The 283,713-nt window shown below is 42.6% G+C and overlaps 8 protein-coding genes across 22 annotated transcripts in view; 7 read left to right on the top strand and 1 right to left on the bottom strand.

Annotated features, from left to right (window-relative positions):
• Positions 1-4,535, top strand: part of CCNG2 (cyclin G2) — a 5,929-nt gene extending 1,394 nt beyond the window's left edge. The window contains exons 3-7 of one of the 2 annotated variants that reach the window (XM_031607499.2): positions 605-855; positions 1,018-1,096; positions 1,177-1,275; positions 2,155-2,360; positions 2,442-4,535. In XM_031607499.2, coding sequence (XP_031463359.2) covers positions 605-855; positions 1,018-1,096; positions 1,177-1,275; positions 2,155-2,360; positions 2,442-2,580 — 774 coding nt within the window. In that variant the 3' untranslated portion in view covers positions 2,581-4,535. The remainder of the gene's footprint in view (positions 1-604; positions 856-1,017; positions 1,097-1,176; positions 1,276-2,154; positions 2,361-2,441) is intronic. The other variant, XM_031607501.2, reaches the window with a different exon arrangement.
• Positions 4,536-29,735: 25,200 nt separating this feature from the next.
• LOC116238077 (interleukin-8-like) lies at positions 29,736-31,279 on the top strand. The gene is made up of 4 exons (XM_031607572.2): positions 29,736-29,925; positions 30,277-30,406; positions 30,804-30,887; positions 31,180-31,279. Exons 1-4 carry the CDS (start codon positions 29,832-29,834, stop codon positions 31,190-31,192), a joined length of 321 nt encoding a protein of 106 aa, XP_031463432.2. The 5' UTR covers positions 29,736-29,831; the 3' UTR covers positions 31,193-31,279.
• An 858-nt stretch (positions 31,280-32,137) lies between these two features.
• On the top strand, positions 32,138-33,272 carry LOC116238075 (C-X-C motif chemokine 13-like). 2 transcript variants are annotated; one of them, XM_031607569.2, is made up of 4 exons: positions 32,138-32,315; positions 32,538-32,667; positions 32,824-32,907; positions 33,015-33,272. In XM_031607569.2, the coding sequence occupies exons 1-4, from the start codon at positions 32,252-32,254 to the stop codon at positions 33,037-33,039; spliced, it is 303 nt and encodes a 100-aa protein (XP_031463429.1). In that variant the 5' UTR covers positions 32,138-32,251; the 3' UTR covers positions 33,040-33,272. The 2 variants fall into 2 exon arrangements, with proteins under 2 accessions (XP_031463429.1, XP_031463430.1); XM_031607570.2 differs by having other exon boundaries at positions 32,238-32,315; positions 32,505-32,667.
• A 193-nt stretch (positions 33,273-33,465) lies between these two features.
• LOC116238076 (C-X-C motif chemokine 13-like) lies at positions 33,466-34,837 on the top strand. The gene is made up of 3 exons (XM_031607571.2): positions 33,466-33,616; positions 34,038-34,173; positions 34,451-34,837. Exons 1-3 carry the CDS (start codon positions 33,553-33,555, stop codon positions 34,608-34,610), a joined length of 360 nt encoding a protein of 119 aa, XP_031463431.2. The 5' UTR covers positions 33,466-33,552; the 3' UTR covers positions 34,611-34,837.
• A 1,072-nt stretch (positions 34,838-35,909) lies between these two features.
• CNOT6L (CCR4-NOT transcription complex subunit 6 like) lies at positions 35,910-70,283 on the bottom strand. 4 transcript variants are annotated; one of them, XM_090138779.1, is made up of 13 exons: positions 66,534-67,615; positions 66,270-66,462; positions 51,521-51,642; positions 50,915-51,101; positions 50,317-50,402; positions 49,789-49,878; positions 48,821-48,889; positions 47,021-47,178; positions 46,167-46,321; positions 44,622-44,773; positions 43,154-43,378; positions 42,250-42,452; positions 35,910-41,896 (listed from the first exon to the last, which is right to left on the bottom strand). In XM_090138779.1, the coding sequence occupies exons 3-13, from the start codon at positions 51,630-51,632 to the stop codon at positions 41,684-41,686; spliced, it is 1,650 nt and encodes a 549-aa protein (XP_089994905.1). In that variant the 5' UTR covers positions 51,633-51,642; positions 66,270-66,462; positions 66,534-67,615; the 3' UTR covers positions 35,910-41,683. The 4 variants fall into 4 exon arrangements, with proteins under 4 accessions (XP_089994905.1, XP_089994906.1, XP_031463427.1 ...); XM_090138780.1 differs by lacking the exons at positions 66,270-66,462; positions 66,534-67,615 and adding an exon at positions 70,266-70,283; XM_031607567.2 differs by lacking the exons at positions 66,270-66,462; positions 66,534-67,615 and adding an exon at positions 69,868-69,966.
• On the top strand, positions 69,083-87,911 carry MRPL1 (mitochondrial ribosomal protein L1). Of its 2 annotated transcripts, none has more exons than XM_090138781.1 (9): positions 69,083-69,566; positions 72,138-72,243; positions 72,861-73,104; positions 74,826-74,909; positions 76,426-76,497; positions 76,723-76,834; positions 78,167-78,267; positions 85,975-86,056; positions 87,493-87,911. In XM_090138781.1, exons 1-9 carry the CDS (start codon positions 69,098-69,100, stop codon positions 87,648-87,650), a joined length of 1,428 nt encoding a protein of 475 aa, XP_089994907.1. In that variant the 5' UTR covers positions 69,083-69,097; the 3' UTR covers positions 87,651-87,911. The 2 variants fall into 2 exon arrangements, with proteins under 2 accessions (XP_089994907.1, XP_031463309.2); XM_031607449.2 differs by lacking the exon at positions 69,083-69,566 and adding an exon at positions 70,132-72,025.
• An 11,832-nt stretch (positions 87,912-99,743) lies between these two features.
• On the top strand, positions 99,744-263,910 carry FRAS1 (Fraser extracellular matrix complex subunit 1). Its single transcript, XM_031607476.2, has 73 exons — positions 99,744-99,928; positions 103,224-103,255; positions 153,724-153,831; positions 156,219-156,311; positions 158,668-158,827; positions 159,412-159,545; positions 163,341-163,424; positions 164,009-164,110; positions 164,229-164,420; positions 168,456-168,545; positions 170,353-170,500; positions 172,657-172,800; positions 173,101-173,235; positions 181,686-181,829; positions 183,979-184,119; positions 184,536-184,676; positions 185,533-185,706; positions 188,195-188,335; positions 190,370-190,513; positions 197,147-197,299; positions 200,071-200,217; positions 203,024-203,170; positions 204,662-204,802; positions 205,014-205,154; positions 205,721-205,861; positions 206,457-206,727; positions 207,933-208,014; positions 210,631-210,957; positions 214,993-215,143; positions 218,994-219,172; positions 221,161-221,277; positions 224,601-224,715; positions 225,199-225,336; positions 226,097-226,129; positions 226,863-226,994; positions 228,257-228,382; positions 229,198-229,445; positions 230,896-231,044; positions 231,445-231,607; positions 232,375-232,510; positions 233,541-233,731; positions 234,115-234,268; positions 234,718-234,981; positions 235,762-235,950; positions 236,268-236,387; positions 236,838-237,017; positions 239,020-239,144; positions 239,831-239,971; positions 240,451-240,678; positions 240,966-241,079; positions 242,290-242,440; positions 243,492-243,651; positions 244,138-244,300; positions 245,717-245,963; positions 246,519-246,863; positions 247,123-247,283; positions 247,667-247,814; positions 248,757-248,962; positions 249,444-249,600; positions 250,333-250,533; positions 251,904-252,091; positions 252,277-252,552; positions 253,493-253,725; positions 253,898-254,058; positions 254,850-255,064; positions 256,851-257,001; positions 257,678-257,785; positions 258,845-259,004; positions 259,287-259,403; positions 259,781-259,947; positions 260,292-260,497; positions 261,713-261,859; positions 262,526-263,910. The coding sequence occupies exons 1-73, from the start codon at positions 99,862-99,864 to the stop codon at positions 263,108-263,110; spliced, it is 11,970 nt and encodes a 3,989-aa protein (XP_031463336.2). The 5' UTR covers positions 99,744-99,861; the 3' UTR covers positions 263,111-263,910.
• A 2,393-nt stretch (positions 263,911-266,303) lies between these two features.
• On the top strand, positions 266,304-281,439 carry LOC149918093 (uncharacterized). 9 transcript variants are annotated; one of them, XM_090138773.1, is made up of 14 exons: positions 266,304-267,068; positions 267,910-267,975; positions 269,450-269,517; positions 270,387-270,477; positions 270,670-270,761; positions 270,931-271,108; positions 275,587-276,587; positions 276,693-276,733; positions 276,960-277,098; positions 277,221-277,271; positions 277,387-277,511; positions 277,739-277,860; positions 278,051-278,142; positions 280,782-281,439. In XM_090138773.1, the coding sequence occupies exons 9-14, from the start codon at positions 277,064-277,066 to the stop codon at positions 280,972-280,974; spliced, it is 618 nt and encodes a 205-aa protein (XP_089994899.1). In that variant the 5' UTR covers positions 266,304-267,068; positions 267,910-267,975; positions 269,450-269,517; positions 270,387-270,477; positions 270,670-270,761; positions 270,931-271,108; positions 275,587-276,587; positions 276,693-276,733; positions 276,960-277,063; the 3' UTR covers positions 280,975-281,439. The 9 variants fall into 9 exon arrangements, 5 of the variants coding, with proteins under 5 accessions (XP_089994899.1, XP_089994900.1, XP_089994902.1 ...); XM_090138777.1 differs by adding an exon at positions 279,615-280,209 and having other exon boundaries at positions 266,924-267,068; positions 276,693-277,098; XR_016465857.1 differs by lacking the exon at positions 280,782-281,439 and having other exon boundaries at positions 275,587-275,876; positions 276,027-276,587; positions 276,693-277,098; positions 278,051-278,275.
• Positions 281,440-283,713: the final 2,274 nt, after the last annotated feature.

Genomic DNA, 283,713 nt, shown 5'->3' with positions numbered 1-283,713 from the left:
GATCATTTTCTGGTTGTTCTTTTGTTTGCGCTGCTTTGTGGCAGACAATTCCAACAGGAATCAGTTGCCAATTACCAAGCTGGCAGAATTAATGCCTGGAGTTCTCTGGTCTGACAGTCTTCTAGGTTGTGAGAAACATTATCCTCTTATATGGCAGAGAATAGCAGGGGTAGGAGTGAGCTGTGGGGGGCTAGGGCTGCATGGAACAAGCTCAGACCGGATTTGTGTAGGCTTTAGAAGAGGGTAGGTGAGCACTGCCGGTTGGAGAAGTGAGGTACTACAGTTCTCACTGTAATTTCTTTGTAGTGTAGTGAGGAAGAACAACTTTGGTAGAGGGTGCTCGGCTGTTGTACCTATCCTCAGTTCACCTGTAACAGATTGATAGTGCTTTATTGGCTGTGCCAGCTGTGTTTTGTTGAAACTTAAGTGGTGAAACACTTGTAATGACAGCAGTCAGTTCAAACACCCTGTTAAGTTTAGATGAGGAACTAAATCTCTGTTGAAATGCAGACACTTCAACAAGGCTGTGTGAGCTGTTTATTTCCTTGTTTGATAAGCATAGCACAGTAGGTGGGAGGTACTCAGTGTTTCCTCTTATTTTTAGGTGAAACCGAAGCATTTATCTTGCATTGGAGTTTGTTGTATTCAACTGGCTGCCCGAGTGGTTGAAGAAGAATGCAATATTCCATCTGCTCATGAGATTATCCGAATCAGCCAATGTAAATGCACTGTGTCCGACCTGAAACGGATGGAAAAGATAATTTCAGAAAAGTTGCACTTTGAATTTAAAGCTACTACTGCCTTAACCTTCTTGCACTTGTACCATACTATTGTACTCTGTCATACCTCAGAAAGGTGAGTTGAATTGCGTGTTATATTCAGTTTGCAAAGGCCTTTTTCCTCTTCAGCTACATCTTAAAATGATATTGGCTGAAGAGGAGGCTTCTCATTGTTTGTGATTTCCTGACATGTTAATGCTTACTGATATGAATGCTCCTTCTCTTGGGTGTTTTATAGGAAAGAAGTACTGAATCTTGACAAATTGGAAGCACAGCTAAAAGCTTGCAACTGTCGTCTTGTCTTTTCTAAAGCAAAAGTAAGTAAAAGTAGCTTTTCTTTGACTTCCATTTAGGCTTCAATTAAAGTATGCTGAGCAGCATTTTTTTGTTATTCTAGCCTTCTGTATTGGCCTTGTGCCTTCTCACTCTTGAAGTTCAATCTTTGAAATCTGTTGAGCTGTTTGAGATACTTCTGCGTGTTCAAAAGCACTCAAAGGTAAATGTTTTGAGGTTAATTTTGCAGTTGTTGGGACTGGTATGGCTAATATTTGGTGTTACACTTAAGGCACCTCTGTCAGTGTACAGTCTTCAACAGGTAGTGTTTGGCATCAGCTAAAACAAGCAATGAAACAAGCCTTCAAGCAAATCTGAAATGCTTCTAGTACTGTTTCATTGGTAGAATGCCAAATACAAGTAACTGCTGCTTCATAGTGAACAAGGTCAAGTACTCATTGGCCACTACCTGACATGTAAAAGGATTACAGTTTAAAAACTAGGTTAAATGTGTTCTGTATTAGATTAGCAATTCTTCTCATTTTACACACGTTCTAACAGGCAGCTGATTTAACGTGTTCTAGAGAGGCTTCCATTCCATTTGTATGACCAAAATGTCTGCTGGGCTGGTTCTTTTTGCCCTAGTAACAGAATTTGCTGCTTCTAGCTGCATGTTGTAACTGGCCACAGTCTAAAACAGTTGCAATCAAATTGAACTAGCCCAGTGCCTTGGGGGATGGAAGTAGTTCCTTAAAGCATTTTACAAAGATGGCATTATTACGTGGCAGTAAAACATCTCCAAATAGGACCCTCTTACATGGTCTCCTGTTAGTTTTGCTGTATGATGATGATATTAAGTCTCAATGTTTTTAGTCTCCATTAAACAGCAGTTATTTTTCATTTGGGGATGATTTAAATGTTGACAACCACTGACAGGCCAACTGTTAATCAATTTAGAGGCATTTCTAGGAGGTATATAGGAGTTCACCTTCAAAAGCAGCGAAGCTTTGAAATTTGGGAATCTTTTTCATGAAGCCATTTTCTTAAGGTAAAATGGAGTGGCTATATTTTGATATAAATAGGTTGTTTCTTCACTTTTCAGATAAGTGATTGTGACCTGCTTTACTGGAGGGAGCTGGTCTCAAAATGCCTGGCAGATTATTCTTCTCCTGAATGTTGCAAGCCTGATCATAAAAAGCTAGTTTGGATTGTTTCAAGGCGCACAGCCCAGAATCTACAGAACAGTTACTACAGTGTTCCTGAGTTGCCAACAATACCAGAGGGTGGCTGTTTCAATGAAAGCGAAAGGTTTGTTATGCTTTCCAGGTATTTAAATTGGGGGTGTTCCCATTATCTGGAAATGCTAATCTTTCCTACTGTTCCTTTTAGTGAAGACTCCTGTGAAGATATGAGCAGTGGAGAAGAAAGCCTTAGCAGTTCTCCTCCTAGTGATCTGGAAGGCAGCTTCTTCTTTGAACTCAAGCCTAAAACTAAGTGGCAAACACTTAATTCGCAGTCTTTGCATTAAGTCTTGATTGTAGTAGGTTAAGATTTCTAATGCACCCTAATCTTTTGGCAATAATAAATGGGATTGTGGTATTCTGTAAACTGTATTAAGGCAAGAGTTGCTGTGATACTACAATGCTTTGAATGCCTGCCTTGTGGTTTGTGTTCTAAATCAGGTCTCATTTCAGCAAAAAAAAAAGTTGATGTCTAGTTTTGTCTTTGAAGATAAATGCAGTCCTGTACCTGGTGTTCCTTGATGCTTAGAAGCTAACATAAGCAGCAGTGAAAGCTGATGGCTTACTGGGCTGCTTGAACAGGTGAACAGGGTTGGGGGAAGTAGGGTTTTTACTTCCCTTGACACTCATTATTGTCTGTAACACTGTCCAGTTCTTGGTCCAAGATACTGGTCACCTGTTTCAATCTGCCATGGGGCTGCCAGGATGCTCAAGGGATTTGAGGCACAGGGTCTGTGAGGAGAGGTTGAGGGAAGTGTGGGCTTAATGCAGCTTGGCAAAGAGGGTATGTGGTAGGATTGAGCATCTGCCTTCTAGTATGTAAGAGAGGGTTGCTGAGAAGATCAGTTTTTGACTGACATGCATGGAGCAAGAATGAGCAATGACATGTATAAATTGTAATAGGAGGCTTTCCATTAAAGCAATGGAGAACTTGTTCCATGGACACAATCAAGCATGAGATGGACTAAGAAGAGCTGTATAGTCTTTGTCTTGGGAGGTTTTCAGGGTTTGATGTGACGAAACCTGGAGCAGCAAGATCAAAATTCAGTGTTGGTGCTCCTTTGGGCAGGAGATTAGCACGCAGCCCTCCTGTGAGGGTCCCTCCACTCTTCAGTGTTTTGTGATTAAATCAAATTGGCTGAGTGGAATTATAGCATATATAGTACCATGCTGAACTGATGATTCACAGTCAAACGGGCTTTTTGAATACTGAACTGCTTTAACACTTCATGTGCTGTGCTCCTTTTCAGCAGGTTCTTGTGTATTTCCACTGTTTCTTATTTAAGGCTTAGTTTTTCATAAACTTTAGGAACCCCTGTTCTGAACTGAGTGTGTGTGGTAGGAGTGGAAGGTTCTAATCAATACAAGCTTTTAGTGAAAATGATAGTGTGTGTGACAGGGCTTACTTTTCATATTTTTTTAATACAATTAGCTTATGCTGAAACCCACAGTGTGTTTAGATTTAGCGTTAACATGTCAGCCCATACTATTAGCTTAGATTTATTGACACGGTTAATCTTGATATGTCTATGTTCCTTTCAATATTTAACCCTTGTAGTTTATTTCAGTATATTCACGTTATTGATTGAGTCATAATCAGACTTGTTTGCATGCTTATGTAAAGCAGTTAGTGCAGGAAAAGTTGATATTATGCAGTAATATCCGGTAAATGTGATGTTGATGAAGTAGTTAATGTAATGGGTTTTTTTGAACTTATCAAAGCACACAAACTGAAGTGTGATTGCATTTCTCTGTACTGAGAATATGGCTATGTAGTAAGCGGATGAATTAACTCAGAATAATGGTGTGAAGTGTGGTGGTGCCAAAGTAGAAATGAAGGAGCAAGCTAATGGCTGTTTTGTAGATGTAAGAATTGTTTTAGGATATGAGCGGTGCCGTAAGTTTGTAACTGTTACATGATTTCAGTTTTATAAAAATACAAAAAGTTTACAAAAAAATGTAAATAAAAATGTAAATTTAAAAAATGTACAGAAAAAAAATTTAAAACAAAAAATGAGCAGAAAATACTGTATTTTTTTACCTTGTACGTAACTTTTTGTAGGTATGTTGCATGTAGATATTAATTTATTGTGTACTCTGTATGATACAAATACTGTACACTCAAACTTCTTACTTCTGTACCTGGGAGCTCCATTCTGAAATAGAGTACCTTGACTATGTGTGATAAACCTACTGGGTCTTGTTTCACTTAAGAACAAAAATAAATTGTTGTATTTGTTAATTGCCATGAGTTACAGTTGGTTGTACTGGAAGTATATTTCACTTCCTTTCTTCTTTGCTGTTTAACTTACGTGGCATCCCAAGCTGCTGCTTGGATCCTCCAAAAATTTTGATAAGCTCTTTGCAAAGAAAAAGGAGTCTTTTGTGTGCAGCTTCCTGCTGGATGTGAACCTCTTCTCAGCTTTGTTGCTATCTGTTTTGAAGGCTGCTGTGAGGTGTTCTCTGCTTATCCACCCAGCTGCAGCTCAGCTCTGCTGTGGTGCTAGGGTAAGTCTTGCAAATGGTCCATTTCCACATGTGGCAAATGGGATCTCCCATTAGAGGTAAAGTTAGGGCTCATTATAGGATAAGCATTCTGGGTTCTGCTGGACTTACGCTTGCAGCTATTTCCTGTCTTCTGGATGAAGGTTGGCGTCTTGGTGCTTCTGCATTTCTACAGTCAAAAGTACCTATAATCTTTCACTTAAAACAAAACACCTTAAACAATTTCCCTCTCGTTCTGCCCATCTTAGTAGTTTGAGTCTTTTGCAAAATAATGGATAAGAGGCCCTAAGTAGCTCTTACTGGAAGAACTGAATGGGTGACCCAAGATCTAGATGTGCCAAGATAGCTCAAAGCATCACTACAGGGTGTGCCTTGGAGCTTGATCCAGATCTTCCCTTTTCTTTGTCCTTTTCTTTCTTGTGTAAGAGATGGAGAAAACAAAGGTGTTCCTTCTGCTGGGGCAGCTTGTTCTCCAGCTCTAAATGCTGGGGGGGGGGGGGGAACATGACCCTGGAGTGTTCATTTTTGGGACTCTGTAGGTAGGGTCTGGAGAAGAATAGGATGCTTATTGACAGTGTGTGTGGGAAGCGCAGGGCTCGTGCTATTGTTAATGTAATCCACTGAGAGCAATAATGGCATTTCTCAGATTCTTCATGGCCTTCACAGTTGCTTAAAATACAGGAGCACACTGAGGCTTCTCACTTCCCACATATGCTAGAAGAGGAATGGACACCTGATATCTGAAAGAGCTCTGAAATTTACTTCTGTGTTCTGTAGCTCACATGCACGACTAAAAGCCAATTATATAATGGATCTTGGCAATGTTCATTTTAACACTTAAGGCTTCCTTGCTGTCAGCTGTAACATCTTTGACTGTGAAAGCTGCTGCAGCAAAGATTTTCAGCACCTACTTCAAACCTACTTCAAAGATGCCCACTCAGGTCACTTCAGTACAGCAAATGCCTTGCTTGGGAGCTGGCAGATCATGCACACAGCACGTAGGTGAGCTGTTGCGAGTGCGGGAGGCCACAGGCCTTGGGTTAAAAACAGCTAATGAGATTGGTCTGTTCAATAAAGCCTGGGGTGTGCCATACAACTGCTTTCAAGTTGGTCCCCAGCATGAGGAGAGATTTGCTTGAGAACATTGCTAGGCTTACTTCTGTGGTTTGATAATTTGGGCATTGCTTTGATTTTGTTGGGTCAGATAGAGGTGTATCCCTCAAAGGAGGCTTGCCTGGCTTTGTTCAAAGAATGGGTGGTTGGTCTATTTTTAACAGCAGAGCAATGAATGTATGCTTTTTAAATGCTGTTTTAGGCTTTCTTGTATTAGGTGAAGCTTTGAATGCTTGCTATCTCAAGGGTTTAAATGCAGTCTTGTTTTCCTAACTGCGCTATCAGGGCAGGTTTGGGTGGGAGCTGAAGGCTGAAAGGAAATATTTCTGTGTGAAAAGCATCGCTGTGGGACTGCTTCTGGCTGTGCAGTTTCTGTATGAGCTCCAGGACATTCCTCTGTTCACAAAGCCTTGAGCCTTTGTGAAATAGTTATTGCCTAACCTACATCAAGTGTAGAGCTGGCAGTTCTCATCATTGTGAACCAGCCCTGGTTTCTGATGGGATCTCATGTTATTTCACTGCTCACCTTTCAAACCTGCTCTCCTGTGGCTTGAAGTGGGCCACAGGGAATTAGCAGTGGAACAGTTTCTATTCTAGTGAATTGTCACACAGTAATTAATAATGGGCTTTTAAACAGGAAACTTGAATTCTTTACCACACAATTGAATAGCAAGCTACCTGGAAGAGTAAAAATTTGCAGCATCAATCAGTATGTTCAGGCCCTGAACAGGGGCAGGACTGTTAGATGAATGGCTGTTAGATTTCTGTGATACATGTTTGCCTTTGAAGTTCAATGAAATGTGAAATATGCTAGGGGCAAGAGCAGAAGCCAGCCTCTGCAGTTCTCCATTCAATGCACATTACGCAGGGCCTTTGAAAAAAAAAACATGTGTCCATTTTCAAGCAATGTCTGACTTGCAACTGCTGTATTCAGTTCCCCTGAAGTTTGATGCGCCTGAGACTGACAAGTCACAGAGATTTGAAGAGTTTAAGATACTGAAGGGATTTTAAGTGCCAATACTGCAAGGGCCAGCAATTTGTGGCCCACAGAGCAAGCTCTGTTTTGCAATGCATGAGAGTAGGGGCATGTTTAGCAATTTCACCATCGCTGGGTGACAGCAGAAGCTGAGCCAAGTCTGTGCCAGTTGGTGTTGTTCAGCTGAACTTAATGCTTTCTCCTAGATGGCAAAAGGCATGATTTGACTTATAGGCTCAACTGTCAAGTTTCCAGCTCTTGCTCTGATCTCCCAATTTATAAAAGCTATTCTGGATAAGCATCAAAATACAACTAAATGCCTAACATGTACTGACAAAGCTGCTGTTACTAACTAGCTTAACAAAATGGCAGAATTGTTGTTGCTTGAGTAGAACACCGAGTGGCAAAAACCAAGAACAGTTAGTGCTGGAGGTAAGAACATAAGATGTTGGCTGGGACAGATGGATAGAAGTGGAATTTATCAGCGTGTGATGATAATATTAGAATAGAAGTTGCTAGACAGTCTTAACTACATTCTTCATCTACTCTGTATCATATGAGTAAATAATAAGTGTTTGTCTTGCAGTACACATTGCAGCTGTGTTGTATCACATAGCCTCATTTTATGGCTTAAACCTTTAGCAATCTAGTGTAGTGCATATACTAAAGGAAGAAAGTTGCCATAACAACTGAATGAAATCAATTACAGTAATAAGCAATTAAAATCTCATCCTTAATATTGCATAAACATAACATTTTACTCATGAATTATTAGCGATCATGCCTCCAGACCTGTATGTTCTGTTCCCGATTTGCAATCTCAACAATTATTGAATTAATGAAGCATTTCATTAAAATGCTTCAAAGGGTGCTGGTGGGTTTTTTTTTGGCTGCAGTGTGTACGTCTTCATTGGAGATGTAAACACTATTAAAATATCCAAATGATGGGATTTCCAGAGCGCTTGGTGCTGGCTTCAGTCCCACCCAGTGAAGTGAATGGGAAAAGATGGTGAGAAACCTTATCCTGGACTTAGAAAGGCAAATTCAGCTCCTTGCTCTGTCTCACGCTTCCTCCTTGACCTTCTGTGCCTTACTAAATCTCTCACTTCCTTTGTTCCTCCTCAGTAGAACGAAGATAGGAATAGCTCCCTACTGTATATCTGTTGTCAAGGATAAATAAGCTGAAAACAGAACTGCAAAACTATTGTGGAAAAGCACTATGTGTAACGATCCAAGAGAAAGCAGAGCTTATTAATGTAGTGCAAATGGAATTAGGCCACCAGTTTCTTCCAAGTGGGGCACTTAGGTATAATCCCGTCTTTGCTTTGCCTAGCAGGACTGGTGTGAAGGTGATTGGTAGCCTCATCATCCTTTAGTGTTTTGTTAGGACAGATACCCCATGGTAGCAGGAAAGGTCCTGTGCTGTAGTTTCAAGGGTACTGCTTTTTCAACAGCCTTGCATGTGTGCCTAGAGCTTCACCCACTGTGCGTTCACCCACACGTGCACCCAGCTAATGAGGGGCTGTTCAAGTTATGCAACAGCTGACATGCAACATCTCTGTTTACTTTACAAGGGCCTGTATGCTTGGACTCTGAGAATTTCATGTGGCTGGGGGTACAATTTTTCAAAGGTTAACCCAAGTCTCCAAAGAACTTTGGAAAACATTATTGTGGTCTGCATTTGTCTTCTCATGTTCAGTGTTTGAGCCAGGGATGTGTGGACTGTTCTTCACCCAGAGCTCCAACATTAACTCTTAAGGGGCAAAAGGACTTGAGGTGAACTCTGTTCTTGGAATAACAGGATATTATTCCAAGATTACAAAAGCAATGGCCAGTAGCCTCACTTCGTTTGTGGTGCAGATGATAAGAAGCCAGGTGCAGGTGACGTGCAACCCCTTGCCCAAGATATTTGTACGTTATCAGATGAACAGGACAGAAATCTTGGTTTGTGAAAAAGAGCAAAGGAGCACACTCCTCTCCTTGGAATGCCATTTTCCCAATTTAGCTGTGTCTTCGTGTGAGAAGCACTGTCTAGAGCATCCAGAGGTCATTTGCCTTCTGTCCTTTGCTTTTCTGAGCTTGGATTGTTTTAATAGATATAACCCTGCTATCTTTTGCCTGTCTGGCCAGCTGGGGCAAACCACACGCTCTCAGTGCTGTCATTGCAAAATAAGGCAGCTACTTACCTGAGTTATGCAATCAAACATGACTCAGTAGCAGGAATTTGTAACTGTTCTGTCAGGATGTGTACTTCTGTGGCCTCCACAACCTCCCATTACCACTGGATAGATGATGTAGTATTCCTTAGAGTCCAAATTAGGGACTCACTCCCGCACTCCAAGCTCACTAAATCCTCATGATTTCTCAGGGAATTGTTTTCTTTAACATCAAGCAAATGATGATGAAGAATCACACAAATTGCTCTGACTTGTACACCTGTATACTCCATGGCTGTTAATGCTTATTAAATTCTGAGTTTCTTTTTCAAAGGAAAAAAAAAAAGGTGCACTTTCTCCAGCTAAGCAGAGAGGTCTGTACAATCACAAATGCAATGAACATTTTTTCGTAGTTAGCTGAGTGCTAGACAGCTACTTGCTCTGTATGTTTATCATTTGGATGGAAGATGCCTTTGCCCAAGGCACATCAAACAGGGGTTGTGCTCTGAGAGCAATGTGTGGTGTGAACATCAGGCATGAAGGGGGGTTGCCATCTGGAAATGTGGGTCTGGGCCCTGAGATTATCTTTTCTGGATGAGTAAACAGTGCATGCCTGATGGATTTGCTCAAAAGTATGGCCAGAAATAAATACAGTTTTATTTCTCTGTCTGTTTTTGAACAAGGTAGCTATAGTATCGATACTGGGACTGTCTAAAGCCATTCTTTATTTATTTTACTTTCCCAGTACTTTATGTTAAGGACAATTTAGGAGTGGAGTAGCTAGCAAAGATTCTTATTCCATTCTTATGAGCAAGATGTGGTCTGTCCTTAAAGTGTATACTGCTGCTTGAATACCCGAGCTGGGTTAATGAACTTTCACATTAGTTCAGCATTATTTGTCTCAAGAGCTGGTAAGGCAAGTCCCACCCAATAGGGGTTCAGCTTATTGGAGCCCCACTTGCAAAATGAGAATATTTCCCCATTATCTTTTTTGTTGTCATTGTTGGCTGTAGTGTATCCAATTACCACTTGCACTTAGCAATAGTAAAGATCTCACCTGGTACCTTCAGATACTGCTAACACACAAAAGCTCACTATAATTAATGTTTATTTTGTTGGCTATAATACTCTGAGGTTTCTTATCCTCTCATCTACTAGCTGGTTTAATAAACAATTTCTGTGGTAGTGCTTAGCACTCTTCTCAGGTCTCTGGCATGAATACAGATCAATTCCTTGTGGGGAAATAATGTGGCTTTAGTTTCCACTGGTGTCTGATCTCTGTGACAGTAGCTCTGCTCCTCTGCTTTCTCCTAGCAGAACCACTTAACTCCTGAATGCTGACAGTTAAGCATGATCCTTCAGCTTTTCTTTTCTGGATTGATTTAGCACCAAAGGTTTTTGCCAACAGCTCCTGGAAACGTGTCCTTGTGCACCTTCCACTGCTGGCCTCCTCCTTTCATCCGCCAAAAACATCAGGAGCTAGGGCCAGTGCTTTTTTCTTGTCCTCAGCTTCCTTTGTTCTGCAGGGTAGTTCAGCATTCCCAGGACATGAAGACCTCAGAGAGATTAAACCTGACGCTTGGCTGCCTGAACAGGGTTTGAACCTGCTGCTATGGTTGTCTTCTGCCCTCAGATAGCAGCAAACAGCTTTTTTGGATTTAGCTCAGGATTGTTCATAGTACACTTTCAACTTGCCAGGCCAGAGTTACAAGGTGTTACACAGGTCCTTAGGTGTGTAGTTAAAGAAAAAGCAGGCAATTGACCTGTCAGGTGGTGAGAGAAGGAGGCCTGTTCCTGATTTGATCAGCTAAGCTGCTGGCAGCTGCTCATGCAGCAAGAAGGTATGCACAAACATTTTGGGAATTAGGTGCCATTAAGCAGGAAGTGGGGCCAGTCATTTCCATCCAGAGCATTGCTGTTTAATGTTCAGTTTTAGAGTAGAGTTCCTAGGGATATCACCTGTCTCTTCCTGAATGAACCTCTTTGCTTCCTTCTCATCAGTCTCTCCAAACAGAGATGATGTCTTCCTAAGACAGAGACTTGCAGATGGCTCATCTACATCCCACTAGCTCCTTTAGGGGACATTCATTTTCTTTATGGCATAGGTAGCAGAGGAGGCTGCTGGATGTATGTCATCTGACCGCTCTACCCAGCTATTAAAAGCAATCACCACTTAGTTGCTAGCCCTAAGGGTACAGCAGGCTGTGGCTGCAGCTCAGGGCGCCATGCTGGGAGCGCCAGGAGAGGCAGGGCCACTGGTGTGAGTGTGTCAAGGACGTGAGTGTGAGGCCTTTCTGTGCACACTTCAGCAGCATGGATAGAGATCTTGGCATGTGGTATTTCAAAGGGCCCCTGGGGTGAGAAGGAAGCCAGCAAATACATGCTGCAGCCCTGGAGAGGCCTGAGCTTTGCAGGTGTACCCTGAGGGGAACTGAGGATGTCCTTTGTGCCATTTCTTGCCACCATCTCAGAGTAGCAGGTTGCTGTCCAGGTAGGAACAGTAGCTCCTGACACTACATGACATTGAATTATCTTATAAAATCTCTCAATTCTTTCCTTTTTTTTTTTTTTTTTTTTTTGTCTTTTTGACATTGGAAGGAGAGTGCTGAACTTTTTTTGTGTACAACTTTCAGCCCTCAAAGCTAAATCCACACTAATTCTGGTCATAAATCATTTTCTCCTTTACTGAGGTTCCAGTTTTTATGTTGTTGCTTCCTTTAGATCTTTCCAATCAGTTCTTCAGACTCCGTGAAGTGTGGCACATTTAGGTCTCTGCTGGCTATGGCTTGATGTTGCTGCTCTGTGTTGAGACTACATCTTTTGGCATTATTTCTTCATCTGTTAACAGGGTTTTATTTTTCCTTTAGCAGGCAACAATGCTCTGTATCTGGTAGTTGCATGTAATGGCCTGCGTGTCTTACATTATACAAAAGGCAAATAGAATGCTTTGTGAAATGTATTGCCTCTTGGAGGCATTCAGTTGTCAGCACAGGAGATCAAAGCCCTTTTTCAAGTAGCTAACAGCAGCACACATTTTTCTCTACTTCTTGTCCGTGCTTCAAACATGACCTCAAGAGGCTATTTGTTGAGAAGCGTGTTTATACCATGGAAATTTACCCAGCCAAGTAAAGCCACTTGCCTGTCTGGTTGGAAAACCCCTCGCATCGGCACACAGAACTTCGCCTGGTAGTTTGCAAGGCAAGCAGTTCTGTATGAGAGCAGCTGTACATCCCTGGGCTCTCAGTATCACATGTGTCGGGCTCAGTCTGGTAGCATCATAGTGCCTACAAAATGGTGCGAGGATGTAACTAATGTTTGTGTTACTATACCATTCAAGGATAACCAAGATTCACTGCTTCTGGAGAAGCTGAGCCGAAAAGGGGTGGTTAGTAAGTAGTGAGAAGGAATTGCTCTTGCAACAGTTTGTGTAACAAATTTACAATAATTTAAGCCTAGAGCATGGCCAGCGTTGCCCCCATCAGTTCCTCTTGGATCCTGCGAGCATTAAAGGGTGGCACATCACTGGCCTCTTCCAGTGCTGGCACAGACAGGGCTGAAATCGCTCCTTCAAATCAACACGTGCATGTTATAACTCCCTGAAAAGTAGTGTTTTAGTAGGACTCAAAGTACATAGGAGAGGAGACTTTACAGAGCTTATTTGGATGTGAAACAGGAGCAGCATCTTTCCACCACTGTGAAGAGCACAGCAGCTGAACAGCTCCAGCTATCCGTGCTTCTCAAAGGAGTTGGAGAGATTCATAAGCTCCACAGTTCAGGTCATTTACATTTGAGAGGTGGCCAGGAGGGAAAACTTAGATACGAAATAGCTAACAAACACCTGACTTTTGCAAATGCTGACATAAGACCTTATCTTAGCTATAGGTTTTGAAAACGAGCAAGCAAAACTGTCCTACCTTACTGTGGGCTGATTTAAAACAAAGGCAGAATACTCCTGAAGTTCAGGAAGTCTCAAATTCAAATCTGCACTTTGAGTCAGAGCTGGTCTTCCCATTTTCTTTTCAGAAGAGGAAATATCCTGCAATAGGTGGAGCCAGAAGTGATGTTCTCAGAAAACAGATTCCTACACAGCAGGGGAAAAAAAAAAAAAAAAAAAAAAAAAAAGGCAATAAAACATTTGTTATTTATGTGTTAGTTAGATAATGACAATATATCTGCACTTGTCACGGGTGAGCCATCAGGTTTATCTGTTTCCACATTTTGGCCTGTTTTTATTCGTCAGAAACCAAAGCTCAGAGGTAGGACTTGTAATTTTTTGTTGATCAACACAAGGGGTGGTTGCTGAGCAATGAACTCTTGCCAACAGATGCTTTTGCTGCAACAGATGTAGCCCTATGGGGTATTGCTGTTCCCTTAGCCATAAAGGAAGCCAGTGAGACACACGGTGTCTCACGCTGCCCATGGTGTCTGCTTCTAGCCCTGTGAAGGATCCGCTGTCTTTTTCCAGTTATTTTTCCGTCTCCCTGCCTTTCTCCAGTGCTCCTACAAAGAGATGGAAAGGCAAGGCCTCTGGGAGTACACCAAAGCCTGTGGTTGCACGGGAAAGAAGGAAGGCTGAACATCTGTCACAAGCATACAAAATAGCCTGTTGGGGGGGGGAGGGGGAAGGAAGGGGCAAGGAGAAACCATTAAGATACTCCATTGTTTAAATTTAGAAGAGGGAGGTGTGGCTTTCTAATTCATAAATAACAGCGAGTAATTTGGGAAAGACTGGGTGGAAGTGCATGGAGTCAAGACAAAGGCTGGGGAAATGGCAGGTTTTTTTTCTGTTCTACTATCTGCAGTTGATAGGAAATAGCAGGGAAGTGCTTTCCTGTAGAGAAGCCCATTAGAGAAGAAATTGTAGGAAGATAATAGATGTTGAGGGAAATGATTTCTTAGCCAACGCACACCAAATCTCTAGGGAGCAGAGGGCTTGATGGAAATCAGAGCTTTCTTGTGCTCAGCTTCATTAGCATCGGCAGAAGTGAAACTTCCTCTAATGAAAATAACCTGCAAACAGGGAGAGCCGGGGGGGAAGAGCCTGCCTGCCAGCCAGATAAATCATCTAGGACAGAGGTGTTTAAATTACAGCCTGCAGGGCACCCACAGCTCAACAAGCCTTTGCTTGTAGTCCATGAGAGGATTGTTTTAAAGGAAGGCATTGCATTTGTGGGGTATTGAACTGCAGATGAATTTTACCCGATTCAAGTCCTCTGATAAACTCAGTGTCTCCAGACACAGTTATGCCTACATTAGGGCTTTCCTAGCAGGGACTTCTGAAAGCTTTCTGTAAGAACGAGTGTTATCTGTACAAAGAAAAATGAAGTCTCCTGAGGCTAGGAAGGAAAATAATTTCATGAAAGTCATATGTTTTATATTGTGGTTTCATTAACTTTTTCAGGGAATTGGCTTCAACTACTAATAAGAAAGTACAAAAGGCATTTTTTCTTACTTAATGTCTATTCCTTACTATTTTATTGTAAGGATGTTCTGCATAGCCTGCCACGAAGCAGCATAAAGAGTGAACCCTTGCAGTCTGCATCCTCTCAATCATGATCAGTAAAAAGCAAGCTCAGGGCTGTCTATGTGCTGAAATGCTAACAAGTAGCAAAATTGTCTGCAGAGTCCATTTACCCTCTAGGCTTTGTAAAATGGGTCACTGCAATTGTGCAAGCAGAATAAAAGGAGAGGAGAACCCATTAATCCTGGGGTTTTTTTGGTCCTTGAGCGCAAACTTAATGTTAGACTACTTTCTTGAGGGATTGATGCATCCTTAAAGCTTTGCTACAGAGAGAAGAGTGAGCAGCAGGTATTGTCTGCCTCTGAATTAAACAGTGCTTTACTGAGACATCTGAGGATTTCTGGAAACGTGTTCCCACTTCACTAACACTTTGTGGAAGCAATTTTCTATACGATGAAGGAAACTCATCATGCTCTTCTGGAGTTCCCTTAGCGTTCTGCCCTTGTTTTTCAGAGGGAAAGCCCAAAGTTACCCTGCTTGTGACTGGGAAGGTATGGCATAGGTCTGTTGTCCCAGCATTTGGGTTTACCTGATGGAATCTGCAGTAAAGAGAAAACACGTATCCTCCTCACAAGCCATGCACTTCTGCAAACTGACACATTGCTCAGAGCTTATGAAGTTAAAGCCTGGAAATTACTGCAGAAAAGGGATGATAAAAGATTGAAGGGAAGTAGTCAGGAGATAAATGTCATAAATTTGCTTCTGTCTTCTGATGAACTCAGCTCAACCTTCCTATTCGGTGCCAATCGCTAGAAAGCTGAGAAATGCACCAAAGTGAGCAGATGCCTCAATCACCTTCCTTGCCTCCTAGATGGAAGGACTCAACAAGCAACTGGCAGCTGCCAGAGCCCAGGTGGAGCCAGTCCCTACTGATTGCAAGAAGGCCCACGACCATTTTGTAAGCAGAGAAGCTTACAAAACATGGACAGGTTTCTTCTTTTGTTTGTCTTTTCACAGCTACTGATGGGATGTAGACTTCAATAGGTAAGTGTAATTTTTCCCATTGTTTTACAAGTTGTTTTTGGTAGTGTTGCTATTTGATTTGAATAGGCATTTATTTATTGATAGCAGTACATCTTAGTTTTGTCTTCTTCCTGATGCAAGTGGAAGCATCTCTTTGCTCGGTGGGGGGGGACCTTTCTTCAGCTACCTGTTGTGAAGGTAAGGTGCTGAGTGTGACCCTCCAAAGAATGCAAACGAATTGGTGTTGATAAAATTTGACTGACAAGCACTTGAATTGGAATTTGCCAGTTGCATAGAAGCTTTGTAACAGTGCTCAATTTAGCAGTTTTCTAAATTGTGGAAAAGACGCTTCTGGGAAAAGGAGGATATGTTTTCTCTAATTACATTGAGGCAAGGGAAAGATGCATCAATGAGGGCAATTTGTATCTGTTCTGAATCCATAGCAATAGTGTTATGGATTGCTTCTGGCTTGTTCTTCCTGGACAGTGGCGTGCTATAATGTGTTTTATTTGTCAAACAGGGCTTGGCTCAAAAATGAAAGTAGAGGAGTAAGAAGGGAATGGATGGAGGAAGGAGTAAAGCTAGTACACCTCAGGAAATGAGTGGCCAGGAACTGGATAGTCTCTTGTAGATAGCATAGCCTTTAGGCTTCTCTATATCTGACTCCAAAAGATTGCTGGATTTATGGCTTCGAGGCCCCTAGGAATTGCACGAACATCTTCACATTCATTTTATAAGCTTTTAAGAACAGGACTACTTCAAGGGCTTGAAACAGCATCCTATTAAAATAATACTTCCTTCACACTTCAGGTAGAGGGCTATTGGCTGAAAGCACCGACTGACAAATATGTTGCAACCTCGTTTTTGCTGTGGAGGAATGACTTGGAAACTGTGACTTTTCCAACCAAATCTCAGGAGGTGGGGACAGGAAGGGAGGGGGAAAGCAGCGTTCTTCCTTCTGAATCATCTCAAAGCACAGGAAGGTCACTCAGTGTTACCTTCAGAGGCCTATAACTATTTAAACAGAGCAGTAAGCTGGGAAAAAGACTTACTGCTTTGGACAGTCTTTGGGGGGGATAGGCCAGAGCCCAGGATGTTTGGGTTCTGGAGGAGGAAAGAAGTTCTGTATCTTCAAAATCCATGTTCTATTATTCTTGTTCCAGATTCCTACTTTTCCTTTACGAAGCATTTGATGGTGTCTTTGAACCTGTCTGTCTTGGTGAAAAGCAGTATGTGCAAAGCAGAGGTTTTTGTTGAAGATGATGAATGTTTTTACTTCATGTTAAGTACTTGTAACTTGAAGTAGCTTCACAAACATGCTAATGCAGGTAATGAATACACATCACTGTTCTCATTGAGAGCTTGGCAGGTTCTAAGATCTATCTAGAGTGAGAAGGAGAAGGGGAATCATGTTTAATCTTACTTTGTTTTGCGAGAAACTGCAGCTTCTTCCATGCATTTCAAAGCGGAAATGAACCGTGAGAATCCCATTGCCTTTAGAGTACAGCAAGGTAGGTAGCCTTTTGGAAAAAGCTACCATATCTCAGTAGCGAAAATAATGATGAGGAGCTGGGATTTTGTAAATAATAAATAAATTCACTCAGGCTCGTATAACAACGGTAGGAAGTCTGTTGTGCTCTGTGCAATGCTGCAAGGTGGAAATCTCCACGGCGTTTCTGCACTGTAAGATGGGGAAGAGGCTTTTGACACCATAGTTGTAGGTGTGGAAGTACGAGCTAGCACACAGTTTGCTTAAACCAGTGCTAGCTGGAGACCCATTACTATGTAGGTCTTCATGATTGTGTTGCTGCTTTGGGGAGTGAAGTTACAACACAGAAGAGGAGTTTTTCCTTAGGTGTGGTAGTGAAGCAGGCTCCTGCTCACAGGTTAGGCTGAGGTGAGGCAGGTTGGTGACTAACCCAGGAAAAGGTGGGCAGGAAGGCATGAGTTTGTTGCTGTGAGTGCCCCTCCAGCTCAAGCAAATCGGAAAATACCTCCACACCTCAGAAAGTGAGGAAATACACATGGAAATCTCAGATGAGTAGGACCGATAGCTGTGGCCTTGTCTGTGACGGGATGGAAATGATGACAGCCTCAGTTTCTGTTTGTCTGAGAGCTCAGGAGTGTGACACAGGGGTGTGACCAGACTTTGCCTTTGCCTCAGTTTGTCCCTGCTCATATCTTCTAGGGTAGAGGTACATACAGGGGTGCATTTTTTTTCCACAGCATACAGTACTTCTGTAGTGTTGCTGATGTGGTTTATGATGGTGATTTGAGCTGATACCACACCAGGAGAAAGAGCAGTGAGCCACTTGCTTACACCTGGCTTTTAGTTGTACGTGTGCACTTGAATGCACTCCTGGTGCTGATAAAGGAAGGAGTCCTTTAAAAGGTATTGAGCACTATGACCTTTACACTCTTCCCAAGTCTTATTCAAGCCAGGTACAGAAAATACCTGGGGTGAGGCGAGGCCCAGCATAGATCTACAATGAATCATGCTGTTGTGATGTTGCCTACTGCATGGTGTGACCTTCTTGTCCCAATCACTGAGCTCAGGGCAGGTAAACATTGTCTGCCTTAGAATGACAAGGCGAAACAGCTGGGAGAGTCAATTTCAGTTGTGTACAAAGGCTTGACAAGTATTGAATCAGAGAAGGCTTCCTGTGCAATAGACTGAAGCATTGCTTAACTATGAGCTTGGTTTTGTTATTTTTTTTTCCAAGGTATTAAAAATTCTAGCTTTTGAAGACATTCTGTATGAAAATGCATTTCCTCCACCTGTGCTCCCTGCCTGCTGTTTGCACTATGCAGGGACAGATCTTGGTAACTGTTGGGGAACGGAGGACTTTGGGTTAACTTAGAAGTTTCTTATAAGGCCCACAGTCATAGCCATTGGGGTAATGGTACCGTGCCTTTGCATCCTTTATCTTTCATCTCTGGAAGTCTTGCACTGCAGGCTTATGCCTGTGGTACTGTTTAGTAAATCAGTATCTAACGTACTGGGGGATGCATGTCTGTTGGAGATCCCAAATGTATGCTCTCCTGGCGTTTAGACATAAATGCAATGAAAGCTCTGCTCTGGCTCTCCAGCTGTTCCCTGTGGGAAGCCTCAAGCACTGCAGAATTTCTCATATTCTGCACACTGGCTGCCAATGGCACTAATGGGTTCTGGTGTTTTCCAGGTGTGCAGCTGGATGGTCACACATTTCATCTCATGACTATTTAAGGGGCGGACTTTATAGCTAGGAATACAGTCTGTGTGTGAATATATATATATATATAGAGAGAGAGAGAGAGAAAGAACAGGTGTTAGATGTGGACTAGCTTTTTCATGCTTTTAACAGTATTCTAGGTATATTGGTAAGAAATCTCTCTGGACTGGGGTAAAACAGCAGTTTTGCTCCCCTATCTGACTGTCTTTTTAGTGCTGAAGTTTCTGCTGCATTCAGTATCACAGTATAGTTCAGCAGAAGTCCTTACAGTATATATTACTTAGTCTTGCTGATTAGTTAGGGTACACAACTAAACTGATATTGTTTCAGGCCATGTATACCATAAATGTTTATTCTGGTGAACTTAGAAACAACTCTGGTATTTTAGGCTGCTTCCAAACTTATTTGTGCTGCAGCAGTCACACCTGCAATGGTTTCCAGGCATACCTGTGAAGTAGGGTGCTTTGAAGGGAAACCCGGATTTCAGAACTCAAAGTTCTGAAGACATAGATGCCTGCAGCCCATCTATGTCTGTTACTAGGGCTATGTGTTTTCCTTGACTGTTTTATTATCCTGTGACCTTCAGCCAGCCCCACGGCAGCATAGAAGAGAGGGAGCTTTTCTGTCTACAGCTCCTTTTCATCTGTTGGGACAATTGCAGCTGTTTTCTTCAACCTTCCCTCAGAGGTAGGTCCTTGTATGTTGCTGCAGGTTCTGTGGGGGTCTGACAGGCATTTCTAGATTTCCAGCATGCCTCTGTGCCTCTCCCCACAAAAAAAAAAAAAAAAAAAAAAAATTCCCTTTGCAGCAGAACATCAAGACAAGCCAGTTCCACGGGTTGTCTGTGCTCCTGCCTGGGAATTGAGCAAAGAGCTCTGAGCTGAGTGTAAGAAGTAAATGAGGGCTTCTCTCCCTCACCTCTCCCCTTTCTTTCTTCTTTTCCTCTCCCTTTCTGTAGCACTTCAGATAATATTAAAACATCATCCATACAGTCCATCTGCTACAACCATGACCTTCTGCCTCTGGTATGCTCACTTCTGTCCCTCCCAGGCCATATGAAGTTGTACTTCCCACTCTGTTTTCTTTTTGTAACTCTGCTGTTATATTGCTGCCTGCAGCGTGAGTGCCTGTCGCTCTCTAGTGGTGCTGAGGCTTGCAGGGAGCCCTGCTTGGCTGCAGCTCTTTTCAGAGCTGCTGAGTTTGGACACATCATTGGAAAGGGTGAAGTAGAAACATCAATGTGTGCTGTCTTTACATCCCTGCCCAAGACTGGTGCAATGGAATAAACCAGTAACTAGGACTTTGAAACATGTATTTACTGGAAACACTGATCTGCTCATTAATCCAGTGGTGTCACTGCTGAGTGAGAACCTTGCTGGTGCCTTTTTTTTTATAGAGCTTAGTTCTGCCCTTGCAAATCTAAGTCCTGTGTCTACGTGATGTGGGTATTGAAGCTGCACATCTTCCTCTGTCCCATGATCAGAGGGAGGAGGAAAGTCCCTTGTTCCGTTATGCGAATGTGTTGTGTGGACATATTATTTCATGTGGGAGAAATGCCTTTCTAAGCACCTCCTGCATGTACCACTTCCACCTCCCATGCAGCCAAAACTGCTGTGACAAATGGCCACAGCAGGCTGCCTTCAGTGCTATTAATATCTGGTCAAATGTCCTCAGCAAACAGAGGAAAGGAAAGGAAAGGAAAGGAAATCTCCTGTCTAGAAAAGGAAAACCACTTTCTATCCTTAATGTTCTACTGCCTTGGCTCTCTACTTCTAGTTTCTGCAGCATGGCCATAGCTCTGTTGTGCTGTAGTCTGTGTTGACAGAGGGGAAGGCTACTTACCTTGGGTAAGCACAAGAAGGGATTGCCCTGAAAACAGCAGCCTGTTCTGTTTTGCCATGTAGAAGAGAAGTCACAACTTCAGATGTAAAAATGGAATATATCCTGCAACTCACTAGAGATGTCTGTAAAGATAATGGGGAATCCAATAGAGAAAGGAGTTAGACTTTTAATTCGAACCAATCTGTTAGTGAATACTAATCCTCTCATAAGCACAGAACTAAAATACAAATCCTAAATACAACTTGAAAATCAATTTGAGCACCAATCTCAATTGTTTGAGGTCAGAAATGCATGTTATGAGTGACTCATTTTGTTGGAAACTGTACTTCAGTATGGGATCATAATCAAATAAATTTGGGGAGGCTTAGCTTGGATCATGTCACTGTACATCTCATCTGTGAAACTTTAAAACTTGTCCTTTGAATTACCACAGTCCCTGGCCAATTTTAGCTTTTTATGTTGTTGTTTGAATAGGAAAAACAGACCCCAAAAAAGAAAGATGTGTTCAAGTAGTTGATGTGTCAAAGAACCGTTTTTTTTCTAGGATATTATTTCTATTTTTTCTTCTCTGCTGTCTGTTCATCTCCATCCTTGCTTAGCACACAAAGAAAGGGAAGAGGCTGCTTTTGCGTCTGGATTTGTACAGACAATGTTGGGAGTTTGTTATGAATTATAGCATGTAGCATGTTAGCAGCAGAAAAAGGTAAAAGATATATTGAAACAGATTAAAATAAGTTTTCCTCGGGTCTCAGTTGTGTCAGACTTTCAGAAACATCAGTGTTCACCCAGGAAACTGGTGAGATTTAATATTCAATTACTGTTAATTTGCCATGGTAATTATGGTTAATATTTCTGCTTCAAGAATTGTGCTTCCCAGCTGGCAGTCTCTGCGTACAGCACGCCGTGAGCAGCCCCGTTATGCCTGAAGGCACCAGGAGGTGTCAGGGTATGCACTTGCTTTCTGCCTGCATCTCACTTCCCTCTGGCCCTGCTGCTCCATCCCTGCGCCCATCTCAGTTTCTGAAGAAATTGGTTTTATTTTATATTTGGACAAGAAGTGATTAAAAGGTTTAAGTAGCTGAACAGCAGTATCATCTGCTTAATAAAAGTTTTTGGAACCCTGGAAAATTTCTTGAGTAGGTCCCAGTGTATTTCGAAGAGTTATTTCAGACTACCTCGTGTTCAGCAATTTTCTTTGTCTCTGGACCTTTACAAGTGCATCGTTGAGCATTTTTTAGTGGTTACATTTTTCAGATCGGAGAAATGTGATGGATCTCACTGCCCTCTTAGGTCTTCTTCAATCAGACAGCAGGTCGATAGTGCAGTGAAGGATTTAGGAAAGCCAAGTGTCTCACCTCCAGTACTTGATGCTTTCTATCACAGCCTCTGAATAAACTTATAGTTTTGTACCAACTCTACTGACATCTTCGTTTTGGAGTATCACATATGTTTATGTGCACACCCGTACTGCCCCCAAGTAAGCGTCTCTATTTGCTATGGAATATGTTTTGCAAAAGTTCAAGCCAAATCCACATAACAAGATACCGGATTCTTTTTTATTTGCAAATGTTTCTAAGGTGGGAGTGAACCCAAAAAAGCCCAGAAGGTGCTTATATATTGCTCCTTCCTGAGCAGCCTGTAAAGCTGCTTTGCTGCACTGACCAAGTTAGCGGTCCATTACCTCAAGCTGCGTAATTTTCCCCCATGTAGCAAGAGCATGCTTTGCTTTGGTGCCAAGGATTTCACAACTGGTTGATTTGCCTCCTCAGGGAAGCTGATTCACTCCTTTATATGCACTAGCCTTCTCATATTCTATAACAGCAATGTATCTTCCTTTCTGGTCTATAAACACATGGGGATTAATACACATGTGGGATTAATGCCATGGAGAGCATGAACTCTGTTCTTTTCCAGTGAAACTAAACCAGACAAAGAAGTGCACTGAGTATGGGCCAGCCTGTTCTGAATATTCATTCAGCCTGTGGGACCAGGCTAGACTGGGTTAGGAACAGAATCTGGCAGCATTAAGCACCTGTCAGTGTGGGGCTTATAGGTTGTTGGAGATCCAGTAAGGAATCCACTTGTGGCTGTGTTTTTCAGTTACTGTCTCCAAAACCAGTAAAGGTTGACTGAAATACCTCTCTTCTGGAGGCTGAGGTCAAACAGGGAGTTTTCCTCCTTAGATCAGCCTCCTCGCTGCATACACGTGACAAAAATCAATCTGGTTGGTTAAAACCTGATTTTTGTATTTTTTTCCACTTGTGTTTAGCTAGTGGGGCAGAAGGCTATAGGCTCTGGATGGACAGCCTTTCTTGTGCACCAAAGCTTCCAGCTGGGAGATGCTACCTCTCACAAGCACAAAACAAAGCCTCAGAAAGGCAGGGTATGGAGGAAGATGCATGCAAACAGCTTCAGGAACATTATGGATCCAACCGAAGGCTGTGCCCTGTGACACACAAAATCCTTTGGGTTTTATTGATTCTCAGGGCATGTTTTGTAAGCAACAGCTGAGATAAAAGCTGAGGAAAGATCAAAGCAGATTTCATTATTTCAGTGGGTTTTTGTATCTTATTTTTCACTTTTCAGCATCTTCTGCCAGAGTGCCGCCCTCTCCTCTGCATCCCATCTCTGCCCTGCCTGCTGCCAGGCCATGGGTGAGAATGTTCCAGTCTTCCAGCTTCAGGCTTGTAGGCTCCACCAAACTACACCCCCAAACCTGGAGCAACACTGGTTTATTTTAGCTGCAAGATAACCCTTGCAGTTTCGTTTCTCTCAGCTGGTGAGATAAGGTTTCCAAGCAGAAGTTGCCTCAAGTTTCTCCCTTTCAGCTGAGGGCAGTTACAAGTAGCCATGCTGTCTCCTGATGTTGATCCAGGGGTGCTGAGCCCTATGGCAGTGAGAGTGTGGAGAGGGGATTTTTCTGAGGCGGGGGGGCTGCTCATCTCCCCAAAAGGCATTTGTGTGGCAGAAAGGTTGTTCCTTCTCAGTGAAGACTTGGATTTCCCCTCTTTGCCATCTGCACTTGTACTTGCTACTGGAGAACAGTCGCTCTGTGTGCTTTGTGAACTTGTCAAGTGGAGTGAGAAATGTAACATTGCTTGGTTGGGCTGTAAATGTCAGGCTTCTGCAAGCACAAAGTTGGTAAATAATGCTTTGAAGAGACAGAAAACAGCAGAAAAAAATGTCAACCATGCTGTGGCAATCAGTCCCAGATAGTTTGGAAAGAGATGACATTTGTAGTGAAATGAGTCATTCATGGCAACGTGAAGCGGAGATGTGCCATTAGGCATTGGGGAGAATTTTTGTTGTGGTTGAAGAAGTCTCCACTGAGCTAGAAAGTGGCACTGCCTTTCTTGAGATGTGCTTTTAATACTCCTCAAATATCCTGAGTTAACAATCAGAAAATAGGTTAAAACCACGTTCAGTTACACAAGAAATAAGGCATGTGTTGTTCTGCAAGCCAAATGATATGGAGGTGGCTTAATTACTGACTCAACTCGAATGGAAACTACTAATATTTTGGGAAAGAAAAATTCACTTCAATCCTCTAGTTGCAATTATTGAGATGTCAGGCTCTGAGGAGAGGGGAGTCCTTGCCACAGCATTCCTTAGCTATTTGCCTAAATAAGTGACAGGAGTGGGATGCAATTCAATGATTTAATTTATCTCAGAGAATGAAGATGCACCTTCAGGAGGCTGCTCTCTCAGGTAGGGAAGGGGATGTCCTGCAGCACTCTGAGTATCGGTAACTTTGTTGTATTTCTGACCTTGGCAGCATTTTCAGTGCCTCCAACTTGGCTGGATCCGTGGCACCATGGGACAAATGAGAAATGTCATTGTAGATTCATAGAATCATTAAGGATAAGATCTCTATAATCATCTAGTTCAATCATCCACCTACCATCAGTACTGCCTACTAAACCATGTCCCTCAGTGCCACCTCTAAATGTTTCCTGAGCACCTCCAAGGACAGTGACTCCACCAGCCCATTCCAATGCATGATCGCTCTTCTGGAGAAGAAATTTTTCCTAATATCCAACCTGAACCTTGCTTGGCACAACTTGAAGCCATTCCCTCTTGTCCTATTGTGTCTTGCCACTCTGGTTTTACCTTCTCTGGTGCGCTCAGTGTGAGCACTCCCATGTAATTGAGCATCATTGCTGGTGCTGTAGCATCTTTGCTGCCTGCCCTGGAATAAAAGGAAGGCCAGACCATCTCTGTTACATGAGCCTCCCATGCAAATTGCCAACGCTTTGCTTCAGCACCTGCAATGTCTGGCCTGGTTCCTCTGCATGCAAATGTGCAGGGAGTGAGCACTAAGTCCTCAGCCCTGCCATTACTGCCAAGGCTTCCTGACTTCATTCCTGCCACACCCATTTTGTGCTATGCCATGCTTTTCCAGGATGCCTTGGTGGTACAACACTGCTTCTCTGCTTAATATGAGATGAATAGGGGGTTAACTCATATCTGAAACAATGCAGATGAGAGCTCTTGGTGCTTAAGTGTAGGGGTGCTGGGTTTTCCTAGCGACAAGTGTGAACTAGCACCATAGTCTGGGGATTTTCTCCCACGCTTTCTTGGTATTATTTGCATCTGTTGGGTAGATGGACAGTCCCAGAGACTGCCTCTGCCCTCAGGCTAGGTGTTATTCTCTAATGCCCTACACAAATAATGCTGTGTTTTCCCTTTAGTAAAAAGTACCCAAAAGCATGGTCCTTGCTTCACAGGTCCTGTGACTGAGGATAGATTGGAGCCGCAAATATCAATGCTGCAGCTGGCTCTGTCGACAAGTAGGGCCTCACAACTTTGATTATAAAGGAGAAATTGTGGGAAGGCAGGACACGGTGTTTGTCTACCTTCGGTGCCCAGCAGCTGTTCCAATTCCTTAAGGTTCTCCTTAATTTCTCTCACCCTGGTTCCCAGTTTTGTTCTTCTTCTAAACTATTCTCCCTCCTCCTCAAACTTTCTCTTTTAAACCTCTCTCTTATCTGTCTGTGCCCCTTTTCTTTGGTCCTCAAACGAGGAAATATTAAATCCCTTTTAAAGTACTTATTTTCACTAGTTTTTTTCATGTAAGGTAGGACTTTAGGATCAGATGGGGCCAGTTGAGAGCTTCAGATGAGATTGCTGTTCAGGGGAAAGGAACAAGCACCATTGTGACAGCGTTGTTTTGGATGGGTTTGAGTTCATGATTTTCCAACCCTAGGCTCTGACCCACATTAGAGTGAAAACATATTTTCAGCTGGAATAGGCACCAGCCGAAGAAAGTGTATATAGGAAGGGCAAGGTGTGCAATAGCTCCTAGTGGAGTCAGTGGGTGGGCTTTTGTTTGCTTTCCTTCTTGGGATCATATATTTAATTACATGGGGTTTACTCTAGCTCTTCAACAATTTTGGAGTAAGGTACTTGTAAGGTGCCAAAGGAGCACCTTCCTTGGTCTGTAGCTCATGGCATGACAGCCAGATGCCTTCAGAGGGGTGCAGGGGCGAAGAGATGTGAAAACCCACTAATGATAGTAATGACAATCAGCTATGTCCTCCGTGAGTTCCATCATCTTTTCTAATCATGATAAATGGGAATTGAACAACGTGATAGGTTAGCAGAGCTGATGGTGTTATTTGCAGAAGCCCAAGATAAAACAGGAGGCCTGGAAGAAAAGAAAGTCATGGTATAAATGAATTATTTCAATAAAATGTGACAAGGAGAGGAGATGTAAGCAAAGCCAGAGCAACTCAACCTACAAGTAACTTCATAAGTGGATAAATTAATACAGGCTAGCATTTTAAGGCCACCAGAAGCACAGGGTGACAAAAGACATCCGAGTTGTCCAGGATAGGAAGAGGTGGTCAAAGGTGTCCTAGTCTGGAAGTCAGGTACAGCTGGAAATTGCTGGGGTGCTTTTTCTGTGATAACTGAGACATCAATACTGTGATTGGGTTCTGGTGGTGTCCAAGGGGGTTTTTATGTGGTGCTCAACTGGGTAATACTGAAACAGGTGTTCATGCAATTCTGTCAGGTTTCAACAGGAGGTATCTGTGTATCCGTCTTTGAAGCAGTTGCACCACAAACCACAGCAGTGAGTGTTCACTGCAATTGAGGGGACTTTTTTTTCTCTTTAAAATGGTTTTGATGTCTCATGCAAAGAGTGCTTGCAAATTGTGGATGGAGGAGGAGTGTGCTGAAAGTTTGCTTTCATTCTAAACAAACATAGTGGGTTTCAGTGCAGCCAAGTCCCTGATTTACGTACTTGGAAGTGCTGTGACAGGCTTTCACCTCTCATTTGTTGTACCTCTTTTTAAAATGGGTAGCAAGGACACCCCAGGAAATTACTGACCTGTCTGCCTCACATCCGTGCTGTGAAAGATCATGGAACAGATCCTCCCAGAAGCTGTGCTAAGGCACATGGAAGAGAAGGATACAGGACAATCAGCATGGCTTCATCGAGGGCAAGTCATACCTGCTTAACATAGTGGCATTCTGGGATGGCCTAACTGCATCAGTGGGCAAGGGAAGAGTAACTGATATCATCTCTATGGACTTCAGTAAGGCCTTTGTTACAGTCTCCCCCATGACATCCTTCTTTCCAAACAGGAAGGATACCAATTTGATGGGCAGACTGTTCAGTCTGATGGGAAGCTGGTTGCAAGGTTGTATTCAGAGTGGTGGTCAGTGGTTCAATGTCCAAATGGAGATCAGTGCTGAGTGGTGTCCCTCAGGGGTCAGTGCTGGGGCTGATGTTCTTTAATTGGTCATCAGTGACGTTATCAGCAGGATTAAGTGCACTCCCAGCAAGTTTGCAGATTATACCTAGCTGTGTGGTGATGCTGACACACATGAGGAATGGAATGCCATTCAAAGAGTTGGATTAGATTGCTTTTAAGGGTCCCTTCCAACTCAAATGCTTCTATGATTATTTTTACTTTTAGAGAGTCTCCCTCTGCCAAGAAGTGTGAGTTTCCTTTTCCTTGCAACAAATGGCTCACCTGCCTCAATTCTTCTTTCACATCATATGTTTTTCAGTGTTTACAAGGAAATCTTTGATCTTCATGAGCAGGACTGAGGTCTTCTGTATCTTGATGTCCCTGAACTGCACAATCTTAAGCTGTTTGGTGGCGGCAGAAGCACAGCAAAACAACAGGTCACTCCTCTGCTGTATTTGTATCCCCTGGGAGATATTTGGACTGTATCAGTGTAGGATTCCAGTTCAAGTGACATAGGAAAGTTTTCTGGAGGATCCAGCGGGTAGAAAAGCTGAGGGAGAGAGGAAACAAACCAAAAGTGACTTAAACTAAAGCTCCTCCTGCAAAGGTACAGCTGCTGCAGAAAATGCAGAAGCTGTTAGGATATTTTTAACATGTTGATGATGAAATAGATAAGCCCACTGTTCAAAATAGTGGGACCACTTTTGTGAATTACTGGCATCTGGGAAGTGGTTAGCTTATATACATATATAGTCCTAGGCTACATCCTCAGCCTCCTTCTCCCTTCTCGGAATTAGCACTCATGCACAGATACCAGTGACCAGCAGTGACTGCAAGCCTTTCCTTCCTGAGAAAGCACCCGCAACATTTATCAATGTATGCGTTAGTCATTACAACCACCGGGATTACTATATAGGCAATTAAAAAACCCTGGGATTACAGCATCTCTGTCAAGTTCTCCTTTCTAGGTGCATCTCTTCTATTTCACTTTTCCTACCCAAAGTAGGAACTTCTCACAGCTTTGGGGCCAGGTAGGCAAATGTGTGTGTTCTGATGTGATGCAGCAGGGATTCACCCAACTGCCTGACATCCTGGGGAAAACCCAAGCACATCACTCCTGTGACTGAGCAAAATCTGGGCTTTGCTATGAAAATCTGTGTTTGAACATGAATCCAGGAGATGAATCTGAGATGGAACTTCAGTCGTTTAATAGAAGTGGAAACTGTTCCCGGACTCTCTGGGACCCCAATGCAAAGGGAGATAAACTTCTCATTCATTCATTTTTGGCACTGATCTCTTGAAAAAAGTCTTTGCAAGATTTTTGCACGTGTCTCAAAGAAAAATAAGATTCTAAGCAAAAAAAAGAGGGGCTCCTGGTTTGAGTGGAAAAGTCAAATTTTACTATATAAAACAAAGATGTGATCTGAAAGCTCTCAATTACAATGTTATCACATAACCACATTGTCTTTCTACTGCTTTCTGTCTTTCTCCTCTCTTTGTTCCTTTGCCCTGTTGCTCCCTGGCTGGTGACTTTTCCTCATTGGGAGCAGCCCCAGCCCCATCATAACCTGAGCGTGCAGGGCACTGCTGTGGGCACCACTTTGCAGTGCCAGCTGAAAGTGATCCTCTTGTGTCAGAGAAGGAGCTGCTAGCATTGTGGGATCCTATAGTGCCTAAATGCTGCCAAGGGGCTAAATAGGAGGAGCCCTGGATCTTGGCTCATCCAAGGGGGGATTTGATCCTTGTGCCATAGAATGTTGTGAATGTAACATACAGGGTGTGTGTGCGCAAGGGAAGCCGTTGTGCCAAGTTCCCCCCACCAGTGTCAGACGTCCATCAGTATTTCACTCCCACTCTGCTGATATGTAGCAAATTGCCACAAAATGCACGCATCAGCATTTAGCCACAGATTTGCAAATGCATAGGGATAGTTTCCCTTCTGCTGTTCCCTTCTTGCTACTACTGAACCAGTAACTTTTTGCATTTCCTGGATGTTTTTGTTAGCACAGGGAAGTGCTTGATTTGAAGGGTAAGAGTGGAAATATATTGCGGAGATCATTATTATTTTCCACTGTACAGTGCTTTTTTGCTGATGTAAGAGAGAGCAAAAAATAGTGTGGGGAATTATAGCCCCAAATATGTAAATATCTGACTGCAATAAAAAACCCCTTGCATGGGGTTTGCGTTCTGATGTATTTTGGGTTCTCTTTGTGGTTGAAGAGTAAACAGTGAGGGGAATGAATGTTGATTACATTTATGCAGACCCAGCTAATGAGAAAGGATTGGGGGAGGTAGAGATAATGTGAGAAATTCAAATCCACCCTTCATCCAGATAGCTGACTTTTATCAATAATGCTGCATGTTGGGCTTCTGATCCGGCTGCGGTGAGCAGCCGAGAAATGATGTCATCTCTTTACGGTCCATTTGTCGTGTGTGACTGCTGCAGTCTGCCTCTTGCTGCTTGTGTCAGAGCGTGACACTGCCAAATAAATAGAGGTGTCTTCCCCCTTGCTCCCCACATCGTCCCTGAGGCTGCAGCCACTGTGAGGATGCGAGCACTGGCGAGGGATGGGACAGGAGCTGCTGCACTCCCATGGATGGTGCTGCTGCTGCTGGTGGTGATGATGTCAATGTCCCAAGCAGGTGAGCTCCTGGTGCCTTCGTATAGGTAACTTTGGTAGGGGTGGGTGTTCAGCCTTCATCTTGTATCAGGATGGCCCAGAAGAGGCAGAGATCCCTCCTGACTGCTTAACACAGGGTTTCTCCTATAGCACATGGAGTAGCTCTCCATTCCTCCTGTGTTAGGAGCTGGTTTAGCTTTTGAGAGCAGGGTGCAAGGATATGGACACAGATAACTTCTTATGCTGGCCCTGAAAGCACTGTCAGTGAAAGCATGGAAGGGGACAACTTGTTAAGCTCACTGAATTTTAGGATCATTGAGTCTCTAAATAATGCTGTTTGTTTCTGTAAGTTGTCACCTTCTCTCTTTCTCAGCCATCCTGGAAGTAAACGGAAACCTGAGCTGCAGGTGTGTAAAGACAACTTCAGACTACATCAGTCCTAAGAGATATGACAGCATTGAGTTAAGGCCTGTGGGAAGCACTTGCAGGCGCACAGAAATCATGTAAGTGCTGTGAGTGCTTGGCCATAGCTATGAGGCAGAGATGCTCTTCTCTCCAGCAGCAGGGCCAACACTGAACGCTTTCTTCTGCAACCACCATGTTTCTCTGCTTCCCTTCTGAAAGCTAAAGCCTTCCAAAAATACTGGCCATCTCAGCAACACGAGTGCAAAGCTACAGAAGAAACCTCTTTGAATGGCAGCAGTTTGTGCCCAGTGCGCGCTGCCTCCTGCTTCTTACCCTTTTCTAGCTGTCCTGTGGCTCCCCCATCTTGCAAGCAGCATTCTGCAGCTCCCTGCTTGCAGTGCTGAGTGGAAGCTGGTTCCTGCAGATCAGCTCTGTCTGTTCAAATCCCTGCCTCTGGAGGGAGTGTGATGCTTATAACTATCCCTTGCATTTCAGCATTAAACTGAAATCCTCAGCAAAAGTGTGTGTGAACCCTGATGCCCCTTGGGTAAAGAAACTGCTGAAGCGCATTGCTGGCATGTAAGTTTCTTTGGTGAAAACCTTTGGTCTGTGGTAAGCAATGTTCCCTCAGGCAGCATCCAGTTGTGCCTGCAGTCGCAGGGCCCACTTTAGGGAACCAGGACTCCTGGGGTTAGCTGTGTCTTTCTGCAGGGTGCTCTGGCTCCTGGCACAGCAGAAGGGGTGCCAAGCTGTTCCTGTGGGTGACATCAGCCCTGGGGGAGTGGTGGTGACTTCCTTTGGCTCTGACAGGAGCTTCCTCCCCCAGAGCCCTACACCATTCATGAGTTTCTCCTCCTTCTGCTTTTTGCAGGAAGAAAAGATAAGCTTCCTGCTAAGGAAGTTGGTGTTCGGAAGGCATGGTGTGTTCTGTCTCAAGACCTCAAGTCAAATAAAATTTGGGTTTTTCTTCCCTTGTGTTTTCCCTTGAACTGAATTTTAAAGGACTCTGTTGAGCACTGATCAATCCCACTTTTGTTGCTTTCTTGATGCTGAAATCACTGCCGCCTCTGCCTGGTGCTCTGTGATTGATATCCTTTCACAGAGGTGCTGCAGGCACTACGTGCTGCTTCGTGCACACAGTGGTGTTGCTGTAGGTCAGGTGTGTTAGGGGGCGGGGGCACAAGCTTTCTCACAGATTCAGCATGTGCAGCTGCATCCAAGTGCAGGTGTTCAAGTGGGTATGGGGTCTGCAGGCAGCTGTAAGGTTTTATAAGCAGCAAAAAGCAAATAGAGGCGTCCTGGGGCTGGTGTGAGGCTGCTTCCCACAGAATTAGGATAATAGGGTGTGGGGGAAGGAGCAAGGGCAAGTATGCAAAAGCTCAAGCTGTTCTTTTCAGGGAGAGAGCTGTTTGTAGGATGCATGTGTCATATACCTTCTGCCATTCAGTGTTGCTTCATTAACTTATATCCCACTAATTATTAGTATCCTGAAGTAAACAGTGTACATCTTTTATGGATGGGATGGTGTGTCCTGTATGTATGAATGGAGTGGGGCATCTTCATGAGATGGGATGGCTGCTAGAGCTGACATGCAAATAGTGGCTGTAGAGAAACAGTTAACATCTGACCACACAAGAAGAAAGAACACTCCAAGACCTTCCAGCTTTGCATGGCTGCATGAGCTAGGAACTAGCACTGGGGGAAATGACAGCTATTGTTACCAGACCCAGCTTCTTTGGAAAAAGAAAACTGAGCCATTTTCAGGAAGACCATGCCCCTGTGTTTTTATTATCAGCATTACAAACCCAGCCAGCACCGTCAGCAGGAAAGGGCAACGGGTGAAAACCACCCCCAAACCCGGGGCCTCCCGTGCGCAGCCACACTTCTCCTATTCCCTGGCTCAAATAGGGGATGCTGCTGGGCTGGGGTCAGGTCCTGTCGGTATGGCAGTGCGGGCAACCCTGCTGCTGGGGCTGCTGCTGGTGGTCCTGTGCCCTGGGGATGCAGGTGAGGCAAGGGGAGGCAATGCACAGGGCTGGGCATCATTTTTGGAGGAGCATCCTGTTGCTCTCAGGGGTTGAATTTGTTTCTTAAGGGTCTTCAGAGGCAGATGCACTGGCTTTGAAGGGACGTGGAAAGGGGGGGATGCAGTGCCTGGAAAAGTTTTTGGAGGCAGATGAGAAGGTGGGTTTTCAGGTGGTGCGTGAGCTATGGCCGTGTCCTCCCCAGCCCTTCTGGAAGCCAATGGCAACCTGAATTGTCGCTGCGCCAAGACCACCACTGCCTTCATTCCCTTGCGCAAGTATGAGAGCGTTGAGGTGCGGCCAGTGGGGAGCAGCTGCCGGCGCCTGGAGGTGCTGTAAGTGGCTCCCATGGCAGTGAGAGGGCTGGTCCCCCTCTGTCAACTACTTGATTCTGTGATCTTCTTCCTTATGGGTTGGGGACAAGGAAGGGGCTCAGTCCCTTGAGCCTCCCCTCTGGAGGGAAAGGGGCTGAAGCCCTGCATGTTTTCCAGGATTAAACTAAAAACCCTCGAGAGGATCTGTGTGGATCCCAACACCCTCTGGGTGAGGAAGCTCCTGCAGGACCTCCCGAAGCTGTAAGCATCCTGGCCCTGACCTGAGGGATGAGCAAAGCAAGACCTGGGGCTCCTGAGCCATCCCTTGGGCCTGCTCTTTGCACATTTTCCTCTTCTGCTCCTGACAGGAAGAAGAAAGCTGCTCCCCACTGAGGCCCGGCACGATGGCCCTATGGCTGCACTCATGGCTGGATACCCTGCTCCCCACCACTGCTTCTCCCCCAGCCCAGAGAACATTTTCCCCTGTTATGCACCCGTGGAAAGGCAGAGGCTTTTCCCCAGCTCCACAGTGATGCATCCCGCAGCCCCCCACCATCAGCAACAAGTGAGATGTCCCCTCCGAGCACAAGACACTGAGGTCTAATAAAGGCAGCAGCCCTCCCTCATTTACCATCGCTGGTGTCCCTGCAGCATGCCATGGGGCAGGGCCTCCTGCTCATCACTTACCTTTCCTGCCGCCATGTGAGCTGTGCTTGTAGGATGGGGCTCTGCTGGTTTCTGCATTGGGCAGGAGGTGTTTCAGGCCACGTGCTGGAGGGGAAGCAATGGCAGGGAAGTCAAATTCATGGGTACAGGGCAGATGCTTTTCCCCAGTGTTTCCCAGCCTATGAAATCCCCACTGGGTTGGCTATAAAGCAGCCTGGCAGTGGCTCGGGGGCAGTGAGGATGCGGGCGCTGCAGGCGGCACTGGCCCTGGGCCTGCTGCTGAGCAGCCTGCTGCCAGGGAATGGTGAGTGAGGGACCTGGGGACCCCCTGTGAACCCTGGGTGGGGGCGGTGGGCCCGTGGGCTTCTCTGAGCTTTTGGCTTTCTGCTACTGTCTCTCTCTGAACTCAAGATTCATCTTTTCTATCAAGCTGAAGAGGTGGGATTTGCCTGAGGTCTTCAGGCTGCGTCTCTTCTCAGACCCTGTGAAGCTTGAGTGCTTGGCAAGTGGGCAGCACATGGTTTAGTTTGAGAATGTCTGTTACATCTTCCAAACCCCTGCTGTAGGCATGATTTGAAATACTTGGAGCTGCTTTGGGAGGGATTGTCCCTGCACATGCTAGCATGTGCTGCTGCGTGCCCTGCTAACGCCTGCATGCGTCCCATGGGGGACGGGATATGGGGAGGTTGGGGGCTGAGCGCCGGCTGTGGGCTGCTGTGGTGCAGGTCTGTCACTGGAGAGCCTGCTGACCAACAAGAGGTGCAAGTGTGTCAAAGTGACTGCCCAAGTCATCGGCCTGGGGCTCATCCTTGCCATTGACGTGACACCACCGGGTATTCACTGCCGGAGGAAGGAGATCATGTAAGTGAAAGTCTGGAGCCTGGCAAAAATCCCTGGGTGCTTGCATCCTTTACAAAGCTGTGTGGTGCCTCTTGCAAGGCCTGCGCTCTCTCAGGGGGTGCTGCCACCTGTTGTAAGGGGGGGTTACCTCACAGAGCGGAGGCTGAAGACCCCCAAACGTGTCTCTCTCACAGCGGGGTGTCAGGGTGTGTGCTCCCCTGTATGCATACTGGAGCACAGAAGGTGTTGGGTCGGGAGAGCTGTGGGAAGGGGCTGAGCGGGTCTGGTCTCCTTGCAGCCTCACCCTGAAGAGGAACAAGAAGGTGTGTGTGGCCCCTGAGGCACCCTGGATCCAGCTGCTCATCCACAAGCTGACGCAGAGGGATGTCACCAAAAAAGAAGTGGCGGCCGTCGCTCGGTCACGGGGGGAAGCGGGGAGACAGCCACCGGCCCCATAGCAGGACCTGCATCCCTTCCCCAGTGCTGCCCGTCCCTCCCTCTGTCCAGCCCTGGTTTTGGCTGGGGAAAGGAGCCTTTCTTCCCCTCCAACCTCCCCAAAAAAACAGGCTGTCTTGCCAGACCCTGGTGTTGCCCTACATTTTGGTGATTCTGCTGTCCCCATGCATGATGCCCATCCAGGGCTCAATTAAACTCTGAGTGCTCTGCCCTTGACTCTTTCCATGAAGATTTGTGTGAATATCATGTTTCCATTGCGTGCAGCTCCAGGATGGGTTAGATGGGAACTGTGGCACTGTGAAGCCCACAGGCAGGGCTGCAGGGTGTTTCCTATGTGTGCTGCCTTTCCTCTGCCCCAAGGATCTGGAGATTTTGTGCTTCTTTGTGCATTTTCCCGCGCCAAAGGAAGGACCTTGAGTGGTGTGTGCTGTAAGACGTGGTCTGACCTCTGAAAAGCTCAATGCTGGTGGCAGCAGTGCTGCCTCTCAGCTGTGTGAGCATGGGGAAATAGGAGGGAAGTGGGAGATTTCCCAAAAACTGGTGGAGGTGGTCTCTGAACATCCCTGGTGAGGAATAGCCCTGGACAGTACCTTTGCACCTTCCCTCCTGTGTCCCAGGAACACCAACAAGAGATTGTTGGAAATGGCACATTGTCCATAATGGAGTCTTTTCAGTGTGTAGAAAGAATCATTTTGTGCAAGTGGAGCTGGCATTCCCTTTTAATAGTGCATCAACTACTGCAAGTGGGAAATGGGCAGAAAGAATTCCTTACTACTTATTCCTGTGGGAAATGTGAAAGAAGCATGTTGCTATGTTTCTGTTCAGAAGTGCTGCTCTTGCAACTGAGGACCTGAGGGCTGGTGTCAGGCATGAGAATGCCTGGAAGACTTGCAGTGTGTTGGTATGGGGCTGGTGGCTCCCAGGGCTGGCACACAGTCTGAGGGCATGGGGGAACAGAGGGCAACTCCTGGCTTCCAGCCCAGCTCCAGGTGGCCAAGTGGCCAGAGGAGCCTCAGCTCACAACAACCTCCCAATTCCATTTGCACAAAGTGCAATGGAAATCCCCTTAAAACTTCAGTGTAAGCATGACCCAGAGTGACACCACTGCTTCCCAATTCTCCGTGTGCAGTTCCACCTTTGGGGGGAGGACACAGCCGTTGCAGAAACAAAGCACAAGAAAGAGGTCCAGCTGAAAAGCACCCAGCCTCCCCAAAGGAGAACTGCAGGAAGGGGCAGGGGGGTGGCCACACCTGTGGGTTTATGAATTAAGGGCATCTTTAGCTAACGTGGTGCACACAAACACTTTAATTGCTTGAAAAGGAAACACATGATGCAATAATTAAAAACTGAAAACAAAGCCAAAGTCACGTAATATGTCACTTGTAAAGAGAGCCACCATGATTTTCTTTTTTTGCTTTGGAACAAAGACAAATACAGACAAACGCAAATTTGGTAAATGCCTAAGTTTTAGAAACTGTTCAACAAAGAGAACAAGACCAAGTACCAGAATCACTCAAACCCTCACCCTCACCAGTGAGAGGTTTTCTAAGCTAAATACCTTGTGTTATTGCAGGACTGGGGGAAGGAAGGAGTCATATCACTTGGCATGCTTTGCCATCAATGATGTTTGAAAAATCCTGTACCAAAGTGCACGAGCATTTTTCTAGCTTCCTGTTTATTTTCAGACATATGTCAAGGAACTTATCCTGAAGTCCATCACCCTCCAATATAGCCAAACCTGAAAACTTTGTCACATCTGAATACCCATCATAGAGTCAAATGACTTTTCTCAAGTCCTTAAAAGGTGCTAGTTTTGTCACTTTCTTGATGGTGCAATTTTGTCACCTTTCTGAATGTGTCATACCTGTGCCTGTCTCACCAGCTCTGCCTTTTGTCCCAGCTCCATTTCTCAGAACAGAAAACCTGTGCTCGGTATCTGTGCAAACGTTGTCACAAGAGGAGATACTATGTCACCTATGGCTGTGTCTGTATCTAAAGCTTTATAATCTCCTTTGAAATTGGTTTTTAACCTTAAAGTGCTTTCTGGGCTGACACTTGGCATACAGATGTAGGAAATGAATGGTTTTCATCAGGTTTTCTTGGGTTTTATGCTGCTTTTGAACACTGAAGGGAGATAAAAGGAGGGTGTGCTAAATACTTCTGTAGTCATTTAAAAAAAAAAGATGAGCTGCATAATCCAAGATGCCTTTCCTCATTATGAGATGAAGAGATTCAGCTAATAAGAATGTATCTCAGAAAAATCCAAATCCCTCTACACATAGGGTGCATTTATTTTCCAGTCTCTCATCTGTATAAAATTCTCTGCAACCAAGCAGTTCGGATCCTTTTCAGGCATAGGAAATCTGACTGTCAAAATCTTCCCCATTCTGAAGCCAAAGCGAGCTTCAGCAGATTCCCCTTTTCCATTCCCTTCCTTTCCCTTTCCCTTCCCCTGTCAATTAGCAGTAACATAGCACACAGCAGGCTCTGAAGTCTGCACCCTTCAAATCCACCTACATGCAACACCATCTGCTATACTGGCATGAAGTGAGGAAAGGAATTCTGTGATTATTACCAAAAAAAACCCGAATCCACTGCAAAAGAACAACAAGCTGATGTAAAACAGTGAGACACTTCTCATTCTAACACTTTGCTATCGTCTCGAGAGGCTGCAAGGAGTGCCTGCCGAAGAGGTGCGACAGGGAAAGCATCATTCCTTATGTTCAATTTTGGCCTTTGGTCTTTATTATCATTACAAGAAAAACGTCTGTTAAGAAATGCATAGCAGCCAAGAACAGGCAAATGGTAATTAAGCACAAAGCTGAGGTCACCGGGGGATAACAACTGCTGTTCCTCTCACACCCAGGTAAGGGTGCAGATCACACTTTCATGTTCTTTCTCTTGCAGGCTATTGACTTGATGTGGATAGGATTAAAAAAATCTTTCACATCATCCCACTATTTTAAATTTCATGCCAAGGGAAAGTTTTCATGCGAGAAACTTAAAACACATTGGGAAAAATGAAGAGTGCATGACTAGGCTTAAATCTGGTCTTTGACATGAAGGACTGTCATCCCTGCTCCTACCAGGAAGGCATGTGCATGCTTACTGTGCTTGTGCTCTAGGAACCTCCTAAGGGCTTTTAGCCACCTTGTAGAGAACAAGTGATGTGAACTTTCCACGTCTCCAATGCTTCCTTGCACTTCAAACCCAAGCTAGGTAAGGAAAGGTGGCCCTCAAAAGCCACGCTGATACACCATAAGAAATCCAGCCCTGTATTCGGGATTTGGGAGCTGCAAGTGCAAGCTGCTTTGTAAACAAGGCTACGGGCTTGGTGCATAAGCACGGATTGGGCATGAGTTTAGGAGACCCTACAGCAAAGCTGCAAGGTGGGAGGCCCCAGTGGTCCACGGCACTGCCACAGCTCTGAAGACCATGGAATGGCTCTGAAAGGTCAGTGGCAAAAACTTCTCAACAGGTTTGGCTCCAAAACTCTGGGCTCTATAGTTGGTAAAACACAGGACAGCAAGGGGTTGAGACCGACAAGAACTTTTCTGAAGGGTTCTGCAGACTAAAGAGAGTGGCTTCAAGCACACATAGAAAGCTTATGGATAAAATGAAGTATTTTCTGAATATAGATGTGATAAACCGATGGAAAAAGCTTTTAATGAGGCCAATGGGAAGAAGAGCTGCTTTCAGAGCCCATTGTGCCAAACCTGACTTCAGCGTATGGTACACAAATGTTCACACCCCTTACATCAAAATAAGGAAACCAAAATATGCAGCTACAATGTACAAAATTCTCTTTTATATATATATATATATATATACACACAAAACCCCATATCTAACAGATTTACCATATTGAATTTTAAAAAGTTGCTTGTAGAATGGTGCTGGATTTTTTTTCTCTGCTTGCTTTAGGCAGTGCTGCTGCTTAGAAGTTGACACCAGGCACGATATCATTGAAACCCAACCAAGAAAGCAAGGAGCAGGAAGGGGCTGAGGGCTTTTTCCTAAGCGCAGGTGATGAATGCACTGTGATGTGCCCAGTGCCTAAGCATGGGAAACAAGGGTCGGCGATGGAGAGAACCACTGGTTTCCCATTAATGTGTTTACAGTTAGGGATATTTTGCTCTCTATTATTTCCCTCCCTCTCCCCTTTAACATACCCTATGAGGCACTGTCAGCCTCCATCTGAGTCAAAAGAAAATGAATGTCACCATCATCAGGATGCTGCAGATGACTGTGAAACAGATCTCATCCCATGCACGTGGCTCGTGGCTGATGGCTCCATGCTTCTTCTTGTCTCAGGGCAGAGCTCTATGAAGAGCAGCAGTTCTGCTCAGCTGGAAAAAAGCACAACCCCTTACTGCTCCTTTTGTAGGAAAGGGGGAGAAACCAGAGGAAAAGAGGGAGGGAGCCAGACATGTGTGAGGCAGGTAAACATGCCCTGGTTATGTGCATCGACAGAAACAAAAACAGAGTTCTAAAGAGATTTTTTAAAATCCAGAGGTTTTGTGCAACATCTGTTTGAACAGCATTTTAAAAATCACACAGCATAATGGACGTTCTGAAGTGCATTTTGAAGCAGAGAAAATCCAATTAAACACCTTCCTGCAACAGAACACTTCAGTCAGTTATAAACCCAAAGAAAGTACAACGTAGCTGTTTACAATGTTTACCAGGTGCTTTTGTTTCACCCCCACCCTCTCCCACCCTGATATTACAAAAGATTGTTGCCGTTTTTTCTTTTTATTAATAAATGGGCTCCTCTGCAGTTCATATACAATCATAGGTGAACTTTAAATTCCATTTTATACAAACATCTCAAAAAATATTGGGAGTGAAGTATGGTGGAACTATTGCTCACGTTGCTAGTTAACATGCGTGTAGGACAGGAGGAGAATGGTTGTTAGTGCACACCTCCAGAGTAGAGAACCCCTCCAGAAGAGATACAGTAGCTGATTACAGAAAGGTAATGTCCACAAAATTAAGTTTTTCATGCTATTCTACTTTCCAGTACTATACTCAATTGCTGTCTCAATTTACCTGCATGGCTAGGTGTTGAACACTGAGGTATATTAAAAGAAGATACCTGCACCTAGAGGAAAATTCTTCTTTAGAAAGGGCTTTTTTGGTGCTGCACAAAGCAATTTACATCTGTTAATTTCACCCAGCTATGGTAATTTCCAATTTGTATCAGACAATAGATGACGTCTCCAGTTTTAGGCACTTCTTTTAAAGGGAGCTGTCATTTCACTGAACTCATCTTAGCATTCTGTCCCACTCCTGTCCTGTCCCCCTCAGCAGAAGTCAGGGAATACTTCTACTCTGGGTCCAATTGACTTTTCCTATGGATAATTTCCTACATACAAAACAACAAAGGAAACAGAGTATCAAAGAGTAGAGGAACAGCCTGACTTGTCAGTTCTGAGAGACAGAAGATGGCTCCTTAGCATTTAAACTAATTATTTAACAATTTAAATTTGTCTGTTAAGTATACGAATGAGACATAAATATAGGCTATCAATCTGTTTAAAAATTGCATTCAGATAATGGAAAATTTTTTCATTTATTAAAAATATCACATTTTGAGACTAGAAACAGTAAAGTGCATGAAAAGTTTAAAATATAAATTCAAGAAAATCTTATAGCAGCAAAAAAGCAGAATAAAGAAAAACTTAAAAACACAGACACAACCTTTTCCTATTACTGTGCCATTTTTCTTTTAACATTAAGCAGCCAACCAATTTTCTTCCAGAAAACTACATTAGGTTTAATGCCCCTTGAGGCACAAGGTTTGGAACTGGCCACCAAGAGCATAAAAAGAAAAAAAGGATTTTGAACACATCTCAAGAGCATTAACAGCTGGGAATGAACCAGAAGCTTTTTAATTCAACCCTGACCAACAACAGAAATGAAAGATTACTCAAAACATCTGACAGCTATTTGGCAACTAGGATCAGGAAAAATAATGCAGGGAATGATAACGGCTACCACTCTCTTCCCCTTGTGGAAAGGCTGCTTCACACGTGCTGTGGAGACAGAAGTGTGATCATTTCCAGCAGCTTTTTCCTGTACCCTAAGCTTAGCCAGTTAACCCAATGCATCTCATCTTTGCAAAAGACCTTTGGAAAAGGGAACCTAGAGCGGATCTGGAACTTCTCCATTCTCAAAAGCTTGCAATGGCTTGCTTTAAGTGCAAATCCTTTCCAAATCCTGCTCCCAAACTATTCTGCTGACCAGCATGCTGTCCTGGCTTGCCAAAGCAGAGACAGCTCTGTCTCACAGAGACTGTTTGGATTCCTGAACACCTTACCCAGAAAGAATCAGGTTCTTCAGAGATCCAGAACAAGGTTACTGTCACATCTGCCAAGCAAGCACTCCGTAATGGCATGAAATGCTCACGTATGGATTCTTGTGAGAAGTAGGTTCATTGGATTTTTGTTGTAAACGAAACTGCATCAGAATTTAGACCTCAAGTTTTTTTGCAGACATGAAGCCATCTTTGGTTTTCTAGTATTAGATAATGGGCAGGGCCACACTGATAATAATTTACAGTCAGGAATTAAGTGCTTTGCTAATGTGCAAAATTTATTTTGGACACAGAGCTCAGTCTTCACTTTGGGTTCAAACAGAATTTCTAATGTTCTTCCTACAAAGCAATCACTTCTATTCTTGTTTTTCTTTCTAAAAGGCTTTTCTCCTAAAAGGTTGACTCATTTTACCACGTTCTGGAAAAAAAGCATTACCTTTAAATATGTTAATATGTAAGTTTTTAATCTCATTTGTCCATTTCTAAGTGCAGCTTCCTACCAAAAAGAAAAAGCTTGCCAGTTAAAAAAAAAAAAAATTAAATTAAAAACCTGGTAAGGGAATAATACTTTGGTTCCAGCCCTAGTGCCAAATGATACCAGTATGCACCAAAATGTGCAAAATCTCATCAAACACATAAGGAAAGGAGCTTGAAGAAGCAGCTTAAGGTTGGCCATACTTCACTCCTATATACTTTGATTTACAACTGTACAGGTCCATAACAACAGGTCCTTGCCCTCAAAGGGGCAGGGCTCCACTACCTCCTGTTGGGCAAGTGCACACCGTTGACAAGAGGCAGGAGCGGAGGATGGAGTTCGAGTTGTGTTAACAGTGAGAAGTGGTCTGAAGGGATGTGAGGGTGTGGACACCCAGTGATGTTGTTCTCAACCAGCCACTGAGGGTCCAAAGGCCCCAGGACACCAAGCACGTTCATATGAGTGTTGGAATAGAAAATGTAGTCAATCACACCCTAGGGAGAAAGAGAAACATGAAAGTGAGAACAGACCTCAGTTCTGGCAACCTCAACTCTGCTTGCTGCGATTCCCAGGAAGATGCACAGCACTGCAACTAGGGTAACTGATGTGCACACTACTTTGCACTCAAAGTGCTGCGTCCATTTTCATTAAGTCTCTGACCAGAGCCAGGTCAGAAGCTTACAAATACCAGCAAATCAAGGACTTTAGGGTGGTAGGAAAGTGTCCAGCAAGTGTAGGAGCCAGTGATGAAGCACTTACAGGAACAGAGAGAAATGGTCAGAAAATTAAGACAGCATCCTGGAGAGACCAGGTCAATGTCTGCCATTTCAGAAAAATCACTGCTTACTTTGAAATCAAAAGTGTAATTGGTGTAAGGCATCAAGTTGTTTTCATAGGCGCTCTTGAGTTGGAAGCCATGTGTAATTCTTCCTTCAGAAGCCCCGTTCTTTCCACTGCCGCTGAAGTTCATGAGACACTCATTGTAACGCAACTCCTTGAAGTCCTTGTGGTTGTCAGCTACTATGCCATTGCTTAAGTATTCCACTACACCTGTTTGCAAAGGAAAGGATTTAGGCAGTTGCTTCAACATACAAGATTCATGACATTTTGACCTTGGAATTAATGAAAACATCAACGAGAGACCATGTGAAATCAGGAAAAAAAGGACTTTCCATTTAAGCATCATTCAGCACAGCGATCTTGCCCACATCTGATGCATTTACACTTTTCTGACAGGCAGCCGCAGAACACAGGTGCTCCATTGCTGCTGCTACAGTTCTTTTGGGATTACAGTAAAACCGAAGCACGTGTATTATAATGTGTGTGTGACACAAGGGGTGCCAGGGAGGCAGCTTTCATATCTACTCCTGTTATTACAACACCAAACGTCATAATTACTAAAGCAAGTGCATCTCTGTAGGAAATTTTCACATTATATCATGAACACATGTCCATCCTACTTACTATTGCTGCTCAAGGCACTGGTTTTTATTTAAGAATTTATTTGTGCTTCTCTATGAATCTTTTGAGGCACGACTAACTTCTCTAGAGAGTACAACAGATCATGAAAAGCAAGCTACACAGCTGGGGACCTGCATTTTCTTCATTCAAATTTTGGAAAACAACTGTTAGTAAGAAAGCTTTCCACAACACCTACCCAGAGCAGTACTGAGGGTATCAGTGTCCCTCAGCAGAAAAAAGGGAATGTAAAAAGGTTAAGTTAAAAATTAAGACACAGTAATCAGCCTTACCTGAATCAGGCAATGAGTTAAGATCCGCACAAAGCACCAGGGGAATAGAATTAGGATCTGCTGTTGGGCTACCAGGCCTGCTTGAGGCTTTCTCAAGGATGTTTTTCAGTTCTGAGACAAACATCATAGTCTGAATGAGTTTCACATCTGAGTATTCGGGGTCCCAGTGCATGTGGGCATTAGCCACAATGAGCAGCTGTTTGTCCACATGAAGAGATTTAATACCTAGACAGAGAAATACACTTTTTTCAGTGACAAGGCTGACTGTGTGAACATGGCAGATTTCTCCCCCATTACGATCAGGGTGTAAATACCTAAGGACTTGAAGGCACACACACCAGGAGACAGATATACTTTCACTGCTGAGAAAAAAAGTGTTACTTGAACCACTGTTACTTTACACTATTTCACCAAAACTCCAACAGAATTACAGTTGTATTCCTTCTTTACTGCTTCACTGCTTTTCTTAGCATCCTCTGAATGTTCTACCTTTCTCTTCATTTCCACATCTCTAGGACAGACTTTCTCAATAACATTTCCCAATGTGTAGTCACTAAGGAGCATTATGAATTTCACAGTGAAGGTGGTTATCACTTGACTTTTAAATCACACATCTCAATGTTTACACCACAAGAGAGTTTCCTGACTCTTAGCTGCTGCAGCATGGAGAATTGTTCCCCTGGGGAAAACTCAAACCTGCTCAAAAAAATGCAGCATGAACCTAGTTGTTTGAAAATACTACAGCTGCTGATTCTATTTATCTGAGAAACAATACTCTGAAAGGTGTGGCATAAAGTTACAGGCAGCTTCTTGCTGTCCTGCAATCTGGACATCCTGCTCCTTTGAAAAGTATGTATTAGAAACCAGTGATCAGACGTACAGACAGAGCAGGATGGCAATTCTAAGTATCCTGAAATTGTCTTCTACATCTGATCAAACATAATGAAAGTATGACAGCCAGTCAATCAAGTGGCATCAAAGATACTGGATAATATCACTCTTCCACATCAGAACCTCAGCGCTGTCATGTAATCACTAGGGGAGGATGGAAGAATTCAGTCAAGGGAAAAAAAAAGAGACTGGAAAATAAAAGTTGAGCAGTAGCAACAACTACTGGTAAGAGCATAGGCATACGAACACAATGGCCTTGAAAAAGCCTAAATTGTCAAGCAGAATTTAGTATTCTAAATAAACAAAGACAAAAGTTTGAAAGGAGAAAGCTGAATGCTGGGCATCTGGATGAAAGCACAACCAGGACAGGAAATCAAGTCACTTGTGTCCTGTCCTAGCCACCGATGGGCCGCCCTTTCTCAAATTAGCACAGCGAACAGTGTTTGCTTGCTTGCAAGTATTTGGTGACCTCAGCCAATGACAAGAATATTACACAGAGATGCATTAGCTACGGAGTAGGTCATGCCTTCAAGTGAAACTTAGAGTCAATCTATGAGATAACCATGTTCATACTTACTTGCTCCAAATAATTCTTTGTGCACTTCTAGCACCACAGCAACTCCGATGTTGTCTTTCGTCATCACTCTATTTAACATAGCTTCTGAACCTTCAGAGTTAGCCATTGCCACCTGGTTGAACTCCACTGTATGCTTCTGCACCAGTGAAAATCTGATTAAACAAACAGAAACACATGTAAACATGTGTGACATACAGCTGTGTGGAAACCCATATCCAAGGACAAAGCCTACAAGACAGGATAACGCACGTTCCTTTTGTTCTCTCATTTCCTAAAGCAGAAACAATTCTAAGAATTATTCTTCCAGCCAAGTAAGGCAAGTAAAGTACTCTTCTGGAAGATGAGATATCTAAGGTTCAGGAAATGTCTACTTGTTTCCATGCCACATTCTGAGAGGACTATTCAAGGCAATGTACAGAGGTTACTGCACCAGCTCTGGAGTGTTGTAGGCAAAAAAACCTGATAATTAAAGGCTTGTTTTTGCTTTGGGCAAATGTATTATTAAAAAACAGCTTCTTTCTAACCCCAAGCCATCACCATCAGTTTTGTTCATTCCTTTCCAAACTTAGGATGCTTTAAAGTGCCTCGCTTCAGGACAAACTGAAAGGTACCTATTGAAAGGATTTTTTTTGTTTCTGTCCTCTAACAAAATAATAATAATGAAAAAAGCATAACAATTATTAGCAAACAAACAGATATCTTCTGTTTTTCTTACTGTGAGAGCCAAAATGTAATAAGCAATTTGGTATATCCCCTTCCTCAGCATCAAGGTTTAAAAACACCAGTTGTTGGTTTTCACTAACATCCTCTATTCAAAACCAGTTCATCTAATTTTACACATGGAATATTTTTGTTTCTGGAAACAATGAAAGCTTTGAAAGGGAGCTGAGGCTTTGTGAAGCTTCCATTCTAATTACTGACATCTGTTCTGAGGGAATAGTCAGAAGGATGCCCATGTGGTACAACAGAGGTATGGCTCCATGAGCAGTTCACACAAAAAAGAAGTGTGAATAGTGTGAATGCCATCACCTCTCTTGCCTTCCCAATTGTCTGACGCTTTTAGTGCAGTGTAACTCTATAGAGCAGATGTTCAATAATGCAACCACATTACAGCAGAGTATTCAGTGATCCTGTGGCAGCAATACAACTTTTAATACCAGAAGATTAAGCCAGACTAAAGACCTTTAAACATTAATCTTAGAGAGGTGAGACTTGCTGAGCAAGGCAGAATTTGTAAAGAAGGTGAGCTATTTATTATATCAGCCAACAAATACATACATATTTGTTGTACGTTTTCACTCATACTACCTTCCCTCCAACTTTCATGTTCCTCAAGTTGTAGCTTTGTTCACAGCATGAAAAAAAAGGGAAGGCCTGCTGCAAATAGTCAGGGCAGTAAAAGGAGAAGGAGGATCATTCTTGGTACTGAACTTCATCCTCTGTTTTATAGCACAGTAATTTTGTCACTGATGTCCACTGAGAGAAGGAGACTTTGAGACTTAAATTAAATTACTTTTGATGTATTTAAGAAGAGCTGTTTCTTACTTTTCAGTTTTGAAGAATATTGCACAGCCATCCACATGCTTTTTCTCCTGCTCAGACATGATTTTGGCACGTGACTTCGGAGAAAAGAATCCATCGTATCCTCGTTCTTTCAAGGCTGGCAGAAAAAGAGTGAAGTATTGCTCCGTTTCCACTTCCTAAAATTGAACACAAATACTTTAGGCTAACAAAGTCAAGTAAACCCTTCCAGTGTGACAGCTATTGCTTGTCTTGGCTTGCAAGCAGAAGCCCTCACCAAAGTCAAAAGCTTCTGTTTGTCCAAGTCATGTCACTTCTTCGACTAATGGACTGATGGAATCAGATATGCATTCCTGGATATCCTGGAATCCCCTTGAAAGGGAAAGTGACAGGTGTGCTTTGAAGATTACTCTGCTGCTTTTGACATCTGAGTGTGGATACTGTCCTAGATTAAAACTTTGTGCAGGATGACAGGTAGTGGCAGCAGTTAATATTTAACCTTGAGAGCTCTATCACAGCAGGGTCTCTCCTTGTTCTGTAGCAACACATTTTCTTTGTAATAACTTTTCATCTCCAAGATATTCTCTTGAGGTTTCTGCACTGAGATAAATATTCTCTTCTTGTGCATGAATTTTACTCATACAGACTTTGCTTAGAAACCAAAGTATCAGTTTAAAGGCAGAAGTACTCAACTGCTCTGAACACTGACAATGGAATTTTCATAACAATGGTATACATGTACCAATGACAATCAATACTTAACTTTGACATGCCAATTCCCTTGTTTTCTAGTGAGATTATTTTTGAGATGCTAACTTCTATACCAAGCAGGAACAGTGGCATTTTCTGTTTCTAATGAAAAATAATTTTCCAGTTACCTGTAGACTAATGATATCTGCATCGCAGTTGACAATTTCTTCCATGATTCCTTTTTTTCTGTACTCCCAATTCAGTGCCCAGGATGGGCAGTAGCCATAGAGCTGCCGGGTGGCATATTTATCACACAACACGTTGTAACACATAACTGTGAATGAAGCTAGAAAGAAATAAAGAAAAGGAAATATTATCAATCTCTGAAGGCAACAAATGCTGAACTTGCAGAGTGAAAACACTCAATCTTGTACAGCTTATTCTGGAGGGCCTACTGAATGCACGTGGGCTTATTCCACTGAGAGTTTCATGAACAGGACTAACAAAGGCCCCGCTGAGCCAGGAGTTATCACATAAGGCTAAACTCTTCCTAAAAATAATCAGCATTACTACCAAAATGAGACTGCTTAATACACATAGCAAAGCAATGCAATCCCATTTTGCAGTTAAATCTTTAGTTCTTTTGGTAATCAAGGAAGGAAGACAACAGTTAGGAACCATCTCTCCAGATCTGGGGGTTGGAGATGGAAAGGAACAGCCATTTCTGCACTGGATGAGGGCAAGGAAGAGAAAGAGAAATGAAGTAATGAATGAGCAAGCACTTTATATATTATTTGGTGACATTAAAGAAGAAAAAAGTCAGCATGCAGCTGATAATTTAAACTGAAACACACTTCTTTCACGTACAAAATTCTCAACTCTCTTTAATTTTTCAACAAGACTGCTCATCCTTGCAGAAAAAGAAGTGAGGTTTCACTGTGAGGTTACCTCACAGCTGTACTTTTTCTGTTTGTAGTCAAATAATATTGCTGCTCAGTTGTTTCAATTTTATACAACTGATTTCATGCCATTCACAACCAATTGGCTTACTGCAGTTTTTACCATGAAATATCCCGCAGCTCACTCAGCTGATGCAGTGTTGTCTAGCGGCTTCTAAACTGTGTTTGTGCTAAGGAAGTTGGATAAAAAACTGCAGTGAGATGCTGATTTCTTAAGGATTTTAAAATGGAAATGCAGAACTCAATGCAGTGGTGACTTGCAAGACATTTGGTACCTCTCCCCTTTCTTACTATTTTTTTTTCTGATTTGTTGTTCTTTAATTTAAAAAACAGACAGATTATCTTAACTATGGTGTCACCGTCCCTAACACACTACTGATTTCAGTTTGGGCTTCTAAAATGGAAAAAAAAAATCCAGAGGATTTCCAAATCGCCCTTGCTGATTATTAATTTGATCTTCTGCTATAACAGTAGTAGCATTTTTGTTCTTTACAAAAGCTCCTGGATGTTTCTTGAGGGTTACATTCAAGACTTCAGGGGAAGAGGCATTGGATTCGTAGACTGAAGATTGCCTCGTGAACTTCATCAAAATCAACAACAGAGGGCGTTACACTAACTTCAGTTCCACTCGTTCTGTCTCTTCTCTTGCAGACGGACTTCTCCAAGTCTCACCCTGCTCTGCCTATGCTAGGATATGGCATGGTATGCAGTTGTGCTATAGTTCTTGCTACTTCTGTGAAATGACTTTAAAAAAATATTCTTTTGCTTATTCTTTTGCTTGGACATCGGTGACCAGGAAATTAAATAATATAAAAAAGCCTAACACAAAGAAGAAATGACCAGCATTCCATCTGAATTACAAAAATGGTATTTACAGCACAGACGTGTTAATTATTTAATATGAATTAACACAAATTGCTGTTTTACATCTGATCCATGTAAGTCAGAAGACCACTCTGAAAAAAAAGCCAAAGAAAAGTTCTTCAGCACATCACTATTTGAACATAGGGAAAAGAACCACAGTTTTACCTGAGGGCAGAATTTGGTCTCGTTCTTTCAAAGTAATCCATGGCCTTGGAGGCAGCTGCTCTGGATGAACTAAAAATAAAAGCAACACAAAGAAATAATGATTAATTCAGATGCAAAGTCTAAATCAAACTCATGAATGAACAATAATGTCCCATACTGTACTTCACAACAGCAATTCCCCATGCCTTTTTAAGCTTCCCTGGGAGACAAAGATATACACATGCACCTTGAAAATACTGTTCAGAAAGAAGAGGTAAATCTTGTAGTGGTTTAGACATCATATACTCCCCTCCTCAAGAACTCTGCCGTACATCCATCGTTTCTGCAATGCATACTCTCAATTTACAAAGCTGGAGATTGCTATGAGTTGGCATAATATGTGCCACCTCAAAGCACGGCTATTTTAAACACTGTAAAGCTCAGCTGTGAGCAGACCCCAAGACCATTTAAAATTCCATCTGTGGAAACTTAGAGCAGAGGCAGAAGTTTGTTCTGTTTTACCATATGAGAGATCAAGTGGCAAAACAGAAAACTCAGTTACAGAACCATGACACAGGTACTGGATATTCTTAATCAGAATCACGTTTCTGAGTTTGACATTCTGCTTGTGTTTGCTTGTGTTACAATTTCAAAGGGAAAGTATTCAAATGGCTTTAGCAAGGAAGACTTTTGGTAACTGAAGGGTTTCAAACCGCAGTGAGAACAACCGGCTGGGTAACCTGTGAAAAGTATATATATATATGTATATATGTATATGTATATGTATATATGTATATATATATATATATATATATGAACCTCTTCCTTCATGTGTGCGTGTGTATGACTAGAACTGCTTGACAAAAACACAAAAGCAGTTAGAAAATGCTCTCCCCTCTGTGGTTCACTTTCTTGCTTTAGTGGCAAATACGGTCAGACACGCATGCTTTTAAACCATTTCTGTCAGTCAAGATTTGTAGGTCTGTCACCTGCTAGATTGTCAAGCATGTAGTTCAGTAGCTTTCGAGTTCCGTCTGGATCTTGGTAGAGGCTGAGAATATCTTGTGATAAAGGATTGCCTGCCAACAACACAGAACAACTGGGTGATTAGCTGCCTGACTTTCCTGAGGCTTTCCAATAAAAGAAAATCTCCCATAATGAGAACAGACAAATTGACCCAGAAGGTATTTAGATTGCTTAGCTTGTAACTCTTGAATACCACGGTAACAGATGCTATAGAAATAGCTAGACACAAGACTTCTCTTTTTTTAATTCACCTCAATCAATAAATAGAGTAAGTTATGGGGTTTGTCGATGCACTTATGGATTTAAAATAGGTTCATAATGCAGCTTAATACCGTTAAAAAAAGCATTATTTTCCAAACTGGTTAGTCATTGCTGCTTAATATCTGAAACTGTAAGAAAATGTTGAGGTAATGCACAAAGCTTCTGAGCCCAACTCCCTCAGTAAGTCAAGAGAACTCTGAGAAATATTTAACTGTAAAGAACTCACTCACCTTTCAAACCTAGGGTTTGTAGCTGGAAGAGCCGTCCAAGTTCATAAGGCAAAACCCGTAACAGATTGTTATTTAAAAGCAATTCCCTGCAACAATACAAAAAATGCTTTTGATGAGTGTCACTTCAGAAGAAAACTCTTGAAGCATGATGCTGCTCATTTTCAAAGATGGCACTTTTCACCCTGAATTTTTTGTGTTACACAAAGACATGCAAATTGTCGAAGCACAACTGAAATACATCAGGAAAACAAAACGCTACAGAACAAAACAAAGCAAAAAAAAACAACCCCAACAACAAACAACCAGCAAAATAAAATCAGACACTATTTTAACAGTGGGCAATCACAAAGCCTCAAAGTGAGAATGTTTCAGAGCAGAACGCTACCCAACTTATGGACAGGTATCTGTGGAGAAAAACAGAATTATAAAACTAGAAGTAATTGTTAGAATTGAACATTTGTATCAACCTTGATTTTTCTCAGGTTTTAAATTGAAGAATAGAGTTAGTAAACAAGAATGAATCCAAGTAAAAAAATCTCATCTTAACCTCAGAATATAGACTTTTTTTTGGAAATTTAACCCAAATGCTTTCTCTTACCTGAGAGACACCATGTTTCCTAGTTCTGCTGGTAAACTTCTGAGTTTGTTGGATGACAGATCCAGGTAAACCAGATTATGAAGCTTGGCAATATCAGGTGGAATGCGAGTAAGATTATTGTCATTGAGGTGTAGAGCAGTCAAGTGCGTCAGTGACCAAAGGGACGTACTTAAGCTCCGTACTCTACCTAAAAAAGTAAACCAAGCACCTCAGTCAGCTTTACTCCCTCCAACCATTACAAACAAACCATATGGGAAATGAGAATACCCCGCTACTTCAATGAAGCATGCAGAAGATATCTGCATGCATCTCATCCACAAGCGGCTCTTAAACAATTCCCTGACGCTCCTGGTTAAGAGGGTAGAGACAGAGATAGAGGTCTGGGACATCAACGTGCTGCTAAGACCTCACACCCAGTCTCAGTTCATGTTTTACACGAAAGCTTGAAGGCAATCTGGTAAGTTAATTAACGCTTCTTCTCAATGTAGAAAAACTGTTCTCACTGCAGGATCCCCTACCTGAGAGTGGCTGATGCAGTTCTTGGGCTGTGAAGCTCTTAAATTCAAAAACCCTACCAAACTAAAATTCAAACCCAAACCAACTCACCCGAGATCTCTAATTCAGCCCAGTGAGACTTCTTCCCATTGGCTACCTCTTCTGCTGACATGATGGTATAAATTCGGCGAGGATCGGGAGGATCATATTTTTCCTTTGGCATCACTGTTAGTCTGAAAGACAATGAGAACCGTGACCGCCTGTCACTTAGCAACATTTTGTCATTTCCAGCATTTCCAGGTGCTCAGACCAATGCAGAAAATGGACTTGTAATGGAAAAAGGCATTTTCCCCACAAAGTTTGGTTTTCTGCAGTGTTCCCTTGTACCTCTCCAATAGTTTACATCCCAGACCAAAGCATGACCTACATCATCACTGTGTTACTTGCTGTGTGCAGAAGGCGTAGACAAGGTGATGGCGTTCCACTCATCCACTTGAGCAGACTTCTCCCTCACCTCATTTTCATAGGAAAAAACTTCGTTTTTACAGCAATTATTTTCAACATGCAAAGTCCTCCTTTTCCATCCACTTACAGAAAAGGGGAATTAGCTCTTATTTTTTTCCATTAACCACCTAGCTTTTCTGCTCTATGCTTTTCCAAGCTCAGTATCAATCAAGACCTTTTTACTCCTAATGGCCAGGGAGATCCAAAATAAGTTTGGGTAAAATTCCCTTTCTCAGTTATACAAATGGGGCTTCAGCCCAATCCAAAATCTGAACTGTCCAGGTACTTGTGCCTACAGGGTGAGCCTGCACACACACATCCAAATGATCTCACTTTCCAGATTTTCAGCAGAAGAAATCAAAAGCTGTGCACTTTATGGATGACACAGAGAGGTTCCCCTCCATACCTCATCAGACCATTGCGCTAAGAATTCTTAGGGGGAGGGGAGTTGTTTGGTTTAAAAGCACAAGATTAGCTGAATTCTGTCGTCATCAGTCTTCTCATCCCCTGCCCTTCCTCCACAGGCACACAAACTACACAAACCTCAATTTTACACAAATCCAAAGCAGCTGATCTCCAGAATGCATTTTTTCCTCATACGTGTCTCTCTTACAATGGGTTCCAATAACTGTGAATAACTTAAAATAACTGTAACTGGTTTGATTTGCTGAACTGACAAGGCAGAAACCTAAGAAGAATTTGAGGAAACTCATCCAAGGTTTTTTCAGCTCATCCAACTGCCCAAACACAAAAACCTGAGCTTATAAACAGGAGGGAGACTGACTTTTTACACAGGCAGATAGTGATAGAACAAGGCGGAATGGTTTTAAAACTAACAGAGGGCAGATTCAGGTTAGGTGTTAGGAGGAAATCCTTTTCTCAGAGGGCAGTGAGGTGCTGGCACAGCTGCCCAAAGAAGCTGTGCTTGCTCCCCCATCCCTGGGTGCGCTCCAGGCCAGGTGGGATGGGGCCCTGGGCAGCTAAACTGTGGGGCAGCCCTGCCTACAGCACAACGTAGGGGCTGGGTAGGCTTTCAGCTCCCTTCCAACCCAACCATTCTGTGATTCTTTGAAAACCACACATCTCCTTTGTGAGCTGACCTTAAAGCACTGCTGTTTTTTCAACCAGTAGAGATCTCACAGAGACAGAAAAGCTGCCCTTCTTGAGCGGTCCCAGTTAAAGGCCTACGTCCTTGCTCCCCAATTACCATGCAAAGGAATCCCATCCATGCTGAATTCAGACTGTTTCCAGGGACAGACACAAGGCATGGTGCTAATCATAGCAGCTTGCTATTTACAGGTGAAGTCAAATGGCAACAAGAGCTGTGGCGTAAGAGGATTCTTTGCTCACACTGCTCGACTGCAGCAATGCAGTTTGAGGAGATGAATGAAACACATTAGGATCAGACCTGAAAGGCTTAAATCCTAAAATCAGGAGCAGCACTGCCCAACACAGCCACAGGTACAGACTGTGCTTTGGTAGTCCTAAATTTCCTGTTCTCGTGTTCACAGGATTTATTTTCACTGTTAAACACACAGACGTGCAGAAGCCCCTGGCCTCACAAAGGGATTTTACAGGATATAAGTCCAGAGCAGGACCACAGCCCTAACGATTCAGGCACAGCACAAAGAGAGCAAATCCATCCATACCAAAAAGCAGCCAGCTGGTTTTGCAGTGGGTAACACTGTCCTGTCACTGTCACAGGATTACCCACAATGATCCTTTAACAGAAAATGAGATTTCATTACCTGGCAGCATGTATTTCATCCGTAAGGCACAGTGTGGATTATGAGGGGGGGAATTGAAAGGCTATGCGGTGAAAATCAAGTGGAATACCAACAAAGGATTAAGGGCTTATGGTAGGAGAGAGCTTTTGGGAACTTTAAGTCTTAATCATCAAGTATTTGAATTGAACCAGGACAGATCCTCATTCTGCTTCCTAATCTGTTGTCTCTGAAACCAAACCCTATTTCTCCCACATCTGGCCCTGGGACAACCGCAGCATCACAAACTTTGCTTCCAAACAGTACTTGAGTGAATGCTCTGTGATATGGACTGTACTTACCTGGCTTTCGCATTCCCATTTGCTTCAGCATAATGTTATAGCAATAGCAGACCCAGAGAGATTGAAATCTCAGTCTATCTACACATGGAATACACCCACCCACCCCGCTGCACGCTGCTGGCCAAAGGTTTGGACGCGGCTGCTTCCTATGAGTTTCAAGGCACCTTGCCAGTTAAAAAGGCAAGCAGGGAATGACTTGTATCGAATGAATTGTTTGCTTGCCGTTTCATCGCTAGCCAGACACAGATGGCCGGCAGCTTGGGCAGGCGGGGTCCAGCTGTGGGACCTTGCTGTCATAAGCACTGAATCACAGCCTGCAAGTGGCTTGGGGGGCTGCCCCAGCTGCCAAGCAGCCCTGCAGAGCAGAGCAGGGCTGGCAGCACCACTGCTGGGTCATAGAATCACAGACTGGCTTGAGTTGTAAGGGACCTCAAAGCCCATCCAATTCCCATTCCATCACTTTGGGCAGAGCTGCCACCCATCACATGGGGCTACCCAAGGCCTCTTCCAGCCTGGCTTGATCATACACAGGGAATGGACATCCACAGCTTCTCTGGGCTGCCTGTGCCAGTGCCTCACCCTCCTCTGAGTAAGGAGTTTTCCTCCTAACATCTAACCTAAATCTCCCCTCTTTTAGTTAAAAACCATTTTCCCTTGTCCAATCACTATCTACTCAAGTAAAAAGTCAGTCTTCCTCCTGTTTATAAGCTCCCTAAAGTACTCCCACAGGTCCACTCGTCTTCACCAGGCAGAAGTCGAACAAACATGCCAGGGCCTTCACGGCAAGGCTGGCTGAGTCACCCCATGAGCAACCATACCTGCCCGTGGGCCAGGAGGTGACCACTGATGGGGTGACATCTCCAGAAAGCTTTGGGAGTACTGCTTCCTCTTGGGAAGGGAACCCAATTCAATTATGTTGAAATATCGCTTGTTATGAGAAGAGCTCTGCCAATTTAAAGCAATTTGTGGCAGTCGGAGGCCCTCCAATGAAATGAGCCCTGAACTGCGAGTCAAATGCCACGCACATTTTTCAGATGTTAGTCACTATAATGTTATTTTGAAATAGTTGTGAGTCAAACAAGGATCAATGTGATTTCCACAGTTACAGAAAAGGGAAAACAAACCTAAATCAAATATGCTTGTTTCTTCGGCATAATAGCAACACGAAGCTAGACTTGAAAGCCACTGCATGTATTTTTTTTGAAGCAAAAACGAATTCTGCCTGGGTTCCCAGCTCCGCTGGTTCCCATCTCCCTCTCTGCTTGTCCTGGAACTAAACCAGTACCAAAAAATCCTAATCTATTTTTGCTCAGCCTTCAGGGAGCAAGACCAAGTTCCTTGCATCATTTAACCCCAGAATTGGATGAGCACCAGCATCATCAAAAGGAGAAAGTGGGACAGAAGCAGCACAGGTTTGGGTCAGCCTGAGCTGTGGGTGAGTTCAGTGAGGCCTTTGCTGAAACTCAGTTAATAGGGCTGTGATGCGAGCAGGACATGTGCACTCAGTTTCTTTTCTTTTGAAGAGGGTCAAAAAAAAAAAATCCTTGACTCCTTTTCTTCCGAAGAATTCCCTTGGGAAGCTTTTGAAGCTATTACAGCATGCTCTTCACTAAAAATGTAACTTTAACCTCAACAGTGCATAAAGAAAATCTGTATCTGAGACCATAGTCCATAGATTATCAACTAAAACAACAAAAAAAGGCATAACGTAGCAACAACAGGGGAGATGTGAAGAGTGTGGTCTGCTAGGAAGGAAGCGTCAAGCAGGCTTCTACTGCAGTGCAGGCTTTTACTCTCAGGAGACGTTTTGGGTAACAAAAAAATAAGAGGAAACAACAGAAAAGAGCACTGCTCTTCTGTATCTGTCTGAGATCTTCTCAAGTTAAAAAGGTGTAGAGGACACAAGATAAGGAAGATGTAGTTAGCAGTATGAATTACTAAGTATGACTTCCCCAAGAGAGAAGCTGAAGGCAGCCCTACAAATTGTATCATTTTTAGTAAAGTCAGATCTCTTCCTCTGAAGGTAAATACACCACGTAACACAGAAGGATTAACATATGTTCACTGGAAAGAGACACGCTGCATAAAGCTGTCCAGATTATTTGGCATCTGTGTCACAGAAGGACTTTGATAGGTCAAAGTCCCTCAGAGCTGTGTGCTGTTCCAAAATAGGCTCTTCCCCGGAGAGTTTAAAAGAGGCATTTCTTACGTGATAGTTACTATAATGTTGTTCCATTTACATTCTTTTGTAACTCAATGCATAAATAAGTTGTCTATATGTAATAAGGGCCGAAATTGAGAAGTAAGTAGAAGAGAGCTGTAACTTCATCTCCTTGCTGCCCTACATTCGTGGATGCAGTGGTACTACTCAAAACCCTGGCCTCCAGCAGAGTGACATTCTTTGTGATTTTCAGTCTGCGTGTATACATGAGTCAAACTGCCAAAGCATCCTGAAAACTATCCAGCAGACAGCCCTGAATCATTCCTCCTTCCTCTGCACAGGAACAGCTTACTGTCCACTTCCAGATGGTGATCCCTCACCAGGATTCAAAACCTTGCTGGCTGACAAGCCCAGGATGTACGTGTGTATGTGTGTGTATATACACGTTATTTAACACTGGAAAGTTGGATCACAAGCTGCAAAGCAGAGCCATTTTTAATCTATGTATTTTGTGAACAGGAATAAGTGGCTGCAAAGTGTATAAAGGAAGGCTGCTGCTCTGTAATAAGCTCACTCCGTTTTCATACGAGTGTCAGACAGCAGTTTCATCTCCCTAAGGAGAAAGAAAAGTACAGCCAGTACCCACAAAGACAAAAATTGACTTATTTTGAGGAGAAAATAAAAAACAATAGGGTGATTGCTTAATGGTATGTTATGAGGGTTTAAAACATAACTGATAGTACACGTACAGATGTATTATGTTAAGGTTTATCAGTATGTCCAGTACAAATACTAGCAAGAAAACATGCATGGAGAACTTGTGACAGTCTTTACTTGGATCTGAATTTTCTCCTTGTGCAATCCTTCAGGAACGTGTTCAGCCACCTCCACCAAGAGTTCAACAAGTGCTGTGACTCTGTCAGCAGAGCTACAGACTCTCTTCAATTTCTTATTCCAAGCAATCCGATTGGAAATAGAGATTATTGGTGAAACTAATTAAAATACCTCACCATGTTTTTTATTGAAAGAAAAATAAGCTTTCTGTTAGCCATCTGCCAAAACTGAGGTTTGAAACAATTTCTGCAAGTGCTATCAAAATAAATAGAAGCTACTTGAACACGCATAAATGTCCTACCAACAGGAGGACAGCTTAAAAAAAAGTGGAAAAAATCCCAAGGCAAAAGAGCAAATCTGAAGTCAAAATTAAATTTAAGTAAGAACAACTAAGAATTGAAGCTTAGTACCATGGAGCTAGCAACAAACTATGCAGTCCACACAAGCAACTGAAAAGAAAAACAACTTTATATAAATCTATAAAAATATGTATTTATTTTCCTATCCCTCACAGAAGAAAATTGTTTCTCATGAGATGGCACACTGATTCTGCAAAACAAAGGGCTTCTCTACATTAACTCAGTAGGACTATGCGCCTCCACTCATCAGCAATCTTTTCTATGGCAGAAAAAGTGGAAAAGTGTAAAGCCAAGGGAACTTTGGTAACCCTCAGCATTTAAGGTCATTTACTTCTGTCTTTCAAGTCTGTAGCAACATTTACTTTGCTTCCAACAGTAACTTATAGACAGAACCTCAGCACAAGGTTGTTTTTTTTAAATGATCTGTGCTCCAACTGGGGGTGAGACAGGAGCTTGCTTATGTTACGCTGTTAGCAAGCTACATCTGCTTGCTCTTCTCAAATCCTAATGTAGTGAAAAATCCAGCAAAGTAATACAGATGGTTTTTTTGGACCACATCAGTCATATGCATCTGCAAACAAATTTGCTTCATGACTGTTAAGATACCTTTGTTGCTTCTACCTCCAGTACTTCTTGAAAGTCGTAGGAAGTCCTGACAGCCATTACGAGCTGAACATTTCACCAAATCTCTAACCTCCACTACATGATCAAGATAGGTATTAGACATAAAAAATATTTCAACTAAACAAGCTTCAGAAGCACCTTCCTTTGGCCTTACTCACAGCTACCAAGGCCTCCTCTGGCAAAATTCCTTCAAGGACCAGAGTGAAGCTTTGTCTCACAGCTGACACAATCTTGCACCCACGTAAGGGGAGTGCAAAAGAAGCAGAAGAATAAACTGTGGGATCTTCATCCTGATGCTGAGAGGATGACTAGTTCCACCATGCTTTTCCCTGTCAGAAGGTGACCTGGTGCTGAGAAGCAGAAGGGAGTGAATGCCTGCTGCCCCTCCTAGCAGTGTCACTTCTCTTGAAGTCAGCAGGAACTCTCAGACACCCACCAGCACTGAACCTGGCAGGAGGCATCTCGGTGGGCTAACTGCTGTCTTGGGCTGACAGCCTGGGAAGTGCTGCAGGCCTCACCAGGTTGTTGGCAGCTCTGCCAGACACTGCCAGGATTTCGGACTCGCACTCACCCACCCACTAGCAAACCCCAAAGCGTGGTGACAAGGCCGTGTCAGCAACCGGCACAGCAACAATACGGTGGAATTTGTCCAAATCTTGCTTCAGTTCTTATTCCATGTGGTTCTTAGATTAGGCTCAGCAAGGGGAGGCTATTCAAGTTTCACATGCTCTGTTTAACAGCCAATCCTCGCTTTGTTCATTAGCAGCTCTGCACCACCCCAGCCACACGGCTTGCTTCGCTTCCAGCACAGAACTGCCTGTGCCTGGCAGGCCCATCAGTGCTTGGCTCTGCTCACGTGGGTCTGCTGCCCATGGGCTGTTGAGCCTCTATGGGCAAGCAAATGAGATGTACAGCTAGGTGCAATGGTGTTCAGCAACTGCATCCTGCAAGGCTTCCCACCCCCTGCTTATCCCTAGCATTACTTGCCTCCATACCTAGCCCAAGTCTGAGTACAGTTAAATTCTTCTGCATGAGGGAACGCAGAACACAGGAAATACCCAGGGCACTGCAGCCTACAGTAACTTCAATGGCAATGGGACCCCAGAGGGCTTCACGTGATCGCTTCAGCAAGAAGTATCAAAACCAAGAGAAAGTCACAGCAAACCCTGAAAAAAGCATCAAGATCCAAATGTAGGAGTGGGAAGGGGGGGGAGCTAGCAGTATCCTATTAATTTCAGAGCCAACTGGCACTTGATGGAAATGCTAATTGTCCTACTGACATACACCCTGTTCCCTCAGCTCCTTTAAATGAAGAAGACAGGCTTTTCTTAAATCACAGGTAACACAAGAAAATGCAGGTTTCCACCCTTCCTTTTCCTCTGTGTCACAGCCCCCTTTACAAGAACAGCTGAACTGCTTGCTTCACGGAAGTACTACACAGCACCAAATAGTTATTTTAATTTCTGTGTTAACGTTTCAGTTCTCACTTACAAAGAACAGTTTCTGCCCTATGAGAAACAGCCTGTTACCTCTCTTTGTGGACATGACTCCTTGAGGATGTGCATCTAGTTGTACAGTAAGCAATACCTGCCATTGTCTGTGAATGCATTTTATACCTGCAACTTGAAGCAGAGTTCTCAGGCACAAGTTTACATGCAAACACACAGCAGGTATCTCCTCAAAGTAAAGCTGTGCTCACCAGAAATGTATGCCTGGATCTGTTACAGGGCAAGAAGACAGTTTCAACAGACAGCCAGTAAATAAATCTCACCAGGAACCCCCAGAGGGACTGTGTTTATTTACAGAAGTATCCCCCACCAGTACGAAGCAGTGACCCATTTGCAGTGCTGCCCCATCCCCTGGAGAGTGCTGGTCTTTTAATGAGATACAGGACAGAGTGGCTTAAAGGATTAAGGGCTGAAGTCATCAGGAGCCCGGGAAAGGAAGCAGCCACTGTGACAGCCTGATCTGTGGCAAACATTAGCACTGAATGCTGTTCTGGGTGGTGGGCACAGAAGAAAAGCAGTGGTGTACTTAGAGCAGTAGGTGTTCTTTGTTCCAGTGTGACACTGATAGGATCAAGGACATGGGAAAACTGAGCACTGAGTAAGTTTAAAGTGCTGTAGTTTCCTAGCGTCCTTCTGAGTCTCTGGGAAGGGACTGTTTTGTTGACAAACTAATACTCTACCTTGGCTCATTCAGTCACTCACTTAGAAATAAAGACTTTGTTCAGGTTGCCCTGAACCAACACCTTGGCTCATTCAACTCCTCGAGATCAATACCTGGAGAGAAGTCAGCTATCGATCTGTCCTTTGAGCAAAACTACACCAGAATTATTAATTGGCACACTCCACTGCAGCAACTCTGAAGTGATCTGCTCAATAAACATTTATCCCTTTCTTTAAAACACAAGTCCAATCATCAACAACCTTTCATCCTTCAAAGAAAGTTTGAGCTGGGAGAAAAGAATAAATGAGATTATTTCCGTGGCTACAATGCTATCTTAACCTTTACGTGGTAGGCTGCCAATGCATTAACAAAATAAGCAGAGCCCGGCAGCACTTCAGCTACTCTCCTTATACCATAGGAAGGTAACAGCAGCTTATCTCTCACAATCTGTTCTTTGCAGAAATAATTAACAACGTGGAAATCTGCCACCAGAAAGAATGCCTCAAACAGCTTTAAAGTTACAAGGCCTGCCCTGTTCCGCTACAGGTAGATTTTGACTAGTCAAACAGACAAGATTAAAAGTAAAAGCCAAAAGAAAAAAAAGTAAACCAATAGTGGAAACCATTTTGCAATCACTGATGGAATAAAGTGGCCCTTTCAGACTGCAGTCTAGTTTCACCCAGCCACAGGATGTTGCACCAGGATGCCCAAAAGAGAAGGAGAAATAAAAGAGATTTTTTAAAAAATAAAGCACTTTCTAGGCATAAACTAGTTTCTTTACAGGGTGTATAGAAATGTACTCTACATTTTTAACTGAAGTAGTAAAAAAGTTTGCCTGATAGCCAGAAAAAAGCATGATTATTCAAGTGTTAAAAAATAGTTTGGCTTCTGTATTCAGTATTTCAAATCTTTTCTATGCACACTTAGACCATACTTAATTTCCAAATACTAAATTTAGTTTTAAAAGCAAGGTAAACAATTAACATACACTCTTCTAGCTGTGTCCAAGAATGGTGGAAAATGAGAAATTATGCCAACAATAACCCAAGATATCTCTTGAGACCAAGTAACTCCCATCTAGCAAAAAATTAGACTTGACCCATCTGAAGGTTAACTTGCTACAAGCATCCACAAAATCTGATTGCAACAATATGTACAAGAGCTGGGATCTCCAGTGGGTAAAGATGCTGCCCAATACTTGTTGCATACTGGTCTCTGAGTCAGAATTAGTGTAAGGCTAATTCTGTTGCCCAGAATGACCACTGTGATGCTCACTCCTGGTCTATCAAAGTGAATATGGGTCTGAACCCAGTGGTACATGTTGTCTAGCAAGGGGTGCAGCCAAGAGCTAACAGCAATTCCTCTCACTCCTCTGCCAAAAGGTAAGTTAAATTTGGGTGGTTCCTCTGTTCTGCCATCTAAAGGGATTTCATCTGACATTAATTACCTAATCAGGGAATACCCTTGGCAATTTTCGCTGAAGTGTTACAAGCAACTCAGTTTTCTGTTCTTGTTTAACATATGAGCACACAAGAAAGTGATTCAGGAAGTGCCTAAAATTCGTGTCTGGAAAACCTCCTTGCACGATCCCTTCTGTCCTCATCATGCATGAATTTTGGTCACGGTCCTTCACCATGGATTCAGAGCAACACAAGCCACTGGCAAGCCATAAAACTGACAGTGTGACAACAAACTGAGTTGTGAGGGCATCCAAATACTCAACTGCTGTATAAGCCTGCAAAAAAGATGATCTCTAAAAGAAGTTAAAGAAAAGAAGCTCAACCTAGGACATCGATCCTACCAAGCATCGCTCACCTCTGCACTGCATACATACCACTGCTTTGCAGAAGCAGCATCTAAAGCACTTAACGTACACAGACGGGACAGATAACAGATTCAGGAATACTATAGCAGTCTAGGTTTTAAATACTTAGTATATGTGCTTCTCTCATCTACTCAAAATATTCCTACTATATCTGACAAGCTCCCCTCCTTCATCAGTGTTCACCCTAGTTTAAGAAGGAGGATGAAGGTCATTGCGCAGGTAAAAAAAATATATCTGAAGATTTAAGTGCTCCCAGTGGTAAGACCTAATTTGTCTGAAGGAAAAAATGCAAGCCAAGAGCTATGTGACAGCCTGAACCCTGGCACTCCACTGTATTCTGGCATGTGAAAAGTTGCCTAGCCCTGTTTTCCTTTTGCTTTCTTAACTTTCCAAAACAAAAGGGGATTAGAGGAAAGGCGTTCACAAGTGGAAATTTCTTCTGGGTGGATAATTCATCCTGTGCTAGCTCTCTCCCATTTCCAGGGCCAGTTGTAAATTCATGTAACAGGATAAATACAAATTGAATTTTAAAGGTATAGAGGAAGCCAGTAAGGACGTATCACCAGTTCTCTGGAATTACTTTCACCACTACCCCAGTTGGCCTTTCCCTGCCCTGGGCTTGTCAGTTCCTCTAGTCTAACAAAATGTCAAGAGGACTGTTCTCTCTAGCCTAAAGAGAACAGTTTTTGGACAAATACTCAGCCTTTCTGTGCTGCAAAAACGTGTTTTAAGTTTCACATTCGTCTTTATCAGCAGGAAACTCTCTTTAGAAGCAGCCTGTGCCATTTGTGCAAGAACTGAGTGGTGCATACCAATACATGCTCTGACAAGAAGCAAGCAAACAAACCCCTTCCAAAAAGCCAGGAAACACTCTCAGTTTCACAGCACTGGCAGCTGTTCCTATCCATGTTTCTCCCTGCAGACGACCAGACCAGGTGATAACATGACACTTTCCTCCCAGCACTGTAATTCTGCTCCAGCTCTCTAAGTCCAGAGCAATAAGAAAGACAAAAGATATTCCCCACATGTGGAGGCTGCTTGAGAAGAAAGACAAAGACATTTCTTTTGGGAAGACTCTCTCATCCCAGAGCCATCAGAAAGCTTATGAACTTCATTCAAGTGTAACACAAGGTAGGTGGGCCAAGCAAGTCTGGATATCCATTCACCTCCAACCCACAAGAGCAAACTCCCCAACTTCTGTGGAAGAGAGAAATGTTTCTGCAGTGCTTAAATTGGGCCTTTCCATGGAAAACACTCAAATACCTTTTTTGGCCATGAGAAAAATCTTCATGGTGAGCACCAGAAGCAGGAACAGTTGCACATAATTGAAAACGTGCAAGACCTCTCCACTCTGTTGTTTACAGAACACATGATCATAATACCCAGCAAAAGATACAAAGTAAGTTTTCTGTTTATCTCCTTCCTCAATTTTCCTATGAGTACTGTGTGGGAAAAGAATAGCTAGAAATCCGGAGAAGGACGTATTCCTCAACATGCTTCTCTAAGAACTCAAAGTAATGCAAGAGCCTTCTGAGAGAGCTTTTACACTGATTTATTGGGAAGGAAAAAAAGCAAAACTAATTTTTGATTAGAAGTCACAAAGAAGTTCAGTCAGATGGAAGCATTCCTGAAAAGCTACCCAATAAATTCGTTCAGCTGCCCTAGAGGGTAAACAGCAAACTCAAGTACAGTCTACAAATCCTGACTATTATTAACAGCTTGACCAAAAGTGGATGTTTCTGTAATTTTCTTCACACTTGTAAAATCTGCTGACCTGAAAAAATTATATTGGATAAATCCTGACATCAGTCAAAAGAATAAAGGAAGAGGGGGTCGCTTGGCATTACTGCTCCAAACGTGTTGTGGGTTTCAAATGTAACCAAAAGGGCATATTTATCAGCTTTCACAAAACTTTCCTTAGCTGTCCATAAAAACCTCCCTTTCAGAATGATCTGTCAGTAAAGCAGGTCCCCAGAGTTGTTAAAATGTCTTAAAACCAATACACAATGTCCTTGGATGAAGCTCCCTTTTCTGTTCTGTGATCCGAAAGGTGAAGGCTATGCATGCCTTCTGTTTGTGAGATGCAGCACGTTCATCACCAAGCAGAACACAGCTCCCTCTCAGCCTCGCTTCCTGAGGTGACCACCAATGCAAGTGGCCACAGGCAGGAATGGGACAGCTTGTGACTCGCAGTCATGTCTGTGGAAGACCTAATGGCCAGGATGAAGGGTTCGAAGGCAGTGTTCCCACTGCCCACATTGGCCTCTGGAAACCCCGTGTTTGTGTGTACATCAGGAAGGACGAAGGCCTGGGGCTCTGTGGAGAAGTGCTGCCTCTGGCTTCCCAGCTGCAAAAATTCCTGCTGCTTCTAACTGCAGGCACAATGAGTTTTCCTCTACTCTTCACGTAGGGTAATGACCAAACCTGCTTCACCTCAGTCTCCCTGTTCATCAGCAGGGATGACTGTGGGATTGGGTGGTTCGGGCCTGAAAACAGTCTAACCACCAAGTTGCAAATGGGTAAAGAAAAAAGGACAAGAAGACTACAATTCCAAGACTGCATGGGTTTGCTCACTCTATGGGGTTGGCATCTTTACTCCCATGTCAGTCTCGCTGCTTCCAGCTACTCTTCCCCCTAGAACAAGCACTGATGATGGCTGTAGGCAAGGCAGATAATTTGATGGAAAAAGTAAAGCTGCATGAGAGTTCCCATGGACCTACCCAAATAGAAGCCAGCCTGCTACTGTTTTGAGCTCGAGCTGACTATTTTTGATGCTGCCACTTTTAACCATCAATGTCATAAGACAGCCTCATACAGCTTTCAGCAGAGAATTAATGAGCAAAAATCGCCCCTCTTCCTCCCTCTCCCAGCCCTACTCACAGCACTTGCTCCAAGTGGCAGTGTTTCACGTTCCCCAATGTGTTTACTTTGACAAAAAAAAGGAAAAAGTATTTCACTCCTCTCCTAGCCTATGGCTGTCTGAACACTTTTGTCAACATGACTGTGCTGCAGTGCTGTAAATCTGTGAAATCTGCCTGCAGAAAATGTACACACAGTGTTAACTTTATTTAAAACATACAACTGCACCACAGACCTCATTTCCCAGGAAATATGCTGAGAGTCCTACAGCCCTTTTAGACTCATTTTATATACCTTTCCCAGAGAAAATATTATGCACAAAGATCCCTAACAGGCAAGCAGAAAGACAATAAAATCCTTCAGCTAAATGCTAAGCATGAACAGCTACATTGCCATGCAATCATACAATGCCATTAATGATTTACATCAGGAAATGCCAAAGTAAGAGAGAACACACAACCTTATCTGCTCCCTGTGTACATATGCAGGTTACAAGCTTTGGTTAAATTAGCTGTTTGCATGGCATGCAATGGCTAAATGGGGTTCTGCTGCTCAGCCTTGGGTGCTGATCTTGTTTAACTTCAAAATCTGTGTCCACTGACTGCACAAGTGGTATCCGAAATTGTTCATAGCTGCTTTTTCTTTATCTTGTGGAATTTTTGTCTAAATCAATTATACCATTTAAGGGAAGGTGTTAAAAAATTGTTGATTGGAGAACATCATACAAGGCATTTCTGCCTATCTTTAATCATATTTTAAATGACAATCTTCTGAAACCTGGAGGGAAAGTTTCCTAATAGTGTCTGAACACCATGTAATCACTTCTTGATCCTCTGGTAGAGATGTGCAAGTGACTGAAAAAGTTCTGGTTAACAGGATTCCAGAGCAACTTCTCAGATGAGATTCTCCTCCAATGCATTTGATTTTTCCTTAAGAATAATCTCAGATGGTTTTCTGCTGTTGTTGTTTTCAGTGCTAACCTGGAAGATGTTATCTCCCAAATAACAGGAACCAAGTCACATCCAATACAGTGCCATCTCACTGCATTTCTGTGAGTCTGCTAAGCTTCTAGCAAAACCAGGCTGTGTGTTTTGCTATAACCCTACAGCCACCTCTGCACCTCGAGGTCTACTCCAAGGCACTCCTGAAAGAGGCACGAATGGACCCAGTGAAACCCCTGCATACAGAGTTTTTCTGCCATCTCCTGCAGGATACTCGAAAGTTGGCTTTGTCCCTTCTGAACTGCTTATTTGTTTTCAGAGGAGATGGGAGGTACATGCGTGAAGTTTACTGACATAGACCTGAGATGCACGAGTCTTTTAATGTGCAGAAATGCTGTCAACTGATACAGAAATGTCCTAAAACACCCTCTGCTTTTATTAGTACAGATGAGATGCAGAAGCTGTGCAGACAAATCATGAGAGCCAAAGGCTTGCCCAATAGGTGAAGTTACACGGTACCTCGTGATGATCTAACAGCACCCGGCAGCCTCTGCCTCCCATGCTGTTTATCTGTTTGCCACCAGGTGAGCAAGGGAAACTGGTTCAGCACAGGGTCCGACACGTGTCAGGGCTGGGAGCAAAGCAGGACTTCCCCTTCTGGCACCAACACGGCGCAGTCAGCTCGGCTGAGGCAGCTGTCTCTCAAAATAGCCTGCACATTTTGACACCCAAGTTAATTTACAACCTGATAAATGGGGGAGAACTCACAGCTCTTAGGCTTACTCGCAATTTCTACGCAATTGGCTGGAATGATGGAAGACTTGACAAGGCAAATGTGTTCAGGCAGGAGCACCCAGGCAGCTCGCTCCCCTGGCCTGTGCTGCTGGTGGGACGCAGATAAATGCAGAGGAGAGTGGCCGCATGTTCAAGAGCCATGGACGTTTTCACAGCTCTAATTAATCTGCTTAAGGCAGAAGAAATATTCTGTGAGACTGAAGGAAGCGAAGCAGTTAACAAGTACATGAGCTTTGTTACAGGCCATTGTCAAAAGAAGCACTGAATTTTAAAAAATATTAGCAGAGGCTTAGTATTTAACACTTTAAGTAGCAAATCCACAGCAAATCCTCCTGAATTAGATTCAGAAGGTATGCATAAGAGGTATTTAACTTAGTTTTCAAAGGCCTCTCGAGTGCTGTCTTATGCTCTCTAACAACACATCCAACATAATGCTGGCTCCTGGAGCCCTGCAGAGCAGGTGACACCCAATGCCTCACAGGCCCTCTGAACTCACAGATCTCTTCCCAGAAAGCAAACCATTTATTTGTATGCATCCCCCCTTCTAAACTTCAGCAACCTAAAAGTCTCCATAAGGCTGATCTAGCACTAGTTCTGTTCTGTTACAGGAAATTTGCTCAAGAGTTGTGCTTGTTACCGATGCTACCACTGAAAGCAAAATGTTCACAGAAAAAAGAAAAAGCACCTCCCCATTTGCGCACACTGACTCTGAACAAGGAAGACAGCAGCTGCAGAGACCTACCTCAATGTAAGATTTTCTTTGCAATGCTTTAGGTTTAAATTAAGTAAAGACTCACCCCAGTGTGCAAATTAATTAACTTTTTTCCAATGGCTCCCTTTCATTTTACCTCCACAGTCCACAGACGCGTTGGGATGGTGTTCTGGCTGATTTCTGCAGGACTGGTGTGAGAGCTGAATATTGCTGTGCTTGGCAGGCTCAGAGCAAAGCCTGCCCTGCTTTTTATAAAAGCAAGACCAGTAAGGAAAAACAGCCAGAATCCAAACAATAAAAAAAAACCACCAGCTTATCGCCCGAAATGAAGCTTTACAAAGATCCTTGTGAGGAAAGAAAACAAGGAGCAGTCATAACACCACTTACTTCAGCAAGAGAATTGCTACTGCAGACGTTCCGGAGGTGCTGATACCTGGGGCGGGGAGAGGAGAGCCGCCCGCACAGAGCACAGGCTGGTGGTGTCCCCTCCAAGCCAGACACACCAACTCCTTACGCCCTAAAGGTGCTTTGCTGGCAATGACACCACCACCACTACAGGGAAAAACACCCTTAAAAACGAAAACAAGCCCTATCAGTAAAAGCGCACTTCTGCAGATAACTGCATCTACAGCAGGGACTTCTGCTGGCACAGCTATGTCAGTCACGGGTCACACCTCATCACAGCACTTGCAGACAGAGCTGTGCCAGCAGAAGTTTGCCATATAGGCCTGGTGTGAAGCTCAGTGGCTCTAAATGAATCTGCAAAGTTTCGCGTTTCTCATACTGCTGCCAAACAAACTTTTTCCAGCAGACTGACAACGGGTATTTCTACTCCTTTGTCATGGGCATGTCAGCATCTTGGTTTCTCAGGAGAAAGGAAACCTAACCTCAGCTCAAGGATGTGGCAGTACCTATCATCCACTTACATCGTACTTTATGCTTCAATGAAATTCACCCACTAAATTAGAAAGCAAGAGCCCTTGCAGAAAGAAAAGGCAAAACTGAATAATTTCTGTTCTGTTCAGCACTCATAGTGCTACAGCTCCTCATTTTTCGTAGTGAGAAAAGAACAAAACTGAAAGTGTTTAAGGAGGCTTGCTTAGTGGGCAGCACAGTGCTGCAGAATTCCCAACGCTCTGCCTGACCTGGTGGTCACGGGCCTTCTATCATCCCCAGTCGTCTCTGAAGTCAGTGGGCAAGGAGATTTCACGCCTGAGTAGATATTGGAACATAAGTTCTGTTCGGATGAATCAACACAGTACTGTGGGCCACGCATATGGTGATGCACAGACACAACAAGGTACGGAGCAGCACGATGTCATCAGCGCACACCACTCACCTACTCCAGAGTAAAATGACACAACCAAGTAGTAATGTCTCACTATCCTCGGCAGGGCACAGAGAGCTTGAGGCATTTGCAGTTCACGGCCCTCAGTTCAGAGAGTTTTGATAAGGCACACACTGGCCTGCAACGTGGTGCGGTGGAAACGGAAGGGGCCACGCAGGGACCTGTGCATGCAGAGCTGCCTCTGTCAGTCTGGAGTGCTGCCAGCGCACGGCCAGGCCCAGAGGGCTGCCCTGTGGATGGACAGCACTCTCAATAAAAGGTTCACCATCACATCACGTTTTGGGAGAGAGAGACAGGGAGGAAAACGCTGGTGGTGCTGTGTTTGTAAAGGCCACACTCCAGCCCTGCCAAAGCCCTTTGGCCTTCCACTTGTGGGTGCTGCTTCTAGGAACTCCTAGGCTTTCGTCACAGGGATGACGCTCTTATTGGACACAACACACTTTGTATTTCTTTGTTAAAAAACTTGTACCGGGGTGAAAACATCTCAAAGGAATGGCAAACACTAAAAATAGCTGCGTTATCCTTATTTTCATTATCGGCCATGTCTACACACGCCAGGAGCAACTCAAGACGAGGTGCTCCCCTCCGGGTCAACTCGGGGCGGGGGGCACGCGGCTGCGCTCGGCACAGCAGGGGCAAAATGCCCTCCCCACAGACCGCGTTTGGACACGGGCCTCCCGTCCCAGCGGTGGCCAATCAACACAACTTGCGGCTCCCAAAAGCGGGCACTCGGTCTCCTCCAAGTTTCAGCAGCAGGAGGACGAAGCTGCTCGCCCCGAGGTCCCGGGAGGTCAGACAGAACGCGGCCGAGGTTTCGGGCGGTCGGACAGCACACGGCGGGACGCGCTCCGCCATGTTCCACCGAGAAGTTTACGAAGCAAGCCCCCGGACAGCTGCCACAGACTCGGACGTTCTTGCCCGTCCTCGCCTCCGCCAGCAGCCGAGCGCGATGCTGCGGCAGGTGAAACCCCCCGGAGAGAAGCAGCGCTCCCCGCCACACGGCGCCCAGTGTGTGAGCGGCCGGCCGTCCCGGCGGTGGGCCCGCGGAGCCCGCACGGCCGCGCCCGGGCCCTGGATCGGGGAAGACGCGCGGTTCCCCCCCGCCGCCCCGCATCCCCTCAGCGCGGCCTCCCTCCTCTCCCGGGCGGGCCCGTCGCCCCGCAGCCTCCCGGCCGGCCGCTGGCCCCGGTGCTGGCGGGCGGCGCAGGCCCCGACATGGCGGCCCCGATCCCCGCCAGGCCCCGGCGGGCCGCGGCGCTCACCTGCATCCGGCGCGGCGGCGGCTGGCGGCGGGGCGGCGGCGGCGGGGCGGCGGGCAGCAACGACATGCAGGCGGCGGCCCGCCGGGGACGGGGAACGGGGCGGCGGCGGCGGCGGCGGCGGCGGCGGCGGGGAGGAGCGGGCCGGGGCTCGGGCGGCGCGGAGGGCGGGGGAGCGGGAGGTGGGGACGGGAGGAGGAGGCGGCGGGAGCGGGGCGGGCGGCGCAGGGACCCCGGGGCGGTGCCGGGACCCCGGGGCGGTGGCGGGGAGCCCCCGGCGGGCCCTGCGGGGCGGCGGCTGCTCCTGGGGACGCCAGTGGGGCCCCGATCCTAGGGAGGGAAAAGAGCCCTCCGTGGCTAATTGCCGTTAATTACAGAGAGAGGCGTCTGACGGGGCGTACGTGAGGAGCAGGTCGCCCCGCGAAAGGCCTCCGGCGGTCGCAGGCGGGCTGAGGAAGTGACTCAGGTGTCGGGGTGACGGGGCCCCGCGCTGAGCGTGAGCCTGCGGGGGCGTAGGTCTTGTCTGCCATCGCCTCCTTCTCCACGGGAGGTGTCCCCCTGTTGCGAAACCCTCCTCGGGTTTCCTGCGATCCCCCTCCACGGGTCTCTCCGCAGACCCGTGTCAGAGGGCGGACGGGGCAGGTAAATGGTGTGCCGGCATTGGAGCGCGGTGTTCCCAGCTGGGCGTACCAGAGGTGGAGGTGGCCTTCCCGCGGGGACCGTTCCTAAGTTCTAAAAGAAAATATGTGGGTGTAGAGTGAGGGAAAGTGAATTATAAAAGGGGAAAATAAAAAAAATAAAATAAAATAAACAAGGGCAGAGAAAAGTGCAGGTTGCTGTGCGTTCACGTGTGGGACCAGAGATGCTCGTATGTGCTCAGAGAACGAGGAGCACAGAAGGAGCCTCCGTGGTAGAGCAAAGAGTTCAGACAGCTAATGGTCTCCAGTGTAAACGAGTAGTTGGGAATGGGTGCACACACACACAGAGGAGGGAAGAGTGAGAGAGAAAGAAAGAAAAAAATGTTCTTCTTTACTGGGATGTGTTTTTATAGGAGCAAAGTCACGTGATGCCTTGGAAAGGCATTGGCGCTGGCTTCTTTGATAGGAGTGTGCCTTTAGCTGTTCTGGTCATTTCCTCTCCTGAAAAAAAAACCCACCAAATGGATCGGTGAAGGAGGATTGTGCCCTCCCTTCTCCCGTTGCCAAGGTTAATCATTCTGTACATCTCCCGGCTCCCATTACAGGCCAGGGCCTCGCCACCCTCACCTCAGGTATTGTTTCCTTCCCTTCTCAAAAGGGAGCGTAACTGAGAATCCAGGTTGTGCGAGTGGCCTGCCTGGGGTCACTGCTGGCAGGACCAGCACCTCCCGGGGCCTCACTAGGCACTTGTACTGCACTTGTACTTGTACTGCAGCCTCCCCAAGGCCCTGCTTCCTCTGCAGAATACATTTGTTACATCTTGATTCCTCGCTATGCTATAGTACAGAAGGATTATTAACAAATTATCTGTGAGCCAGTGCATCCTGCATAGGGCCAAAATGCACGGTCTGGAGCAGTGACGCTGTGACAAATGGGGAGCTCAGAGTGGATTCAGAAGTTTTGTAGGAACAGGATGGAGGATGCGGGTTGTTACTCCACCACAGGCACACGTTAAGCACTCACGTGGTAGGTCTTGCATTACATTTGCTGGAGCTTTAGTATGTACATAGTTGCTTAATGCCCATAAAAAAAAAAAGAAACCTCTTTCCCCCAGCCTGCTTTAACTCTGCATTTTGAGTTTGTGCCTTTCCACACTGGTCACCAAGACTCTTTAACCAGGCCGGTTGTTTCTTCCTGTCTCCCTCAAACCTTCCCACTTTCCTTGATCCCTTTCTAGGACATGTAGGTAAGCTGCCTTGGAGAAACGCCTGTAAGGCTTGTTACGCTGCATTTTGCATATGCTCCTCCGATTTAAAAATAACAATTCTAGTCCAAGAGGCTCCTGCCGTGTTTAGGAACGGAGCAGGAAATGTAAACGTCAAGCAGCTGCACCGCGGTTCCCAGGTGCGCGCAGCGGCTTTAAGCCGGGGCTCCGCAGGCGCAGCGCCCGCCGGACGTCTTTTGCGTTGCACCGCGGCGGCTGCGCAAGATGGCGGCGCCCGGAGGCGCGTTACTGCGGCGAGGTGAAGGCGCTCGGCCGCCGCCACCGGGGCCGGGAGAAGCGGGGAAGGGAGGCGGGAGGGCTCCTCGCGGGGCCGGGCGCCTGTCTGAAGCCGTGCGTGCTTTTCTCCGCAGTGCTGACCCCGTGCCGCCTGTGGGCCTTGCCCGGGCTCCAGCGGCGTCCCGCCGCCGCCCCGCTGAGCGCCGCGCCGCCTGCCCGCCTCTACGCCGCGGCCGCCGAGTGAGTGTGTGCTGGGGGCTGTCGGCGCTGCCCTCCGCTGCCTGCGAGGAGCTGGAGGCTGCCGCGAGGCATCCTTCGGCCTCCTCTAGTCTGAGCCGAGCGAACCGAGATGCCTCAGCTGCTCCTCTCACGTCTCGTCCTTCAGATTCTGACATTGTTTATGTTGGCGTTTCTTGAAGTCTAATGCCACTGTCTAAGTAGAAAAGGGGAAAAAATGAGCTCAATGTATGGAACAGTGGAGTGCACAATATGCTGAGAGCTCTGAAGAGCAGTTAATTTCTCACCTTTTGCATTGTTATTATTAGAGAAATAGTGTCTTTCTCTGCCTGAAGTGTTTTTCTCAATGAATTGAGAGCCTGATAAGGCAGGTAGGATTATATAAGGATTGGGGCTCATTTGTTAACTGCACTGGAAGTTTGTTTTCTGGCTTGGCCATTGGAGGCAAGTAATTAGACTGAATTTAGGGATGCTGCTTGTTACATGTAGAACCTACCTTTATAACTCTTTGCTGATTAACTGATACTTAACAGTATCTATTTCTTTCTCTTAAAATATGTAACGCTATATGGTTGATGGGTTGGGTTTTTATTGTTTGTTTTTTGTGTTGCATGCTTCAGAAATGCAAAAAGAGGCTCACAAAAGGCCAAGCAGGAAGAAGCCCAGAAGAAAAAAGGACGTGGCAGGCGGCCGTTGCTGAGCAAGCCTGTGGATGATGTGTACTTGACGTGGTACTACGAGCGACCATCCTACAATGTAGAAGAAGCTGTGGGTATGTTAAAGAAATTTCAGGAACTGGACTTCACATACCCAAAACAGTTTGTGTATATTAATGTGACCCTAGATATGGAACTGCAGAAGAAGGTAAGTGGGAAGTGGCTACTAATTCTTGTATTTTCTTTTCATAATGTGAATAGTTGTTTTAAGTTTAGAGTAAATGTTACCAGTGGTCTTCTCATCTGCCTTTGCAGATGCTCTGGCTAAGCATTGGAATGCTGTTTGTGTTTGCAGGTGACTTTATTCTTTTATTGTGTGTATGCTTATTTAATAATGTTTAAGTACTTGGGGTGAAGATGAGTGTCTTCAGGAATTATGGAGGTCAGCTATTATGTGTCTGAAATTCACATTCAGACAAGACCGGTCAAACTAAGATTTACACCTACTTGAGCTTTCCACCTAGATTATCACCTCAGATGTGTGTTTTGTTCTGGAATGATTGTTATAGGGAAAGGTCTTAGTTTAGCTGCTTCTTATCTCTGCTTCCCACAATGTTTTAATTTCTGTTTTTGTCATGCTCTGTGAAAGTATATTATTGCATGTTTGCTTATGATATTTTTATGGGCACTTTTTCCAACTTTTATGTTGGAGTGAGGGTGCTTCTATGTGAAAGGGAAGCATCTGTTTTATTTACTTGTTTAAAAAAACCTTATTTCATTGTTTATTTCTTTGGAGCCCTTGGAGTTTATCCACAAGCCCTGTCACTTTTTTGTGGAGCTGCTGATATCCTCAGCAGTTACTGGGAGATGGCTTCACGTTGCATGACCACAGATAATGCCAGCTTCCAAAGTATGACAGACTGGACTTGAATCCAGAGCAGGACGACTCCCTGTGTTACTTTGAAGTGCGTGAGAGCTAGGACTCCTGTTAAGTTGCTGTAAGGCTACTGTTTTTAGAGGAGTTCTATGCTGCCATCTGATTTCCTCGCTTGGGTTAACAACACGGTCATGTTAAGTGGGTATATCAGTGTGAGCTTTCTTTACCACACTAGAAGTGGATGGTGTCCTTACAAGTCTTCAAAAGACGCAGATTAAGAAATGAAGAAAAAGCACAGACAGTTTTTTTTTCTATGTGATGTTTATTGCCCTGTCAGCTGCTTAAGAGGTTGTTAGGACTCTGGTCTGAGTGTTGTCTTGGTGCAGTGTTCTCGTAACCCTGCAAAGGGTCTTCACTTTCATCAGTTCAAAGGTGTCTAGCCCAGTTGAGCCTTACTCTAAGAGATTCTGCTTCCTCCATAGTTGAAAAGCAGTTTGGCTTCTTAAAAGTTTATTTCCTTCTGTGTCTAACTAAATATCTTCTTTAGCATACCAGGGGGCTCTTAGAGCTAGATAAATTCATATCTAAAGCAATACAGACCTCTTGCAACCGTTTTTAGTAGCTGCGTGGTATGCTTATGCTTTGGCAAGGGACACGTTTCTTGTGAATGTTTTGCACTGTCTACTAAATTGGTAACATACTTCTCATAAGCTGTGACTACAGCATCTCGGTGATTGTTACTGATGCCACCTGAGTGTAGCAGTCCTACATGTGGGAGACAATGACCCTAGTTCCTTTATCTTGAGCAAACAGTAGCATGAATAATTCCAACCTTTTAAGTTGGTGAAGTTTAGATTGTATTCTACACCAGACATACAAAAGCAGTCACAATCTATGCATCATGTGTTTTTATCATCATTGTTTGCTATATGTATGTATAGGCTAAGTACTCATGTTTTTGTCAGGTGGCTGCATTTGTGTGGGACAAAGTTAAATAATATGACTCGCTGTTTGGTCATGATTTGTTTCAATTTTTCTTTTTCTCTTTTTAGAAAAAAGTGGATCAGTTTGCAAGCATTGTTCTTCTTCCATACCGCTTTACAGATGAAACGAATAAGGTCTTGGTTTTCACAGAGGTCAGTAAGCCTGAATTACTTATTTATAAGTGTCATGAACCCAGCGTGCTCTTGTGTAGGAGCTAGTTGTGTTGTATGTACGGTACTTGGCTTTGAGAAGACTCTTCAAATGCTTTATGGAACTCACAAGCCTGTCAGGGATACATCTTCAGCAGTGTCTTAATATGTTAAAATGGATCTTGAATTTCCTATGTCACGTTATCTTTACACCTGTGGTATATTCTAGCAATGCACTCAAGGAGAAAACATCAGCACAGGTGTGACTAAGGGAGACATGATTAAAGTCTTCTATAGGGTTGAAAACTTTGACCATCCTGTAATAAAGATGGACAGTTTGATGCAGCAGTCATTTCCATCCCTTAGTAGACAGTGGAAACTAGAAGTGCTTGTTATTCACCATAACTTGTACTGGAACAGAATGCAATTGTGTGATAGTGGGAGGGATTAACTTCTCAAAACAAAACAAAAAACTACCCAAAGCAAGCAACCAATGAAATTAACACAACCTTCCCCACAAATTCTTCATCCTCTGTTGTAGGAGTTCACTAGTGTGATATAGTTTATGGAGCCATTGTCTTACCTGAATGAGGCTAGTGCAGGCTCTCTGCTGTTGTCCTTTGCCCATTAATTTTTCTAATAGAATAGTTATGTATAATCAACATGAGATTGTCGTAGAGAAGTGCCTTGAACTGAATTTATGACCCTTTCAACTGAGCTTTGATAGATTTTCTACGTAAGCTGCAAGGTGAGAATCCTACAGAACTGAGGCCTGATAAGTATGCCAGGTTCTGTGTTGCAATGTCTCGAAACCTTCTCTCTTAGCCTCAAATTCAATCAGGATAGGACACCCTGTGTTTTCTGAAGGTGTGTATGTGGAAGAAGATTGAGGGACTCCAGTCACACACCACCACTTTCATGTGGAAGGGTGAAGCTAGTCAGCTTTTTCTTGTGAGGGAAACCTTATTTTGACTTTTGGTCAGGAATATCTACCTTTTCCAAAAGCTTGAGCCAAAAACAGATTCCTGCTACTATTTAATTATATTAACTATAAATATACTATTAAAGTATATTAACAGCTAAATCTCACAGAAGAAAAAATGAAGTTTGCTTCAAATAGCATTTAGAATCTAAGTGTTAATAGCAGAGGTAAATAGCCCTATTTTGTAGTGGTTTTAAGTAACATTCTCCATGCTTTTCTTGTAGTATTTAGTGAATGTTGTCTCCATGTAGTGGATGGTTGTCTGTGACTTTCAGAAGATGGTGATAGGAGAGAAAGGGCTTGTGATGAAGTTTTTCCCAAGTGGGATGACTTTTTTTCTCATACTTCACCAGAAGAGGACTGAAGACTTGCCTGTTGCTTCTTACTGGGGCTGGAATTGAGTGGAGTGAGCTGGAGTTGCTGCTCCAGTGGGATATTTTGAGTCTTTGATTAGTTTTAAGACATTCCTTTGCTTTTGATACAGAGCAATCAGTTGTACTGATGTTAATACACTTGTGGTTTTTTTCCTTCCAACAGAATGAGCAAGAAGCTGAAATAGCTCGAGAGAATGGAGCTGCTGTTGTGGGAGGCATTGAATTAATCAAATGGGTATTTATTTATTTTTAATTAAGTAAATTAAACATTTTAATTTGCCATAGTGACTGATGTGGAAGGAACAAGAAACTTCATGTCCAAAAATCTTTAGCTGGAAGTTAGCAGCCAATATGAACAGTGAAATACTGCTTTGTATGTTCTAACATGTTGGTAAATAGAACTTGTGTATTTGGGTAATTCATTGTATTCCTAAACATATTTGCATTTGTCTTACTGTAGATTTTGGAAGAAGAAATTCAAATGGATTTCTACATAGCTGTTCCTGCAATAATGCCTAAACTGATACCTTTAAGGAGCAAGCTAAAACAAAAATACCCCAGCACAAGAAGAAGTAAGAAGCAAATCTATTTTATAAATCTAAGTACTGGAACAAGATTTAACTCTTGAGGTGACTTTTTTTGAGGACACAGAATTGCATTAGGTATTTTGCTGATGTGACTGAGCCACATGTTTTGTCTTATGAGAGTTGCTTTAAGAAGCCCTCTTTCTCCTACAATACAAATATTGGGATTACAGTCAATGTTAGTTTGTCAACTAGTTGTGCGTGTCATTCTGTATATGATCAGCTGTAATAGTACTGTGAACTTTGTGTGACAAACTTAAGAAAATAGAAGCAGCTTGTTAAGTGTGTTCACTGAGGTCGTTATGTTGTTTAACAGTTGTTGGATCCCATCTTCATCACTGCTCATTGTGTTTGTGCTTCTGAATAACAATGTTCTTCATGCTTTTTGTTAGTGTAACTTGTTCACTTATCTGCATGTCTTTCCCTTTTTATTATGCACGAGAAACTTTCTATTCAGGTCAGATTCTCTGAGCATCAAATGTCAGTCTCTAAATATTTTTCATCTCCCTTACTTATTTTAGGGGTTTGTTTCTTATGTAGATGCGTCAGTTTCTTAAAGCAGTAAATCTTGACTCAGATTCTCACTTACCTTCTCCCAGCTGTCTTAACGCGGCTTTCACAAGCTGCAGGCACTGCTCTTGGCCTCCTGAATGTTTGCAGCAAATGTATTAGCCTGTCCAAAGCATTACAACAGAATACTCCAGATGTTTCTGTAAAAATGAAAGCTGTATTATTTTATTATGAACTTGTTTAGTTTGTGGGTTCCTGATGGCTGATTTATCTTGGAGCCTTCCAAAGACATGTGGGAGAAATAATACTTGCAGTTGAAGCAATTGAGTGATGTTGTAAATCTGTCAAATAAGTTTCTGCAGCTGAGATAACAAAACCAGCTGTCTTTACTTGTGCAATGACTGCACTGGGCCATAGTGTTTCAGGTAGAGTGTAATCTTGCTAAAACACAGTTGTATACTGTGTTTCCAAGGCAGATGCTTAGAGATGGTTCTGAGTTGAACTTAGATACCAGTCTTCCAAATAATTATACTAGGTAACAAAGACTACATATGTATGCTCTTCACAAGTTTTTTTATTTGAAGTGAGATATGAGTTACATATTTAATTATTCTACTATATCATCTGTGAAGATTTGCTGATCAATGAAGAAGGAGGGAAAATGGAGGCAGATTTTAACAGAAAACATGCAAACAGCTTTTTTGTTTGGTGCTTAATTGCTTTAAGGTGAAACACTGAAGTCTCCCTTTTCTAATAGTGTGTTCTGCCCTCGTAGTAAGTATCAACTTTTTCGTTGTCTTTTTTAATTAGATTCCCTGGGCCATGATATTCCCAAAATGCTACAGTTCTTCAGAGAAGGTCTTGAGTACATGGTACAAGATGAGCGTCTAATCAAGACAAGGATAGCAAGAGTAAGTGGTAATGGGGAGTTCTGCTGTCCTGTTGAGTAGAGCTGAAGTTAATACTGAAACAGAAAAGTTTTTGTCCTGTGCATTCCCAAGATTAAGTATTGTTTTACTGACCTATGAAGTAAATGAAACTTGTGTAGTGTCTTCAGCTGATGTGAGCACTATATGTCATTAAAGTACAGTGATGGAAGATGGCTCCACTTAGACTGAGAGTGATACATATCTAATGCTGAGAAGTTAAGGATGCTGAGAATGGGATCTGTGATTGCTGTTCTATTGGTGGTGAATTGTAATAATGAACAAAATAAGATGCAACTCGAATTCCAAATGTGCCCTATTCCTAGCAAGCCCTATAGCTTTTCTGCTTTTAATGCATCCTTCCCCAACCCCAACACTTTTATGTGGAGAAAACACATTTTTATTTGTGTAGTTAATGATTTATGGGTTATAAGTCTGTAGAGTATGCACAAAGGGAACAGAAAGTATTCACTTGACCCTAATAATTAAGGACTGTTTTCATTTTGAAATTTTCAGACCTAGTTCAATTTCAAAAACTTTGATCCTGGTTCAGGGCAGGAAAAAAGCTAATTGCACCACACCTTAAATATCACAAAATTAATCTGTGCTTTAACTACTGCCATGTAAGAAACTGAGTTCTAGAAAAGCTTTTTTTCTTCTCTTACAGGCTTTTAGTCCTTCTCCTTAAGAGTTCTTTTTTCTGTTCTGAATTGTTATGTTTCCATTCTGTTATGTCTGTTTGTAATCCTGCCTATATTTAACTTTCCATTAACTGATACTGGTGTGGAAAGGAAGTTTATGAGACTTTTAATCTCTGCAGTTTTGTCTGGTACTGGTAGAGATAAGCAAGCCTGTTAATTTTGGCTAGCTCCTGTGAATTGTGCATGTGAATTTAAAGGACCTGTTCTTATATACAGTACTCAAAACTGAGGTTTTCAGGATGGTTCTCCTAAAATATGGAATGTATTACATTTTCATACAGACAGGTTGCATCTTAATCTGTATGCAAGTCTAAGTGACTGTGAAACACCACGAATCCATAGATGTCTTTGTTTCTAGCATTTTGAACATATTTCATGTTGCTTTTGCTTTGGACTAAATTTTAGTCCTTTAACTTTCCTCATCTTGTATTGTAGATCAGCCTTTAAAATACCTGCAAATTAAGGCTCTTTTATTTTTCTATTCATTTATTTATAAAGGGTTAAAAAAAACCACAGGTTTGAATGGAAGTGATCAAAGAACTCAGATGGTTTGATAGCATTTGAAGCAATTGCAATTGGTTTTAGTTATTATACCTTCTTACTGCTGTGGTTAGGGTGTCTGTAACTTAAACCGTGTTGTTACTGATATAAGATGCTGGTGCTACAAGGCAACTTACGTTCTGGGCGTGGCCTGAGATGTCATTTTAAAAATTTTTTAATTAGTAAATAGCAGGTTCTTGTGTTGAGCTCTTAATCTTGGTTTGGAAGCAGTATGATGGGGATTTACTTGTGCACAGTTGAGCTGTGGCAAGATACTGTCAGCTACGTGGCAGAGGTGACTCCAGCACAGCACATGTGACGTGTTCAGAGAGCTGTATGCAGAAAGATGTCTGTGGCTACGGCTTGCATAAAGTGTCTCCACCCTCTGTAGCTGCTCTCCTTTGCCTGACCTAGTTGTGCTGTTTGCGCAGCGGCGCTGAGAGGAAATCTGCTCTAGGCAAGGCTCTGGGAGCTTTGCGTGGTTATGCATGTCTGCTCACCACTAAATCTAGAGCTCTTTACATTTAAACCTTGCCAGTGAGGAAAATAATCATTTGTGAATTACACAGAGACGTGAAGATATATTGCTGTTTTCCAGGTGGTAGTGTAGATGTTTCTGGGACTCTGCTAAGCTGGCATTTCTCAAAGAGATGTTTTCCCTTTAGTGCTGCTGTCTTATGTTGCCTGTTAGTTCAATTACGGCCAATAGCTTGAAGTTGTGCTGTACTCCCACATAAGTCAGCAGCCTTAATGGTGTTTTCTTATGTAGTAAGTAATTGAGATGTCTTGGAGAAGCCTGGGAGTTGGCAGTAGTTAGATTTAATTAGTAGATCTGGAGTTGTGAAACTGAGAATGTAAAATGTTCTTTTGAGACATGGAGCTTAAAGCAGAAGGGAGGCAAAATGAGAATGCTCAAGATATCCCCTTCAAAATCATGCTATCTGAAGAGGGCAGCTTAAAGTAATTTTTATTGAGGATTTTGGCACTGCTTTTGAATTAAGATAGGGTGCTACAATTTTCTTTTCTCCCAAGTTGGAGATGCTTAGAAAAATCAGAATGCAAATAAATGTGACACCGAAAAGAAGTTTCCAGTTTGTTTTCCTGTCTGTGCAGAGAGCTGCCTGGGAAATGGTTCTTCTATGAAACAGAGCAAGATGATTCTGAGAGGTGAGAATTGTTTTGTTTGTTTTTGGAAGCATATTGTATACCTTTTGTGAATGGATGGTTTGTACAGAAGCACTATTTCATTTGTAGGGTAGAAGTACAGAGAGATGAGACTGAATCAGAGATCTCTGCAATTTGGTATATGGGATATACAAGTGAGTGGAAGTCTACATGGGGAACAGAAATAGCAGTCTGCACTAGAGGTAGGATGTTGAAGGAACTGTTTCTGAGCAAATCCACCTTTGGGTAGGTCCAGGTGTTACAGCCATTCAGCCTTCTGTTATCTACCTAGTGAGTCTGTCCATCTAGTGAGAGTTGAAGGTCTCGCACAGATCCTGATGGTTTGCACAGTCCTGAGAATGATGTTTTCCTAGTCATCAATTACTGGCCAATGGCTTGAATTTGGAACAAAAAGAGGAATGGAAGGTGTGGAAGAAATTGTAGCAAGCTGAATTAGAGCTAGGAAATAGTGCTTTACAACTGTGAGGACCAAGGGCACAGCTGCAATAAGGGTTGTTCTAGCCTGCATTTTTGCCTTTCCTACTATTATCTCTGAAGCAGCAGTATTACAGCTACTACCTCTGAAATGCATTCCACTTCAGTGCCAGGATGAGAAGATGGGATCTACAGGGTCTATGTTAGTTTAGATTCCTACTGAGAGCTGTTTTGGTTTGGGATATTTTTTTTTGCTTTTTCCCCTACTTCTTGCTGACTTTATCAGGAAGACTTGTAACTAAGCAGAAGCCTGTGGAAAGCAAGACAGCACAAAATAGGTCAGTGCTCATCTCTAACTAATACTGGCTGTCCTCCAGATGTTCTTACAGGAACATTCATCTACCATGTGTGTCAGCACTTAGCTATTGGTTTGGGGGCTTTCTTTTCTTCTTGAAAGAAGAGAAGCTCTGGTTTCTGCCCTCGTTGTGTAATGAAAGACATTTGACTCTCTGGATAATGATGAAATGTAGTTGTTTTGTTATGCTGGTCCAACTCAAAATAAAATTTGTTAGGAGTAGCTCTAAACCTGTACTGAAGAGGTTTTACTAACATTTTTCTATAGAAGCCTCTGAGGACCAGTTCCTGGAGTTCAGCCAAGCCAAGTGTTTCTCTTGAAATAGGAGAAAAAGTGGTTTTACTTGAATAGTGCAGAGATGTGCAGAGGTCATGTATTACTACAGGATGCCAGTCACAGTACCCTTGTTAATTACTTGACACCTTACTGTGCTCCTGAAATGTCTCACTATTCATGTGAACTAAAAGGTGAAATGCATTGCTGTTCATTTCTTGTTAGCACTAGGAGACAAAGGGAAATCAGAAAACAGAGCCGGGAACTCATGCCTCTCTGTGAGCTTATTTCTTGTTTTGCAGTTGACTGCAATACATTTTTATTTATTATAGGTAATTGGAATTCTGGATCTTGCAAGTGAAGAAAGCAGAACTTGAAATGCTGTCTGTTCTTGTTAGTTTGTCTTAGAAGGGTTGTAACAGGGCATTTGGGATAGTTTTTTTGTTTTTTAATTTTCCTCTCAGTGCAGCTTTAAGCCCAGTTCAAGTGTTTTGAGAACTGATTCAGGTTTCTGGTTGAATGACTACAGCCCAGGTCTCTTGCATGCCATGAGATAAAGCCATAAGAATTCCAGTTTCAGTTCTGGAACAGATAATTATTGACTGCATTGTCCTGTAAGACTTCTTTAGTAAGTGTAACTTTGAGTTCTGAGTGCAGGTGCTGAAACTATAATTTCTGGATTGTTGCAGCATTTAATGTAGGAGCCTCAGTCCTATGGCTGTCTTGAGGTGGGAAGGAGGCTGAGGAAGTTAAGGAAGAGGCTGAAAAAGGTTCTGGCTTCCTCACAAGAGTGCATAATTTTTTCTGGGAGTGGAGGGTGGACTGATGTGCCTTGCTGTATAAGGCTCTTGGGATGACAGTATTTTAGGAATGTTCATGTTATTGCATATATTCTTTATACTGACAGCTGGAAGAAGAGACAGTGTGGGAGTGAGACAGAGGCTCGAGCTCTATAGCTCCTTTATATTTCTTGAATGTGATGTCAAATTACTGTTGTCTGAACTGAAAGTGACTGGTAGATGTGCAGAGGAGGAAGAAGAAAAGGTGCTCTCTGCCTTCTCCAGGTTTTCCTGCCCTGCCATGGCTGGCATTTCCTTTGTGTGTGTTACATGTAACACACAGTGGTTACATTGGTAGCTCAGATTCACTGGCACTACCAATCTCCTGATACAACTCCTAAGTACAGTTCAGAAAAACAGCTCAATTTATTGTTTTAATATAGAGCATCTTTTAGTTCTTCATTTGCAGATGTAGCCAGCAAATAGGCAAGTGCCTTTTCTGTGTATTCAGTTGGTTGCTTCTAAAGATTCCCAAAAAGGTGATGTTTAAAACTCTACTTATGAAGCCTCAGCAGAGGTAGTGAGAGACCCTATTGAAGAAGCATGTTTCGTACAAACAAGGAAGAATGAACTCTATTGACCCTGCTTACAGCACCTGGTGCTACTCTAGAGAGTGATGTCCTAAACTTAAAGAGTAAGCTGGGAAGAACTTCAGTTTTGTGTTCTGGCTGTAGTACATATTATCAGTTTTCTAAGCTGCTTTGTGGTTAAGTTGTTATATACTAAATGGACTAGAATTAGATTAATAGTTGTTCCTTTTGTAGAGTTTCTTATTTGCCAGACTGACTCAGGACCTAAAAATACTGACCAATTCCTATTGGATCAATCTTATGTGTGTCTTGCGCATCTTTAGGTCTGGTCCAGAGTGCTTTTGTCAGCTTAGGTAAGCCTAAAATTAACCTAAATATTTAAGTGCTGAAACATAGTGACTGTACACACACCAAGAGTTACTGTGGGTTACTTACTGTGTGGATATAGAAACTACTTTGAAATAGTCAGAACACTTTGGAAATTACATGTCTTCATTATGGTGCCATTGACATCTCAAGAAAATTATGGCACACAGGCTGTTGGGATGTGTTATGTTATCTGATGGAATGCAACTTGCTTTGCCCTATTTTCTAATAGTATCAAATATGGGATGTTAGCAGATGTCTTTGTATTTTGAGATAATTGCCTTCTCTCATAACGTGTTGTAGTCTTAAGTTCTTAGAAGGAATTGCAATGTATTGCTTAGGGGAACTTGAAAATTCATTTTCTTTTGAGTTCTTCTAGACTTGATTGCAGATGAGTAAGTAACTTAACAGTTATAAAGCTATACAAGTGAAGGCTTACTTGAGACATGAACACAGTGCAAGATTTGGAAGCAAATATTATTCAAACCTTAATTTGAAGTGTAGTTTCTAATTAGTTATTAGTGTTAAATTGTTCCGAGTGCTCCTTTATTTTTAATTCCATTAAGTGTGATCAGTCCGTCAGTGAAGTGAAATGCTCAGCTTTAGCAAACATTTCTGTATCTGTTAATTTATGACAGGTTTATCATCATGCTTTGCAATCAGCGTAGCAGTAATAAAAATGAACGACTACTGGCTTGTGTAACAGAGGAATGGTGTTTGGGGTATAAGTTTGCCAGAAGTACATAAAAAGAGATCAATGGACCAAATCTGGGAGGAGACTACAATGCTTAACAGCATGTCTATTGCAATGAATATATTTATGGATAAATGAGATGGTAATGAAATCTGCTTATGCTGCACTGGGTGGAGTTGGAGAGAAAGATTGGACTCCAGTGATTACTGTACAGTCCACTGTAAGGAAAATAGCATTTTTCTTTCTTCATTCTTCTTCACTTTCTATTACTTCAATTTCTGAAATTTCTAGGAGAAAAAATATTGATTTTCATACAAGTGAAGATATCTGGATTGTATGGGTGAAACCAGAGGGCAGACTAAATATGACATTGCAGGACATTATGCTTCCTGAACATTAAGTCTGGGAAATGCGTATTCAGCTCTCCAAGAGCTGTGGCCCTGGATCTGAACCCAGGGTGTTCGGGTTTGTCTCTTCCTCATGAGTTGCTCATTGTTAAGGTGTGTCCATACAAGATGAACAGAAGTTGTGGTTTGAGGTGTTTAATATCTGAGAAAGTAATACTTTTTTGGCAGTGGTGCTGGTTCGCTCCCAGATACTTACGATCAATCCAGTGAGGACTGGTTGCGTAGCTGAAGCAATGTGAAAGTCCTTTGTTACTTAAGGATACTGTGCAGAATGAGGAGTCACCAGTCCATGGTTTATTTGGTTGGAAGATCAAAAAAGCCATGGATGAAAACTGAGGTGTATAAAAAGTAGTTGCAAATTGGTCCATGCTTTGTGCTTAGTACACATGCTGCAAGTAGTATATTGAAAGTAAAAAATGAAGCAGAGCTCCAATTTTTGTGGTTTTTTAAATGATTTCTTTTGTTCAGTCGTACCTTAATGCCTTCAATTTCAAGTGCTTTTATTTTTTTGGAGTTGATCTATTTTGTATTTTGACAGCTATTTCTTGATGCTTATTTCTTCAAATATTGAATTTCCTTTAATTTTGAAAAAGTGCTTATGTGCATTACTTTTAGAACATCTTTAAGGCTACATGTATATGGAGCTATGGAAATATCTATTTCTTGAATGTCATGAGTAGAAAGATAGAAATAATGAAGAGCATATAACCTCATAAAATACTTCTGAGACACTTTGATAAGGCTGTTAATGGGATGTCTAACTCTTTAACAAGAATACAGAATCATAGGATGGTTTGGGTTGGAAGAGACCTTAAACATGATAGTTACAACCCCCTGCTATAGGCAGGGACACCTCCCATAGGGCAGGTTGCTCACAGCCCCATCCAGCCTGGCCTTGAATGCCTCCATTGAGGAGGCATCCACAGCCTCACTGGGAAACCTGTTCTAGTGTCTCACTGCCCTCACAGTAAAAATTATCGTCCTAATATCTAGTCTAAATCCACCCTCTTCTAGTCTAGAGCCGTATTCCCTCATCCTGTTGCTTCATACCTTCATTAAAAAAAAAAAGCCTCTCTCCAGCTTTCCTGTAGGCCCCCTTCAGGTACTGGAAGGCTGCTGTAAGGTCCCCCTGGAGCATTCTCTTCCCCAGGCTGAAGAGCCCCAGCTTCCTCAGCCTGTCTTCATAGGGGAGGTGCTCCAGCCCTTTGATCATATTTGTGGCCCTCCTCTGGACCCACTTAGCTTGATATCCTAGGGAAATAGCTTGATGTTCCCAGAAGAAAAAAAATACTTATCCAAATACAGAATTCATATATACCCAGTACCTTCAGGTATATCTGTGTAGGCTTTAAGAGCATCGTGGCTAATTCTGTGTTAATGTTTTTCAGCTGGATATGCCTTCTGAGCAGATAGTTGCCAATCTAAAAGCAATTATTGAGGATATCTGCAAGTTCAAACCATCAAGTGCTGGTAAGCAGCTATTCCTTTGATCTATTAGTTGAAGCTGTTGAATCAAAATGAAGAAGCAGATGTTAATCAGGATGTAATTAATGGCCTCATTGCTTTTTCTGCTTCGGATGGGAGAAGGGAGCTATTGGGTAACTCAGTGAATCATAACTTAAGAACTGGACAGCCCATGAGGGCATTGATAGTGTGCTCTTCTGATGTCAGCTCTTGTTGCACTACAGAACTGTGGTGATGTGCAAAACTAAATTTGCAAGGTTGATTTTTTTTTTTTAAATAGCTTTTAGCCATACAGTGAAATCTGCATAAGTCATAAAGGCCTTCAGAGTCTGTGTGGATTGGTTTTGCTCACTGGCATGACCCCTCTGGAGCTCAGCACAAAGAATATGAACTCAGAATCACAGAATCCACCTCTAATGTCAGCTGAAGCACAGGAATCCTCTTTAATAACTAATCTGATGCTAGCTACCTGCTTGAAGGTATGCTGCACTTTAATTAATGGTGTTTATTCATCAATTAGACCAGCTTAGTTAACGAAGGGTGAGCTCTTTTCATAGTATTTTGCTTCCTCTGTAGTATCTAGCTTATGGTGTGAGCCTTTGTTTGATTGTTTGTTTTTACTGGTTTAAAAAATATTTGCAATGTGTAGGATGCAGGCATGTTCCTTAAAGTATCCTTACAGCAATGGAATCTATGTAGGCTTGATAACTGTCAATCACTTAGCTATAAGTTTTTCATTCTTTCAGATTATCTGTATGTGCTAGCATGTTTTCATGCAGCTGTGCAGTTAGCACTAAAACAGCATTCCTCTGCAAATCACTTCAAGTATTGGAAGACTCAAAATACTACTAGGCATATGTTTTTGGAGTATATGTAGATACACTTCCACTAAGAAACTGGACTATTTCTGTAGTTGCTCTTGTGAAAAGACTCGCTCAATGTTTGGTGGTAGGATGCTGAAATAGTATAGGTTTCTTCTATGCCCTCTGTCATGTATGAGTATTTCTGTGATCAGCAAGTGCCTAATTAATTTTCATGAAGCTACAAATAGAGGAAAAACAATTGTAATGTGTTTTGGAGCCTACATTTGTGCCCGTGTGATCACTTTGACTAGAATTAGATTGTTAGGAAGAGGGCTTTATTGTTGTAAATAAGGAATTGTAAGCAGTTGGAAGCCAAGCTGCGTAGAGATAGTATTGACAGAATGAAGATATGAGGTTTGCCATAGAGAATGTTATGTTTGCTGTATGTAGGAAGAATGTGTTGTTAGTTTATCTGCCATCACTTATTCTATTTCAGTATTTTGATCAATTTTGATCTACTTGTGTGGTTCTGCTTCAGGTCATACATTGACAGAATCTGGATTAGTACTAAGATAAATCAGTATGAAGACATGAAAACTGATGGAGTAACTAAATAGCTGGTATTCTTTGTTTTCTTAGGTCCCTTTGTGAAGAAGCTGGTTATTAGATCTTCAACCAGTGAGGGCTTACTATTGAACCTTGATGGACTTCTCCCTGAGGTAGAGAAAGCAGAAGAAAAAGAAGAAGAAAGTGTAGAAGATGAAGAAAAACCTGTCCAAGAATCTGTTAGTACCTGATGCCTTTCCTTGTGCATCTGATGATGAAGTTTGAAAAGCAAATGGTGTGGTTAAAATCATATTCTGTGAAAAGAAAAAAAAATAAATCTGTGACTTTAACTTTTAAAATTCTGTGTGACAAGAAATTGTCAGAAACAGGAGTCTGTCAAAACTGAAGACATCTTAAGCTTTTTCTGTTGGTAGCTGAAAGCTTTCTAATTTGCATCTAGTTTTTTCTTTGCGTATGATAATTCTTAGTCTAATAAAATTTTGTACTATAAACTGAGTTATTACCAACCAATTTCCACAGTTAGAGCTGAAAGACAAGCCCACCTTATATCCATAGTGCTGGGTTTCCTTCCTACTTTGTAGAAATTGCGGAATGTTCAGTACTTCTGTACATTACTCAGTCCCACACAGAGAAACTAATGCAGTGGGAAGCTGCTGTATAACTTGCAAAGAGAAGGAAGCTAGGGTTTAATTTACTGTCTTATTTTCTGCAGCATCAGGGATGAATTTGGTTTTGGGTTGGTGGGAGCTGCATCTTCCTGGTGCTTGTGGTATCCAACTTTGTTTTTATTTGATCTAAACATAGATACTGAAGTGATGTGTAGAGAACTGTTGCCTCACTAGGCACTCTGAAGCTACCTCCTGCTTCTCAATGCAGGATAGTCTTTGTGACATACTGTAGGAGTTGATATCTTTTTTTTTCCCCCACAGAAAAAAATGGGTTATCTTATGTGAGACAAATGATTGTGCAACATTTTTCTAATAACATTTAATCCCCGTGTAACTGATTATACTTTTTAGGGAATCCAATTACTGTTTGTAATATGCAGGAAAAAAGAGTTGATCCTAGAATCACAGAATATCCTGAGTTGGAAAGGATTCACAAGGATTGTAGAATCCAGCTCCTGGCTTTATCCAGGAGCACCTAAAATTTAAACCTTATTTTTGAGAGCATTGTTCAAATGCTCTTTGAACTCTGGCAGCTTGGTGCTGTGACCTCTGCCCTAGGGAGCCTCATCTAGTGTCTGACCACCTCTGGTGAGGAACCTTTTCCTAAAACTCAACCTGACCTTTCTCTAACTGTCATATATTAAACTACTTTAGGGTGAAATCTGAGTGAAGATCCAAAAGTTATGTGTTGATTTGTTGTCTGCCATAAAGGTAGAAAAGCTCTTTTGACAGTCTTGCAGATAACTGCTTGGGGTAAGTGAGTGGATTTGAAGTTGAGAAGGCTTCACAACAATAATAGATCCTCCTGTACAGGTAACTCATAGGAATGCTCGTATGCTATGCTTCATGTTGAGAGATTACCTAAAAATGCTTACTGATGCTTTATGAGGATTTATTGTGTTTCTGTATGGGGGTGGAAAGCACATGAGAGGAGCAGTGAGTTGTTAAGAGGTGTAGGGCCGTGTGCTTGGTTAGTTATTGTGGAGGCACAGCGGCCCCTGTAGATAGAGGCTCCCCATCCAGCCATTGTATGCAGAAGTGGGGGAGAAAGGCTGTGGAGTCACTTTTGGTCATTCACTAGCTTAACTTGTTACTCTAACTCTTGATATTTCTGGATACCATTAGATTTGGTGGAAAATCTTGAAAGCAAAGACTTCTCAACTGAAACAGGACTTTGTTAGGAATAGCACAATCTGTGCTAGATTACCAACTAATTAATTATCCTCTTGATGAGGATTAAGCTCTTAAATGTTGCCAAGTTGAGCCTTCAAATATATTTAAGATTTTGCTCTTTGGGTCTAGCCAGTGTGGTAAAACAAGAACTATTTTTTTTGCAACAGGTAGTAATCATTATGCTTCTAACATAATACTGCTGTTCTGCTGACTTTAACTACAGTTGTGTGGCAATTACTTTGACTTGTTATGGTATCTACTTGTTTTTTTTTTTTCCCAGCATTCTTAAATATAAACTGAAGACTAGAGAAGACATCTGGCTGTCTAAAACTATGTGTTTTTCCACCTCCCTGTAGAATGTTTCCAAGCTTTCTTCGTGTTGTTTCCAGCAGGTGGCGTTCTTGTTCCCTCTCTTTCTTAGAGAAAGTGTTTCTCTGATTTTTTTTCATTCTTTCTTGTTAGACATGTGCTAGTACAAATGCATCCAAGAAAATTAATGTGTGTCCAAGAAGGATCAATTATATGAAAAGGGAGAAGGTTATCCAAACTTCATAGGTTTGCTTGTTTTGGGGGCTTTAAATAATTCCTTTTATTGGAGACGAGGATGTGGTTTGTCTCTTTTTTTAATGGGGTTACACATGTCTGCTTTGAAATTGTTGCATCCCCATCTGAAGCATTTTGCTGCTGTCAGGGAGGGTGTTTGATGGATTGCTCTTAGGCCACACTGCTATGTTTTTAAATACGTGGAGTGCTTACACAGTTTTAACATAAAATTGTCTTAAGGGTATAGGAAGGCTTCATCCTCACTTCAGCTGACTTACAGATACATTCAGCCTTATAAACATTATTTTTTGGCTGTGGACTGTGCTCCTACACCTTGCTAGAAAAAATAAAATTCAACCAGTGTTGGTTATGGAAGTGAAGAGTTGGTGCGACTAGCAAGAATGTTGTGTTAAATGTATTCAGTAATGTTACCTGACCTAAACATCCAGTTTGGTCTGATTCAACTTATCAACAAATGAGATGTTGCACGGGGAGATGCTTACTCATCACTACAGAATTGTGTGCATTTCTGATCAACTGAGGCAGAAAAGACAAGTTTCTGAAGATGAGGGATGATCAAGAATTGTAATCAAGAAAAACCGTTTTTTGACGTGTTTAAGGCTTTTTTTTTTTTAAGGTTTAAGGAATCTTCTCTCTACCCTATGCTTTAAATAGCTGCTGTGCTTATCACTGGTGGCTGTGTGTGGCTAAGTCTAGCTTATGCTAGCGTAGAGTGGAAAAGCAACTTACTCTCTACAGCAGAAGACTTCAGCTTATGCCAAGCTTTTCTTAGATCGTGTTCTGCAAGCTCCATGCCTGCACTGTGTCTGATTTCGTTAGCTCAAGAATAGCATTGTGTACAGCTACATCATTTATCCTGTAACCTTTTCTCATTTGGAGATTGTGTGGAGAATGTGCTTGTATGAGCAGGGAAGAGCAAACCATGGGAGGTGTGCTTTGTTTTGAGGATGTGTCTCTTAAGCTTCAGTGCATCTCAAATGGATCATGAACAACTGATTAACACTTTAAATTTTAGGGGAGGAATAAAAGGATATTTTATAGGGTCTAGATGTGTAGTTTACAAGATGGATGTTTTTTTAAGTGATAATCAAGCATAAATATACAGGTGAACTTATCTCAGCCTCTGACTGCTTGAGGGTACTTTCAGAGAATTAAAAATATGGAATACGTGTATTCCTGTAAAAAGGCATACTTCAAAATTTTGAATGCTATGGCAATACTAAAAACGTGAATCTCCAGAGATCAGGTGGAAAAAAATACTAATAAACTCATCTAACTTTCAGCTGCATTTATTCAGGTATAATCTTTGCATATTGTAATGTTACTAATTGATGTAGTAACAATGTCCCTAGTTTGTATAATACTGAAATGGCATTATGTAAACGTGTAATATTGTGATTTTATCCTGAAATGCTTTATTGGAATGGAAGAGAGATGAAAAAAAGACAACATGTGGTTATTCCCATTTAACAAGCTTAGTCTAAAAACATGCGGAGTGGGAATTGTTGTACATGTGTTTCTTGTGCCAGTATGCCTTAGAAATCCACTTAATTGCTAAAGTAAGCATAACTAAGATGGCATTTCTTGCTTTTGGAAATGAATACTAGTGTACTATTTGCTCAGTTTGTTTTTGTAGTGCCTTACTGGTTTCTGATTAGTTACAGCATTACATGAAACTGTTTATCTGTCCTAAATGTTGAGTTATTGGAAATCAAGTAAGATAAGAGGTAACCTTTTACCAGATTTTCTGTTAATGAATGCTTAATACCTCCTTTGGTAGGTAAACAGAGCGCGGATCTTCTATCAAAAGCAAAACTGCATTAGGCAGTCCTGGCCTATAGAAATGCATGGCAAAGCAAGAGATGATGTGTTACAAGGCAATAACCTGTCTGTACTGTTTTTGTGTAATATTACTTGCAGTAAGTACAAACACATATTAAGTAAGTCTTTAATGAAGGGTACTCCAAGTAAACTCTTAATATGAAGTTAGACCTAAGAGCAGCTACTTTTGGCTGCTGTAGAGCAGCTGACAAGTCTCTAAATGGTATTTTCTGTTAGCAGACCATACTTTGATGGCAATACATGCACAGCAGCAAGAAGGGAGAGATGCCTGGGAAAATGGATAGAAGGACAAGGCAGTTTTTCATTACGCTGCTCAAGTGAAGAATGCTCACCAGAGGGTCCAATTCTTCTCCCAAAGTGTTGTCTGTTCTTTATTCTATCCCATCCAACTTTACTTAGTATAATCCAAGCTATGCTGAATTTAGTTGGCAGCTACATTCCAGCCAAAAATATGTATTGAGGAAGCATCAGGTTACTAAATCAAAGATCATTCTCTCTTTGCTTTCACAGGTATGCTATGAGTGTAAGAAACCAGGAGGTTATGTATGGCACTTGGAATAGCCACTGTTTGAATACTGAGAAATGTTCCCTCTGGAAATAAGGGAGTGCTGCAATACACTTAGTAATGTAAACGATGTACGATTGCTTTTTAAATTACTGTATATGAGGCTGCTGTTACTTTAATGAAGGAGAAGCAGGCAAAGAACTGAAATTCACAGTTGATACTTATAGAAGTATGTGCCCAAACAAGGAAGAAATTGTGGTGGAAACATGCATGCAGTTGTGGGGAATGAAGGGTTTAGGCTCACAGCCTAAACCTGGACTTGTACGGGAATTAGTTGCACTCCAGAAAGTTTCAATCTGTGTAGGTCAAACTGAGTTCATAGAGCTTTTACTGTAAACTATGGGATGGAGGTGAAGTTGCAGCAGGATAGAGATACTGCAAATACAGTGTTAAATCTGATGAAAGGAAGGCTAGCTGCTCTGTACCCTCTGGAAATTTTTCCAGGCTGCTCACTGTTGGAAGTAGCACTAGTTTCACAGTTGCTGTTCTGTTATACTGTAATAGCAGAAACGTCCAAAATGTCAAGAAATGTCAGCCTTGTCAAATTGAGGATGCATACGTTCTTGCTAATTTTCCCAGAATAAGAGCTGTGAAGTTATACTTTATGTATATCTGTATCTGCTCTTATAGGTAGGCTTGTATAAGATACCAGGCTGAGCACTTCATCTGAAGCCTACAAAACTGCTTGGAAAGATCTGGGAACAGTATGCTGCTTATCCAGATGATGTCACTGGTGAAGTCTTGTGCAAACATCAAATTGTGCCTGCAAGGAGTAAGGACTTTCTAAATGCTGAGGCAGGCTTTATTTGTTACATGACATGCATAGAAACAGTAAAAAGGTCAAGGTAATTCTGTCATTAGTGAAGTCCTTGACTAACAACAGAGTTGATTTTTAGGTATGCTCATTAACATCTAAGGCTTAGTACAGCTTTGATCAGTAGCTTTCAATACAGGTTGCTTGTTCTATGGTTGCATTTACCCACAGTGGGGAGTGCTCTACCACATAGCACAGGCGGGTACTCACTGGGGAGGGTTTTGAGAACAAAGATCAGGCTTTCTGCTGGAACAGCCTGTGAAAAATGTAGAAGTCATCAAGAAAGAATTGAATTTCCTACTCTACAATTCAAAGTCAAACGTGAAGTGAAGTTTTCTAGCTCCAAGAATACTTGGAAAACAAGGGGAAGAATATGTTCTTCCAAAATTGCTGGGAAGAGGGAAATTCTGAATTAAGACAAGTTACTGTAGGTGGTAATTGTGCAGTGCTTCGTTGTACTGGTCACTTGTGGAACTGGACAGGTATATGTGAGGGCTGTGGCAGTGGGACAGTTTGCTTGATGCGACCCTCTGTGTGGAGCCCCGTTCCTTTGAGGCTGGTATCTTTATATTATGTACCTGTGCTGAAGGTTTTCATTCAGACTCCAGTGTGAATAGTGTTTGTGTGTATTGTTGAAGTGGAGAAACATTAGGACGATTGTTCCGCTAGCTAAAGAAAGTTTAACAAAAAATCCAACCCTGAAGTGTACCTTTTTTTTTCCAATAGAAAGGGTAGTGATTAACAAGTACGTTCTTCCTTGAAAGTTTCATCTGTCTTTCCAGCAGGAGGAGTCCTGTGATTACAGTGCAGCAAGACCATAGGAGAACTGACTGGAATGGAAATAAAGAAGCAGTAAGGCAAATAGTATTTCAGTTTCTTTTAATAGGCTTCCTTATAGGAGGCCAGTAAAATATTGTTTTCTAACATTAGTGAAGTCTTCTTATGAGAAGAACAAAACTGGAAGGGACTTGCAGATAGCCTTCAGAAAAGATGGCATTCTAACAAGGTGGGCGATGACTTTACACCAGAGGTGCCCTGTGGAAAAACCTTATTTCAGGAGCTCTGAACCATTGCAAGCACATTTTCTTTCACAAGGATTTTGCAGATGTATTTACTCTTCTCTTTCAGGGTTTACTGGGGAAGAGGAGTGGATTTTGGGGACTGGAACAAAAACAGAATTCTAGCTGGCACAAAGTACATATGAGTTCTGTGTAGTAGAAAGACATTTACTTGTGAGGCTTTTGGAAAGTGCCTGCTAGAATGGTTTCCACTGTACTGTTTAGTCTCTGTACTTTGCTATGTAGGTACTGCTGGACTGACTGCAGTTGTGCTGGAGAGCTGTTCTGAATGAGTGTAGACAATAAAATTTCATCAAAGCTCAAGTCCAGGTGTGGGTGTGCTGCTCAACATGTGTATCATGCATCTGTGCAGACCATCCGTAGCTGAAATGCAGGCACACCCGTAAAGAGAAGTGAGGTCATTTCAGGTGCTCAGTTTGGGAAACACTTTTTTTCCTTTTACTGTTTTGGCAGGATTGTGTATTGACAAGAGGCAATGAAAGCGAAAGCTTAAGTTTTTCATTTTTCAGGAGAAATACTTCTGAAATATCTTTTTTTCAAAGTCTTCAAAATAATTCAGCATTGAAACTATAATGGCTTGAGGATATGTATTATCTTAAAGCATAACTTCAATGTATTTTAAAGACATTCATTAACAAAGCTGCTCTGCTATGCATAGTGTACAAAAGTAGTCTCTCATTACTTCTTGTCTGTGTGTAGTAACATTGAGAAAAGATTGGATTTCCTTTGTTCCAGTGGTGATTTGTGGTCTTTCATATTGTAGGTATTGGATACTGTGAAAAAGTAAAATGCATACTGTACTGAAATTCTAGACCCTGAAATGAAGATTCTTCTTAAAGCTCATTAGACTGGTATTCTGTCACTTCCTTTCAAAAACCTTTGTGAAAGGGTATTGGAAAGGCTATTAGAGTTGGAAAACTTGGAATTGAAATCAAGGACAGGTTTTGTATTCCAGTCTGTTGGGTCACAGATTTAGTCAGCATGTTAAAAATACTTCTGTCCTCTCCAAGTACACGTACTTAGATGAGCAAAATTGCTTTATTTGGCAAGACTGAAATACAACACATAGTAGTCAAAGATGGGTAGGTTATATCAGGCTTTGTGCTGTGAGAGCAAGTTTCACCTCCTAGCTTAATCACAGCATCAGAATATTAAGAAAGGAAGCTGTTTTTTTTCCTTGGTCAGATAAAACCTATTCAGTACTTCATTTCAAACTTCTGTTAGAAAGAATCCTTTAAAGAACACATTACAGTCAAGCCAACTTCTTGTCAATGGAGTGTCTTGACATGTTAGGGGATGAAGTTAAGTCCTCTCCCAAAAAAACCTCTTGCCACTTAATACCACTTTTGTTTGTTTTTCATGTGAGAACTGTGATTTACTTAGGGCACAGTTACAGCCTCTGGCACATTATTGTTCTATGCCAAGAAAAATATCCACTGGTAGAGATTTTTGTTGGATTTTGACGGAGTTGCTGCTTGGAATTCAGCACAGCACTGTTATCGAAGATGAATTGTTTTTGCCATTTGATATTTGTTAGAGTTGCATTGCATGTGTGCTTTTTCACTCCAGGGAAGGGAAGGAAGTACAGTGTAATTTCAGTGTGGATTGTTTGTACCTGTAGCCATTGGTTTCTTTCTCTTCAATTTTCTCTATGGAATTTATTTTTTTCACCCAGAGACACTGCAACCTCTGATTTGTGCAAGCACAGTAGTGAGACTGATCTTCTCTGAAGAAGGTCAAGTTATTTTACTGCTCTCTGACTTGATCAGGTCAAATAATTTTTGGAGAAGACAGAGCAGAAATAGACCAAAGTTACCTCTTCCTCTCCCTCTCCCCTAGATTAAAAATCAGGTATGGCAAAACAGAGAAATCTGTTTCATGGTTGTCTACTTGCTGCTTTTTGAGTTATTCTAAAAAGCAACTGGCTTGGTAGGAGACTTCTATTCATTTAGCAAGTTCCTAGATGGAGGTTGTAGTCATCTTTGGAAGGTGTAACTTGCAGATTTCCAAGTCTGGGCCACGTGGGTTAAAATCCAAGAAATTCAACAAGTCTGAGAAGAGTCTTCAGCCTCTTAAGCTGTCCTGTGTGTATATGCCCCCATGTGCTCAGTTTTCAATGGACATAAGTCATGACTCATCTGATACGAGCTAGTGATTTGCATGCCATATTGAAAAACGGTGCCGAAATGCATAGAGACTGACCTCAGATTAGAGATCTGATTGAAGTATGCTTAAAAAAAAACCCCACACATTCTTAAAATCTCCATGGATTTTTGTGCTGCTGTTTCTGAGAGATGTGGGTCCAGATGACAGTTGGGTTACTGCTTTGCAAGATGTGTACTTCAAGTCTTACTTAAATCCCATTTCTCTGGATAGTCTAGTTCTGTTATTTACATTGCTGTTAACTGGTAAATAGACTAGAAACAAAAAAGTTGGTTTTGTATTGAATTAGGGGTTAAAAAAATGTAGATGTGAAAGAAGACTATACAAAACATACAATTTATGAGGCTTTGGTGCAAAACTTGGAGTATCTTCTTTTAAATGTCGTATATTTTTCAGGATCCTAATGAAGAGCAGTCTCCTCTAGAATGACTACATATTTGAAATTGTCTTGAATTCTTTGACTGACTTTAACAGCTTCTTTGGTATAATGTTAGTGTAAGCTACTCTTAGGGTAATCTTGAGTGAGTTAAAACCTGTTATGCTATCTGCCTTGACAGTTGAATGGTGAAATACATTCTCTCTTAATGTTACTAAAAGTCCACATACTTGAGTCTGGTGAGACCAGAATGGTATGGATTCTAACAAGAAGTGCTTTCCTTCCATCTATGTGAGATGGAGAGAAACTGACTTAAATCTTTGCTCTTTTTCTATGTTGCATGGGGTGTAGATATGGACTCCTCCAAGGACCACATTTTTTCTTTTGCTCAGCTTGGATCTTTAGCTGCTTTTGCTTGCAGACCGGTCATACACACCTTAAGGAGCTGCTTTTGGCCTTGAATTTTGAATTTCCTTTTCAAACCCCTTGGTTTTCTTAAAATATTACAGGTTATAGTATAGTAGTAGGGCCCAGGATGTAGAAGGGAGTAAAATGCTTCAGAATAGGAGAGCTGGAAATTGTAGGCATAGGTAAGAGCTGAAATAAAGAGTATTAGAGAAGGGGTGGCCCTGATAGCAGAGAGACATTACTGTAAGGGTAAATATGGCTAATAACACACAAAGTACAAGGAAGGATAATAAATCCAACTTTCTCAGCTTGTCATTTTTTAATGAAGTTTAGGCATGGAAAACAACATTTTTTGCCAAAGGAGCAAAAAGTAGTTGCTTCACAGGTGAGTCAGCAACTGTGAGTTGCCCTGTAGGATGTGTTGGAAGAAAGCTGGAGAAATGACAAAAGCAAGGTAGTGGCATGGGAATGGTCAGCACTCTGGGAGATGGGAAGAAGGAAGAGGGAAGGAAAAACAAAATGAGGAAAGTAAACAGGAAGGCAGAAGAGGAGGCTGCAGCTGAAAAGGGGGAAATTGTAAAAGGACACAGATCTGTGGAGGAAAGATAGACAGAAACATGAAATAATCAAAGAATGTGAAGGTAAGCAACTTGTTCTGTGCCAATTCTCCCTCTCTTCCTCTTGGACACAGAAGAACAAAACATTAGCATGCAGTTGAGCACAGCAATGAAAAATACATGCAAAGGCAAAAGATTAATAGATTGACTTTCCAAATACTGTTGGCATTCCTTAGTAATTACATTTTTTTTTCCTGGCCATTTCTTTCTGTATCACGTACTAAGAAAGGACTTGCTTTGCTTATTTTAAGCATTGGTTTGAATCAAAATCTCACCAAGAGTGTGAGCAGGTGACATTGTCTTTTTTTCAGCTGTTTTTTGGAGTGTAGTTTGTCAAAACACCTTATTTTGCTAGACAATGTTGTCTTGGAGCTTTTCTCCTGCACTGACTGAAATACTGAAGTATGTCAGAGGCTGTGTTATTGCATAGCTTTGAGTGATTCAGAGCTAAAGGCAGACTGCTCTGCAGCAGTAATTTGAAAGATACTTTGTGTTGTGGGAAGGTGGTTATATGACAAGAAAATATTGACAGTGTTTGGTTGCCTTGTTTATACCACTGGTTAACAGAAAATGAGCACAGCAAGCAGCCAGAAATGTTCCAATCAATGTTTGATTGTTAAATGTGCACCTGGTACAGAAGTGCCTCTACATGGTAGGAGTCTCCAGGGTTTTGCACAGCTATAAAGTTAATGGACACTGAATGCCTGGCTCTCCTTAACTATTTCCACCTGCTTTGCCTGGCTTATGCTCCTCTGAGTTCAGCTAAGCTGTCCTGATTTTTATTTGATTAAGTAAGAGGGAATTAAGGCCCATGTGTTCGCTCCCTTAATCGTTTCTACAGTTTTCTAAATGAACATGAAATACTTGTTTGGGTAGTGTTTATATGTGTACTGGTGGTTAGATGTCTCTGTTCCTCCTTTTTGTGCAAGTAGTTCCTGCTAGCAGCTAATGAGTACTATTGGTATAGCAGCCACAATATCCTAGTGCAGATTACTGTTTGGAACTCAGATCAGTGCCATGCTGCACATCTTTGCTCATGTTTGTTGCTGGATTTGTTACAGTAATTAATGGCATGCAGTTTAAAAAAAAAAAAAAGTGACCTCCAACTCCGAGTTCAAAACAGTGGTGTTCATTAGCAAGTGATCAGAATTGAGCAGATTGAATTACCATGAGGGAGTGCTAGTAAATTAGCTGGCATAGCCGCATTTAATCAAACCAGCTGTGTTGGAAGCAAGCAGGAGCGTTAAACAAACAAACCAAAACACATCAGTGGTCTGGCGTTGTGCGAGTGATGGGTCTGCTCCGTCGTAACTGGGATATAGCTATGAAGTTAGGTGCGTTGGAATGAACCGAAGATGCCTTTGCTCACAGACAAATGAAAGTAGGGTTATTTTTTTTGGTTTTCGCTTTTAGAGGTTTCTATCCCCTGCCCTAAGGGAGCCCCATTCTCACGGTGCAGCAGCTCTCCTGCTGAGCACGTGGTGCGGGAGAATGGAGCTCACAGCGCCGGGGCAGGAGCTGGGGAAGTGCCTAAAAAAGACAATCTGATCTGGGGCACCTCGTTAGCTTTCGTCAAGTTCCGGGCGCTCGGTTCGTGCTTTCTGCTGTCCTCTGGTTATTTTTTCCTCGAGGAACGTGCCAGGCGGAAAGCAAAGCACGCCGAGTTCTGAGCTGGGCGCTTTGAAGGCGTATCCAGCCGCGCGGGCAGCGAAGCGCTCCCTTGCGGCACGCCGCCGCCGCCCCTCGGCTGCCTCCCGTGCCCGGCAGCCCGCACCCGCCGCCCCGCGAGCCGCGTTCCGACCGCCGCCCGACCCCCGCCCCCTCTCGTGCCGCCACGCGCGGCTTCGCGGCTCGCTCCCCGAGCGGCACAGCTGGGCACCCGCAGGGCCGGGGGCGGAGGCGGCGCCGAGGCTCAGCCCCGCGCCCGGGCGCTCGTGGCTGCTCGCCCCGCGCCGCTCGCCGCCGGGGGCGGGAGAGCGAGGAGCGGCGGGGCCGGGAGGAGCGGAGGGCGGGCTGCGGAGCGGGGCCGCTTTGTCTGCGGGAAAGTTTGGCGGCGGGGCGGGGGCGAGGCGCATCCCCGGCACCTGCCGAGGGGCGGCGGGACGCCTATCTCCGGCGCGGCGCCGCCTCCCCTGCCTGCAGCGCGCTCCTCTCCCTCGCTCGCGGCCGGCCATGGGCGCCTGGCTGCCGCTGTGCCTGCTCAGCGCCGCGCTGGCCGCCGCCGCCGCCGCCGCCTCAGGTGAGTCGCTGCCCCGCGCCGGGCCCCTTCCCCGGCCGCCTCCCAGCTCCGGTCGTTCCCTTGCGGAAGGCCGGTGCTCCTAGGAGAAGCCCCCCGGCCTTTTCCCTGGGGGTGTCGGGGCGCCTTCCCACCGGCCCGGGGGGGGTCCGCCTGCCGCCCCCCGCCATTTTGGCGGCCTCTCCGCGGGCGGAGCGCTCCGTCCCGCCGCCCCGTCGCGGAGCGCGGGGAGCCGAGGGGAGCCGGGCGGTGCTCCTGCGGCTGCCTCCCGGAGGTGCTTTCGGTGAGGCTGGGGTTGCGGGGTTCGCCTCCGGGTGGTGGGCGTCTGGCGTGCGGAGGGAACTGCTGCGGATCGCCGCTAAGCTGCGGGTGGGTTTTTCCCGAGCAGGATTCTTGCGGGGGGCTCGCGTTCCTTAGAACGGTGGTTTCGAGAGCCCGAGCGCGAGAGGGGAGAGAGCTCCCTGAACCACCGCCCGACGCAGGTGGCCGTGGTGATAGACGGCAAAGGCGCGTGCTCTGTCCGATTTGGGCTTTGGCGATGCGGGTTGGTTGTTCCCAAAGCGACCGACTGTCCGAATGCGGCTCGCAGGGTAACACGGGGTGCCACACGTGCGGTGGTCCTCACGAACAGAAGCAGTTAATAGCTGCGGGCGTGATTGTGAACGGAGGAACCGTCGGACGCAAATGTGGATGTGACCTGTGGAGCGGTGCCTTCCGAGAGACTTGTCACTTAAAAAAGAAAACAAATCTGGTCCCCCCCGCGCCCCCCATCAACCACCTGTATCCTGTGTGCCCAACAACTAGACTAAAAGTTTGGGGGTTTCTTCCCTAGCTCGTTCAGTATATGGAAAGCACTGTTTTTTTGGGAAACCTGTCAGGATCAGCTTTGCAAACAGGCAGTTATTGTGCTGGTGATGTGGAGTTATCTGGAAAACTAGGATGATGCAAAGTGTGCTGTTGTTCATTGCGCGTGTTGTGAGGTTCCGGGCTTAGGGCAGAGCTGCTGGGTCTGATGTTGGAATGACAGGAAGAATTGGGAACAACAACGATAAAAAGTTATGATGTATGTGAAACAAAGGATTTACCAAGCCTTGTAAAGATTTATTGTATCTGAGTGTCCTTCATAACTGGTGAGGGAGTAAAATGTGCCCTTAATAAAGAGAGGAAGAAGCAGGCTCTCTTTGCTTTGTTCTGGCATGTGGGCTGAGGTGAGCCTGTGTGCAGAATGCAGTGGAGGCAGTAGGTGTGCCATTCAGGCAGCTACTCTCACCCTGTGCCTTACTCTGTGCTGTGGACACGATGAGTTCCTTGGCATACAACTGTTCTCTTGCAGGGTATTTACAGAGCCAGGCACCGAGGGTCCTACATGTAATTAGACCCTCTTGAAATGGGGGATGCTGGTGATCTTTTTTCTTTTCTCTCTCCCCTCCTCATTTTTTTTTTCTTTTTAAGGACTTCAGGTCCTCAGTGATGGCTTTGACACAATGATTCATCTTTTAGGATATTTAATCATCATTTTGGTTCTTTTAAAGAACTATAGCTGGTAAGTGAGCAGAAAAAGAAGGACACTGAACCCTTTTTGAGAATAAAACATCCAGGCTTTAAATAATTGGTGTTAAGTATTATTTTTCATGTGCCTTCCAGCAATTAGTGACCTTGTAGTGTTTTTCACTGAATTTTGAGTTGCAGCAGGATGATGAACTTTGAAATTACCTCTTCTCAGAGGAGAGTGCGGAGGAAGAGGTGTGAAGGGGCAGGAAGATAACTGTTATTTTGAGAAAGCAAATGCAGTATCATGAAATCGAGATTTGTCTGTGTCTAACCTGAGTTGCTATGAGATTGAAGTAAATGAATGAGTAGGTAATTGCAGATAGTCTTAGTTGCACTTGAGTACCTTGACACCACTACAAAAATGCAGAGCTCGTTTTCCAAATGCCAGGTGGCTGACCACACAGCTCAGCGTGCTGCGCAGGGCACTATGCAAAGGGGAGAGTGGAAGGCAGTATTTCAGCACATGGTTCTCTTCCTGTGCTCAGTCAGTGTGTGTGATGGATAGGGCTTGATTGGTCTGTTGTCAGCATGGGCAGAAAGCTTTCTGCTGGGTTTGAAAAAAACATGACTGGGCTCTTGTGGCTCATCTTCTCATCGAGGGAAAGTAATTCCTGATGGTGCCTTGCAGCCTCTTGTTGCTGAGCTGAGGACCAGCTCAAAGGAGGAGCTCTTGATCTGACGCAGTGTAGCTCCAAGGTTTTCTGTATAAATTTGTCTAATCTGCTTTTTTGGGGGGAAAAAACACTTCAGCAAGGAAATTCTTAGTTGTCTGCGTGGTCCCTTGAGGCAGCTTTTCATCTTTCGAATTTCTTGGGTTGCTTTTGATTTCACATTCTTCTCACATTTTCACTAGACAGATATGTGCTGTTGTTTGAGAATGGCAGTTTCCCAGAAAATCAGTGAAAGAACTGTCATTCAACTTATTCATGGTTTTATTTTCTAACATCTTATTTGATTTATTGAAGTACAGTATATGAAATGTGCTTGAATGGGTGCAAATCTCCTTATTGCTTGCTTGGAGATGCTTTCCCTCATCCAGTGATGTCAGTAGTGAGAACTAGGAAGCCTGAAGGACAGTTCAGTGAGCCTGTCGATAGGGGAAATGTCCCCTGTTGCATGTGGAGTGATTTAGGAGCAGGAATTCATGCCAGCTCTTCTCATAGTCATCGCATTTTTATGTGGATATTCATGTGCTTATTTGTTTCTCCCATAAACGATAAAAGGATTTATAGCAGCACACAGAAGGGACTGCTCTTTAGCATGCAGATGAAATGCCATGTAACCATGTAACTCTGCATTTGTAAGGGTTGTATTTTGCCCTTGAATAGAAGTGGCCTGTATATCCCTGTATTTCAGAGAGTGCTCCGGCCATGAATCATAGTAAAAATGCAATCATAAGCTCCATCTGATGTGTGTATTGTGAGAATTTCTACCTTAGAGGAGGCAGCTGTTGTTATGGCAGCAAAGGGAGAGAAGATGTGCCCTTCACCTGAGTGGCACCAAATGTAGGATTTTGTCCCACACCTAAGAGAGTGTGGGATTGTGAATGGATCGTTCAAAAATAAAAGCAAAAATTGGGTGGCTTGGTGGTGGTGCTGTTTGATCCTTTTAATGTTAATGTCTCCCCCAGTTTCAATGCACTTTACTCTGTCTAATGCTTACTGGGCTGTAAGGTACCACCTGTGTGACTGGAGAGTGTTGTTATTTGTTTTTTGATTCTAATCCATTTTCTGGTTTTGTCCTGCAGGTGCCTGTGTCTATCAAGGCTTGTTGTTTGAGGTAGGTGAGCTTGAATGTGTTAATGCTGGGGAAAGCATTTGAGAAAGTGCTGTTGAGCTGGAGTCTGACTGCTGATTTTCTCACCTCTACCACTGGGGATGGGTGAACTTAAGCAGGTGATAGAGCTGTGAGTCTTCAGCCTCTGCAGGAGAACAACAGCAAAACAAATACTGCCCTCAGGGCAGTCAGAAATTCTCACTAGGTCTTTGTGAACCCAGCCATTCTCCATCTCTTTATTTGTATGATATTTTGTGGTCCCTGGAAGATTCAAATTGTAAGCGCACAGTCCTAAGCAGGACAAAATAGTCCTTCTGTAAAGTTTCTCAGTAATATTAGGTACATTCTGTGTTCAGTTGTTTGGTTTTTTCTTTTTTGCCTTAAATTAATGGGATATTCATGATGGCAATTTAACACTTATTTTTCTTTCAGCTAATTATGGTAAGTAATATGTACCTTGACTCTTCTTTCTAAACCCAAAGTATTTTGTTTTCTAGTCTTCCTCTGTATGCACTTACTCAATGAATAACTTCATAAATAGTGAAAGTCTATGCTTCTTGTAAAACTGTTGTGTACTGGATCACTTGTCCTTCTTGCACTAAAAGAAAATGGTCTAAAAGCTTGCTTTTCTGGAATGCTTCTATTCCATCCTCTGATCCCACAGCTGATGTGTTCAGAGATTTGTTGCTCTAGTATGGGAAGCAGCATGCAGCAGTATATAGAAAAAAGAGTCTTTTACATTTCCTGTAGAGCTCTTTAGACAGGCTGGACATGTGCTATGTGCAAAATACTTGTGACCACTGTGTAGATATGACCTTCTGTCCTGGACCTTTGCCTGAAGAGGGAAAGTTAGGGCAGATTGCTGGGGGTAAATGTTTTCTGTGGGTGGTTTGGGGGGAAACCATATCAGGCCAAATGAGTTTGCTTCTGATAGAAATGGAATGTGGAGCTTCAGTCTTTCAAAAACAATTTGTTAAAGTTGGAGTCCAGATACTTTTCAATTGTATGACAGATCACTTTCTTCTGAGCTCAGTGAGGGCAGTACCACTTCTTACTGATGTATCAGTCGCAAGTTTTTCTTTGCTATCTGTGTTTTTGTTGTTCTCATGTTCTTTCCCTACTCTTCTCCTGCAGCTGTATGTTTGAAATGCTAGTGCAGATCTTGATGATATCCTAACATAAATTTTGTCCATGAAGACTGTGGAATATCTTGTATATGTACATGTGTCTTTTTTAAACAACTTGCTTACAATACCCTTGACTTGATAGTATCTTTTGAGTTGGAAAGAACCTTTAAAGGTAGTCTAGTCTCTTGCAATGATCAGGGACATCTACAGCTAGATCAGGTTGCTCAGAGCCTGATCCAGCCTGACGTTGAATGTATCCAAGGACCAGGGCATCCACCATCTCTTTGGGTGACCTTTTCCAGAGTCTCACCACCTTTATTGTTAAAAAAAAAAAAAAAAAAAAAAAAAGCAATGTATTTAAACTAAATTTTTCCTCTCTTAGTGAAACCATTTTTCCTTGTCCTATCATATTAGACTCTGCTAAAGAAAAAGACATTAATAAATTATATTAAAAAATATTAATTCAGATGACATTTATAACACAGTAAAACTGGAACAACTCAGGCTTGTCATTCTTAGAATAAGTTCCTGTCCTATCTCTTGTCAGAGAAACAGCAGCACTGTCAGAGCAGTACGTGATTGATTTGCATTGTGTGATTTGGCTGGAGTAGATGACACCAGTAGAACCAAGTGAGTTTGCTTGTACCAGAGGTGCTCCCTGTGCCAGCCTTGTGATTTTGACTGCACTCCAAGAAGCAGGAGGAAAGCAAGATCAGGCACATCCTAGCCTGGGACCGTGTGCGATTCTCATCTGTTCTCTCAGATGAGTCTGGTAGCAGAATTGGGGTGTAGGATTCCTTACTAGTGATGCTGCTGCATGCCCAGAAGGGAGCAGAGCACATTAGGGAGTAACTTTGTGGTTTTAGTATTTGTATATGACTTTAGGAAGTTGGATATAAAGAAACATTTTACTGAAGAAATCCCAGTGCAAGACAAACCTGCAAACTAGGGATATTATCCTTATAGTATCTGTTGCAGAGGAGGAATGTGCCTTTACTTGTGCTGTATTTATTTAAAACCATTTACTAACAGAGAGGACAGTTTTTTCTGAATGACAGGAAGGCATCAAGCCAAACTTTGCAACCTCACCTGATGTCTGTCGGCTGCAGTGGCTGCCCTGCAGTGTGCCTGTGGTACTGAAAGAATTGTTCACTCCTCCCTGCAAATACATCTGCAGAATCTTTCTTAAATTATGGTTAGAAACCTTTTTTTCCTTTCTGTCTCATGCTACTCAGGGTTTCTTTTTTTTGTTTGTTTCTTTTGATTTGTCATATACAAGTAGCTGTAAGTGAGCCGTTGCTGGGTTGTTATAGGAACTCTACTTGCTGCAGGTCTTGCTTAATGGCACATGGCTGTTTTGCTTCTGTTGCAAACCCAAACTCTTAAGTCACTTGAAAAATGCTTGGAGCGTAAATCAAATATTCACATATAGTGAATGCCACTATTGCAGAGTTACTTGAATCTTTAACACTGGGGAGAGCGTTCTGCATCTTGCTTGAGTGACTTAGCTGATTGTATTGTCAACTTCTGTTCATACATTTCCTCTGAGGAAAAACACATTTTTATGTTTTTTTTCCAACTGTGCTGAGGAGGCTTGTGTTATTCCCTCTTCTTTCACCTTTGAGGGAGTTTTCAGGTGCATGCAGCCAGCACAGCTGCTTCCCTTGTTTAGCTAAGAAGAAACTACACGCTGTGTGGTGTTCTGGAGGATGGTGTTGGTGGGGATGAGGAGACTGTCATGCCCCAGTTAAAGAAGATGCTAGGAGGAGGTACTGGTAAAGTCTATCTGCACTGTTCTTCCGGCTGGCTTATGCCAAGAAGAGTTTTCAGCCAAATGAGAGGGGAAGAATGGGGTCGTGAATTGAAGTGATATTTGGGTTAAACACAAAGTGTGGTTTGGTAAGTTACACTTTCTATCTGCTAAGCAAGGACAAGTTCATCTGAGCCATGTCCAGTTAGCTTTTATTTCTGGTTTTATTAAAACACGGGCATGGTTTGTTGCGATAGCTGCTGGTAATTGATACAAGGGTGAATTGGGTACATTGACAGATTCATTGGGAAGTTTCCAGATAGCATGTATAGCACTAATACTGTAATAATAGTCTAATACTGTAAACCAGCAACGTCTCTTGAAGTATGGTTTAAATCTTGAAGTTCGAATGGAAATCACAACAATAAGAATAAAAAGCCCTAACCTAACTCCCACAGCAAATTTTAATGTACTTGTGCTTCTACCAAAAATTTATTTTCCCATTTTCATTTTGAAACCTAAATCTAAAATCTAAAAAAGGATACAAGGTAAGTAAAGTTCTTAATTAACTTGAATGTCTTGAAATGAGAGACTTGGGTTTAGCAACTGTGGCTTTTCCAGGAAAGGATAGAGCCTGTCTAGCAGCTCTTCTGATAGCTGAGCTTTTAATCCTTCTGCTCTGAAATCAGTCATGGAAGAGGGCACAAAAAATAAAAATCACAAGTTGCCAAACATTTGTTGTATAAATACAACTTCCATCAGCTGTGTTTTAATTAGACCATCAACTCAACCTGTGCTTTAGAGGTAACATTCTAGAACCGCTTGCAAGGAGCTGGACCAATAGGGGAAGGCATTAGAACAAGGTAGGGGAGAAGAAGTGCAGACATAGAGATGAATGAGCAAGAATCAGCCTCTTACACAGCAGGCCCAAAGGCTTTTCTTTAAATCGGGATTACATTTTGTTTATTTCATCCATTTCAGTGCCTAGTGTAATCATTTTCCTTTGTAAATGAAAAAAATTGATAAACTTAAAAATCTGGAACTTGCGTGGGTGTGTTGTTATATAAACTCTAAAGAAAGTTTGATATAAAGTTACTTTTTTTTTCCTGTATCCATCCATAGCTTGAGTCAAAAGTGCAAGGGGAAGTATAAATAGAAAATGTTTCTTCAAACATGAGTAATACATCCTTTTCTGGATAGCTTCTCTTCTAAATAAGTTAAGTGACTATTTGAAATACATCTTTAGAAGATGCAGACTACTTCTGGTTAGGAAACATAACAAGATAGAGTAGCAGTGATGTAAAAAAAAAAAAAAAAAAAAAAAAGAGGTAGCAACCTCTTTTTAAATTTTTTTTTTTTTTTGGAAGGATAGCAAGTTAATACTGGAAAAATAAGATGAGAATCAGTGATATCAGTTGAAATTTTTCTTGGTAACTTTTAAGACGTTGAAAATGGAAGGTATAAATAACGTGATTTAATTGCTCCCACTTAGCCTGAGGGTTGCATCCTCAGCTCCTCCAGAGAACAAAACTATAAACTCATGTTTACAACATGCATATAACATTTTGTAGCTATAAACTCTAGTTTACAGCAGCATGAATCTCTGCTGTGTAATGTGCAAATGAATGTTTTACAGAATGTTCTGTTGCTCTTTTTGCTGTGGGGAGGGGTAGGGGAACGGGTTTCCTCTTTGAGCAATCAGCATTCTCAGTTTGCTCCTCTGCAGTTGCCCACTTTGCCACAAGTGTTAAGGAGGTCGTGAGTTATGTGTGGGAGACTCGTGAGATTGAGGTAGCTTTTTCCTGCTATTGCAGGTTCTTATATTCTTGCAGAGATGAGATCTGAATTATTCCCTGTGATAACATTTATTTATTGAACAGGTACAATTAGATGTCATCACTCTCCTAGGTACTGATGGAGAGGCCATAGCTGGGGGTAAATTTGGTGTAACAGGGTACTGATTCTGCAGTGCTGTTGTCTAGCCTCTCGCATCTTAGGGCAAGTGCATAACACTAAATAATGTTTTATGTGTAGTCCCTAATATCCAATTTATCCCTGCATTGTGTGGCTGTGAATGGAAGTGCAAGGTGATGGAAAATATACCTCTCAATTTACATGAATTGTGTGCCATTTGGGTTTATTAATGAGATGCTTCTTACATAGGAAATGCCTTCCACAAGGATTTCAGAGTGCTGAGATGAACTGAAGATGGAAAATAAAAAAGATAAAAGTATCTACTTGAAAACTGTTGTGTGGTTGTGTTTTTTTTTTTAATGATACAGGTGCTGCTGTTTGTGTTTCTGATAATAATAGCATAATATGGAGGAATATGGGTAGGCTCCATTTTTTTTTTTTTATGGCATGAGGTAGAAAGCTTAGATGTGAGATGAAGAATATTCTCCTGAGGATGTACTGAAATCTCATCTCTTCTTCAGTAGTTAAGAGTTACTACTTGGTGGATCAAGGCACACATTTTAGTATGATGCAGTAATTCTTTTCAATATGAAAACCACTATGCTCTAAGACATGTCATTTTTTTGGCTAGGATTATAAACACCAATTTTACAAGGAAAGCCAGTAGCAGAGCTGAGCGCTGATATCTTCTAGTATTATTATGTTTGTTCTGTTTGTAGAAACTTGAAACTAAACTTGTTCTCAATAATAAATAACATATTTATAGATTCTGAGGTTCTAATACTGTTAGTTTTATGTCAGTAAAATGAGTATGACATAGTATATAAAGGTGATTAGCATAGCTTACACACCAGTCTGTTTTTTACTTTTCATTTTTTACCTCTGAAAAGCAGTTGTGGAGCTCTAACACCACTGTGTGATTATCCTCTCAATTAAAAACTCCTGCAGTGATGAAGTCCTGGGAATTTACTGTAAGATCCTCTTGAAAAGCTGGCAGGCTCTGCTTGCACTACACCCCTGCCATACTGGTAGGAGAGGGAAGTTATGCTTCATATGGAAGGCTCAGCATCTGACCTGTAGTGACTCTATGAGCTGTGCCTTAGAGGGGCTTTCATGTGTCAGAAGTGCTGTGAAGATACTAACACGTCATAAATGAGAGGTAGGGTAAATACCACCATTTCTACGTGCTTGACTAAGAGAAGAAGACAGTAACCAATTCCAGTGGCAACCGGAGGGTCTTCTACAGTGTATATGAGTGATAAATCTATAGGCCACTAGCACTGTTAACAGCTGCCTCTGCGTTGTCCTGTATTTGATGCAGAAAGAGCTAAGAGCAGGCACCAAGAGAAGTAGCACAGGACGAGTGAGTACAGAGACTGGTGTCTTGCAGTCCACTCTCTGAGGGGGTGACGTCCCTTTCCACAAAATAACTACAGTAGTGGCACTGGCATCTCTGTGCCTCAGTATTTAACTTGACGCAGCACAAGCAAAGCTTGTGTCATTGCATGCCCTGAAATGAATACCTCACAGCTCTCTCTGCAGTGGGCAGAAAAAAAACAAAAGAAATGTAGTCAAATTATTGAGCTTAAAGGTAGTTCTGCATTTCTTTGAGGCTTTTGAGCTTTAATTGGAGATGCTGGGCTTTCTGCAACTTGTGTATTTTTACCTTGCAACTACTGAGAATTTGCTGGTCATTATGTTTTTTGCATGGGTGGGCAAAAGGCTCGTGCTTTCATCTTTATTGTGTTGTGGGAGGTGATTTTGGATCAGCTGTGTTTGGAGATTGGAGTCCTTACAAGGGCTGTCCTGCTCCACATTTTCCATTTCGGTGATCTTCCTGGATGGCAGCTATTCATCCACAAACATGATCTTGAAGTAGATGATTAACGTTTAATGTCACAGTTATAGGAGCTATATGCCAAAGCCTTGGCAGGAGATGTTGAGTTTTTCCAAGGTTCATTTACCAGTGCAACAATTCAACAGTTATTAGTCATTTATGAATTTCACAAATCATTTTGTCTTCTAGCTCTCTAAAGAAACTGGAAGAGCCTCCTTTAGAAAGTGATTCCTTGTAATTTGTCTTTTAGTTTTCTTCCTAAATTCCTCACATGAAAAATTCCTGTTTTACTTCACAAGGTCAGTCCTCTCAAAAGCTTGATCAGGGTTCTTGTTTGTTTTCTCTTTGGAGTACAGCTTGTAATGTCCAGTTAATTGTTAAAAGAAGTTATAGAAAACAGTTTCTGCTGGTGGAAAATGCCTGCAATGCTTTCAAATGAAAGGCTTGTGAACTGAGCAAAGCAGTGTAGGAAGCTATAGAAAGGTGACAGCTTACATCACCTGGGGACCTGTCTCAAATATAGTTTCTAATTGAGCTGGCATAGGCAAGAAACTCTGTTGTATTGGTATGTATGTCTAACCTGGGCACTGCCGTGAAAGCTCTGGTTCTGTAAGTGCCAGCTTTGGAGCTGGAGGCAATGTCCTACAGCTGGTAAAAATGTCAGGTGAAATGAAAATGCTGGCTGCATGATGAAAGTGAGGAATGGAAAGTGGTAGTCATCAAATCTTTAAATGTATTATGATCTATCAGTGTGTATGAAGACATAAGCCAATGCTGTTCTTTGTGGAGCACTGGAATGTGCCTACATTTTGGGTGCATAGCTGTTGTGTTCAGTGGGGTTGGTGCAAGTAGGTTTGTGAACATATTCATGTATTTGAGACTTTCACTTGTGTCTGGCAGTGACAGATCTGTGTGCCTGTTGTAGAATTACACACTCTTCAGAGAGAAGCAGCAATGTATTTATTGATATGAAATAGTTATTTGACTCAACTTAATCGTAAAGAAGACAGTGACTTAACAAAGTTTGAGAAGGCAAGGTCCAGTTATTATATAATGCATAGAGGATAGGGTTAAACGCACTCATCCAGGAGGCCCTCCCATTGTGCTTTCAGACTCCTATCCCAAAGAGATAAGGAGCCTAGGTGCGGCTATATCCAAGTCCCAGGCTTGGCCAGTGGTTTATATCGAAGGGATTATATGTGCTCCGTCAATCAAGGATATAATCCTAGCAAAGCTTACAAAGCTTAGCAAGCTGTTAGTCTTTTACTGATGATCTGTAGTGTCAAGGAATCTCTTGATATCCAGGCAGAAAAGGCCTGTGCAGCAGGCATAACCTCGAGATGGGTCCCTAATGAGGGGAGATCCTGTTGGGCAGCCTGCTGCCATGCAAGAGATCTTGAGGGGCTCTTGGGCTGCTCAGTATTTATGGGATAAGATGGTTCATTCACAGTCATATTTGCTTACTAATTACAAACTACTGTTTCTGCCCAAATTGGCATGAGTTGGATGTTGTTCCAAACTTGGCTTGAGTCTGACATTGACCAGCACTGTGAGTTAGGTGAGCACTGTGAGTTAGGTGAGCACGCAGCCATAAATTATCCCTTAGCTATTGCTTTACGTTTCCCACAAATCCTACAAATCCACTTGGGGCCAGATACCACTGTCACAACTAGGCACATCCAACTGATGGTTATTTGCTGAAGTCAGATGCAGCCATCACAACCATTGCTGGTGATTATCACTTCAGCAGGGTTACAGGAAGCAAAAATCAGGTTGGGAGTACAGTGTCACAGTGACACAGGCAGAAGATTCAAGAGGGTATTCAGGTTGGGAATCAGCGCTTTTCCAGAAAGGATTTCATTTTATCATTTTGTGGGCAAAATGTGCTACAATTTGATTTTAGATTTCAACAGTCAGCACTCGCATTTCATCTTTCTTTCTGGAGTTGTAAGTGACAACAGATTGCCCTTCTCTTCAGCCCAGTAATTGTTAGTGGCAGGAATCAGCCAGCAGGCTGCAGTTCTGGACACAGTTATCTTATAGCTTTTATGGACTAGTGAAAAATCTGTAATCGTTTTCCTAAGCTATAATATTAATGTTCACTAGATGACTTTTTAAGGTTGTTGAACTTAACAAGAAAGCAATATAGTTTTAATTATTCCCAGGCAGGATTTTACAGAAGTAGAGTTGACACTCTGAGTATGTGTGTATATTAGCAGCTTTAGGAGTGAGGAAATGAAGACAGAAGGCAGGAGCAAAAAAATCAGATCTGTGGTTCATATTTTATGTTAGAAAAGAAACAAAAAGGTCTTTTATTGGAAAGAAATATGGAAGGGTATTGTCAAAAAAGGAACCTGCCAAGAATGACTTAGGCTAGCTTGCTTGTAGCTGAAAGAGGGGGAGGATCTGTTTTCAGTCTCACTTTTTTGCCAGCATCTACCCCACCCATGCATGCTTGCCAGTCCCTATGATGCAGCAGTTTCTTTGCATATGTCTTTCTTGTTTCCATATGGGGAATGGGATGACTGTGTTACTGTGACTGCTGCATACGCTGGGGGGATGTGTAGGCATATCCCGCACCCAGCAGATGGTGGGGCGAGGATTGCCTCTCCGTGAAGGGAGATGGGAGTTTTGCCTGGCAGCCTCTCTGTTTTGAGAACAGGTCACTTTAGGAAAAGAGCTTAAAATGTTTATTTCTTTGTTTGTTGTAGCCCGCAGGAGCAAGCAATTGCCCTCCTGTGCCTGAGATGTTCTTTCAACTTCCTGCATATTCATGTGCATTCTATGTATTGCTCCACACTGCTGTGATCTGTGAACTTCAGCTGTTTCATTCTAACGTTGGTATTCTGCTGGAGGGAAGCAATCATGTATGGAATCTGAGAAAGATGCTGTAAACACCACTGCAGTTTCTCAAAGCTGAGAGTGCTTCTTTCTCCAGCAGCTGTGCATTCTGTCAGTACTTCCAATTTCTGTTTAGGACCAGTCATCGTAGGTTTATATCTCAACCATGAAGTTTTCTTTTGAATGACATTGGATGTCATACCAAGGTCTTTTGGGCTAGGGCTTTTTCAGTAGTTTGAGAAATAATTGGTGTTTGCTATGAGTGCCTATGACTATTAGAAATTTGCTATAAATTTTTTATGATCTCCAGAGAACTTCTGGATAATTTCTGTGAGGCAACTGATAAAGGGTGGGTGGAAATTGGGCACCTTTTTCTCGTGAGGATATAGAAAGACCCTAGCTTGTTTTTCAGTGGGAGTGTTGGAGGCATTGGTATGCATCAAGAAGAAATGTTCTTTCTATATAAAACTAAGCCCAGAAGTTGTTTTGTTTATTAATTAAACTGTTAGTATGGATTGAATTTCTTCTTTATGTCCTTCATGTAAACAGCTTGCTGTGCCCTTAGGATATCTAACAAGAGTGGGTCAAGGCGAATGGACAGCCACATTTAGATGGGTTTGTATATCACCAAGTAATAGCAGATATATATGTAAAAGATAGTTAGGATGTGATCTTTTCGACTGATTGATGGTTCCTACTTGCCATATGTCAGAGACCTTTAGGGAGAGTCAGCTTCGCACATTTGCCAGCCTAGGCTGTGTTCAGAATCTCATTTCTCAACCTCAGAACATCTTTGGCAAACAAATTCCAATGAACTGGTCAGTGTGTGCTTGGTATTTTGAAATAGATATTAATGTCTTTGTCAGTCCTAAAGCAGAATTGGACTGCTATGTCTGGACAGGAGTCCCATGTTGAAATTTTTATCTTCAAAGTTGATTTCAGGCGTTTTTTTCTTCTTCTTGTCCTTTCAGTACTCCTGATACTTTCAGGAGACATATAATTGATTGAAAAGATAAAAATACACATCTTCCAGATGTGCTCATTGCTTTATTACCACATCTCAGGTCTGTCACCCTTGAAAACAGCTGTAGAGAGGCAAGTGAGGCTATGATGCACTGAAGTTTATGATGCTGGGATATCTGCATTTCTGTCATGCATACTAAAATTCACTTCTAGTGTGAATATACGCAGCAGACTTCCATTGGAAGGCCACTGTAGTTCTCTTGCTGCTATGATTTATTGTTGAGCCATAGATTAGGGAGACTTATTAGAAGAAGATACTCATCACTTACTCAATTTTGTAATCACTATAGCTACTTCAGTATCTTCCAGTAATTAATCCTCTAGCTATCCCTGTGACCTTGGCATCAGATATATTACCATGTAGAATACTGTGGTTAAAGGAGAGTCTTAGACATTTACAGAGATCCTTAACTATGTTTCTGAGGGTCAGTGAGAAAAGCAAGCTCTTCTTCCTGTTCCAGATGAGGAACCATGACCATATCTTGCATTTTAAGATATCAATTGATAGTATTTTGAGCTAGATGTTTACTTGCTCAAAAGACTCCAGAAGTTTCATTAACTTCTTTGTGTGTTTTAGTTAGATCAATACTGAACTTTTTGCAGACTCAAAATCGAAAAGAAAATTTTAATTTGATCAGTTTAAGTTGGTATTGAGCGTGATTTCAGTGGAAGCTGAAATGAAGGTATTGCAGTAAGATGACAAAGATAAGAAATTTTGGACCTTGCAGCTAAATATATATACCCATTTGTTACAATTATCAAACTAGAAATCTCCCTGAAACTTTTAACCTTTTTGCTTCTTGAGGATTCATATATTGCTCTACTTTAGTGGATATGGTCATAGTCATATGGGAATGGTTGATTTTTGTGTGGTTAGCCGGCATGAAAACAAAGTTAATCTTGCCCAATATGGTCTAAGTTGTTTCTTCTTCCATGGTTTGTGGTATCCATGTTTTCAGAGGAAATAAAGATTCAGTTATTTGGTTATAAACCTGCAAACCTGCCCTCATTTAGAAAGAGCTGTCACTGTTGACATACTAATGACCACTTCTGAGTTAGTGGGTACAGTAAATCCTTGTATCCATCGAGCCTGGTAGTGTGATTTCAGGTGAAAACGTGAGCAAACTTATTAGCAGTTTTATGGAAGCTTCTATATATGTAAAATATGTTATTTTCTTCAGTATTTAAGGAGTTAACTTACAGTTAAATTTTCAGCATTACACAGTAAACATAACACTGCATTTTTATTCCAGAGGATTTTGTTTTGTTTTAAAGAATCAGAATTTGAGAAGTGTTCTGTTTTGAAAACCTAAGTTTTACCTTAGTTTAGGTGCTCCTAAAAGTTGTGTCTACTGATTTCTGTCTCAGCTCCTCAATGGGCTGCAGGATCCTTGCATATACTGAAAAGGAAGCTGACAGTGCTTCAATCAGTGGGAATCTGTCCAAAACAAAAGTGAGTTATGTGCTTCCATTTAATGACTCAAGGAGTAATTCTTAGATCCCTTTTCCATGTTTTATTTAAAACATGGATTCATAGAATGAACCTCAGACTCCTTGTGATACTCAGCAGTTAAAACGACAACTACTGAAGAGCAACTGAAACATAGTAAAAATCTGTTTTAAAAAATAATGAAATATTTAGGACAAAAGAAAAGTGAATATGTTACTCTTAAAGACTCTCAAAGACTTTTGGGACATCCTGTTAGATAAAATGGAGATAATAGAGTTAGAATCAAGTATAAATTGAGCAGAATTTGTCCCTGTATTTAAGTTTGCATTACCTAGGCAGATTAAATTAATTCTCTTTATGTGCTTACTACCAACAGAGCTTGGTTATAGTCCACAGAAATGCTGAGGTTCAGTGTTACAGTGCAAGAGAGGCTTAAACTTTCAGGTCCATCAGGCTCTCCCTCTGCCCATGAGCCCTCTGTGTGTGTGTTCAGGACGTGCGACTTGTCTGTCATCACAAGTGGGCTGTCTTTGCACTGGGAAAGCTCAGTGCTGTCAGGTTGATTTAGTGAGGAATTTTATGTCATAGGCTTTCTTTTGGGAATGTAAACATTATCAGGAACATCTTGGCTTTTCTGCTAGAAATTAGTGGCAAAGCATTGAAAGGAATAGTAAGGCGTTGTGCTGGAAGCAAAATTACATGACTTTTTGAAGTGCTGTCACAAAATGAACTGTGTATTGTCCTTCCGGACTTTTAAATAGGAAAGCAATTCTCCCTTCTGCAAGAGAGGAAAAGCAAGGGTGGTTTGCTGGAGACTGTAGACCCGTATCTCTTTCTGTGTTTATGCAGTTTTCCATCAGAGGTGTGTTCCGTACTTGAATGCCGTGTCCTGGCACAGGTCTTACCTTCTGTGATGCTCTCATCTTACTCCTGTTGATGATATTTAGCCAGCTGAAGGTGACACCAAGATATATGACATAATGTGGAGGTTTTCTGTCAAAACCATCTCACTTCTGTGGCCACAGTGAACGTGGCTATAAGCTGTGTTACCTAACAGCAGTAGCTCTTACGACTGCAGAAGTTTGGGCATGGCTGCAGTATTCTGTTTTATTGTGCTACAAAAACCAAACCAAAACAAAGAGGAAAAACCCTGCAATTTTTCTTCCTAAGAAGTTATTCAACAGTTCAGTGTAATCCGATGTATGCGATGTGGCTGTGATGATACAGCATACCCAAGACACGCTGACATGCTAAAAAGCAGAGCTGAGTTTAATAGTATTTATTTCTTTAATATTCTTTTTTCCTGTTTGTTTTGTCCAGTAGTACTGTGATTTATCAGAGATGACTTAGGAAAATGCTGCTGCTACTATTTATTTTGGAAGATACAGCTTACCAGTGCCACGTCTGTCCTTTGGTGTTTGAGCATAGGGTTCTGTTTGTCCAACAGTTCTGTGTCATTTTAGCAACAGCCTGTCCCCATAAGGTCATGGGATGCTTTCCTGTGAGTTTCAGCAGGTTTCACTGGCTGTGGAAGAGTCATGACTCCTTAGGATCTCAGGCTTTGGAGAGGAGTGTGCTGGATTTATCATAGATATTTCCGTCTCTTCTTATTTGCTCTTATTACAGTGCATCTTTTGACAAGATCTAGGAACATCAGTTCTCCTTGCTTCAGACAGAGAAATGTCTGAGACCAGAGGAACAAGCCTCTTGAAACCTCTACAAAAAGGCATCACCGGTGACATTTTGCATCTTTGGAGGGGGTGGTGCTGTTAAACTGCATTTTCTGCTGTGCTTAGTGTCCTATTGTCCAGTTTCCCATTGGCTTGGTATTTATGTTTAGTTATAGGTGGGTGTGGGTGCTTTCTGGGTCATGCTGAACATATCTGGCAAGGCTGCCAGAAGCCTTGATTTATAATATGGAGCCTTCTCCTCAGGTTGGTTGTTCGGGTGGGTTTTTAAAAATTATTATTATTTTGGTGTTAATTTCCTACTAAAAATAGTAAGTATTTTGTATCAAAAATGAACTAGGAACTATGCCTGCTAAGAGGAATATTTTGCTGGGGCTTCCATTTCTTAGGAATTGGCAAGCAATGCTTTTCAGCATGTGGCTTTGCTATGAATATGCAAGATGCAGGCAGCTCTGATTTAGGAAGTGGTCTCAGCCTTTCTTGTTTGTTTCAGCTGAGAATTGTGACATTTCTGTGATAGGTGAGGTGTGGGTTGTTAGACCCTTTGCGTATGTGAAAGTCTAGCAAAGTGAATCACAGTAATTTGTTAATAATATCATCATCTCTTTCCTTTTAGTCTTCTCTGTGAATGCGTATTTTGTGTTGAAGGTACCTGCAAGGGGGTTGATCTCATCTTCAAGGTCGTATCTTTTGCACAGTGTCCTGTTTACACAGATGCCTTCTTTAGCATCTAGAAATAACTGATAAATCCACATGTTCACACTGAGGAGATGATTGTTTCTCATATTGCTGCTTCAGTAAGTAAGTTCCTTGTTAAAACCAGCAGTGCTGTCTCTGTAGGAGCTGCACTGAGGTCTCTGAACATAATATTTTCAGTGCTTTCTGTATGATGCCAGCAATTTTTTAACCTCACTGAAGTCATTTCATGCTTCTGTAATTCATTGGCTTTTTTTAGTGTATTTATAGAAGCTGTTTTTTTCAAGCACTGCGGTAGAAATGATGAGAGCATCTGGTTGAATTCATCACATCTTGTAGAACAACCTCTTAACAGTTATTCTCAGTTAGATCCAATAGGAAAGATAGTCATGGTAATTGAGCTTTTCCCCCTTTACATGGCTGCACCGATATTTGAAAAGCTTTAGATATGTGATATAACCAGCGTGCCTTAAGTGTCACCACTGTGCTTTTCTGTGATGCAGGCAGCATAAGTTAGCTACGGGAGCTGTAAAAACAGTGACACGTTTCAGCTTACGTGTAGTTCCAGGAAGCTCTGCTTATAAACTTTTGTTTTAATGCAATGTATAAAAGAATATATCTGGGAGCTTTGATTTTTGTGAAGTCTTTTCTTTCTTTTTGGAGTCATCTAGTGTTTGTGGCATTCCAGATCAGTCTGTAAGGAATTGCACAAGTGGTAAATTCAGCACTTCAGTCCAAATGTGTGACAGGATTATAGCACAGGATAGAACTCTTGTATAAGGAGAAAATGTCTTACGTGGGCTGTACTAAGCTGAGTGTTGGGTAAGAATTTCATTCCTTCCTGGCTGCCCTATAACTTTTCCTCTCCCCCCTCAGATATGAACGGGTTGGTGGAGATGCTGCATCATTTCTTAACCAGTCTGGTTTAGGCTTAGCCTGTCCTGGGCACCCTGGTAAGCACAGCTGGCTGTTTCTTTACTTGGTTTGTCCCTTGAGTTTTATGGTCCATAGCTCTCATTTAATTCTTCACTTACTGCCAGCAACTTGTCTAGCTGTGGATCTTCTGACCTCCTCTCTTGGCCCTTCACAATGAGTCCTGTCACCCCCTGGAGATTTCTGCCATGCAGGACGTGCTCTATTTTCTGTGAACCATTTTCTTGTGCCCCTCTTTAGAATGGGATGAGTGACAATGCTGGCCTTTCATTCTGTGCTTTGTTGTTTCTATTTCAGTATGGTCGATGGAGGAATTGTGTTCCTCTGTCCTCCTGGGGCTTTGTACGGTTGTGTGCAATGGCTGTTTTCCAGTACTCTCTCTCCTAGTGATATGAAATCAGGCTGTTTTTCTTACATGCTAACCCGACTAAAAAATAATGTGGAAGTGAGAAAGCTACAATTTGTTGATGTTTGTTTTTGGGAATCTCTGTGTGACTGTGTTGACAGCAACATCTGTCTGGAGTGACAGAATTTGGTTGTGCAAGGATTGTTGGGCAGGTCAGAGAGCTGAGAAATACCTGTCTTGTGCTGACATGGAGAGCTCATCTCTGTCTTTCATTCTCTGGAAATGATACTGGTGCAATTGAGGTGGTGACTGTAGACCTTTCACTTTGCAGCGCTGCAGAGAAATTGGAGGTGTGGCCAGAGTCACTTTTGGAAATGATCAGGATTTCTATTTTGAGGGGCCCAAATTCCATACCACACAGCTTCAGAGGGCTGGGTCTCAGCTACTGTAAATGCTTATATGCTTTGATGTTGATGGAGCTGGGCTTTTTACCAGCTGGGCATTCGACCCTAAGGCTGGCAGTCAGCCTTCAAGCCACTGAGTTTATTTAGTACATTAAGTAAGGCTGCAAGATGAGAGCTGGTTTATGACTTAGTGTTTTCCTAGGTGAGCACAGGTTTACTTTTACCTTTACTTGTATGAGATTTGTATTATTCTGTCCCTTGTTCTCTTCTACATTTTGGGTCTTGTACATGAAGTTTTGACTCCTTCCCTTGAACCAAACATAAGATTTCTTACAAATAAATGATTTAGTACTGGATATGAGTGTGTGGTTATAGAGGCAGCTGGCATTGGGGGATGTTTTGAAGCAGATAATCTGATGGTGGAATCGAGATTCCCTTCACTTGGCCACCTCTGGACATCCTCAGTCCCAGCTGACCCTGTTGGGAATGGTAGTTCCACATGTTGCTTTTGTGCTGATCAACCATTTGTGTTGGCTGGTTCTTGGTGAGGGATGGTGATAGCTGTTTAGTAATCTTTTTTTTTAATTGTTTTTTTTTTTTCCCCTCAAATCAATTGTAGGTGTGTCTGCACAATGATAGTAATGATCTTAAGAGACTGCCAGATTGACCAGTCTGTGAAATCTGTCCTAGTGTGCAGCTGGTGAGAGGAAGGAGAGAAGTTGCTCATTAATTTGTCCCTTCTCCCTCTGTGTCATATGTTTTCTCAGTTTAGATACAGGCTCTACGAAGATATCAACTTTAAGCTGGTATCCTAAACAATCCCAGTTCCCTCAGCCACGTCTCATAAGACTCATGTTCTAGACCCATCATCAGCTTCACTGCCCTTCTCTGGACACACTTCAGGCCCTCCGTGTCTTTCTTGTAGTGAGGGCCCCAAACTGAATACACTACTTGAAGTGCCACCTCACCAGTGCCAAGTAAAGAGGGACGATCACCCCCCTAGTCCCACTGACAACAATATTTCCCATACAAGCCAGGATGCCATTTGGCTTTCTTGATCACCTGTGTACACTGCTAGCTCATGTTCAGCCAACTGTCAACTAACACCCCCAGATCCTTTTCCTCCACAGCTTGTCAGCCATTCTGCCCCAAGCCTGTAGTGATGCACAGAGTTGTTGGGTCCAAAGTGTAGGACCCGGCACTTGATCCTGGTAAAGCTTGTACAGCTGGCCTCATGAACCTGTGCTTGATGGTGACAGTGGATACTTTACATACATTGCCTGAGAAAACATCACTAAAACCTAATTGAGGAGAAACTGACTGCTTTTTCCTGCATAGTTGCATTTTTAGAAAAAGACCCACAGTTGTAGAGAGCAATAAAGTATCCCCTTAGCTGGTTGTGTGGATGAAGGGTTGTAGGCTGAACTCCTCCAAGAGATGCTTATGGGTATTGCCTCACTGCCTGTTACAGTATCACCTGTGAGTTACAGTGTGTGCTGAGATATGAGTTACTCCCTGTTCTGCAGTAACTCTGGAGCTGATGATGGCATGTCCTGAGCAGCAAGCCTTGGCACCAGAAGTCATGATCCTGGTAGCTCACCACTGGATCTGAGAGCCCTTGGATAGTCCCTCCCTTCAACCACCCTTCTGTCCTCACCAAGGGTATGGTCTGCATCCTGCTGGGGTTCTTGTGGGTTGGACAGAAAGGGCTGTATTCTGTACTGTGTGTGTGTTTCTGCGGTAGTTCAGGTAGGGTTACTCTTAGTCTGATCAAAAACTATTATCTTTGCCTTGTGAGGCACTTTCAGTGTTGGAAATCCATCCGTGCTCTGCCTCTGCATTATCTGGGAGCAGCTGCTGGCTCTGCTTTGTGTTACCATCAAAGCAGTTGCCATCACTGCAGAGAAGGCTTCTGTTGTGTGTTTTCTTTCTTGGAACAGTCGTTTGGTTGCTGGGAAAGTAATGATCCCAATGTGTCCGAAAGAATCAGAAGATGCTGTCTTAGGAATCCAAAGAAAATTATTTCTCTCTCTCCTCACCTTAATTTCCCCTTTCTCTTAATCATTATACAGACTTTCAGAGGATTTTCTGATGAGCCTTTGGCCTCCTTCTGTTCCAATTGCTAGTTTATTGACTGTATTTTCTGTAGGTTGATGTTGAAACAAAAGCACTACAGCACAACTGTTATGCCGGAGTCGCTCGCTATCCTTAGCACATACAAGACTGTTAAAATTGATCAGTGACAGAACTTTTTTAAAAGGGAAGTTTCTAGGATTCTTCCCATCTCCTGCTCTCTTTCTCCCAGTGTTTTCACTCACCTTTTAATATGAGCATGTACATGAATAAATAAAAGTTCCTGCAGGCATTGTATGTTTTTGCAGTGCGTCTTAATAACTGCTCTTCAAGGAGCCTGTTTACAATTTTATTAAATTTTGTTACTTAGAAAAGCAAAAAGCCTCTCCACTCTGAGCTGTGGACTTCAGACACTCAGTGGAGGCCAGAGTTTAAGTCCCCTAGGAGAAGATCGGTTCAGAAAAGCACTGTAGCAGTACTTGTGCTGGAATCTTACAGGAGGAAGACCTGAGTTAGAAGGAGCTCATGTGCAGAGTCAGGGATGTTATCTGTGCAACAGTGCTGAAATAACTTTTCATTGAGCTGATCTGGGGGAAGGAAGAGACGCATGCAGCTGTCTTTCAAACATCCGTTCCATGATGGAAAAAACCTGTTTAGCTGAATTGCCTTCCAACCACTTGTTCCACTGGGTGATACAAAATGTTCAAAACTGCAGTGGGATGGTCGTTGGAAGGCAGTAGTACATCTGGAAGTTAAAAAACACCAAAGCTGATTTCTGTTTGCAGAGTCCTTTGTTCCCTTGTCAGAGGGAAGGACCTGTGATACTCAGCTTCGATAAGCTTCTGATCTATTTCTGCTGATATAGGATGGAAATGAGCAGCTTGATTAGGGGACTGGAGGGCTGAATTTATGGGTGACTCTATTGCTCTGTTGTGACCTTCCATCTCAGGAAAAACTCCTAGGAAAAATGTCCAGAAGGTCCATGTGGTAAATAACAGAGCAATCTTTTTAAACTAGCCACATATGTGAATTGTAAAAGTATGTGGAAATAGAACAGGAATATAGAACAAACCTTCCCTTGTGAGATGCACTGCTGATGGGGAAGATTTGGGTATATAGGCACAAAGAAAGAGAACGTGTTAAAAAAATAAATAAATAACTGGAACTAGTTGTGAGACGCTAAAAATTGGTTGAGTTGAGGGAGTTTCCCATGTTCAAGTCTATGACCTTTAGGTTTATTTCAGGCCAAGAAGAAGGCTGAAAGGAAGTAATTCACAAGGAAAAGTGCTGCAGGAGATGAGGGGACAGTCAGTGAGGGTTTATGGTATGCTGCTGAGTGATTTTTGTACCCAGAGTGAATTGGTTTTGAGTAGTTTCTGAAAGCTCTGCTTTGATTTTGTTGATGTTCAGAAATCTAAAAAGTTCAGAGATGAAAAGAACAGGTTTTTGTTCGGTTGTTTTAGAAAGTAAGCAAATATTGGATGTCTTTCCTGAAGGGGATTTCTTTTAAGTGTTTACCTAAATTGCTGTTCTGAATCAAGTCTATTAATTGAAGTAATTTACATGCCACATTCCACTCAATTCAGAGTATATTTTCCTGCAGATAGGTTGCAACATCTGTTTGGAACCCCATCCAAAATTTACTAAGTTGTATGAGTTGAAATAAAGGCTAATATGAAGCACAGAGAAGTTCAGTGCTTAAATTCCATCGGTCAGGCATTATCCTGTGTTTCATAGCTGCAATTCATCTTTAGTGGGAAGCCAAAGAAAGGGAAGAAAATTGGTGATGTGTTGCTCATATGTATACATAGTGTGTTTTGGTTTTTTTGGTGTTTTTTTTTTCTCTTAATCCAACACTTATTTTCTGCTTGTGAGAAAGTATTTTGACTCTATAAAGCTACGCTGCAGTGCCTCACTGATGAAATTGTATTCTGTGCACAAGATGAACGTGCAGTCTGTCTTTTAGGTCTTGAACCCCATTCTGCAGTTTCCAAGGGACAGAAAGGTTTCCTCCTTCTCTGGTCTTCCAGACAGCTCTCACACAGGTAGGTCTGCTGTGAACAAAAGCAAGTGCTTGAGGATATCCACAACAGTTGGCATGAGTCAGGGAAAGTACCCTGCACCTTTGAAGTGTTAAAAGCAGGTATGCATGTTGTGTGCCAGGTTTCTGGGAAAGGAGTGAGTACCCTTTAGAAAAACAGCTTGGAGGCTGATCAGAAAAGTGAGTGATTGTATTTTTGTGCCTCTGGAGGTTTGTTTCCTGCTTGAGCTTTTGCTGGACTTGTTTTGTGCATACAGAATCTGAAATGTGGTTGTTGGTAAACATGATCTTTTGATAGTTTGTTGGAATAACATTAAAAATCCTACAGAATATTATCAGGCCAAATAAAAAAGGCTACACAGAAAGATTTTTTGTTTGTTTCAAAAATATTTTTAAACTGAAAGCATTTGGTTCAGTATTTTGATTAAGTCTGGTAAATGTATCACCAGCCTTTACTGGGGCTGAGGATGAATGTGGTATGAAGAGAAGCAAATGCTTGAACCATCACTTTGTCACCAACCTCCCCCAGTAACTGAGAGAAAGCCCGTGCCAGCTTCCAGCCAGACTAGTTTGCTTTCTCTAAGCTCTAGGTTATCTCTGCTGTGATAATGGGAACTGGCATTTGTAGTACGAGGTCACATAGTCTGAGGGATCCTGAATTGGTCTAGGGCTCCCAGACTCAGTAAAAATTATTAGTATAGTTGTTGGGGACAAGTTGTAAGCAAGGGTGCTTATTTTTGTTGTTCTTTGGTGTTTTTATTAGAACTGAAGTTGTCCTACACATTTCTTTTTACTGCTTAGTTCTTTCATATTTCTCCCCCTCTCCTTTTATTATTTAAGCACCCGTAACCTGTGTTAACAAGGTACTCATCTGGCACAGCCTCTTTCTTAGATGTTTCTTGCTGTTTCAGCATCTGCCAGTAGTTTCATAGGGCAGTAGTTTTTCCTTTGAAATGTTAGTGGAGGGAGATCCACTCTGAATCTTGTGCCATGCATATTAAGTGTATGTTCAGCATGGAACCATTTGACAACCCCAGGCAAAGGAAATCTCATTCATTCAAGTGAACAAACTATGGAGAAGTTAAAGCATAGGGATTCCTTCTCACTGCCTATCTCAAACAAGTTTGTGAACTAAAAGTACTAGGAGGTATTTGCTTTGGAAAGCAAGTATCTGTTGTATGTGTATTAACACATTTGTACATTACTCCTTTGGGCACGTATAACAGTTTATCTTGGGAACCTACCACAGAAGCATTTGTTTCCTCTTATCTTGTACCAGCAGCCAGGAGCAGCTGCAAGCTTTTGTTTCTGGTGCCAAACAACTGGCTGCAGGCAGAGATGAATTCCAGTAGAACAAACATTTGGGGGCTTGGGGCATCCAGGTTTTTGTCTGTTTCCTATCTGTTTACCCTCCACTTGTCTCCAAGAACAAATTCCTCCAGCTTCAAGAAGGCAAACGTGAACTTGGCTTCCTTTCGGCTGCTGCCAAATCAGGGTGATCAGAGAGCTACAGGGAGCCTTGGGTCCTGGAGGTGGGGTGTCTCAGCCTGAAGATGAGAAGGCTACCTAATGGATGCTGGAAGCTGAAGCCAGATCCTCGGTGATGATGAACAAAAGACAGCAGCAGATCAGTAAAGGAAGTCCTTTGAAGTTGATGAAAAGTTTGTGCCCACTAGGATGATCAGACAGAATAGGTGTCCAGAGGGGCTGTGGTTTCTCTTTGGAGGTATCTGAACTTAACAAGATTAGATGTTCCCAGACGTACTTGTGTTCTTTGTGTATTTCAGTGTCATCTTCTGGCAGGCAAATATCAGGAAAAGGTTCTTCACTGAGTGGGGGTGGTCAGGCACTGGAACAGGCTCCCCAGTGAATCAGTCATGGCACTAAGCCTGACAGAGTTTGAGAAGTTTTTGGGTAATACTCAAACATAAGGATTGAATTTTGGATGGTCCTGGGAGAGGCCAGGAGTTGAACTCAGTGATCCTTGTGGGATCCTTCCAACTCAGGATATTCTATGATTCTAGGAGAGGAAAGGGAAAAGGGGAGAAGAAAGGGGAAGAGGAGCTCCCTCTTGCTTCCTACTGCTGCTATCATCCAGCTTCCTTACAGCCTCTTCCTGTGGGTGGTGTTCTCTGCTGGCTGTTCTGAGTGGCCAAATGAGTGCATAGAAGTTACAGTGGCATAAAACTGATGTGAGATGAGAATTACAGAGGTTGTAAGTTGTACCACATGAGATATACAGAGTATGGGAACAAGCTGTGCAGCGTGCTAGCTCCTGGGAGGATTAATTACAGATGGTAGCTGTGACAGCTAAATCAAGTACCTATAATGTTGTGTAAACCTCATTAAGCAAACTCGGTAGCTGCACTGTAATCTATGAGAAATGGGATAGGATGATGAGGAAAGAAAATGAAAATACTTTGTAGGAAGTTTAGAAATCTCTTCAGTGTCTAAATCTGCTGAAGCAATTTCTTCTACCTCTTCAGTGGTGGAATTTTAAACCACAAGCTTTTAAACTTCTTATCTGGTAAAGCCCCAGTAGCTTGAATTAAGGAAATTTTCTGCTAATGACTGCTGGGTTCATCTTAGTCAGCAGGTCCTGTTGTATCTGATATGCTAAGTTGTTCTTGATATTCTGCAGTGAAATGTATCTGATAGGTTCTTTCTTGTTGCATGGAAATCTGAGAAGGAAAAGCACAGAAGACCCATTTTGTTTGGCTGCTATGTTTGATTATGATACTGGGTTTTTAGGAGGCTTGACAACTAACATTGACTGCAAGTTAATGTTTTACAGCAGAAAGTTAAGCATTGCTGTGTGTTGATACCATAAGTGCTAATTTTCTGATTTAAAAAAAGATCCAACAAATGCAAATTTAGCATATCAGCTATTGCTGGCAATGTGAGGGTAGGAAACTGTGTGCTGTTGCAGAAAGTGTTTCCTCCTGCCTCCCTCAGAGGCAGAAACCTGAATGGGGGAAAAATGCTGAATTTTCTGCCGATTTAGCAGGTGGCATCTGCCCAGAAGAAAGTCCCATAGATGCTGGGAAAAAGGGCAGGAAGAGGATGTGTCGGGGAGGGAGGTCGTAATAGAGGCCACAGGATTAGTTCATCTGTAACTCATAATCTCACCCTTGACAACTTAGTCATTGCAATGATGAGGAACTGAAAGGTTGATTAAGTTAACTGGGCTTTTATTTTCCAGGCAGGGGAATTATTCCAAAGTGCTTCTATTTGTATGCTATGTCTTGGTTGCCAGCACTGAATGATTGTATGTTTTGCTTGCTTTTAATTCAGAAGGTGGCATCGTATTAGATATTTCTGTGTATTTATGCTTGGAGCTGTGCCTCTTTGCCCATTCTAAAGAATTATATGCTGATAATGGCTTGTTCTTAAAGGAGCTATAGTATATCTAATACCCAGTGGGAATTTTTTTTTCCAGATGTTCCCCCAGGATAGCCCTGACTTTTTTCCTTCTTTTCCCAAATCCTTGCTTGCAGACAACTGTTTAAATCAAGACTTGTACAGCTCTTGCAAAATCGGAAGGCTGAAGCTGGGCTGTGGATGCAGGGCCTGTGATGATGTATTGATTCTTTTTGCAGCTGCTTTAGCTGTATGGTGGCTACTCTCAGCTTCTGGAGGCTCAACTGAGTATGGTATTTTTTTTTCTTTTTTTGAGAATAACACTGAATATTTTGATGCTTGACTGCATAAATATGAGGGCTCAACTTTAAACACCTGCTTTAGAAAACGTTGAGTTGCTGGGAAGGCTTCAAAAGAGAAATCACTGCAGGTTTCTTTTCAATATAGGAAGCCAGTAAAAATGTTGGACCATTTAATGAAAGTAAATTTAAGGAAACAAAATTATTTTCTCTTTCATATTGGCATTAAGTCAGGGTGGTTTTTTTTAATGTGTGTTTATCTTAAAAGTCTCCTTTAAGGTATTCAGGACTGAAAAGAGGTCCCCCTTCAGTGGCCTGTTGTTTAATGCTGATAGGAATCACTTCAGGTTCCCCAGAGGCTAGATACAGCTGAAGAGATTTTATGGCCTTTGGGCCTCTTCAGACAACGTGATTCAGTGCCTGTGTTCAGCAGGTCAAGCATATGCCTTGAGGGAAGTGTTGGCATTTTTGTCATTTGTCATCGAATGCTACAAAACTCCTTTTTCTTTTACTCCTGAAACTATTCCACTGAGGCAAAGTCCTCTGCCCTGTTAAAAAAAAAAATGCCCTGCTACGTTGGCTGTGCTTGCTTCTTTTGGTAGGAGTCACCACATTTGTGCAGCATCCCATGTATAAGAACAGCTGAATGCTGACTGTTGTTCCCTCCTTTGGACTCTTCTCAGGTATGGCCCAGGAAGCCTGGTTGTGTTTTGTCCCCTGTGGATGATTAAACACGAGTAGTTCTGCACAGCCAATGAGTATCAATGGGATCTCTGTTAGTTTGTTTTTCAGCAGCAAGAGACATACATGACTTCCCAAAGGCTGAGAGTCAGGCAGGCTGCCAGTTGAGTCAAGAACCAAAAGTAATAAAATAACACAAGTCCAAGCCCAGCGGAATTGTGAACAGCTTTGAATGATCCTGAGCTTTAGCCAAAGTGAAGGTGTTGCGGTTTTGTGTTTTTTTGGTTTTTTGTTTGTTTCAGAATTGTATCTTTTATTTTTTCCTCCATGGCTGTTACTGTGAGCATCGTATCTCCAGATCATCCCGTTCTGCAGGTGCCATGCTGAGACACTGAGCGATTTGCCCAAAGACACCTTGTAGTCTGTGATGAAGCTGCAAACCTGTTTTCTCCCTAACTTCTGTTCCCCTCTGCAGCCTTCACTCATATTTCCTTGACCTCCGCCACCCAGGCTTTTTATGATTGTGTCATTTCTGTGCATGCATGCATGAAGTGATAAACTGTGTAGAGTTTTTTTTTTTCCCTAAAGGGAAGAGAGATTTTACCTTTCTTCTGGCTCTCGTGCTGTTCTGAAAGCCTCCTATTTGTTTTTATTGTGTATGTGGCTGGGATGTTCTGCAGTATTAGCACATGGTCTCTAGGCACAGCTGCAGGACAGATTGCTCTTAAACAAGGCTCTTGCCTGGTGGAGATTGTCCCTTTGTAATCATTATTTCTAGTAAAGCTGAGATAAAATGATACATTTTAAGAATGCTAAGGAACAATAACATCCTTGTTGGCAAGCACAGGAGATTATAATGGCTTGAAATATTGTCTCTACTGTATAAACACTAGGAAGTACTTGACTTCAATAAATAACAAGGGCAGAGGCAGTTTTACCTCAAATCACTGATTGCAGGATGATGCTTGTTTTCAGAGGAAGACTCCTGCTCCAGTAAATACAATAATACTTCTTACACTGTGGCTGTGGTTTCTGCTTGGTCTGAATGTGTTGGTTTCAGATTCGAAGCTATTCTGCAGGGGCTATAATGATGGAAGGGTCTTCATTCAATTTCTTTTTCAAAGAAATGGGTCTTTCTATTCCTTGCAGGGTTGATAGTCTTGTTTGATGAAGTTTCAGCAAAGAAGTCGCCCTTTGTGTTGGAGTAGCATTAAACAGGACTGCCCAGGAAACAGGTGTCCCCAGGCAGGGCTCTGTTTGCATCAGGGCTGTTAAAAATGGCTTTGTTAGTTCTTTTCAGTTCAATCTGCAGTTCACATTGTGTTGTGTTGCTGCTGCTTGATGCTATGGGTTGAAACTGTAGCTAAGTTGTTGGAGTGGGACCAGCCCCATCCTGAAGTGGGCAGGAGGATGAACAAAGCAGGGTGTGGGTCCAGAAAACTCAGAATGGTTCTTGGACAAGGAGGAATCCTTAGGTGAACAACAAACATGAATCAGTAAGAGAAAGCCAAAGAAGACTGACTTTCTTCAAAGGAAGACACGCATCATTTACAGGTTGTGGGGATTATGAAATGCATCTGTTCTCTGCTGCTTTTTTGTTGAATTTATTGGCAGATCCCAGAGATGTAATTGCAAAACTGAAGATGATTAAATCATATTAAAAGCCATTGTGAGGAAAAAGCATAACGTTTTTTATGTACGTAGGCAAGTGAATTGTTTCCAGACTTGATTAAGTTATATGTAATTTTAGATTTTGTTTACAAGCTTTAGGAAACAGATACAGACACTAAACTTACAGAAGGTGGAGTGAAAAAGGGAAATAAGGGTACATCTATGACAGTTCAGTAGGCAAAGAGGACAGAAATGGAAGACTGATAGAACAGCAGGTGCAAACGTTTCGTCTCCTGCATTTCTTTTTTGTGTGTTCTATGCTGAAATGGAGAAAAGGCCAATAAGCACTGGAGGGGAAATAGGTACAAATTGAAATGTGGGAATGGATGGTGAATACTGACATCTTTTTGGCAGATGTTACTGTCTGGGCCAGAGGGGACAGGGCTATAGTCCTTCTCCTTGCTTGGTCAGTTGTGTGGCTGGAACTCCAGCTGAACAAACCATTTGCTATTGAAGTCACTTCATTGGCGGTAGCGTTGCTGCCTGTTATGTGGGTTTTTGTGACTGTTCTGCTTCTAAAAACTGCCACCAAAAGTACCAGCCTTGTCCAGAATTGCATAGTTGATCGATTACGTTCAGTGAGCCTGGGAGTGTTCGATTTGCATCCTGTTTGGTGCCAACTAGGCACATTTTACGTTCCAGCACACAGTTTTCTGAAAATGTGTCTGTAAGCCCAATGACATCATCTATTTTGTGGCTTGGAGAATTTCTGGTGGTGTCTGTGGCTGCTGGAGAAAAAGGCCATTTCCCTTGGTGACTGCAAACACTTGAGTGTTTCGGTAGCTGTAACAACTGGCAAAAGAATCCAACGATACCAGCTCTCAAGGAATGAGAGCAGAATTCCACAGCTGGTGAAAAAGTCCTGGTGCCTTTGAGAGAAATGATCATTACTGTGTGAGCAAGATGCCTCTTCCCTTTGGAGAAATATGGAGGAGTTAGGGTTAGGATCAAGGATGCATTCTGAACTGCCAAGGGTTGGCCATCTTGAAGCAAGCACTTTGTGCAGTAATGCTGCATTGTCATTTGCCAAGGTATTTGTTTTGTGTGCACGATCTTTGTCAAGCCTAACAACTACTTTTTTGTAGGTGCTGAGAAGGAACATTCGTGGAGAAATCTTCAGTTTTATCATCATCTATTTAACACCTTTTCCCTCCTGTTACTTGGAGTTATCGCTATCGTTATAAAATGTGTTTGCTCAGAAGAGGTGTCCTCCAAGAAGAGCATTTTCTTGTACTTAAATTAATTATTCACAAGAATTGCAGAACTTACTCTGCCTTTTTGTTCTCATATCAAGTGCTTCGTCTCAGAGGTATTCAGTATAACAGAAAATTCTTCCATGAGACTTCCCTTAGTTTGTGGCTAGTTGCTGTGTATTTTCTTTCCTCACAGTGGGAAGTAGCTGCGTCTTGTGAAATATGAGCAGCCCATTTGTGTGCTGAGATCTGATTCTTTGATTAGGTAACAGGAACAGCACCAAATGGTTTGGGAGATTCCTCTTTGTGCAGAGCCGTTGTATCTAATAAATTCTGCTCATTGCTTGCTCTTTGTGAAGGTGCTTTGTTTGTAAAATGTCTTGTGCAATTAGCAGATGACAGAATAAAATGAAGGATGTAGGGTCAGCTTACAGATATTGGCATCTTTTCAGTGGAAAGCTGAGACATAAATCATGATCTGGGTCAGACTGCAACGTGCTCTTATTAAGAACTGTGAATGGGGTCACAGGTAAAGCTCTCTCATCGGGGCAAACATAGCAAAAAAGGGGGGCTGCCATGCACATCAGATTTCACTTAGGGATACTTTGCCTTGCTTTTTCAGTCATGATTTAGTGCATTTCCCTGCAGAACATAATCGTGTAAATTTTAAAAGGAAATCTAGGTGAAAGATTGGGTGTTCCCGATTGTGAAGTGCAAAAGTTTTCACTATTATCAAGGAAACATTTCAAATTTCTGAAGAACAGATCAGACTAAGCAAAATCAGAATATTACTTTTGCATGGGAGCGAATCATGCTGTCTTGCATTTTAAAACTACCTACCCTTGGCTGTTGGTGAGCGTCAGAGACATTTCAGGTTCAGAAACCTTTGCTTCCTATGCAATTTTGATCAAGCAAAAAACAAGAAAGCATCTGAGAAAGCTTCTATATTTCATGGCTATGATCTCTAGGAGATAGATTCGTTTATTGGACATCCTTTTTGTTTATTTGGGTTACTTCTGTAGACCTTTCTCTTTGGTAAAGCCAACACTGAGAAATTATCGTAGGCATTAGTAGTAGTTAATAATAAACTCTACCTTTTTGGAAAAGCTGTTGCAAGAAGTTACATTTGACAACTAACTGTGACCTGAATGTCTCTGCACCTGAATCTGGTGTTTCCAGTTCATATTTTTTTTCCAGATAATCTTCTTTCTGTTTCTTCCACAAAGTAGGTGTGGAAGACACGCAGACAGATACTGCATGGCAGTGACATCCCTGAGATGAAATGTATAATCTTCTTGCATGGTGCTTTTCAAATGGGTATGTGCTGAAAAACATTCAATGGATTCATTATCCTACCCAAAGCAAGTCCATATAGATCATACCTCTGACTTAGCTACATTCAGGGTTCTGTGAGTTAAAAACGTCCTGTGACTGCTTAGCAGAGGAAAGCCTTCTGTAAAATTTGAGATCCTTCCTTATGTTTTGATGGCAGAAAATGCACAGGGAATGCAACGTGGTGTTGCATGGACTGTATGCAAGCATCTGACTTTCTGTCCACTGGAGTCGCACTCTGAATAACTCCTCACCCACAACCAAAATGGGATTTTTCAGGAGAGACAGGTTATTTTGGAGACTTTGCAGTTAGTATTGGAAGCTGTTCTGTATAAATATTCAGTAGTCTTCTGTCAGTCATAGATGGAGTTGCAAAGAGTCTTATTGATCTCAGCTGCATGTTTGAAGTTTGACCAGCTTCAGATCAAATCGACCTATGCCTTCTTCCAGCATAAATTGCTGAGTACTTACTCAGATAAAATTATGGGAGCCTGTTTGAGGGCTGACAAACGAGCGTGATAATGAATGTTGCAACTTGTACAACAGTGGCTGGTGTGGTCTGTTTAACTGCAAGTTGCTGGAAGTAAATGGCTTCTAGATACCATGTAAAAGAATTAAATCATAATGACCTAGCCATACGATACAAATCCCTCTGACAATTGGATAGATGATAATGATTCCCTCATTTGCTGGAGACATAAGCAGACACTTCACATATTTCCTTGCTTTAGCTCAGCTTCTAACTGAAGATTACTTTTCCTGAATTAAAAAAAAAAAAAACATAAAGAGGGGAAGAGTGGGAAAGAAAAAAGAAAAAAACAGGAAAAAGCTATACTTGCAGATATGTCTGCAAAATGCTGAGTGCACAAAGATCAAGTAATAAGGACAAGACAAGTGTTTGCACAAGGGCATTTCTGGTGCACCCATCCTTAGCAGGACTGAAGTTCAGTTTGCCCAAAGGATAGGAAGAGACGAACCACTTCCAGCCCAAAGACTCATTTTCTTTTGTTTGTCTGTGGGAGAATCAAAGCAGGGCAAGGTACAGCTTTGATGCAGGGTCAGATGTGTGTTTGGTTAAATACAGCTTTTGTTTTCCATTCCTTAGCTGGAAATTGAGGGTGGAGAGCCTGCCTGTGTGAACAGAAAATAATTGTTTTAGTGGGAGAAGATGAAAACCTGCCAGTGGAGTAAAGGATGCGCTTCTGCTGAGTTTGTCAGACAGCAATATTTACAAAATGCGGGATTATGGCTTTATTTCTGGATTGCTCATTGAGAGATGCAAAAATGGCCTGCAGTAAGGCAGCTGTCTGCCGTTACCCAGGCACTTCAGAAGATTTTTTATTTTTTGTGGAGCCCTTTATCCTATTCCTCTTGGTAGTTTTACTGGAAGGATTTTCTGGATTGGAGCAATGGAAATCTCCTTATGAGGAGGGTGATTTTGCTCACTCTTGTGTATTACCTCCTGTGTATTTGCGCTCTGCTGTGTTTCAGAGTGGTGCTCAGTGCTTTGGTGTACTCAACAGCCTGTGTTCTCATTGTGGAGCCAGCAAATAGGCCTGGCTCCTGGAGACAGTTCGGACATTTTGGACTGAGAAAGCAAGATGTGTAAGAGTATGCTAGTAAGTCATGGATGCCTAGTACTCTTGTTTTCAAAAAGTGCTAAGAAGGGGCACACTGCAGCCAAACCATCCATACATAGCTTAGTTTTGGCAGCTGCTGTCTGTGTGGATGGAATTGATTTATGCGATCCAAGCTCAATTCACTTTTTTGTCTATTTTACTGAAACTGTCCTTTAAGTGACCCTAATTTTCAGATGCCATTTAGACATGTGACCACATAGGAGTAAAAACACCATGGGCTCATTTTATGAAGGCCACCAAACACAGGGGAGCGTCATTCATTACCAGCTTGCTGACACAAAAGTGGAAAGCTCTGCATTTCTGCCTGTCTCCTAAGAGGTATGGTTCCCTGCTGTCTCCTTCCTTTGAATTTGTGCAATTTGCTGTTACAGTGGAACAATGGACATAGTATGAGAATTGTGTGTGACAGGCTGCTCTTCCTAGGACTTCCATCTTGCATAAATCACTTTTCTTATGCCTCTCCATAAAATTTAAATGACATCTGGAAGGAAGGGATTTACCAGGCCCATCTACCTGAAATATTAAAATTGTTTTACATTGCACTGACATTGATAGAATCAAAATCTCAGCTCTTGGGATGGCATGTGTGACCAGCTGAAAAGTAGGGCACAACTTCCACGGGAGATATTTTTCAGAGAAAAAGCAATATTATTTTTTTCCCAAAGAGTGTTTGAGGTTTAGATCTTTCTATAGTGCTAAACTGGTTGCTGATTTTTTGCTCTGGGAGAGGTGACTACTTGCAGTCCTTGTGCTTAGGGCCAGCAAAACTTCCAGGCTTGAGTCTCCCTTACGGTCCTGTCAGAGTTGCTGGCTGCCAGCTGTGGCAGGCAGTGTGGTGGCAGTGGCAGCTTCAGCTGCGTGCATTTTTAGTTTAGCTATTTGTATGAATAATTGACTACACCAACATTGCAGAATGATTGCAGACTAGGAACTGAGGGGCTTAACTCTATGCTAGGCATTAATAAAGTTGGATTCAGTACTGTCCAAAATGATTTTCATTTTAGATGCTGGAAACAAATGCTTTGCTGAGACAAAACGTTTCTCTGGAATACCTAATTGTCCTTTTCCTCAGGGGCATTTAAAATGACCACTGAGATGTGGTCTTTTTTTTTTTTTTTTTTTTTTTTAGAACATTCTTGCATTCTGGGAAAGTATAAAAACAAAAATAAGATTTGGAGGCTTTCTCATCTTTGTAGGTATTTGAATAATGAGTTTATGCTGTGTGGCATAATTTGGTTTTTCTCTTTGTCACAATGTGACTTTCCCCATCCAGGAGAGTTTTGAAAAGCTTACAGAAAGGATCAGAGCTGACAAAAGAAAAGCAAGTACAGCTGCAAGTGGGAAAGGGCAGATGAAGTAAAATGGCTTGAATATTGAGATTTTAATGTTTTGTGTCAATAAGAAATGAAAACATGTCAGAAAAGGAAGGAGAAATGGAGACGTTTTCCCTTTTTCCAAACCATCACCTCATCAGGCATCTGAATTACAGTTTGGGTCTTTGAGCGTGCATGGGCTCACTGGTTGGATTAACATTCTTCTCAGGCTCTCACTGTTGGACATTCTTTGTGATCTTTTCTTATCCCATAGCGTGTGTTGGGAACCATGTGCTGATGATTCCTAGCAGGTGGTACAGCCAGAGGAAGTTATCAGAAGTGCTGGCTCCTTTTATTTACTCTGCTTTATGGCCTGGAGAGCCAGCAGGGAGCCTGGGGGCTGTCTGCTGTCCTTTTGCCCCATCCCTTCTTTTTGCTGGAATGATGCTTTAGATCTAGATGTGTTCACTTCAGCATGGCAACATAAGCAATAATCCATCCTTTCCTGGCACTCTGACATTTTTTTCATTATGCTTGGAGATAAAGCCTGTAAATGTAACTCTAACAATGCATGAGTGATGGCTACAGAAGTTATACGGGAGTGACTCGTCCTCTTTCTAGATAGGAGACACACTGTCTTATAAAACTCTTTCACCACAGTGCATATTGGTGGGTGGGAAGGGGTGGGGAGGATGTGATAGGACTTGCGTACGTAGATATTTTTTCATTTTGGTATACTGTGCCTGCGGAGCTGGGAGTGGTACCCAGATTAATCACACAGTTAAGAGTTATTTGAGTCTTTGTATCTGGCTGCTTTCATACCAGGTATACTCTGAGCTGAACTCTGAAATTTTGTATCTCTTTGTTCCTCTTGAGGAGATCCCTGACAGTTGATAGTGGGATAATGAACAAGTTTTTATCCTGTGTTCAAGGCACAGTGTGACTTGACTGTCTCCTTGTCTCAACGTGGTGGGGGCTGGCATGTGACAGGGAGGGAGCACAGAGCACTTGGCTTTTCCCTTCTGCACCCTGCTTGTGCAGAGAGAGCCCTGGCTCCCATCGGGCATCTTTCTTCATCTGAAAGAAGTGGTGGTGCACACAGGCATCCTTCCTCAGTGACATGCTGTGCTTTTTAGGCTTCAAAAATACTGATATTACTTTGAAGGTGAGAGGGAAACGGAAGAATTTTTAGTGTACAGGTTTGCTTTCAGTAATCCTTTGTGTTTTGATGTGTTTGTTCTCGATTTCAAGCTGCCTGGTGCATGTTTGCTGAGGCAGTATTTTAGATGGCTGCACTCAGGCTTCACAGATGCAATTTCCACTTGTTTGTCCTGGAAGGTGATAATGCAGCCACTTTCCACTCATCTGTCACTACACGACCTCCATTCAATATTTAAGTCTTTGTGCAGAGCAGGTTGTGTATTCCTGCAGATACGACATTCATAATTGAAAGTGGAGAGTCAACTCTGCCAGATTGGTATGGTATAGCCTTCTTACCATTGCTACCAAACCATGCCTCTGATTGCAGCTTGTTCCAAACTTGCATGCAGCCACAGAAACTTAATATAAACCCAACTCCAGGATATTACATGGAGAGCTATGTTTTTTGTACTTTTTTTAATGTTTTGGCTTGCCAGGGGTGATCGCTTGAATTCCAGCAAATAAATAATAGAAAGAACAACATGTACCATGTACAGAAATGTTCATATTCAGTAATTGATGAGGGTTACATTTTTTATAGTAGCTTCTTCAGACTCTCAGCTTGCAGAATAAACTCATAAACCTATACTCCAGCTCACAGAACCCAAAAGTAAGATGAACAGCAGGACTTTTAAACACCTGTTGCATGAATTTAAAGCACAATATTTACTGCAGGATAGAAGAGAGCACTGGAATGCTTGATGTTACCCAGCTACTGAAGAACAGGCCGGTCTGTGATTTCACTCCTGTGATCCACGTTACTTTTTTTTTTTTCTTTTCAAGGTAAAGCTAACTAAAGTTTCAGGAAAGGACATGGCCTGTGGAGGTCAGAATCAGATGATGAATGCAGCTGTTTGGAAAATCCATCATGCCATATGCAAAGACCTCTTTGAAAGTCTTGCAGCACAGTAGAGTGAAGGAGCAGTGCTGGGGAGGATAGCTTGCCTTCTTCCTTGTCTCTGATATTTGCAGTAAAATAGAGTTATTACTCTTGAGCTAACCCTATCATCATTAATATTGTGTGGCTTCCTCCCCGGAGTTGTGTCATCTATTCTGCTCACAGCACCATGGACTCAAACAGTGTTGCAGTCGCACATGCCCTGCATTGTCTCTGCAGCTCTTCACCTGTGTTAATTACAGTCCTTGGCATGTGCTTCCAGGTGTCTCATGGTAATAGATTGTTGATTATATGTTGCCTTCCTTCCAGGATTCCTTGCATTCTCAACTGTAATTTGTTATTTTGTCTTTACAGTGCACCTTATTGAAACACAGAATATGTTTTGTTTTAACAGTGTTCAGTTCATTGGACTTGTGTTTTCAGGTTCAAATCAACACTTACGTGTGTGCTGGGGCTTTGTTTCTCCCCTTCCAGGCTGCCTGGTAGCCATGGGGAAATACTCTACGAGAAAGAATGTTTGTTCAGTAGTCTTGCATCTCCCAGTTCTGCTTAATTTATTTACTGGGGAAAAGAAGTAGGAGAAGGAAAAGTATAACAGAATAACTTTCTAACATATTAACCCTTTTATTGAAAGGTTGTACTTTATGTATGTGTCATTGTTTGATAAGCGTGAGAAATAAACTGTAGACAGACTCTTGAAGGCCCTGATGGTTGGAACTTCCATCACTAAGGCCACTGGGAGAAGTGGATGCACTGGAGTAAGGCTTGTGATTCAAACTGTTGAAAGGACTTATCAGGTCTCATGGCTCTGGGAATATTCTTTTGTGCCTCACTGCAGTGCTTGTAGATACCGATCTTGTGCAGCAAAGGTTTTTCTTTAGAGGTCTTCTCTCTTATAACTGAGTTTACCAATGCAGTCAGATTGGTCACGTTCAGACCTTTTGTGGGATTATCATAGCTGATAACATCAGCTGCTTTTATGACACAGCAGGCAAGAGGGAAGTGAGGAAGTGAGGGTGTGAAACAATCCCTCAAGAAATAGTTTTGTGGATGGGAAGCTCGCCTCCCTCCCATGGTCGTTCAGACTGGCTAGAACAACAAATGAAACCAGTGAGTTTTTCAAGGTGCATCGTTCAGGGAGTTTTTAAGAGCTCCCAGAAAATAATGTCCCCACAAATTACAAAGGAGTAGTGCCACATTCACCTTCCCCCTCCCATCACTCAGCTCTGGATGAAAGTCATTGCTGAAGGAAGTCTTTGAAGCAGACCGCGTGCTGGGATTGCAAAATGAGATCAGCATTCTGCTGGCTATAGGTGCCTTCTACTTCCCTTGGGATCACCTGGTGCTATTTGCTGTACCTGAGTTGGGCTGACCTCTGGCTTTACTTCCTTCTCCATGTTTCATTTGCAGATGGTGACGTTGCAGGATTAAGCCTTCCTAAAAATTTAGCATTTCCCCAACTGTGTGGCATATGGCCAGCCAAACCACTTTCCCTGTTTGGTGAGGACAGGTTTGGCCTCCAAACAGTGGCTTAACAGCGTGCTTGGTATTGGATAAGGTGTACCCTGTCATAGTGGTATTGCTTGGCTGCTCTGCACAAATTGAGTTAGCAAAAACTTGGATCTGAGAGAAACTTGCCTATGCTTGAAAGAGAGAGGCAAAATAATTGAAAATATATTTTTAAAGTGCATCAGGATGATAATTCCAGATTTCTTATTCTGAGTATCTGAGTAATGGCAAGGGGAACAAAATGCTGAGGCAATTATCTCTGCAGCAAGCAAATAAGTCTAGTTTTTGTTGAGACTCTTGAAATGGTGTTACCTGTGCACGCACTTGGAAGAGACAGAAGGGAAACATCTTCCACCAGAACCTTTTCTCAGCTTATCGGTTTTTTTTGGTTGTGTGTGTTTACCTGCAGGATCCTATCTTTCCCTGCATTGACAGTGAGTGTGGTTGCTGTTCTTCTCTGTGACTCTGTCACAGCCCACAGTTGGCTGTGGTAGAGTTGCATAGTAGATATAGTGTCCTGCTTTCCTTATTTGTTGCAGTTCCAGGCTGTGTTTCACTCAGGAAGCAGGTTGGTAAAAGGGGAATGGAATGGGAAATGCATTCTCCATGTTGTGCTTGTCATTCTCAGCCCATCTGATTGAAAGTTCTTTAAAGAGGTTTTCTTGTGCCACTCTTCCTAAATCTCTTCGTTCTTCAGAAAAGCTGTGCATCTTTCAGGGCATATCAATCTTTCTCAAAGTAGATGCAGATGAAGGAAAAGTAGAAACCCTTTCAAGATCGTTCAGGAAGTTAAAAACATCGTGGAGATGTTTCCAAAACTCTGTAAAAGCTACCTGAGCAAAAACTTGAAAAATCAAGTTACCTTTTTTGAGGGAAAAAAATTAATTAAAAATCATTGAACTCTATAACAGTTAATCTGTTTCATATCTTCTTTAAGAACATTACAAGAAAAAAAAAAGGAAAAAGAATAAAATTGCAAAGAAGAGTTATACCATATCATGGTGTTGTTATTAAATTCGTAATGAGGCAGCAATTATTCCTAGCCAAGCGTGAAGCAGCATGACAAGAATTAGCTCACACCCTGTCAGTGAGCAATCTCCAGACTGGCAAATATCCATGGCAGCACTGAGAGGGATGTGATGAAAGCTCTCTGTGAGTCTCTCGTCTCTGAATGCATCTGGACATTGAAGCCTGGGGCTTTATACATCCAAGAGATGTGCTTGGAAAAAAACACATTAGCAAGCATTCATTTAAGCTTATTAAGGAAACAGAATTAAAATAGTTCTAGCAGAAGTTTAACAAAAGCAAATTTTCAGGTGTTATTTTCAGTAATATTCAGCCCATTCTAGCGTGCCTGAGGATGAAGGGGGAGATGCATTTTATTTCTCAGCCTGATCTTAAGGGATGCAAATGTTTTGCCTCTGCTAAATCTTTCATAGAGAGCTCCTGTAGATTGAGTGCTACAGTGGAGAAATGAAATGGTGTGATGTAAAACTGTCCTTCCTCTAAACTGTGAGCATCAAAGAGATTTAAGGACCACCCAGTCTGTTTTCAGGAGGGTCTAAATAAGTGCTTATGCTTGCTCTTTCTTACCCTGACTGCTCTTGCTGCCATTATGGACTTGCCATATAAATTATTCCTCATTTTTTTACCACAGATTTATTCTGAGCAAGATGTTAAGTACTGAGAAGAGAGTGAGAGGAAAAAAAAAAAAGTAACGTGAATGAGCTTTAGAGGTCATGTTAATCTTTGTCCCTTAGCTTACTTCTATTCTGGACAATCAAGTTTTGTAAAACTGGCTTTTCAATAGAAGAAAAACTGTAGTAGAGAGAGCAAATTGGGGTGCTAAGTATGGATTGCATTTATTTTTAGAGCAACCCCTGACATGTCTGGTGTTAATATTGCAAGAGCAGTTCATGGATTCACAGTGTACGCATTCCTATGCATCAAAAAAGTAAATACACTTTAGATAGGATTACAGCGCTTGAACTTTAAATAAACATATATATTTTTGCCATGACCTTTCATGCAGCGCTTCTGAATAATGAAAGCAAAATGAAGTGTTCCAGCACAAGCCCAAAGGTGGCTGCAATTTACCTCTTTTTGAATGCTGCCACTTACCAATGTATAATATGATTTATTTCTGGCTAACAGCCAGTTGTGCTCATTACCACCACCATGCTTCTCCTGCAGAGACCAACTGTGCCTGTTGTTTTTTTTTTTTTTTTACTTCTGTCTTACCTGACTCACAGGCTGGAGTTAAATGTCTTTTATGACTGTTTTTTGTCTCAACCTCCCTGAAAAGCAATGACTTGTGGTTCAGGTGACTGCCCTCTTTAGCCCTGAAGTTATTTCTTCCTGCTATCAAAGCCGTTCTCCTATAGACATTCTCAAGTGCTTTGAATCTGTGCTCCTCCTCTTCAATCCTTGTTTTTTCTGGTGTGAACTCCCTGGTGCCAGCATGAAGATCATGTCTGGCAGGGTCTTGGTGGTGCTTCTTGTATTGTGAATCAGACTCCCTTTATTTTTGGGAAAATCCTGATGGAAGGCACTTTTGGCATTGTAATAAGGCTTATGGGTTTGTTCCAAAGAAAAATGATATTTGGCTTGGATACTTGGATGCAGATGAGTTCATAACTGTAATAAAGAACAATACTTGGTTTGCCATTAGTTCATTAAGAAAACCTCCTATTAACAGAGATGTTTGTGGAGGAAATGACAACAAAACAACAGGGTAACCTTATACTGGTGGAATTTCTTTAGTAGAGCAAGAGATAATTGACTGTACTCTTCAGCTTGTTTTGCTTGGGATACAGTTTACTATTACAGCAAAAAAGGATTATTTTCCCAGCACACGTGACCTGGTGAACAGTAGGGACCATATTGCTTAACTCCGCAGTTTCTTCTCTCCTTTATCCCGCACTGTAAGAGGTCCTCTTACTCTTCATCTGTCCTGACAGTCATTCACAGCCTCAGAGCCAAAGAAGAGTTTTGGAAACAGTTTGACCTGAAATTACAGGCACACGTAATTTTCATTTATGTGGCATTTGTGTGGAAGAGCAGCTTGTTTCATAGTGACATGCAGAGATGGAGGAATGAGGACAGGGAAATCTCTCTTTGTCTCTCCCTTCTTTTTCAGTGATAATTGTACAGTGAGTTACAATCTCAATTTACAATATCCTTTTTTTCTTCAATCAGTCAGTTCTGGCAAATGTCAAGGTGAAGTCGTTGCGTGTTATGTTTTCTTTTCACACTTTCCAGATGGTTGAGTGTGCTGATAATGCTGATGGTGACTGGAGAGAGATTATCAAACAGTAATAACAAAAAAATGTACTGCTGGAAAGTTTCTGTTCTTCAGATGTGCATGGAGAGCATTGACAGCAACCTGTCATAAGATGGTACCCCTATGAGTCCTAGTTTTTCCTTCCAGAACGTGTTTCCTTTCCACTTAATAGAGGAAGTAGTATCACTGTAGGATCTTAGGCTGATCGTTTGGGAAAACTGTATTTCTCCATTTGCCTGAGCCTCATACTCTGTTGTTCTGTCAGGCAAATGCCATATCTGCCTCTGCAGCCTTTGCCTGATGCTGTGCTTTGGCACAGATACAGTTGTTGAGCTGACTGCTTGACTGAAATTCCTCTTTTTGCTTGACACAGGAAAGTGCAAGTATGAGGCTTCTCTCTGTTGCTGTTAACTAGCAGCTTGAGGCCTTTAGGAGCTGGAGTTTGAATCTGGGCAGTCATATTTAATGGGTTGAGTTGTCTTTTGTAGTTATGAATCCAGTCAGAGGTTTTTATTGCATCAAAGGTGAGTCCTTCAGGGTAGTTCCTCTCCCATGAGGCAGACAGGAAGAAAAACCTGCTGGTGTTAACTAGTGAGCATGGGACAGTGAGATGGAGGAATGGTAAACATGACTGCAGAAAGTTTGGGATAAAATAGGCAAAAGATGGATGCTATGAAGCATTTAAAAACAGTGGGTTTTAATATATCTTGGCTATCAGAAAAGGTCACAGAGGCTTCTTTTCTTACAAGAAGCACACAAATGCTTAAGTCATCGTTACCTTTTCTAGGATATTTTAAGCCTAATGTTGTTTTCAAGCCTGTAGCTTCTGTGTGCCAACATCAATTAATTTAACCATTCGTAAGTTTAGGCAACATGGAGCCTATGTATTCAAGTAAAATACTGAGCTGTTACCTACCTTCTGCTTCCATTAATTTCACTTAGTCTAGTCATGAAATGACCACCTTATTAAATCGTGACAGCTACCAGTGAACCAGAGGCTCTTGAAACAATGTCAGAAGACATGAGGACTGCCTAAGAAATCTCCTTTTCTATAGGCCTTTCCTAATCATTTTTGCACAGTAATGAAGCCTTTGTCCATGGAGATTAATGACTCTGTAGGACTTTTGCAGAGGTCCTCTGCTCCCTCTGATGGAAAGAGAACTGGTTTATTAATCTGTTGCATGGGGAGCTCAGATTAAAGATAAGAACATAAAGGGTTGTATTTTCTGGGAACTGTATGAGAGATCACTGTGCTTGGATCCATGGTAACAATGGTAGGATTCAAGCACATTTTTCCTTGCTTTGCACTTTCAAAGGATACTTTGAAATGTCCAATATTTTCAATTCCAAGCTGAATATCCAGCTTGAAATTGGAAATATCTATATATTTGCTAAAGCAGCTTGCAGAATTGCCCTAGAGTGTACTGATGCCTTCAAGAAGTGAAAATAGAGCCATGTTTCACCCAGTGTAGCACTTCAGAGTGGCTATTGCAAATGACTTTTACCGAAGGAGCTTTTCTTTCTCTGCTGAATCAGCTGACTGAGCTGCAATGATTTTCATACCTTGATATTTTTCCTTTTATTAGGAGTGGAATAAAAGGCTTATCTTGTCTTGTTCATGTTGCCTTGCTTAGATACAGTTAACATTGAAGCACTTGGCCCCATGTTGCCTGCCTTTCAGAATCATGGCAGGATGAATTTGAAATTATGCATCCTACTGGCAATATTCCTTCATCATTTGACCTATCTGTGTTGGGACTACAAAGTCCTCCCTTAGAAAACATTAAAAAGTGCTCAAAAGGCCAGCAGTGTTTCCTAGAAAGCAGAGTAAGACTGCTTTGTAGGGAATCTCTGGTAATAAATGCACTAGATCAAATTGGTTTAATGGCCAATTTAAAATCTGTGATTTTTTTTTTTTTCAAGCTGTGGTTCTGTGTACAATAGTGACAGTGATTGCCTGCGCTTCTGCTGCCTTTAGTGCTTGATGGCTGCTAAAGTGCTGGCAGCTTTTACTTATTCAGTTCTCAAATGAGCGGCAGCATTTCCAGGAAACAGAATAAAACCTCCCTGCTGCTCCTGGACAGGTAAACCTGCACTTCGCATTGAGATGCACCTGCACACTGTGTGTACACTGTCACACACCAGAGATTGACTCCTGCTGCTCCAGAGATCGTGGCCATAATATCATCATAAATGCTATAATTAAAGCTACGATCAAGTTGAGGTTAAATCCGTCTCTTACCTCCTTTCTTTCCAAAAGCTGTTCAATCAATCTTTATGGATTTGATATTTATTCAGAAGTCATTTGGGAGAGGATGTTTGCAATTTATCAGAAATATTGAGTAAAGGGGGGGGAAAAAGCACTTTTTTTTTTTTTTTTTTTGATACTAAGGAGAGTTGCTGGTGTGTGTGATCTATCAAACTTAACATATAATTGGGCATGGAAAAGATCTGCAGCAAAAGGAGCTAGATGGAAGAATCTTTCCATGTTCACTGTAGCTAAGACCTATGCCCAAAGGCTTTGTTCACAGCCTGATGGCATCAGTGATGGCGGACATGGATCAGTAGCGCTGCCATTTCCTGGCTGGCTCAGATAAGAAACCACTGCATTTTTCCAAGCCTTCAGACTGAGGCAAATGATGCCAGTGCTGAAGAAGGGGCAAGAAAGACTGGCCTCAGGGCCAGAAAGACTGCCAGACAGACACAGGATGGAAAGTGCAGTGCAAGCACAACAGAGAGAAGAATCTTGCCTCAGGTCTTGGTAGTCATCTGCAGAAATGGGAGAGCAGCAAGTCCTCTGAGTTTTCCTTTTTATTCCCTTTTCTTGGTCCCTCCCTGCCCTAAGCTGTTCTCAGCTGCCATCCTGAGAAATGCAGGGACCTGGTCTGTTATCCTACTGTTTATTTGCCTGACCTCTGTTTTTGCCCCTTTCAGAGCAGCACAGTCCTGGCTTTGCTTCTCCGCAAGGGAGATGCTTTTCTCGCTCCACATGTGGTTAAGTGCTAAAACCTTGCTGTAAAATGTCAGTGCTTAAAGCTTCCGTGAGTTCAAGGAGTGGACAAATTCACAGAGGAGATGGCCTTGAAAATTATTAAATGCAGAAACACGACTTCTGGCTTAGTAAGTCTCTGAACTGTAAACTGCATGGAGGGTATTTCTGGAAGAAACACCGTTGTCCATATTTGTATTCTCACCTGACTTTGGGTGTTGTCAAAGGCAAGATGAATCTTCGTTCTCTGTGAATGCAGTGGTATTAAGATTGCAAGCTCTTTGCTTCTCAGAACTGGTTTTACTTCTTGTTGCTCACTGTGTCCTCTTACAGAGGTGCCCAGTGTGTGAAGAAGGCTTGCAAGGAAGCTGCAAGCTGTTCTGGGCAAGTCTTTCCTTATCCTGCCTGATTGTTGGTGCTCTAGAAAATGTTTTAAAAGAAATCAAGTTGAGGAGTAATGGATCTGTGCAAAAACGACTTTCTGTAAGCATTCCTGCCCTTCCCTTCTTAACTTCTGTAATTCTATATGGGGCAGGGTGTGTTGTCTGTGGTTAGGTCTGAACCTTGGGCTGCTTTGCTCTGGCAGTGCTCAGGGGCTTTGTGTGGGGGGTTTGTATTGGTGCAAAACCGTAAAACAACTCCATGTTACCAGATACCATTATTTTTTTGGAATGTTTGATTAGATAAGAGGTGCCCTATTACTGAAGGCTTGAAAATAAGAAATAATTTATGATTTCAGTTCAAAAAAATGAAAAGAAAACCCTCTTGCTTTGCCTCTGGATAAAAGCTTCAAAATGGAGCCAACTTTGTACCCTCTAGTGAACCTTGGCAAGTCAGGACTTTAAAGCCAAGCTTTTGGTTTGAGCGATGTTAAAAATGGTGGGATTTAATCTGGTTTTGTTTTTTTTTCTCTTTCAAAAATCTCTACTGAATGCAAATGACAGTTTGTTCAAGAGGGAGAGGGAACTTGGCAATACGAAAGGACATCAGAGTCCTCTCTGTGCTCTCTCTGGGATAGTGCTTTCAGTGCATCTCTTAGTCTGTGTGCAGTGTTTTGTTCCTGGCAGGTCTGGGAAGTTGTGCTCCCAGCCAAGAAAATTGAACACAGTGCAGTGTGCTGGGCTGCTGCGCTGTCAGCTGGCTTAGTACTGAGTACTGCATCTCTTCAGGTGCTTCTCTCTTGGCACACTGCTTTTGCTGCTTCATCAGGAAACCCATGTTCCTCTGCACAGCTTAAAAAAAAAAAAAAAAAAGAGGAAAAATAAAAGAAAAAATGCTCATGACCCCAAGTTACACAAGGGATTGTTTTCCATGGCAAAAGAGAAACTCAGAGCTTTTTTTCTGCTCTGCTTCTTCTGTTACTGATTTTATGGTGGGGTTAAAAGGTCCTGGTTTTATGAGATAACCAAAGACACATTAAAATTACTGCTTCCAGAAAAGAGATGAAATAAAAATATGATGGCCAGAAGTGTAAAGCCCTTGTATGTGCTTGGATTTGGGATGTATGTGCAGAAAGGGATGTGTGTGAGCAAATGACACATGATTTTCCAAATAAATACCCATTGTTTATTGGTGCTAGTGTTGAACACTTGCTTAATGTGGTGTGTGTGACGTTTTCAGCTGGATGTCAGATATCTGCATACCTAAATGTAAAAAGAATTAAAAGCAGAATTGGGGCAGAAAACCCATGAATAGCAAGATGCAAAATTGGAACAGATCTGTTCACTTAAATTTGTTTTGAAAAAATACATTTGAAATTCTGACAGTCACTAAGAATTTTTTTTTAAGTCATTTACATTATTGTAAAAAAGCAAGCAGCATGTATTTACAACCACTTCTGTTGTTGTTTATTTTAAGTCGATTTGCTGAACTTCTGGATTATTTTTTCAATAAAGTAGGAATGTAGTGCTAAATCAAGTTCTGGTAATAGGTGCCTTCTGTTCACGGGTCAAGGAAATAATTAATTTCAGTTTATTTAACAGTTCATCCTTTTTCCTTTAAATCTAAAAAGCAAAGGTTAAAAGTACAGGGAGAAAACCCTGTTTCAGCATTAAAATTTGGGCTGAGATCATCAAGTTCTAAAAATGTTCTGTGTTGTATCCAAGGTGCTTTTAATTCACTGTTTTTAAATGCAAAATATTCTCTCTTTTTTTTTTTTTTACATACTCATTACAGAGGAAATTGTTTAACTAATAGAGAGTACTCAGAGATGGTGCTGCTGCTAGATTTTCGTTTTAGAAGTACTGCTAGGAGTCGATGACAGTAGGTGAGGAATGTGTACAAATAGGAATAAAATGTGGCAAACTACAGTCACTGAAGGGGCTGTCAGTAAAGTGGGAGATTTTTTCCAACCAGGAAAATAACAGGCAGCATTTAGTGTCAAGGATATGCCTGAGCACAGATGAATGTACTTGAGTGGTTAGCAACCAAAACACATTAACCTTTATATACGAACAGTGCTCCAGAAAAATAATTGTCTTGTTGGTCTAAACAAAGGTTTCCGTGTGCTGATTTAAATAATGATTAGAGCTGATGAATTACAAAATCTGTTTTATTTCCTCTATCCTTGTTTGGTCACAGAGAATTCCACTGCTTTGAGCCGTAAGTGACTGCTTTTGTGTCAGCGTGAAAGGCTGATGAAGCTTGCAGCAGCACCCCGATGACTGAAGAAACCAGCTTCACAGTCCTCCGTGCTCTGCAGCCCCTTAGGGCTGTGGGGAAGTTTTGTTTGCAGACTCTTGTTTTTTAAAAGGCTTGGACGACTGGTAAAAGACATAACACTGAACTAGAAGTTGTAGAAAGCATCTGAGTAATGAACCATATTTGAAAATAGCACCTTGGTTTAATGCATAACTTTTTAACTCCCTGATTGGAAGAGGGGAAATGTTAGTTCTGAATTCCCAACAAAGCAACGGTGCTTACGCTGCTGTGTTGCCAATCCTGCTGCATGCTCAGCCGTCACTGCTCTGTTCTCTCCTAGGAGTGTGGGCATGCACACGTTTCTGTTGAGCTCAACTGCATTTCCCTTTGGTTTCTGAACCTGAGCCATTCCTCTAGTGTTCTGCCCATGAGCGTGCTGCTGTAAACCCAAGAGACCATTTGCTAGTGGTTGTTACACACAAGTATGTGCCAGATTGGAAAATTCACTTGGCATTGGTAGCAGCTGCCTATTACAGGAGAAAAAAACTGGTTTGTATGTGAATGGGGACCAGAAATCCTTTACATCTGTGAATTCCTTCCATCTCTTCATTGCTCCGCTCACAGATCCATCCTGCAGACCACGAAGTGCTCAGCTTCCCTTACGCCTGGGTTTATTCTGCCAATTGCCCGATATTGTCAGCTAATTGGAGTGGAAATGATGAATGAAAGCGCTATTATTGAGTTGCCAAGTCTCCTCACTTGGCAGCTGGTGGGTGATGCTGGTAATTGTTACCAAAGTGTAATTGCTCCGGGCTCTGCCCAGGGTTTCAACAAAGCAGCCTCATATTGCTGCTGTGGGACACCGGATACCTGCCTTCCTTGCTGGAGAACCACAGGGGAGGTCTGTGCATCCCGGCCTTGCTGGAGCATTGCTGGAGCCTTGCGGCTCTGCAGACCACGAAGGGCTGTGGTGAGGTCCTTCACTCCCCCAAAATGCAGCAACCACTCTTGTGTGTGCCTGAGGACAGAGCAGCCCTGTTGTGAGATGATTGTGTCACATTTTACAACCACCACCACCTAGTTTGCAGCATGATACTAAAAAGTCCAAGCTTGATTCTTGGATATAATTAAAGCTTCAGCAGTAGACTGCTGCTTTCTCTCTGCTTTGTAATTGCAGCGATGCCCCCAAGCAGATGACCCTGCTGTACTTCGTGGGGAATCCAGCATCCTGCAGCATTTTATGGGTTGGCCAAGCATTGCCATGAAACCGTGGGAAGAGGGAGTGAGACAAAGCAGCTGTTGCACGCGCCTTATTTCCACAGTCACTGCACCAGAATAGAGCATGGATTGTCATCCAGTGCTGTGAGAGCTCATGCCAAGCTGCATCTGATCAGGTTGCTGAGGCTGTTTAGATATTAATAGCAAGCTGCAATTAGTTTTGTTTTTTTTTTTTTTCAACTGAGATAGAGAAGGAACAGGTGCAGCTGTATGAATTTAGGAAGACTGCTCAAAAAGGGCACGTCCAAAGAGATTTAGGTCACTCTGTGCTCTGGTTAATGTGGGAGTGTGGCAGCAGCAACCCAGGAGAGCTTCCAGCTGTCCTGAGCTTCCATATCCACTCCTCTGCTCTTTGTCTCTTCAGATGATGCTTTGCTTCAGGCCTTTTGTACTCTAACTGCCAGTTGCTTTTTTGCATTCATCTCTTCTTGGCTTTTGTTTAATGTGCAACTATTATGTTTTCTCTCCTATCTTTTCCTCTACATCAGTATTCTCCAAACCCACAATATGCTGGTGCTGTGCTCCAGTGTCTTGGTTTTTATTTTGCTGTGCCTTGTGTCTAGGTGCCCACAAGCTCTGAATGCCTGGGAGCACACATTGCTTTTCTGGTTCCCGTCCTGCAAACCAAACAAGTGGAACACATCCATCTCCTTTTGCAGCATGGCACTTAAGGTTCAATTGAATTAGGTATCATTTATTCTTCTGATGTAGGGAAATCCAAACCATTAATTAGTTATAATGGTGCTACTTGGTTCGTAAGGAGTGCTTTCCATCTTCAAAGTGCTCTGTGCACAGTATTTCATTATTTATACTGTTAATTATATTAGCACTTGTAAGGAAAAAAACCTCTTAAAGTGTCACTGATAAAAGTGCACTCTTGCCAGATTTCTATCCTGTTGCTTAATTGTTGCAGATAATTTATCCACTGAGATTCAGTGCCTTAGAGAAGATATAGTGTGCATTTACAGTAGTTCTTTAAGCATCTACTGAATAAAGTTTTGCTTTCTGTTATAAATAGTAGCATCTGGGATCTTTCAGGTTTCTTTGTTAGTGCTAGGTGGATGCTAAGGAAGCCTTGCAGTGTGGAGTGCAGGTTGGTGAGATCCTTGTTTTGCAATTGATTGCTTGTTATTTTGATAACTATCAACAGAGTGACTTGGGAGCCTTTCCTTGCTTCTGCATTGCTTTGAGCATGTTACCCTAGCATGAGCTCTCTGAGATCTCAGGGTTAGCTGGAGGCAGAGCATACACAAGCTGCTGGCCTCTGTTTGATTGCCTTAATGAAAGATTCAGGTCTGAAATGGAAAAGAAGAAAAGAGCAATGAAAATACCAGCAGCGATTACACTCTGCATTCTCCAGGTCATAAGAGTTCTACATATGCATTAATCAATCTTTTTATGCTTTTCTGTATTAGTGACTGTTAGCCATATGCCTAGCAATACACATAGGGAGTGTGTTAGAATTAGTTTTAAATATGATCTTGACATAGAACCTGGCAGTACCACAGAAAAGTCCTTGTTGCATTGAACTCCTGCTTCTTTTGTGTATTTTCACTGTCCGTGAAGTACATGTCCTGCCTTTGTGTCTGACCTCAAAGGAATTAAGTGGCTTGCACTTCAAATGGCTTGTAACCAGAGCATTGCATTTTGCTCAATTTACCATGACTATAACATTCAGACATTCAGTAGCATTACAGAGAGTAACCCCTCCTCCTCCCTATAGAGGAATCAGTAAAATTAATTGTTCTCAGGAATCGGATGTTCAAATTTGATTTTAGGTCTGTTGCTCCATAGCCAGGAATCCCGAACAAAAGCTGAGCACTGAGATCTGTGAGCTGCTTGGAAGACTCTCCCACCTGGAAAATCAGGTGGTGGGTTTATGAATTCCCAAAACTACTGCAGTGATGTCTGATACCTAGCAATGAAAGTCACCTGTGGATTGGTTCCAGCTGTGAGCCTTGGAATTCAGCTTGGATTCTCATCCAGGATGGATTTGGAAAAAGCTTGATAAGCCCCCAGGTAGCAGCCAGCCCACTTAGGCCATGGTAGGAAACAGGAGAGGGAGAAGATAGGAGAGAATGTTTGTTTTGTCAGAAACCAGAGTGTTTGGATCTCAGAATGTCAAGGTGGGTTGCCATATGAGTCCTTTGGCCACCAGCCCACCATAGAAATACTACTTATTTAATAAAAGGGAGAAGCCTCTGGGGTGAAGATTTAGGAGAGCCTCACCTGACCCCTTGAAGCAGCAATACATACACGCCTAAAGGATGCACTCAACCAGCCCTTCCCTTTCCTCTCCCTTGCCCAGTGCTCGCCCTTTGGTGGCTTCTGAGGCTGCAGCCTCACCTTGCAGTGAGTGGCCAAACTTAAAATGCAGGCTGCTTCTCAGTGTTGACATCACTTGTGCGCAGATTTTTCTCATCTGCCACCCGCTGTTTTGGAATTCCCCTCCAGCTGGAAATGAACAAGTATGTGAATAGATCAATAGATACATCAAATGGTTTTGATGATTAACTGTCACTTTTTGCCAGTGGAAAGATGTTAGGTGTTCTGTATGTTGCCACAGTATTCGAGTCTTAGGGTGGATCTGAGTATGCTGAAGAGAGCAGAATGGGTTAACAACAGCATGTGTTAGCTAAAGCTTTGCACATCCATAACTTAACCCAAATTTATTCTGTAGTTGTGCAGTAAATCTGTTGGCAGAGGTGGTTTCTAGGTTTCTGCTCTACAGCCACAGCTGTGTGTGTCAGAGGGGTCCCAGCTGCACTACCAGAGCAAAAACTAGCTCCTCTCTGTCCTGTTGGTACCCTGCCCCATGGATCCCTTACTGCCATCTCTTGCCTTAATGAGGTGTTGCCAGCATCATTAACAGAGACTCTTGTTTAGTAGCTAGCCCTAAATGCGTTCTTGCTGGTAAACTGGTGATCATGTTTTCCTTTCTCATTTTACCTATGTGCTGCATCAAGTGACTCAGTGGAGTAAATCACTACTCCATGTAGAGTCTGGCCATCTTTCTGATCAATTTGAAGTGATGGCTTGGATAGCAGCACTCTGTACTATGCAGGAACATCTCTTTCATGGCATAAATGTAGCCTAGTGCATGTATAATGGCTGTCTAATGTAGAAGAGTTTTTCCTATAAGAAACTGATATTCTTCTTTGCGTTTTCTTTAGACTTTTAAAAGAGAAAATTAAATATGGATATAGCAATTGATATATCATTTGTAATACCTCATTGTGTAGCTACTGGTTGCTTTTTTTAAACTGCTGAAAAAGGGAACTTGACTTGGGAGAACTGAGAACTGCAGAGGATCCCAGTGCAGGCAAGAGGAAAGATTTCTGAAACAAAGGCAGTAAATCACTAACCCTGTGCTTTCTCCAGTAGGTATTCAAATAGCAAACTGTTGCTTCTCTGAGTTGTCTTACTAAGTCACTGAGACTCTGTAAGAATAGGCAAATTTAGCCATTAAACTTAATCATGATAAATGAAAGATAGGTTCCTTCCCTCATTTTCCTCTTTCTCCTCATTACAAGATTGAGGGACTCATTTCCATTTGCATTGCCGTGGCATTTTGAGAAAGCCTTTGAGCGATGTTAATGCTAACAACTCACTGCTTATAGCAAGGCACAGCACTCTTAGTGAGAGATCATCCTTTGTGCTCAGACACAAATTGTTTTGTAGTGCTGAATCTCCTTGCCAGACAAATCTGACCCAGCAGCCAATACAGCCCAGCTGCATCCCCCTTTTAGAATACCCACTGCTCCTAGCACTGTGATTATGCTGGCTGAAAGTGAGGAGGATTGCCCAATACCCTGTCTGCCAGCTTACCAACTGAGAGATGCCAAGGTGCAAGCCTTCTGATTCATAGGCTGTCATCTCTTCTGCAGAAGCATCCTAGTGCTATCAAGGAATCTGTTCCTTCTAACCTTGTGCCTTAAGCTCCCCTGCTCTTAAGGCAGTTGTTATTCGCCATGCCTATGTTCATAGGAAGGCAGGAGCCTTGGCTGCTTCTCTGGGATGCTGCTGCTGTTTAGTGTCAGGATGGCTTGAAGTTGGTGTTTGGGGGTAAAGAGGAGTAAAGCTTTGTTTTCCAAGCATCTTGTCAAAAGTAACGTGTCCCAGGTGGCTGTTCAGACCTTGGAGTAACTGTTGGGGGGAAGGCGATATCTGCAAAGTGTCAAAGCGTCTGGACAAGGGCCTGAGATGGCTTATGAAAGTGCTGTAGCAGCGTGGGATCATGACCTCAGTGTGGAAGGAATGGGAAGGGGTCAAGCAGGGGTGGTGAAAACCTTTGCAAATTAGCTGTGGGTGTTCCAGACGGATGCACTGATCAAGTGGTGGTGACAGCTATTTCTAAATCTGCTGGACCGCCTGCTTGGTTAGAGTTCTCTTCTTCCATGTTGGTTTGGATAGATGTGACTTGGTAGAGCCTCTTCATAGCTGGCCATGCATTCAGCGTTTTTGACTAAATCAGTTTAATTGCATCTTGTGCTCTTTAGACCTTTGCTTCCATTTAACAGCCTAATGTAATGTGCTCAATTTAAATCATGGTTTCAACTTGAGTACCCTTCCTTATGCATTTTTTCAGGCTCAAAATTTTAAATATTGTGTTCAAGAGCTGAAAACTGACTTGAAATCAAGGGTTTCAGTAAGGTCCTATGTATTTCCCATCAGTGGGTGCTATGCTGCATGCTCACACAGAGATCTGTCCAGGGATGCGTTAGCCTCAAAGCGAGCTCAGGAGCCTTAACACGAGCTGTGATCATCACAGTAGCTGCAGTTTGGACAACCTGAAGCTTTTGGGAAGTGTTGCAAAAATGCAGTAGACACCTTGAGGTTTATGGAGGTTATTTCCTATCAACTGTCTTACTGTTGGAATTGTTTATTTGCTATATGTTTGAGTTTATTGAATGAGTAGTACCAAAGTTATGACTGATAAGCACATGGGGGGGAATGTTGTTCTTAGAGTCTGTTTTGAATGGTATGAACCATTTGTTGTTTCGTGAAATAATGCACACCTCATACTGTATGGGTCCAATTTTAAACTTTTGTTTGTTTGCAGAATAACACAATTTGGAAGCCAGATTCTTGCCAAGACTGCAGTTGCCAAAGCGATGTTGTCACCTGTGAACCTACTGTCTGCAAATATCCTCATTGTGACTTTGAGAAGGTAAGGCCATCCAAACACCAGCTGATCGCTGGAATTGCCAGCCCTCTTCTGCTTTAAACTCCTGGAATAGTGACTTGTTAAACTGTCATGTGGGTATAAACACAGTGCACAGAAAGGTATAGTGGAGGGCATAGGTCCTCCAGTCCCTGTGGAGGTAAAAACTCTTATTTTATTGGGGGACAAGAAGAGGATGTAACATGAAGTTTTTTCCGGGACAAATGTGCAGAGATTAGGTGCTGCTTATCTCTGTGCAGCACTGTGGCATTCACTGTAGCAAACTTCTGTGTTCAACTGCTTCCATGCAGCTCCCTGAGAATCTGATTCACAGCAGGATTTGGGGTACACAGGAGGGAGCAGTGAATTCATGTTTTCCCTCCCAGGGTGCGTGGGGCTGCCCAGGGTCAGGAACAGTCTTTGTGCTCATTCACTCATCATTGATAAAAGCCTGTGGAAGAAACGCGCAGGCAGAACCCAGTGTGTGAAGCCTCTGGCTGTAGCGTGGTGATGCACCACCTCTGGCTGTTCCTACAGCCAGAAACTTGGTGGTAAAACAGCTTGCAGACTGCTGGTGCTCTCAGGGCAGTCTGGTGCCCAAAGAAGGCTCCTGAACTGAGCTGGGACCTCCTAGCATGAGCCCAGCTTCCAGTCACCTTTCATTTGAAGATGGAGCTGGGTCACTGTCAGGCAGGCAGATGGACGCTTTCCACTCTGGTGAACAGCAACAAAGCAGAGTTTGTCTTTCACTTTCTTGTGCCTTGTGATGATTGTTGAGCTTCATTGTCTCCTGTTTATCTTTCTCTGTCTGAGACTTCATTAATGGTTATATGTAATTAGCCATGGAACTGGTGTTGCATTAGCAGCATCTGGATTACTAGAGTAGAATCCATGAATGACAATGAAAATTAGTGCTTTAAAGAAGCACTGCCAATATGATAATTATATGGCTTTATAAACCAGGTTGAAATATTTTTCAATATGACAGTATTAACTGGGAAGTAATTTCTATCCTTACTGTTTTCCACATTTATCACTGTGTGTTGATTAAAGACTGATGCACTAGGAATTGTTGTGCTAAAGAGAGGAATAAAAAAAAAAAGTGCTGTTATGGTACACCTAATAATGGGTGGACTAGAGAATGTGTTGTTCATTTAAACAAACAAACAAAAAAGGATAAATGAAAAGGTAGTAACTGTAAAGCTCATAATGAAATAGGGTTAGGGTTAGGATAATTTGGGGCATTGCATTTTGGATTATAGCAAAGCAGATGATGACACCCTTCTGAGCAAGAGCCATCCCTGAGAGGTTGGCTGTGTCCTTGGGGAAAGGATGTAGAATGTCTCCCAAGAAACACTTATGCAGTGTTTTGAAGAAGGTGACCTTACTGGTAAAAAATTACTACATTTTTCTTCCTGAACCTTCACTGGTTTTGGTTTTCTGTTTTCTTCCTCTCCAACTGCTGTGCTCACATCAGTAAATTTGTCCTGGCCTTTTATTAGCTGTGGGAGAAAAATCCTGTAATCAGGTGGTGCCAGGGGCCTGCAGATGTGCTGCCATCAGTGACAGGCACCCTTTCACAGTGAAATCTAACGTGCAGCTCTGATGAACATGAAAGCATTGCTTTGGAGAGTCCATGGAGATTTTTCAAAGACAGGAGGCTAAGATCTTTCTCAGTGTTAGCTGATGTTTGTACTGTTTTTCCTTTCATGCAGTGAGTTGCTTCCATCAGCATCATCTATTTCCTTGCTGCTGATCAGGATGCAGCATGCAGTCAGCTTGCTAAGCCCCTAGAATGTGCGAAGCGAAGAGGTAGCGGTGTCACCAGATTGTGCTGTGGTTAGAAGTGCTCAGTAGTTTTCAGTTAATTTTCAGACAGTGTTATTAAAGAGTGCTGATTATTAAACCAGAGACATTCAGGTGATGGATGTGTATTCATTCTGCCAGCCAGCTTGAGCTTCTGGTGTGGCTAAATGTTAGACTGAGGTCCATTCTGTACATGCAGAAAACATGTTATCTGTTGAAAAAATTTTGGCTCTACCACATTCCTCAGATAACAATCAGTGAATAATCCTGTTTGTTGATTTGGATATTTGCTTTCCAGTTATTCTTTATTCTGGTTTGAAAACTATTCCTGCTCAGGATTTACCAATTGCACTGTTAGAAGTGTAAATTCCCTTCCTGTTGTTTTGAAGGTAAAAATGTCAAATACAGCAAAATGAAGTGGTGGTTCTCAGTGAGGAATCTTATGTAGTAACATTATATATTTTACTTAATAATACGTTCTCTCTTCAAACTGAAAGCACTGAGTATAGCCAAACCCGATATCTTTCCCTTCATGTTGAATTTTCCATTTCATGTACACTGCTTGTCGGATTCTTGTATCTTTCCAGGGAGAAGTGCTCCAAATAGCCCCAAACAAATGTTGTCCTGAATGTGCCTCGCAAACTGAAGGATATTGCCAGCATGAAGGACAGATCCATAGCGTGAGTACTCTGTCATGGTCTTCGATGGGGATGATCCATTCCTGTTCTTAGCTCTCTGTTTCATAGCATCGTAGGATGCTTTTCTGACATGAAGAGGAAGGATGGTTTATTGGAGCTGTATTCTGTTACTATCAGATGATATAGTGGGATTTTGGTTTGCAAAGTTTGCAAAAGTTGAGCGTGTCACTGCAGTGCCCTGATATGAATACAGACTAGGAGAAGAACTCATTGAGAGCAGCCCTGTAGAGAGGGGCTTGAGGGGTCTTGGTGGATGAAAAGCTGGACATGAGCCAGCAGTTTGCAGCCTAGAAGGCCAGCAGTATCCTGGGCTGCATGAAAAGAGGGGTGCCTCATTGTGGCCTTCCAGTACTTGGAGAGAGTTTACAAGTGAGAGGATGATTTGACTGTTTACACAATCTGATAGTGACAGGAGATGGGGGAATGGCTTTACATTATAAAAGGAAGGATGTAGGTTAGATGTTACGCAGAAATTTTTTACTCAGAGGGTGATGAGGTGCAGGAACAGAATGCTCAGAGAGGCAGTGGATCCGTCCCTGGAGGCATTCAAGGCCAGATTGGATGGGATCCTGGATAGCCTGACCTAGTGGTTGGCAGCCCTGCCTATGGCAAGGGGGTTGGAGCTAGATGATCTTTGAGGTCCCCTCCAACCTAAGCTATTCTCTGATTCTATGAATATCATGTCCTGCTTGGCTTAAAGGAAGACAGCTTCCTTTCCCACTTACTCATTCACTTTGCTGTTTCTGTGAATGACTGAAACAATATAGTAATGTTAGGAGAAGCAAAACACATTGAACTTGGCTTATTAGCTTCCCTGAAAGAAGACTTTCTATCAGCAGCCATGTATGCAGATAGAGATTGACTGCTGTCATGCAGCTGGGGTTTCATAAGTCTGAATTACTCAAGAATCAGGTTGCAGCATGTGGTTTCACCTAGGGAATCTGGAAGGCCAAAATAGTAGGTATAAATGTCTACAAATAAGAAAAAAAAAAGATTCATGGATGATAGTGAACCACGTTGAACAGTAGGCATGCGAAAGAAAAGTGGCTTAACAGGGAACCCAGGTTGTATGTCTGCTCTCCTACAGACTTTTCTGTTTGACAAGAGGCAGTTCAGGTCCAAATCTTAAGAAATATGCTGCAATTCCTAGCATATATTTAAAACTATATTTTTGAGTATCTGGACCTTGGAGTCCGGATACTTTTGTAACAGTCTTTCAGCATCATGAGGCACAACCAACTTACATTTGTTGCAAGCTGGACTGAGACTGGAGCAGGAGTTCTAGCACATCTATCATTTTCTTTTATTTCTTTGTACCTGTGGTTTGGCTGATGCTACGTTGTATTACTTTGTATTCCTTTTTGCATTGGTTCATTTTCCTGTTCTGTACTCTCGCTGCAGCTTTTTACATTTGGTTGTTTGCGTGTCTGTCTGTCCTTTTGAACGTAAGTCAGGAGAACAAGTATGCCCGCCCATGGGCACTGCAGGCATATCTCTGCATGTGCTGTATGTCACACCCAAGTTCCACTGTGAGGTGAACATCAAAAAAATTTCTCTTGGCAGTACAAAGTCTCCTCCTGATGGTTAGCACAGAGTGGCCTGAAGGAGGAAGTTTTTTCTTTTGTCATTAAGCCAGCATAGTGCTTTAAGAGTTCTTTCTGCATGTATTTAGATAACAATAGTGGCCCTAGTGGTGGCTGCATTGGAGAAAATGTTCCCTGGATCTGACAAGAGCTTTTTTTTCCCTGCCTAATAAGTTACTTCATGTTTTGTAAAAATAAACATTTTCTGTTTGTTGGAGAGCATTGTAACACACCAACATGTTTCTTCTCAGGCTCAGTGTTGCCTCACGTAGCCTTAGGGCTGAGATATTTGTTGCTGCATTAATGAATAGCAAAGCTAATGAGATTTTATTCATAGTGAAGAGCTTAAGTATGTGGCGCACAGGGTGTTCATTGTTGTCAGGTTTGTGTTGGGGCCCCTGTTAAGTATTTTTCTGAAGACAGCATATCCGCCCTCTAGAAACTATAACTATAGAGGAGAGGAGGTATATCCATTAGACTGGGTCTTTGGTAGGGTTTTACTGCAAGATGTGTCTCTGCATGAGGAAGAAAAAACTAAGATGATCTACAGGTTTGCTTCTTCACCATTTTTAACCTATTTTTTGCCTTAGTAGCACAGCCAGAAGTAAGAGCTACAGTGTATAATGCTTGACTGGGCTGACGGAGTAGCAAAGTTAAATACTAGTATGGAGGGCTTGAAAGAGAGAAGATGCATTTATAGATCTCACTGGCAGCTGGATTCATGCATGTATTTTCTTTTGTGCTCTGTCCTGCAGCATGGCACGCAGTGGGCCAGCTCTGGATGTGTCTTGTGCTCCTGTGCCCATGGGAAGGTGAGCTGCACCCCCATAGCCTGCCCAGTCCTCACTTGTGGAAGAGATGAGCTGCCATACATTGCCCAGGGAGCCTGTTGTCCCACATGTGTGGGCCTTGGTGGTGAGTATCATGTGTAAATGGGCTACACTCCAGTGATCCAAGTAGTATCTCCCTGGCTGGAAATACCCTTGTAGTCACAAATTTAGAAAGCTTTTCTTTTTGTGTTCAGTTCCATTGAAAAGACACTAGGGTCAAGTGTTTTGCTTTCTTCTCTTTTCATTTTCCTACCATATTTGTATTTTTAACAGCTTCACCCACAGGCCAATAGCAAGTAGTAAGATTGCAGCAATGAGTGGATATGCCTAATATGTCTTTATTTTGGATATTGCAATCTGGAAAAAAAATCCAGATATTTACTACATAGCGAGGGCACTTGATGCACCTGAAAACTTGGGCTGAAAGTCCCAAAAACGTCTGAGCTGTTGGATACTTCATCTTATTAAAATCCAGTAGTGGAAGTGCATCCAGAGCTCTTAATTCACAAATCTAAAACCCTTGAAAACTGTTGAAATTGTTACTTTTATTTTCTGGTTTGACAAAAGAGAATTTTGACTTACAAGATAAATGAAGTTTATTTTTTAATTATGGGTGAAGGGAGGGGAAAAGAACAAACAAAAAAACCCTTACATGTTCTTATATTTTAGAACCCTGCTACTTTGATGGCCATTTGTTCCGGGATGGTGAGGAGTGGCGCCTTGGTCGGTGTTCCAAATGTGTCTGCAGGGATGGAATCACTCAGTGCTTCACAGCTTCCTGCGAGGCTGTTCTGTGCAAACAGGTCAGGACTCAGCAGGCTTCTAGGGTCACTACTCATGACTGTCTTCTTTCTCTTGGCAAGATCTATTTCTCATGCAAATATACAAGTTAGCGGGGAGATCTGGGTAATTTGAAAAAAGGAGTATTTGTATGTGGAATTATGGATGAGTATTTCAGTGTAAACAGTCTGTCTCTTCCCCCTATACATTATTTTCCCACCAGCTTATTTGTATCATGTATATGCTGGCTGATTGAGCACAAGTATGCTCCAAAGAAATGGGGATTTTGGTTTTATACAAAAAAAGGAAAAAAAAAAAAAAAAAAAAGATGTAGAATCAATCAGAAAATATTTTTATTTCTTTGGGGGAAGGAATGAAAGCACAAGATTTTAGTGAGAGTTATCTTCATGAGTTTAAGTATTTGGCTGGCAGGTTTTGCTTATTCCCAAAAAATGTAGAAATGCAGTTGAAAATATTAGTCAAATTTCACAAGTCAAATGCTGATAAAATTCCCCTTAGGTGTAAGATGAAATAGAAGTCTTGGATTGCTTTTCTTACATCTACTTAGAAATGAATAAAACAAGTAAGATGGCTTAACTAAGCTCATGCAGTGACTCACTGTTTTAACCCAAGTGGGACATTTCTGTCTCTGAGGTCTATGCTGTGGACAGATTATGATTTCTTAGCACTTAAGCAGTGATAAAACCAGCCAAGGCATTATGGAATTGTATACAGTGTTAACATGCTGGTTAGTAAGGACAGCTGTGCACAATACTGTATGCTCTATGCAAGTGACTTGATTATTTTTTCGAGTTCTGCTTATTGCATTGCATACTGGAAGTGCTTGAGAGCATGCTGACACTCTTTGGATTTCTTTTCCTTGGGACCACTGTACCAGTTTTCTTAGGCACCTCAGTGTACTCCTTTACCACAGTATGCAGTGCTAAGGACATTTTTGAAATACAGGAACTGGCTCTCGAGGAATGTATTTTTCTGACCTTGAATTTGTTTTGTAGGGGCTACCATTGCCCATGCTTTTATCTACTGATGGGCTCAAATGTTGAATCAAACTCCCTTGAAATGTTTGCTTCAGCTGAGCACACTTTCCTGTAGCGCTGAGAGGAACAAAACCTTCCTTTCTACTTATGCTTACTTACATTTCTGTTAGTGGACCAGATGTTGTTGATTGCTGGGTTGTTTTTTTTTTTGGTAGAAGGAAAAAACACCTGTTTCTCTGCACACTAATTGTTTTTTTCCTGAGATACTCAATTGCTATTAATTGACTTAAGTACCGTGCATTAAAACAAATTTATGCTTATTTTACATCCTCTCTTCCCCACCACAAATGGACTGATGTTAACCTACTGACTGATTGCACTAATGTTTTATCAGCTATTTATTAGATTTTAATTAGTGGAAACAGAAATGACTGTGTTGTTGCTGTGATGTATCTGAGAATAATCAGCTATGATTTTCCACGTTAATGCAGCAGGAAGCCAGTTCTGGTAGTGCTCCACTTATTCCCAACCCAGGTGCCTTGGAAGGAGTGTTTACAGGATATGCAGGGATTCTGTTCTGCTTTCAGTCATACCTGAGATTTTCTTGTGTGTTCCTTTATCCCTTTTTTCCCTCTTTACTCCCTATCAAATACAAATGAATAGCTTTTCCCAACAGGCTTGACACAATTATTAAACACTGATCTTCCATCATTCAGATTGAAGCTGTACCTTTCCCTTAGTTCTGAGTGAAAATAACATCAAAAGTGCTTGTTGCACACAGAAGGGCACCTGAGTATGTCACACAACAGGAGAAGAGGATCTGAGAGGCAGGGCAGGTCCTAACTTTTTAGGAATGTGCTTTCTGTGTGTATGCATCCTCTGAATGTACAAGTTCTTCACATCTGCCCTCCTCATTTTTTGCTTCCAGTACAAAATGAGTGTCTGGCAGATTGAGCTCACTCTGTGTACTTGTCTGCAGGGAGCTTTGCTGCTAGTTATCTCTGCCTAGTAAGCCACAGGAAGAGTCAAACAGAAGGTCTTAATTATGCTCTCCCAACAAAATCCATGGTGAATGAGCTCTTTTAACTCTACTGGGAAACCTTCAGTTGCAGACTTTTATATGAAGTTGTCTACTTTTACTTTGAAAGCTAGTGATGTGATTAAAAAAGGTGTGATAATAGTTCTCTGCATTTCAATGCTATTTCCAATCTAGTCATCCTGATGTGGCTGAAGGGAGGTGCTGGTGAGCAATACTATACCCATTCCAAATCATTGCACGTATGTGAAATTGTAGCAGGGGACCTGGTTTAGAACTGGTGGAATTGCAGTATGAAGGAATTGTTATATTGATGCAAAGTGCCAACTTATTTCAACATGATGTGAAAAAGTAATGAAAATTTTAAATTGGAATATTCTAGTTTTAAGTCTAATTTTAAGCATAACTGTGCACTCTCAGCAACTTTGTGGAGGACACCAAAATGTGTGGTGAGGTTGACATGCCTAACGGATGGGATGCCATCCAGAGACACCTAGACAGGACAGGATCTGGTAGTGGGCCCAGGTGAATCTCATGAGGTTCAGCAAAGCCAAGTGCAAGGTGTTGCACCTGGGTTGTGGCAGTCCTGCTGTCATTACAAGCTGGGAGATGTAAGGATAGAGAACAGTCCTGCTAAAGGGGATTTGAGTGTACTGGTGGATGGCAAGCTGGACGTGTGCCCTTGAAGCACGGAAAGCCAACCAAATCCTAGGCTACATCACAAGAAGTGTGGTCAGCAAGTTGAGGGAGGTGATCCTGCCCCTCTGCTCTGTGCTTGTGAGGCCTCACCTGGATTTCTGCATTCAGAATTGTACTCCTCATTACAGGAGGGACATAGGCCTGTTGGTATGCATCGAGAGGAAAGCCACAAAAATAACCCAAGGGATGGAGCACTTCCCTTAGGAGGACAGTCTGAGAGAGCTGGGGCTGTACAGTCTGGAGAAGAGAAGGCTGTGGAGATATGTGATAACAGCATTTCAGTATCTAAAGGGAGACTATTAGAAAGAAGGGAACAGACTCTTTAGCAAGGTCTGCTGTGTTTAGAACAAGGGGAAATGGTTTCAAACTAAAAGAGAGGAGATTTAGATTGGACATAAGGCAGAAATTTTTTACACTAAGGGCGGTGAGGCACTGGAACAGGTTGCCCAGAGAAGTGGTGGTTGCCTCGTCCTTGGAGACATTCAGTCAGGATCAGGCTGGATAGGGCTCTGAGCAACCTTATCTAACTGTAGATTTCTCTGATCGTTGCAGGAGAGTTGGACTAGATGATCTTTTGGGGTCTCTTCCAACTCAAATGATTCTATGATTCTATAATTTTACATCTATGCAGACAGTTGTACTGCATGGATTTAGCAAGTACAGAGTGGAAACATCTGTGTACAGCACTCCTGAGATGACAAGTATTTAAAGCCAATCCCTCAATCTCATGCTTTAGTGTGTTTTTTATATAACCTTATATATAAAAATATAACATATGTATTTTCTCTATGTATCTGTGTACCTGGGTATATGCATCTGTACTGCTATTGTGTATGTATGTATAGCTATCTGCATGTCCAGATCTCAGTTGCCATCCAAAGAAGCCCAGAAAATGGGAAGAAGGAAACATTTGTTGAACTCATACTGTGAAGATGGGCCACAGACTTTGGAGCCAAAAGCAAGCCTTGAGTGACTGTGGCTTATCACACAGATATTAAATGCCTGAAATTCCAGATAGTGATGCTGAATTCCGTGTTAACTTTTTCATATGCTTATTTTATGTGTCTCTGCTGCTTTCCATTTAGGATGAAGTTTTGGTTATGTCTCCTGGAAAATGCTGTCCAGAATGTGTTCCAAAGTCCTGCTCGGTGTCAGGAAAGGTGTACCAGGTAACCTCTGATAAGCTATACCAAGAGCCAACTCTTCACATGTTCTGGCACATACCTTTTTTCCTTCTCCCTCATGTCTGACTTTCTGCCAGCACTAATAGCATAGTATAAACATCTCTTTTTCTCTTCCCGGACAGCCAGAAGAGTTGAAAGAAATTAAGGCCAGATAAGAATTTGCTGACAAGCAGAAAGGAAGTTTGTGTGGTGAAGCAGATTAGACACTTATCTTTTCACACTTTTTTGATGGAGAAAAGAAGAAAACACTAGTGAAGGTCAAAGTATTTATAGCATGTGTGATTTTCTGCTAAGAACTATTTTTTGCTAATAATATAGTGACATTAGTGAGGCCTTCACTAGCTTGTAATTAATAAGAAGTATGCACCACCACCTCATTGAGACCTCATGTCTCTTCTGCGTATTTGCTGATGGTGTAGAGATAACATTTCTTAAGAAGAGTTTGGCATTGAGAACAGATATACAGAAAGAGTTGTACTGAATAGGTTGCATAGATTTCTGGAATGAATTTTGTTGTTTACAAGGAATACTTAACTGTTGTATACATCTCTTCTATTCTTTTCGAACAGCACGGCGAACAGTGGAAAAAAAATGCCTGCAGTGTATGTGTGTGTCATAGAGGGGCAGTCAGATGTCTGAGAGAAACCTGTGACTCTGTTATTTGTGAGAAGGTAGTTGAAAATCATTCAGTTCTGCTACCTTGACTGCGTGTGTCACTTAGCACATGTGCTTAGAGTCCCAATGAGCATGGCGAAGAGTTTCCTCTCAGTGGTTTTTAATGCTTTGTAGGGGCAGATCAAAGTGCAGCCTTCTGGGAAGTGCTGTGAGGAGTGTGTGTCTTCCAAGAAAAACTGCTTGTATGATGGCACTATTAGGTACCATGGTGAGATGTGGAATATTACTCGCTGTGACTTCTGTGTGTGTGATGAAGGCCAAGTGACTTGTCAGAAAGCAGAGTGTGCCAAAGTGGAATGTGCCAAGGTAAGAAAAGTTTTCTTCTTTGAAAAAGTACCAATTAAGTGATTGTTTTACTCCCTTTTTTTCCTTCCAAAGCTGACATTTTGAGACAAAAAAGCTGCCCTTCTTTTGGAGCTTCTTTTGTGCATTTACCTTGAAAATGCTTCACAGAAAAGGAGAATGAACTCAGGATATTCTGTGGAAGGTTGACTGCTCATGACGTTTGCATTGTGAAGCAAGACAGGCTGAGTCAGTGGCTCATTTAACTTGTATTATCTCCCACCCTGCTGTTTGCCTGCTAATGTTAGAGACATCTAATTTCAGTGACAACTGGCTCCACCTGGAGCTTAACGTGCAGGGATATGCACAGGACAGAGATAGTTAAACAGCTAAAGAAATCATAAGACAACCCAAGTTGGAAGGGACTGACAAGATCATTGAATCCAACTCCTGGCTTCACAATTGTGCATGCTGCAGTGGCTTTCAGTAAGGTGATTGAGCATCAAAGCAGTATTTTATTTTTCTCCATTTTTTCCATGCCATTCTGGGCATGGAAGTGAAGCCAATGTTTTATTCCCAAGCTGTTTTCTCTAAATACCCTGACAGATTATGTTACAGTTGCTCTACAGTGGATATGGAAAATGCATTAGGTAGATTTAAGTGTTTCTTATACACACACTCTTGTGCAAAGACACACATTTTGGTTTGCCTTTTTGCAGTGCAGTAAGATTTCTACCTCGGTTCTCACCGTGTCTGTTTTAATCAGTGGGCTGGTTCTTGGTTTATACCAGCTACTCCACAGAGTCAGTAAAGAGAAAGGGAGGAACTGTAGCAATCTGAGTTTTCTCTCTGTAACGGCTTTCCTGGTGACTGCCTGCAATGCTGTATTTTGAGTGGTAGTATGATTGTGTTGTGCTTGAAGTCTGCATACTGCACATAATGGGATCCCAGATTAGATTGTTTAGATGTTCAGAAAAGCTAGAGTTTGCACACAGGGTCCCAGATGATGTATCATGCAGAGAGGATGTATCTAGGGATAGATGCATATGTTCATCTGAGATGAACAAAAACAAAAAACAAATAACAAAAATACATCGATCCAAAATCTTGTCTGTGGTGTAGTGGTGATGATTATCATCTGATCTTAAAGTGCACAGAGAGATTTTTCTGGATGGAAAGTTGTGATTGTCATAAAATCTTGAACACTTGGCATCTGTTCAAGTCAGCTTCCTGCATGCTTTTGGCTGTAAATTGGATCATTTACACTAACGATGATGGCATGCTGTCATGGCTCAGTAGGGAAAATTATTTAATATTCATGCCCATATCTTGGGTTCTGACAAAGAATCCATTATGCAGAAAAGCCAGGGGTATTTTACAGGATGATAGCAGGAGATGATGACACACAAGGTTCAAAATGAAGAGTTCAAAAGTGTGAACATTATCACTCATGCAGCTCTTTTTCAAACTTAGGTTCTCAAAAGTAACCATCCAGCTCAAAGCCTGAGCATCTCAAAGTGATACAAATTGTCAGAGTATGAGCTGCTGCATTTTCAAATTGAATGAAATGTAATTGCTAGGGGGACAGAGGGAGGAAGGCAGCATCCTTTGCTGCAGACAAGAGTTTTGTTCCCTCTTGATATATTTGCACAAGGATTTATTATCTTACGTAGTTTCTCTTAGGATAGTTTCCTCAAGTTAGGTATAGTCACAGTTTTCACAAGTAATACAATGTACATATTAATTAACTGCAATAAAATATTTACTCAAAAAGCAAATAAAATGTATTTTTTTATTTCCTTCCTTTTTTTCCAAAGTTAGGAACCTGCATTAACAAACCTGTTGTAAAGCTAGGAACATCTGGATTCTCTTCATTAAGGCACTATTAATTTTCTGGTCACATCACCCTGTTTAAAGTGTGATGCCACAGATATGAACTGCAAATCTTAGACAGCTCAACACAGTATAGTAGCATTACGTGAGGGTAGAGTGGAGGCTTAGTTGTTAAACCTTTTCAAAGAAAATTGTGCAGAACTGCCAAATCGAAGTGTCTGCAGGGATTCTGACCTAATCTTCAGAAAGCCATTTTCAGAAGGGTACTGGTAAGCTAGGGATACAAGTTACGTGGCAGGCTGGGCTAGTTTTGGATGTAGAAATGGATGCACTCAACCAAGACCACTGAAACTCAGCATCACAAAATCCTGCTGGAGCACTTTCCAGCAGCCTGGTATCGAGCACTCTGGTGACAATGCTCAGGTATACATCTGAGGAATATCTCCCATAGCCACTCTCTTTTCTGAGCTTTGGCAGAGCAGTGTGCTTGTAGGGTTTTTTTTTTTTTTTTTGGAGGGATAGGATAGTCGTGTTCCTTATCTAGTTGTTCTCAGTCTTCCTGCAGTTTGTGTTTATGCATGTGGGTGGGGATGTAGGTAGGGATGAGGATGGAACAGTTTACAGTCCATAGTAATGACATGAGGTTCAACATTGCCAACAGCAATTTGAAGTAATTATTTAAGTAGCCAAAATATATATAACCAGCAAAGAGAGATTTTGGTTGTGTGTGGTCCTCAAACACCAAAAACTGTTCTTTCTCTCCTCTTGCGCCTTCTGTGTAATCAATGAATATACAGGTGTTATAATTAAGAAATATATGAGAGAGCTTGGCTAAACAGATTATTACATCAAAAAGAGTAGATAAAGGGCTTATCCTCATCTGGGCTTGCTAGAAAACTCCAAAAAGAGGAATCTCTAGAAAGAGACTCTTTCCTACTGGTAGTCAGCTCTTAAATGGGTCTAGGAGAGGTGGAGCCAAGCTCCATCCCTTCTGGCAGCACAGGTGAATTGCCTTCACCTGTGCTCCCAGGGCTGACTCATTGCTCACCTCAGTGATCAATCAGAGGTTCAGGCTGTGATTCAGCAGTTCCCATACAACCTTCTCAGAAATGCCTGAGCGTTACCAGTGTGTGGCTGGGATTAGCTGTTGGCACTGGTGAGTAACTGGTGATGTTACTGCCCATCTGTGTGTAAGGTAGGTCACATACAGATATTGGTGGCAAGGTGAAAAATATCTTGGAGTGACTGTGCTGGAACGCGTGCCTGGCTGGTGTAAATCAGCAAAGCTGTTCATCAAATTTTGGTGCTGAGTTGAATTTTGTGAGCCAGCCAAAGAAATAAGCAACATGCTGAAAGGGAAACCAACAGCAGCTGTGGGATTTCTTTGGGTATGTGAGCTCCTTGCAGACAATGAACGCTTAATGAGTCTAATTTAGTCATTCATTTGTAACTTCTTTATTATAGTGGTTTTGTAGACTTATGTTTTATGACTGGTATATATCACCTTGTCTATGTTTGCGGTGCGTGAGAATCTGGTTTAGAGAAACAACTCATATCAGGGAATGGAAGCTGTTTCTTTTGAGCTGTGTCCTAATTCTTTAAGATGGAGTCCTCCTTTTTCTGGAATGATCAGCTTCCACTTAGGCATCAGCTTCTGACCAGTCAGGGCACTTCATTTCCTCCTTCCACTGATAAATTATCATCTCCAGACCAGAGTTATTGGTTATGTGAGTGTAACCTGTGGAGTTCTGCGGTTGTAACAAAGAACAGGATTTTTCCATCTGGCATAAATAGAACATGTGCTTTGAAACTCTACTGGACAAAAAAAGCAGAATATTAGAAATGAAGTTACCTTCATTTGAATGCATATGCATTCAGGTCTTGACAGGGGTCCAGTAAAGTCCTGGAGAAGGACAGTAAAAAATGGTATTCCTGTTCTCTATATCTGCAGTGGATTACACTTGGATGTTCTTTCTCAGCAAGATTTAGGGATAGTCTTATCACTGAGTTCCCTAGCCTTTTCTGAGGTTTGTTCTGCAACCACAGTGTTCATTAAGCACATTTTTCAAACTGAACTTATGGAGATGAAATAGGATGCAGAAAAGATAACATGAAATGAGAGACTGAAGATTGCATTCCAGGGCAAGAGTTGCTCTGCCTCTGCATTCCACAGTATTTTTTGTATTGTTGATTCCATTTGAATTGCTGCAAACTTTCTCTTCACAGGGTGAAGAATTAATTCACTTAGATGGGAAGTGCTGTCCTGAATGTATTTCAAATAATGGTTATTGTGTTTACAAAGAACATACCAAAGCTGTAAGTATCATGATACTTTGGAGCAGTAATAGAGAATCCTGCTTGTGAAGGTTTGGTGAAGTGACTGCCCCGAGTTCCGAGAAGGATATTATTTTCAACATAGCAGAAAAATAATCTGTTAATATTATCTGCAGATTGCTTTTAAAATGTATGAAATTTGTTAAATTTAGATTGTTTATATTGTGTGCATCTACTACAGATATTCACCTTGCTTTCCTTTCTGCAGTATAATCAATCATTTCCCATTAATATTTAATCTCTGTACTCACTGGTTTCCTCTGCATGTTGTGGAGGTAAAGATAACTTGCTTTTGACCTATTTGGTAGAGGCTGTATAGCAGAGGCAATGCATAATGTTCTGCCTGTATCATTTAATGCAACGTTCACCATGACACGAGTTCATTATTTTACAAATATTTTCAAGGAACTTTCCTTCTTAAGTTGTACGGAATGAAAACATAAAGTGGCTAAAATATACCAGTAATGGTCTTCTCATTGCTCTGGTAGATGAGAGTTGGACCTGATGGATTGATGGCTGCTGTTTGTCAAAAGATTTGAGAAGTGAAAAATTTAATGCTGTTTCTTTGTTGTAGTTGTTTTTTTTTAATGCTAATACTTTACTTTTCTTTCTTGGATCTCTCTCTGACCCAAGTGAGATAAAATCTAAGATGTTAGATTTATTCCAGTTTGTGCTTTATTCTTTTTGAGAGGAACTGCCGCAAAAGCTTCACAAACATTTAAAATGCTTGCTGACTCGTTTCTTCCTTTTTACTTGTTCACATGATACCAGCAGAGCCTCAGCCATCAGGGGCAGCTTTGGTGCAGACCCAAAGATGCAGATCACAGGAGGGGGGACTGAGATCTCTCTCCTCCATTTACCAGGCGGCTGGCCGTGTCAGGTGGGATGGTTGGTTCTAAGGAAAGCAAATTGCACCACCTCAGTCTATGTGGCCAGTCCTTTTAAAGTAGAATAAGGCAACAGAACAGAGGATAAGGAAAATAAAACACTTTCAAGGTTAGGAGGAGGTTTAAAGTGTGACAAGAAGGTCATTATGCAAGTAAATAGATTCAGACCTCGAAGATTAAGGATATCTTCTCAAACACGTGTTTCTGAACTCTGGGGAAAAAAAAGTGGACGAGTGAGGCAGCAAAATTTGGAGACACAAGAAAGTGCTTTGAGTTGGAGAAAAAGGAGGTAAGTGTTAGAAGCAGAAATGACTTAGTGCTAACTGAAAAACATCCCCCTGTGGAGGGACTGCTAAGAGGTAATGTGATCAGGAGGTCACAGGCCATGGACTGTTCTCTGTGAGCACTTTGCAGATTGCCTTGATTTGGAAAGATAAAGAGGGCAAGAGATATAGAGATGTATAGTCTCGTGACAACTGGCCTCGGAGCTGATACAGCTGCAGAGGTGTTTAGCTTACTGCTGTCACTGGTGTATCACAGAATCACAGAATGGCCAGGGTTGGAAGGGACCTCAAGGATCATGAATCTCCAACCCCCCTGTGACATGCAGGGCCACCAACCTCTCCTTTTAATACTAGACCAGGCTGCCCAGGGCCCCATCCAACCTGGCCTTGAACACTTCCAGCCTTGAAGATTATCTGGGGACTTCCATGCATGAGAAAAACACCTTTTTTATGCAGAGACTCTCCTTTACCACAGAAGCAGTAAGCAGCAGGGAATCCCTGCTGGGTGGCAGACCAGGTGTTACTGCTGAGGCACTATCTTGATTTGGTTTGACTGCAGAGCAGCTGTGCTGGTGTTGCAGAGCACTAATCCTGGCTGTTGGGTGTTATATTATGCAGAATGGAGAGACATGGAAGGAAGGGCTGTGCAGAGAGTGTGAATGCCGTGACGCAGAGGTGGTCTGCTTTCAGCGCTCCTGTCTGCCTTGCCCACCGGGCAGCATGGCTGTCACGGAGAAGGGTGATTGCTGTCCACGCTGCCAGCCAGGTATGGACCTGGTGTCTGTTGTTGTGCTTTATCACTTGTATTATTCCTTTATCCCTTTTGTCACTCTTTTTGAGTGGGAGCACATGCATCATGCACTCATCTGACGCAGGGCACATCTTGGGATCCCTAAGAATGGAAGTCAGTCCTACTGACTTTTCTTGTTTTAGATCATAGCTTTCTTTTGTCAAGAGTCTCTTCTTGGAGGTGGTGCTTTGAAAGTGTTTCATCTTCTCCTTTTTTTTAACACATTTTATAATGCAGATGTCTGTCTTTCTAAATCTTAACAAGAGTTTTGGAGTTTATGGGCTCATGATTATTTCTTGGGAGTGTGAAGGAGAAAGAACATGCTCACAGTGCCACGGGCTCACCTGGAGCAGAACAGCTGCCAGTTAATAATTGTTTGGAAAAATCAGAATAGCCTTGGCTATAGGTTAATTTTACATATAAATTCATTTTTTTCCCCAGGATGTTTTCATTCTCCTTCATTTACACATCACAGTTAGTAGTCTTTACATTTTGTAGTTGATAGGCTTTATCTGTGGTTTGCTAATTTTTCATTTTGGTAGCTGTTCTTGTTGTATTCTTCTAACTTTGGTTTTATCACAGCGCTCCAGTTAATGGTTTATCTTTGTAAAAAGAAAATAGCTTCACAGTTTAATTATACTGTCGTTTGCAGGAGTGGTTTGGCACATTTGCCATATTAATGTGTTAAAGCTTGTTATTTACTGTATGCTAATAAAAATGCAAAGCACTGCAAATTGAAAAGTGAGGAAAATGGGTTTGGGGTAGTTGAGATAAAATTGTCCTAGATTTTCAAAAGGGAGCAGTATCTGTGCTGACTCCAAGGGAGGTGACAGGTTATGTAAGTGCTCCCTGGATCTACCTATCTTTCTTATCAAGAGGTACCGGTGTACCAATAACTCTTGAAAATCCTGGCCTCTTCTTTTCATTTCTGCAGGGGTAGTGCTCTGGAAAATGCATACTTTGAAGTCATGGTATTGGATTTGCAGAGCCAAGCTTGCATTTTTGAATCCTAAAATGTGAATGGACATTTCCTTTACTGAAACCTAGAGTTTTCCTTCCTTTTCTGTTTTGCGCTGGAGGCTATGAGAAACAAATACAAAACCCAGCCTGCAGCAGTTTGACTTGTGAACCCAGAGCATCAGCTCCTAATGCATCTGTGTCCTTAAAGCCAGTAAAAATTTATTGCTGTTTCTCACAGATGTGCTGGGGGAAGCAGGCAGACAGAACCCATTTATTCTCATTCACTGTAGAGCATCTAGCCCCAGGCATAGTTGTTTTGTAAAAAAAAAAAAAAAAACAGCAAATATGCCCATTCACTAAGAACATTTTAGTTGGAGGTTTTTTTTGTACTTAAAGAAAGATTGTCCATTCTGTACCTCTCTGAGCAGTCAGTTTGTTGTCAGTCTATGAGGATGGAGCTGCACGTACCTTTGGAAAGTTACTGGTAAGAAATTCCCAATTCTTTCCTTAGATACAGCTGCCTGGAAACTTGCAGGCAGGTTATTTAGTGTAAATGGAGAGTTTTCAGTAGTGAGGTCCTTTTTGCTGACTTGTCAGAAAGGAGCAGACAGCTTTTTTTCCAGCAAGCAGAAGTAGTGCAGTAATAAAGAAAATATAGGCTTATTTCCTGGTCTCTGCAGAGAGACTGGACATATCTTGTGAGGAAGTACCTGTGGTCAAGAAATTCTTCTACAGCACTGTGACATAAAGCTTCTGACTGGAGGGGATGTGGTCTGCCACTATACTTTGACCTGATATGGATGCATCAGGTGACTTATTTCAGAGTTTGCATAAAGGAAACTAAAATTTAGGTTGTTTTGGGCTGTTAATTCCTGATCACTCATGCTTTTTACTGTTGTACATCAGTGTGGTCAAGAAATTTTTGCTTTATCGGTAGCCTAGGAAACCAGAGTCTTTACGATACCCTCCCACGTATTAGGACACAACAAAATAATGTTTAGCCTTTTGCATGCTAGTTTAGAAGAAAACAATTCCAAAACTGACAGTACATGAACCAGCAAGATAAGCTAATAATTAATTTTACTTTGATTTTGGATTATGCATTTCTTTTTCTCTTTTCGTCTGAAAACACTTCTGATGGTTTTTGCCCTTGTGTTTTTTCTTTGCACCAGTGAAGTGCCACCCAGACTGTTTGACCTGCTCTCAGTCCTTTGATCACTGTATTGCCTGCCGTGATGCGAAGAAGCAGCTGCAGAATGGGCGCTGCGTGGAGACGTGTGGGTCAGGCTTCTATCAGGATGGGGGGACTTGCTTAGGTAATCTCTGCAGGGGACGTACACTGCCAAATGACTGTGGTTTCTGTGGCTTGCTTTGCATTTGTTTGCGGAATCCCATGGGCTTAATCTATACAGATTGTCAAGCTCTGTTTGGAAAAATATTCAGGCACAATACTGAGTGGTAGCCATAGGCTTTGGACTTTAAGAGGTTTCAAATGAGAGTGAATTCTTAATTTTTTTTGCCATAGTGAGACAAAATTGTCTCTTCAACAGAGCAGAGGTGTTGTGCTGCATCACGACGTTTGGAATTAATGCATCTTTCTTTTCCTCTCTTGGAAGCCTGCAATGAAACATGCTCAGCCTGCGTGAATGGTTTCGAGTGTTCCTCATGCCAGACTTCCCTGCTGATGAAGAATGGGCAGTGTGTGACTTCATGTGGGAAAGGATTCTTTCAGGATCAACTCATATGTGCAGGTAACTTGAAGCAAAAAAGGATTGCAGTGCTTTGTGATAGGAAAATGGCAGACAAAGCAGTACCCAAATGATAGATATACATTGTGTTGGGGGACTTGCTGTTGACATAGGTGTTAATGTTCACCTGAGAGTAAAGTGAGGAGTGATCAGAGGAACAAAGTTGTATGGTATAAAACTGATTACTGGTTGGGGAAATACTCACTGAAATTCCTGAGCTGATGAGTTTGGTGGATATAAAACTCTGCTTTAGAGCACTGCAGTTTCAGATTTCCACCAGAGTCCTCTTACAATTCAGAATTGTCTTCTGGAAGCATGACTGTATTTCTTGTGCTGTTGAGGATGCAGAGCAGTGTGTGTGCTTTAATTTTACTAAGGATTTAACACCATGAACTGTGTCTGGCAATCTCATCTCCATAGGAGTTTTCTTTTAGCTTAGTGTGGACTAAGCTGCAGCTGCTAATGCTTAACCTATGTGGAGGCAGTACTTTGAGGTGTATAAATTACTTATAGGGATGGAGGATTTATAGGACCAGAAAAACTCTGGTTTTTACTGGTCACAGTAAAGACTTGTTAAAAATATTTTTTGTTCTGTTCTGCCATTACTCATTTCATATGTTGCTCTCTCTTCATGGTAGTTGGTAGGGCTAACTGTTTTTAAGAAGAATATTTACCAGATAAATTAGTAATTCCACAAGACATCTGGTGCGTGTCTAAATCTTAAACCATAGTGTTTCAAAGACTGATAGTGTTACAATTTCCTATTTGATGGGACTACAATAGTAATTTTATGAGCTTCTTCCGCTCCTTCAAAATATTTGTATTTTTCCCGAACTGTAATGCAGCAGCTTTTTCGTCATGACAGTTGTTTTCCCTCAAGTTACTACTTTTCTCCTCTTGATGTTGGCCTTTTTTCAAAGGCTTCTGATTATTTCTACAGCTCTAATTCAACAACAGTGTGGAGCACATGCTCAACTTCTTGAGTCACCATTTTAATTTCTTTGAAACTAGCCTTGCTCCTTAGAATTAAACAAAAGCATAGGGCATTTGGCAGATTTCAAGGGAAAGCACTTTAGATTCTAAGTCCGGATTCCATTTCTAAAGTGGCTTGCCTTGAAGAGCTCCCCATTTGTTTTGGGATTTGAAAGTCTGAGAAACCTCTGTCTTTCAGCACTGACTACGGACTAGGGCCCCTTTGTGCACATATAAAGAGAAAAAAAGAGACCCAATCCAAAAGAATTTACAGTCTTAAGTATCAAATAATCTTCTACTTTGTTTGGTTTCATTTTACCATTTCCTTTTCACCTGCTACCAGTATTTTAATTGGCTGTGCCCATGTACTGCTGAAGCAGGAGGGAAAGGCTAATGTTTCATTTTATTACTGGTTTGTAGATTACTGATTGTACGTTCCATCCAAATTTGCAGTCATGCGTGCTTGTAGCTGAAAGTTGCTGGGAAAATTTGTTCCTGTTTCCTCAGGGGAATTAAACTGATTTGCTTTAGTTCTGCCTGGCTGCATTTTCTGCATAAAGTAAAACTGGTGGAATAAGCCTTAAATTTCAGATACAGTCCATAATTCGTTTCTATTCACTCTTTCTTTGTATTCTCTTCATTTTTACAGATCTGTAATCTGATTGCCCAGATGGGCCTTAGGCTGTTCAGGAATATTTTTCTCGTAATCGTTTTAACAACTGTGATAAGCATGTTCCAAAATCATAAAAAGAATGAACTAGACTGTGTTAATGTTACCGTTCCAGTAAAATCTCTCTTGAGGAATTCACTCTGGAGATGAAAAACACCTATAAAAACAGGTTTCCTACTCCATTCTGCTGTTGAGACACCATTGTCTGCATTGCAATGGAAGACAATTAATTAGTCTTTCCTTTTGTTCATGTTTCATGACCCTGGTTTAACTGAATGTACTTGGAATTCTGGAAGGCAGTTGTTTCCTGATGTCTTCCCAGTTTTAGTCTTACACCAAGATTGTTTCATGCCTTTCCCCCCACACCTATTTATTTAAAGTGTTAAAACCATTAAGAGAATGTAAAGTTGAGAATCTATAGTGGTATATTTAGAAATCATGGTTCACTTTGAATTGGGCTTGGAATAGCGTGGCAGATGAAGGCTTTCCTGTAAGAAATAGGTCATGGAAACAGTTAAGCCTACACCAAAGGCAAAGCGAAGCAAAAATAAAAGATGTCTGCCTGGTAGAGTGGAAGGGCTCAAAAGACTTGTAGCGTTCAGTTTTCTCCTTGCATTTTTCTAACTTAATTATTTGTGTTTTTCAACATTATTCAAAAACGTAGGCAGAACACAAGTGTTTGTGCTTTGATCTCCTAGAGTGCAAATGTTGAGATGTGTAACTTGATACTGAAAGACCCTCCTTGCACTGTAGCAAAGCCCTTGAATTTTTATTCACAACCTGTTTTTCTCTGCTGTATCCTGGCTGCAGAGGCTCACCTTGAGAGTTAGTGGCTGAATGTGCCTAAGCTAAGAAGCATTCCCAGCTCACAGGTTAGAGGTGGTTACTGATGCTGTGTAGCACAGAACATGGACCTCTCTTTGCTTTCCCAAAGTCGGCCAGTGATTTCTTAATGTGTTCTTGCTGGAATGCCATTTGCATTAGCCCTTCTGCTGTCATCAAGCTGGGCAGTATTACACCTGTGCTTATGTGGATGGGAGAGAGTTTGATAAATGGGTTGTTAAGTCACTGTCTGATTTCTAGTCAATGGAGAAAAAAGAGAAATTACTTTGCGGGACCTCTCATTTTCTAAATGCCCTGAGTCACTTTTGTGTGACCCCTGAGTAAGAGCAGAGAAAGGCACCCATTGGCTCAGGAGCCACCAGGGTGTTTTTGCTTTCACCAAGAAGAGAGACTCACAGAACTGTAGAATGGCTAGTGTTGGAAGGGACCTTTGGAGGTCATCTGGTCCAACACCCTGCTCAAGTAGGGGCATATTGAGCTGATTGCCCAGGGCCAACCACCTTGCTGACTTTTAGAGATCTCCAAGGAGTGATACTCTGCTGCTTCTCCAGGCTACCTGTGCCAGTGGTCTTGTCACCTGCACGGAAAATAAGTGCTTCCTGAAGTTCTGTCTGTTTAGCATTGATTTTCTGAAAAGATATTTAACTGCAGTTTAATGAATACCATTGTGTCAGTTGAGCCATAGAATTGTGCGTCCAGTTGCAAGAAAAAGATCAGATGAAATCTTAAGAATCTCTTTTCTTCAGCAGCAATGTGAGAAATGTTCTCAGCCAACAGATTTGACTCTGGCAAGGATCTTAGTGAAGTGCTGTACTATATTCACACTTTCAGTGGCGGTTGTGCACCCTCCAGTAGCAAGAATGAAAATGTGAACCTTGTCAGCAAAATGCACAGTTATATACCTTTTCCCTGACACACATTATCATCTCTCCTAGTTACATATTGGTTGAGCATCCTAGGTTCACGATCTCCTTGACAGTTACTAAGAAACATTTCCATACTAGATCTGTTACTAACCTGTTGTTTTCAAGTGTATTTTTTATTTATTGATGGAGATAGGAGGGCAATATTTTGTAAGGTGATTGCATTCATTCTAGAGATTATTATGTTTGTTCTGTCCTGTGCTAGAGATAATCACTTTTATTCTGTCCTGTGCTAGGCAGATTGCCTTATCTTGAATTAGTCAGAATGTTCCAATTTCTCCTTTTAAGTAAAATATATGCCCTTTCTTGTGCTAGTCTCTGCCTCAGCAACTTTTTTGTGAAAAGTAACCTATGCAGCCATTTTATAAGAAGGTTATAAGTTTAGTGAGGACCTATATTAGATATTAGAAGCTTCTACTGCAAAAACACAATCTAACTCTCACAGCAGTGTCTGGATAAGGTGTGGAATCTTGCACATATGTCCATTCATACTGAAGAGAAAAGGGAATAGAAAATGATGCCTACTGAATCTGAACTGAAAATAGCAAGGAAGGGTGAAAACAGTTTCCTGGTAATGTTTCTGTTGACACATTTACTCACAGCCACTTAGTTGCTCCAGGCAAAGATGTTTTAGCTGACAGTGGCTCATTGAATGCTTCCATTTTTTCCCCTGCTTTTTCAGTGAGTCTGGTGACTGGATGTTTGGGCAACAAGCAGCTGTTGAGTCTGGCAGTGATCCAGCGCTGAAAGAGCAAAGTCTCTGCAGACTGGTTGTGTGCAAGTGCATATAAGCATGGGGCAGGAATGGGTTTGAGTTGCTGTCTCAGCCACACGAATAGATCCAGCTATGGCTGTGCCATCTGATGGCAAACAGAACAAATGAGTTAGGTAGCTGCTGCACTTGTGTCATTGTGATCCTCAAGACGTGGAAATAATGCGTTTTGCTGCAAGCAAGTGTAGGATTGTATCTGTAGGAGCAGGAATAAGGCTCTGCTTGTTTGTCATCTGGACACTATTAATTGATACCTCCTGGAGCCGTGTGCCACTTTGCATACAGAGATGGCTGTGTCAGAAGAGTCTGTGGAGCATGATTGCAGGGAGGACTTGCAAAGCAGAGCCGAGGCTTACTGCAAACCTGTTTTCTTTTGTAGGCCAATCTGAGGAAATAGTCACTGATCTTCTGCTTTGAGTCATTTGCTGTTCTCCCAAATGCTACATATGTCTCTTGCTAAAATCGAGTTGCATTCCTTCTCCTTTCCGTGCCTTCTTCCAAACCTCAGTTTTTACATCTCCTGCTTGAAAGAAACCATATGGGCGTGGTCAGTGTTGTGTAGTTGGATTTCAGAGGATCTGTCTCCAAGCATTTTATCAAATTCATTGTGAGTTTTCAGGTGTGATGACCTCCAGTAGGGTGTACTTCATTTCTCTCATTATAGCTGAGACACTACAGAAGTCATTTCTGTTTTAGGAAGGCAACAAGACTTGTGAAGGGCTTGGAGAATATGCCCTACAAGGAAAGACTGAAAGAATTGGGGCTGTTTAGTCTGGGGAAGAGGAGGCTGAGGGGAGACCTTATTGCTCTTTTCCAGTACCTGAAAGGTGCTTACATCGAGAGTGGGGTTGTTCTCTTCTCATTGGTTACATGAGAAAGGATGAGGGGAAATGGCCTTAAGTTGCGCCAGGATAAGTTTAGGTTGGATATCAGGAAAAACTTCTTTACTGAAAGGGTTGTTAAGCACTGGAATAGGCTCCACAGGGAGGTGGTTGAGTCACCATCCCTGGATGTGTTTAAAAACTGTTTGGATGTGGTGCTCAGGGACGTGTTTTAGCGGAGGGTTGTTAGAGTAGTTTGGTTAGGTTGCGGTTGGACTTGATCTTTAAGGTCTTTTCCTGAGCTGCTTCATTAAAAGGCCTGAAAGCTGCTGTGATACGCTGCAGTAGTTTTGCAGGATCAGTACAGAGAGCTGTGACAACCAACTAGGAACTGGAGAGAGAGAGAGTCAAGTAAGATCCAAAGCTCATCCAGGCTTTGCATTTTTGTATCATTACCTGACTCAAGTCTAGGCATTACAGGTTTCCCACTAAAAGTATGGCATTGGGAATGCTGTTAGCTCCCTTGTGTAAAACATCCTTCCTTCTTGTCTCCATCCCTTTCCTGCTGGCTGTGTTTAAAGTAACATTTCTAGTGAGTTTCTTTTGTCAGGGAAAACAGGATGTGTGAGCTGGTCTGAACTGTCGGCTGCTCTGTTAGCCTTATAGCCATATGTAGGCTCTTAAGTAGGGCTTAAGAGGGCCAGAGCCAGAAGGGAAGGTGAGCTGGGAGAAAGCACCATGCTTAGCTGTAGATGAGAACAGTGGTAGTGGTGACAAAAGCCCATCAGAACATCCGTGTGCGGACTTGACAGAGGCGGTCCTGCTGTGACCTAGCTCCAGAGAAGAGCCTGGAATGCAACTCCAGCCATACCAAACAGCTTTCCCAGCATGGTGCTGTTTATGGTAAGAGTTAGACTCAGCAAAATGCGTGGCTCTAGAAGGAGGCCAAGACTTTATTTTGCCCTACACATAGGACAGCTTAGGGCAGCTGCTTGGGAAAATATACAGAAGTAAAGAGGTACTCAGGAGCACTTGGTCTGCTACAGGCAGCGAATGGTGCCCAGTGGGAGGACAGTCTTAGAGCGAAATCACAGTTGCCCAGTTGACCTGACTTCAATAAAAAAGGCATTTTTAATACAGTTGTGTGCATGGCTGTCTGTTTTTAAACAGAGTTTGAGCCCAGGCTGCCAGGAGGGAGTAGCCTTTCTTGGAAAGGAATAGTGTTTACAGAAATGACATGAGAATTTCTGAAAATAATTGGGTAACTTCAAATGTATAAACAAATTTAGGCAGGTTAACAGTGAAGAAGTCAAGCTGTGCAGTGGGGAGTGTATTATTAGAAGATCGAGTCCTTGTGTCCATCCTTTCAGAAAGATGTTGAAAGTTACAGTGAGCTTAGAGGAGCAAAATAGTCCTGACTGGAAGGTGAAGTGAGGACAATTCAGTACCTAGGAATTTACAGCATGAACTCATACTCTGAAGTTTAATTTGCGAGTGTGAACGTGCCCTGAGAATCATCCAAGCTGGAATGAGATGGAACTTTTCATCAGCAAAGGAAATTATCGACTGGAGAAAAAAAATGTGCACAATCTTTGCCTTCAAATGGGATGTCTGCTATTCAGTGCACTGTGATTCATCCACAATTAGATGCACTTGATAGTCATGGCATATGTGCTAGTTTACGTTGCTGTAGGAGTCAGTGGGAGAGATCCTATCAGGTGCAAAATGCCCAGCATCCTTATGACAGACTTCTCACGTATAAATATTCAGACAGAATAGTCAGAGCGTTGTGGAGAAATCTGGCATAATGCAGGGAAAAACAATGAAGGAAGGTGAAAAGGGAGAAAGCAAACAGTATATTATAAGGCAATAAAAGAAAAGGATGAGAAAAAGTAAACTAAACAAAGGTAGAATTATGGAGAAGGAAGCATGCAGAAGGTCAAAAGACCAAATGCTAGATGTGTATCCTGTATGTTAGCCCCTAAATACTCCCTTTTCCAACCTTGTGTGTGTCATGTCACATCTGTGTTTCAGTTGCCTGTCTATGAGATAGAGATGATAACGTTTCCCTGCCTCAGGGAGTAATGAGATCCACTAAGATAGGGTGTTTATCTTCTGGGCAGTGTGACTCATATATAGGCACAAACATAGGTGCTCTGTCTCATTAATTAACAAACCACAAGAGCAGTTATAGCCTCAGGCAGACAGAAGAAGCATAAGAATTATGCAGAACAGGAGCGAGAGGGGAGTACTGGTGATTGCTTGTTTACTGTAAACGTGTTTACAGATGTGTGCTGTCCTGCATAATCATTCCTCCTCTGTTCTGCCCTTGCATGGAAATATTAGGCATGGTCTTGGAATAGAAGCGCTTCATTTTCACCTGTTACTGGGGAGAAGATGAATTGTCACTCATTTAGGGGGTTTATTTTGGCAGGAAGGTGTTTGCTTTTGTCACCGCTCCACATGTAAGTATACTTTAAGTTCCTTGGATTAAGCTTCCCAAAGAATGTTAGTATTTTCACTGGCCAGCTGCTGGTGCACCTGCTGATTCCTGCCTACTCACTGATGAGTTTTTCTTGTGTGGCTGCAACTTCAGACATGTTCACTGATACAGAGCAAATGTCATATACTGCTATTTTCTCCTATCTGTTATGGTCCTCATGTACCTGCCTCATTGTGAAAGAATAAATTTAAGAACACTTTTGGGTGTATCATGAAAAAAAAATCTAATCTCTAAAAGAACTGTAATTCGTACAGTTCATGTAAGCACTGGTAGCATGGGATTTAATGTGCATCTGCTTCACAAATTCCATAAATGGGAATCATAATGGGCTGTATTTTCCTCACAGTTGAACTTGCAGAGTTTTGAATAAGGTGGCTCATTCAACATGTGCTTTGGTAGGTGGAGTTGATTTCCATATAGCTATGATTTTAATTGCAAGACATTATTGTGGTTGAGAATGACTTTTTGGCCTCTATGTTGCTATGCCCTTGTGCCTGAAAAAGGGCATTTTGACTTTCCTTCATTGCAGGGATGTGATAAGACTTCAGACATACACAAAACACTGCTATATCCCAGCCATGATATGTGGCTCACGCAGGGAGAAATGCTGCTAGTATTCCTACTCAGTAAAGGAATGCCTCTCCTCTCTAGCATGATGATGAACAGGACATAGGTGTTACAAACACTCTTCTAGTCTGATTACAGCTACAGAGACAATGCTGATGCATGTTAGGTGTCACAGTGCGTGTACAAAATGGTGATGTAAATCATACCCCTGAGATGAGATGGATGAAAATACTAACATAGGAAGAATGGAGATCTTTCTTTTTTCTTTTCTGAAGCAGTGAATGCCTTTAAATTCAAAGAGCAGAATTGCTGCAAATTCTTCAGTTCAAGAAGAAGATTAGAAGTTGATCATTCATTAATCTTTTACCTTTCTTTCCTGCAGTTTGTCATGAGTCCTGTTCCTCGTGTTGGGGACCTGCTGACAACAATTGTTTATCCTGCAAAGACACATCACATGTGCTAAAAGCAGGGCTCTGTGTGGCCAGTTGTGGAAAGGGATTTTATGAGAAGGATGGAATCTGCAATGGTAAATACCTGTTTTCTTCCTCCATTGCAAGAAGTTTGAGAAATGCTCTGCAAAAACGGAATCAATATTTCATTCAGCCATGCAGCAGTTGTGATTTTATTCATGTTTAAGAAGCCAGATGCACCTTGTGCATAAATATCAGATAAGGAAAGCTGCTGTTTGTTTGTAAGATTATTAATTCATTTAAGCTAATCAGATGCTGAAAGGTTTAAGGTTTTTTCTTTCACTGAACAGCTTGAAAGCCTGAGTTGTTTTTGAGGGCTTGACAAATCCATTTATCTGCGGAAAGAAAAAAGGCCCTTGCCAGCAGATTTCTGTAAACTTGACTGTAATTCAGCATCACGGTAACTAATACCTGAACAACGGATGAGACTTGGGAGCAAGGAAGGTTTGCTGAGAAGAGGAGGAAGAGAAGGCTGGAGGCAAAATCAAAACCTCAACTGAACAGATCACAAAGGGAGGAAAAAATCCCTCAAATAAATAATCTAAAATTTGCTGCAACCATTTGGGCCAAGCCTGTGTTTCTACTGGCAGCCACCTCCAGCTTCTTCAAAGGACTTGCCAGCATAGTCAGTAACGTTGCTAGCTATAGCACAGCTAGCTAGGGGGAAAGCCTAAAACTGGTGGCACATGGACAAAATTTTGGCCACTGCCCCAGTAAATGTTATACACATGTGTTTTGAAATGTGCAGAATTGAAATCTTGCTTCTGTAGCTAAAAATTATGTAAGCTCAAAGTGAAATTTTACCCACGTGCAGCCTAACCATTTTTGTTATTTTTGTTGCCAGTGCAATAAAAAAAACCTCAAAACTGCATAGCTGTTCCTCACACCCACCAGAACTCAGGCTTTTTATCATCTTTCAAAAGCACTGATTTTGATACCCAGCTGGAGACCTGTAAGCTGTTTTAAAGTGAAGCTTACTGGTGAAAAGAAAGAAAAATTAGTCAAGTACAATTCTTGGCCCTGCTGAATACACAACAGCAGAGGTGCTGCTGACTTAAGGAAGCTAGAGCTTCATACTGCTTCTCTTGAACAGCAGGTCAGTTAACTTCAGAACTGACTGCCTGGGAAAATACAGACCACAGAAATTGTTTGGAGCGTTATCATGCTTGATTTTAGATGCAATTTCATGCTGGTAGCTTTGATTTGTAGGAAAGAGGAAGAGGGGGGAAAATGGTAAATTTTTGCTCAACTTTTCTTCCATCTTTTACTTCCTGAACAGTCTGAGAACTGATGTTTGTTGTACAGTTAGATACATTTGTGAGTGGTTTATTTGTAGAACCCCTGGTGAACAAGAAAGAAAAATGCAACGCTAGCTGGAGAGTCTTTTTCTGTGTGTCCCAGGACATGTAAACTTATCTCTGGATTCACTGAGTATTTGTTTGAATTTTTTATTAGGAAATAGAAAATAAGAGATTTTAGTGTCTGATCTGCATACAGTTATGCAAAGTTGGTGTCCATTTTCAGCTTAAAGCATTGCTCATGCAAAAGTTACAGGCAGGCAGAGTCCTTTACAATGATTGTCAGAGCATTAATATAATTTGCTTCAGCAACCTAGCTGATAATGTTGCTGTTGAGATGAAAACCCTTTTGGATCTGGAGAGTGTGCTGACCAAATAGAAGGCAAGTCTGGTGCAAGCATGGTGATGGAAATTGTAAGGCAGCAGTGAGATCCTCCACCCCCCTTCCCATTGCTGGGTGTAACACCAGAAACAGCCTGCAGTGGTAGCAGTTAGATCTAGGCACGAAAATGTAAACCTTTCACTCCAAATACCTGCTTATAGAGAACAGAAGCCTGATGGGATTTGTAAGGTTTCCTTTCCGTAATCCATCCAAGCATTCCTCTGTGTGGGCAGTAAATGCAAGGAGGGAGCATGGCTATAGGCCTGTTGCTGGTATTTGTACTTAGGAGTCCTAAACACTATATAGGTCAGTGAATACATGTCTGCACTTCCATGTCTCCATCTGTGAGTGTCACTACTTACTCCAGGAAAGTGTGAAAGGTTGCTAGTGCCGGAGAGGAACATTTAAAAGGTGCCATTTAAAAGATAATGGGTGGTTTACTTTACTTTATCTGTTTGGTTGGTTTGATGTCTCTGTTATTAGCTTATTGAGTGTGTTTCATTAATGAGCTCCCCTGTTTGGTAGTTTGTGACCAGTCCTGTGAAACGTGCAGTGCAGCCCAGCCCAGTTGTTTAACCTGTGCTTCAGATAAGGCGTTACACAACGGGAAGTGCATTTCAGAGTGCCCAGGTGGATATTTCCAAGGCAGCAATGGAAGATGCAGGGGTAAGAGGCATATTTGCATGAACTTTCTTAAGTCTCTCAAGGAACTCTACACGTCTTCTGTTCCTCAAATGTTTGCCTTTGGGGAGGAAGTTTTAAGATCGCAGAATTGAGCATGGGGAACGTTGTTTTATTATTTTCTTTGGGGGTTTTCTTATGATGGATTTTTTTTAATAACCTCTGCCTTGTGAAACACATTAAGACAAACTGAGATAAATGTTTGCAATGCAGTATGAGTAGGAGTTATTACTGTGTTACTGGTTATTAGTAGTGCACTTCTGCTCTCATTAGTACACACAGTTGTATATCTTGCCAGCTGGGAATTTTCACTGTTGGCTGGAAGATGTGTAGTCAGCAACACAATTTGCAAGGAGGGAAAACAAAATATTTCAGTTCCAATTGCTTGTTTCTTTTATCAGCTTGTCATGGTTCGTGTTCCACCTGTGAGGGACCTCTGGCCACTCACTGTACCTCCTGTTCCCTTCCTCTGGCTTTGCATCAGGGGCAGTGTCTGCAGAGCTGTGGAGAGGGCTTTTATCAGGATCACAACATTTGCAGGGGTAAGCTCTGTACTTTGAGTGAATTCCTCACCTGCTGAGAGTTTATGTATCTGTATTGGCTTTTGTTGGGCTGTGCTCAGAGCATTCAGCTGTGACACTGATTCGTATTGCTGGTCAAGGAATGAGTGATTTCCATGTTTGCTTACTGATTGTTTTCCATTTTGAGAAAAATCAAACGTTCCCAAATACATTGTAGTTTTACACTTTCAAGATTTACTGATCTTAGGGATGTTTTTTTTCTCCATGCTCTTGAAATAAGCGCACATTGCTATCAATTCCAAAATTTTCTTGAGACAATTGAAGAGGTGAATAAAATACGCATACTTAATATATTTTGCAAGAGTAGAAAACCTGAAAATTCAGGAGATGGATTTCTGCTTCCTTTGAGCCCATTATACTGTTATTTCTAGCTATCTTAATGGTGAGATTATGTCCATGTTTCTAGCTTCAGAAACTGAAGGAACATTGCAATACTGTGCTACAGGCAGTCAAGGTTGTTGCTTTTTTTCCAGCTGTGTTTGTCAGCTTTATTGAAGGGAAGAGCTGTTCTTTTAAAGGTATGACAGCAAAGTATTTCCCTGTTCCATCATAGATGATATGACACTCCACCTGTTTATGGAACAAATTCCTTTGCACGTGAGTTGCTGCAAGACATGGCTGCTTGGTTAGCTCTTTGATTGTCAGATTATTTACTGCAGTGCAAAACTGGAAAGAGGACCAAGGGCTTGAACCTGTTTTTCCCCAATTTTGTGTTTACAGGATGCCTGACTTTGCATGGTTTTTGGGCCTTGTCCATCTCTGCGAGGTATCTCTCCTCAGGGCTGTGTCTCTGACTGCTCTCTTTACACATGCACAGGTTGTCACCCATCCTGCCGTACCTGCGTCGGCCCAGAGGCCTCTCATTGCCTGCAGTGCTGGGCACCAGAGGATGTGCTGCAGCCCCATCAACCTGTGGAAGGAGCTGTGCACGGCTTTTGCCTCTCACATTGCCAGGCTCAGTTCTACCTGGATGTCACAGGAGTCTGCAAACGTGAGTTGAGGATGGAACCTGTTCTTTGAGGCTTTAAGCACAAGGCTGTGCTGGATTTTATGTTTCTGGTCACTTCGTACTGTGTTTGCTTCTAGTATGTTTTGAGTTCCTCTGTAACACTTTTGGAGGAAAATATACTCTACATCTAATTTGTACATAAAGGATTCAGTTGTTGGTGGTTTTTTGTGGTTTTTTTTTTGTTACTGATTTGGTTCTGGTCTGGCCACCTTAGCGTAGCTTTCTTTTCTTTCAATTTGAGTATAAGATTTTTACCATTGATTATTTTTAAGCAGGATCAGTCATTAAGTCTTGTTCAGAAAAGACTGAGCTTTTTTCACTTTTAGCCCTGTACCTGGTCAAAACATTCCTCAGCAGTCTTTTGTTTTGTAAAAGCTCTTCTGATGCATGCCCCGCAGCAGGTGTCCTAGCACTGCTCCTGAAATGCCAAGTAGGAAGCATTTCCATGAAGGCTGCAGTTGAGAAGAGAGGCTAAGATGTGTTCACTAGGATATGCATGCCTTCCCACTGTTGTGAGATTTCATTGAAGAATATTGTCTGAGTATATCAGCTAGTCATTCAGTTGGACTATACAGAGCCTGTGGCAGCCATATGGAACATCAGTACGACAAACTCATTGCTGTATCTTGAAAATAGTGCATGTGGATTCAGGCTGAATGAGACAATCTCTCACAGCAACGCAGACCACCAGAAGGCAAAGGAGAAACAAGTTAATGGGAGGAAATGATTTCCCTATGCGAAAAGAGCCATCAAGAAGACAGTGACTCTACAGCACTTGAATGATGGAACAGCAATAACAACATCAGCAATAGCACTACTGATGGCTGTTTCTTCCTGGTCAAAAATATTTTTTGGAAGTGGACACAACATAAATTTATTTTAAATTGTGTTTTATTAAATTGACAGGAGTTTGTAGTTGTTTTTTTTGGGGGGGGGGAGGGTTCTTGTTTTTTGGTGTGGTTTTTTTTTTTTTTTTTTGCCTTAGTGGCTCTTAAGAAACGACATTTCTTCCTTTTTATGGAATGGTTCTGTCTTTTATCAGTGACCTACAAAAGTTTCAGTACTTTGGACTGGTTCCTGAAGGCATTAATGCAGAACCTGCCAATTCATGCAGTGGCTGTCTCTTGGCAGGGAATGGGCTTTTTTGTCTGAATCCAGGTTATGGTATAGAAACTAACTAAATAAATCCATATACCGTTGCTTCAAGTGGGTGAACAGACCTGCACAGACAGGCCTGAGCAGAGTTCAGTGACAGCACTGAATTATGTCACTGAGCAAGAATGTCAGCACAGCCTCACTTTATTAGCTCTTCTGTATTAGTAGAAGGATTAGAGTAGTAATTTGATTTATTGCAGAAGGATGTGAATATTCACCATTTCAGACTTCAAGCTAGCCATCTAAATTCTCATACAAATTTTACAGATCCATCTTTTTGAAAATGCGAACCCACAGCAGGCAATACATGCCTACATTATCTATGCAGGAAAAAAAGAAGTGTGTTCGTATGTAGGTTATAATGTTGGTTTTGAATTTTTTACCTCTGTACTTGTGAATTTCTAACCAGTCTACAGAAATATTTCTGTCCACGGTTTTGAAGTACTTGAGGTTTCCCTGCTGAAACTAAAAAATTTCTCTTTGATTTGATTCGAGTCTGCTGAGCCAGAGATAGTCCTAAAGATACAGCATTTGTGATGACTCTGACAGGCAGCTAACAGTATTTGTATAAATCATTTACTTTCTTTTATTCTCTTCAACCCCGTGTTTGTCTTATCTCCTTAGAGGGCAGGAAGTTTTCTGTTGTGTTTAATACAGTGGAACCCATGTCCTTGAGCCACTGCTCTTAAAACGAGTAGGGTTTTTTTAGATAATCAGTTTGCATTTTTATTTCATCAGATTATTTAGTTTAAACTGACTTGTTTTAGAATCAGTACCAGTAAAGGCTAAAGTGAGGAAGTCTTAAAATTTTAACTGCACTCTCATCCTTCTTGCTGAATCCTTTTAATGTACATTCACTTTGCTAGCTGCAAAATCAGGCGGCCAACTCAACTCTGACTGCTCCAGAATGACTGATGATAACTGTCCAGCAGTGCTGGATGGAAAATCCTTCCTGGGATAACTGTAGGGTGATAGCAAAAGATGATTTTGGACTCTGAGTCTGCAAGACCCAGAGCTCTTGGAAGAGAATGATATTTCGTTGTCATGCGTCAGCTTTCCATTTTGGAGATGAACTGCGTGGGTGCAAAGCAATTAAGTATGCAGATAGTTGCTCCTATCTTCAAGAAACGTGCTGTACAGTCTTCCTGCATTTTTGCCCTTTCTACCTTTCATAAAACAGAGAATCCTGCAAAGGAAAAGCCTTATTATTCTCTCTGGGAACAAAGCAGTCTTGCTGTACTCAAGGACAGTAGCAACAGAGAGAGAGCTAAACTGATTTTTCTCTTCTGTCTTTTTGTTTTTTGCTTCCCTGCAGAGTGCCACTCATCCTGTGCAGGCTGCATAGGGAACACTTCCCAGGAGTGTACAGCCTGTCTGTCTTCACACGTCCTGCTCGAGGGCAGATGCCTCTCCAAGTGTCCAGAGGGGTTGTTCAGCCAGCAAGATCACTGTTCCTGTAAGTGCATAGTGCGGGCACCTGCAGCTTATACTGCTGAATTTCATTGCGTGCACGTTCTGTAATGCATTTCTAAATGCAATTAGAGATGCTGTCAGATTTATATGAGGCTATTTAAGTATTTTCAGGGGAAAATAGAGTGGTCCAATTTGGGGAAATGGAATCTCTTCCAAACGGAAGGGAAACACACACATTGAATCGTAAATTATAATCAGTTTTACTCCCGTGGACAGCTTCCCTGAAAATCTTGCTTTTCATTTCACTAGGCTTGGATGAAGTTTTTAGCCAGCACTGTTGTAGAAAATGTCTTACTGGCCAGCTCTGAAACGTGGTCTACTTTTCTTAGGCTAGATAAGCACATTGAATTAGCTTTAGCTTCATTTTTAATCCACTGCTTGCTGTAAGGCAGGGTTTAAAAAGAAGGAATTCTGCAGATACGGGAGAAAAGCCATTAGCTCTATGGATGTGCTTGACCAGTAGCAAGTACAGTATTAGTTGTGTCTTAGCATTGCCTGCTGGTCAGCTAGTGGCCTTCTCATTCAGGTTGTTTGATCTCATTTAAACAGATAGCTCTGACTTCTGACCTTCCAAATGACTGCAACAATTACATCTTCTATGCTGCTTGAAGAAAATTGTGGCCTTTGGGGGTGTGCCATTCATTATTAGCTTTTAAATACAGTGGATGGGGAAATGCAGGCATTTGAAATCTGATTGTCTCCTCAGGGCCATTTGAAAGCTGTCTGTTGTTTTGCAATAGATTCATTGAATAAGGGTTCCCTGCATCTGTATTGGCAGTAGGGTAAATTTGCTGAAGTTCTATTTGTTTCTGCCCTTGGAAGGCTCAAGTTTTGGGAAGGGAACCCCTTCTATGTGTTTATTCAATTTGTTTGTCCAAGGAAAAACAGTCTGACAAGTAAATGTATTCATTTCTTGTAAATGTATTTATTGTTATAAAGGTTCATCAGGTTTGAGGCTGTGCTTTGCCACCTTAGAGCTGAAGTGACTGCTGTATTATGTGAGTCTGGATCCCAATTTATGTAAATGTCTTAGAAACAAAACTTCAGTGTCAGGGAAGTGATATCTTTATGTTGCCAGCTTGTGTCTCTGGCAATTTTTGAACAGTGAAGCTCAGTTAATAGAGGTTTGTCTAGAAAATGGATTCTTTTTAAACACTCAATTCACAGGCATTATCTCTGAGAAGTTGAGAAGGTAGTGGAACTTGGTGTATTAGGTCTTAAACACTGGAGCTGTATGCTGTGGCAGCTGTGAAAAGCTCAGCTTCCATGTGGGGAGTGAGCAATTGTATGTAGCCTGGGGGAGTCCTGAGGTGGGGAGACTTTGAAGTTGTTTGCTTTTATTCATGGAAAAGTTTCTAAAGTAATTTTTAAGAGGTTTTTACAGATCATTAGCTGTAGTATTTCTGTCTCCCTCAGATCTAGTGTGGAAATCATGGAAATATGGCATCTGGCTGTAAAGATGGAAAGATACGAAAACAGTCTGAATGAAATACTTTTAAGCAATCTTAATTGCTTGTTTTGCAATGCTTTTTTTTAGGTTTTGGGAGATAGAGTAACTAATGAGCTGGCACAGTGTTCACATTTTATTGGTTTCACTTTGGGAGGAGTTTGTGCAGAAATAATTTCCTCATTTCCCCACTTGTGAATATCAAACTCACGCCAGTATAATTTTTGTACAGTCCCACTCTATCTTATATGTACCTGCATATGCTAGAGGGGGAGGAATAAAAGGGACAATCTATTTGTATTTTGTGTACATCTATACCTTGACTAACACAGAGAATAAATGCTTTTTTTTCTTCAGTTTTCAACTCTTTGTTTTTATCTCATTTAGTCAAAGTGTGGTTATAAGAGCCTTCCAAACCACAACTTGCCAGTCACTGACGCTTTGAGTGTTGTTTTATGTCCATGTTTTGTAGGAGTAAATGATTATTGTAAAGGCTGTTTTCCTAGGGAGGGAAGAGTATAAGATAGGCTACACTGAAAGTATTACAGCAATTATGATTTTCTTACCCAGCCTGCCATCCATCATGCAAGACATGCCATGGCCCTTCTGACTTGGAGTGCTTAACCTGCCATCCCCACGCAACTCTGGCTGCTGGAAGGTGCAGGACTAGCTGCAAGGAAGAGCAGTATCTCAACTTGGTGGGATATTGTGTGGGTAAGTAAGAGGAGATGGCCTTGCGTCATACAGAGGGTTGGTCTTTCTGTAGCATTTGCCAGCTACTCAGGCACACACCAGGAAGAAATCAAAATGCCTGTTGTGGGTGAAATATCACACACATAACATTAGGAAACTCTCCACTGTGCATAGTACATAGCAAAGCCATTCCTGCTGTACACATCTTTTGTGATCTGCATGCAATTAATTGCAAATTGTGTAAAGCTGGTGGAAGGGAGAGGAAGTCAGGTGCTCTTCTGCCAGACTTGCTGCTGGTTTGAAGATTTGAGATCACATGTGCAGACTGGTATACCTGGCAATCAATAGAGCATTCAAATGATTAGTACTAACTTAGTGAATATGTTCTTAAGAGTAGGATGGGCTGCAGCTACATTTCCCAGGCCAAGTTTTAACTATATCTTGTTGCAGTCTGGCTTTTACACTGGGCTTGTCATTGCATTACCTGTCCTTTCAGTCTGTGAGAGCACCCTGTGCTTATTAAAGGCATGATGCTTGCTTTTCTCCTTCCCTGAATTCTGTCTGCAGCAGGCTGGCACTGGCTTTGCCTGGGATGGAGCAGCCTTTGGTAACTGTAACACCTGGGAATGCTAGCTGGCAGATATCAGTGCTGGTGTCTCTTCTCAGAGACCTGGGTCCCTGATGGGCCTAAAGCAAGGAAGGCTGCTTAGGTCTTGCACAGAGCTTCACTAAAGTGAGCTAAGGAAACGTTTGTGATTCAGAGAAGCAATTTCTGGGGGCTCTAAAGAAAAATTGGCACAGCTAGGATTGCTGTGTGCATTTTTGAGAGATAATAGGATTTATGCACAGGGGTTATACACTGTGGGTGCTTGGTGCCTGCACTTAAGCCTATCATCAAAACCCACTGATTGCATTTACTTGTTTAAAAAGAAAAATCACTTTTAATCCATCACACAGGCGCATATAAACATATCCTGGGAAGAGCTCCAGCAATTTCTGAGCTTTATCAAGTCATTTTTTTCTTTATCAAAAAAAGATTCAGTATGTGAGGCTTATGCTAGGTTGAACAGTTCCATATGAGATAAAGAATCCTAAGAAAAGGGAAAAATGCAATAAGTGTTGTAAATGTATCCACTGAGAGGCTATCATTATCAATTTAATCTAGATGGTTCCCTTTCATAGGGACTTATTTTTGCTTACACTATGTGTTCTTGAGTTTTTTTTTCTTTTTAATGAAATACTTCTTTCCTCTCTGAAGATTATTTTATTTTATTTTCACCTTCTTTGTAAACAACAGTTACTGTTTAGTCTAAGAAGGGAGACAGAACAGAATATCTGAGGAGAGGAAAATATCCCCTGAAATTCCTAGATATACAGAAAGTGAGAGTGGCGAGTCAAGATGTTTCATGTAGTCAAGTAATTACCCTATGAAAGTAATTCAGCAAGTAATTCAGAAAGTAATTTTAGTGTGATGAGCTATTTCTGCCCTGTAAAATTTCAGGGGCTATAATGATGCTCATTAATGTCCTGTAATATCATAGCTGTATGCACTTTATCTTCCACCTTTTTTTCCTATTACTTTGCATTATGTTTCCTATGAAAAAGGCTGCTGGAAACATGATCTTATAGCTGTAAGTTTTATTTAAATATATACTATTTATCATAAACCAGGATTCTATCTTAGGAATGTTTTCTCTGCTGCTGGATGCGTGCTATGTGCTTTAATTATTCCTTTTATATGACTGCTTCCTTTAAGTTTGTAGAAATGCCACGGAGCAATAAGCATGCTCCCAAGTGAATAGGTAAACATCACAATGCCTGGCAATTATGAGGAGAAGAAATTGTAAACTGTGTGGTCACGCAAGTAATGTGGAGGGCATGGTTTGACCTCGAGGCTCATTACTCTGACAGCGATGAATCACCTGCAAAGAACCTTGCTTGGCTTTCTGGGCTCCAACAGAACTGCAATCCAATGATGCATCCGTTCCTTGCAAGCTAACAAGCTTTGTTCTGGTGATGCAGCCTCTCCCTGCAAAGTGGCAGAGTTTACTTTCGAGAATGAAACCCTGAATGGGATTCACTGTTTGGAGAGTTGTCTTCTCAAGGTAGAAATGTTTTTTCAAGGCTTGATTCATAGCACCTGGTATCATTGAGTGTCAATAATGTTTGGATTTATAACCCCAAAACAGGAAAGGACTTGCAGCTCCAACATAGTAGGAACATAAGGAGACACTGTTCTTCCTATCAGCTCTGATTTTATGTGGCTCATGTGCCTGTCCTGCCTTTAAGAGGGCAGTATGTATTCTCACTTGGTCTTTGTATCATATGGCGACTCTTCACATCCATGGGATCTTGCAGTGATGCTTCTTTATCTAACTGAAGTCTTAAAAATCCTTGGAGGACAGTCGTTTATTGCCATACAAAATAAATAAATAAAACTGTGCTTTGGTCTTGGATCTGCAGTTCTAGGTGTGTTGATTTTTGTGCCTAATTTGTCTGATGATTATGAAAAGGATGTGTGTCGCCAATTCTGCTATGAGCAAAAGAGCTCCACGTTCAGATTGTTAAATTTCACTCATTCTCTTAATTCAGCACTGATTGAACTACTAAGTTTGCCCTTGCAAGTTATTAATTACTATTTAAAGAGCAGCTGTCCCATAAAACAAAGCATTAAAACCCCTGACACTTCCATAATATATAATATGCATCAGAATCTAACAAAGCACTACTTAATTTTTTTTTATTATTATTTTTTATTTTTTTACAATTATCTTCCCATTTGTGTCTAATTTCTGACCCTCCAGGCAGAACTGTGTTCTGACTTACAAGGACTGCTGTGCAATGCAGCTGCCTGTCATACTTTATGGAGACATGCAGGAAAAATATTTCATAGGGCGGAGAAAACCAGCTGTCACTTGAAGCCATTGCCTGTGAATTTATGTCATTATTGTACATGTTACCTGAATGAGGATTGGCGTGTTTGCCTTGTTAATAGAAAAAGAATCTTGTTTATAACATTAAACCAAATAAGCATTTCAAATTTTAGCAAAAGAAAGTTGAAATGGCCATGAGTTTCAGTAGATCAATGTCTTTCCAACTTCTACTTTGGCACATTGAATTTGTATCAGTTTTCTTTAGAATGCCTAGTTCATAGGCATTCTTCATTCATCCTTATCTAAAGTGTATGTACAGGAACACATCTGTGGCTTGAGCAGTTCACTGCTAAGTTTCAAGGCTTCTCTATACTTTGTTTTTTAGCTCTTATGTTTCTCTTCCTCTTTCAGATGCTTATCCAATTTAGCTTCTGGATGTTGTTGCAGGCATCAGTTTAAAAAATAGCACCATTGCTAAAACTCCTGTCTGGCTTAGGAAAACCAGCACTAACTTTTCTAATTAGGATAGGTCATCTGCTTATGTTGGGGCTTCATCATTGATCTTTTTCTGACTTGGTGTGAGAGTAGTTAGAAAAAATCATCTTCCTTGCAAGGAAACTCCAAGTCCCTGTGTTCAGCTGCTTGGGTCTTTGCTTTCTTATGCTGTGTGCAGTTGTGAAAATGTTCAAAAATAAACCAGAAGAGTGTATGCAGGAGGATGCCTATAACAAGCATTTCTGCCTTGCTCTTAAAATTCCAGAAGGGACATACTGACAACAAGAAATACACTCAGCTCCTTGTAAAATTAATGAGCTATTGCTCTACTCTTAGAGAGACATTGATATCATTACAGAGAGCTGGAGCTGAAGTTTCTCACAGGACCTGGCACTTGGCCTTGCTGAACCTCATCCCATTCACCTCAGCCCAGCAATCCAGCTTATCTAGATCCCTCAGGCAGATCGACACTACCTCCCAACCTGGTGTCATCTGCAAACTTACTGAGGGTACGCTCAGTCCCTTCATCTAGGTCATCAATAAAGATATTAAACAAGAAGGGGAATGAGAAAGGGAAACACTTTTTAGACTGTGAGCAAGGTGGTAACGTGCTGCTCTGAAGAATGCAGTTTGGGTTTTGAAAGAAGTCTGAAGGAATTGGGTAGTCACATCACACTGACTTGCAATAAGAGCCTCTGAAATCCCAGAGCACTCGAGCATTAACTTGCCTGCCGGCTGAGCTGGATTGAGGATGGACAGGAAGAAGGTAGAAGCAGGAAACAGATAGCAGTGTGAGTTGTTATTGAGAAGCAGAAAGAAAACACTCCGCTTCTTTTCATCCTCATGTCAGAGGGAGCCTGCTGTGAAAAATTTAAATAATCCTTTCCAAAACAAAGTACTCCAGTTCTTCCTTTGCTCTGTCACTAGTTCCACAGTGTCCCTCAAATTCCCCATGAGCATCTGGAGGTTTTCTTTTTTTTTGGTGTTGAGAGTTCCTTGATCTGCAGATTTACAAAGAAGGAAAAGAGTGGTGAGGCTGATTTCTTATAAAGCAGTAGCTGAGGAAAAGATCTCTTTCAATACGTTAGGAGCAAATAGAGGCCATTAAGAGGAGACTGTACTACAGCAGTGTGGCAGTACCTGGTTTTGCAGTTGCATAGATTTTTAAGCAATGGTTTGGGAGAGCCTAGTTATTTATGGAAGATAGTTCTTTGGGCACCCTGGCTTTTCACTGTCTCATTTTTGTTCTCTGCTTGTGGAACCTATTGACCATACACAGGAGTCCCTTGTTCACAGTCACTGAAAAACAGTTGCAGGGTTCAATTACTTATTGCCTCTTGCCAAAATTTTCTCTATGATAGAGACCAATGGTTTCAGAAGGAGAAACTCAAGGGGTATTATTTTGAGCTTGGAAGTTGAACTTGGAAGCATGAGAAACTATTTGAATTTATTAATTTATTGAATATGAGTGCATAAAACCTTTCCCCCTACCTCAAGCCCTATACATACAATTACATTACATACTCAGGGACCTTTGGATGATATGATATTAGGCACTGTATTCTATGGCAAGCTGTTTGAGATCCCTTCTAACTTCAGTGGGGCTGCAGATAAGATGACAGGTCTCTCTAGTGATGGCAGGGCAAGTTTGGGACCTTGACTTGCTTTGATGGTAAAGATGTATATGCTCTTTGGGGTGATGCACTGACTATATTAAGCTTTTTTGTAGAGAGTTAGGAATCTGCAATACAGTAACCCCTTTAAGCAGGTTTGGGGGTCTGTCACTGAGTTTAAGGGTGTCCTCATGTACTGCTTTGTTCTTCTTACTGCTGTCCTGACAGTGATGGATTGAGAACTCAGAGGGTCACTGTCTTAAGCGTACTCTTTCATTTTACTCACCTTTATCTCCTGTCTGGCTGTTAATTTCCCATCTGAAAGGTTGGGAGCGTGGGCAGATACTAGGCAGATTAGACATGTTGAGTAACGTCAAGAGGTGCAGGAGGCAGCTGCTTGAAGAGCCTTGAATCCTGTGTGCAGTCTGGATTGTACTGATTTCTGAACTGCATCTGTGCTTTTCCATCACTGTTTCGTGAGGATCATGCATATAACATATAGAAGAAATTAGATTTGGTTTAGACAACATTTGCAATTATACTCTTGCAGGTATGGATGCAGAATTCCCCCAGACTCCTATATGAACCTGTCTTCAGCTTGTAAATTTAGATTGCCTGACAATCTGTAGTAATGCTGTCATAACAGACAAAAGACAGAAAGTTGAACCTTTGGTAGAAATCTGACAAGAGGCCAGGTACTGGAATCAAGCCTCATAATTACATTTCTTTCAAGACAGTCGTCATTTCCTTTATAATTTTCTGAATTACCATAATGAGGATTAATTTGGCCTCCAGGTTGCCTTACACTGCTCCATTGTGTATACAAAAGGTTTGTTATAAAATCTTTTGAAGTGCCTGGGTTCAGGGAAAGGTCAGGAGACATGAGTTCGTGTGCTGCTGGGAAAAAAAGAGGAAAAGGTAAAGGTTTAAAGGCTCTCTCATGTGAACTCTAAATGCTGCTGTTGGCTTTGAGGTCTGCTGTGGCCTCTTCAGGGTATGGATGTCTCATTTGTGTGAGAAAATCTGAACAGGATGAACTAACCACTGGAGAGTATTGTACAGCTGTACAGATTGTGCTCTTCAAAAGGGGGTGTTTGTTAAAGGTGAATTTGTTGGTAGAAGCACCTAAAATCAGAGAAGAACTTGGGAGAAACAAAGACCTTTGAACTGGCTTTGGTCCAAAGCTTTCTCATGCTCACTTAAGGGCAAATGGAATGGAGTGTGCTTGAATAGGACAGGAGAGATGCAGAGAATGTTTGCTGAGGAGGAATGAAGACATCATGATGCTCAGGAAGAGCACAGGATAAACGTGGTAGTTTCTGATCCCCTCTCTTGCAGACATCCGGGATTGCATGTTTAAAAGGAGAGCAATTAGAAATTGCCACATTCAAGCAGCATTCCTCTCCTCTTGCCCTCATCCCCATCTTGTGCTCTTCCTGAGCATTGCACTGTTTTCGCCTTGGGGAAACACGTTGCCGAGAGCTTGAGGAGTAGATTGGGGACATTAGGGAGTGCAGTGCTCAACACCTTGCCTTCGTGTACCAGTTAAAAGGTAAGAGACTCTGAAGATTTTGTCTATAATGCCTTCCTTGAGTTCTTGGCAGTGCTCCCCAGTAGCAGCTCTGTTTTGTCCACTTGTGATGACAGTATCTGTTATCTCCTGCTTCCTTCAGACTGCCATCCTTTGTGCCGTCAGTGTGTGGCCAACCTGTGGGACACTGGCAGCCTTTGTCTCAAATGCCAGAACGCCCGTCACTTGCTCCTAGGGGATCACTGTGTTCCTGACTGTCCAGCGGGATACTACACAGAGAGCGGCGCCTGCAAACGTGAGTAGTCCCTGTAGAAGCCTCAAGTAGCAGCAAGATGGCAGAGATCCTTGTGACATACTGTTTAATCCACGGTGCTCCACTGTCTTAAGCACGTACTGAGGCTAGTGGGATTTATGCCACTATTACAATGTGATTATAATGAGTAGCAGGCAGGGCTATACTTGTGAGGAAGAGGTGAGGGGCAGATTTTCTGTCTATGTGGGAAATCCTACCTCTCAAAGGTGGTGGCACAGAGAATAGAATGACAATACACGTTGTTCTGTTTAGAGATGGCTACCCTGAGGTCAATTCTGTGAATAAGTGAGCTCCACTAATCAGGGATAATTTCAAACAGAGATGTTCCATATGCCTGTTATCAGGTCTCCAGTTTGTGTAGTAACTGCACTGTTACAGGATGCAGACACTGAAAATGCTTTCTGGGTGTGTTCCACGAGGGACCATGCAAATTCTGCTTAGAAAATAGAGCTCTTGCTGGTAGGAACTTCTCAGGAAGTCTGCTACCTAAAGTGGAGTATCATCCCCTTCCACATTTATAATCTTTCAGTTTTGTCTTGCTACAGTAATGGTCCAAAAGTCTCTAGCAAGTTCTAACACAGAAAGCCATTTAACTTTGCAGGTAGGCTGGTATGGCATATTCAGCTTTTCATCTGTATAGGGGAAGGAGCATCAAAATATTTTGTTATCCAGCCTTTTGTTTCTCCGTTTCTTCACTTCAGTTTTCATGTTGTTCTATGCTGTGTCTGAACTGCTTTACAATTCCTGAACTCTTAGAACTAAGTAGTCTGCCTTTGTTATGTGGCCAGTGGAGACGTGTTAAAGCATCCTACACAAAGCGAAGAGTGCTGCAGTTCATTTTAAGGGAAGAAAATTAAAACAAGAAATTCTGTGCATTAGAATTAAGATGTAGGTGCCACAACTGCACCTTTTACAGGAAGTAGCATTTTCTAATCCAGTCTGACTGTAAAAGATTAATGTTTAGAAGCTACTCTCAAGCACACTGGGAGCTGTCTATTTACTTGGTTTTTGACAAATGAAATCTCAGAGACTTAAGAAATATATTCAGAGTCATTTAATAGAAAAGACCCCTGAGAGAGATATTTTACCTTCCTAGAAATTTAAGCCTAGGGATAATATTTCTTCCTTTTGCTATAAAGGTTTCATTTAAAAGAAGTTCTACATTATTCAGACTGTGTCAAAGCTTATATTACAGTTTGTGCTGGCATTTAAGATCTCCATCATGATGTAATGCAGTCATTTCTCTGATTCCTTTGCCTGCTCTTGCTTGTGATTAATTTGGCCTGATAGGTGTAATGATGACATCAATCTTTAGGTAAAGCTGTATCAAGAAATAAAATAGACTAATAATTTTGTGTGTTTGTATCCCCTTTCAAGAAATTGGTAGGATCTATTGGCCTCTGCTGTGGTGTTTTAAATCTCTAAGCCAAACTAAGAAACAGAAAGAGAATAAAGAAAACAGGGAAGGTAAACAAAAGATGTGGCATAAAAATATCTCTTCAAAAATACAGAGAAAAAGAATGGTTGTAATGTACTTCCTTACTTGAGACAGACAGTGGATTTGCTGGCTGTAAAGCAGAAGGGCCATGTAAAACTGGGTCTGGTCAATACAGCAAGAGGTGGAAATTTGATGTGGGCAGTTGCACTGATGCAAAGATAATTGATTCTAGACTCGTGTACAAAATGATGGCATCTTTGCTCTAATCTTGAAATCTATGCAAATGCCATCTGTGTTCAGCAATATTGCAGAATAAACTCTTAGGAGCTACTATGAAAGGAAAGCAAAAGAACTTGTTCTATGCTGACTAGGGGTGCTGCATGCTGTGAGCAGTTCTGCCCATCTCAAAGTGGAAGGGGAGGAAAGCTGGAAGGGGGCAACAAACATCTTTTGTACAGTGAACAACCAAGTAGACATAAGTTCTTCAACTTGGAAAATGGGAGACCTTAGGAGAAAGGAATGTGATGGAGCCTACAAAGTCGTTAATGAAATATAGAGAGAATGCATGGATATCTGAAGGGAAGTGAGAGATGGGTGGGTAGGGCCAGGCGGTGTGTAGTAATAGGACAGGAGGAACAGCCTGGAACTTGTATGTAGGAAGTTCTGTATTAACATGCGGAAGATCTTCTGTATGATAAGGGTGACAGAGCACTAGAACAGGATGCCCGGAGAGTTTGTGATCTTTTGAAGTCCCTTCCAACCCCTGCGATTCTGTGAAATGGACTGTTATCTCTCTTTTAGTGTTGGCTCTTGAACTAGATTGTAGCTGGTGCAATTCCTATTGGAGGGGTGGATATAAATCTTCAGGGATGTGTAGAACTGTTAGAAAAGCACTTAGTGGTTCTGTCAGGGGGGATTCTAAACAGACAAAGTACTTTGGGCTCAGGAGTGTCTGACATGAAAATAGCATGAGAAGGGGTATTGACACGTTTTCCCTATCCTTGCTGTTTTCTGATGGATGCTTCTTGGCCAGGTCTTGTAGGGTTCTTCTTAAGGGGAAGGGAAGATTGAAGTAAAAAGGAATGGGTAAAAAGAGAGAGAAATGAGAGAGCTTAACTGAATCTATTTAAGCCATGTTTCACAGGATGGGATGCTTGTGGTTCTGCACCTGAGCCTTGAGCACCAGTAAGAGCTTAGACTTTTATAGGGACTTTTGGCACTGAACCTCTGAGAATACGGCTGCTCAACACTTTGGAATTGTCTTGAAGATCTATTTTTGTTTGAACAGAAACATTTGCTCTTGCTCTCCCTGCAGGATGTCATCCCTCATGTAAAACTTGCAGAGGTAGGGGTCCTCTTTCCTGCTCCTCCTGCAACACCAGCCTGGTTCTGTCCCACACCAACATGTGCGTTACAGTCTGTTCTCCGGGATACTACAAGGATGGGAGCCAGACCTGCAAACGTGAGTGTCTCCCTCCAAGCCATCTGTGCTTTCCACAGTGTTTTCACTGACACGTCTTTTCTTGCTTCTTCATTTACTGTTCCTATTGCCAGGAGAAGGAAGGTTTCAAGTGCCTAAAAATGTGATGTGAGTTGACAGAAGCGATTAGCTGCCTTAGAAACAGAGCCTATAGCATGGTTTGAATTTGAACTGTTGCAGTTTTGTTATTGGCTTCAAAGACAGGAGGATTTAGGGTTCCATAGTAAGAATCTGCAGTAGAGGTTGCATTGGCTTTCTTGTTAAATCGTCTAGGTGGTACATAGGGAAGGGGCCAAACCTGCATGTAGATTGTGTGCTTTGTGAAAACTTGACAAGTTTAGAAGCATTTTATCAATTCTTACTTAGACTGCTCCCACTCCTCACTGCCAGTATCTGCTGTGGAAGCTGTATTACAACCTGAGCATTTCTGCCACATTTTTCCCATGTGTAAAACCTCAGTAGAACAAAGTACAGCTTTTAGGTAATCCCCAACTGACTTAGTAGAGCTATGATATTTTTGCCTTCTGATTATTTGATACAATTGATCTGGTGTTAAGTCTAGTAATATTTCATTCTACTCATGCTATCCCTTGTGAATCTCTCAAGGCCTCTCTTTCCTTTTATTATTCTGTGTTTACTTTGACCTTGACATCAGTTGAGTTATTCCTCACATAATTATTGGACTTGATGTTTCATAATTCCAAAATTATTGCCCAGAGATGTTACAAATGTATATATTAAAACCCTCACTTGAATTGATCCATTATAATATGCATACCTAAAAATGAATCCGTGTTTAAGGGACTTGGTTGCTCTGAACCTGAACGCTCAGATTTGCTGCCTGTATTACCCTGATTTATGATAGAATAACTGTGTTGCACTGCAGTTAATATAGGTATCAGTGTCATCCCATCTAGATACTATTTCTTTACTGGTGAGGTTCTATAAGAAGCAGCTGATATGTTTGTCAGCTTTACCTGCTTTTTGTTGAAGTACACAACTCTCTTGAAACTATCATTTCCAGCTTACCAGTGAAAATGGAGATGCCTTGCATGAGTTCAAAGAAATAACTGGAAGAGTTTGTACCATTCTTTAGTTGACATAAAAAGACTCTTCAGTAATAATAATGAAAGTTTAAAAAAAAAAAGAGGAACTGAAAAAGCATCATGAGATTCTCACTGTCCTGGCTAGTTTCCTAAAAACTCTACAAGATGTTCACTGTTCTTTCCTGCAGCATGGATTCTTTTATTGCTAACTACACCAGAATGGCCTTTTCTAATGAAAACTTACTGACCATACTTATCCTCTTCCGTTAGGACTTCTTGGTAGAAGTGGAATGTTTCTGAGGACTATGCCCTTCCTGAATTTGGCTCAGTAGCTCAAATGCAAATAGATTTTTGCACGCAAGGTCAGCTACAGTGTGCCATTTCTAATCTCTTCATTTACAAATGGCTTTTTGAGAAGTGTATATATTCACTGTGGCAGGAGACTCAAGGCAAAGTGTGTTGATGCACTGGATTTTTTTCATTCCAAGTGTCACTTGTGCCTTTTCAAGTGAAGTACTGCTTTTAAGCCATGTAGATATCAATTGTCTCAGGCTGCTGAAAAACTGCCACTCAGAGGTAATGAAAGTTGTTTAATCAGAGGTTGGCAGTTAGGCAGAGGAAGTTTGGTCTCTCTTCAAAGTTTAGTTTAATTGCCATGCACTTTTGAGGAACTCATGTTTGTACTGAAGTTCAGAGAGGTGCTGAGTGCGTACATCTGTGTTCTTAAGAAGCTTTTAAGCATCTGTCCAAAGAGCAGTGCGAAGATTTTTACTGGATTTAGTAAAAAAGCAGTTACAGAGTTGCAATGATACAATTAACAGACAGAATTGCTTTTGGATACACTTTTGCTTACTGTTCTGGCATACCTTCTTGGGAAACTTAGTTTCTAAACCGTGTTGCATTTTTTGCTGTACTTTTAATAGTTGTCTTTTCATAGCGCTTTACAAATAGTAATTATTCCATATATTATTTGTACGTTATTTGAAATGGAACTGGCACCAGAGCACTTGAAAATAGTTACTAGATTCTTCAGATAAACATTTCATTGGAAATTTATTTGTATCTCAATAACGTAGCGACTTCTGATGACATTTTTTAGATAAAACAATAATTTTGAAGGACACCAGGTCTCATTTTGAGAAGAACATCATTATTTTCACACTTCGTATTTGGAGGTTTTGTTGATTGTAAAGTCCAATTTTATTTAAAAGCAAATGAAAACGTATTTCTACAAGTTTAGACTAAGGGCATCAAAGGACTGAGCTGAAGTAATCTGAATCTCTGACTTTTGGACCTATATTCAGTAAATCTGATTACTTTTTCTTCCTGTCATTTTACTTGCACCCTAGAATTCCAAAATTTTAAACTATGCAAATGAAAAGGAAGAAGCAGTAAGTGAAATTTGATAGGTCTTTGGTCCTACCAGGGCTAAAAAACTTGAGTCTAGCAGTCCATTATGATCCCTAAATTTGTGCGTTTATGAGTTAAGTCTGGAATTGCGTGAGGCACATTTTGCTTAAAGAGACTATGAAAAACAGTCGGGGAAGATAGTTATCTGGGGATTTGAATTCAAGTTTATTGTTGTATAGTCAGTGAATATATGAAGATGTTATAATTATGAAATAAACAAGACAGTTTGGCAAAGCAGATTATAATAACAAAAAGAGAATAGATAGAAAGCTTACCCACATCCTAGGCTCACTGTAATTAGAGTAATTTTCTTTGTCTTTGGCTTTCCACAGCTTGCAACAGCCAGTGCCTGAACTGTGAATCAGCTACGGGCTGTACGTCTTGCAGAGATCCAGCTAAGGTCCTCTTATTTGGAGAATGCCAGTACGAGAGCTGTGCTCAGCAGTATTATCTGGACTTTTCAACCAAGACTTGCAAAGGTGAAAATGCAATGCTGATTTAAAGAAAAAAATGCAAGTTGCTTGACTAATAATCTGTTCTATTGCAGCATGATCTGTATGAGTAGCCTGCTTTAAAATATGTGTAGAGGGAGGAGAGTTGTTCAGTGACAGATAACTTGTGAGATTTTTACATTTTTCCTCTTTTTCAGCAGTCTGTCATATTCTTCAGCCTTTCAGTGAAAAACAAGATTATTGCAAATCCTTCTCTTGTAAATGATTTAGTAAGTGAGCCAGCAAACTTTTTAAGGGTCAGGGCCTGGAATTGATTTAGTCATGGGTCAGCTGAATAATGAGGAAGCTTAGCAGTGTAAATCTGTTTTAGAGTGCTTATAGGGCCTTGTGTACTTACCTGCTTCTTTCTGTCTTATTAAATATTGTATCACTGAACGACTGCAAAAAATGAATTTGGAGTGATTTAAAAGACACATAGCTTGAAGGATTTCCAAAATTTCCAAGGAGAATGATCCACAGTGGAAATCAATGAGGATAATGTGGCTTTATTGTGTGTTGCCACCACCATATGATGACATAATACAGATGAGTGTTTAGTGTTCATTTCTAACTAGTTCTCTCAATTACCTGAACTAAGTAACATCATCCCTTTAACACTACAGTTGTTCAGAGGGGTAGCATTATTGAATGTTGAATGTGTTGGAATGGGGCAGGATGCTTTTTTTGTCTTTGCCTTAGACATGCTGTGTGGGCTCATTTCAGTTAGTCTTTGTTTTCCCTCTATTCTTCTTGTCTCTTTGTCTCATCAGCTAAATGCATCTGTCATTAATGACTGATAAAGACCCTTTCAGTGCCACCAAGTTACAAACAGTACATTAGCAGCCTGAGTAGCCCTTTGGCACAGGTGCATGGTTCGGACTCTGTTACAGAGTCTGAGGGGAGGAGACTTGCAGGGGCATCTGAAGACAGATCTGATCCGGTCTGGATCTGGAGGCTTTCTGGTTTCCAGTCGCGTATTTGGACAGTGAGGGGCAACATTTGCATTTTCTTTTGGTCACAGTCAAATGAAAGGATGAGATTGGTAAAGCAGGGTGGATAATTGTGAGCAACACACACACTGTTTGCAGAGAAGGAGCACTTATACTCATGCATTAAAGTCAGGCTTTATGGGCGGGAAACCTATGCCAGTGATAGCAGGTCTGAATTACAGAATCACAGAATTGTAGGGGTAGAAAGAGACCTCTGGAAATCTAGTCCAACCCCCCTGCTAACGCTGAACAAGAGCTGAGTTCGCACAAATTTGACATAGCTGGGACATGTTAGGTGCAGGAGAGGAGGAAGAAATATGTATCCTGTGTAGTAAGTCATTCGGTAGTAAGCATGGTAGGGCTTTGTTTGTTTATTTGTTTTTAGTATATTTTTAACAGTTTTTATTTTACTAAGTTTACTGTGCTAGGCTGTTTATGTATACAGTGAAGTATTCACTCTAGAGAGGGCTCTGGACATCTTTTCTTCCAGAGTGTGACTGGAGCTGTAATGCTTGTAAAGGCCCTCTGAGGACCGACTGCCTGCAGTGTATGGACAGCAGTGTTCTCCACGAAGGAGCTTGTGTGGAACAGTGCCCCACAGGTTTCTACAAGGAGTCAGAAACGTGCCAGAGTAAGTTCTTGAGTGTTACACTTACCACTTCTACCAGTGGTTGCCCTGTTGTCTCCAGCTGATGCACATGGAAGATGTGCTCACACATCAGATTGCTTGCTACTGTCTACCACTTGCATACCATGGAACTGTGGTGCTTGGGGACTTTACAGCATAGTGTGGGAAACAGTCAGAAGGGGGACTCAATTCACTCTTTGCATGTGTTTTTTAGGGTGTGATCAACATTGCCTTCAGTGTCACCAACCAAATGAGTGCAGCCTTTGTGAAGCTCCGTTTTTCCTCTTGGGCACTCAGTGCGTTTATAAGTGTGGGAAGGGATATTATGCAGACCACACACAGCGAAAATGCATAGGTAAGCAAAGTGAGTGTGATGTGGTAGAGAGGAACTAAGGTTGGAGGCTGTGTTCTGTGTAGTGTGCAAGGCTGAAGTGAAGAGGAAGCACTTTGATGCTGTCTTAGCTCACTGTTGAGATAACACAGTCAACCTGTGTTTACATATGTCTAATGCTGGAGTAATGAAATACCACATAGATACGCTGTCCATAGAAACTCAGTATTAAAATTACATTGTTAGAAAGGTTTCAGTTGTATTTGTGGGTTAGGAAGCTGTATAGGACATAAATATATATTTGGAGTACTTTTATTCAAATTGATAGAACAATAACTTAAAAGCATGTGTCTTCCAACTGGAAGATTGTGTCAGGTTCACTGTAGTCAGTGCAAAATGCTGGTTGAATGAGGAAGGAACTTCCCAACAGCTATTTTATCTAAGCAGTTTGTCCATTCCTTTTGATTTTGTCAAGTTGGTAAGACAGTAATAGCAGTGATGTTTCCATCCTGACCTGGAGGACAGCTCTGCACACCAGCATTTGCTCTGTTTTAACTGTGTCTCAGGGTTGCGTTTTGTGTCTAATGCAGCTTGTCCTCCTGGATGCTTGGAGTGTGACAGTGACAGCCTTTGCCACCTCTGTGACAGCAACACCTTTCTGAAAAACAAGATTTGCATTTCTGCCTGTGGACAGGGATTCTATGGCAGCAAGCGGACCAGAGAGTGTGAAGGTGAGTGTCTCTCCTTATGAGGCATCTAAGCTGGCAGACTTCTAGCAGATTTCATAGAATCATAGAATGGCTTGGGTTGGAAGGGACCTCAATGATCACAAAGCTCCAACTCCCCTGCCACATGCAGGGCTGCCTGCCTCCATATCTAATACTAGACCAGGCTGCCCAGGACCCCATCCAACCTGGCCTTGAAGACCTCCAGGGACAGGGCATCCACAACATCTCTGGGCAGCCTGTTCCAGTGCCTGACCACTCTCCATGTAAAGAACTTCCCCGATATCCAACCTAAATCTTCCTTCCTTCAACTTAAAACCGTTTCCCCTTGTTCTACTGTTATCTATCCTTGTAAAGAGTTGAGATTTTAAGACCAGAAGTAATGTTCAGTCAGAGGTGTTTTTGGAACTCAGTTTTGTGTTGTTTTGTGGTGGCTGTGAAAAGCTGGCTGCTACTTTTCTCCAACGTTTTACTTCATAAAATGCAGATGTACATAATTTTCTTAGTGTTGTCTTTACTTAGAACATAGATTCAGTAATATTTCTTTCTCTTTTTTTGTAATATTGTTTTCTTCTTCTTCTTTTTTTTTTTTTTTTTATAGTCAGCAGGCATCCTTCAAGCTTCCGTGTAAACAGTACCCTCACAGTAGGGATTGGTGGGGTAAAGCCCCTAGACCTCTCCTTACTGGATGTGCATGATCTGGATGGTGACACAGGACAGCTCTTGTTCCATATTGACAGCACTCCCTCCAATGGCAGGCTAGTGATGGTGGTGAATGGGAAAGAAGTGCAGCTGAGCAAAGGTGACCACTTCAGCTTCAAGGATGTGAAGGAGAATAGAGTCCGCTTTGTGCACAGCAGAGAGAAATCCAGGTATAGCTGCATGGATACTTTTTCTAAGCTCTTGCCTTAAGAAAACTTATGTATCTTGAAAACAGGTATTCCTTTGTCTGTTGGAAACATTCTTACATTGAAGCACACTTCCCATTGCTACTAGATATATATTTTCATTGTATTTTTGAGATACTGTGCCATAGTGGAAATGGTGGTCCGAAACTTCCCTTTATGATGTAAGGGGTAATGGTAATCCATATGCCTGAACTGTGATGCAGGATTCCGTCTTAAACATAACATAGTCTCCTGTGGGTTTAGAACTGGTATATCATGCTGGTTCTTACAACAGTTCTCTGAAACTGTCAGGAAGATGCTCAAATGTTGTTACTGATTTGCTCTGCAGCATAGCCTGTATTTGGTGATCATGACTTTGCCTACAGCATGAGCCCTGTTAGTGTTCTGGGACAATTAGCAGTGATTAGCATCTGGCAGTGCTCACACTGCAAGTAGGTTGCAAGGAGGCAGATTTCTCTTGCTGCTAGGCAGTGAGCCAGTCATCCTGCCAAATTTCACACTTGATTTACATCACCATAAAGCCTTAGCCCAGACTGATACCCGCAGAGTTGCTCTAAATTTCTGCCTGTAGATATTAGGGTGTTCTTTGATCATCGATTTCAATATGATTTTCTGGGTGTCCTTCTGATGCTAAGGGTTAGCTCATGTTCACCAGAGTTAAAGCAGCATTATGAGTTTCTGTATCATGCTCTGTTTTTCTGCCTGGTAGTCACAATGAAACATGGAGATTTTGTTACCTACATGTTTTGTTGTGTACAAACGTGGTGGCATTACTGAGAAATAAATAAGAAACAAAAATGCTGAAGAGCAGGAACTTCTTTTTCAAAGCTGTGTAAGTGACATTTTTCTTTAGCTGAGAATAGCTGACATTTAGAATCAGTACTTAATCTTGGAAGCACCATCCTATGTGGGTAACATTAATTAAAGGGAAGTGGGGGTATATTATTTCATAGTTAAAGGTATTTATTACATGTTGAGACTTGTTACTCTTCAGGAAAAAGTTCCATAAAACCTGAATTGCAAAACCTTTATCTAAAGCATCTCTTGCTAAGTTAATAATTTTTGCTGAATACATGTTATTTTAAAATACAAATGATATATTTAGTGAGTCCTGTGAGATTACTTCATTTATATTATCTTGTATTTTGGCTTGTTGCGAACTTCTTTAGGAAAGGACAGCTTTCCTTGAGGATCAGTGATCAGCAGTTCTCCCATCCTGAAGTGATCAACATTCAAGCATTTTCAACACAGGTAATGTAACAAAGCTTGGAAACAACCTCAGTATTTTTACCATTTGGAGCCCTGCTTTCTTGCGGTGGTAACAAAGGAGCTGGGCAATACTCAAGCTGGTGTTCAGCTCAGGCAAGTGAGGCTCAACTCTCATTTCATTGAGAGGCAGCCGGAGTCATCTGGAAGAACTAGACTTGGGTAAAGTGACTGAAGAAGCTGGCCCATCCAACTTTGCTTGTAGAGTGATTGCACAGAACCATATGTTAGATAGAACCATCAGGGAGGGCTAAAGAGTCTCAGCCATTTGAATTATTCTTTGGATCAGATGTCTACTTCAGTCTCTTACTTCAGGGTGATTGAATGATGATTGATTCTTATGGTAGGGATGTCTTGATAGTAGCTTTTACTTAAATGTTCTGTTCTAGGATAGCTGGAAATTAAATGAACACAGGCTATTTACAGTGTCTCTCTTAAACTGCTCTCCATTTCTAGGCAAGTTTATGGTGCTGTTAAGTGTCCACATCTCTGTTTATCGTTATTTAAAATCTGTAGCATCATTCTGTGGGAGAGCATCACCAAGAGATACTAAACAGGAAATACATTCATGAATCATTTTCTAAAGCTAGGCTTCCTAAAAGGCCAGACATGAAGAGGTGTGCAAGATGCAAATTGTGAGCACATGACATTGCAGAATGCTGCAGATGTGCTGGAGCTGCCCAGGTGTAGCTCCTTGCTGACTGCTGACTGTGGTGGAAGTATGTTCACCATGGGCTGGGCTCACTTGGTAGTGCGGGACCCATGTTTCCAAGATGACTACAGCTTGCACTGAACTCTTTTTGTAGAAAAACTGCCAAATTGGAAGCTTGTCAAATAGCTGTGCTTGAGCTGAAGTTGTTGTGGCTGCTTGACCTATTCTTCAGTATGAAAAGTGCAAGTGGTATCATCAACTCTTAAGGTCCATTTACACCTTCAGTCAGGCATTAAGAGGCTTGTTAAAACTGTAACTGGAAATCAGTCGTTTGTCTCTTAGTGCAGATTACGTGCTTACAAGCCTGACTCAGCATTCATCCTCACAGTGATTAATTTAAGAAATGTATCTCTTCTAATCATTGCTGTTGTGGGTGGATTTGTATCTGGAAGGTGCATTTTCTGTGCTTCATGCTGGTTGTAGTTGGCTTGTAACCAGTAGTCCAAAAATATGGTGAGCAGCTTACTTAACCACTACATCCTGCACTATTATGTGTGTGTGTCCTATTTAATGTATTTAATGTTCTTTAGGAATTATCCTAAGGAATCTTACTTAGGCATTAGGTATATAATTGCATCGTGTTGCTTTTAATCATACTCCATATTAGTCACTCGATAACTTATAAATTGTTCTGATTTGACTTCTAGTGTAAGAAAAGCTGTGTATTTTGATTCTGTTCCATGTCTATTGATTCTGGCCAGTGTTGAAATCTTTTCTTAGTCTAATCTCTTGTTCACCTCAGTAGGACATCCACCTAAGTAACAGCTACAGTCACTGCCCCAAAATACATAAGTGAGGTTTAATAATAGGAATTTTGCCTGTCGATGGTTAATAACCCTCCTAAGTTGTACATGGGTGAGATGGCAGCAGTTAGTTCTGATGAATGTCCCCTGGTCTTCGACTTTGTCTGTACAGGATCACCCACCTCCTGAGGCAAGGTGTTACTGATGGCAGATGATGATTATTGTGATCAATAGAGACTGAAGTTTTGAATACTGTTGATGGTGAAGATCTAGAGAACTAATTTGAATCAGCAGGAATGTAGACTCTAGCTGGTCTTCTTTCTAGCATGCTGTGAGTCTGTGAGACATCTTCAAAGAAAAGTAATGGTGGATGACACCCAATTTAGCTGTCTTCGAGGTGGACTTAAGACAAGTAAAAGTACATCCTTCATTGTTAGCTGATGAACTTATTTCTGCTTAGAAGTAATAATTCAAGCATCTGCCTCTCAGTTTGGCTCACCATCAGAATTCTTTGCTTCCTTTCTTCCCTCTGTGGAACTCATTTTAGACAGACAGCCTACATGTGCATGTTGTGCAGGTCCTATTTTCAAGCATGAGAAAGGTATCTAAGTTATGAAAGCTGTAGGCTCTACACGGGGAAAATGTGATATGTCTCCATCCCCACCCCAGCTCGGAACTTGCTGTTCACATACACCAATCTTCAGCATCTGAGGTATCTGTGTTCCAGGTGGGCCTGCTGACATACATCTGAAAAGTAGCTCTTCCAAAATAACTGAAGACGACATTTCCATTTGAATTTCCATGTATGGTATTAAAGTTAAGATGTGTCCCTTCTTTCTTTTCCGTGCAGACAACAAGGGAATGCAGACTCTGGCTGATTACTATATTGATTTCTTGATAAGTGTCCTGAGTATTTTGCCTTGCTAAGCTTGCTGTGGCATGAGAATCCTAGATCAGTCTAAACTACTAGATATTATTAGATCTTCCTGCTGGTGGGGGGGAATGGAAAGTGATCCTCTGCTGTTGAGATATAGCAGGCTTCCAGAGACGAACCAAATTAATTTCTTTAACCACACATTTTTCTTTCCAGATTTGGTTAAATCACTAAGGTTTAGCAAACAGCTGAGAGCTGCTTTTGTGTTTCAGGCCCCTTTTCTGCTGAGAAATGAGGCTCTCCTTGTCCGCAGAGGGGAAATTGGAACTATAACAGACCTGTTGCTTGATGTGAGAGATGGTGACAATCCTCAGGATGTCATGTTGATGGTTCTGGAGCCTCCACGTCATGGTCAGCTGATCAAACCTCCCAGGGACTCAGCTTCTTCAATCTACATGTTCCACCTCGATGATCTTGCTGGTGGACTGCTACATTATGCTCATGATGGCTCTGACACCCAGGATGATGCGGTTCTTCTGCAAGTGAACGATGGGTACCACTTCCAGAACATCCTGTTCCACATTAAGATCGCTCCCAAGGTATTTGCTGTGACATAAATCCTTGCAAGCAAATTAGCAATCTGGAGAAATACTGCTAGATCCCTGAGATGTCACTCAGCCCATGTCAAGCCATGGTCAGAGACAGGAGAAAAGAGTGAGTTGATTAAGGTTTGCAGCAATTCTTGGTTTGCAGTGGGAATGGTTCAGCTCAGGTTGTGCAGCTTCAAAAGATTAAGGTTTGCATTTCAGAGATTTAAAAATTTAAGTATATGTTCAGAAGTTGCAGGTGAGGGTTTTGTTCTGATAAGGGTGATAAGTTGGAGAACGAGTAGATGGAGAGAAAGAGGGCTGGTGACATGGTCAAACTGCTCCCTGGGCTGAAGCAATGGGAACAGTGAAGGTGCTACTGGGCTGATAGAGAAAGGGTATCTTGGGTACCTTGGTGTCTCCCGGGGTCAGACTCCATTAAAATATTTTATCTGATGCTTCTGTATGGTAAATTCCTGAATGATGGGTATTTAGATTTTTGTTTCTTACTTTTATTGCAGTTCATAGGTATAAAAACAGCTGTTTGTCTTCTGTATCTGGACATGAAGTGGCACACAGTATTAAATTCTACAGGGCTTAGAGCAGTAAAATTTAGAAACAGTGGTGCTTCATCTGTCTGTTTTTGGAGGAGCCAGCCAACGAAACCATTTGTCTGATGGAGTCTTAAAAAAAAAAAAAAAAAAAGTGCTGAAGTGCTTGCAAGCTTTTCAATTCCGGTATTGAGCTACTGTAATAAAACAGAAGGGAAAACAAACAAACAAACAAAACAAAAACTGAGCACTTTCTTATTCCTTAGTCAATGTGGAACACTTTTCACAGTCTTCTTTATGTATGGATCTGAGAATTATATAATCTTTGTGTGCTTCCACTCGATAAAAGGAAGTTAAGAGGAAATTCTATTACCCTTCTTTTGCCCTCTGCTGTATTACATGTCTTTTGCAGTGCTTTGGGCATGAAAATCTTGAGGAGAGTTTACAAGCCGTACTTACGCCCATGTGTAGTTAGCACAAGGAAGGAGTGATCCCACTTGGACCCTGAGAGTGCTCCTAAATCTGAAATGTAGTAATTAATGGTAATTAGTGACATGATCCACCTGCAAATCAAAAAGGATTGCTTACGAGGCTGATACTGAGTTTTTAGAGTCATAGAATAAGAGCAGCCCCACCTATGGTTTCTTTACCCTCATGTGGCCCTGAGCAGTCAAGATCAGAGGGACTATAAAATACTTGGACACCACTCTGTTGTTTGTAACTTTGTTGTTTTATTTCCGATTGATTAAGCAGGTTCTTGTTGTAAGTGCCAGTGAGGGTGAATTGCTGGGTTATGGTTTCTCTCATTAGCCAATTTTGTGCTCCCTTGTCTCTCATTATCTTTCCAAGTCTCTACGTCCAGTGCTTGACTACAGAGGGGAATGAAGGTGGTGACAGAGATGAGAGTGGAACAGCTTTTAGAATGAGGGTAGAGCTGGCAGACACCCAGCTTCTGCCTCATCCTAATACCGTCTTTGTGAAGTAGCCTTGGGAGCTGAATAGGATGCAGGGTTTCTTTCTGAAAATATATTGTTGAGACAAGCCTGCAGAGACCCTTTTTTCTTTCCTTGATTTACATCTAGAGATTGCTGAAGAGCCTGGTAGAACCCTGGTTGGAGGAGTGGGAGTTTGAGGGGTGGTTTTTAAACCAAGCTACTTATCAAAGCTTATTATAATGTATTACTGGATGGTTTTATTTAATAAGTCCTGGTGTGAAAGGACATCTCTAGGATTCTTATTCGATAGGCTCAGGCAGTATAATTTTCAGGCATTAATCCACTGTGGTGAAAGTGTGAAAACATAAAAGCATGATATAACCTTCTAAGTATTATGAATTAGAGGGTTGTGTCTGTTCACAGCGGGTGCCTAGTCTTCTGCAAGGTGTTTGCTTTGTTTTTTTAGTCCTTTTGGTTGCTAACAGCTTTCTTTTCACTATTTACCCCTGTTGAAACACTTAATTTGACCTACTGCAGTCCGAATAGCCAGCCTCTGTTCTGAGAGCTCTTAATAATGATTTGCTCTGCTGTATGTTTCTGTTGATATTCTTTAACAATTACAGCTTCTGTGAAGTTAATTTGAGGCCTGCGGGTGCTCCATTTCTGGCAGAGAACCACCAGTGGTGCTCCTGTGGAGAATTGTGAGCCTGTGTCCTAGAAAATGTGATCACAGGCTGTGTACTGTAAGTCAGATGAGGTCAGACCAACTCACATGTGATATGCCTATTTCTGTTGGGTATGGATGCCTTTTCTTCCTAAGAGGCTGGCATGAATGGAGGAAAAGGACAAGAGATAGTTGCTTCTGGAGTGTGCGTTAGGTTATATTGAATGGGCAGGTTGTTTCCATTCACTTCATAAAACCTGGGGTCTTCACAGTGTGCAAGATCTACAAAATCTTAGCTGCTTCTGCAGTTGCACTGCTAATCGCAGTCATTGCCAGCTGCAGTGGGTTAGTGTACACACCTGCAAAGACTGAACTCAAAGACTTGAGTAATCCTTGGACCACTCTAAGAGTCTCAGGTAGGCAGTCTAACTCATTTGCAGTGTGCTGCATCTTGCCTTCCAAATAGCATGGGTCAGGAAAGATGTTGGCTTCTGACAGCTCTCTGAAAGTGCTTTTCCTGAGCAGTGAGTTCATTCATACTCTTAATTAATTGTGTGCTAAAGCACCAGCATAAAAAAACCCAAAACTTACGTGTGTTGGCAGGATTCTTTTGACTGGCACTAGGTCTGGCTTATTTTTGGTTGTTTTGTAAAAGGATAAAGCAGCTGTTATGCTGTGAAGCTGTTGACCTGATACAATTCAATATCATGTGGCATTTAAAAATTAATCCTTCAAAATAAGCACAAACTGAATGGATGAAAAATGCTTGGCAGACAGATGTCAAAATGGAGCTGTGAAATTGTCCTTTAATGTTGTTATTTTTCAGATAACTTTTTTAACCCTTTTGAGTGTCTCCATTGCAGCTTTGGAAGAGAATAATAGTGAATTTTTCATCAGTTCCTTGGGGTCACGCATTATTATGTGGGACAGTGATGAGGAGGAAGATGATAACTTAAATTAAGCTGTCAGATTTTGATTGATTATGCAGTTCAGCACAACCAGTTTCAGGGTGAATTCTCAGAAATCAAGAGCAGAAGTCACGCTTCAAGTGTGCAGGTGGGTTTATAAGAGCCATGGCAATGAAGTGGATACAGATTTTGGTGGGCTGTCCAGCAGAGCATGAGCTAACAAAGTTACGTAGAGCCCCAAAGGGCTTTAATATAGCCTTTGAATGCCAGGGTAGGGCTTAATGAAATATGTCAGTCAGGAAACTATGACTGCATCCAATCCTGGCATACAGATTGCAAAAATGAAGGAACAAATATTGGATAAAAAATGATTTGGCAAAAAGCTGTGAGAATGATCCCCATTTTCTCTTAGAAAAGCATGAGGTTGATTTTTGAATCTGTTTTTTCTCATGATAACAGGAATGTATTTGAAGACACTGGAGGTGCCATAGAGAGATTTTTCTGTTTGTTTTATAAGCACAATGTCTGTTTTTAGAAATAAAAAAAAGGAGAGGTGAGAGAAAAAGTGGTCATCAAGGTGTCAGATGCATTTCAAGTGCCCACTGGATACTGGACACATTTTTTCCAATGATGATAATGCATTTTCCACTGTGCCAAGGAGATAAGTTCTGTCAAGATGCCTCAAAAGGAGAGAGAACAAGGATGTCAGTAAAAGACAAAATTATGGAGGGAGGCTGAAATTGGGAAGGTTTAGGGTAGGATACAGGAAATGAGAAATGCTTTAGAGCAAGGTCAGTCCTGCAGAGTTAGAATTGGGTCCAAGGAATACAGGTGAAAAATGCACATCCATTTCTTGAACAGACAATTAGGGTTAAATGTCTAAAAAGCTACAAAATAGTTGTTGTTCTTTTCTCTTTCAATCTGTTTCCATCGGTGCAGTATTGGTGACATTCAGCTAAGTCTCTTTGCACTGTCCCCTTCACACGCAGAGTTACAGAAGCCCTCGGCTGGTGACAAATTCCCTGGTCTGGGTGCCCCAGGGAGGCATGCTGCAGATCTCCAAGACAATTCTGCACGCTGAGGTACCTGGAGCCCGTGACTCTGAGATAACCTACAACATCAAGGACCAGCCAAGACATGGTGAATTTCTTTGGAGTTTTATTGTCAAAAAGCAGCTGTAAAGTGTGTTGCTCTTCACCCTGCATGTGTCAAAGTCTCCAATTGCTAAATAAAAGTACAGTGTTCTGTTACTTGTGGGGAAAAGAATGTTCTTCACAGATGCACCAGAGTTGATCCTTCCGTGGCATCTTCCCAAAACTAGTTGCATTTGAGGGAATATTTCTTTGTAATACTATGCTGAATAAGTGCCACTAACCTCTGTTTCCAGTTCAGATGCAATGCAAAGTAGTGAAGCACTATGATTCTGTCTAGTAACCTGCCCATCTGCAACTGTGTTTCTCTGAGAGTAGTGAAATCTTGGTAAATTTAGAGCCTTGTGAGAGCTGAGTCTCTTTCACTGCCAGAAGATAATATACCATAACTAATGTCTAGATGAAGAGCAGCATAAAGTAGTATTTATCTCTAGAAACAGTTGAGCAAAAGTTTACGTTGAAGAATTGGAGAGTTCCCTAAACTCCTTGACATCTGAATTAATTTCTACTGATGGAATACAGGTTATCGGCTCAAGCACAAATTGGCAACATTTGCTTCCATATGTAATTCTTGTCTCTAAATTCCTTGTGAGAGGCTTTTGTCTCGTATCTATGGGTAATGGCTTTCCGAGCATCCCACTGCTTGGGACTGCAGCTTTCAGAATATCCTCTGTACTCATGCTAAGGAGCGGGGAAGGCGCTAGCGTTTGTGACTGAGATAGAAATTCAGAGAATCAGCATAGAAAGGAGAAGGCATCATATGCAGAGGGAAAGGAAATATAAACACAAAAAGAGAAATGACATTTTCCCCATCAGTATCACTGTTTTCTTCACTGGGACCATGTCCGTAAGTAATACATGTTGTACTTTTATGAAATGCTATTGTTAACTTTAATCTGCTGAGCTGAATGAAATTAGCTAGCAATTTAAGTGCTGTGGTTTTACCTTTTGCTGTAAGGATAGGCTGGTTTCTTTAACAGCTGCCAGTGCCTGTTGGAGACATATGTTATGTTATTTTTTGCATTTTAGAAGAGAAACAATTAATTTGTATTCTCTTCTGCTGCTGAAGCACTCTCTTCTCATTTTTAATAAGCATTTACATGAAAACAAGAATTTTTCCCCGAGGAGTTTATCTCCTGCTGCCTAACCCTAACTAAAATTTGTAATCTTGAATTTGTATCACCATAATTATCTCTACTGTAATTAATTGCAGTAACACAAATGAGTTTGTAGCTTCACGTGAGGAATGTGCAGTGGAAATTAATGATCTTCAAAGTTTCATATAAAACATTTTATAGAAAGAGAGGAAAAAGTCAGTAATTTAGAAAATGAATTCTTAATTAAGGAATGCTTGTCTGTCTATCTTAGTATTTGACTAATAGAAAAAATACTCATACCTATAGAAAATTTGGAATGTAAACCCACTTTAGAATTAGTCTCCATATTTCTGTAGACAACGCTGTGGACAAAGAACTGCTTGTCTTTTATTTCAAGACCCTGAAACCCATCAGAAAGGATGTAATTAGGAAAGGAAGTTCCCTGTCCAGATCCCTCCATTTGCAGAGGTTGACTTGGTTCTCTACAGCTGCTTTTCAGGAAACAGTTGATCTTTCTAAAGATCACTTTATGCTGAACCTAATTTTGTCCCTAGAAATGGAACTGCTGTGTTCCCTGTCTCTTCTCCCAGCACAGAGGATCCTTAATATAGCTCTGTGACTTGAAAAAAAAAAAAAAAACTCTCTTCTTAGGGCAGGTATTGTTAAAACCATAAACTGCTCTGTGTGGAATACGTTCTTAGAGGATGAAATGGTTTCAAACTGAGACGGGGAGGTTTAGGTTAGATATTAGGAGGAAGTTTTTCACACAGAGGGTGGTGACGCACTGGAACAGGTTGCCCAAGGAGGTTGTGGATGCCCCATCCCTGGAGGCAGGCTGGATGTAGCTCTGGGAAGCCTGGTCTGGTGGTTGGTGACCCTGCACGTAGCAGGGGGTTGGAACTAAATGATCTTTGAGGGCCTTTTCAACCCAAGCCATTCTATGATATATTCCAAGAAATTGCCTGAGTATACACTAGCTGTACAATCCTGTGTGTAACCTATCAACAGATGCCTTTCTGTTTAAAAGTAGTTTGATTCCAATGAAATGAAGTTCATAAACCATGTAGGCAAACAAAAGAGCTTTTCTTTCTGATTGAATTAAATATTAATTAATAAGACACACAAGCAAGCTTAAAACTGCTGTATATTCTGATTGTTTCTTCTCTTACTTTGGGAGGGGTGCATAACATGCAGGCCCTAACACCTTGGTGATTTGATTAGCACCTGTAGAAATGGCACATTATATTCAGGGGCTGAATTACCATGTACCAAAAGCATCAGCTTGGGAAAGTAGTTAGGGCAGTGGATTTCACTGGTAAGGGAATATTAGCATAGAGTTTGATTATAAAATGGAAGTGTGATATTTCAGTTTGAATTATTTTTTTACTACTTTATATGAGAGTGGTTTTGGAAATGAACTGAAAGAGCTTATGATGAGTACTTTGCGTAACAGAATGATTAATGCTGTAAGGAGAGTGGAAGTGATTTATAATAAAGACAGCTTCTGAATTGGTAGCCGTGAGGGATACTTTTTAAGATGAGTAAAGAACAACAATATTCAACTAACAAGTTATGCAGAGAGCAGATAAGTTGTATATAACCAAGAATAGTAAAGATTGGGGAAACAAGTTGTGCTAACTCCCAGACAATTAAGTTGTGTTGTAGAACAGAAAAATACGCCATTTATTTTGATCGTATAGCTCTTTGTCAGGTTTTTATTTCACTTATATAAGAAGTGCTTTGTAAAAGCATTCATGTTTTGTGTGGCTCAGTGAAACTGATGACCATGGTTTATATGCTCTTCTTCTGGCGCACAGCACTTCTGATTAATTGTATTTAAATTATGTTTGTAGATTAAAGTGATTTGAATTTCAGTGGCGACATCAAAATCTTCATAGGCATATGTGAGGAAAGCTGATAACCAGTGGGATGTTCCCCCATCCTGCACTCCTCTTACATCTGCTGTGGTGCCAGTGACCTTCAGCCCAGCTGGGAAGCTGTTTCTCAATACAGAAATCAGAAATGAGCAGAATGTTAGGGAGGCAAAAGTTGCACACCCTTTGGAGTAGGAGCTACACACCAGAGCATACAGACTTTCTGTACAGCCTATGATACAGAGGTTCACTCTGTTGGTTCAGCAGCTCTACAATTGAGTATTTCTGTTCAGAGAAGTCTGTTGAGGATACTTTTTGGCATAATAAGTACCAAAAAGAGCTAGAAAAGAAATCTGACCTTGAAAAAATTAGTATGCTGTATTCTGAGATTTAAGTTGTATCCTTGAGGGGAAGATGGATAGTGTGCTGCAATGCTTTTTAACCCTGATTGTGTCTTGCTTGTCTTGTCCCTTCACAGGAGCTCCAAGAAGTGTTTTTCTGCTCAGTTTATCAGGCAGGCAGATCTCAAGGTTGACATGTGTTGGTCATTGAGCAGAAATACACTTTGGAAGTGTGAACTTGCAGATCCTGTTCTTTGCTTGGCCATGTATTTCTCCTGTGTCCTTGCACAAACTGTTTAACCTGCCCTTTGCTAGACAGTAAATAAAATTTCCTTGTGTAACTGCAATGTTGGAAGGTTCATTAGAGATTTTTAGGAGCCTTACTGCAGTATCTTTTCATCACTCTAGATGGAAAAAATGTAGAGTTGGTGGGCATTTGTCTTTGGATGCATGCTAATTGGTGAAAGGGTATCATCTTCTTGTCTTCTCATGAGTTGTGCCCTGATTGTTCGTCTTTGCTTTCCCAGGTGAAGTGGTGCTTCTGGTCCCAATGCCAGCAGATGGCCCAGCAGAGTCATGGCAGCTTTTGCCTGATGGAAGAGCGGCCTCACCTACAACCTCTTTTACCCAGCAAGACATCAACAATGGCGTTGTGTGGTACAGGCACTCTGGAACTCAAGTAGAGAGTGACTCCTTCCAGTTCCAGGTACTTCTCGTCTTATTCACAGAGAAGTTCTGTGGGCATTTTCATGCTTACATATAGACTTATGTGTACGTAGGTGCGTGGTGTTGGTGAATGTGCATGAGTTTATGTACCAGGGTGGATACACTTCATTACAGTATCCTTCTTTGTAATGTGATGTCCCCCATAGCCCAGCTTTCTTTGAGATGAGGCTAGTCCCATTGGAGGAGGGAGAAGCAGGGATGTGGTTTCAGATGGCCACGTGTTTGTCTGTCCTTGGGATCCTTTGGCTGGGTAACAAATCTGCATGAGGAGATGCTTGCAGAAGTCCTCTGGCCCATGCTCTCCTAGGTATTCCTGAAGTCCAGACCTTTGTGAAAAGGCTTCTACATGTGAGGTATCTTAATGTAGCTCATATCTTGGCAGTTTTTATGTTGGGCTATTTGCACATTAAGCTGTAGGTTTGACTCCTTGGTACCATATGGTAATTACAGCACCCTTTCCTAAAACCCATAATATTTGCTCTGGGTGCAGAGTATTGACTGTTGTTTTTTTTAATGTTTGTTTTGTAAGCTCCAACACCAAGCAACCCTCCTGATTTCTGCAGTGCTTCAGTTAATCATTAATTTTTGCCCTACAGTAATTCCTCTTGCAAGCAGACAAAAAGATACAAATATTCTCCAGCAGATGTAAAGTAAGTTCCACCTCCCCAAAGTTTTAATGGCCAAAAAAAACCTTCAAATTGATCCTTTCTGTTTGCGTGGAAGATTTAACGACATCCCGTAATATCCAGCCAACATGAACACTTGTATGCAGTATTTTTTATATCTGGTTTAAAACTGAGAAGGTGTTACTGTAGCACTGGAGAGGCAATTAAGGTAATTTCTAAAGTAATTAACATAAGTGATAATGAGGAATTTGTGAGTGTCAATGTTGAACAAGCTAATCTGTAGCTTAATTGCCATGTTCTTCTTACGGAGTATGCATTTTGCATGAGCTAAATGTTTGATTTAATGTCTTGAAATGGTAGCAGTAATTGTACAGACTGCCATACTAAGAAAGGAAGCTGTGGTTACCTGGGTGACATCAGGAGACCGTAACACATCTGAGCCTTCAGCTATGGACTGGGGCAGCTTAGAAGAAGCTGACATGTAGTTTTCATCAGTATTTTGATAGTTAATGTTCGGATGATAGGAACTCAAAAGAGGTCCAGCAAATGGTTAAAATAACTGTATTCAAGTCAGCAGAGCATTTTCAAGCGTTTTCTTGAAATTGTGTGCTGAGGTCTATTCTGACTCACAGAGGGCTCTGCTGAAATCAAGTGTGGGCTTCCATACCTGCTGGCAGATAAAGCTGTAACTGAGGCACTTGCCTCCCAGGGTTGCTCTGAAAATTTGTGGGCGTATCCCTATGGAACAGGGTTTTGGTTCTTTGAATTTTTGCAAATGTAGTATGATTTGCTTCATACGTTGTCACTGTGAGTTTTTTATGGTAAGTTAGATGCAGTTGACTTAATTTTGGTGTTGGAGTGGCATGTGAAAAATCTTTATGGGTCTTTCTGAAACATGAGCACAGACTGTCTTGGGATGTTGGGATCACAGGGAGTCACTGTCAAGGTGGTGCCATTGTTGGAAAACCAGCACAGTGGGTTGTCATTTTGGGGGTGGGGAGACGGTTTAAAAGTGCATTATGTTTATTTTCTGTTCTCGTGATGAAGAGTTCCACTAAAATATACAGCCAGCTGCAGTAAAATCTGGCAAAATGGAAGAAGTGTCAAGCACAGGCAGGAATGAGCAAGTGGGGGGTAGAGAACCGGTGAACAGACTGTAGAGGCAATAATGGAGAAACTGATTCCTATTTAAAAGCCTTAGTTCCCTGCAGCACTGGGTTGGGAGCAATTTGTGTCTTTGCCTTCATAGATCTGCAGAAGAGAAAAAGAAAATTAAGAAACGTGTCTAGAAATGCAGTCACGTCCTCCGACAGGTTTCATTCATCTGATCTTCCTTTTGCAGGTGTCCAGCTCTGTCAGTCCACAGGCCAGCTTGGAAAGCCACGTGTTCAACGTTGCTGTGCTCCCACAGACACCCAGAGCACCTCAGCTTTCCCTTGGCTCCTCTTTGCACATGGCTGTAAGTGTCTGACACCACTGACTGCTGTTTTCTGTGTTCATTGCTGTACTGCAAAGTGCCCAAAGCCTTGCATCAAGCAATAGCTGCTGAATGTTGGTCCTTGCATTTGCTATTGTCCCCACTACTGTGCTTGATTCGAACACCTAAATCCAAGGGATCAGACTTACGTACCACATAGATAACTAGGGTAGAAATGTGAGGAAAACAAAGCAAACAAACAAGCAAAAAGCTAGATAGGCTAAAAGTGGAAGTGGTTGGGAAAAAAGAAACCAACAAAAAACAAGTTGAAAAAGTCAGTGTTAGAAGCAATGAATTTATAGACTTGAAAAGAGAGGAAAACGATGAAATATTTTAAATATTTTTATTGAATTCTTAGCATTTTCAAAATACTGTTTCTTGAGAAGCCTTTAGGAGTAGCAAGAGTGAAGGAACTGTGGTTTAGAGAGACTGCAATGCGTAGATCTTGCCAGTAATTCCACTGCAAATTTACTTACCTTTCTACATTAGAAATTTTGCATTTATTGTTATGATGTTAGGAACACAGATTATAATGCATTTGGAAACTATTCAGGCAAGCCTTGTTTCATCTACATGCATGGACTGAACTACCTTATCTTGGAGCTTTGACTCAAGGAATGACCATTTTGATGACAGCAGTGCCTCTAACTTAGTCATTTCCCTGATTGTGTTAATTTCAAGGTCTAGAGTTGGTTTTGTGAGTCCTACTTCAGTGCATGCCTTCTCCACATGCCCCCATCACGTATGCGGGAGAAGTCTAGCTTTCCTTTTCCTGCTGTATAAGGAGGGATTCTGTGTGCCTGGGCTGGAGGAGAGTATGGGGCTTTGCCAGGAAAGAAAAGGAAGCAATGGGAGAAGAGTTAGTGAAAATTCCATGACACAACGGCCTTGTCAGAGTTTAAAATAGTGTTGACCTTTCACAGGCGCTAATAAAACATGCTCAGATTGCTTCTTGGAGCAATAGCCAGCAATGTGTCTTTCTTCTCTCGACTTTTTGTTGTTGCCATTAGTGGTAAAATTGATGGGAGAGGTGTCTGACTGAGCCATGCTGCGCTGGATTTTATAGCTAATTACACACCACAAAATTCAATAGTGCCATAAAACACGTTTTACAGAGGGACGCCTCTCAACCTGCAAGCCCTACCTGTGGGAGAGACAAATAGACCTTGGAGGCAACTATGAAGAAACTATAATCTTAAATCTTTTCATCATAAAATTGCACTTCCTTGCATCAGCACGATTGAGTTCTGTTCACTCATCTTCAAACTCCTTTAGAATTAGTCTGGTTTCAGCTGAAGAGCAAGCACAAAATGTTAAGTCTTCTCATACCTGTAAACCTTGTCTCTTTGAGCGTCCTTCCAAGAAGGGTCAGAGAAAATTTGATGACACTTTGGTAATTAAACTGGGCAAACATCTATACTACATCTATACTATACATACATATATACTACATCTATACTACTTCTTTTTCTCGCGTTACCTGTTTCCACCACACTGATAATACCATTAATAACAGGAGTCTGAGCTACACACCAGCTGAATGCAAACAGAGATTGGGTTTGTGAAGGAGACAGTTTTTGAAAGCATCTGAGAAGGAAGGTTCTTGCTTCCTGAGATGTCATGAAAGGGTCATCGCTGTTACATTGAAGCCTGGAGTTTTTGCACAGAGGCTGTATGTAGATATCACATGTATGTATCACGTGTATGTTGATATCACAAATAAACTTCTTGGCTCTTGGTTCCAGCTATATACATGACTGTTTCACATCTAAGATGGGTTGTCAAGCTTTTATTTGATGCTTCACAACAAACATTCATAGATTAGGCTGTGGTTTCTCTTCTGATGTGTTTGCATGAAAATACTGAGGAGAAATGAACTGTGTGTTTGGTGACATTTGCGATGTTTTGAGCTGTTGTAAAAGAGCCCTACTTTCCCTCAGTGTCCAGACTGGGTCTCGAGGATCTTAGAATCACAGAATGAAAGGTTGGAAGGTACCTCGAAGATCATCTAGTTCCACCTTCCCTGCCATGGGCAGTATTGGCAGCCACTAAATCAGACTGCCTGGGAATCCAACAAGCTTGGCCTTGAATACCTCTAGGTATGGGGCATCCGCAGCTTCTTTGGGCAGCCTGGGTTGCAGGATGGGTGCAGGTTTGACGGGATGGACTTACAGGCGCGAAAGTGTTGGGATTCAGTGAGCTGCACATGATGTAGTATGTGGAAACCTGTAATTTGTTCCTGAACCTGATTATCTGATGTTCCAACAGAGGTGAATTAATTGCACTTTCCCTAATTTGGCTTGTACTCCCCATATTTTGTTAGTGGTTATGAAATGAGCTAGATATTTTTCATACTCAACTGGACTTCATTTAATTCGGTGGTTTCTCATGGCCATTATTTCTGCAGGGTTAAGGTTCATAAAGTCATGCAAGTTAACTACCTTTGACCACTTACTTCTATTCATACAACACCATAATTCTTGTAACACACTGCCCACCCTTGACTAATGATAATCTTGTAATGGAAAGATTATGGCATTTTTAGACAGGCTTAAAACGAAAAGGAAAGCTTTGATTCCTCTGTATTTGTATGGAAATGACTGAAACATTTTCAAGATTTCTTTTTAAGAGCAAATCCAGTCCAGCCACATCAGATTGGACTGAAAGAGTAGGTAGGCAGTGAATTATACCTTTGTCCAGAGAGTGTTTGATCAAAACAGATTTTTCTTTATCTGTTCTTCGTTCCTGCAGGCAGAAAAATGAAGTTTCTTTATTTGAGGTGGTCTAGCATCTGCAGGAGACAGTGTGCTAAAAATGCTGCCACTGTCATGAACAATCTGAAAGTGGGGGCAAGCTCATGGTAACGGGAAGGAGGCGGCATTTGATTATTATTTTCCCAAAGTTATAAGCCCTTTCTAATTCCCCAGTAAGGACTTACTGGGGGTAGGCCTGTGTAGTGACATCTTCTGTTGAGCATAGTAGTACTCAGCTTCTGTGTTACATGTTTGATTTGGATTTTAGATGAGCTGAAAACAAGTTTAGATGTCCCTAAAAGCAAATTTGACTACTGTTAAGCTTTATTTTCCTCTGTAATTTCATCCCAATTAGTCCCTATTCGATAGAAGTTTGAGGAACTTGGTAAGGGTTCAACTCATGTGTTCTTCGTCAGTTTTATGTCTAAGAGCCAGACCTTTACATTCAAAGTCTATCATCTTTTATAGCAAAGCAAATTCTTTCCTGTTGTATTTTCGTCTGTCTTTCCATATCTCTGGTGTTGATGCTCTTGCTCTAATATGTTTATTGAGGTTCTGGAGGACCGCGTGACAGTGATTGAGCCCCATCACCTCTCCTTTGTAGACCCAGAGATTCCCAGTGAGAAAATCCTGTTCAATGTGACTGTCCCTCTCCTTCCTGGCCAAGGCAAGTGTACCTATTCAGAACATGGCAGCTTGATTTAATTGGTATGCTTCTTCGAGCACGTTTTATGTTTTTTTTCACTGTATGTCGTTCTGTGAAAGCATCTGCTAAACTATTTGGCTTCCTTCATTAGTATTCTAACATCTTGTTTCTTTGGCTTGTTTAGGAGTATGCTGCAGTGCGCAGATATTTTTCTTATGATTGACTGGAAGACATTGAATGTTGCACTGTGGCTTTCTGCTTCTAGCCTTTTTAGTGAGAGGTATTTGAAGAAAAGAGCAAGTGAAGAATTTGTTTTAATTTCACATGTCCTGTATTGCTCTGTAGAACCCATACTAGGTGCAGTTTCAGACATCTGACTCATAGCAACAGCTGAAGGTATAAAAAGAAGTACTTGAGAAGATAAAAAGAAGCCATCCTCTATGGTGTCTTGTTTTAAAAATAAATGGATTCCTTCTCTTAATAGTGAACTCTCTGTTTCTGTAGGTATTGTGGAGCATAGAGACAGGCCTCTCTCCCCAGTCAGGTATTTCACTCAAGCAGATATAAACCATGGCAAGATTGCTTATCGTCCACCAACTGCAGCTCCACACTTGAGAGAGATTATTGCATTCTCATTTGCAGGTAAGGAGCTGAATGTTCTTTGCAGTGCCAAGTCAGACTGCTGGTTCTCCTCCAGTTCTGGAATGGTCTTGTGGCTACTCACTGAATAATACAACGGAAGTGGGAATCTGCCTTGTGGGAACGCTTCAGAAGTTCACTCAATTCTTGAAATCATTTTTTGCCTCTTGTTCAGTATATCAGCTTTCAGTGAATTATTGGGGTATGACTGTGTTCTCTGCTGCATTTAGCATTGTTGATACTTATATTGGATGTGGCATTGGTCAAACTGTTGATCTGGTGCTCTGTGGTTAAGAACTATTGCCCTTCCCATGCTTGAGTACCGGCTCCAGCAGTCTTCAGGTTCAGACAAGAATTGGTGTGTGTGAACTGAATCAATTTAGCCAGGGTATTAGATTTCTGCCATCAGGAGGGTAAAAGGAGCAAGAGATAGAAGAGGAAAAATAGGAAAAACTTCAAACATGTTGGACCAGTTGGTGTATGGGATTATGTGATGAAATGACAGTACGTGGTAGATGCAGTTCTATACGTTGCCATGCCGTCTGCTGACACCCAGAGGAGTTTCACAGACTGGAGGAGAGCAGCGTGTTTTCTCTCACTACTTGGAAGGAAAGTGTAGAAAAGAGTGCTTTCCTTATTAAAGAAAGTCTCCAGTCTGGTTGAATGTCTGCACTTGCTTTCTCCAAAAGCTGTCCAAATCCATGTCAGTATGAACTGTCCTCTGCTAACTACAATTACTCTGTGCTTGTATTTATCCCATCAGGTCTTCCAGAGTCAGTGAACTTCCGATTCACAGGTATGCAAACCATTTGCTCTTTTCTGGCCAAAGTTTTCCTCCTTGTGCCCTTCACGCTGCCTGTTACTCCTTGGCTTTTCTGAAGGGACATCTGTGGGCACCCGGTAGGAACTTCTGGAAATACATGTATCCAAGGAATGTTCATTCCCTCTGTCCCAGTAGTTTTTTATACAAGTTAAGATGCAGTTCAGTAGGCACACACATTTTTTCCAGTAGTTGCCTGGAATGCGTCATAAATGCGTGTTCATTCCTGTTTTCCCTCTATCTGAACAGGGACACCAGTGTTTCAATTTGTTGGGGTTTTTTGGTTGTTTTTTTTTTTTGTTGTTGTTTTGTTTGTTTGTTTGTTTGTTTTGTGTTTTTTTGTGTGTGTTTTTTTGTTTTTTTTTAAATATACCATGGAAACATTTCCACCATTGAATTGCTAGTAATTAGCTGCTTCTTACTTATGTAATACGTTTCCCTTTCCATGTACTATAGCACAGGTGTGCAAGGTGATCCACTTTCAAGGAGACTTATGGGTACGCTTGGTAGACAAATGGTAGATAGTATGCACACACACATGCTCTGATTTTTACAAGTTATACTTTTTGTGCTAGAAAATGAGTTAGGGACAAAGGTAGATACCTTTGGATAGGTGTGAGTTGTGTGTTTACGTCCACACAGATCTGTAGATTTGTGAATCCCTGAAAGCACATCCCTATGCTCAGTTGTTGTTTTTGTCTGTGTCTAGTGTCTGGTGGAGAGCACACAACCCCAGAGATGGTGTTTGTCATTCACTTGCTCTCTGCAGAGCAGCAGCCTCCAGTCTTCCAGATCACAGCTCCTTTCCTGGAGGTCAGCCAGGGGGGGAAGGCCACCATTGGTGAGTAGGCTGGAAAGGATGGGGCAGCAGAGTTTTTTTCCTGTAAGCCACTTTCTGGTGGTGTCAGGATGCTTGCTGGGGTTTTTATAAATAACCCCCTAATATGTGGACATACACACACCTGTCTCAAAGGCTGAAGGTTTGTGTAGCTGTCATACCAGAAATACTGTGAGTCACTGGTGGTAAGTTCTCTGAATCAATATCCGATCCAAACGTTATCAGGGAACTAATTATTTCCATGAAGGCAGCAAGCCCTTGGGCTAGGGATGCTCCAGAATTATTTGACTTTTCAGGTACTGACTAAATTAAATTTTTTTGTCTCCATTCATGTAGGAAATATCCAAATAATTTTCTAGGACGGTATCTCTGAGAAAGCAGATTTTATTCGCAATTGCAATGGCGGGCCTCCTGCAAGCAGGAGAGCCCCGAGAAAACAGTGTTACATCTTTTATCCCCTACTGCCCCAACAGTTATCTCTTTCTGCCCTGGTTCCTCATTGGCTGAATACTGCAGGTTCACACTTTTTCGCGACGCTTCGCTAATCATACAAATACCAAGTAAACATAGATCTTTGCTGCCCAAACACAAATATCTTAATTGTTTAATTGCCTTCTAACAATTGTTTTCTCAACAAACGTTTGGTCGCGGTTTTTGGATGCCTGTTTTATAACATAAACATAGCCTCTCGATTGTTTAATTACCCCCCCTTTAACATTTGTACCCCTTTACACTGAGTCATTGTTCTGGTCATTCATCTGTCCTTGCATAGAGATAAGGTCGGAAGGAGGATAGAGGGGAGTATCTTGGAGCCTGTCTATGGCATCCTAACATTCCCACAGAGTGGGATGGTTCTGCTTTGTGTAAAGGCCCTGACTCCTTGTAAGTTTGTTAGATGTATTTCACTTCTGCCTGTCTAATGAACAACGTTACAATATGTTTTCTAGTTCAGAATGCTATACTCACATTGTTTAGAACATTTAAAATCTACTGCAGTTTTGTGAGAATGAATTTGTTAGGTAATTCAGTAATTATGTTTCTAAAAATGTTACTAATATGTGTATGTTATTCTTACTTTCCGCATCAGTTATTTGTAAGGATATGTTACAACTTAATTCTTTAGATCAATTGCCCTTTTCCATTGTTCACTGCAGAAACAACACTTTCACTTTCCACAGTTCACAAGAACAGATGACAAAGTTTAGGGACATTACCAGAGCAGTGTGTAAGGATGCTGAAACCTCTGTTCTATGTCTCTGGCACAGGGATCCAGTTGGCTGTGAGCGATACAGATACAGCTCCTGAGGGCCTCTTCTTTGAGCTGGTGAAACCTCCCCATCATGGCATCGTGCTCAAGCATGGTGCAAGTGTGCAGGAGCATATGAGAGCAGGTAAGTTGAGCAGAAATCTTCTTCAGCACGGTCTTCTACTCACATCCAGCTTCTACCTATTCATTCCACAAGTTTGGTTTGGTAGGAGGAGACAGATGCCTCTAACAGATGCAGCTGCAGCCACAAATGCGTTGAATTCTTTGACTGAAAGAGTGTGACTGCAGGAGAGAGTACGTGGAAGATCATTTCCTGTTTGTTGTTTAGTTCCTGTCCGAGATAATGAATTTCTATAACACGTATGTGGGCTGATGGGCAGTCACTCTATTGTGGTAAGAGTACCAGCTGCTAATCAGAAAGAGACCTTTTGCTTTACATGGTAAATTACATGTGAAATAATACTTAGTGAACATTTCTGCTGAAGTCTGCATAATCGGTGGTGATGCAGCAGTCAGAACCTTCTGTGGAGTTTTGCTATTGATTTTGGTGGCAGCAGTTTCCAGTGTATTATCAGATGAACAAATATTGTCTGTAAGAGAGTAGTGCAAACAGATGTGGAGAGGGAAGCCTTATCTAGTTATGACAGGCCTGAGTTTACAAAGCACCTGGGAAGAAAGGAGGATCTGTACACTTCCAGAGAATTGTCATTGTGAAAAGAGTCACTGTGTCTGTACAACAGACAAGGTTACAGCTTTTCCTTTGCCCTACGCATGTATTACTTCCTTAAAAATGTCTTCATAACTCAGAGCTCTGTAGGGATGGTATTAAATGCCAGGTAAGCATGTGATTTAATCTTCTGCTAAATTGGGGCCTTAGGCTGTTTGAACTGGATTGGCGCACTAGCAGTTTTCCTGACTTCTGTATTTCTTTCTGGGAAGGTGACACCTTCACCTATGAGGACGTCACTCGAAATGCTTTGCAGTATGTGCATGATGGCTCAGCAGCAGCAGAAGACAGCATGGAAATCTCTGTCACCGACGGTGTCACCACAGTGACCACAGTGCTGAGGGTGGAAGTGTCCCTGCTGGATAACAACGGTCCACAGCTGGCTCCAGGCTGCCTGTTAGGAATCACTGTGGCTAGTAAAAGCTCTGCAACTCTCTCTCGATTGCACCTTGCTTACACTGTAAGCTTTTGTCTATTTCTAAACCCAATGAATGTTGCCAGCATTTCATGCCTAATCCCCACACAGACCCTTTGCCACCCACACCTCTTTGCCATTAGTGTGGATTCTTGGCAAAGAGCTCAGCTTTTGACTGTGTTTTGCCAAGAAGGGGACAATAGACTCTTTCTTTCAGCGGGGTTTTAAGGCTATCCCTGCTTGCCAGAAACTGCCATGCTAAGATGAGAACTGAGTTAATCCCAGATTTTTGTATCAGACAGACTCCCTAACAACACATACGGATTTTCAAGGTGATAAGCCCATGACAATTTCTTCCCCCTCACACAATTGTGAAATTGTCTGGTTCTTTTCTGCACAAGCTTCAAAGGTTGTGGGTTTTTTTGAGCGAACCAGGATTCTGTGCTCCCTGGTGTAGCTTTGAGTTGATTCCAGTGTTTGTGTTGTTGTATGCGTTGTCCTGCTGGCAAAATTCAGAGAAAGTTATTATCCCAGTTGGTTTAGCAGCAAAGACACTGGCAGTGGATTTCAGGTGTGCAGACATGCTCCTCTTAGGGAGGAGGTTGGAGAGATTGCAGTGCACATGTGAGTCTGGAGAGACCTAAGGTAGTGGCTGTCAGAGAGATGGTTAGGAGCCTGCAGAGTGAGGTAGAATAAGAAGGCAGGCAAATGTTTTTTTCCAAAGGATCTGCCTGGATAAAAGTCAGGGATCTGTCCCATTCTCCTTATGAAGAAGAAAGGTGTCAAGGGAGCTGTTCAGGTTTAATGTGAAGAACACAACAGTCACAGAAAAGAGGATTTATTTCCTGATCCATATCCTGAGAATATGATTTCTGCCTTGGGTCTTATCTTTCTGGCAACCAAGAAAAGCTTTTATTGGAAAGTTGACATATGAGTCATTATGTCATAGAAGTGATTGTACCTAATGAAGTTAAAAAGAGCCAAGAACAACTTCTCGCTTAATATGAAACAGGCTTTTGAGGCATTGCTCCACACCACTTTTACTAAGAACTGAACAGAGATACCTCTGAAGCATTAGTGGGCAACAGTTACTCCCTGTACTGGGTGTCTTTTTGGCTCATTTTTTCTGGAGTTGGTAAAAGCGTATTACATAAATGATCCAGTCCTCTGGGAGTGTAAAGTAATTTGAAAATAGAAGTACTGGTTTTATCTCTGGGAATTTGTTGGTGTAATACAAGGACAGAAGGAGAACCTCTCTGAGTTGCGAGAAAAGGAAAATAAATTTTGTACTAGTTACTGGGAATGTCCACCTAATTGACTCTTCTCATCATTAGAGCTTCATTCGTTGTTCATCAGCTGAGGGTCTGACCCTGTTGGTTTCATATATTCCCCTAAAACAATATTTTCTTCATCCTTCCATTTTCAATGGATGGAAGCAAACGCTAATCCTGTTTTGTGTTGTTTTCTTTTTTTTTAATTTTTCCTTCATGTTTAGGACAACAATTCTCCTGACTCAGAAATAAGAATCCAGTTAATATCTCTGCCCACATACGGCACCCTTTTACGGACGTCTGGCTCTCATGCTGAAGAGCTTTCTAGGGTTTATAACTTCACCATGGAAGACATAAACAACCAGAGGATCAGGTATCAAATAGCTATTCTCATTCTAAGTCATACTAGTTAAAAGCTTGGTGGGCTTTCCACAGGGAACTCAGGACTGTATTAGGATGGTGCAATGTATCCAAGATAATATTTTCTCTGCAATTGTAACCTGCGAGACTATAAATGAGAGCATTTGCTTTGTACAGAATTGTTTATGCAAATCTGAAAGGTAGCTGGTTGAAATTATGAGATTTTTTTTCTGTGCAATGTCATGGTGATACTTTAGGTAGGCAATATAAAAGGAGCGATTTCTAAGAGTTCAGGAAATGGCTGGGTTTGGGAACTGAAATACCACTTCTCTTCCAAGAGATGTGTTTGGATGAGGTGTTTTAACCCAGCTGTCAGTGAAATTCCCTGACACAGCTTGTGTTTTGACTTGCAGTTACTCGACTGTGTTTGAGACGAGCAATCAGCCAGTTACAGATGTCTTTCACTTCACTGTTTTTGATGCTGATAATAACCGGCTTGACAGACAGATGTTTACCATCACCATCACGTCTGCCCAGGCAGTACCATCACTTGTTGTGTTTGCTGACCATATCACTGTAAGTGGCTACCCAAGAAACAGTGATAAGAATGTCTTACACATGGGAAATTAGACACTTTTTCTGGACTGAGGGCAAATCACTGCAGAAACATGGTGTTACACATGCAATCTTGTGAGTGCAGAGGGTTAAGAAATTACTTGGAGGCCAGAGGAGACTGAATGTACTGTTGCATCCCCGAACCTCATCTGCTTACTTCTATTTTAGTCAGGAGCTAGGTTCTTCCTAGGGTGTCCCATTGATATCAGTAGAACAAGTCAAATTTACCTTGTTTAGTATTTGGTCCCTTATTTCACCAGCTTGTATGTAAAAGGTGAGCAGAAGATGAAAGAGTCTGAAAACATCTGGTGTTTTGGACAGAATACCTGGCATTTCAGACTCATTATCAAAGCCTTTTGAAGTCGTCTTCCTCTTTTCTAGCTTGGAGTTCACCCTCCCTCGCCTTCAAAAGATTCTCCTCAACAAGCAAAGTAGATTTTGCCTTCTAAGAGGTCAGCATGACTCTGCCAGTCCTTTTTTTTTCCCCTGATAAAACACTCACAGGCTTCTCTTGGGGGCCAGGCAGGTTTTGTTCTTATCATCCTACCTCACCTCCCAGCTGATCTCATGGTGAACAGATCTGAGGGAGGATGGAACAAGACTTCAGAGAAATGAGCACTGTGAGGACCAGGAAATTCTCCTACACGGGGTGGTGATATACTTGTTCAGTCATGACTCATCCACTGCTGTGTGAATGGACTATACTTTGTCGTACTTGTGTTTTCCAGGTGGATGAGGGGGGCAGGGTCCCACTTCTGGCTCATCACCACTTAATTGCTGATTATGATACTGCTGCCAAGGAAGACCTGAGGGTCACAGTTGTTACTCTACCTGTGTATGGCTACATTGAAAACACTAAGACAGGTAAAGTGCCTGGCTTTCTCTTCTTTCTCCTGGCTACTGAAATGAAACATAGAAATTTCAGTCTAGTTTACCTCATCATAGTTCCTCTGTGCGGTGGTCAGCATTATGAGATAAACTGTCTCTGGAGAGCATTACTTTCTAATTCTCATTTGGAGGCTGGTCCAAGCTGTGAGACTGGGGCATTAAGAGCTTTTTCAAACATTCTGTTTTCATCATGCTTTATTCTGACTGCCCTTGTTCTACAGAACAAATTCTACTGAATTCCTCTAAATGTTGCAGTGAGCTTGAAGGCTGGGAGAGCTGTGGGATACCATCTCTGGTAACACTCTTTTATGTCATTGTATTTCCAAGAAAAAGTAGAATTTATGCTGGACTGTCCAGAGTTATTCATCCATTGTAACCTGTGACACTATAAATGAGAGCATTTCCTTTGTACAGAATTACAGTCCAGGAGGACTGTCTGCTTAGTTACACCCATAGGTGATCCTAACAACAATAACAGAAATCATTTTACTCAAATCACAGTAAAATATCACCGTGGGCTGGTAGTGTCACAGCTTGTTGCAGCAGATACTGCTCTTCTTCTGGAGTGCATGGTTTGCTAACAACCGCACATCATTCCTAATAGTTCCCAGCTCTTGCCATTTAGGTAATAGAGAGCCTCCATCCTTGAATGGGCCACGACTGGTTGGTTTTCTTGGGGATGTGACTTTTGCAAGGTGCAGTTTGATATAGTGATTATACCAATGCCAGATGGCCCATTAGCCATTGTCTCATCACCGAAGAATGTTATAAGTAATTCTGAGGCGTGGGCTTGCTTTTACTGTGCATAGAACTGCAGCTTTCTTAATACCTGCTCTAGTGCAGCAGATGTTGCTTTCTACAAAGGTCGCAAGGTGACAGAAGCCATGTTTTAGGAATGAACATCTTGCATCCTTCAGTGTGTCATTCTTCTCTTAATCCTGCTGCTTCTGTTTTTAGTTTATCAGTGACTTGAACATTTTTTTACCAGAAGCATTCTGTTTTGCAGGTGAGAGTTTGGGACCGCAGAGTGCTGTTACCACAGATGCATCCTTCTCCATTCAAGATGTTCTAGAGAACAGCATTTACTACTTTCAGAGTGTCCACGAAAGCATTGAGCCAACAAGTGATGTTTTCAGCTTTTACGTGAGCGATGGTTTCAGCCAGTCTGAGGTGCACAGCATCAACATCACCATTCAGGTACGCCTGTGCTTTCTGGCTGCAAGAATCCTCTCTTTTAACATAGACACTTGTCTTTTTGAAGTACAGCTCCTTCTAATTGTGAGCTTTCCTCACACTTTTATAATACATGGGTAGGGGATTAGAGAGTTTCCTTCTTCTGAACTATTTCCTTCTCCTAGTATAGGAGCATATTTCCCCTGCCACACCAGAAAAGGGTTGTGCATTGCAGACTTCCCCAGGGCTTATTTCTCAGGTGTCTTCATCCTCTCAGAAGCAGCCACGTTACTGGGGAGATTTGGAGAGTCTGCTGTAGTCCATCTGTTGGTATTAGTGCCAGTACTGTCATAAAGTGCTCATTTCTCCTTGGCCTTTTCCCTTGTTTGACTTTGGGATCTGTGCAGCGGCGGAATGATGAGCCCCCAAAGATGGTGTTGGAGCCTGTCAGAGTGCATGAGAGCTCTAGTGTGGTTGTTACCAACGCCTCACTCAACCTGCAGGACCTGGACACCCAGAACAGTGAGCTTGTCATTGTGGTTACCAAAAGTCCTGAACATGGTAAGTCCTGACAAGCTGGGGTGGGAGTGTGTGTGTGTGTGTGTGTGTGTTTGTCTGTACCTGTAATAGCCCCTAATGTGAGAGGGAAGCCTGCAACATTTGTACAAAGCACATTTAGACCAGCGACATAGCAATCACACTTCAGGACAGCCTTGCTCTTTGATAGCTTCTCCAATTTGTGAGAGATGGAAAAGACAGACTGCACCCACGTCTCTGGAAAGGTCCCTTTCGTGTTATCCCATTTCCTATTGTGGGATTCAGTTCCAAAGAGCTGAGCATCTACCTGCAGTGATAAAGAAAAGGCGGGTCGTACAGTGAAGGCAATATGCAAAAAGCTTCCAACAGTTCTTTTAGTAAAACCATGTCCACTTCCATGCATCCCACTGGGAGCCTGCATGCAAAGAGAGCCATGTCCTCCTCATAATTTTGATGCATCTGTTGTTTGTCAGGTCACCTTCGCAGGAGGCAGACTGCTGTGGAGCCCCCAGAGCATGGACACGTGCTGTCTCTGGGCTCGTCTTTCACCTACCAGGACGTTTTGGATGAGCTGATTGTTTATTCTCAGAGCGGTGCAGCAGCGCAGACAGATGAGTTTGGCTTCTCCATCACAGATGGTCTCTACATGCAGACAGGGAAGCTGGAGTTCTCCATGGAGCTGCCAAAGACGCAGCTGCCCACACTGACTGTCAACAGGGTCCTGCAGCTCCCCACTGGTATGGGAAGAGAGGGTGGAATGGTGTCACCTGTTCAGGCAGCCCAGTGGGAGAAATTCTTCATCTCCTGCTGAATGTAATTGCGAGGTGTAGGTGTGAACTCATGCCTCTTGTTTGACTGGGGAGGTCTTTTCCAAAGAATCTCCTCATAGTGGAGCCAGGATCAATTGTCTGTTGAAAGGAAAAGGGACAGGGGAAAAAGAATTACAGGCATAGATATTTTTATGCATGCTGTAGTTAAGCACTGCCTCCCAAGAACAATTTCAGGGCTTTGTATTTGTTAGCTGAGAAGGAACGTGTGAGAGCATCTAACCTCAGTTCTGACAGATAGCTGCAGGCTTTTCAGAAACTTTGTCTACACTCAGCTTTAGTTCACATTTCTGAAAATGTGTCAGCTCTACTTAAGCTGTTATGTCTCTGTTGTGCAGGGCTGGTTAAGTATGACATCATGCAAGGCTGAAAGCCACTCTTCCACGGCAATGCAGTGCCACACAGTTTTCATTCCAGGGCATTCCAGCAAGCCTAGTGAGCACGCAGTTGAGCAGGAGCAAACCACATGCCTGGGACACTGCTGTGCTGCATTGAACATCCAGGTGGAGGATCCTTGTAGATGAGGCCTCTGTTTTACTTATGGTGGGGTTCTCCTTTCTCCCCCAGAAGTACCATATCCTGGTTCTGTAAAATATGAGCTGCTATTTATGCAGTGTGGTCCAGTCTAGACAGATCACTTAGCTGGATTGGCTGAAGCTGTTTGTGAGTTTTTTTTTTTCTCTGATTCAGGCTCTGCAGCACACATCACAGATCAACACTTGAAGGCAGCAGCTGTTTATCCAGATGACACAATGATCAGATTTGTCATGAAGAGGGATCCCAGCGTGGGCCATTTGCAGTTGACTGATACTGATAATCCAGTTGAGGTCTCTGTCAGAGGGCCTGTCAAAAGTTTTACCCAGGCTGATATAAAGAAAGGTGAGGATGAGTGTAGGTAATCATGGCAAGTAAAATATGGCTGTCCCTTTATGGGGAAGGATGATTTGAAAAAGAAAAGGGACAAGGAAGAAGGTAAGATAAGGTTGTTATAGTAGAATCAATAAGCAAGTATTAAAAAGTCTCTCTCAGCAGGAGAAAAAGAATAAAGAGAAAAAGCAATGAAACCTGAATCCAGGAGCTCTGTCAAGCTCCTGACAAATATAAGCAAGTTTATATTTGTCAGCCTGCTTCCAAACTGGGAGTTACGTGAAGTTACCTGTAATAAAGCACCTCTTTTCTCCTCTCCCTTTCTTCAGGGCAAGTGGTTTACAGTCACAAGAAGGGGGATCCTGGTGGAAATTTTGCCTTCGCCTTTGATGTGATCGACGCAGATGGCAACAGACTGATGGACCAGTTTTTTCATATTAATGTATTAGGTAAACGTAGTCTAAAGTTATGTTTTCATTGCTGCAAAGCTTTAAAGATGCCCATTCCACATGAACAGCAAATTAAGATGGAATTCCGGAGATGCACTTTTATTCTCTGTCATTTTGAAGGCCTTTGAAGTTTGGAGCACGGGGAGGATTTGTGGCTGCAAAGATTAGTTCCTTGGCCTCTGACAAACTTCACTGAAAATGACATAAGAATTCCCTGTAATGTCTTCATTCTGTTTAGATTGTCTTCAAGACATTACATTACTGTTCCCTCTGTTAATGACAAGTTCCAGAATACTCATTTTGAAATTATCACTCTGGGGGATTCCCTTCTGTTGATGGTGTATGTGACTATGCTGTCTTTTGCTTGTGAGCTAGTATCCAGTGGGAATAACACCAAGGAATGGAAAGAGACCATCTCTCCTAACTCTGCTTTGTATTTAACCCTTGCAGAGGACAGATTCCCCCCATCCATCATCACTAACACAGGGCTGGTCTTAGATGAAAACTCCGCAAAGAAGATCACAACACTGCAGCTCTCTGCCACTGACCAGGATAGTGAGCCAACCCAGCTCCAGTACAAGCTCACCAAACAGCCACAGCTGGGACACCTGGAGCATGCAGCCTCCCCGGGTTAGCAGGATGACATTTTGCTTGGTTGGGTGATCCTGACAGCAAAGCACTGCAGACCTCTTGAGTCCTAAAGATTCACTGCAGGAAAAATGAGCATGGAGGCAGCTACACAGAATTATGCTTCCTGTTAGAAATTGATGGCCGTTAGCTCAAAGAGCTGGAGGATAAGGTGCATGGAGGCACAGCAGCCTAATAATTGCAGATGAAGATATATTCAGCTGCTGAATGAATTTATATCCATGCCTTGCCTGGTGGACTTAGCAGATCAGTGCAGTGCACTGTGTGAATCTCCTCTTTCAGTACTGACTGCTGCTTCGGCATGACAGGCAAACCTTCAGCCTTCTCTGTGACCACAAGGAGTGCAGTGTTCTAAATAATCCATCCCCTAATGACCATGATAATAGAGCCCACTTTGGTGAACAGACACCTTCCTTTGTCTCCCTTGTGACCACAGTGCCCCTTGGTCCTTAAACTCCAGCCTCATCTTCAGCTATGCTCTGGAGAGGAGAAGGGGATTATGCAGTGAGTTCTTTTTGTGCCATGATGGATCTGCTAGCTAATGAAGTCTGGTAGTTCAGGGGGGTTTTGATTAATCCTGTGAAACTCAGAAAACAATTCCATGCAAATACGATCTGAATTTCAGAGTTGCTTTCCATGCTCAGTTATCCACAAAAAGTATGAGTATTGTATTCCTTTTTGCTGAATTAGTTTACAACTGTACTGTCATATAATATGTTCTTCTGATGTAGATTATGCTCACCTAAGATATATTTCTTCTTAGAATTAGAATTCTTAGAATTAGATTTCTCCTTGACAAGATATTAAAGTGTGTTTGCTGTGTTTTCAGGATGCAGTCAGTTCCGGTATAGCACAGTATCAGTGTATGGTTTGCCTCATAGCCTCACTGTGTAAGATGTACTCTGACACATGTATTGACAGAGTAGGAATAATGAATGAAAGATTTAAATAAGTATACTCCCCACTGGGAGAAAATTAAAAAGCAGTGCTTTTGTCTGAGTTGCAAACTAATTGATGGATCTGGTTCTTTTGAAATCTGAAATAGATGGATGAAGGATTTTATTCCCCTTGTTACTTAAGATGTGACAGTTGTGATTTCTGTGCTTTTTTGTGTCCACGATGGATAAAGGTAAAGGGTTGTACAATCTGAAAGAGTTGTTCTCATGATTTAAATGACTTAAACCTAAGGAGAGAGTTCTGGAGTGCTCAAAAGAGAACACAGCCCTTTAAAGCTAATGAGCTCAAGGGAAACCTTGGCTAATCAACCATTCCTGGGTCATTTATTTAAGCCAGATCTCTCTATCTTAGCTATGTGGGATAGTTGCCTGCAGCCATTTAACATGATAAACTAGCAAAAACATTTTTTCTGGGTTTTTGTTGTTGAGAAGAGCAGGAAAACTTGGCAAATGCAGCAGTAAGGGTTAAAGGCTTGAGTGCTTTTTAAAATGTGTTTTGGCTACCTTTCTGTGTGTGTCACACATGAGGACCTGTAAAAGTGTCAGTATAAATCAGTGTGGAAAATGGGATTTAATCTGTTCTACATGCTGGGGTACAAGAAGGGGAAAATAAAGCAGAGAGTTTGAGGACATTTTTGTAAGCTTTGAGGCTGGGAATCTTCTGCCCATAGTCAGTGGTGCCGTGGTTAGATCAATCCTTCATGGCAGTGAGAATGAAAGAAAAAAAGATTGAAACAGCTCCTATTTTTGCACCAGTTTTTCTCTTGTTCTATAACAAGCAGCTCATCCTGAATAAGGTGTGCCAGCAGTGAGAGGTGTTGTAAAGTCTGTGAAGAAGTTTATAGTTCTGTTTGTAGAAGTGCCTTTTTTCATTTACAAGTTGTTGAACAGAGTGTTTATGAGGTACAGCCTGAATTAGAGCATAGCAAGTGAAGACTGAACACTTATGGCTACTTATGTCCAACGCCTGCATTTTTTCCCTGCCTCGCTCTTTCTATATGCATTATCCCCTATTGTTTTTTTTCTAGGGAGAAAAATCAGTTCTTTCAGCCAGGCAGACTTGGCCTCTCACAGCATCCAGTATGTTCACACTAGTGACACTGAAAAGCATACAGATGCCTTCACCTTCTCTGTGTCTGATGGAACAAATGAGGTAGGTCCCAGCATGAATTTTCCCCTGAGTCTGAGCAGACTGTTGATTCTGTAGGATGTGCTGGGAGTCTGTTCTCCTTGTGTCCTGTCAAGAGAGAGATTCATGTAGCATAGGAAGTGAAAAAAGCCATGCATAAGCTTGTAATTTAGCAATAGTGGTTACTTTTCCCTGCTGTGAGAGATGTTATGTACCACAGGGAGAGTTAAGAGCTCTGTGAAGAGCAGCTACCTGAGGTGTAGGCCCATGAGATTGATTTACCAACGTCTGATTTTGTTTACCACTTGCTCATGGAGATCAGCTTTGATCCAGTGCATTGATAAAGCACCCCGAAGCACAGTTAGATCCTCAACTTTCCTACCTTCCTAATAGATCTGCTTCCAACTTTCTGAAAAGGAAAAATTGTAGTTGCAAATAGAGGGAAAGGAACAAAGTAGAGTGAGTGATGGAGAGAAAAGTGAGTGTCTACAAACGTCTCAGAAAGCAGAAGATATTAGTGGGGAGGGATAGAAGAGGTCATGTTTATGTGATCTAAGCTTAGAAGCTCATGTTCACTCACTAAATAACTCCAGAAGGAAGTGACCCAAACTCAGTGGGTCATTGTGGTTTCCTTACAGTGTTACTGTTTGAATGGAGTTGTGCTCTTGTTGAACTGAATTCATCAAGAGAGACTTTTCCTCTTGTTCCAGGTCAGCCAGACGTTTGACATCACCATAAACCCTGTGGATGATTCCTTACCTGTAGTGCAAAGCCTTGGGATGAGAGTTCAGGAAGGTGTGAGAAAAACCATCACAGAGTTTGAGCTTAAAGCAACAGATGCTGACACAAAGGTAAGGCTCCTCCCTCCCCTGCTCTGCTGCACATGCAGGCTATCAGAGAAGTGGGCTCGTGTTCAAAGAGAGAGATTACAGTGAGTGTCATCCCTCCCTGCTCATACCCCGTCTGATAACATCAAACAAGGAGCTTGTGGGAGGCCCAGTTTGTATATAAATAGATGAATGACTGAACAAGGCAAAGCCATGGCTTGAGAAATATGTGCTTCATCTGGGATATCTCTGAGACACATACAGCAAACCTGCATGCAAAATGTTTAGAAGTTATCATCAGAGCTAACCCTTGTCCCTCTCCAAACATGGTGGATTTGACCTGAGCTTAGATCTTGATACCAAGTTTATGCTTGGGACAGATGAAAATGGCATTTCCTCCTGCTCCTTCTGGATCTGGCTTTGGGGGAGAGATGAGGTCAGGCAGAGCTCAGGGTGAATCAATTCAGGGTCATCAGCTTTATCACCCTGTCTCCTTCGTGCAGGCTGAGGCAATTACATTCACAGTTGTGCAGCCCCCTCGACACGGCCTGATTGAACGCACCAGCAATGGGCAGCATTACCACCAAACCACCACCTTCACAATGGATGACATTTACCAGAACCGCATCAGCTACAGTCACGATGGAAGCAACTCGCTGAAGGATCGCTTTGCTTTCACTGTGTCTGATGGGACCAATCCCTTCTTCATTATGGAAGACGGGGAGAAAAAGGTAAAGGGACAAAGGGAGGTGAGAGAGACCACAGAAGTAGCTGATAGAAAGCTACCTCCTCTCAGAGGAGGCAGATTTGGCTGCCGCTACTCCACAGAAGATAAAGGCTGAACATTCTTGGTTATGTGATGCTTTATGCTTGTTCAGTGCTGTAACGGCAAGATTTGTGAATGCAGATTTGCTCTGGGATCTTGATCCTAATGAGGCAGAAAGGAAGCTAGGCTGAAAATATGGTGGCCAGGGCTCTGGCTCCCAAAGTAACAGCTGTCTCTCTGAAACTTTGTCAGGTTATGACAGCAGCACCACAGCGCTTCAGAATGGACATTCTCCCTGTGGATGATGGGACACCCAGGGTGGTCACCAACCAGGGTTTGCAATGGCTGGAGTATGTGGATGGCAAGGTAACTGGTTGTCTGGGTTTGGATTAGATTGTTTCTCAAGTTGTTTCAGAAGACGGAACTTCACAGGAGAACATTGTGATCCTTTGGCATTTTTGTTGTTGTGATAGACTGCAAGAGCCCCTCTGTGTTCTTGGAAAAGACAGAGATGTGCAGGGATGCCTGCACTGCAGCTCCGTTGGCTAATCCAGACAACGTGGCTCCAGAGCACAAAATTACTTCCTTCCCTTACATCAGTAGGCTTTTGTACAGGCTGTTTGTTTGGCTCAGTACAGCTCCTGCCCACCTTACCAGGCAGAGATGTCCTGGCCCTTGTCTCTTCTCCCCAGGGCAGTGTATCTTCAGTTTTGCTGATGGCAAGGAATCTGTGATTATGTGCTGCAACAGCTGCACTGAAGATGTATGGCTTTCAAGATACAGGAATTTCTTGCTGTGGCATGCCTTTGTTTTACTGAAGTCTAAGCAAAACCACAGGGAATGTTATCTTGTGCTCATTTTTGAGGACTCACTGTTAACTGAAAACTTCAATTCTTCCTATGAAAAAGAGTTCGAAGGCACTGCATTAGGAAACTGCATTAAGAAATGGCTTTCTCAGCTCAAATTCCTGACTTCAGTAAAAGCAATCCTATGGTCTCAAGCAGTTGAATTCTCTCTCTTATTTTCTCCTGCTTTTAAAGGTGTTTTCTTTTTAAAGAGAGAGCAAAATGTGGTGGAACTGAGGGACATATCTTCGAAGTCATTTGAAAGTGGGTTACTGTAAGCTGACTAACGCAGCATGAACTGTCCTGAGTGCAACGTTAAAATCGAGACTGTTTGCAAATGCTTTTGTCGAGGTCAGGGCTCACCTCAGCATCATTGAGTCCATGGAGTGATGGTTTCCAGTTGAAACTGGAAGACTTGTCATAGCTTTTAGCCTCAACTAGGGCTTGGCAGTGTGCTTTGAATTTGCTTTTCTTTGAACCAGATGTTTTTTAATTATTATTATTAAGCCAGATCTGAGGCAGAATTTGAGTCCTTCCTATGCTGTCAAACTTCATGTGGGGTGTAGCTAAGGACTCCTCAGCCTCTGTGTGTCCGAGGCCACTCTGTTCTATGCTTTTAAACGTCCCTCATGGAGAACTGCAGGATGGTAGATCTTTTTGGATGACTGGTTAAAAAGACTTGCACTGCTTGATCTTCACAGTTTAACTCCATTGGTTTGGCTTTAATCCAGGCAACCAATCTAATCACTAAGAAGGAATTACTGACCACGGATCCCGACACAGATGACAAACAGCTGATCTATGAGATAACAAATGGTCCCAGGAATGGTTATGTGGAGAACAAGCTGAAACCAGGAACAGTTGTGACCACGTTTTCTCAAGGTATGGAAGATGGGCTATGTGTTGTTGCTTTCTTCCTTCAGCTGCTTCAATTTGTCAAAATAGCCTATATATGGGGGAAGAAATGGTGGGAGGGACGAAGACGAGGAGTAAAATCATATTACTGACTAGAGGGTAGACTCACTACCTGATCAGGAGAGTGGTGCTCTCTTTTGAAGTCTCCAAATTTTGTCCAAAAATAAGAAGTGAACTTAATCTTGTTGATTGCAGAAATCCTGTAATTTTTGCCATCCTGTGTCCTGTAATATGCCCTCCTTCTCCAGGTTAGAGCTAGAGGCTTGGTTTGGGACATAATAGGTTGTAGATTTTGCATGTGATCCTAAGGTCAAGGAGATGTTTATCCAGCAGTGCAAAGTCAACAGCATGTAAAAAGTTCACTCTTCCGGGACGGTGGGTCCTCCATTAGCAACAAGAGGTGAGAGAGTAACTCTGCTTCCTACTCACTGTGCTCTTTCTCATTGCTCCCTCCACCCTCCCCCAGGCAGGATGAGTGTGAACAGGCAGCACAGCCTTTAGCATTTCTGGTACTGCAGTTTGCAGAGCCTTGCGCCGTGCTGCACAAGGTCCTGTACAAATGCAGTCAGCAGTTCTTTGTCATCAGCCAACCAAGCCTGGTGTCCTGTGTGCTCAGGGAAAAAAAAGGGGAAAAATAAAAAGGGAAAAAAAGAGGAAAAGACCTATGTTATTTTAGAGCTGGAACCATCTCAGCAGTGAGAAGCCCTGCTAGGACATTCCAGCTTATGGAAAAGAGCTGAAACCTGCTGCACAAGCAAATTCATATTCCGTGCATTTCATCAAAACTGCTTTAAATTTACCTTATTTTTAAATATTGCAAATAAAGACTAGACAAGGAGATGACTTGTTGTCTCTTTTAGGCTGGCTTTTGCTACAGATAGGATGTGGAAGTTAGCACGTAGCAGCATAAATGGCCTGTGGAGATCCTGATGCTGTGGCTGTGTGGCTGCACATCTGTGCTGCTCACTTATAAAGTGCTCATGTTCTGCATGGGCTCATTGGATGTCTCCTCCCACAGAGGATGTGAACCAGGGCCTCATTCGGTATGTGTTGCATGAGGAGAAGGTTCAGGAGACTACAGACAGTTTTCAGTTCCTCGTGAAGGACAGCAAACCCAATGTGGTCCGTGGCAACATCTTCCACATCCAGTGGTCTCTCCTCAGCTTTACATACAGCAGGTAAAGGGCATGGGGCTTACAGCATTCTGCTGACAGATTCGGTGGGGCAGGCAGAACTCTAATATGTGATGGGCCCACAACATGAGAATAGAATTCTGGGGCAGTTACCATCAAATATGCCTGTTTCCTGATGCCTGGTCAGGACTGAGGACTTGCTATTGCACCACACACAGCAGTCATGCTGCTGATTTGTAGGTGTGTTGGGAGAGCCAACCACATGTTGGTTGAGTGAGCAGAGGGGCCTGCTGGTGCTGGGTTACACCCTGGAGCAGGATTGCTGAATAGCTGACATCTGTCCAAGTCCCTGGTTGTTTGCATCCTGTGGATTTTCTGTGCAGACAACAGTCAGCTTGAGTTTGTTGGTGTCAGTATAAACACATAGTTTGCTCTCCAGCCTGAGCATCTTGCCCGTGTTCCTGTAGGATGCCAGTGCCTTCAGCTTGTGCGTTAAGTAGTGTCTGTTATTTGTCTCTGCTCAATTTCCAGCTACAACGTCAGTGAGAGTGCTGGCTCTGTGAGCATCACCGTGCGGCGGATTGGTAACCTCAACCAGTATGCCATTGTCTTGTGCCGCACGGAGCAGGGAACAGCCACTTCCAGCTCTGGTTCACAGTCTGGAGAGCAGGACTATGTGGAGTACGCAGGGCAGGTAGGCTGGGGATGGGGGCAGAGGAGGGAAGAACCAACTCAACACTCTGTCTGTACGTACTGTCACTGGAGTGACAGTGAAGGCAGGGCACACTGGGAAACTGGTGGAGAGCAGCAGCTTGCTTCTAATCATTATGGCTAAGCTTGTAAATTGGGTTATGTTTTCTCCTGTTCCCCAGTATGGAATGCCTGGATATTGCTGTTATGATTTTTTTTTTTTTTTACCCTGACAGCTTCCTTGTGTTGTGTGATTGATGCGTAGAGAGGGTGAGAAGGATGGAGAAGCAGGGCCCAGCACTTTGAAGTTGAAGCATGATGTGAATTGAATCATTTCTGTGCTTCTTGGACGGCTGAAAAGTGATGCAGCTGTCAGCTAAATCATCAGTCTGCATTTAAACACAGTAGCGTCTATAATACTTCTTCTAGAAAAGCATTTGAGTTGGAAGAATACTCTTGTTACATTGTTCCTACAATTGGTCATTGTAGCTGTTGGGCCTGAGCTTCCCATTCATGTTTTGTGTTTTTTCCTGTTCCTCCAGGTGGAAACATAGTGCAGTGCTGTGTGTTTTCTGCTTAGGCAGCTCTCTTTTTGCCTTTATCTCCAGGAGCTGAAACTCCTGAAGATTTGGCTGCACAGTAGTTGTATATATAGTTGTTAGGACTTTTCTCTGACTCCAGCCATTTCTTTCTCCACAATCCTTAAAACAGAGACACCAAGATTTTGTGAAGAATTCCACTGTCTTCTCAGTGCTGTGCATGGGATTGTTACCTCCATCCTTTCACTTTATTTTCTTTATGCAGTTAAGGACTGCATTAATCATCCTCAGCAAAGCACTGGGAATTTATAGTCACATCTTTTTACCCGGAGGCTCCTTGGAAACTTTCAGAAAACCCACTTTTCCTCCTGATTAACTCTTTCTCTCTTGTCCTGCACTGTGTAAATTCCTGGGTTTTACAGCTGTTGCTAATCTGATAGAAGTGTTGCCATAACTTTGAGCATATTTCAGCAATACTTTTTCAGTTTAAGGAACTTTTGTGGCCAAGAGTGAAGTTCACAACGTGCTCATTCACGGGACCTCTGTGGCTTGTGAAGTTTATAGTCCCTGTGATTTTAAGATTCCCAGTAGAACTGATAAAAACATTAAGGGGACTATTTCCTTTTTGAAAGATAGTGTGCTTGCCTGGATAGGAATGTCACTTAGAGTCATGCAAAAGTCCAAAAGCATGACTGAGAGCAGAAGGCCTCAGGGCTTGCCTACACACTGCATTTGCTGCTGCCTTTGACCTCTCCTAGTCATTTACCGTTGGCTAAGGTTGGTGTGTAGTGCTGCATGCGCAGGGTGTGTACCTGAGGAAAGGGTAAGGCAGAAGGGGCAGGAAATTTTCAGTCTCCTGCAGACCACTTGCTGCCTTCCAGGTGCAGTTTGAGGAGCGGGAAGACACCAAGGCCTGCACCATAGTCATTAATGATGACGACGTCTTTGAGAGCACCGAGAGCTTCACTGTGGAGCTCAGCATGCCAGCCTATGCTCTGCTGGGGAACATCACCCAGGCCACAGTCACCATCACAGACACTGAGGATGAGCCCATGCTGCAGTTCGACAGGAAGACGTACCACGTCAGCGAGAGCGCTGGGTTTCTCTCTGCGCCTGTTGAAAGGAAAGGTGGGTTGAATCTGAACCCACCCCGCCAGAAGGTGGATGAGGAGCCCTGGAGATGATAGCCAAGAGGGGACAGGGAGACATGAGGCACCTGTGGACAGGCTGTGAGGTAGCTTTGTGGTACAACTCAGAAGGCAAGAAACAACACATGAGAGGTGGCTTAATTTTTTTTATTCCCCAGCTCTGCTTTTAAGATTCACCAAACAAGTTAAAGCTCCCTGCTCTTGAATCATCTTTCCTCTCAGCATGAGCGGACCTTTGTATTTATTTACTGCTTCTCTGTGATCTAGATACCATGTTTTGTATGGACCCTATCACTGTGCCCTACGTTCTTTCATAGGCAAGTGCCAAAGTGCCATCTTCGTAGTAACCAAGAGTCAGATTTGGAGTGTGCCTGGAAGTGAGGCCTCAGGCAGCTTTGGTGCAATTTTAGGCACAGGGCTGGTGTTCTTCCCACTTTCTGTAGCAAATGCCACTTTAATATTTAAGTCAACATCTGATTTCCTTTACCAAATAGAGTATTTCCATAAAGTTACATTTTTTTCTGTTGCATTTTAGGAGATGCTGGCAGCACTGTGTCTGCTGTCTGCTACACCGTCCCCAAATCAGCCAAGGGAAGCAGCCTTTATATGCTGGAGTCTGGCTCCGACTTCAAGTCCCGAGGGATGACAGATGACAGCCGCATAGTTTTTGGACCAGGTGTTACCATGTCGACATGTGATGTTATGCTGATCGATGACAGTGAATATGAAGAAGAAGAGGAGTTTGAGATAGTATTGGCTGATGCTTCGGAAAACGCATGCATTGGCAGCCGGGCTTCAGCCAGCGTCTTCATCGGTGGTCCCAATGATGCCTCAACAGTGTTCCTGGGGAATGCCACGTTCACTGTCAGCGAGGCTGCAGGTGAAGAGTGTTAGGAGCTTTCACTAGGATGAGATATCAGAAAGTGTGATTTGCAGCACAGCAGCAGCATAATATAACATCTGTGAAAGATTATAATATTTCCTTCCTGCCCTGAGTGGGGAGGGCTGAGAGTTGTTCTCTGTGACAGCCTGTGTTCCATGAGGGGCAGCAATGATGGAAAAAGCGCCCGCTGAAGATTGAGGAATGTTTTTTGTTGTATGAGCCTGTTTTCTGATCTTGATTGTCTCTCACGATGCAGGAAACATTGAAATTCCAGTCCTGCGTCACGGACCTGATCTTTCAACCCCCACCTCAGTGTGGTGTGCCACTCGGACATCAGACCCTCCATCTGCCAGTCCAGGAGTTGATTATGTCCCCAGCTCCAGAAAAATAGAGTTCAGGCCAGGCAAGACAGAAGAGGTGAGGAACCACTTAGTCTCCTGATGAGCGTGCTCTGTCTGAGGATGCTTCTTCTCTCATGTATGTACACGCTCTGTATTTGCCATTTCACCACTTTGAAAATCCTCTGGAGGCCACGTGAGAATTGTAAATGAAACTGCTATGCAGATTCCCATCAGATTAGCACTCCAGCTAGAAAAGATAGTCAGACCGCCTCTCCTCGGATAAAGGTCTCTTCCCTTTTCTCTGAACTGATATTCCCAGTTTATCTAGAACATTGTTGCTATTGATTAGCAATGTTAGAAGAGACGTGACATAATTTCAGCTTTAGACAGCCAAAAACAAATGCCAGAAAGGATGACAGTTTCACATTTTTGAAGGTGGGACTTCTGCTTTCCTTCTAGTTCTGCACTCTGACAATCCTGGATGATGCTCAGTACCCAGTGATAGAAGGGCTGGAGACATTTGTTGTTTATCTCAGCTCACCCCATGGAGCTGAGCTGATAAAGCCCTTCCAAGCAATTGTGGCCATTAATGACATCATCCAAGATGGTAAGTTGTCTACTGCAGTTCTGTCTGGTCCGCCTCACCTCTTAACACTTGCATGCAGCAAGAAGCTAGTTTAAGTGAGGTTACTCCTAGGTCTGATTTAACCTGTTTTCCTGGGATCCTCTCGTTCCATTTGGATGCCCTGTATCTGTCCATGCATCACTGTCCACATGAGCTTGGAGACTTCAGAAGTGCAGAACATGAATTCTGCAGTAGCATTCACTCACTTTCAGCCACGCTCCTCTGCACAGAGCTCCATCCTCATTCATGCTTTCTATGGACTGAAGTCTCTCTTAACGATGTGAGGATGTTTCATCTCCTGATTCCGTTGTTTCTCTTCATTCCTCTCCTCTCATCTCCTATTTTTGTTCCTCTCTCATGTTTGCTTCTTTAAGAACAGCACACACTGTATAATCTAACTTTGTAGTAGTCCTTTATGCTGCTATAGCTAAATCTTCTCTATCTGTCTACAGACAGTAGGATAATGCTTTGAGACCTAGCACGTATTTCAATACTGAGTCCTCATGTAATCCCTTTTTGACATGCCCACAAACACAATCCCTGCACTGCCAGACCTGTCTTGCTCTTCAGCACATTGGAAAAGCACCACAGTGTTAGAGAAGGAGCAGGTATCAGGAGCCACTGAAATAAGTGATTTAAAGGCAATGAATAGGGGTATCTTTTTGCTGAAGTGCTGTGGGGTCAGCCAGCCCTGTGCTCTTAGGAAGGCAGATAGCAGTCATAATCACTTGTTAATTTGAAATTAAATCCTTTACTGAGACATAATAAAGCTGCCATTTCGTTCTTTGTCTGTCAGACTGTGCAGCAATTCTCCAAGGGTGTATATGCCTTGATCACTTCCCGGCACTGTGGATCTCATTCATCAGTCTGGGATTTCAGCATTGCCTGAATTTTATTTTTTTTTTTTTTTTCCTCTTTGTGCAGTACCAAGCATGCAGTTCACCAAGGATGTGTTCACAGTGAGGGAAAAGGAGGGTGCACTACACATCCCCATCTTCCGCACTGGCGACCTGAGCTATGAGTCCTCTGTGAGGTGCTACACCCAGAGCCATACAGCAGAGGTCATGGAGGACTTTGCAGAGAGGAGAAATGCAGACGAGTCCCGCATCACTTTCTTGAAAGGGGAGAAGGTGAGCTGAACCTAGCTTACAGGGAGAGTGAAGAATGACTGAGAGGAGTAGTGCAGATCTCATCCTTGGCTCTGCATTGTTAGAAGGAGCTGATAGTGGCTGTCAGAACTGGTTTTGTAGATGCTTATGGTCATAAATCCTTCTGGTTCTGGAAATATGACTTGTCTCTGAATGAAGGTCTTTGTTTCATAACAAAGCTGGTTAAGATGTGAAATGCAAATCCTCTGTCAATCAGACTCAGGATTGTTGTAGCAAACAAGGATGGATTTGTGGAAGTGGATGTTTTCTGTACTCTGTCTTGTCATGTAATTGTGTTTCTCCACACAGAGTAGCCTTAAAAATAGAAGGGTGCCTCTTCTGACAGTACTCAGACTGACAGTACTCAGACATTAAATCCAGACAGTGAGGAAACAGGGTAATCTTCTAGTGGCTTCAGGGAATGTATTATGTCTTCTGTTATCTCCTCTTCACTTGGCTTTAGGTGAAAAACTGCAGTGTTTATATCAGTGATGACTCTGCCTTTGAACCAGAGGAGCAGTTCCATGTCTATCTTGGTAGTCCGCTTGGAAACCATTGGAGTGGAGCTAGGGTTGGGAAGACAGACATGGCAACTGTGACCATCACCAATGATGAAGACGGTAAGAGAGTAGGCTCAGCAAGGTTGTGGGAGCTGTAGTGTAGGGTACTGTTCCAAGGCTATCAACACAGTCACATCGAACTCATTCTCTAATTAGATGAACACCTTCAATCACATGGTTCCAGCAGATCTATTCTGTTATTTCTTATGGAAATACCAGTTTGTCTGCTGGAGAACTACAGACTTGTACGCTGGACCGTCACGTGGTCACTTGTGTGGGGGCTTTGTGCACTGTTCTAATCGTATGGGAGAGATCAAATAACACCCAATGTGATTCAGTTTGTCCCAAGCCCCTGCAATTGCATAGACCACAGCTGTGCTTCTCCTGGGAGATGCTGCCTTTTTTCCAGTGTCTCAGCCTGGAGAGATCCACGAGGAAAGAAGGGGGCCGCCAGGGGTGATGTGGAATGGAGGCTATAGTGCCACTGCATGGAATGGATTGATGAGTACATATGGTTCCATGGAAGTCAGGGGCGTAAGATTTGCGTGCCATCCTCTGAAGCCCAAAGCATAGGAATGGAGCTTTACCCTACTCCTTGCCCTAGTTCACATCCAACCCTTACAGCTGCAGCTTTGGCCCCTGCTTTGAGGAGCCCCCTGCTCTGAAGACATGTAGATACAGTCTAAAAGGAGCTGGGCTTGGCTCAGTCCTGTTGCTGAGTACATTTAGTTCATTTGTAAACAGCTGCTGCGCAGATGTGGGGTTTTTTTCTTTACTGCTGTTTCTTTATAGCACCCACTATTGAGTTTGAAGAAGCTGCATACCAAGTACGGGAGCCACCTGGACCAGAGGGCATCACTGCTTTAAATATCAAAGTTGTCCGGAGAGGGGATCAGAACAGGACCTCAAAAGTGCGCTGTAGCACTCGTGATGGCTCAGCTCAGGCTGGAGTGGATTACTACCCCAAGAGTCGAGTGCTCAAATTCAGCCCAGGTAAAGAGTTCTTGGAGGGGAGGTCGGAGCTGGTGGTGTCACCAGAGACATTTAGTGTGTATTGGGAAGGAGCACTGAAGAGAAACATTAGATTTGGACAAAGAGACTTTTTGTATTAGACTTGCAACACAGCACCAGTTTAACTGCTCCTACTGAAGTAAACTGCATGAACTGTAAGAATAATATACCTTTAGATTTAGGGGTTTAGATTTGGTTTGGAATTGGTTCTTGGGTTCTTCACAGTATTTGTGGGAGAAAAGACAGTTCTTCAGTGCTACAAGTGGGGTGTAAAACTTTTCCCCTTTACTGACAACAAATGTAACATCATTCTTTTCCAACCTTAGTGTTCTGTGATTTCCCCACTCCCCTTGCTGTCTTAATCATTCTCAGGTCAAACACCTCAAAGTAGAGGTTTTTCTCTGAGCACCAGTGCTCTCTGCTCAAAATGCGGAGTGCTCAGCTGCTATCCAATCAGGAGAGCAGTGACAAAGAGGGAATGAAATCCTAGAGGTAGAGAGCTCTTTACTGAGCAGGCAATAGATAATTAAGGAGACAGAAAGATGATTGAGATTTCTGCTTGCTGGAATTAACAGTACATGAAAAGATGGGAACCATCTCAAATCTTGCTTTGTTTTCTCTTGTATACATTCTATCACTTGATTTGTTTTGTTTGTGGTTTTCTGGGGTTATTTTTCTGTTTTTGTTTTTGTTTTTTTTTGTGGTGGTGATGGGTTTTTTTTGGCTTTTTTTTTTTTGTAATGTATTTCAAATATACTACATGAGAACTTATTTTTAAAAGTGTGATTCTCCCAGGCTGCAGTCCTATGTGCTGCTACAGCTATAGTTTTGTGATGCAAACAGGCTGATCTGTTGGATGAAGAGCCCTCAGAACAGTCCTCTGTACTAGAAGCACTGGGTATCTGGCAGAGCAGTCCTTGGAGATTCAGCAGAGATCTTTCACTAAGAGAATAGACCGTGTTGCTAAGGCAAAAGCTGTCACAAAACAGTTCTGCCTGCTGGTATTAGAGAGAGTAGAGATGCTCACTGCAGAGGTGGGATATTCTTCGGATCATAGACTTTTACTACAGACAGCTAATATAAGACAGGCATTATTAATCTTCAGATGGCATCTGCTAGTATATTTATCACTTGATCAATCAGATCAGTTGTCATAGTTAAAGTTTTATGTATAAACTCCTGTGTGGAAAAGGCTAAATTATTAGTAGTAATAAGTGGAAATAAAATTTATAGCATGTATTTTATCAGTGTATTTCAGTGGCCACGGCATAGATGAGTTCTGCTTTTTTTTATGAGAGCTTCAGAGCAATTTCCAGTGATGAATTCTGTTTCTCTTGCATTTACTCTCACAGGTGTGGACCACATCATGTTTAAGGTGGAGATTATGTCCAATGAAGACCGGGAATGGCACGAGTCCTTTTCTCTGGTGCTGGGTCCAGATGACCCAGTGGAAGCTGTTCTCGGAGATACCAGCACTGCAACAGTGACTATTTTGGATCAGGAGGCATCAGGCAGCCTGATTCTGCCAGCACCTCCTGTGGTGAGTTGCCCATTGCAATGAATGTGATTTAGTATGCTTCAAGTACAGACTCAGAACTCTTGTGCAGTTTCTGAAAAAAACATTAAGAGCTGCAATGATGGAACAGGCTGAGTGAGTGGGAAGGATTGCCTGTCGTGCTACTCCCGTCAGACCCAGGCGTATGCTCCTATCTTGCATCTATACAGGTTGTCTCCCTGGCTGATTATGACCGTGTGGAAGAAGCGACGAAGAACGGTGCTAAGAAATCCCCTTCTCCAGGCTATCCACTCATCTGTGTCACTCCCTGTGACCCTCACTTCCCCACATTCATGGTCATGAAGGAGCGCTGCAGCGAGGCTGGGATCAACCAGTCTTCCATACAGTTCAGCTGGGAAGTAGCAACCCCCACAGATGGGAATGGGGCCAGGTCGCCTTTTGAAACCATCACTGACAACACACCATTCACCAGCGTCAACCATAAGGTGTGTGGCTAGATACTGGTGTGGCCAAGCTACAAAAGCATGTGGTGTAAGTCAGCAGAGGGCTTGGAATAGCACTGTCAATGTGTGTGTTATGTGATCATGCACCTGTGAAGTCTGGCACTTGAAAAAATGGTTGTGCTTGAGCGGGGAGCGCAATGCTCTGATGTGATCTGGAATACCAGCTTTTGCCTGCAGGGTTGTCTGCTTTCTCCCCATCCTGCTCAAGTCGAAGGAAAGGCATCACTCTGTTAGTTTGGCCTCTGTTAGTCCAGGCACTCATTTTGCTGCCTTGCTCCATGTGTGGTCTCAGGCCTCTCTGTCCCTGGACTGTTCATATCCTGCCCCACAAGCAGAATTACTGTTTTCCTCTGGGGATTTTCCTGAGTTCTCCCAACTGTGGTGTCTCAGCTCTTTTCAAGCATTTGGGTCTGTTTCTAGATGATGCATACTCAGGTATGAATGGTGTATGCTTTGGTTACACAGAGATTAAAATCTCAGATTTGTGAGTTAGTATGAAATATGAAGGCCTCTTTAGAGAAACATTTTTCTTCTGGCTTCAGAAAATTTAGCACTGTTTCACTGAGCCTACAGGAAACAGCTATGAACACTCAGACATTTGAGCAAATCCCTGGAGGCAGGGCATAGGTAGACCTTTGCAGGTCAGGTTCCCTCTTCCCTCTTCCCTTTCCATCACATGTATGGGCAGACTTAAGCATCTGTAATGCACCCAGCATATTCAGGCACCTTTCAGAGCTGCAACATCAACTAGAGAGGCAGACACTGGCATGCACATACTACTATTTTGCCTGTATGCAGTTGTCTGTCTCACATCTGTGCTGCTTCAAAACTCCAGGACAAAGTGTTATTGTGACTTGGAGAGATGTCGCCGTGCTGGTGCATTTGACCCAGGAGCACACTGCTCTCTCCTTGCTCCCTCCAGGTGCTGGATAGCATTTATTTCAGCCGGCGGTTCCACATTCGCTGTGTGGCCAAGGCTGTGGACAAGGCTGGCCATGTGGGCACCCCCTTGAGGAGCAACGCAGTTACTATAGGGACAGACAGTGCCATCTGTCACACTCCTGTGGTCGCTGGGACGGCTCGAGGCTTCCAGGCACAGTCGTTTGTTGCCACTCTGAAATACCTGGATGTCAAACACAAGGAGCATCCCAACAGGTATAAATCTGGAATAGAGCACAGTCCTTTGCCAGGTCTTTTGGGGTGACACAGCTCGCCTGAGAGTTGCCGCTGCCAGGCTTACCGTGTCTCCTCTGCACTGATGTGTGGCATGGGGCTCCCATGCCTGCTAGCACTGCTTTTTCTGCTTCTCATCCACTCTTTGTTTCAGGATCCACATCTCAGTTCAGATTCCGCACCAGGATGGTATGCTGCCCCTCATCTCCACCCTGCCCCTACACAATCTGCATTTCCTGCTCTCTGAGTCTATCTACAGACACCAGCATGTCTGCTCGAACCTGGTCACCATCAGAGACCTTAAAGGCATCTCAGGTAACCTTTAAAGTCAGCTTTTATTTGCACAACAAGGGAGTACGGAGAAACCAGTAACAGTAATGCACAGCAAGCTCTGTCTTCCTTTGGGCTCATTTGATATTATGGAAATAATAATTCCTGTAATAAATAACCTTCCTGTGCTAATGCAGTGATGCTCTGTTGTAACAGAGTTGCTCTGTTAAAAATGAGGTACTGCACAGGAATGTTTAAACTATAACAGGGCTAAGCAGCATTGCTGCTTGAAGAGGCTGTAGGTTCACATCATGTTGCTGATGTTCTGCTTTTCAAACCTGTTCTGTGATATCCGTGTGGATAGAGGGGAATCCACAGGAAATCTGCGTCACTGAGCTCTGCAGTCTGGCAAGAAGCAGCAGCAAGAGCAAGATCATTGCTAGGGGAAATGCCAGAGCTGGAAAGAATACACAGTTTATGTCTCACATTCGGGGCAATGTGAGGGCATAGGGTTGTTGCTCTATGGAGGGCAAAGGGTTGTTGCATTTCACTCTTCATTTCATGCTCAAGCTGTTCTATCTTTAAGCTTAAAATTTAACTTCACTCTTTAATTAATAGGTTTATAAGCTTGCTTTTTAAGATTGTTAGCGCATTCCTGTAACGTTTTCACCCTTGAAGATCCGTGTATGTTCAGTTTGACCTCTAGGGTGATGGAGAGGAGATATTAAGTCCTCAATATACTAAAAATCACTGACATGACTTGAGAATGCGAGTGGGGCTTCAGTGCACAGCTCAAACTCTTTAAGGTCTGAAGGCCTTGTATCTCTTACTCCCAGAGGCAGGATTCCTTGATGAAGTGATATACGAAAGCATTGTTCTCGGTCCTGGTTATGACCGCCCTTACCAGTTCGACCCCACAGTGAGAGAGCCAAAGACAATCCAGCTGTACAAGCACCTCAATCTGAAGAGCTGCATATGGACCTTTGATGCCTATTACGACATGACTGAATTAATTGATGTCTGCGGAGGCTCTGTAACTGCTGACTTCCAGGTAAGATGGCATATCCTGAACTTTTCGTGTCATCCAGATCCTTGTCCATTCTATGGCAGACCTCCACTGTGTGTTCATGAATACTTGCTTGGTATTTCTGCTGTTCTGCTCTGTACAGCTGAAGCACATTTTTTTCCTCCTTTACCAAGAGAAAAACAGTATTTGTGAAATACACATAATTCATTTATTTTTATTGGGATAACGTAGGTTTTATTCTTTTACTCTCTAGAGTGCTTTTTTTCCTAACATAAGGATATCCTGGAAATAGAAAACATTGAGACCTGCATTCTATTCTTTTACAACTATTACCATATTCTTCGCCCATGTGAAAGAGCAAAGAACAGAGCAGAGGCCATATTCAGTGGAGAGAAGCCATAGAAATTTTGAAGTAATTCCTTAATTAATTACCGTCACATCAAAAGCCAGAAATGTTCTCTTGTAAAATAGTGGTTTCACGACAAACATGTGTTGCACTGCCCTCTCATGGACAGATTATAAATGTCCATCTCACTCAGATGAGTGTCATCTGCATTAGATTCTTCAGTTGAATTTCCAGTCAGAACATTGTGGCCAACACAATCTATTTTAATTTCTGCTAGTCTGGAATATTTTGTTAACTTCCCTTTTATAGCTCCAGTTATTTACACAAATCTAGAGAAGCACTTGACCTGAGCACCTATATAATATAGTATGAGGAGACTGGCACCAACCAGTCTGGAATATCTCCCTGAACTCTCTGAGGGCTCGTGCAGCACAGCTGTGCCCCACAGATCATAAATGCTGTATACGGAGCCAGATACCTGTGCTGTTTCAAGTGCTCTTAGGGCAGTTCTGAGAAAGCAGAATTGCTTCATTTTAATTCGTGGAGTTGGAAACTCTTTTCAAGGTGAAGCTGTGAGCACAGCTCCCTTTGTTAGGTGCATTAATGACAGCAGTGTGTTTTAGCACTTGCTCTCATTTAAAATACATGAAGGCACTTTGGTCAAACCTGCAAAGAAGGTTCATGTGTGGATATCTGACCTAATAGTAGGGTTTTTCTAGTACGTGAGGAGTGCTCTCTACTTGTATACTTCTTTATTATTATTTATTATTATTATTATTATAACATCAGTCTTTATTATTTTTCAAATTATCATCTAGTGACAAATGTTTTGCAAATTAATTTATTGATTTTAATGCAAATTCCTACATTGTAGTAGAAAACTTGCATGCCTCTGATTTCCCAGGAACACTGTGGGCATTTTCATTTTATGTTCGTTGCAGATGTTCAAAGCCATGTATTAGAGGGGTCTACAAACTTAGTCATTCCGTTAGTGTAGGCAGCCTGGAAAACACTCAGATTTATAAAGTTTTTTAAAAATGCTTCTATTGTATGATATGAAAAATAGCATTCGCCAGCCTGGTCGCATCTGCACCACAGAGCTTGTGTAACACAGGAGTACCAAGGAAGCTACAGAAGTGCATGGCACGCAGGGCTCTGTGCCGCCATCCCTTGTGCGTCTGTGTCTCACATCCCATTAGGCTGCAGTCTGTAATGTGGATGTAGATGTTTTATTCCTGTAGTGAATAGTTCAGATATTAAAAGGAAGGGAAGAAGATTTGCTCCTGACTGCACCAGTGTGCTTGGTCTCATCTCACTTCTACTAAATAGGAGTCTTTTGTTGCAGACATTGTGGCTTTTTTCTCCATTTGCAGAGCAGAATGTGAACAAAGAGGGTGCTGCAAGTCCAGACCAGTGTCTCTCCTTTGAAGAGTGCATAATCACCTGCTTGGGTTCTATTGACAGGTACGGGATTCTGCTCAGTCCTTCTTAACAGTCCACGTCCCCCTGTATGTGTCCTATATTTACGTGACAGCACCGAGAGGTTGGGCTTCTCTTGAGCATCACACAGAGATGGAGTTCTCCTTTTTCTACGACACTGTTCTCTGGAGGACAGGTACGTCCAAGGCACTTGAGAGTGTATATGAGCATTGTTTTCTTCTCAGTTTTCCATTTTCTTAGTTTCTGCAGTGTCGCTGCAGTCCCAAGTTTGGGTAGTGTGCAGTGTCAGTCCAGCTGTGCTTGCATTTGTGAAAGCTTAGTAAGGGAGTTGTCATTTCTCCCAGCATCTGTTAATGGGAACAGTCATCACTGAGATGGTGCAGGATGAGAGCTAGGTATTCATTGGAGCCTCCGCAGCCAGGCAGAGGTTGCTCCCCATGTGACATATGGCATGGTTTCTCCAGTGCTTTCCATTGAATTCCATGTGGGAACTGCAGTTGTGATCCTCAGCCTCCTAGCGCTCAAGGTTGACTTTTTCACATCATAACTGCAGTGCTGCCAGTGGTGGGTCCCATACTGTGCCTGTCCCCTGTTGCTGGTGACATCTAAACCTAACATCATTGTGTGTATTTATGGTTTGTCCTTTGCCTGTTCTATTCCCAGCTCATTTATTTTTCTTTCCCACAATATCTGGAAGCGTACAGCTGACTCACCTGAGGATGATCTCAGTCAAACTGTGCCTTTTTGGATCTCTCTCAGATGCTTCTGGGCTGACTAGGGCTGTCTGTCACCACGTGAGGACTGCTGCCACGTGTCCTCCACAGTGACTTTGTTCTTGCTGTACCACACAGGGATTCAGACGGACAGCGTCCTCTCAGCCCGGCTGCAGATAATCAGGATCTACATCCGTGAGGATGGCCGACTGGTTATTGAGTTCAAGACCCAGGCCAAGTTCAGAGGTGAGAATGAATATTAGTCCTGATGAAGAAGGAGAGCACCATGAGAATGCAGCCGAGTTCTGAAAGCAAAGGTAGTAAAACAAGCTATGGCTAAGGCCAGTGTTCATAATAAGAGTATTTCTGCCCAAGGGCCAATTTGTTCTTTCTACTAGCCTCTCAGCCTAGAAATACTTCACATTTTTCACTTTTAACTTTACAAACTTTACACCTAATGTCAATGATTGAGCTAGGGCCCTCATAAGCCCTTATTGGTTTGGATATAATTATTTCCATTAGATTAAAAGCCTTCATCTAGCAGCAGGTGTCTTACATAGAGACTGCCTTCTCCATTTTCTTTTGTCCTTGCCAAGGCAGGGCAGCTCTATGTCCTCTGCTGCTGTCTCACATAGTTATCACAGAATGGCCCGGCTTGGAAGGGACCCCAAGGATCATGAATCTCCAACCCCCATGCCACAGGCAGGGCCACCAACCTCCACATTTAATGCTAGACCAGACTGCCCAGGGCCCCATCCAATCTGGCCTTGAACACCTCCAGGGACAGGGCATCCACAACCTCTCTGGGCAGCCTGTTCCAGCACCTCATCACTCTCATAAAAAAGAACTTCCCCCTGACATCCAATCTAAATCTTTCCTCCTTCAACTTGTCCTTCTGTTATCTACCCCTTCGAAGAGTTGACTCCCCTACTGATTATAGGCTCCCTTTAGGTACTGAAGGGCTGCAATGAGGTCACCCCACAGCCTTCTTTTCTCCAGGCTAAAACAAGAAAGTGGAGCAGCACAGTGACAAGTCATAGGAACAGGGGCATCCCCTGCCAGCCAGGAAGCTGCTGGTATTTGGGAGTAGCAGGCTGCAGAAATAGCCAAGTTTGGCTCCACCTCAAGCCAGTGCACTTACCAGAAGCTAAAATCTGCACTTGGGTGTGAAGTACCAATAGCTGAGGTGCTGAGCAGGCTCTAAGGTTGCTCCTAATGAGAGACCTGGGGTCTCTCTTCCCCTGTGCTGCTGTGTGCATTGGTATCTCCCAGTGCCATATTGTCATCTCCTTGTCCTCACCACAGGGCTCTTTGTAATGGAGCACCACAGCTTGCCAGATGTGAAGTCATCTTTAATGACTCCAGACCATCTGGGAGGGATCGAATTTGACCTGCAGCTGCTGTGGAGTGCTCAGACCTTCGATTCTCCCTACCAGCTTTGGAGGGCAACTAGCTCTTATAACAGGTGAGGACCACAGGCTCAGCTCTTCAGGCCATCTTTTTTTATTATTGTTTCTGTCTTTTCTTTAATCTATATTCCTTGCATCGAGGATCAAATTAAGCACTGTCAATCAAATTTGTTCCTCCTGCACCTGCTGAATGGGTGTTTCTAGGGTTTGGGTTAGGTCCTATTATGAACCCTCCTTGCTCCACTAATTTGGAAAATGTGGATGTTAGGCAACGCATCAGGTGGTGGAATGGCCTGGAGTTTGGTTTGATGATGATGGTGTCTCCTGTCTGTTCTCAGGAAGGACTACTCTGGAGAGTACACAATCCTCTTAATTCCTTGTACTGTGCAGCCTACGCAGCCATGGATAGAGCCTGGAGACAAGCCCCTGCCCTGTACAGCTCATGCTCCTGAGCGGTAAGGAGTCACCCTTTTCACCTCTGAATCCAGTTTTGGGTTATTTGCATGGTCCCAGGAAGCAGCGGATGCGCTACAAGAGCAGGAGGGAAAGGGCAATAACCTCCCCTGTGGGCTCTCAGCCGAGTGGTTTTCAGCGTTGGGGCTGCAGAAGCCTGTGTAATTGTCAGAAAGCTTTAGCTGGTTGTGCAGGGCACAGTACTGTTACTTGAAAACTGGGCAGGGTGAGAGGCAACAGGCAAGCTTAGGCTGAATACTGCTGGGCTATGAAAGTAGAATGGGAAAATGGTAAAGTAGATGTAACTTCGTGTCACCAGCGTGTAACTTCAGATGCATCTAAACTAAACTTCACTCATTCCCTTTCTGTCTCAATACAGATTTTTGATCCCGATTGCCTTCCAGCAGACAAACCGCCCAGTTCCTGTTGTCTACTCCCTAAACACAGAGTTTCAGCTCTGTAACAATGAGAAGGTGTTTCTGATGGATCCCACCAAGTCTGAAATGTCTCTGGCAGAAATGGATTACAAAGGGGCTTTTTCAAAAGGTAGAATATCTTTTCTTGTTCCTCTTGTATTGCATGCTTCTGTTTTCAGAACTTCGGTTTCTTTGAAAAAGGAAGGTATAACTCAGATTTGGCTTTGCCATCTTGTACAGCAACAACTGGTACTTTGAGCATGTCAGAGCACCGCAGTGTCAGGACCAGAAGACACGAATGTTCTCGTGGCAGGGTATTCTGTCATGGCAGGGTATTCTGTGCACATGGACATGTACAAAAGCACAGCTGCTTGTAGTGGGAGGTGTGTGGCTCTAACAGAGGTTCTCTTGTTGAACTTTTTGTTATCTCTTCCTTGACGTCCTTTGGAGAGTTTAACCTCTCAATCTCCTCAGGGCAAATCCTATATGGCCGTGTGCTCTGGAATCCTGAACAAAACCTAAATGCTGCTTACAAACTGCAGCTGGAGAAAGTCTACCTGTGCACCGGCAAGGATGGCTACGTGCCCTTCTTTGACCCAACAGGAACTGTCTATAATGAGGGGCCTCAGTATGGCTGTATTCAACCCAACAAACACCTGAAGCATAGATTTCTCCTCTTGGTAAGTTTTCTGCTGTGGATAAAGCCATAATGTGGAGCATTAGGTGCTGTCATGCCTGAATAAGTCTGGTCTCTTAGCCCCTTACTTACCTAACAGATGGGGAACTAAATGACATTCCATCTTGCAGGGAGAAGCTGCACATCAGGGAGTACTGTAAGAGGTTCTTACAGAAATAATGTGCTTGCAGTGCTGTCCTCTGCTTTTGCTTTAGATTTGTTTTCCCTAGAGCAAACAGGCTCTGTCTACAAAGGAATGAGAAGTGAAATGCTGTGGCTTTTTGGTAGTACTAGACAGACAGGTCCAAGCTGCAAGACAAGACCGAATCTTCCTCAGTCTTAAGCCACGAATATTTCTTAGTCTAAAGCAAAAGAAAACAAATGAGGAAAAGAAAGAAGAAAAAAAAAGCACAAAACCTACATATACCAAGGTTTTAAAAATTCTCTTGATCTCTGTTTGTGCTGTGGCACAGGCAGAATACAAAGGGAGATCTATTTACCAGCTGCACAACATCTCCCTTCATTGCTATGGCATGCTTTCAAGGTGCATTCAGCTCTAATTACAAGCTTTCAAATTAACATTAGCCAGCGTCCTCACTGGCAGCCTTACTAGCACTTAGTGCTATTAGTTGATGTAGTGTGCACATGAGCTGGCTGCTTAAGCTCTTTTCCTGATGCTCCACTCTACAAACCTACTATTGAACTGTTCAGTGCTAAAATGGTATGAAGTGCCTAAACATCATGCAGGTTAGAAATATGTCCCATGCAGAAATATAATCATTAAAAAAAAGTACATGCTCGTCTATGTGGAACTTGGACCTTTGGATTTAATTTCTGCAGCAGTGCACAGGTGTTATTGATACACTCAGCTTCTGGCTTCCCTTTGAAAGGTGTGCAAAAATGCCAGGCTGAGCTTTAAAATGCCCCAATGTGTTAGAATTTGTTTTTAAAACAATAATGAGCAATTTTAAGAAATTTGTGCCCACGCATGAGCAAGTGTTTCTGAGCAGGAAAGGACATCTTTTAAGGGAATATTTAATTTGAGAGGAGGAAGCTTTGAGATGAGCTCAGGGAGAGACAACATCAGCTCTGGCAAAAGGAAGCAGAGAGACACTGGGAGTGTTGCTTTCCTTTACAGTATCACTGAAGCAGCTCTTGAAAGCACCTGGTTATTCAGGTGCACAGTGTTGATGGCATGCACTCTTGCTCTGATTTTCAGGACCGAAACCAACCAGAAGTTACAGATAAGTATTTCCATGATGTGCCTTTTGATGCCCACTTTGCCTCTGAACTGTCTGAGTTTCACTCAGTAAGCAGCATGCCTGGTGTGGATGGATTTACTCTCAAGGTGGATGCTCTCTACAAGGTATGTATCAAGCAATGTCCATAGACCAGAACTAAGTCCTCTGTTAGCTAGCTCAGAGCACTCCGCACTCCTTCCCACTGTCAGGAGAGCTTAGGTTGCGATTCCCCTCCATGCTCAGAGGCTGGCTTTAGGACAAAACTTGGAGGAGCCAGGCAGATCACAGCAGGAATTGCCACAGTGGGAGGGACGCAAAGGAAACTCTCAATCGAGGGCAGCTATGTAGATCCTGATTTCCCAGTTTTTTCATCCCTCCCCAGTGAGGCCCTCTTTTTAACCTAGCAACCTCCGTGGGCTTAAGTGACTTCTTGGCATTCCTAGGGTCACACCATAAATTAACAAAGGAAACAGTTTGGAATCAAACTCCTGCACAGAAAAATGGAGATGAAGATTCTGGTGGTTAGGATTTTTTTCAAAGCGCTCAGTGAACAGTTAAAAAAAAAAAAAAAAAAGGTTGGCAATGTTCTCCATTAATCATTACAATTGTCAAAGACAGACAAGAAGACTGAACTCAGTGATATAAGTATTGGTGCAGGTGCTTATGCTGAATATTTTTGCTGATATCTGCATGACTCAAAAAAATGGAAAAAAAAATGCATCCAGTTCTGTCTTTACCTAACAAAATCATTTTATCTGACTTCCTGTATGCACATCTTCCCTTCCTCGCAGGTGGAAGCTGGACATCAGTGGTACCTTCAAGTTATCTACATAATAGGCCCAGAGAGCATTGCAGGGCCTCGTGTTCAGCGATCCCTTACTCACCACTTGAAGCGTGGCCGCAGGGACCTGGTTGACGGTGATGGGAGGCTGATGCTGGATGACTCCTTAATCTATGACAACGAGGGTGATCAGGTCAAGAACGGCACCAACATGAAGTCGCTGATCTTGGAGATGGAGGAAGCTGTGGTTGCAGCCTCCTTATCGCAGACAGGCGCTTCCCTTGGGAGTGCATTTGCCGCTGTCATGCTGCTGTTGCTGGTGCTTTTGGGAGTCTGCCTTGTCACCAGGAAGTGCCGGACGCTGCGGAGGAAGAGAGAGGCTGTTCGAGCTGCCCCAGAGGAACACCCTCTGAACACTAAGGTGGAGTTGCCCAAGGGCACAGAGAAGGCAGTGAACAGCCAGTACTGCACCGTGAGGAACGTCAATATACTGAGAGAAACAGGAGGCATCTCCAGTGTCAAAAGCAGGAAGGTGAAGCAGGTGAACTTAGAAGTTAAAGTCCACAATAATTTGCACGACGGAACAGAAGTTTAATGGAGCGCGTACTTATGTTTTGTAAAAGCCTTTTATAACTTGTAAAAAGAAAAAAAATCCACAGAAACAAAAACCAAAAGATAAGTAAAAGTATGCTGGTATTTTTATACTCTCATGAGAAAAGGAGGAGTTCTGGCTTTGTGTGATGCACAGCAGCCCAGGCTCTCACTGCTCTGCCCGTAGCTCCTGCATCACACATAACTGGTCCATTTGATGTTTGAGCAGGGGGGCTATGCTTCAGGGGCAGAAATCCCCCGGGGAAGGTGACACAGGCCTATGGCAGGGCCTGGTTCAGCCCTCACAAGGAGGAGACCACAGTTCCCTGCGGGACTTTGGAGCACTTTTAGCAATCTCTGGGAAACTCAATGTGTTTGTGAATCCACTTTGTTGAGCTTTGAGCACAACAGTGTGTGTGCCAGCAGGATGTGGGAGCAGTTTGCCACCTCCCTAGGGAAGAAAGCAAGAGAAGCAATATATCCTCATGTAATATCAGAGGCAGAGTGACTTGATTTGCTTCTTCAAATGAGGCAAAACTATACTAGAAACCAAAACTGCAGCCTCAGTGCTCAATGGGACCTGGGGGTTTGTTCTTGTGCTGGCAGCTTGGCCACACACAACCCTATGGGACCTTTGCTACAGTGGTGCTCTCTGGGGGAGTTATGGCAGTTAAGGGACATGAATTGTCACATCTCATGGTGCTACAGAGTAAAGTTTGAATGTGAACCTACCAGAGCGTGACAGTAGTGTTCATTTCCTGCGCCTCCCTGCCTTCAGCCACCATTTTTTACCTGCTGCCTGGTCCTGGTGGCAGCACGGGTGCCGCTGGCACTCTAAAGCAGCCAGAGCTGTGTCTGCATGTGGCAGCAGTCCTTGACCTTGGGTGCTGGTGGGGTGACTCCGTGGTGCTGCCTGGGTTGTGGCATGGTGGTTTGCAAGCCAGCACCAACCACAGCTGTACGGAGCCCTTGGCTGTGGCCACAGTGCTCCCCAGCGTGAACTCTGCCAGAGGGGCTCTCCGGGACACCACTGCCAGTCAGCAGCCACGGTGAGCAGCAGCAGGAGCTGATGTACTATGCCTGCTTAAGTAGCAACACCAAAAAGGTAACAAAATAACTCAAATGAGCATCTCCCCTAAAGCTTCCCTGCAAAAACTCAGCACCAGATCTCCCAGACAGACTAGCCCCTTACCAGATCATCTCTGAAATGAGGATCTTTTACATCACTGATTAGTCCCTCTCCTGGGAGGGATCTGGTGACCAACACCTCCCATAACATACAGAGGCACAGAGATGATCTTGAATATATACTGCCTTCAATAGCTAGGACTTCAGGGTAATATAGAGATTTCCTTTCATCGTATAACATACATACACTTGCTTTTCTAGTAGTAATTTAGTAGTAATTTATGGGGTGTGTGTGTATACATATATGAAGTGTATATACTGTGTGTATCAATGTGTGCATCTAACTGTGCATCTGTGTATCTCTGCATGTCTGTGTGCCTGTGTACATGTGCACACTTGCATGTACACGTGTGTGCACATCTGTGTATCCATGGGTGTACCTCTATGCGTCTGCATTGGCATGTGTCTCCATGTAAGCTTGTACATGCATTTCTCTGTGGTTAGGGGTGAGTGTATGTCTGTGTCCATGTGCATGTACCTGTTTCTGTCCATGTGTTTGTCTGTTTATTTGCATCTCTCCATGTATCTGCAAGTGCATATCAATGGGTGTGCATGCCTGCACATCTGCATCTGCATGTCTGTGCTTCTGTGTGGGTGTTTGTGTGTATAAATACATACCTGCGTGTGTGCATCTCTGTGAATGTTTGTGTCTTTCTTGGAATTCAGTGTATGTGTGTGCAAATGTGCATGTGTGCAGAAGCTTGTACGCGAGTATATGCAGCAACACAACACGGGAGCAAATATATGGTTTAAAAATACTGAATGCTTAGTTAACTGTTGGCTAATTGCTTATTAAATATAGGAAATGTCACATAGGTGTTGTTCAATAAGCAGTGGAAACTGAAAACAGTTTGTTCATGTTTCAGCTCTAAGTAGTACCTTTTCCCCCAGCTTATCACAACCTCCGTTTTATTTTTTTAATTTTTACAGCACGCTGGGTTTCTGACAGGTCATGTATTAATCACTGCCGTGTGCTGAATATTAATAACATACTTGAACATTGTATAAACATTGAATAATTACTTTATAAATATTGACTTCTCTGTTAAAGGTTCAAAGCCTTGCGTAAACAGTGAAGGAAGATCAGAAATCAGACTGTGTGCTTGTGTTTCAGCACAGAAAAGGGCCTCTTGGGAAGTGAAAAAGCAATTATTGTGATCTGAAAACTGTAGTTTGATGTGATATATTCAATATTATGACTGCCAGTGTTGTATAAAGATTGGAGTTTCAAGCATTAGATGTACAACTTCTGGGCTTTTGAGAGGTTGTGGAACCATAGAATCACCGAGGTTGGAAAAGACCTCCAAGATCATCCAGTCCAACCATCCACCTATAACGACTCGTTCCCACTAAATCGTGTCACTCAACACAATTTCTAAAGGTTCCTTGAACACCTCCAGGGTTGGTGTCTGCACCACCTCTCTGGGCAGCCCATTCCAGCGCCTGACCATTCTTTCAGAAAAGTAGTGTTTCCTAATATTCAAGCTGAATTTCCCCCTGCACAACTTGAGGCTATTCCCTCTAGTCTTATCATTGTTACAGAGAATCACAAAATGGCCCAGGTTGGAAGGGACCCCAAGGATCATGAATCTCCAGCCCCCGTGCCACATGCAGGGCCACCAACCTCCTCATTCAGTACCAGACCAGGCTGCCTAGGGCCCCGTCCAGTCTGGCCCTGAACACCTTCAGTGTCGGGGCATCCACAGCCTGTTCCAGCACTTCACCACTCTCTCAGTGAAAAGCGTCCCCTGACATTCTCCTCTAAATCTTCCCTCCTTGAGTTTAAATCCATTTCCCCTTTTCCTATTGCTTATTTACCCACGTAAAAAGTTGACTTCCCTCATGTCTACAAGCTCATTTTAAACACTGGAAAGGCCGTAATGTTGTCTCCCCGCAGCCTTCTCTGCTCCAGTCTGAGCAACCAGCTCCTTCAGCCCGTCTTCACAGGAGAGGTTGTTCTCCAGTCCTCTGATCACCTTCGTGGTCCTCCTCTGGTCCCGTTGTTGATTGTTTTCTGTAATAGTTGTTACCAAAAGTTGAGTGGTCAGATATAGTCAGTGATTCAACAGTTAAATGCACAGTTGGGGTTGGAAAGTTTATTTCAAATACGTGGGCAGTAACTCAGGGAATGCACTGTGAGTTTTGGTGCGTGTAGAGAAGTACACGAGATAGACAAATATAAATAATCATCCTACTGTTGTTCAATTCAAACATAAGTAGTTTCACTTGCCTTTGGTCATTCAACAGAGAAGCTGAATAAACAGCTGAAAAATGAAGGTTGCTAATACTCTAATGTTAGTGTTTAGCATTCTGTTTCTTGAGCTGCTTCTCGGGAAGCCTTTAAGCTATTTGTTAGTGTCTGAGCTTGCTAAGTTAACCGGTTATGTTTCAGGAAATCTTCTTTCAGAAAGATAAATTAGGCTGTAAGAAGCTGTTTTGCTCTGAGCTGTAAAGAGTGCGCAGTATTCAAAGAATTCATAAAGCTCACGTGTACGCGTAGCTCACTACAGCTGTATTGAAACATCTATGAAAACTGCATTCCATTTTCAAGTACGTTAGACTTGTGGGTGCAATTATTGCTCACCTATGTAGCAGGAATTTGTTACTGATTTTTTTAGTCCATCTAAGCAATAAATACGTTCCTTTCTACAGCTGTGTTCTCTCAAGTTTTATGGTTGTTTCAAATAACAGTTATGAGGACTTAGTTGTGAGGAGTTTCTTTGTTGTTCCAACTTCCTGTTTCTGTTACTGGATTTTTTCACTGTTGTTCACTGGTAAGTCGTAGCTGTCGAAGAGTTAAGGGGCTGTAAGAGTCCACTTCTGATGACTAAATTCTTAGTGGATTTTAATGCCATTTTCTCAAGAATGAGATTGAGCAGCCTTTTATTCCTAAAAGCACTTCATGTCTGCCGTAGGCTTTTCAGCTGAATCAGCTGTGTTTTACATTTTGCTTTTACCAGAGGAGCAGGAAACAGCTATCAGAGGTAGACTGAGTAGAATCACAATCTACCAGAAAGCAAAGATGAGCTATGAGATCCTTCTTTATGCAGTCCAACCTCTACAGTGAAGTTAGTCGCTGGAATAGGTTGCTTGCATGCATTTGACCATGAAACACAATTAGTATATATTCCAGCTGAGGGACTTAACTCTTGGCTATGCTTGAAGATGCTTAGTGTGCTGCTGATGACTATTTTGTTTCGTTATTCAAGTTTCCCTACAAAGACAGGGCTAGAGTTTAAGTACAGTTTTCTGTATGGACAGTAGGTGTTCCTTAAGGCAAAGAGCAAATAAAGCCTCTTCACGCAGGCAGACACGTTTTTAATTCTTAGTGGATGCATTTCTGCTCCTGTGAAGCAAAAAAAAACGTGCAGCACCACCATAATCTGTGTGGCTCCGAGGCTCTACTTTTGTATTTTGGTATTAATTGCACGCATTTTGGAAATTTGTAACTGAACGAAATTCTGCCAAAAGACAGAAGTAATCTAATTAAAACTTTAAAAAGCTTGTTGGATTTCCTGCATCATTAATTCTTTGAAAATGTTTACAGTTGACCATGACTGTGATAACTAAATGTTCTTTGTTGCTAATGATTCTAAGAAGCTGAATTCTTTTTAGGATCAACTGGCTAACTTTCACCAGCTTACTTCACACCTGCATGCAGCCAATGAGAAAACAGAATTGGTAAGTAAAACCTAAGCAATGACCTAGTGATTTTTTTTTTAAATCCTGGATTTAAATTAAATTGGATCATTAAGGTACAAACCAAAAGAAAAATATCCTTCCAGCTTATCTAATTGGAAAAGAACTTGCGTCACTCAGATTTGTAAAGCTGTCTAGCAACCAGTCAAAAATCAAGAAGCAATGGCTCCCTTCCTGAAGACAAAACACTTAAGTCTTGGTGGTTCAGAGGTTAGCTCTTGATATTATAGCAACTCCTTTTTTTATAAGAAGCCACTTAGGCTCAGAATTCTTGCATGTGGTATTTCAGTCAAACATTCAAAAAACCATCTTCAATAGGGAAGAAATTAAATAATGTTTTACCAAGGCTAGCTCTGCCACACGTTAGCAAGTTTCCTAGAAACACCAGCATTTTCAGAGCTGATCCTTTGAGAGATTTTTGCATTCTAAGAATCTTTAATTGTATAGACTGAAATTGAGCTTTAGCCCCGGACTTCCAGGAGTGACACAGTTTTGATACCGTAGAAAAATAGGAGGCAAAAGACTTAAGTTGCTAGCTGAGCAACTTCCTCTCTGTAAGACATGCTTCTTGTGTGATTATTTTTTTTTTTTTACAAACCGTGTTTGTCCTGGATGCTGTCAGCGTGTAAAGTAGGGAGGAAAAAAAAAACACCAACAAAAAAACCCAACCCTCTGTATCTTGCAAGCAGTTCCATTTACAAGCTATTTCATTAGCTCTAATAATAGCCAAATAATGCACTTAGAGAGAGGGATTTTTACCGTTTGTAGTCAGTAACCTCAATCAACTGTTCTTTCAGCATAGCTACAGTTAGAACTGAGGGATTGCTGTCAGAAAGCAATCTCAAGAAAATACCACGAGCTTTCAGAACAGTCGTTTTGATTTAGAAGTTGCATGCTAATCTGCTATGTATAAACAAAGCAAGAGGTATCAAGAAACAGAATGACTGGATGCTTAAAATCATGATACGGGAAAGAAACCGTGGGCAGAAAAGTGAAATAGCTGTATTCTTTGACAGAGACAGCGTTAAGATAGAGGCTGTCCATTTGTCTGCATTCTCCAAAGCGTTTGACAAGGTCTATTGCCAGAGATGTAAAGATGTCATGGAACAAAGGTGTCCTTTCTTGAACTAAAAAACTGAAAAGTGAGAAGTGGAGGGCAAGATTGCTGTCAGGTTTTTTTTTTTTTTTTTAATAAGGGCAAAAACAACTGTGTTCCCTGGCTGTGTTGAGGTTTAAAGTTTTCAGCATACTTAGAAATGTTCTGGAAATGAAATCTAGTAAAGAGGTGACAGTGCTCACCTCAAGTAAAAGTATTTAAGGTAATGAAAACTGAAATAAGCTGTGGAAATCTGCAGAAAAATCTCATGACATTCCGTGTGCGAGTGAATTTTTGATTTTTTTTTAGTAAAATGAAAGCAGAAAAAAAACACTCTACAAATCTCTCCTTGTTTTGCAGAGCAATCAGTTTCTGAAAACTGTAGCAGAACAGAACATGGAACTAGAGCAGCTACAGAAACAACTGAGGTATAAACCAGGCAATTTAAAAAAGATAAAAATCTTCTCTCTAGGCTTTCCTAACTTAAGCTTCTATCATAAGCCTTTTTTGTCTTGCAAACTGTCTTGACAGCGATGGTTGAAATGGTTTCAGTTAATGGCTTCGTAATGGCTTGCTATAAATGTGCATCAGTAGTGGTAAAGTACAATATCACTAGTTATTTCTAGTCCCTGTTAGTTTATTTTTAAAAGTAATAAATGTTCTCCAGTTTTCTTCATGACTTAGTTGTGCTCCAGTTTGCATTAATTTGTTTGCTGTTTTTCAACTTTATCATATACTCACTGGTCTTTAAATTTGCCCTAACACAAATCCTGGATAATTGGGTTAAACCCAGTCTTTTTGCTCCCAAGACAGAGGAGGAGGAGTGTGCTTGTTTCAATGGATTTTTGTACTGTGGAGAAGGTCTGGTACATTAACTTCTTTCCTTTTCTGTTTCTGCTCTTGATGAGCCTTTTTAGATTACAATGCATATCAATTAATTCTTGAGAAATGGTTAACGATTTGTAATTCCTAGTACAAATTGCTTTAAAAAGTGAAACCAAATTCTGAAAAAGATTACTCTTAAGTATCTGAGGCCACCTGTATTTACACGATTGGAGCACTTTAAGTTGCTGATTGCCTCGTCCTCCCAAATATTCATTCCACATAAACAGGTTATAATTAATGCAGCGTTTCTGGCTCATTGTTCCACATGATAAGAGGAAAACTTCTTGCACTGTATGAAAGAAGTTGTATGAAATCTGACTGCCCTTCACAGCCCTTTCAACAAAGCTGCAAGAGTATGATTTTTCCTCTGTGAGAATTAAAGTGTAATTCACAGTCTGTTTTCTCTACGTAGGCAAGCTAAAATAGATAGGTGGACAGCGAGTGCTAAAGTTGATGAAATGATCAGATTGACAAAGACGCTTCAAGGCCAATTGGAGAGAAAGGTATTCTAGAGAAAGGGGTAATTTTCTGTTGCAACTGAATGACTATACAGATATCTAATGTTAAGCGTTAAATTAATCTCCAGTTGTTCTCTAATTTAATTTATATTGTATTAGATTTAGTTTATTTTATATATCTTTGTTTTTATAAATGAAACTCAGATGTTGCCTGGAAAACACGTGTGTTCTTTCTAGGAAGAAGATGTGGTATCTGCCCAGCAAAGAGAAGCAGCATCTGACAAACTCCTGCAACAAGCGCAGTCTAGCGTAGAACAATTAGAATCAAGGTAAAGACATGTTGTTGGATGTTACTGATGGGATATGTACAAAAAAAAAAAAAGCCAAACAGGAACACAGTTCTGGCAACTTACTTTCTGTGAGCTTAGTTTGAAAGAAGTACAGTTCTTTAATTAAGCTTTGTATTGTTAAATGAGTAAAATTACTCGTTTGTTTTAGATTACATGTTACTGTCCAAGATGCCGAACAAATGAGGACAGAAAGAACAGCCCTGGAGAAACAAATCAGAACGCTTCAGACAAAGTGTGCTAATTTATAAAGGGAAAAGCATGAAGCAGTTGCAAAAGTCCAAGACTGCCTACGGCTGTTAGAAGAAGCAAACCTACAAAAAAGTCAGGTAAGTCACGAGTGAAGGCATTTCTTAGGTGTTAGAAAACTTTCATCACCTGCAGTTATGAAGTGCCCATTTATGTATATATGTGGAGGTATACACACATACACAACCAAATGTCTTTCATTTCTGTTGTACTAAAATGAGTAATGCAGAAGAGAGCAAACTTATGATCTGACCTCACATCACTTAGTTTTGTCATACTTAAATACATAAATGTTATTGAATATTTAAAAACAAACCGGGCTGTCAGAATAAAAATGAAGGCCCTGTTATTATGAATTTATGACTTAGTAGTGGTTAGGAAAGGAAAGGTGAAACTAGAGAGACTTTTTTTTTAAAAATAAGACAGGTCCAAGAGAGTGAGCTTTGTGTTCAACTTCTTGTTATCCTAAGGAATTCTGAAAAATTTATTGTGTAGTAAGTCAGCAAAACCTACAGTCAGGAAAAAACAAAGAAACCCTCCAGAGGATTTGAGTGTGTGCGCTAGATGGGGGGATGAAATTCAAATGTGCTGTACTGGCTGCTGAGCTTACTGTTTGACAGTAATAACGTGGTCCTATGATTACACTCATGCGATCCTCAGTGGTATTTAATAAAATTAATAACTTTTAATAAAATAGGGATATTTAAAAAACAAAAAAACACAGTGTACCTTAACGTGCAGTTTTGATTGGCACGTTTCACGTGAAACAGGAGAGCTAGAGAAGTGCAGGAGTCAACATGACACATACGAGAAATAAATGTAATAAAAGGTTCTAAACAATATTTGATTAAACTGTTAGGGGATAATTCTTGTGCCAGAAGCGTAGATAGAAAAACAATCAAAAATGGAAAAATCCACCAAAACTTCCTAAAGGCAGGGTCTCATCCAGCAGGTTTGAAAGGTATCGATTCACATACACATAAAAAAAGTCTCCCTTTCTCCCATTTCTTCATTTCTCCAAAGTATCTACTCTTTGCCCCTATAGGAGACAGCGTGCAGGGACTGGTGGACACTTGCGTGTTTTCATGTTAAGCTTCAGCTGTAATCAGGCTTCCAGCAATCTAATGAATTCTGTTTGCTGGAAAGACAGAGCTTCAATGTGCCTAGCAGACTTTAGCCAACAGTAAATTAAGTCTAGATTATTTAATGCCCGTGGGAACAAATAAGGAATCTTAGAATTATTCTGCTCAGGCTAGCATCTTGAGCAGGTAAGGAGATAAACATTCTCTTTTAGCCCAAAGTCGCTTTTCAAACGTGAGCAACGGCCTTATTATCTTAATTAACTTCATCCCTTTGCAATACAGGAGTTAGCGCCGTCTTTTTTGTTCGTGCTGATTTCATTTCTGTGACAAAGGAGGAAGACCCTGTCTGGAAGGAGGGTCTGAAACTTCAAAGAGTTCCTGCTACCATCTGATCTGTTTCTGGAAGGGATCAAAATGTTGACAAAACTCTGGGGTTCCGGTTGTTAACGCACTGCCATGCAATTGGTGTGATTCCTCTGGTTACACAAAAGAGGATTATTGTCTGTTACAGACATTCTTATACATTTATAGCATTTACGATGCTCTCTGGCATCTTTCTGGCATGCCACTTCCTTTTCATATCTGTTGTTAGTCTTCTGCATCCCATTTGCTTTATGCTCTTATTTCCAAGAACTCTCTTCACCTATTAGGCTGTGTTCAACATGGGAATTAGAAATTATGCTTTACGTCCTCTAGCTCTCGCTGGCTACCTTTGAACTTGTTTGGTCCTTTTTCTTAGTAAGATATTTTTACCTTTACAAGCATTTCCCCAAAGCCTGCGTATGCGGAACACAAGGTAAAAAGATATCTATTTTTTCCCAGAGTTGAAAAACGAGAAAAACTTACACTTGAAAGGTATTGGTTAACTGTAAGAAACTCATTTTCAATTAGCTATGTGTTAGAACACAGAACAGTGCTCTTCATACCATTTTTGACAGAAAGAAGCGGCCAGATAAAAATTATGGTGTAAATAACGTCTCTGAGGTGGTTAGTGAACATTTAAGATAAAGAAGATAAATAACAGTCTTGTTATAAACAGCACTTTCGTGTTATGCTCTAGGAGGAAAATTTTGAGTTTGCAGATGCTTGCTCATTTATTGTTCTGGCTAAAACATCCTTCATTTTGCAAAGTGCGCATTTTATGAATTAATAAAAAAAACACAGCCTAATATATGCAATTAGTTAACTAAACTGTGGCCTCTCTGGTCTCTTAAGAGATTATATGAGGGACTAACAGGTTGTCACAATAACGCTCCTCTTTTTCATGTTACCATATTAAAGCACCTAAGCTAAGCTTACAAAATGTGATCAAAAGAATTCTAAGAGTACTTTAAGAAACACAGCACAAACTGAATGGGAGCAGTTGAAGAACTCCAGTTCTCACGACTAGAGAACCTTCTACAGACTGAAATCATATCTACTAGTGACCTTTTCCATGTATTTCTCTTTTTATCCATCTACTTAACATCTATTCTCTGTGCGATCTAAGGTTTTTCCATCTCTTCCACTGAGAGTTCGGTATTGCATTTTTCAATCTTTCTAGACCAGCATCTCCTATTTAACAGCAGTGCCTTTCCTTCATCCTTTCCCGGAAGGGTTCCTTAGTGCACTTTTGTTCCATAACTGTATAATCAATTGGCATATAGAGTTCTAGGCTAAGTAAAATTATTGCAACAGGAAAATAATAAATGGAAAATACTTACCAATGTTGGAGGCTCACAATCTTCTCCACAAAGAGGAATCTCTAGAAAGAGCTCCTTCCTCTGTGGCAGCACTTAAATAGGATCTAGGAGAGGTGGAGCCAGGCTCCACGCCTTCTGGTAGCGCAGCTGAATTACCTCCACCTGTGCTCCCAGGGCTGACTCAATTCTTGCCTCAGGTGGTCGATCAGAGTTCAGGGCGTGATTGAGCAGTTCCCGTACAAATTCCCACCATCTTATCATGCTCGAGAGCTGTTTGGTTCACTGTTACCCACCGTGAAAGAGTTTATCTATGCATTCCTTAGCTGCTTATGAATTTTTAGCTTTAGTTTTGTGGAAGGTAACTGACAATCTATTGAGTAAAAAAAAAAAACAAAAAACAAAAAGATTCCCCGACTGCTTCTCTGTTGTGCCAGTTGCTCTGAACTTGTAAGCTGTTCAGGTAACGCAAGCATATTCCTGTATTCCTGTACTGCCTACGTTCCCTTTTGTACTGCGTAATGCAGAGCTAACTCAAACAGCTTTACATTGCATTGGGTGCTTGCTAGCATCGGGCTAACGAGTAGCAAAGCACTACGCCAGGCTGCTGATTCAGTGCCACCTAAGAAGGAAGAAGGCCACCTACTTTAAATATGCACAATTCAAGCTAAAAAATGAACTGCTTTCGTCGTGAAATACAGAGTTCTCAGAGGAGCATTTCCCCAGGAACGCGCCACAGCCAAAACAATAATTCACACTTCACCTCCAAAGAACTTCACACGGGTCAGCCACTGGAGCCAAACGAGTGCGTTACGTAGAGACCGTTGTATTGCTGAATGTTTCACCGGGTTTGTTTTCACGACCGTTTCTGTTCTGTTCTCAAAGGAAGCGTCAGTGAATGCCATTTTTCCTGCCGTTGGCAGAGAAAAGCGCGGCTTCCAAAGGTGGAACGCTTAGTTGTCCTTGAATTTTAGCAACTCGTCATTTCTCTGGGCTCCGTATTGAAAGCTGCACGTTGCCACCTAGTTCGTGTTCAAAAACACGGTCGTTACGCATCTGAATCTTCTGTATTTATTTCTTTGCGGGACAACCCGACTTCCCTGAGTGCGCGCTAAATGATTTGTAATATCTAACTTGCAGAGTAGGGATTTAATGACTTCCCTTTTACAGCTAAACGCTATCAAGCACTTGCAAAAGTATCTCGTTAAGTATTCACGGGCAGCAGCTTCTCCTACGCGTAACACCAGTCAGCTCCGCTTCCAATCGTGGGAATGGAACGTTGTTTCTGCGTGTGATATTAAAAAGTAGCAATTGGTTTGAAGAAGGAGAACGTAACGCATTTGTATTCTGTAACTTACCCTTAGAAACAGTTGATCTCAGAAGTAAAACCCTGTGTATGTTAGCGGCACGTTTTAGAAACGTTATTACTGAATTATGTGATTAATTCTTTCTTGCAAAACTGTAATAGTTGTTAAATTTTCCAAACGATGCGAGTATAGTGTGCTAAGGATTAGAAAACGTATTGTCGAGCTGTTCTGTTAGGATAAGAAACTCTCAGCGAAAGAAAGACGGATTTAGCAAACATCGAAGAAGTTAGGGCCTCTGCACGAGGCCGAACTGTGTGAGAAGGTTGGGGTGTGAGGGCAGGCGCCGGGATACTCCCCGGCCTCTCTCCCGAGCTTATCTTTGTAGAAAGAAGGACAAGCGGATATCCGCAAAATAATGATCAGGGGTGGAATAAGTTAGTTAATTAACTGCGGATTTACGCTCCTGCAGCAAAAATTTATGTTTGTCCAGTGTTTCCACGTTCAGTGAAGCGTCGAGAAGATTGTGAACCTGAAGTGCTCAGCCAACGAGGAAGCGGGGCAGGAAGAGAGAAGCGTCGGGGAATAGGGAATAAAAGATGTAACTCTGTTTTCTGCGGGCTCTCCTGCTTGCAATTGCGAATCAAATCTGCTTTATCGGAGATACCGTCCTAGAAAATGATTTGGATATTTCCTACACGATGTCACCGGTCCGTTCGGGCCTTTGTCGCATCGCTACTCCCGTATTTCCAGCGCCGCCTTCAGTCCCGTTTTCTCCGTCAGGTACAAAGTTTTTACACGGGGTTAGCAATCTTTTTATTTAGTTAGTTACTTAGTTACGTTTTTGGACGAGGGGGGAGGGAAAGCGGAGCGGAGACGGCACGCAGCAGGGGGCCTCTGGAAACCGCTAAGGCTGGGGACGTTCTTCGGAAGGGCGTCGCGTGAGATGCGCAAGGGATCCGTTCGAATTAGGCGCAATTATGGGACTCGTTAGGGAATCCCGCCACGAGGTGAGAAGCGCGTAACACACCGTAACGGAAAGAGCGGTTTAAGTCCCTAATTCAGATCTAGAGTCCGCGTGTCTAACTGTCAGAGTCCCCGGCCGGCCCTACCGAGCCCCGCCGGCGCTAACGAGGCAACGACTCCCAGCTGCCGCGGGACCGCGGGCACAGCTGCGCCTCGTCCGCGGGCGGGGCGGGTCCGCCCCAAAGCCTCTTAAGCCCCGCCGGAGGCTGCCGGGAGCCACGAGAGAGCCGCCAGCATTCGTCGGCTGCGGGAGCTGGCGTGGGTTTCGTCCCTCCGGGTGCGCCCCGAAGCCTCTTCACCTCCGCGGGAGACCGCCGGAAGCCACGAAAGAGCCGCCGGCGTTCGTCGGCTGCGGGAGCTGGCGTGGGTTTCGTTTCTCCGGGTGCGCCCCGAAGCCTGTTAAGCCCCGCCGGCAGCCGCCGGGAGCCACGAGAGAGCCGCCGGGGTTCGTCGGCCGCGGAAGCTGGCGTGAGTTTCTTTCCTCCGTCCCGTCCTTGTGCCGCGGGGGGCTGCTTTTTCGAAGGAGCCCTCGGGATTCTGTGTGATGTTCTCTGTTGCGTTGTTTCGTTTCAGGCTGCGGTGAGATGTCTCCCGGCGAAGATCAGCCGGAACCGGTGAGCCGTTCTGTTAGCGACGAGGCGGCCGGCGCTCGGGAGCCATGCGGGGCCGCCCGGCGCTCGCCGCCTCCGGCTTCTCGGAGTCGGGGTAACATCGCCGCCCGGCAGCCTTCTCGTCTTCGGAGGGGGCTGCCGCTCGGTTCCCCGAGTCGCAGCGCGCTCTCGGCCCTTTCCTCCGGGGCTTTTTAGCGGGCGCGTCGGTTGCTCCCGTTCTCGTGGGTAGGAGCGAGCGGGATGCGGCCGTATTCCTCCGACTTCGGTGCTGCCGAAACGGGTTTCTGCTATTGAAGGCTGCAGCGGAGCCTCTCGTCACCCCGAACCGGTGAGATGGCGGAAGCGGTGAGCGGCTTGGGAGTCGCTAGGTAAGATATTTTTTCCTGGGGCTCGCGTAGGGCCGCCGCTCGGCCGCTTCCTTTTGTTTGGGACGAGCGCGGGATGGGAGGACAGGCTTTTTCTTTCCCCCGCTCCCCTTTTGCAATTTCAGGAGCGTGACCTCCGCCATCACGGTGACGCGGTGGGGCAGCTTGCGCGAACGGTACGTTGTTGCGGATGTCTGCGCGCTCCTTATAGCGGAGACAGGCGGGCGAGGTGGCGGAGTTGCTCTTCCGGTGAGAGAACTCGCCGGTATTGAGCCGTGCTTCCCTCCTCAGCAAGGTGACGTCTGCGAGCGACTCGCACGATAAGAAGACGCTTCTACGGAGGAGTCGCGGCGCATCGACGAGGGGAGACGAAGCCGGTCGCCTCGTGTGTTGTTGTGACGGGGAATGTCTGTACCGTAAGTAAATAGCTGAAGAGCAGTAGCGTAGCTGACGGGGGTGGGCTTGTTCGGGCGCCAGCGGAGGCAGCGTTCACAGGCTTTAACCGCCAGAAGTCAAAATGCTTTTGCTGGGAGAGCGGCGCAGAGGTCGCGGAGCTCCCCTCGCCGGAGCTCGGGAGGTCGCGTCCGGGCGCTTTCCCGAGCGATACGCGGTAAGGAAGCGGCACCGGCTGACATCGTTGCAGGGCGAGGCGGCGCGGCGGGGGTCTGCCGGAGCGCGGAAGCGGTGTCGTCGGCGACGGGACGAAGGAGGCGCGAGTCGCGCCCGCGCCCCAGGGCTCCTGCTGGTGCGAGTCTACGGAGTGAGGTAAGCGGTGTCCCTTGCCACCCGATCCCGACACGGAAGGACACGACTTGTTTTAGTTGGAGGGTGCTGGTGTATGCGGATGTGAGCCCTGAAGGCGCGTGGCAGGTCTGCGTAAGAGGTGTAGCTTGCCGGGCTGCGGCAAGCGTTTTGAGGGAGTTTGGGGTCACGGTGCGGTGTTTTCTTTCCTCAGGTGCTGGTGCAGCTGGTGCCTGGAGAGGAAGGTCGTTGTCCGAGGCCGGGAAGTGTGCTGTGCGTGCAGAGGAGTCAGAGGAGGCTGGTGAGGTAGAGTGTTAGTGGTGGTGGTCCTTGGGTGGGTTGCCTGTCCCTGGGGGGGGTGGTGTCGTCTTCCCTGGGCCCTGGGGTGGCTCTTGTGGGTGGGGGGGTGGTGGTGGCGGCTTAGAGTGTTGAGGGGGGAGAGCACAGCCCACACATGCAGCATGGCCATGCTGTGTGTGGGGGCTGTGCTCTCCCCCCTTGGGTTGGGGCTGTTGGCTGGGGATTGCACTATCTCAGAGAGATTATATTTTTTTTTTTTTTGGTGGGAGGGTGGGTGCTGGTCAGTAACGGATTTATTTTTGCTCTGGGTGGAGTGCAGCAGCTCTCCAGAGGAAAAGGCTGCCTGGGCCCCCCCTCTGCCTACCTGCCTACCTGCCTGGGGCTCCCCCCCCCTCTGCCTACCTGCCTACCTGCCTGGGGCTCCCCCCCCTCTGCCTACCTGCCTACCTGCCTGGGGCTCCCCCCCCCTCTGCCTACCTGCCTACCTGCCTGGGGCTCCCCCCCCCTCTGCCTACCTGCCTGGGGCTCCCCCCCCTCTGCCTACCTGCCTACCTGCCTGGGGCTCCCCCCCCCTCTGCCTACCTGCCTACCTGCCTGGGGCTCCCCCCCCCTCTGCCTACCTGCCTACCTGCCTGGGGCTCCCCCCCCTCTGCCTACCTGCCTACCTGCCTGGGGCTCCCCCCCCCTCTGCCTACCTGCCTACGGCTCCCCCCTCTCTGCCTACCTGCCTGCCTGCCTGGGGCTCCCCCCCTCTCTGCCTACCTGCCTGCCTGGGGCTCCCCCCCTCTCTGCCTACCTGCCTGCCTGCCTGGGGCTCCCCCCCTCTCTGCCTACCTGCCTGCCTGCCTGGGGCTTTCCCCCCTCTGCCTGGGGCTCCCCCTGGGGTGGGGGGAGACCTCCCTGGTAAAGGAGTCTCTTCCCTGGGTCCTGGGAGCGGTTCCTGGGTGGTGATTGCTGGCTTGTGGTGGTGCTCCCGAAGATAAGAGAGAGCTGTCAGGAGCTGGATTCTGCTGAAAGACAAAACTTGGTTTATTTCAAGCCTTGGGTAAAGCCCCTTGAGAGCGCTCCTTCTGGGAGAACTCTCTGGAGCTTATTATTGTACTTGCTTATTTTTATATAACACAAGGAGAGCTCTCTACCTTTTGGGTAAGGTCTTGCTCTGCAGTTAAGAGCACGCCTCCTGTTAAATGTGCCCAATTGAATTGCTGGATGGGCAGCTTAAAAACTTAATTGTCTGGAACTACACAGTGAAAAGCTAGATCTCTCTCTCTGAGAAGTCTATTGCTTCAGTTTCACTTCCTCAAGAAGAGTGAGGAGATACCTAAGATATAATTGTTCTTTTATCGTATGCTTCCAGAGTACTGGTAACTGAGCCCGCTTCCGCAAGATGGGAAGCGGCCTATGATATGTGCCTTTTGTAAAAAAAAAAAAAAAAAAAAGCTTGTGAGGGCTTTTTGGAAAGATTGTTTCTACTGCAGGTGTGAATGCTGTTGAGTGCAGGAAGTGGGATGCCTAAGAGTATCTGCGCTGAAGTGGAAATGTTAGGCTTAGCTAGCTTGAGTCGTTGCGGTGAAGTGGATACCTGTCTGCGTCTGACTTAAAATGATGACTAAATCCTTGCTTACCACCAAAAAACAAAGATGCGCTGCCTGTTTCTGCTCTTGGGTCCGTTCTGCTGCTGATATGTATCTCGGGGAATGTGAAAAGAGAGAAAACGGATCCCTGAAGCCATGGGCTGCTTGGTGTTGCGTGCTCTGTAAAAAAAAATAAATAAATAAAATAAATAAATAGAAAGACTTAAGTGAATAGCAAATATTTGTACACAGTATCTACTGCAAAAGTACGTGCCAGACTTGCTCTATTCACCAAGTGAAATTGCCCAGTATGGTGCCAGCGTTTGCGCTGTTGCGGCTGTAGCTCTGGACAGAAGTGTTTCTTGAATTCGGTAGAGCTTCTCGAGCTCGAAGGTGGGTGCGCCGTCCCGAGAGCGGACTGGCCAGCGACTGTCCCGCAGATAAAATCTTCTGCTTTCCTTTTTTAAGGTGAACTCAATGAGAGCTCTCCAGTTTCTCGGTAGGTAACCTGAGCTAGCGCTTCTTGGCAAAGCCCTTTGCGCCGAGTCTTGTAAGTTAGTTTCTGTGGACCTTTGTCCCAAAGGGAGACCAAACTCTAATGCTAATGACAAAAACGCTTTGTGCTCTGTACCGAGCTTTTAACAACAGCGGTGGAACTGCATTGGGGTTCTGCCTCTGCGTTAAGCGTTTGCGCGTAGCGTATTGTGTCTTCGTGCGAGAGGCTGCAATTCATTGGTTTCTCAATTAGTTAATGATAAACAGCAGCAGAAATACGAGTGCAACACAGAGAATTTTGGATACAAAATGCAGTTGAATGAGTTAGATACGATACTGTTTTCCTAATGGCTTGACTTTATACAGAACTTCAGTGAGTTATGAGGTGATTTTACTCACAAGTTCAAGGCGATGTTGGCAGGTGCTTGATGTGCTGCTCTGTGCGGTAAACAGAACAGAGGCTTGTTTTCTGCAGGGGTGGGCATCTAAAATGTGTATTACTGAGCCGAGAGGAGAAGCTTACAAAGAAACAAATACACACTAACTCAATGAAATGTCTCTCTTTTTTCATTATAGAATGAGAAAGCACCTCCTGTTGGAAGGGACCGCTGCCTCCTGGCTCTCTGTGGTGCTGCCCAGGCTTGGACTGAGCCGTCTGAGAGCGAAATCCAAATGCTTTTTGAACTCTGGCGGCCCTGGGCTGTCGCTGCTTCCTGGGGAAAGCCTGTTTAAATACCTCACCCCCTCTTTCGGACCTCCTCTGTCCTAACATCAGGCTGTTTCCTCCCCCCTATTGCTAGCTGCAGGGGAAAAGAAGCTGACCCCCTCCTTGCTACAGTCTCCTTTCAGCTAGCGTCGCAGAGGGATTTTCAGCTCTTCCTTGAATGCTTTCTGAGACTCTCATTTCTTCTTGGTGTTATACTGCATTGCCCAGAACTGCTAACATGCTCGCAGTGAGGCTGTAACACCGTGGAGCGGGATGATCCTGTCCTTTCCTCGCCTGGTAGCGCTGGGCCTGCTGCTCCCGGGGTGGTGCGGTTGTCCCTCCCTGATGACTGCTGCTGCACACCGGGGGCTTGAGTTTAACTTGCTGTCTACTGCTACCCCTGGATCCTTTTTCGTGGGGGGTCGGTCTCTGCCCTCATCCCTGCACGGTACGCGTAGCTGGGGTGAGACTGCAGCTCCTCTTAATGTAGGATAATTGGCAAACATAATAAATACACATTTGCCTCCTGTGTCCTGATCATTTATAGAAATACCAAAGAGAAGCCATGGAATCTGACTGGTGCCTGCCTCGTAGCTGCACTCAATTGTGTTTATTCTGACAACTGCTTGGAGCCTCTTTCTTAGGGGGCTGAATCATTGTTTTAAGAGGTAGGGGAAGGAAGGGCTGTTTACTGCCAAGTCTCTTCCTTGCCTACTCAAGCACATAATACATGCTTGGAACTGAACCTCCAGTGAACGCATCTCCCTTCCGGGATGTGGGCGTTCTGTCAAGCGGTGGGGTGACTCTGAGCGGTGGTAAACTTTAGGAATAGTTAAAAAACAGATGATAAAGCAAATACTGAATCAGGCCGTATTAGACCGTTGGAGTTAACGGATGCGTCCCTCTCATTTCATTCCTCTGTAAGATCTGTCTCAAATGGGCAATTAATTCATAGCTATGAGTAAAGATGCTCTCCCACCCGAAGTTGAATGTTTTTAACTGCTACGCTCCACGTCATTTTACAGTTCATGTTGTTAGCACGTATCCTACCATTAATATCCAGAATGGCCGAGCAAGACGTACGGTTCGCAGCTATAAAACCTTAAACCTCCGAAGAAGTCCCTCTCCTGGCCTGTAATGTTTTAACTGCTTTCAGAATGGAGCTGCCAGCACGCGTACCCAGTCTCCGTTGTGTTTTCCCTTATACGTACAAGTATAAACTCTCCAACTCTCCTTACCCTCGCTTTAGACAGAGGCCTGGGCTACAAGTGTGTATTCTCCGTCGGCGAAGAGAAAAAGGTTTTCTTTTTTCTAAATTTTGATGACAAATCAGAAACAAAATCCTCAAGCCTTCGTTCACATAAGCTTGTCGACAACGAACGGCATTTGATCGCAAACGGTTTCAGTAATTTGACCTTTGTTCTGCCACTGTCTATATAGAGCTCCTATCCCCTGGCACCTGAGGAAGCTCTAATCTTCTCTAGTTTCTACGCTTATGTGTGGTAACGTCCGCAGTCGTCTCCCTTCTCCATCAACTCAGGTTACCAAACTCCGCCCAAGCCTACTCAACGAATGTCAAACTAAGCGGATTTCTCATTTGAAAACATAATAGAAATAAAACTAAACTGCGTAAGGACAACGGGAGGTCTCATAACCTTCCTTACCCCATTTAGCCTTTCTCAGCAGTTCGCATCAGTTCACAGGTTCGTAACACCCGGTGCAACAAAAAAACAGCGATACGGGGAAGAAAAGCGAGGAAAGAGCAAGGTTTCAGATTTCATCTTCCTAACTGCACCGGGACCGGTGCAACGAGGAGATGTCGCAAAAAGAAGAACGCTCACCAGTCTCTGAAGATCTAGGAAGAACTCCACCGAGGAGGGATCTCCCGGAAGAGATCCTTCCTCAGAGGCAGTCAGCCCTTAAATGAAGCTTAGGAGGGGTGGAGCCTGGCTCCAATCCTTCCCTTCCTGCAGGCGAATCGCCTTCACCTGTGCTCCCACGCCCGACCCCTCCCTTCTCTTTTTCCAGGTGCTCAATCAGCAGTTCGGGCCCTGGCTTGGCAGTTCCCTTACAGTCACCCAAATCTTAGTGCTTACAATATTTAGACTTCCGAGACACACCAGTAAGGACCACTTGCAAAAACCGACAAGAATTTCAGAAGAAATATATGTCTATTTCTTTTTCTCAAATGCTGAATTTGAAAAGAGCATAAAAAGAACTCCTTAAGGATGCCTTTCTGAGAGCATGAGAGTTCTCCAGCCCCCCGCAGTAGAAAACAAGCTCAGAAGGCAGGAAACTGGCAGCCCGCCGGTTAAAAAATGGGAGAAAAGGAGAAGAAAGAAAGGTTAAAAAATGGGAGAAAAGGAGAAGAAAGTAAGGGCCGGGGAAACAGGGAAGCGTCGCCTGGGAAAATACGGGGACGCTTTCCAGGCACACGGAGGCAAATCAACCAACACACAGATGAAACTGAACTCGGTAGGAGATACAAAAAATAACAAGAAAAGATTTCTGCAGGCACACCGCTCGGAAGAGAAGGGCCAAAGAAAGCGTACTCCCTCCGTAAGCGAGAAAAGGCAACAAAGGTCACAGGGAAGGCTGAGGCGCACAGCGAGTTCTTCGCCTCTGGCCGTCTGCTCTCCGCATCTCTCACGTCCCTGTGCTTCTGGGCGGGGACTGCGGGAGCAAAATCCCTCCCGATGTAGGAAAAGAGCGAGTCTGAGACTACCCGACGAGACTAGGTGCGCTCAAGTCCACGGGGCCTGATAACACACGACCCAGAGTCTCAGAGAGACGGCCCGATGC

The sequence above is a fragment of the Phasianus colchicus genome, chromosome 4, assembly GCF_987193195.1.
Source record: "Phasianus colchicus chromosome 4, bPhaCol1.hap1.1, whole genome shotgun sequence".
Lineage (NCBI taxonomy): Eukaryota > Metazoa > Chordata > Aves > Galliformes > Phasianidae > Phasianus > Phasianus colchicus.
The sequence above is the reverse complement of the archived record's forward strand: the minus strand, read 5'-3'. Positions and strand labels throughout refer to the sequence as shown.

Coding starts and splice junctions, on each gene's coding strand:
- FRAS1 (XM_031607476.2), top strand. CDS start 99,862: ATGGGCGCCTGGCTGCCGCTGTGCCTGCTCAGCGCCGCGCTGGCCGCC. Junction 158,828..159,411: donor CACATGTGTGGGCCTTGGTG/GTGAGTATCATG, acceptor CTTATATTTTAG/AACCCTGCTACTTTGATGGC. Junction 244,301..245,716: donor ATGTGGAGTACGCAGGGCAG/GTAGGCTGGGGA, acceptor GCTGCCTTCCAG/GTGCAGTTTGAGGAGCGGGA.
- LOC116238076 (XM_031607571.2), top strand. CDS start 33,553: ATGCGGGCGCTGCAGGCGGCACTGGCCCTGGGCCTGCTGCTGAGCAGC. Junction 33,617..34,037: donor CAGCCTGCTGCCAGGGAATG/GTGAGTGAGGGA, acceptor GCTGTGGTGCAG/GTCTGTCACTGGAGAGCCTG. Junction 34,174..34,450: donor TGCCGGAGGAAGGAGATCAT/GTAAGTGAAAGT, acceptor GTCTCCTTGCAG/CCTCACCCTGAAGAGGAACA.
- LOC149918093 (XM_090138773.1), top strand. CDS start 277,064: ATGGCGGAAGCGGTGAGCGGCTTGGGAGTCGCTAG. Junction 277,099..277,220: donor AGCGGCTTGGGAGTCGCTAG/GTAAGATATTTT, acceptor TTGCAATTTCAG/GAGCGTGACCTCCGCCATCA. Junction 277,861..278,050: donor GTGCGAGTCTACGGAGTGAG/GTAAGCGGTGTC, acceptor TTCTTTCCTCAG/GTGCTGGTGCAGCTGGTGCC.
- CNOT6L (XM_090138780.1), bottom strand. CDS start 51,632: ATGCCAAAGGAAAAATATGATCCTCCCGATCCTCGCCGAATTTATACC. Junction 44,774..46,166: donor ATATTCTTCAAAACTGAAAA/GTAAGAAACAGC, acceptor TTGTTTAATCAG/ATTTTCACTGGTGCAGAAGC. Junction 43,379..44,621: donor CAAAGAATTATTTGGAGCAA/GTAAGTATGAAC, acceptor TTCTCTGTCTAG/GTATTAAATCTCTTCATGTG.
- MRPL1 (XM_090138781.1), top strand. CDS start 69,098: ATGGCAAACACTAAAAATAGCTGCGTTATCCTTATTTTCATTATCGGC. Junction 72,244..72,860: donor CTCTACGCCGCGGCCGCCGA/GTGAGTGTGTGC, acceptor TGCATGCTTCAG/AAATGCAAAAAGAGGCTCAC. Junction 76,835..78,166: donor ATACCCCAGCACAAGAAGAA/GTAAGAAGCAAA, acceptor TTTTTTAATTAG/ATTCCCTGGGCCATGATATT.
- LOC116238075 (XM_031607569.2), top strand. CDS start 32,252: ATGGCAGTGCGGGCAACCCTGCTGCTGGGGCTGCTGCTGGTGGTCCTG. Junction 32,668..32,823: donor TGCCGGCGCCTGGAGGTGCT/GTAAGTGGCTCC, acceptor CATGTTTTCCAG/GATTAAACTAAAAACCCTCG. Junction 32,908..33,014: donor CTGCAGGACCTCCCGAAGCT/GTAAGCATCCTG, acceptor TGCTCCTGACAG/GAAGAAGAAAGCTGCTCCCC.
- LOC116238077 (XM_031607572.2), top strand. CDS start 29,832: ATGCGAGCACTGGCGAGGGATGGGACAGGAGCTGCTGCACTCCCATGG. Junction 29,926..30,276: donor GATGTCAATGTCCCAAGCAG/GTGAGCTCCTGG, acceptor TCTCTTTCTCAG/CCATCCTGGAAGTAAACGGA. Junction 30,407..30,803: donor TGCAGGCGCACAGAAATCAT/GTAAGTGCTGTG, acceptor CTTGCATTTCAG/CATTAAACTGAAATCCTCAG.